We start from the raw sequence: 279,254 nt of genomic DNA, 5'->3' as shown, positions 1-279,254 counted from the left end.
AGGTGACTGAAAAAGTAAGAAACAGTTTGTATCCAGTTCCCATTTACAGATACAGCAGCCCCACTTTAAATGGTGCAAGATAACTGACATATCTACCTGTTATTTCAGTATAAGACACAGAGGGGGAAGTTTACAGAGGAGTTCTTCAAATCCCAGGCACCTGTGGCCCAAACTAAAACCTACCTGAATGCCCGTGAGGTGATGGAGTTCTTTATGTTAAAGCATGGGGAATACTTGATTGTGCCATCCACCTTCAATCCCAACGAGACAGCCTCCTTTATCCTGACCATCCACGCAAAATCAGAGACCAACTGCTAGTATGCACGCTCATTGTTTGTGCAAAGACAACATTGCTAAATTGGAACAATCTGCATGAGATATATGCAAAACAGACAAGAACAAATAAATTGTGATTTTTTTTTCCTCTGCAGTGATAATTCTGGTGATCACAAACATGAGCTTGATGAGAAGGTGGGTGTTCAACAATAAATCACGTCTGGTTGCGGTTGTGTTATATGCTAAATGATATGTAAATAGCTTTTTATTTAACACAGAATTTAATTTCTCTGTTTCAGGTCAAGGTAAAAAATCAACAGGATGATGAACAAAGGAGAGAGTTTTTCCATAAACACTCTGACAAGGTAACTTCCTTTTATTTTCTCACAAGCATACTTGACACTGTTGAGTTTACTATTTCTCTTATATAGACTGAGTTTTATCACACAGTGCAAACTTTTGTTTGTTTGATAAGATTTTTTTCATCCTTATCTAAAACTTATCTGTGAGAGGTTTGACTAACTATTATACTTCAGTGCACAAAATAAAACTGTTTGACTTCTGTATACAATGAACATAAAATGTGCTAACATGAAAGTTTAAATGCATTTCGTTACATTTGTTCTCAACTAAAAAAATCCGCAACAGAACATCAGTTGTGTATAAAAGTGAGAAATTTTAAAGTGAAAGCTTAATCATCCTGATTAATTTTTTGGCTACTTTAAAGATGCACTCGTGGTTTAGTTGTCTTCTCACTGTTGGTTATTTATCACAGTTATTTAGTAGCAATTTAAGCTAGGATCAAAATATGCATATCTTGTATGACACATCATTATTGGGTCAGTAGGGTGAAGAAAGCTTAACTTACTGAAGAACTAAGTTGATATTAATAAGACAGAAATAAAATATGAAAATGGAGAAAGACTGTTTAAATATTAGCTTTGTGTAGCTCTAAATTACACATTTTATCTCTAGATATACAGTCTAGAGCACTATAAAATAGTAAAAAAAAAAAAAAAAAAAAAAAAAAAAAAGAATATGCAATAACATCTTCTTTAAGACAAGTTCAGTGTCCATAGTAATAAAACCAAGGTACTTATAGACAAACTTTTTCTAATTTGGTGTCCTATCAAAAGTAGCAATATTTAACTGGCTAAGTAATGTTAGCCAGCTTTATTGGAAACATTTTTTAAAAAAATGGGTTTTAATCTGAGTTCAAATCTTTTTTGGAAGCACTTAGATGTTTCCAGACAAAACAAAAATCAATGTGTAACTCACTTAATTATGAGAACTGTGAATAACAGTGGCCCTAGAATTGCACCCACACGCTGAACTAATAGCCATGCATTACTTCAATGCTAATCATCAAAATATCTATCCACCTTTTCCATCTAACCTAATTTTTTCTGGGCAACTTGAAATAACTTGATTACAACTCATAATATTTAGCTTGATGGGTTAGAGTTTTGCTAAAGCTAGCAAAGATTTTATATTGTAAAAGAGAAATTACAGCAATACACAAATTAGTCAGAGTGTGTGTTTGCTAGTGTGTGGGGACAGTTTAATTTGGTACGTTAACAAGTGACCGAGGCTCATAAACAGAAGTATAAGAGAAATCCTGTTTTCATTTCCAGTATGAAGAAGTGGATGCTGAGCAGCTTCAGAGGCTTCTAAATGAAAACATCCTAAAAGGTTTGGACTTCAAGAGACTACAGCTTAAGAGCTCAAGACTTATATATTGCTGAAATATATATTTCTGTTTCATTTAGGAGACCTGAAATCTGGAGGCTTCAGTATTGACGCCTGTCGCAGCATGGTTGCATTAATGGATGTATCCTGTTGTGGTGCGTGTGACATTTGTCATAGTCACTCAGACAATGCAAATAATAGATTTACATGTTCTCCACATTTTCAAACATTTGTATGCATGATCACAGCAACATTTTGACTAAAGCTAAGTAATTTGAAAATAATATCAAAAAGTATCTTAAACAGAGTTAAAGAGTCAACAATCCAGGTGAGGAAGTCCCAACAAATTATGTTCATCTGGATGTAGCATTGAAGGATATCTCAGAGTTCTTGCCAAATAAAGGTCTTAATTTTATCTCATGTTTTTGGAAAAAGGCCAGTTAGAAAAGTCTTCACCTTGTCACTTTGAGGTTTTATGAGAGTTTCTTCATATGGTTAGCAGTCCTGTAGAGTTCACACTTTAGTGGGTCAGCACCAGTGTTGGGAAGGTTACTTTTAAAATGTATTCCACTACAGATTACAGAATACATGCCCCAAAATGTATTTTGTAACGTATTCCGTTACGTTACTCAATGAGAGTAACGTATTCTGAATACTTTGGATTACTTAATATATTATCATGCTTTTTACAACTACACGAATGTACTATTGCGGTGTGAATTATTACTTTTACTGAAGGTTATTCGCCATACCAACACCAACTAGATGTTTAAATCTTAATATAAAATGAGTAACAGTAGGGTGGACATTAGGTAAGGCTGCACTTTTTGCAGCGATCTCGTATAGAAAACTATTCCGCGCTTATATAAAACAGGTCCGCGGCTCCGAACCGTAAAGGCGTAAAACCATAAAGGGACCTCTGGCTAATTCCGTTACTCCCCAACACTGGTCAGCACAGCTTCTTGGCTTGTAGAGGAGCTACCCAGTTGGCCAGTACATGTTTTACTCGCACACGTAGTTTTGTTGCCTTAATGTTGGGTAAAACAGACATCAATTACAGGAAAACTCAACAGTGAGGAATTTCTTCGTCTGTGGAACAAAGTTGTTACATTCAAGGTAAAGACAATGAAAATTAGGTTAAATATTTGATGCTGAAAAAAGTTTAAATGTTTTGAACTACATGCACTGCTCTATATTTAATTATGTATGAATAATACTTCTGCTGCATTCCAATTGTGGCTTTTTTCTTTTTGTTTTCTAGGAAATTTTCTTCCGCACTGATGTTTCATGAACAGGAACGCTGTCACTGAGGGAACTACGAAATGCATTCTTAGTTTCAGGTAGGCCTGCTTGGAATTCATTCATTCATTAATGTTCCTGAAACTACACTCTCCTGCAATCCTCTCACTGGACTCCCAAATGGCTAAGGCACACCACAACAAAAATAGGACTGCTATTTCTTGTGATTGGGAAAAAACTTGGCAATTGATGCTTTGTGCTGGTCGTATGCAAGTAATTGCGATCACCAACTGATTGCCCAGAGCTTGCAACACCTTCAACCTCATGGCAAACATTTTCAATTGCAAAGAGATTGCTCATTTCACCTGATGGGAGGCAACCTGTCTCCAAGGGATTATGGTCTACCTCAGATTGACTGCATCATTGTCTGACAGATTGGTGAAGGTGTGCAAATAACAGCCATGTTATTTATAAATGCAGATAAACTGCCAACAAGTTGCAATCAATCTGAGTCAGCCTCTGCTAATGACAGCAACTTGCTTTACTTTGAAAATGGACACTCGACTCAGCCGATTGCCATCTGGTTGTATTCTGGTTATCTTCCTATTAGTGCTGCCAGCGTCAATCTCGTTAAAATGGGGCTACATGGCGTTGTTAGTGCGGTTAGCTCGTTAACATGTTGACACCATCCAGCCTCACGCACGGGGCGATCCGTGATAACTTGTTAACGGAGATTTGCCACGTAAATGCGTTAACATCATTTTAATGAGATTAACGCTGACAGCACTACTTCCTATATAAACATAGGGTTACCAAGCGCCTGTGTAATTTTTCAGTTAAAGCACTGTCCTAGAGGAACTACGTCTCTATTAATACAAAAGTTCTAAATTAATTTTGTTAGAATCTAAGAGTTTCTGACCAAAGTCTCAATGCAAGTCATTAATGTGAATTTGTGTGTTTAATGTGCTTGTCAGGAATAAGGGTGAGTGACGACATGCTGAATCTGATGGCTCTGCGCTACGGCGCCTCCTCTGGACACATGACGCTGGAGAGCTTCATCAGTCTCATCCTTCGCTTTGACTGCATGAACAGTAAGTGAAGACAAGTGGGACAAGCTATGATCTGTTTATTTCTGTTTGCGATTTATCTGAAGTAAGTCAATCAAAAAATACAACCTCACAACGGAAAACTTTAACCTTTTTGTTGTGGAAGACATTAATTTTATACGTATCTTTTAAGAGATTCAATTAATTTTTGCTCATCAACAGAAATCTTCAGACAGTTATCTGATGGAAAAGCCATGACTCTTCAAGAGTCTGAGGTAATAAAGCCAGCTTGTTCTCATTAGTACATTTTATAACAGATGTTGATTCATTTTGAAGTTCAGAGGAAAGAAAAATACATTATTTTTAAAACTGAAAATAAATTTATATACTATTCATAAATTATTTTACACTAAAGGAAACAGTTGCGTACTCCTTGTGCATACCTTGAGCTAGTTTGTGACCAAGTAGGGCATGTCCGGGATTTTAAAACACGTTGGTAATGTTAGACAGTTAATAACTGTTAATGTGTTAAGGACAAACTTAGATTGCCATTTGCTAAAAGTTCAACTGATTTCACTTATATCCCTCAAGTGCAGCTTTTTTTTGAGAGTTACAAATATAGCCATCAAAGAGGGATGAAAGATACTGAGCCTTTTATCTTGGCCAGCTTTTATAGTTCAGCATTCCAAGGAGAGCTATGTCAGTTGAAGACTCTCCCATGTCAGCCAATGATCAAGAAGAGTAGGCCAGGATGTCCTTGGAGATAGGTGGAGGGGCTGCACATACTGCACTAACAACCTGTCTCTCTTTATTTCCAGTGGATGTACATTTCGATGTACACTTAACGCAAAGGAATGGACGTTTGATGCACAGTTCATCTGCACGCACTGAAGAAGAGATCCATGTATATTTTTCCTGCTAAGCTCTAAGTTGTCGTTTAGATAATTGCCAAAATGCAAAATGCTTTCAAGATAACTTTTTTCAAAAAGTAGACATTTCTATTTTTAATTGTCACAGAAGACAGAAACTTATTGTAGAGGGAACAATCTGAGATATATAACGTGAATATGAATAATCAATGAAAATTAAATACTACAAGAATGTGCTTGCATGTAACAGGCTGCTCTGGATTTGTAACTGTTCTAACAGAAAAACAGGGAAAAGGCTATAAAGGATGTTTTTTCCTTGTGCACTTTGAGTTCATTAAACACACATCGATTATGTGAGGGTGCAATGTTTGATTTGGCCATGATGCTTTATTGATTAATTCATCACTCATTACTGACACAACAGTGCAAGAAAGCGCCAGTGTGGTTGGAATCAACATACTGTTGAAATGATTTTATATTGTCATTCAAATGCAGCTCTTTTTGATAAATGCATTATGCACATATGTATCTGGCTTTTTCTTATTTTCCCACTGTCCACTCCTCATTTCAGGTTCAGGTTACTTTTTACATATAAGGCTCAATCATTTGCAAAGCATTCAGGGGCATTATCAAAAAGACTCAAAATCACTGGAACATTTTCATGTAAATACATTTAAAAAAGAAAAAAGAAGAAGTTTAGCAAATGAACCATCAATTCCAATTCTGGCACCAGAATCTGGAAGGTATTCATTGATTCAACTGCAGTTCAGTGTTTGTAAACTGTAAGAGTATGTAGTAGAGGAAAAGCACCTAAGTATAGAGGCTAGCTCATCAAGCATCCTGGGAAGTGGCACACTTCCTTGTGTAAAAACTCCCCAGTGAGCATGAGCCACATTTACTGAAACTCTAATAATTTCCAGCATAAATTTACTTACACCAGTAGCCTTGCTAAATGTTTGTAAATATTCCACGACAGTACCAAGAGTTTCCCCTCTCAAGCATTTCAGAAGGTACAAAGGGAATGTTAATCCACAACACTGTAGTGAAATTAACAGGAAACACATATTCCCAGTATGTCAGCGTTTCTTCAATGGTTCCCTGTTAAATCTTGAGTTAAATTTTAAAAACTTTCACTTACATATAAAAGTCCTAAATAATCAAACCCTTACATACCTCAAATATCATGTTAACTTAATAAAGAACTTTCATCCTCCACTGCAGACTTACTTGCTGCTCATAGAGTTTCCAAGACTAGATTGAGAGGCAGAGCCCCGTCTCCTGTGGACCCAGCTCCCAGTTTGGGTTCAGCAGACAGAAACTCTGTCTGCTTTTGAGATTAGTCTTATGCTGTTATAGGCTCAGGATTCTGCTGAGCTTCCCATGATGCTCTTAACATTTATTCAACTCCCCAGACACTTACATACCACTGCTACATGTCATTAAAGTTTGTCTTTTCTCTCACATGGCATGCGAATGGTCTTTGTCTTCGTCCCTTATGCTTTCCTTTTTCTACACTCAGCAGTGGGCGATGACATTAAAAAGGAATGATTCCTTCCCACCTTTGCTACCTTTATCCATATTAGATCATCCTCTCAAATGGGCGGAGAGACCAGTCAATGGCCCACTGGTAACTGGCAGTTGCTAGGGAAAAGGGTGTATTCTGGCACCGGCTGGTGATAACATTGTTTGCAAAGAGATATATAACGTTGCACTGAAAACCTCCTTGTGATTGCTTTGATTGCTAGCAGGCTTCCACAAATACCAGTCATTTTCATGGAAGCAGCAGTGAAACTGTGAAAAAGGGGATTAGTGTTGGGGTTGTTATTCAAACAATAATGTATTACACATTAGTCATTATCCTAAGTCTTGCAGCTGGGCTGGTCTCGGCATTTACTTAGTTTTATCATCACTTTGGATCCTTGGGTTACTTTGCGTTAGCATGCTAGTGTCCTATAGAGTCCTTTTGTGCAATAAAAATAAAAGTAATTTCTATACCATTTTCCTCCTGTAACACTTGGTTGTCCATTGGTTGCAGCAGTAGGATACAATTTTTATTTTGAAAAGTTGTATCCTACTGCTTTCTCTGTGTCCACTTTGGATCGGAATTTCTTGGACGTTTCTTATTACAGCTCAGAGAGTAAGTAGCGAGTTTCTGCAGACAAGTTGGCATCTTTTGTGCAAACTACCGGTGGCAACCTGCTTGTGAATAAAAGCATCACAAGGCCAGCAGCAACAAGTAACCTCTAGCAGCCACCAGTTAATCTATGCTTTCACTTCAGTTAGTTACTAAATTTCAAGAACTTTGAAAGTTTCTTCATGTGCAACATAGAAAAAGAATCATCAAACAGAAAAATAAAGGTTCTCGTTACGGTCTCACAGAATAATAAAGCAAGACTTCTCTCAGTTCAGAGGATAAATTCATCAAGTTACTGGCCTGAGAAGAAGCCAATTAATGGTACACAACATTAAAGTTTCCGAGTTCAAGCAGCAGACACAACTGAGCATCACCAGCTCTGAGATACATACAATCAAAGAAACCATTACTGAGGGAGACCAAGAAGGAGGATCAAACTGCTTTGTTAAACACACACACACACACACACACACACACACACACACACAGAGAGAGAGAGAGAGAGAGAGAGAGATCCCAACAGTGTGTGAATGGATGTTTGCGTTACAGAATTTTCACTCACATGTGCTTTATAAATAGTGGAACAATTATTTGCTTCGCAGAAGGAACAAGACTTACAGCAAAACAAAGGCTCTGTGAGGGCTACTGGCCTGAAACACACCTTTTTTGGGTTGGGGTATAGCATGAAGGCAAATCCACTTCCTCCTGGGTTGTTGGAAAAACTCCAGGTGATGAGCTCATGAAGGTCCTGTAGAGAATAAACATGAATGAATGAGTTAAATGGTAGAGGTGGAGTACACCTTGGACAGGTCACCTGGCGAGAAACTTTTTATATATTTTTTAAAATGTCTAAAGCATTCAAAGTGATAGAGGGAAGTAACCATAAAAGTGTCTAGGTAAGAAAAAAAAAAGTTGTCAAAGAAGACTCAAAGAAGGCAAATCTACATATAAAATACGATTTTATTAAGAAAATGTAACTTTACAGGCAGCTATGCAGCTAAATATATCAAAACCCACAAAACAAATTATTTTTTTAAAGGTCCCAGCTGCTGGAAAAAAAGAGAATTGCTGAAGATCACAAAGAAAATGCTTTATTCAAAGAAGGAGAATGCAACCTCTCACTATTAGCTTAGGATTGAAACTGACCCAATGAAGTTTGCTGCTTCCTTTCCCCAATATAAAAGGAATTTTAAAAAGCAGCTGATATAGAAAAATACATATAAAAACAAATGTACAGTTAAATGTGACATTTTTTTCTTTGAATTTCCATTTTCCTAGTTTTTTAACATTTATTTACTTATCAGTTTAGTTTCCCATCCACTTCATTCATTTTTGATTCATACAGTAGTCCCATGTCATTCACTAACATCTGTTTTTTGTTTCTATTAAAACTAGAGATGGACCAATCTCATATTACGTATCGGTATCGGTCCTATACTTACCTAAATTACTGGATCGGATATAAGAGAGAAATCGGAGAGAAATAAAAAATGTAATCCGATCCATTAAATATCACGTAACTCAGCTCATAACCTTAGCACGTCGAGCAGTATGCGTCACGTGATAGAGCGGCTGTGGCGTGAGACCTCTCGGTGGTCTGGTTGAGTATTTGGAGCCTCGGTACCAAACCGGCATTTCATCTCCAAGAAAGTGATCCCAGAGAGAAGTAAAGCAAGTGTGTAAATTCATCTCTGAATGTTTGTACAGCATTCCCACGTTAAGCTTAACAACTGATATATGGAGCAACTGCCTCTTCTGCAGGGGCGGGTGTAGCAAAGTTTAGCCAGGGGGGTCGATAGGGCATTAACAGGAAAAGGGGGCACAAAAACATACTTTTCTTTCTTATTGTCGTTTAAAATGTCTAGCTTTTAATAAATAACTATCTGAATCTTACACCCAAAGTTTTAATCTGATGTAAAATGTATAGAAGTCCATTACTGTATATAGTAACTATTAAGTCTAATATACCCTAGTACATAGGGTATAGGTATATACCCTATACCCATAGTACTTTTTCCTTTGGGAAGGTACCATCTGTGCAGTCTGCAAATTTGTTGAAGAAAGATGTTAAGCATCATGAGATGGAGGGTGGGGGGTGGTTCCCTTTTTTTTTTCTTTTCTGGGAGTTGGCAACCCTATTAGTTAGGTTGCTTAATATTTCCGCTAAGTACTCTTTAAAATACCAGAATAAGGAGGATGGAGTAGGTTTAAGTTTATTAGATTGATCAGTTTTGCTGAACTATGAAGTATTTTGGGTGCAGTGTATTTTTTGCATACAGGTTTAACAGAATAGCTTTAGTGTTTTTTTTTTTTAAACTTCAGTATGAACTTATACAAAATGCAGCAAGATATTAAAAAACAGTTTTATTGAGTAAAAAATATACTATATCGGATTCATATCGGTATCGGCAGATATCCAAATTTATGATATTGGTATCGGACATAAAAAAGTGGTATCGTGCCATCTCTAATTAAAACACAGATTGACAAGTTTGCAGTACTATTCACAAAAAAAATGCAGTTATTCAGTCATTGACATAATATGCAAAGAGGCATAAGGTTTACAGCTTTAAATGATTGTGTTTGTTATAGTTTCACATTATTGTGTTTAGTTGTTTCAAAGTAATAAAGTGTTATAGCTAATTCACAGAAAACAAGTTTTTGAAATATCTTCTTGTGTTTTCCAGATGAAACGTGCATTTGTCTTTCAGCTGGCTTAAGTGTACATGGAAACGTACATCCACTGAAAATAAGACAGAGATTATTTATTAATAACATTTAAGTATCACCATTTAAACTAATGCGTTTTTTTTATTTATTATTATTATTTATTTTTATTTATTTTCAGCTATCTACACATCTATTGTTGTTATTTCTTCTCGGCTTCACTTACTCTTCATGCAGTCCAAGCGAATCATGAGATTGATGAAGCACTCCAGTGCCATGTGTCCAGAGGAGGCACCATAGCGCAGAGCCATCAGACTGAGCATGTCATCTGAAACCTTCATTCCTGAAGAACACACACAGTCAGACTTCAGGAGGAGTTTGCTGAGATATATGTACATACATACATATACACACTAGTGCAGACTTCAGGAGGAGTTTGCCTATCTATCTATCTATCTATCTATCTATCTATCTATCTATCTATCTAATTGCATTATTAAGCTGGTATGAAATCCCATGCCATTTGTGAGGATGACAGACAATAGTCACAATATTCAGCCATGTGCAAAGTCATAATAAAGTCATAATAAATTCACAAATAAAGGCTATCTCATCTCATCTCATCTCATAAGGATGACCCATCCTCCCACCTTCAGTCCATATAAACCATTTCAACTTTCTCAAGCATCCTTAAACATCCTTCTGCCAATAAAAAGGAAACACAACACCACTTATTGTTGTCACTGGATATCAAGATCCTGACATCAAGAGGATGTGGGCCAACAGCTGGACTCGGGATCATCTAATCTTGCCATCAGGCTTTAAATATGTTTGGAAAACAATCTCATCCAGCTCCAAAGGAGCTATTCAGGGCTTTGGTTGTTTCATGGGATGGGGAGTGTACAGGGAGGGAGGTTCTCTGGTTGAACCTGTCCTGCCTGGCTGATGCAAATAAAGCAGAAGTCACAGATAAAGGTATATTTTGCCTAACCAGATAATAAGGACAAGGGGAGCAGGTATTTGCAGATATTAGGAACCCTCAATTCCCCTCATCCAAATGCACCAGGAAGTGGGTGTGTGTGCTTGTAACTTTATGATGATAGTTGGAACATTTTTATCCAAACATTAACATGTTTACTGTGACATTTACAATATCATCTATATAATGAATATATATTAATTATACTATACTATAATTCTTGTATTTTTTCCAATGATAATTTATGCAGTTAAACTATAATCTAGAATTTTATTACATAATTTAATGTGATTCAGTGTTGCAGTATGAAGCACAGAATTGTTTTTTTTGTTCATACTATTTATATTTGAACATATTACATTTATATTAAATATACTGAATCCTTGTCTGATATACCTGAAGCTACAAATGCATTCCTCAGCTCACTCAGTGACAGCGTTCCTGTTTTTGAAACGTCGGTGAGGAAGAAAGTCTCCTGATAAGAGAAGAAAAAAAAGAAACTGTGATCAGGGAAAATCTTCACATCTATAGCAGATGTATTGATATATGTTTTAAGGCTGTTTTTTTCCTTTACCTTGTATTTAGTGACCTTGTTCCACAGACGGACAAATTCCTCACTGTTTACTTTGCCTGTGATTGATGTCTTTTAAAACCCACATTAAGGTAGCAAAGGGACAAATCTTAGTCTGGTCTTTCAGATGAGTAATGCTGGTTATATCAACAGAAGAGCACTCAGGTCTGCTTACACATAGACTATTCTTCTGTAATTATTACTTTTCAACAGCTCAGAAAGGCAAACTACAAAGTTTCTTAATCTTCTTTTTCCAGTATCACATGTATTATAACAGGATACATCCATTAGAGCCACCATGCTGCGACAGGCATCAAGGCTGAACCCTCCAGATTTCATGTCTCCTAAATAAAACAGAGTTGAATTAGCAAAGACAGTGTAGCACAGTTGTCATCCACAGCATTCAGGGTCATAGACTGCATGTCGAAGTAGCCATGGCGACTAAGAAACTGAGGGTCTTGCACACCCTGCTGTATTACTGATGTTTACACTAATGTGGACCACAGTTTATTTTGTATTAATAAGTTAGAGTCATATTCTCATAAACCAGAGTTTGCCAGAGTCCGATGAAGGCTTACAGGAAATAATACTGATTTATAAATTGGACGGGTCAGACCTGGAAACTACGCTATATGAACAAAAGTATTTACAGGGCTCCAAACCTCCTCTGGCATTAACATCAGCACAAAAACTGTGCACAAGGAGCTTCATGGAATGGGTTCCTATGGCCAAACAGCCATGTGTAGGTGGCCCAGTAAATTTAAATTGAGCTTGACAGAGTTTTTAAAGGCCAAACCTTTCAGGATGTTTTCATTTAGAAGCCTCTGGAGCTGCTCAGCATCCACTTCTTCATACTGAAACATTAATTGATTTGGTTTACTACCTGACACATTACACAGACGTTAGACACATAATGCTATATAAACTTGTAATATTGCAGTAATGTGGCTAATACTATTAGCAAAAAGATCTTTTTTATTTACCTTGTCAGAGTATTGACGGAAGAATGTTTTCTTCATCCTGATGGTTTTTTACTTTTGTGACCTGACGAGTCAACAGTTCACGTTAATAACACATGAACAGCAAAATAAAATGGACACAATTAAATGATTTGTCACACACCTTTTCAACTGGCTCATATTTTTGCTCATTTGCATTTGAATTCTCACTGTGGGGAGACAGACCAATATGCATTACTTTCATAGAAATCAACTGTAATGTATCAAATGCAAATTTTGTTTGAAAACTTTTTTTATGTCATATCATCAGACATCGAGGGTGAGCATACTAGCAACACGTCTCTTCTCTTGAGTGGATGGTGAGGATGAAGGAGGCTGTCTCGTTGGGTTTGAAGGCGGATGGCACAATCAGGTATTCACCAGGCTTCAGCATAAGGAACTCTATCACCTCACGGGCATTCATGTATTTATCACTCCGAGCAACAGGCAGATGGGTGTTGAAGAACATTGCTGGAAACTTCCCACTTTGCGTTTTGTACTGAAATTATTCAAAGTGATATTTCAGCTCCCCAATTTCATTTGAAGAAGTTTCTGAAGTGCGTACAGACATGTCAACTTGAAGGTTTTATGTATCAGCACATAAATTAGCTGTAAAATGAGATAAATACAATCACAAATGAACACTAACAGTTGGTGTACAACAAACTGAAACACTGTGGCGGGACCTCGAGAGAGTTGAGCATAAACAAATACAGACAAAACCTCAATGAATTGCAGCAACAATGTTCTTTCACGTTATTGCTGCTAAAGCTGGTTCTACAGCTTATTGAACCATGGGGTGTACTTAGTTTTTCCACACACTTCTTCTTTGGCTTGGCTTGGCCTTTGTTACATAAATAATTACAGAGTGTGTTATATCATGCATTGTTGTTGATTCAAACAATCTTACAACATAGCAGTGTTTCCTGATACATAAAACCTTAATAGTGAAAGACAGTATACTTTCTTTTTCACATCACCATACAGTGGCTTGCAAAAGTATTCGGCCCCCTTGAACTTTCCCACATTTTGTCACATTACAGCCACAAACATTAATCAATTTTATTGGAATTCCACGTGAAAGACCAATACAAAGTGGTGTACACATGAGAAGTGGAACGAAAATCATACATGATTCCAAACATTTTTTACAAATAAATAACTGCAAAGTGAGGTGTGCGTAATTATTCAGCCCCCTGAGTCAATACTTTGTAGAACCACCTTTTGTTGCAATTACAGCTGCCAGTCTTTTAGGGTATGTCTCTACCAGCTTTGCACATCTAGAGACTGAAATCTAAGGAGCTTGCAAAGAAAAGCGTCTGGACTTCTTTAAGTTGCTTAAAGACGTTTCACCTCTCATCCGAGAAGCTTCTTCAGTTCTAAGGTCAAATGGTGGACAGTCCCAGATTTAAACCCAGTGGGAGTATCCCCCAAAAGAGGGAGCCAAGGGAGCCTTGGCTCATGTGATTAGGTAGAGGATCATCAGGGGGACCTTTTGTCCCTCTTTTGGGGGGGATACTCCCACTGGGTTTAAATCTGGGACTCACCACCATTTGACCTTAGAACTGAAGAAGCTTCTCGGATGAGAGGTGAAACATCTTCAAGCAACTTAAAGAAGAACAGACGCTTTTCTTTCCAAGCTCCTTACATTACGATGATCTGGATGACTGAGAACCTTCACAGACATCTAGAGACTGAAATCCTTGCCCATTCTTCTTTGCAAAACAGCTCCAGCTCAGTCAGAGTAGATGGACAGCGTTTGTGAACAGCAGTTTTCAGATCTTGCCACAGATTCTCGATTGGATTTAGATCTGGACTTTGACTGGGCCATTCTAACACATGGATATGTTTTGTTTTAAACCATTCCATTGTTGCCCTGGCTTTATGTTTAGGGTCATTGTCCTGCTAGAAGGGGAACCTCCGCCCCAGTCTCAAGTCTTTTGCAGACTCCAAGAGGTTTTCTTCCAAGATTGCCCTGTATTTGGCTCCATCCACCTTCCCATCAACTCTGACCAGCTTCCCTGTCCCTGCTGAAGAGAAGCACCCCCAGAGCATGATGCTGCCACCACCATATTTGACAGTGGGGATGGTGTGTTCAGAGTGATGTGCAGTGTTAGTTTTCCGCCACACATAGCGTTTTGCATTTTGGCAAAAGTTCCATTTTGGTCTCATCTGATCAGAGCACCTTCTTCCACATGTTTGCTGTGTCCCCCACATGGCTTGTGGCAAACTGCAAACGGGACTTCTTATGGTTTTCTGTTAACAAAGGCTTTCTTCTTGCCACTCTTGCATAAAGGCCAACTTTGTGCAGTGCACAACTAATAGTTGTCCTATGGACAGATTCCCCCACCTGAGCTGTAGATCTCTGCAGCTCGTCCAGAGTCACCATGGGCCTCTTGGCTGCATTTCTGATCAGCACTCTTCTTGTTCGGCCTGTGAGTTTAGGTGGACGGCATTGTCTTGGTAGGTTTACAGTTGTGCCATACTCCTTCCATTTCTGAATGATCGCTTGAACAGTGCTCCGTGGGATGTTCAAGACTTGGGAAATCTTTTTGTAGCCTAAGCCTGCTTTAAATTTCTCAATAACTTTATCCCTGACCTGTCTGGTGTGTTCTTTGGACTTCACGGTGTTGTTGCTCCCAATATTCTCTTAAACAACCTCTGAGGCCGTCACAGAGCAGCTGTATTTGTACTGACATTAGATTACACACAGGTGCACTCTATTTAGTCATTAGCACTCATCAGGCACTGTCTATGGGCAACTGACTGCACTCAGACCAAAGGGGGTTGAATAATTACGCACACCCCACTTTGCAGTTATTTATTTGTAAAAAATGTTTGGAATCATGTATGATTTTTGTTCCACTTCTCACGTGTACACCACTTTGTATTGGTCTTTCACGTGGAATTCCAATAAAATTGATTCATGTTTGTGGCTGTAATGTGACAAAATGTGGGAAAGTTCAAGGGGGCCGAATACTTTTGCAAGCCACTGTATGTGTATTATAAACATGAAATAGAATAAATTAGCTTCTTACTTCTTTGGTCACCTTGAAGGACGTCAGAGGAATTTCGTTCATGTTGGGAATAAATAATAATTCAGTTAGTCGTTAGTTAGTTATTTCAACATGTGCACAGCCACTGTATGAATGTTTGGACAGCATATTAAAGCTTGGCTTGCTAACAAAATGTTTTCTAGCCCACAAATAACTTTTATGTTGTAGTAAATTTTTGATCTGTCATTTTCTGCATTTCAACACCACATTATTGTTGTTTCCACATTACGATACAAATTCTGACAATGGTTAAATACATTTTCATGCTCTGAAAATGTCAACTTCAACATGGTTTTTATTTTCACCATAGTTAGTTCATGTTCTCTTTTGCATGCATTTTCTTTCCATATGTATGATAGATAGAGATAGAGAAATACTTACTAAATATACAGAAAAGCCAATGTGGAGGTTCTGCACCAGGCGTCTGTTCCTCTTGTCAGGCTTTTGCATGAGAGACACTAGGATGTTTTTCTCCCCATTGGTCTCTGAGTTTTCACCTTCGACCTTAATTCGATACTGTGGATTTGTCCAGAAAGTGTCTGGAGGACATAGAGGGAAAAATATGTTTTATGTACATGAATTGAAGATTAAAACATTATGTTTTCGCTGTATGTGGCGCTGGCCCTTTCCCTCATTCCCCTTATTTGTCAGAGCTCAGTGACAATCAGTTTCTGCATGTTTCTTTAACATCTTATTTTGTTGCAAATGTGTTTTTCTGTATTATAGCAAAACATTAATATTGTTTTAATGTACAACAGAACATTTAAACACCTATATTCCAGTATATGCTATATAATTACCTCTGTTATTTATGCAACCTCCAGCAGTAGTTCCAGCAACCCACCGACCCTCGTACACAGAGGTCTTCCACTGAGCAGAGGATTTTCCATCTATGAAGTCTGGTTTCAGGCCACAGATGTCAAGATCTGTGTAGAACTTACAGAAATCTTCAAATGCCATCCTGTTAATAAAATCAGGTAGATTTTCATTCCTAATTTATTTAGATGTGATGTCAAAGTATAAAACTCTAAGCTTATGACATAGTACAGAGTAAATAAAGCAAAAAAAGAGAAAACTACAACTTCTGGTGGTATTAATATAATACCGCCAGAGGTTGTAGTTTTCTTTTAACGAAATTTGCTTACCAAAACTCTCCATCATCGGCAACCGAAAGGCACATTTGGCGGTCTTGAGAACTCACAATGTCCCACATGGGGGACCTTAAAGACAGTATTTTAGGTAAGAGATGACACATTATGTTGGTAATTTTTATCTAGAGTTGCATGTATTGAAGACAAATTATTCCGTAAGTAAATATAGGCCAGTGTTGGGTAAGTTACTTTAAATGAGTAACTTAGTTACATTACTAGTTACTTCTATCAAAAGTAACTCAGTTACTTCAAGTTGCTCGTTACTTTCAAAGTAACTAGTTACTAGGGAAAGTAACTTTGGTTTTACTCAGAATTCTCTTGTTGCTTCCATAACTGGATACCCAGCAAGATTGCCAGTCTTCTAGCTTGCTTACTTGCCACAAGTGCACTGTGCCACCTACCAATAGAAAGGAAAAAATAATGTGTATATTTCCACGAGAGAAATCCAACGCCTAGACCGTCGTTGAGCACCACCATGATTCTAGCCTAAGTCATAACGTCATGTACGATTCTTACATCCAACACAAAACCTGCAGTCGTGGTGCTTTGATTGTACTCAGAACTCGGAAATTCTGCCTTCCGAATAGGAAGATCTAGGTAACACCAGACTGCAGATGAGCTGCATACAGGGCTGGACTGGGACAAAAAAAATCAGCCCGGGCATTTTGACTAGAGACCGGTCCACCATTACAGGAAAAATCCTAAAGCCTTTGAATGAAAACAAACGCTGTTGTGACAGTGATGTACAGTGTTTTGATGGTATATATGTATCAATCTATCAATCGTTTGTTGTAAGATTAAGATAATTATTCATTAAAAGCTAGACATTTTAAATGAGAATAAGAAAGAAAAGTATTTCTTTGTGCCCCCCTCTCCCTGTTAATGCCCTACATGGCCCTCCTGGCAAAACTTTGCTAGACCCGCCCCCAGCAGTTGCCAGCCGTCAGCTACGTAAAAAAGGATCCTGGTGTTATTTGTCTGTCAGAAACAGTTCATAACTTCCCTTCAACTCATTCATGTCACCTAAAAGGTAAACCTGTTTCTCCATCACCTGTTCAGCTCTGATGATTCAGTAAGGACATCTCCTGGTTTCATCTTCATGTTTCCCTCTCACCACATATCCAAACCGATATCATGACCAGCAGCTTTTATGGCTGTGGCTCCAACAAACATCAGCTGATACTAGAAATTAATATTAAATAAATTCCAACAACAGCTGATCAAGCTTAAACGTGCTGCTGTTGTTTAGCGCGACATCCGCTGGTTTCCTCTTTCTGGCGCAAAGTGGGCGATAAACAAACGAGAGAGAAAAGCCGATCAGCTGATCATTGATCAGTTTCATGACTAAAGTAGCAACAGGAGAGGGTTTCTGTGTTTCTTTTCACCTCAATACGAAACGCTTGATATTTTCTCTGAATATGAGACGATTCCGTTTTTTACGGAATGGTTGGCAACTCTAATAATTAACCATATGAACAAAATAAAGTTCAATATCAGTAACATCATAGCACCCACCCAGCTGTATAGAAACTAGCTAGTACCCAGTACGAAAAAGTCAGCATAACGAAAATAAACTACCCCTAAACTTGGTTTATATCTGACCGAGATAGACTGCAGGTCATAACTTCTTACCTGAAGTTCAGTTCACCTGACACTCGGACCGGCGGCCGCCTCGGCTCTCTCTTCCTCCTGTGTCCCCTTTCCCTCATCCACCTGCTGGCCTCCTCCACTTGCTAATGTTACTGAATCTGTGGAAGCTCCACGATAGCCACCGCAATAAGTAACGAATAACGACCCTATCTAAATCCCAGTAACGATTGAATGCTGATTTTGGCATAATAACTAGTTACCGTGCTCGTTACCACAATAATAACGTAGTTACTGTAACGCGTTAGGTAAAAAGGTTGTACTTTCACCTGCATTTTAAACGAAATATTACACTGGTTTGTTTAAGCAGTAACTGGAAAAACCAGTTCAGACTAAATTTCTCTTAAAGACCAGAACTACTTGAGTAACTGAGTCACTTTTAGAGCAGCAATGGAATCAAGCAGTACACAATGCAGATGTCAACATTTTTACAACATGTAATTTTATCCATCATGTCTTCATGAAACAGTACCAAAGCTGATTACTGCTTACCAATCACTCCACTCTCCTTCCCACTCTTCTTTGCCCCAGGGGTTCCACAAACGGATCAGCTTCACAGCTTTTCCTTAGCTAATAAGCTGGCAGCAGGCAACAGAAAAATCAGTTGTTATGGTATTTAAATGTATGCTCAAAGGTTTTTAAATCTCCCCTTTAACATATTTGTCCAATATGTCAGGAACCTGTTTTTGCTGTAATTCTTCCTAAACTGCATACTGTGGGAAATGTTATTACTGTAGATTCACTTCCAATAATAACTGTGATTACTGTGCAAGTATAATTCTTTACCTCTTTATCCCCTGTCACAGTGTAGGCATGCCCTAGGACCATGATGGCTGACTTGGCGTCTATCCAGCGGGAGCAGGTGGCGGAGGTGCGCCGCCAGCAGGAAGAGCTGCAGGACCAGACCGAGCGCCACCTGGAAAGGATTGGGCATCTGGCGGCGGTGCTCTGTGCCTGGGCACCACCCCCACAGGTGTGTCCCAACGGTGGTGAAGCGGTGGAGGAGCCGCGTTAAGCACCTTAGCAGCCGGAGGTGGTAGACGAGGCGGGCAATAGTCCGCGCCGGCCGGAGGAGAGTGAGCAGCTGGGTGAAGGGCTGCTACTGCCAGGAGCGGTGGAGGAGCTGCTCCAGCCGAAGGCGGCTGACAAGGCACGCAAGGGTCTACACCTACTGGAGGTAGAGGAGCCACTGCGGGAAGGGCTGCTCCAGCCGGGAGTGGTGGAGGAGGCGCTCCAGCCGGAGGTGTACGAGGTGCGAGGGGGTCCATGCCTGCTGGGTGAGGAGCCGCTGCATGAGGGGCTGCTCCAGCCGGGAGCAGTGGAGCAGCTGCTCCAGCCGGAGATGATGGAGGAGCCACGCAGGGAGACAGAGGTCTCCGTGTCAGGGGGACCTGCACGACCTGGGGCCAAGAGCAAGACGCAAGCTGTCCTGGAACAATGGACGAGTGTCCAACCGCCTTTGAACAGGTGCTCACGGCTGTGCCTGCAGGGTCGTGCCGGTTCGCCAGGTGGCCAACTGCCGGACCAGTGTCGCCACTGGAGGCGTGGGTGGCCTCCGCAAGAGACACTGCCCTGTCATCAGGTTGGAGGCCGGTGGGCGGGAGTAGGTTCGGCCGGATGGCTCCCCGGCCTCAATCGGGCGATGGGTTGTATGTGGTATGTGGTGGTGGTATGTGGTGGGGTGTGGTCTGTGGTACCGTGCGGACACACCTGCAGGACATCCGCAATCACGTCCGCCGTGTTAAAACACAGGACTCAGGGGTTGGTGTGTGTTGTGGTGAAAAGTGCTGAATAAAGATGGCTCAAATTCAAGATGGTCCCGCTGTGCCTTATTCTCGCCACACTCGGCTACTGCTCTGACTCTGTTTATTTGTGCTTACCCCTTGAGGTGTACCACAGCTCATCAATGTGTTGGATTTGCCAGCTCTGCATATCAGCCCCCACACGTCTGAACTGGCGTCCGACAGCTGGACGCACATGTGGACGCCACCGGTGAAATCCATCATAGCCTCTGAAGGAGTTCCAGAAGTCATGTCGGTGTAGGAACCACAAACCCTGACAGAGGTAGATAATATTTTTCACAGATCCCCCACATGTAACTTGTTCACTGTATATCGGATAAATCACATGTTTCTTTGCATACTTGGCATAAGCTTTCTCCAGCAGAGCAGGCCAGAACTCATTTGGATCTTTGGAGTGAACAAAGATTAGTCTGCCATTGATCGTCGGCAACTTGTCATCAATGACGACGTCCACCCACCGCCCGAATCTCCAGAACTAAAGTAAAGATACAATTGTTTTGTGAGCTTGTTGTGTTTCATGAAATTTGATCATTAGAGACAAAATAATCCAAACTCTGTGAAATAAACAGCTTTTAAGTTTTAGTTTAGTGGGGAAAAAACAGTTACAGATAATAATTACTTCTCTTATTCTGATAGTTTAATGATGTTTACCCTGAAGTGAAAAATGCCACAGTAGTTCTCTTTGATTTTTTGGTCGAGGGGAACAACTTGATTAAAGATGTGATTCTGGAAAGTCAGTGCGCCGATTGATGCAAGAAACCAGCAGTTTCCTGTTTAACAACAACAAAAAAAGAACAATCAGGACTGTAGGCAGATACAAGAGTGTAAATATTAGGAGTGAAGAAATGACCCTACCAAGTACACCTTGACCAATGTCAAATCTGGAGACGCCGTCAACCACAAATTCAGCATCAGGAGCAATTTGCTGTAAAACAGGGAGTCAGTTTTCAAATTTAAGGATTGCTTCACTCATTTCCACTTTTACTTAATGTATCCGACCATTCCCAAATTTGAGAGGTTTGGGGCCAAGTTTGAAATATGAAACTCTTCTATGGCCTGTAATTCACAACTTCACAGGCTTAAATATCAGGATTAATTTAATTATTGTCACATCCACTAGAGGGCACTGTTACAGTGAAAATTTCACTTCTTGGTTCATAAGAAGAGCTACATTTTCACAATCTCAAATGCAGTGGGGCAGAGGTGTATTTTGTTTTCTAAAATTCTAAAATTAATTATTAGCTCATGTCTAGCAGTCTAGTTTTGCATGTCAAGCTTGTTTTGGCAACCACTTTTATTTTGAAATGTTAAGCATTATTGTTAGCCGTGTACTGGGACTGTGTGAATTGAAGAACAGCTCATTCAAACACTTTTGCAATCTGACTGCAGAAAAATGTCGTTAGCAGAAAATTTAAACTGAATCACTTGCAGTTAAAAAGGGGGAATCAGTCCCCGGCTGATTAAACATTTAGATGTGATAGAGCATCTAATGTGCAATTTAAATATCTTTAAATACTCACTGCAGGTCTTAACCACTTCACGTGGGCCAGGTCGGAGGGCGTCAGTATCCCCTGGCCAATAGACTTTGCATCAGGGGGGAACATGTCATCGAGGTACCTTACTCCTTTGATTAGACAGTAGTGCTTCAGGTTCTTGAAGTCTTGGTTACAGAACCTTTCAGGGTTGGAGATGCTCCCATATCCCTTCTGCTTGTGACGAGCCTCCATAATGTTCAGGCATGCACCAGAAAGAGGCATTGCTGCAGTGTTTGTGTCTGTTTTCAAGAAGTTGGCATGTAAATTTCATAGATTAGTATAATAAATGATATGCTACAAAGAAACAATGTCAGCTCAAATCCTAACAGTAAAATTAAATTCTTCTTAAAATGATCAGTACGCTCCTCAAACCTCTAGGGTGATTATCAGTCTACTCCACCTCCAGATTACAACCAGTAAATTACGTTAAATATTTTTTTGGTAACATAACTTTAGATATTAAAAATAAAGCTTGGTTGATGTAAGAATTGATGTAAAAAGTCAATGCCAGAAAAACATGATATACTCTGTCATTTCATATATTTAAATGTCATATAAGACAATTTTATTCTTCTTTGCTTGTGTTTAAATTCAGTACTTCAGAAAAGGTTATTTGTAGGCATGCTTCTTTATGTATGAAAATCTCTGTCTGCACAAAACAAGTACATACAAATTACAAATTTATTAGACCACCACCCAGTGTAACGTTTATGCCACAGCTGCTCTAAATTAACAGTATTAGTAAATACCAAAATCATGTTTTATGTTTCTGTAACCAACTGTATGTGTAGCCTCTTTAATCAAAATAGTATTTTTAAAGCTGTTATCCATTAATTTTCATATTTGGGTATACAACTGTAATTTTATTTTAATTTGCCTAATAAATAACAATATAATTCTAAGTAATTTCTAAAAACACATTTTCATTCTTGTTATGATAGATGGTCTAATAAATTTGTTAAGCACTGTATGCCCATTTGCTTTTTAGGAAGCTGCTCAGCTCATGCTTAATGTTTATATTGACTATAGCTGCTACTACTACTAATAATATTAATAGAATTAACTATAAACAATATACATACTGAGATTAAAGTGGTAGACATTGAGAGGAAATTACCTAAGATTTAACTCACAGTTTTATGAGCCGTTTTTGGCAAGGTAACAGTCTGCAACAGCACAAGTGCAGCACCTGTTCTAATAGGTATAGCTGACCCATAATGATAAATGTGGGTCACCTAACTAAATCTAGGTGAGAAAAAAATAGGTGAAATAATATATAAATATTAAAAACATTGCTTGGGTTTTTTTTCTTTTAAAAGAAAAAAAGAACTGTAATTTAAAATAAAATATCAATGAAATGCCCATATAGTAATAATATTTAATGAGACTATGAAACTAATAAAAACCAAACAAAACCTAACACTAAAAATAAATAGAAAAAGCAAAACTATAATAACTGATTTTAGTCATTAGTCCTAAAATTGTTAAACAAACATCTTACCTGAACGAGTCACGAAAGAGGAAGCGTGTTGTTTAGTAGATACGGAGCAGGTCTGCAGCTAAGAGTGGACAGGCTTCAGTCTTATATAATGCCCACAATCCCCTAAATCAGCCAGGACATGTTGTGGCACCTCCTTACCATCCTATGCAAATTTCACTCAAACAAACTCCACCACTTTTCTTGGAATTACTCTGGAACCTGCAGAGTAAGTTTAATCGGTGTTTACACAGAAGTCATGTTAATTCTTAATGTACAGGTGTGATGCCCTGTATACAGCTTCCTGGTTTTTATTTAAAATAACCCAAAGGTTCGCTTGACTTCAGTGCAAATATGTAACTCTGTTGTTGTATGTTGTCTGCTAAATAAACATTATATTTTAGATGTTTGAACAACCTTGAGTAAGTTTGTTTAAACTTACAGGGCTGCCATGGTAGTTGGCATCCACTTTATTTTTGGTTTCTTCGAGCATTTGTGCATGTTAGAACTTGTAACTAAACAAAGATTTTGTGGCTGACAGCTAAATCTTTTTGCCTCTAATGTGTGTGACTACTGTAGAACAAGAAGCCATTTATTTTGATGTTGATAAGTAAAAAATTCACTAACACAATAACTGACTTCACCATTTAACTGCACGCCAAGATATTTTTTGCTGATGTACATGTGCAGTAAAAGATCCTGATGTTACTTGCTTAACAAAGATTTACTATATGATATATTTAAATATTTACAGACGTGGACAAAAATGTTGCTACCCTTCGGTCAATGAAAGAAAAACTCACAATGGTCACAGAAATAACTTTAATCTGACAAAAGTAATAATAAATAAAAGTTCTATAAATCTTAACCAATGAAAGTCAGACATTGCTTTTCAACCAAGCTTCAACTGAATTATTTAAAAAATAAATGCATGAAACAGGCCTGGACAAAAATGATGGTACCCACAACTTAATATTTTGTTGCACAACCTTTTGAGGCAAACACTGCAATCAAACGATTCCTGTAACTGTCAATGAGACTTCTGCACCTCTCAGCAGGTATTTTGGTCCACTCCTCATGAGCAAACTGATCCAGTTGTTTCCGGTTTGAAGGGCGCCTTTTCCAGACTGCATGTTTCAGCTCCTTCCAAAGATGCTCAATAGGATTGAGGTCAGGGTTCATAGAAGGCCACTTTAAAATAGTCTTATGATTTCCTCTTAGCCATTCTTGGGTGTTTTTAGCTGTGTTTTGTGTCATTGTCCTGTTGTAAGACCCATGATCTGCGACTGAGACCAAGCTTTCTGATACTGCCCAGCACATTTCTCTCTAGAATCCCTTGATAGTCTTGAGATTTCATTGTACCATGCACAGATTCAAGACACCCTGTGCCAGATGCAGCAAAGCAGCACCTGTCACGGCCTGGGGGATCGGCAAGACGCTGATCGGCCTTTTTCTTTCTTTTCTCTCTCTTGCGCTCTCTCTCACCTCCTCTCTGTCGCTGGGGCGGAACTCATTGTGGGTTCACGCCCGAGGCCCTCGGCCCACGGAAAAGAACACACCTGATGCCCATCAAGGTGAACGGCATTTCAGCCAGGAGGTGACTGCTGGTCTTCGCTGGATCGTTGTCTACCACGCGTCAGTGAGAGTCAAGCTACAGCTCAAGATAAGTCAAGTGTCTTTTGTGAATATCGTACTCATTCCTGTTTCCTCATCTACAGACCCCCTGGATAACCTTTCCCATGTGAATCTGTGTGTCAAGTGTGAAGAAAGGAACTGCAGTCATGTATGTGGAGAGTTGGAGAGCGAGTGATTCCCCCCCTTGGATTTCCCTGGAGTCCCGTCCCTCACATTGTTGTATATAGCACTGCCCGGCACTCTCTGTATATACACCTGGTGAACTCTGTAAATAAATCCTTGTGTTCAGCTGATTCAGGAGTCCCGCGTTTGAGTCCCCTGCATCTTTGATCTGTCATCAATTTCCTCCTGCAGCCACATCCAGGGAGGTTGGCTTAAGATAAGATAAAGGATTTCAAAAGAGACAGACTCTGGATTAACATGTCCCTTTGGTCACATTATTTTCTTTCTTTTCTAGGGGTACCATCATTTTTGTCCAGGCCTGTTTCATGCATTTATTTTTAATTCAGTCAAAGCATGATTGAAAAGCAATGTCTGACTTTCATTGGTTAAGATTTATTATTGGTTTTGTAAGATTAAAGTTATTTCTGTGACCATTGTGAGTTTTTCTTTCATTGACCGAAGGGTACCAACAATTTTGTCCAAGTCTGTATATTATAGGAGAGGCTGACTTATGGAGCTTCTCTGAAATCTCACTTGAGACGAGCATGTGGGCATGTGCTTCTTTTTAAAACTTTCCCGTTCCATTTTGCAGAAGTTGAAGTTTTTCAACATTAAATTAAAGGCTGCTTTGAATAACAGGAGGAGGCCTGCATAGGCAGCCAGATAAAACTGTGCAACAAATATTGGAGATTCCTCAGGCTCCTCAGTTCCTCCTATTATAATACAACCACAGACAAAGAAAAGCATGAAACATATTACATACGTAAGCCAAAAGGGAGCAGCAGTGAAAAAAGCTTGACTCTAGTTTCCAGGTGTTATAGTGGCAAAACAAGCCAAAATCATCACCACTGTGACCAAACATCTACACTCTGGTCTCTTCTCAACAAAGGACATTGTTACTGAAGTCTTGTGGTTTGATCAGATGCGACTTTGCAAACAGAACCTGCACAGACATCTGAATCCAATCAGCGTCATGCCCGCCTTCTTGGAGCCAGTCAGCCTCCACTCTGCATGGTTTAAATGTCAGTGCTCTTCCATCAATCTCCCCTTCAGACATTCCCTTGTGGAACCCACCTCTTTCCCATCTCCACCTCACCAGAGTCACTCAGAGCCACATCCTAGCTTCATCTTCACTACCAATGGCATCTATAACTCTGGGGTGTCCTGGAGTACTTTCTTTTGACCATGGATGTAATGATGCATTTGTTATGATAAACTTGAATCTTAATAAAAAAAACATTTTTGTTGTAAAATATTTCTCTATATCTATTAACTAGAAACACGTGAGACCCTAAAAAAACAAAAAACACCCAAAACAAATAAAATAAACGTAAAATAAAAAGTGTTCTGCATCACTGAAAATAAAAACTGGTTTTATGTGACTGTGATTATTTCCCCCAAGGCCTTTTAAACATGACTTTCCTTGGAACTGAAAGTTAAATGAATTATGATCACATGCTTGTTTTCACATGCACTGCTGAACAAACCGGTTATAGAATTTGATGTACATAAAGTCTTTAGGGAGAAACCCAACATACAAGGGACTCTCAAAAGGGCAGAAGAAGAAGTTGTTGTTATTGCCCTGTCTCTGTAAGATACATCCTCTCTAACAAAGCCAGCGCTCCCGAATGTCATCAGCTCAAACAATCTAGTTTCCTTTTAAGGAAACAGTCTTCTTGCAAAAAGCCCACTGATGAGTTGTGGTAATAATTCTAATACAGTTCTTAGACTAACCAGTTTTCTACCTTTTTCTTCTTTGTTTTCCAATAATAAAGCTTATTTGTTCCTCTCTCAGCCCGACTCCTACTAAGCACTCTTTACAGGCCACAGCTCTGTTCTCCAACACTCCCCACTGCACGCACTGGCTCGCGGTCTGCCTGTGATTTTTTTTTCATTTGTTAAGAAAAAAACCAAACAAACAAACAAACAAATGTGATGAATAAACCGCACGACCTGTAACTACAAGATAACCAGAAGAGTACATGGTTAGGTTACTTTCACACCATAAAAACCTGTTTAGAGGCAAACCTCTCCCATGCATCCTTTTTACCAGCGTTACACATCAGTGGTGAAATCAGCAAAGATGCACTTGAATGTCTCATCTGTTCTGGATGTTGAAGGATTCCCCTCACTGGCCACAATTTCCCCATTATAGATTACTTATATAAAGTATTTCTAGGTGTATAGGTGAAGTTAACACTTGCATTATTGTAAGCCAGTGTCAAGGTTAAGGCCTAAATTGCCATTAGAATATTGCAATTAGGACGATAACTGCAATTATAAACTAAAGCTTTTTATCAGAGTGTGAGCCTGTCAGTGAGCAAAAACTCCTTATCCAGGCTGGCCACGTGAGAAGGGTTACTTTGTTTCCTTAAGGAGGCCAGAGGTTATAAACTCAGCAGTCAGGATATGGGAATTTCTATAGAAAGGGGCATCTGTACTTTCACACCTTTGCTAATGAGTTAATCTGAAATTTGTGGTAAACACAGATTCTATGTCATTCTTTTGCATGTTTTACCCTGTTCAGTCTAACCGCCTCTACCTGCAAATTTAGGATAGGTAAGCTGGCAAAGCAAAGCACATTTCCAGTTTATTTATTCAGAAGTCATTCTTGCGTGATAGCGCATACAGTGATCCTGTCACGTTCAGATCCTTTCAAGTGATGGTGAAAAATGAAACTAAATGACTGGTGTCATGTTAAGACCTGCCTATGGCTGCACAAGATGAAGATGAAGAAACTAAACTAAGATAACTAAAGGATGCAGTCAAATGCTGGTGTCTCCAAGGCCAAATTATCAAACAAAATCAACCCATTCCCAAGAAAATAGTTTATTAATTAAAAAGAAGGTAATGGTGAATTTACCATCTAGTGAGAAGAGAAAGGAGTAGAATAGGCAGCAACAAAAAGGACAGGAGCCCTCATAAAAACCCATAATGAAAGTGTTATTTTTACTCATGTAATTGTTGATTATTAGCATCGAAGTAACTGAATGTGATGCACTGTTATGTTTACTGAGAGAAACACATGTTCGGTAACTGCACTAACAGATAACGAGGACTTTAATCAAAATATAATTAGCCGCCCAAAAGGGAAAAGAGAGAAAACTGTAATGGAAAACCAGATTACACAAGGTTTTTGTGATAGTAGCTAGCTGGCAGTGCCAAAATGATTTATCATTTGTGTCGCTACTCCGTTCTACGGCTATATCCCAAAAAGTTGATTCTATCCATCTGGATGTGGGACAAACGTATGAGGTGCCGTAAGGGACATTATTACTGAAACGCTCTCACACACACTACTGAAATTTTAGCTCTCACACACACTACTGAAACGCTCTCACACACACACTACTGAAATTTTAGCTCTCACACACACTACTGAAACGCTCTCACACACACTACTGAAATTTTAGCTCTCACACACACTACTGAAACGCTCTCACACACACTACTGAAATTTTAGCTCTCACACACACTACTGAAACGCTCTCACACACACTACTGAAATTTTAGCTCTCACACACACTACTGAAACGCTCTCACACACACTACTGAAATTTTAGCTCTCACACACACACTACTGAAATTTTAGCTCTCACACACACACTACTGAAATTTTAGCTTTCACACACACACTACTGAAATTTTAGCTCTCACACACACACTACTGAAATTTTAGCTCTCACACACACTACTGAAACGCTCTCACACACACTACTGAAACGCTCTCACACACACTACTGAAACGCTCTCACACACACTACTGAAATTTTAGCTCTCACACACACTACTGAAATGCTCTCACACACACTACTGAAATTTTAGCTCTCACACACACTACTGAAACGCTCTCACACACACAACTGAAATTTTAGCTCTCACACACACACTACTGAAATTTTAGCTCTCACACACACACTACTGAAATTTTAGCTCTCACACACACTACTGAAATTTTAGCTCTCACACACAATACTGAAATTTTAGCTCTCACACACACTACTGAAATTTTAGCTCTCACACACACACTACTGAAATTTTAGCTCTCACACACACTACTGAAATTTTAGCTCTCACACACACTACTGAAACGCTCTCACACACACTACTGAAACGCTCTCACACACACTACTGAAATTTTAGCTCTCACACACACACAACTGAAATGCTCTCACACACTCCACTGAAACCAGAGGCATTTCCGCTGAACAGGAAGTTGTTTCCTGACAAGGAAACTGATGGAAAAAGTGGTATATTTCAAAACACTACAAGGATGTCTACTCAGCAACCTGCTAGTATAGCAGTCCCCAACCTTTTTTGCGCCACGTAAATGATATAAAAATAAAAAAACGATAAATACCATGAAAACCATAAATTTCAAACTCAAGCCTCAACTCTTGCGACCCGGTACCAAACGACTCACAGACCGGTACTGGTCCAGGACCTGGGGGTTGGGGACGGCTGATCCTTGTTTAATAAAATAGTATACACGATTAGACTTTATTTTGAAATGTGATTTTGCGGTAAATAAAATCCCCATAAAGATATCAAACTTTCCAAAACAGACTTTGCATTTTTGGGAAAATGAGATTTACCCACAACCTCTCCCCATAATTCAACCTTATGGAATAATAGGGTAATAACACTTAATCAAAAATCAATTTTCGAGAGTGACTGGTTTGAACAAAAAGATTATATTCATAACAGATTTGTTGGATGATAATGGTGTCATTCTAAGTTACACAGACTTTTCAGAAAAATATTGTCTAAACTGTTCTCAAAGAGAATATAACAAATTTTGTGAACTGGTCCCACTGCCTCTGCTTCATTTGATTAAAATTTTTATGATATACAATAATTTCTCATCAGTGCTCCCAAATTTATTGCTAGGGCAATGTCAGCTGTTTGATAAAAATGCAATAAGAAATTTGTTAGTAGTTTCTTCAAAGACAAAATATTTCATAGTTACAACAGAATGGTTACATTGCATGGTTATAATTTAGTTATTTCATATACACTGGATAAAGCATACTAAAAATTTATGAAATAGCCTATTCTACCTAAAGTTAAAGAAACACACTTTAAACAAAATTAATCCTGTGGCAGAATTTCTAAAAAAAAAAAAGAGATTTGGCTTTGAGGTGGATCAGTGTTCTTTTTGTACTGATGAAAATGAAACCCTAGAACATCTTTTTTTTTCTATGCCCTATCACACAATGTATTTGGTGCAACTTAAAAAATTGGATTTCCCTAAATATTAATGATGTGCCACTATTTGAATTACATCATAATTTTTTTATATGGATCATCTAGCATTGGGTGTCTCAGACATTATTAACATCATCATACCTTTGAGTAAATATCATATCCATTGTGCTAAATGGAGGAACGCTAAGCCTTCTCTCCCTGGTTTTATTGATGATTTTAAGATATTTTTTTCTTTGCTAAAAAAGACAAAAAGCACATATGCCAAAAAAATAACCAGGATAATGCCCGTCTCCTGCTATTCTAAATTTTGACTTATGCTGAGGCTAATATATTGTTAAGTAATGCAGCTGTCTCACTAAGGTCCAGAATCGATTCGTTCCACGATTCAATTCAATTCGATTTGATTCTGGGAAATTTTGACAGTCAGAAATATTATAATTCAGATCAGTACATTTACATATTTTTGTATCTAAAAAAAGGAAGCTGACACACGCAAGACTTTATCAAAGGTATAAGCGTCACAGCAGATGCTTTTGTGTAAAAGTAGCTGAAGATAAAACACAGAAAAACATGAAGGTGATTTTTCCTGGCCTGGGATTTTATAAAAATATTCTGCAGTACATCAAAAACGAAACAAAACCATTAATCAACATATGAACGTTACCTCTGAATTTCCAGCGGTTTTATTAGAGACACGGCTAAGCGTTTTGCATTTTGCACAATTTTAAAAAGTTTACATTTGTTCAGTATTGAACGGTAGAAATTAGGTTTTCTTTTCGGAAGTATGTAAAATGAAAAAAAAAAACAAAAAAAACATCAGCCGACAGCGCTGTAAACAACGGTAGACTTGTGCGTAACAAGCAAGCGAATAATGCAGAAAACAGATTTTTAGACGGGAAACTGTTCTTGAAGTACAGAGAAAGAGAGAGAGAGAGAGCTGTGCATGACATGTGATTTTATTGTGGTGGAAGCAAAACAGTAAACGTCAGAGGGAATTCATGACGATGTTTATGTGAAGCTCAGTTTGGATCTTCTTTTGCTGCTGGTTCGGTCAATATTGTTTGGAGAGAGATAAAACTAACAGCTTTAGAATCGGCGCAAAAACGGCGTGAAAACAAAGCCGGACCCTCGACAGATCAGAATAAGCGAGCTGTCGGCTTTCAGCCCCGACCGTTTCCGTGCCGTCGGGTGAGAAAGGCGACATTTCACTGATTCTGATCCGCGGGTCCGCGCTGTGTGTTTACGTCTTTGTGCAGAATCCGTGTACCTGCTCTCATTTACTGTCTTAGCTGTTTGGTGGTTGTTGAAATTTTGTGAGGTTTCACCTGAGATTCTGGCATTTCAGGCAAAATAAATTTATATTATAAAAATCGATTCAGGATTTTAATGAATCGATTTCACGTTATCCAAGCTAGAATCGATTTTAATCGATTATAAAAACCCACCCCTAACTAGCAGGTTGCTGAGTAGACATCTGTGTAGTGGTTTGTTTGAAATCTACCACTTTTTCCTTCAGTTTCCTTGTCAAGAATTAACTTCCTGTTCAACTGAAACGCCTTCCTGTTCAACTGAAACGCCTTCCTGTTTAACTGAAATGCCTTGGTTTTTCAGTAGTGTGTGTGAGAGCTAAAATTTCAGTAGTGTGTGAGAGCGTTTCAGTAGTGTGTGTGAGAGCGTTTCAGTTGTGTGTGTGAGAGCTAAAATTTCAGTAGTGTGTGTGAGAGCTAAAATTTCAGTAGTGTGTGTGAGAGCGTTTCAGTAATAATGTCCCTTACGGCACCTCATACAAACGTTTCATCCCTCATGACTTCTTCTGAAGTATCAAGACATCTGTGGGTGGAGCTAATTTTATAATAGTTTGTTATTGTAATAGGTTTGCGTAATGCCATGAGTTTGAGTTATGAATTTTGTTTTGTTCACACTAAACAACAAGCAAGCGAGATTAATAGAGATACTGCAACATGGCCAAACTTGTCTCCAAATTCGTAGTCATTTCGTTAAATTATGTTTTTGTTTATGTTTAATACGCAGCGGACCATGAAGACCACTCTACCCACATTTTAAAACTGAGAGCTTCTAAAACATGAAGTCAAAAGATATCTAAAAATGTCAGTTCAAAAATCTGTGCATGCTTTCAAGAGTCCTGTATGAGAACTCTAATGCCAGTCAAGGAAAAACTTATTTTTTAAGCTACAACATCAGTTTGACGTTAGAAAAGTAAACACCAAAGACTATGGGCTTTGAAACGTCTCGAACCCGAAAAACCGAAGCAGAATATTTCATTCAAACACACAATAGGTGTTCACAAACGTGAAAAAAATATTAAAATCTTCTGAGAATTATTTTCTTTTACTCATGCCTAACGTTGCGTTGGTCTTATATTCATCAGTCATCAGGCGATGGTCTGATTTTATAAGCTATTTCCAGTCAAACTGGTACCACTTCTCTTTAAAGTGTTCCCAGAAGCGATCACTAATCTCTTTACTGTTATTTGGACATGCCAAAAACAACAACAACAGCAAAAGGTTTTGTAGGCTGTTGACTTCGGAGGTCATTCTGTTGTTTTGTTGAGTCTCTCTCAGTTAACAGGTGTCACTGATGGCATCTTCACTGTAAATGAACAATATCTAATTAGACTCTAGCTAGAGACCTGGACATTTCTGATAGAAGCCAATAGAGGGCAGTAAAGGAAATGATGGTGACCACACAAGAGAAGGTAAAGACCTAAAATCATACATTAAACAACTCCTTGTTTATCAGAAACGATGTGATAATACACAAAAAGTCTTTGGTGGAGGAAAAATAATTTTACTCACATATTTTAACGTCACAATCAGCGATCTGATTGCTGACAATATTAACATGTACTCTATTCTCTTTGACTTCACTGAAGTGGTGCAGTGCTGCTATGCCCCAGTGTGATGGCTAACCCATATTGTGCAGAACTAGAAGGTCATTAATGCTTTAATCTCTTACAGACTATAAGGAGACTATGACGACTGCAATGCACATTATTCTGACATCAGCAGAGAAAGCATATGAAAACTGTGCTTCCTTCAACATCAGAATCTTAAATGTTGTGAATCGTGCCTACAGTTTGCCAACTCCTCTGTGATGAAACTTCCTTATGGCTGCTAATTTTTGACTGAACATCAAAAGGTGACGTGGTCTTTGCAGAGCCCTCAGCAGGTTAAGTCAATGATAAACAAAAGGTTTACATAAGTTATGTTTTCTATTATGTTTTCAAAATGTAATTGAACTTGAATTTCAGGTAAAAGTTGTTTGTTTTTTTGTTTTGTTTTGGTTTTTTTTAATTTCTCCCTGTAATTACAATACAGTAATTGTATAAGTGAGCATGGAGGCCGGTGGAGGGAATGATGTTCCAGTGGTAATTTCCTGCCTTTAAACAAACACACTGCCTAATATTCTAGATAACATAACATGGCAATAAAGGATATGAAATTAAAGGTATAACCTAACCAGCTCTTCCTTATTTGTAGCCGTCTCAGAATAAAGTTGGCACATGAATTACAGCTGTTCTGTTAACCTTAAATTAAATGTTCAATCACAAAGAGTTGAAAACATACTCACCTGTTTTGCTCGTGTCTCCTTTAGCGCTCCCAGTTCTGAAGAACTTCATGCGTTTGCTGTGTTTCTTTAGCAACCACAGCTGTCATCACATTTTCCCTAGAATAAGTGTAACTTACTTGCACAGATTCCTGAGCAGAGGTTCCAGCAGGTTATCAGCTCATAAAGCTGTCCTGCCCTGACAGGTGCAATGAACCTCTGACTGAAGGAGCTGTCAGTCAGCGTGAACATGCCTAAAATGCAAATCTGGAGATTGCATTTTTGAATGAAAAAAAAAAAAGAAGCTCACTGAATATTTGTGTTATTTGCAATATATGCAAGTTGGGGCAAGTTTCTACCATCTTTTATCACCTGGTACAGTTTATCCATCATAGGCTTTGATTGCTTTGATCGAGGATGGAAGTCTAGCCAATACCACAGATGACATGGAGAGTCATATTCTGGTTCTCAAATACTTTCTTACTTACCGTTAAGTCTTTGCTTAGCAGGAGATAATGGAGGATAATAGGACAAATGTGCTGTCAACCCAAGAAATAGTGTCACTATAGGTCATGGTTCCTGTAAAAGTAAATAACCCGAGTTACCAACCTCCCTTCACAAACAAAACTGTGCCATGCTGTCAGCACCTGCTGGGGTGATTTTATCCAAGTCATGATGAAGCCTGTTGTTTCCTCAGACTTTAAATAGCAGACTCCACGTATGGACTTATATTTTACTCAGTGTTCTCTGTTTAGCTGCTCTAACTGCTGACATGGCCACCAAGTTTTCCACCACTGGATATCTGAAGGTTTGTTAGCAACTGCTCTGTTATTAATCATATCCTTCACTCTGAACGCCTTCCGTGACATTAATATTGAGAACACTTAACACTTCAGAAATGTTTTCATACCGATGTGTGCGTCAGCCTCTCCAGAGAACTCTTTTGACTTCACTGAATTGATTTTGCCCTGACCTTATGTACATTGTGCCAGACTAAATGTTCTTGCACAATGTATCTTGGACTCCAGACAAGTTTGTTAGCAAAGTAAACAGGATACATCTGGCCCACAGTTTCTCGTCCCACAGGAATGCATGTTTTTACCTTTTCTTGATGAGCTGTTAAGTGTCTGAGACAGTGTAAATATCTTCGACTGAGAGAAAGCTGCCAGGATGTAGTGGAAAACTTAAAGCATTATCATTTAACGACACTACTTTCTGCTACTAATTAATAGCTGAAAATATAATCCTACTATTACCGGCTGGCCGGAAAACGTGTCAAAAAAATATGGGCAAAACAGAAGCTAGACTCCCTTTATCATGTAGTTGCGCTCGACTACATGTCCACTCTTGTCTGTCAATTTCTCTTTCTCTCTCTTTATAACAATATTTAGAATGAATACAGGCTTTGACTTGTCATATCCTTTAGACTTGCTCTCACCTGGATTTAGATCTGTACTGTAAACCAACAATGAAGCGCAGAACAAGAATAGAACGTAGATAGAAAGTAAAATAATAAACTTTACATCAGCTTCTTTGCCGGCAACTTGCGATATGCCTGCAGACTAATGGCTCCGAAAGTTAAAATTGGCCAATAATCTAGTAATTTAAGATACGCAAGCTAATGTTTCTGATGCTATTTAGAGAACAAATTCAAATAATGCAGGGGCGATGTTGTGACTTATCAGAACAGTTTCCACTTTTACAGTATTTCATATAAATGTTTTAAATCTGCATCACTAATTTATATCATGAAATGACCTCTGCATCTTCTTTCTGCCACAGCAACCAAAGTCTCATTTAATCTATTAATGACAAACCAGCCTCTGTGTGAGCGCTCTGGGCAGCTTTCATTTTCCAGTAGAGGAGTTGGCAAAATATGATTATAAAACAATGTCAGAAAATAATATTAAAACGCATTATCATTACCCTGATAAAGGGTCTAAACACACCCATGACCTAAAAAGAAGATGAAACCATAAAAACCCATGTACGTTTACAGTGTTTTAATTATGGCTGTGAAAATACCAAAATAAAATTGTATTAAGTGGACCACATATTAACACAGACACACCCTCAGGTCAACAATCCCAAATTATATTTTTCATATAGCTTCTCCGAATATTGAACAAATTTTTTCACGTTTTTATTTAAAATTGGAAAATATTTTATCCAAACAAATGGATATTTTATTTTTTAATTTCCAAATTTTTTAATTTCCAAAAATAATTTTTTTAATTTTTTAATTTCCAAATTTGAAAATAAACTAAGAGTACTTGCAAGAATATAACCAGAAACCTAAATTAAATATAAACAGCTGAATTACAAAAGCTCATGACTGGGTTGAATTCAAAGAAATCAGCTTCAGAAAATATTGCAAATAATAGCTTAAATATAGATGTTAAGGCAGTTTTCTATAAAGTGTGAGAATTACTAAGTCACATCACATCAGAAAAGATTTACGTTTGTTTTCTGATCGTTGTCATGTAACTAAAGCCACCAGTTTCGTAGATTCACCCAGTTTGGTTAAATGTAGTTATCTGAATTTCCTACACCAAAGTAGACAGGCGGTGATTAACCTGATAGTAATAATATTTTAAATAGACTTGGAAGAATTTATCAGCAGGGCTTTGTTTGAAGTAGACACTATTTAAGTGCCAGTGTGCACTCAGAGGGTGGAGATTGGTGTCTGTTTCCTGTGATTGAAGTCGAGGCACTTCCTGTATTTAAACAAATACAGGAAACGTCTGTATTCATATGAAGGCCCGCAAAGGTCTTCTGTACTTGCCCTCCAAAAAGTTATTGGGTTTAAATATGAAAAAGCAGTAATCAAGAGTTATGTAAATTGTAAATTTTGGGAGGTTTTAAACAATCCATTACAGTATGAATATTAAAACTCATATTTTGGTTATTATACACAAAAAATTAAATAGCAACATAAGAGCTGGGGGTAGGCAGCAAATCAAATCAATAGTGATACTTCTATACCTGCATAACAGGAGGAAGATTACACATTAATAAAATACTGATGGTTTACGATAACTGCAATATTAACATCTTTATAGTAAATAATGAGGTGAAGGTCAGCCGTGGCGACAGAGTGGCAAAGTTCACGGGTTCACTTCCTGTGGCGGCTATTTGTAATGGCACAGTCCCCTCCATGAATCTGACCGCTCCATGTTCATGTATTGAAAGGCACCACAATTCAGGGAGTCTGCTTAAAAAACTTGAACTCTGCTGGGGCCGGAGACATCTGGATAACCAGTCAAAACACTCCAGAGCCTTTCATTGTTTTCTTCCTCGAAACGGAACCAGTCAGCATGGGAGTAAGAAAGAGCTACTAACTGCTGCTAAACATGATTTCCGTCTTTAGTTTTGCAAACAGGATACTGGAGCCTGAATGTTGCTTTGAGAAACACTTGTTCTTTGGCTACGAATGGGCAACCACTTATTGGTCTCTTTTTACCCTAAAACTCCCAGAAACCCTTTGGAGAGCAAACATTTTGCTGATCTTCGTGGCAATTATGTTGTGGCTTCTTGTCCTGCAGCTCATTAACAGCTTCGAAGGTTTATCAGGGTTTGAACATGAAACGCTGTGCACCTCTAATGCCTGCTTCACTGCACACATGAAGAAGGAGAGGTTTGACAAGGCCAAAGAAGACTGCGACAAAAGAGGAGGATATTTGATGACGATAAGAGACCGAAAAGAAGAGGATGTGCTGCGCTCACTTCTCTCATTAATAAAAAGTCAACGACATGGGACGCTGCTTGAATTTTGGATTGGATTAAAACTCAAAGAAACCGACTGTGTATTTGCTGACCAGCCACTCCGAGGATTTAAATGGGTATCTGGAAATGAGGAATCCCACTACTCCAACTGGAAAGAAGAGCCTGCCTCCACATGCTTAGCAGAGAGATGTGTAAATATTGATTATAACTTTTCAAGTGAGAATCACCTGAAATGGACTGCTGTCCCTTGCAAAAAACGTAAAGCTTTTTATGCATGCAAGTTTTATTTTAAGGGGATGTGTGAACCTTTGGCTCTACTGGGGCCTGGGGAAATCACTTACACAGTACCTTTCTCACAAGACCCACTTAAAAGTCAACTGAAGTCATTTCCTCATGGAACTTTTGCTATAATTCGGTGTAGCGATCAGGAGGATCGCATGTCTTTGTGCAACGCTGTTAACCATACCTACCGGTGGACTAACCTGGGCCCCTTTTGCGAAACAGGAAAGCGAAGCTGTGATATCAGCAATGGTGGGTGTGAACATTCGTGCCGTCAGGATGCAGATGAAATTCGATGCTATTGCAGAGAAGGTTATGAATTGGAAAAAGATGGACTCCGCTGCAGGATCAAAGACTTGTGCAGTCCTGACACCTGTGAGCATCAGTGTGTAATGAGCGAGTCGGGATATTTCTGCAAATGTCCAGTTGGCTTCGAACTGCACGAAAACCAACGCAACTGCTCTGACATTGATGAGTGCCAATCACAGGCTTGTAAGAATGACCTGTGCATAAACACACATGGCAGTTATAAGTGTGCCTGCAAAGTCGGCTACAAAATGATGGATGGCAAATGCAGGGATGTCGATGAGTGTGCACAAAGGAAATGTGAGCACATCTGCTTGAATACCATTGGATCGTTCTCTTGTTTTTGCAAGGAAGGCTTTGCTTTCTCTGAAGATGGCCATTCATGTGAAGACATTAATGAATGTGTGACTGAAAGCTGTTCAGGGGCTAAGTTTAAATGTGTAAATACTGTAGGAAGCTTCATATGCACCCACCTGGAGAATGATGGAACCACTTATGCTCCAAATGTGACCTTTGCACCATTAACCTCATCAGATTACCCATCTTATGAGAAAACACAAGAAAACTTTACAGAGTCTTTAACCAGAACTACAACTGAGCACCCATATCCTCAAACCAATTCACCCATTCCAGACCCGGAGAAAGTTACAAACAAGGATCCACTGAGCAACACAACCGTGGCCACGAGTTTCGCCAAGACAATCAATTCCAGGGTGATAATCTGCGTCCTCGGTTCAGTCATTCCTCTTGTTGTGTTGATTGCAATTACTTTGTTTTTTGCAATTTTTCGATGCAGTCGCTCTAAAAAAGAAGTGAAGAAGAACACCACTGCAGATGGCTACTGCTGGGTGTCCTCTGGCTTGGATCCACGTTTAGAGAAACTATACGAGTCCATCTTGACTGATGACCCATGACCATTTAGTGACAGAAAAGACTGACTAGAGTTATGTTTATTTATGCAATTCTTGCAATCTCCTGTGATTACACTACATATCAAAAGGCAAATCAGAAAACTTCATTGTCCATCAAATAGTATTTGAATAAGAGTAGAGTCATAATGGGGGAAAAATAAAAAGTAAATGGGTGTTAAGTGGAAGTGCATAATATGCTGTAAAGGTTATGAAAGATGTGTAACGACTGTTTTTATTGCACGGTTAATAGTCTGAGGCAATGTAAATATCTTTACCTATGAGAAAGTTACCAGTATTTGCTGTAAAAAATGTCATTTAATGTTAAGATCAGACACTTTTCTTCATTTGTTTGTGACAATATTTTATGCTATTGTATATAATCCTGCTATTACCTCCTGTCCTGAGAATATGCTTGTGTAATATGAAAACAAAAGAGGATCTTTAGCTTTAATATCACAGAAAATGATCATTAGACCATTTACTGATCACTCTACAACCTGTGCCCCAAATAAAACAACAAAAAAGAAAAAAATACACAAGTATCGAAGTAAAAGTACTAAAGAGATATTATTTGTATAATATGATCATTATTACTGGTGCATTAAAATGTTGGTGGTACTTTGCTGTTTGAGCTGGCTGAAGTATAACATAATCTAAAAGTAAAAAGTGGACTAACACGTATATTCTCCAGAGAGTATACCTCACAAACATTCTTAAGAGCTTAAAGGTACTTTTTGAAAAAAAATTGTTTTAAAGAGCTTCAAAGGTCAAAGCTTTTGTACTGTGTTGCAGCGATATGAAGTTGAAATAGGCTCTGGCTGTAAACTCTCATTTGGACCACGTGATAATACAGCGAGTTATTTTGACCTGCCCAGAGTTCAGCACAACACATTTCAGCCTTTTTAAAGATATTAAACTCCATCCTGCTAAAACAGAGCAGATTCAGACTATGATAAAAAAAAACCCAAAAAGGTGCCTTTCAAAATGTTTAAAAATGCTGGTAATTTTCTTGTTTTTGTTGAACAAGAAGTACCTTTAAGTAAACCTGTTTAGTCTCTGACAATGACATGTTGTACTTGTACACACCAACAAATAAGTCTTTTTGATTGAAGTTCCACATCTACACGCCATCATGTAAAGATGAAACTGGTGTCAATTTATATACTGCAAGTATAAAATCTAAAATGAATTGTTTGCTTGTTTTTCTTTGTTTTTTAATAAATAAAAAAAATATATGGACTGTGCTATTTGTTGTTCTTATTTACATATATAGATAGCACTACCATTCATAAAGCCCATTCTATTACCAGAATCATTGTTTATGTTTCTGTAAAGGTTAATGTGTTAGATTTTTTTTTTTTTTATTTATTGTTATTACCCATGAATTTATTTTAAACACATTACTGTTTTTGATGAGGTTGCCAAATTAAACCTTATATTCCAGAAAAAAAATAATAAATTAGCAGTCGATTGTTCTGCTTGATTAATTCCTGACTTCTCAGAGAGGTCCAGTGCGCCGGCTCAAATTTTGGTATAAAATCGTGAATCTTGATTTTAGGCAACTACTTGAATTAGTTTGGCAGTTTATATAAGAGCCCTTTGCATATTTAGTATATCTAAACATTGTTCTTCATTTTGTTGCTGCTGGTCCTACTTCAACTAATTTTTTTTCTTTATCTCATTTCCTTCCTGAGATACCCTGTTTCCGCAATGGCACAAAGACTGGAAATTCCCCATCATTTAAGACAGGCAACCTTATGTACTCCACTATGAGACAGCATGGCCTGCTTACAGACAAGAGTGCCTGTGCTTAGGATGAGTATGACTATTCTGATGGTTTCACTGACTCTTGGAAAAGGATTGGATATAAAGCAGCCTGGCCACTGCAGAGCCGTTTGCAGTAATTATGGCAAACCTGACTGCATAACTCTAAACCAGGGTGAAGTGGATTTTAAAACAGCTGAAAAAGCCTGCCATGACAGGAAAGGAGAACTTCTGCAGTTGTGCTCTAAGAGTGATAAGAGGTTGTTTGACATTCTGAGCCAGGAATTGTTTGGGAACTACTGGATCGGGCTGCATTTACCAGCTGGTGCCTGCAGCAACCTCTCAGCTCCACTGAGAGGCTATAAGTGGATATCTGGCAGACCGGGCATCACCTTTCTTCCATCCTGGAATAACCACATTCAACTCTGCTCTCCACATTGCGTATCACTTTCAAGTGATGAAAAATGGACAGAGAGACCGTGCTCAGATAAAGCTGATGGGTTTCTGTGCAAAGTTGAGCTCCAAGATGCATGCCGTGGACAAGAAGTATTGCACCCAACCCTTTTTCAAAGCTATAAAGGCTGTTCATCTGGACCATGTGAGCAGAACTGTGAGGATTTTAAGGGGGGTTACACATGCTCTTGTTTCGAACAATATATACCAGACAACAAAGACCCCAGGCAGTGCAAACCACACTGTGCACAAAAGAGATGCCCTAGTATACAAGAGGCTGGCTATGACATATGTCCTGAAGGCTTTCTAAAGGTTGATGGTAACTTTTGTGAGGACCCTAATGAAGGTCCAGTCACAACTCCTCCCGTTGTAGCATTTGTCAAACCACCCATCAGCAACAATACACTGAAGGAGTCTTCTGTTCCTGGGGTGCGCTTTCTGTGGATTTGGATTGTGGTCATTGTTGTTGTCATTGCATCTATTTTTGTGATTAGGTTTTATGTAGTTAAGCTTTACAGGCAAAGAGAAAATTCTAATCGCAACAACGTTGTGACTTAATTATTGCCCCAAAATGACAGGGTCCTCTGGCTCTTTGTTCTTTATCGCAGACTTGGGTATTCTGTGTCGTCTTCTAGTTATTTAATGGTACACTCATGAACCTAAAGGTGTGGTCCACATCACTGGGAACAGAAAACTCTAAATGTTTAAGTGGCTTAACAAGTCAAAGTAGCTCTAACCTACACCTCCAATTACTGACTGGCCTCCAACTATTAGCTCCAGTCATATTTTCTGAGCCTATGGTCATTAATCATGGTTTATTTGTGTGTTTTTGTCAAAAAGGAGGGTAGATTAGATGAACAACTGGCCAGATGTATAGATGAATGTAAAGAATTCCAAATGTTTTACATCTCATTTTTCCTTTTGGAAAACAAGAAAAGTGAGAACTACATTTTTATACATGAAACATTTTAACATCTATCATTTTAGGAGGTTTACACCTTTATTTTATTACATAATTTCAGAGCTTATATGAACGAAACCCAATGTGCTGTTGTTATTACTACTACTACCACAACATCATCTTCATTTTAGGAATATACAACAAACCAATATATATATATATATATATATATATATATATATATATATAAATATATAATAAAATAAACAGAATCTAAATTACATGAAATGACAACCGTTAAGTCTGAAATGGAGTAGGAAGAAGGATGTACATACTTATTAATCCCTACCTTACGCTCACTCTATTGAATCACCATATTCAGTGTTACCCCAACTTCCCCCCCCCCCCCATCACTTACCCCACACAATAAGGAATGAGGGACAAGTATAAAGATAGCTACAGTGATAGCTATAATTCAGATACAATTTAGCATAGTTATATATACTATCAGTCATCAACTTTATCAGTTTTGTATTCTTCCAAAAGCAGTTTTTGAAACATCTTTATGAACTCATTAATGCTTGAACATATAATATAGAAGTATATAAAATGGTAAAGAGTATTCAAAAAGTAATCAAACTATTTTTACACTCTTAACATACTTATGTGTACTTCACGTACAGCATATGTATAAATATGTTAACGCTGACCTTTTTCTATAATCATTCATATTTGTACATTTAACTGGTTGCAAATGAGTTTTAAAGATATGACATGTGTATACTTTTATTTCAGGTCTTTTTTGAGGTAATTTTATGGTCAATTATGTTTCATGTTCAAGCGTGAATTCTTTCAGATTTGCTCTTATAGCACCATCTACTGTCCTCAAGAACAAAGTGCTGAGAAAGTATGGGAAGGCCGTCAGAACTGAGTCAAATTGTAATTTGGGAAATTACAGTTTGTTCCAACAGAAACCGAATTACTTAAGCTGTATCTTCTAATAATATAGCATTAGTAACAACTGTTTTAAAATATAAAATATCTCTAATATTAATTATTATTTAGTTTTTATGGCCTTAATACGCTGTACACCTACTTTTTTTACATTTATTTTTCTTAAGCAACATGTAATGAAATATGCTGTATAAATAAAGATACATGGACATTGTTGCAGGTATATTGATAAATAAATTATCGGACTTGTGTTTTTCTTTCAATTTTATTTAGCAAAAAATTATTTGTCCTTTTTATTCATCTGTTTGCGCTCACTGGCCACTTTAAGTACACTTGTTGAGCTACTCGTTACTAATAATGTCTGATCAGTCAATCAGAATTCAGCAACTCATTGCACCTAGGCATGTAGACATGGTCAAGACAACCTGCTGAAATTCAAACTGAGCATCAGTAAAAAAAAAAAAAAAGGAAGGTTGTTTACATGGCTCTGAATGTGACACAGTTGTTGGTGCCAGATGAGCTGGTGTGAGTATTTCAGAAACTGCTGATCTGCTGGGATTTTAGAACACAACCATATCCAGAGTTTACAGATGATATATATGTGAAAAAATGAAACTATCCAGCGAGCGGCAGTTTACTGGATAAAAATCCTTTGTTGATGTCAGAGCTCTAAGGGAAATTTCCAGGTCGCTTCAACAATCTGTCAGCCGGTCTCCGGACTCTCAGTTTCTGATGCAACATTTGTTTGCACATTTGCCTGAATACTGTTGACCATGTCCATCTCTTTATGAGCACAGTGTACCTCACTTCTGATGATTCCTTCCAGTAGGATAACACCACATACCAAAAACTTCAAATCATCTCACTAGTTTCTTGAACATGACTTGTGTTCGCTGTACTCAAACGGCACCAACATTCACCAGATCTCAGTGAAACAGAGCACCTTTGGGATGTGGTGGAATAAAAGATTCACGTGATGTGCAGCCGACAAATTGGCAGTGACTGTGTCAATCTTAAATTTGATTTGATTGATAGGAGGCGATTTCCAGCAAAGTTTGGCTCTGGAAGTGGTGTCAATCATGGTCCTACTGAAAACAACAAGTTGAAATGTAACTATTTTCTTCAGCCTTTTATCTGTTCCGCCATCTGACTAATCACTCACTTCCTGTTTCATTTTGTAACAACAGCATTGACGCAATACTTCAGAAGGGATACGATGATTAATTTAATGCGTATATTCAACAAACTGTATTAGAATCTCTCTCTCCCTCTCTCTCTGGTCATCTGTTAAGGTCTGGGGTGCAATTTCTGGACATGATTTAGGTCCATTTATTCTTTTAGAAGCAAAGATGATACAAAATGCTACAAGGTTGCTCGTAGGGATTTAATTTATGATCAACCATGACAATGCCCACATGCAAATGTCATGACGTGTCACTGAGGATAAAAATGATGTGGATCATGTCCTTTGTCCTTTGCAGTGAGTCACATTTTGTACTCCACGACCATCAAAACAACCACAGGAAGGAATGTCTTTTTGGCAGACAAGTGCAAAGGTGCACTAATGTGTGACTTCCTCTAGGCAGTGCTGTGTGTTCTTGCCAACCCCTGCTTAGGCTGAATTACATAACTGTGCCTGTGTTCGAAGTCAGATCTGGATTTTTGAAAGTATTAAGTGTGTATGTGTGCGTGAACAACCCATAAAGTAGTAGTGCAGTTCTGAAAAAACTGGAAGTTGCAAACCTAACCTAGCTCGCACTGGTTGTAGCTGACATGACCTCACCTCTACCAGCAAATATGGGTCCTAGAGAACCAAATCCGCCAATCACAACAGGAGGAGTTCACTTTGTTTGGGAGGGCACGAAAAGTGCCTAATAATCTGTCTGGGAGAGTCCTGAGATGATTTTATTCCATGTTTTTTTTTTTTAAATCACATTGTTCACCTACATTACACCCTGTGCACTTAACTACTGCAGCATTGTGCATTTCATTGTTAAAAAAAATGAAATTATTATGAGTTTTACTTTGCAAAAAACTCCTACTATTCATGCTTCGCAAGCAATGCGTCCAAACAGCATGATCAAACGATGGATGATGAAATGTTAAAGGGGGCGAGTCCTCTGTGCCGTACTTGGTGGAATTTATTCCCCGAGTAAAACCTTACAGGTAATGGGCTTCGTGAGCTCTACTTTATTTTAACGTTATACTTAAATACTTCTCCTCCAACGTCAAACATAACTTAATTTTAACTTGAATATGCACTTGTATTTAATTTAACTTTGATGGAATACAGTGTGACACTTATCCTGGAAGGTAAGTTCAAGGGGGAAAATTAGCCACCTTCAAAGCTTCACTCGAGTGATGTATTCCAATGCTAAACAGAAAAGGGGCGGGCTCCCTTCACGTTATCCAATCAGAAAGTAGGCGGCAGTCCTCGACGGCGTGTCATTGGCTTAAAGTTTCTCCCTTAGGTTATTCATATAAATAATAACATTTCGGCTAGCATGTGGCAAGCATACCTGTCAGAGAGGTAGTACGTTTCTTCACTCAGTTAAACTTGTCCAAACTTGTTTGTCCGCTCGACACTCAGGTAGAGTTAGCGGTCCGGGCAGGGAGAAGCAGCGGCAGTATGTCGGTCGACAGCGTGTTTAGGACCCGGTCCCTCGGTGTGGCAGCCGTAGGTCTTCCTGATCAATACGCCGATGGCAAAGCAGCGAAAGTGTGGCAGCTGTACATCGGAGACACGAAGAGCAGGACGCAGGAGTACAGGAGCTGGGTGGTGTCCCTGCTGAAGCAGCACGGGGTGCGGAGTGTGCTGGATGTAGCCTGCGGAACAGGGTAATGTCAGGTCAACTTAGCAGTTTCATAGTGACACGTCTGACAGGGGCTTCAGCTCTGCTTCATCAAAATCCACTTAAAAATCGTTCAACTTAGTATGGATCTATAAATATGATCAAATAAAAAAAAATGTAAGCAAAAACTTTATTAAGTTCTGAAATTTCCATAACAAAATCTTAAATACGGCTTTATTCAAGTATCTCGAGCACGCTTTTGTTAATGGTTAAACTTTGATTTAAATTGCATATGCCAAACAAAAACCTGAACTCAATGATACAGCAGGTGAACAGCTGCTGATGACGCCATAAAACGTGCTGATTCAGACTGCATTATTGCTTTTCAGATTTGTGAAAAGGTGTGACTCTTGTGTGATTTACAGTGATTGTGCAGCTTCAGAACAGAGTTGTGTAGGCGTAGCTGATAGTGATGATGGTGTTTGCTTCTTTTCTGTTCTTGATAGATCTGTAGGTAAAAATAATGTGATTTCAGCTCACATAGGCCTTTTTGTAGTGTACCCATCTTTATAGCCGTTCAAGTGAGTTTGACTTTTGTGGAATTTCAACTCACTGACCCTTTTTAACTCGGGACAAAATCCGGATTAAGCCACAGAATAATGAATGAAAGTGCAGAGTTGCACCTGATCCTGAGCCACGTCCTGCCTCCTGCACTGGTCTGATGTGGACACAGCAGGTTTACACATGCTGGTTAAATGTGATTCAATTAGAGAGGCGTAATATGTCTGAGACACAAGCTTGTAGAAGCAAGTGTTGTCCATTTAAATTTCCTGTTTCTAAAGCAAACTAAACACAAGCGAACCCTAAACTTGCATTTAGTAGGTCAGTGGGTGATGAACTAGTGCTGGGTAGTTGAAAGGAGTTTTTTCTGGTTTCCTGCAGTCTTTTTTATCTCCCTTGATACGTTGACTTTGCTCTCACACAGCAGCAAGGCCATTGCCTAAGCACAGACAAGCAGACCATATATGTCACCTCAGCTGTTGTTTTTCTCATGGAGAATTTTCACTGGAGATGCACTGTAACCATTTTATTATTTGATGTTTATTATAAATGTATCTTCTTTTTTCTTTGTTCATCACTTAGCACTCATTTCAGCTGCTAGTCAACATTACAGAGCTTATAATGTTCATGTAAGAACTGCAGTCATTTCCATAATAACTCAGCTCCATATCTCAGGCCGCATGGTTGTTTTCCTGCGGTTTGGAGCACCCCAGCACATTGATTCTGACCCGATACCCTAGTAGTGGTGCCCCTCCATAGTGCAGCAGCCTCGAAATAAACATATTCCTCGTGGATCACGGTTACAAATAGCTATTTTTGGCAGAGTGTGTTTGTGATGCTTTCTAATTCTGAGAAGAAGCTTCAGGCTGTGAATCACTTTCAGCTGAACCTGTGAGAGTTTTTTTTAATGTAGGATTCCATAGGTTCTAGCAGGGAATCTTATGTATAACTGCAGAATGGATAGGCATACAGACAAATTAAAGGGAAACCATGAATCCCTGACTCATACCTCAAGGATTATACTGGATCTGTTAAGCTGAGGCCTTCACAGTCACCAGACTGAACACAGTTGAACCAAATGAAGGACCATCAGGGTCCTTTGAGACTTGTTGCCAAAATGAAATCTAAAAGATAGGAATTTGCTTTTAGCCTAAGACTGTTTAATCCAAATCTGAAAACTGGCTGTTCTTTTTACGTAAGCTTTATTTGTTTTGCTGTTATATATTATCTTGCAGTTACCCAGTAGATGTTAATGATTTCTGCATTATTGTCCATTGAGTCCCTCCCCCCTGTTGCACTGAAACACGTCAGTATTGTTTATTATTAACTCATAAATTGCCGAGAAAACATTTTTGAAAGTCAGTCAGTAGCATCTATTCAGGCTGTGGTTTGGCCCACAATCACGTTTTCCTGTCAGGTTTTCAAAATAGGAGTAGCTTCTGGCTACTATACAAATCATCTCTCCTTACCTGTGACAAGGTTAATATTCCTGTCTGTAGTGAGACGATAAGCTTATCAACCTACTACTAAACCACATGTAGTGCAGTCACAGCAAACACACACTCAGACTTGATCAAACTGGTTTTTTAGGGGAAGATGACAGCAGGGATTACTTCAAAATCAAAACACACCTACTGCATGATCCTCACAGGTCGGTTGTTGTTTTTAATGTATTCATGGATTTTGTTTTCTAGGATTGACTCCATTATGTTGGTGGAGGAGGGGTTTAATTTAGTGAGTGTGGATGCCAGCGACAAAATGCTCAAGTATGCACTGAAGGCGAGATGGGACAGGAGAAAAGAACCAGCTTTTGACCAATGGGGTATGAAAATTAAAATATATTTATTGAATCAGTGAGTTCCACAGATTTAGATTCTATTTGTGCCATTAATCAAATCATATTTGCCAAGCATTTTGTGACAGTCTCTTTGTGAGCCTCTCATCCTCACAGTCCACCATCTTGGACTACAGCTGGAGACGGCAGTCCTTGTTCTTCTCTGTGACCTCAGCAGAGCAGCACAAGCTTCAGGTTCTGATCCCCAAGTGGAACATAAGAGCAGAACAAGGACTACAGAGTCAAGCTGTAGTACAAGTTGAACTGGAGCAGCTCCAGTCATGGGATGAGATCCTCTCCAGGGAAGCAGCTAAAGGATATTGAAGCCAATGAGCCAACTGGTAGTTAAAGCATAAGACAAGGGCCGGGGCGAGTTGCCAGGGAATTGTTAACTAGTAAATTGATCTCTCATATGAATCAATGGAAAATAACCCAAAATGAGTTGCCAAAAATATTTCAGTCAAAGAATTGAAAAAGTGACACAAATGAAGCATTCGTCAGAGAATGTGCATCCTAACATAAAGTTAACTTAATCAACAGAGCAACATCAGTACAAGTGATGGCAGGGTAAGCTTAAAGTTGAAAAGCTAAGCAATCAGTATGACATTTAGTCACGGACCTTCTTATAGTAATAAAACCGAGACTGTGTGGTGTTTGTTTTGCATTGGCCGTCATGCCTGGGTTGCTCCCAATAAAGCCCTGTGTGTGGGCAGCACTCAGAGTTGTTTCATTTGTCTTAAACTGTTGCAAAGTGCACACGTTTGTGGTGGATATCTACATTTCCTCTGGTGACCTCATGTTCTGCTCTTTTCCTTCTTGTCTTCAGTGATTGAAGAGGCCAACTGGCTGACTTTATCAGAAGACATTCAGAAACCAGGAGATGGTTTTGATGCAGTCATCTGCCTCGGCAACTCATTTGCCCACTTACCAGACTTTAAAGGTACACAAATAATAAAAGTGTTGTTAATTTTATAGGTGAGCTTAAGGGCTTTTCCTCTGGGCCTGTCAAAACACCTCATTATGCCTGGACTTGGCAAACGTAGGCATTCGAGTTTAAATTTATACCAGGTCATACTGACCTGGTATAAGGTCGGTATGACCTGTCTGGGTGCATGTCTGAACACACCCAGCGATGATGTTGCAGTGCCCTGGAGTGCTCTTTCACCTCACTGTAGCAGGGTGTGGAGGCATGGCAAGCCCATACTTACTCCTGCATCCATAACTCAAATCAAACATCTCCTTGAATCGATGCACACGCCTTTGCCTTCCACAGTTTGTTACCATGTGTTTAGCTGCCAATTTGATCCCTTATTCATGCACTCAGTCGTGTTGTTGTTGCTGTTAGGGGACCAGAGTGACCAAAAGTTGGCCCTTCACAACATCGCCAGTATGGTCAGACCAGGTGGGGTCCTCATCATTGACCACCGCAATTACGACTACATCCTGGAGACCGGGCGTGCTCCACAAGGCAAGAACATCTACTACAAGGTACCAATCATATACCAATATTGGATTTACTGCAGTGATTATTCTTTTTACAACATAATTGCATAACAGTGTAAATACAGAAGCATTAGCCTTATTTAGATAATGCTGAATTGTCAGAGATGCATACTGAGCAGTTCTAATTATGGATTCCTGTCTTAAATGCTTGTAACAGTATTTGTTTCAGTGCCTGATGTACGACTGGGTTTAGGACTTCTCCAGTTTGGGACATCCTGTTATAGAAACACTGATATTCACATTTTAAATTTAATTTTTGAATCAGTGCTGGTTCAAAAAAAAAAAAAAAAGCGGCATTTGTTTTCATTTTGTATAAACAGCATTCATGTGTAGCTTAGTTTTTAAGCTGAGCTTTTAAGAACTCATGGTGGAAACTACAGCCTTCAGGCTCACGACACCTGCTTTGTTTGGAAAGGTGAAATGCGTCAGGTAACAGTCGGTGTACATTTTAGTCTGTTTTTCTTAACTCTTTCCAAAGTACTGCAGGCTTATGGCAATTGAACAGTTTAAAATATTTCAATTTAATTTCAAAATATTATTTTAAATTGAATATTATTTTAATTTGCTTGTATATGCTCCTTTAGTTCGTGGAGAGAAAATCAGAATCAGCAAAAATCTGTTTCGACGGGTAAAATTTAGAAAGAAAAAAAAAAAAAAGGACTCAGCCAAGAAAATTGGACCCGGTGCCCCTCTGTTTTTAATCCTTTGGTAAATCACTTCCGGGATTTCGCTCTAGAGACTGCTATAGAGAAGCTTAGGATTGTTATTTTTTGGTACGAACCCAAAGCACACAGCAACATATGAATGATTAACCTTGTGTTGTGGCTGCGCTGATCACAGACGTTCTCTCTGCTGCTGTTTTTGTTTTAGTCATTTATTCTCTTTTCAAGGATGACGGTATGTTTGATTGTAAAACCTCTGAGAACAGATACACCGTTTAGTTTATTCAAGTTCAAAGAACTGGATCTATTTCTTACTCAGTGGTGTCTAGAGCCTGACCACTTTATCAGTTGGCCAATATTAGCCTTTTGGTGATCTATCAGCCGTTAAATCCATCCTGTCATCCATTTGCTGGAGCCTATACAGCCCGTAAAGAAATAATTGGAGAGACACCCTCCAGCCATCTTACGAGTGTTGATATTGCATAGTTTGTCCACCAGAGGACACTCTGCAACTTCCCTTTTGGCAACAGCAGCTTGGGCAGCACAGCTATCAGCTGATCTAAGAAGACTTGGGCAGAAGATAAACGAGTAAATAAATGACTACATATAATAAATATTAGAGAATCTGTTCATGCATCTGAATATCAGATTGTTAAATCTCCAAATATTGATTTAGCTCTTCCTACAGTGGCTGAGCTCTTGTGGTGTCTAACTGCTTGTTTATTCTTGGAAATTATGGAGCATTTGGACCTGGAAATGGCTGATTACATCCTTCAACAGTGTAAAAGATGGACGTAGCTCCTGGAGGTCATTTTTGCCATTGGTGTCCTTTTGCTTTGAAATGTGACGAGTGAGGAGCAGATCTGACTGTGAAAGCGCACAATCATTGACTAATAACTCGTTAATCACAAGGAATCATCTCTCATAATCCTCTTTTGTTTGTACATTTTTAAAATATGCAAAATTCCCTTAATTTTTAATACAACTCAGTGATTAAAATTGAATTGATAGAATCGATCAGAAAGTAATTTACAGAGGTCAGACCTGAAATTTGTTTTCAGACTTTTTACAGGACCGGGAGTCATTTTGCAGCCACAGTTAGCGCTCCCCATTGGTCCTACAAATGAGTGCAGGTTTAAGGCACTTCTGTGTTGGCTTCACTTTTCAGGGCCTGAAGCTACATCTGTCTTTTATACTTTGCTGAATGTGAATTAATCATACAACGTGCAGTTATCTATTGGCTTTTTCTCAAATACCATCCTTATTTTAATTGTCATACAGATCATAAGTTTTGGACTTATCTCTCTGCCCAAAAAGAGAATCTGAAGTTTGAAGCCATTCTTCAGCCCTCAGTATAGATGGCACAAAGAAGCCCATTTTTAATCTTAATTCTCTGCACAATCTGGTCTTTTATTGCTTTGCGAGTAGTAGTGGGACAGACAGTATTGTTTAAGAATGGTTTATTTACGCCATCCCTAGCAGCAGCTGGCTTTAAGACTTAAATCCCCACACGGAGCCTGACGGATATTGTGAGATTTTCACTAAAACTGGTGCAGGAGAAACAGAAGGAAATGTGTTTGGGTTTTCATATCATTTTGGCAAATGGGGCAAAAAACGGATGAAGTCAGGAATAATGAGTAAAAAGCCCTTTGGGAAGATGGGAAACAACATGACACGTAGCTCTAGTGTGCACATTAAGTGGACATTTCTGTATAGATTGCATGTATGATTTTTTTTTTTCTGTCTCCTCCCCTTTTTTTTAACCTTGTGTTCACATAATTCAGACAACCAGCCAGGCTTGCATTTGGAATGAGCTCAGATATGAGATGTGGAGAATACACAACAGCAGGTCGTGACTGTAGGGAGCCATATTTGATTCAAGATGTTTGCATTAAAAACAACGTCCATATTCTTTAATCCAGCCAAAGCAGGAAATATCCAGCTGGAAGGCCTCAATATAAATACTACGTCAACAATTGCAAGTTGGCAAAAATCAGTTTCTGATGCCTTCGTAATCCCTGAGTTTGATCTTGTGCTCCAACACTGAACCAACCAAATTATTTTTCCTTTCATCAGTCTCTTCTGTTCAGGCTGTGTTTGGACATCATAGAAGAAAATGAGGATAAATAGTGTGTGTGTGTGTGTTGCAGAGTGACCTAACTCAGGACATCACCACCTCAGTGTTGTGGGTCAACAGTAAGCCACATATGATCACTCTCGACTACACCATCCAAGTGCCACAGGCCACCCTCCAGAACCTGCCTGAAGTTAGGTGAGTCAGGCTCTGATGCTGCTGCAGAGCTGATAGGAGACTGAGCTCACACCTCATACATTATATCTTGATCCTTTTATTTCATTTCATTTCATTTATTCATTTATAAAGCACATTTAATAACAACAGGGCGTTGACCAAAGTGCTGTACAACACAACAATTAAACAGTGACATTAACAACAACAACTGATAAAAATTAAAACAGATTAGGATAAAAGAATTGGTAACTCTCCTACTGTTTCAAAAGCCAGAGTAAAAAAATATGTTTTAAGATGCGATTTAAAAAGAGTAACAGTTGGGGCCTTTCTAATTTGGAGAGGTAGATCGTTCCACATTTTCGGTGCCACAACTGCAAATGCCCGATCTCCTCTATGAACCATCCTAGACTTATGTAAAGTAAGGAGTAGGTGGGAGACCTATTCTAACTGGTAGATCTGGACAATCCATTATACATTTGTCATTATAGCATCTACAAATTTCATGTCTTGTATGCATTAAATGCAGCTTTTACTGTATCTCAAATCTTTAGGTTTACATTGCCTTGAATATTTTTGTTTTCCAGCCATAAACGGTAACATTAATTTATTAAGATGCTAAAAAACAAAACAAAACAAAAAAAAAAGTTGTCCTACATTCACTTTAGATGGTGTTATTATTGTTGTATGAGGGCTTATGTCAGAGGCAAGAAATAAGAAAATCAGTACATGACTTTTTGAAAGCAGTTTATTTACAGTCTTGAGACATCCATCACCAACTCATCAGGCAAACTAATCAAACGAACAGATACTAAAACTAAGGATATTTCCTCTATTTTTAAATTAAGTCATTTAGGCTTTAATTTTAATCAAAGATGTTATTTATGTTTTGGTCAACTAAAATGTTTTTTTTTTTTTCCCACATTTAGTCTTAGTTTAGGGTAACCTTGGTTACTGGTCATGCCGCCATATTAGACAGCACACCATGCCACTGTTGTCACCCCCTTTGTATATACAGTATATATATCACCATAGCAACAGAAGAGCACAATTTTTCTCACAGACCAATTGTTACGTCCCCTCCGAAGGGGTCTAGGCATGCGAGTGAGGGGACCAGTAACAAATGAGTCCGGAAACAGAATGAAAAGGAAAACAGAGTTGTTCTATAATAATATAGTTTTATTACAAATGACGTTAACTTAAAGAGCCGGCAACGCTGTTTTACCAATAATGTCAAAGAAACAAAGGGAACACTCGCAGCAACAAAAGAAAAGAGAACTACTAAACACAAAAAAGGGAGGCACTTCCTACTTCTCACACTTCCTACTTTACTCCTCACCACGGGGAAACACTCTCAGGGCCCACAAGCCCGTCTACTCTCTAGTCAAAAGGAGGTTGTCTGTCCAAAACCTAGCAGAAAAATGCGTAGAGCCACAGAGGGGAAAAACCACCCTTGCTCACAGCTCATCCCCAGCTTAAATAGCCTCAGAGGTGATTGCTGACTGGATTCAGGTGGCAAACAAGGCTAATCAAGAGCAGCTGTGTCCTGGGGAGAGAGGAGAGTGAGAGAGACAGAGGGGGTAGGAGTGGCAAGAGAGGAGGAGGTGGAGAGAGCGGGCAAACACCCCACCCACACACTCCCACAGCCTCACAGGATGTAACACCAATGAATAATCCTAACCCTCATTGGGCTTTATAAACATCATTCATGATGTGTAAATTCTTTTACAGCCGAGGTCGCTGGGCTCCATCCTCAGACACAATAACAGCTGTTAAACTGCGCTGCATTCCTGAAATCAAGGACAAATGGTCTGCAGTAGTGTTATTGTTAAAACTAAACTTTGATACTTTTAAGTATCACAGTTGAAACTGAGCTGAAATCTCATAAATACCACCAAACTTCAGTAACTCTGGTGTTTTGCTCTGTTTGTGTCCTCCAGTAAATTCCGTTTGTCCTACTACCCTCACCGCCTGGACAGCTTCAGAGGTCTGCTGAACGAGGCCTTCAACAGCAAACTGGAGCACGCCGTTTACGGAGATTTCAAGACTTACGTGCCGGGCCAGTCTCAGGCTCCATGTTACTTCATCCACGTCTGTAAGAAAAAGGCCTAAGAGGAATACCGGGAGCCACCTTGATACTGATGTGCACACAGTGCTTGCAGGAAGGAGGGAAAAACATCCCTGCTTAAGTCCCAGTATTTTAGCTTTCTTTCAAAAATATCACAACACACTTTGTCACATGGATACTGAAATCAGTGTTGACTATGAAAAAAAAAATAATGTTGCTTTAAAGCAGTTTTTGTTTTTTTCCCCTGTAGCTTTAAATTAAGAGTACATAAAAAAAAAAAAAAAACTTATCATCTTTTAGGCATTTGAGCTGCCAAGACTCATTGGTTCTGCTAGTCGACACTGTTCATTCGTTTGACTTAAAACACAGTTTGTTGTTGTTTGAAAAGCTACATTTACATGTGTCGGACCATTGTTTTGCCCATGTCTGGTAGTTTTCCTCCAGTGTGCATTCATGCGTTCATCTTTTTGGGCTGCTCTCTACATCCCGCCTCTTTGAACACATTTCAAAATGGTGCTGTACATTTGTGGTAATCTTTCTGCTTTTTGTTGCCAAAAACGTACAAAGATGTATTCTTAGATGAGTGTATTTTGTAAGTTTACCACTTTGGTCTTAAAAAACACAGATAAACACATCTGTGGCTTTGATTACGGTGGCCTGAGGTTTTTAAAGGTATTTTCAACCTGGAAACAAAATGCAGCCATTTTTGGCCTGTTGCCTTTGTTCAGGTTGAAGCGAGCCTTTGACAGGCACAGATTGAAGATCTGAATTCAGGTAAACCTAAGAGAACGACTAGTAATAACTGTGAATCACCTCGACTTATACAGGAAAACCTCACCTGCCTGTTAGATCAGATTTCCTCTTCTTTAAAGGGTCGTTACAGTAAAGCCTCTCCTACCTGAACAGACTTTGCTGTAGAAATTTAAGTTTTGTCATAGGCTTTTAGACAGAAAGCCTTTAAATTGTGTGGAAACTGCCACTAATGAACATGAAGCAGGCCAGTACTGAGCATCAGCGAACATGAAACGACAATAAAAACTGGAGCCCCGACTAATTGAACCACGTCATCAAACAGAAAGATGACATTAACGTAATAAGATTATTACTGAATGGCTAACCTGCTTATCAACCAAAGATATTTAAGAATATTAAACTGTGTTCTCTCATGTAGACTAAGAAAACTCTGCACAGTAGATAATGATGGAAAACATGATGGAAGATTAATTTACACTGCTGTATTATTCAGGTGTAAATATTTTTTTTCTGTATTTTTGCAAACTCAGTAGGGCCATTTTCACTTGAATGCGAAAGGAGTTCGACCACAGTGAAGTGAAATATTCTCACATCTCTGCCTGAGTGCTTTATGATATTGTGCTAGTGCTTCCTGTAGGACAAAATGTACGGTATGCAAAGTTCATGATTAGTTTAAAAGCAACATTAGATGTTAAGGTGTTAAACATTTTATAAAATTCATTTCCTGCATGATTATTGAAATCTTTTGCCATAAAATAAAAATATATGAAATGAGCACTGCTGTTTGTGTACACAATATTTTTAGGACAATGCTAAAAGTTTGATGTTTGCTAGGGTAACATGTAACACAAGTACGAAGTGAAGGCTGACGGGGATGTCATTAGCTTTGCAAATAATTAGCATGAACTGGTTCTTTGAACAGAATCTACCTTTGAGTGTGTGAGTTTGATGAAAATGTAGTTCATAGCTGCTAATTAATGGTCAGTAAGTGATGGCTAATATGAACGGTTACTGAAGTCCAGTAGGCTGAAACATTAGCATGACTGTTTTCAGAAAAAACAAATTTGTCAACTCTTAAGTTTTGTGTGAGCGCAGCTTTTTGTCTTCCCTTTAAAAAAAAAAAAAAAAAAAAAAAAATATCCTTGGGTATTCAAGACTGAAGATAAATTAAATGTAGGTGTAATCAGATAATTCCTGGAACATGAATATATCAATTCCTTCAATAGCTAGTAAGACATTTCACTAAAAACAAAATAAATAAATAACCAGCTCAAGTGAAACTTTCATCATCAGAGTCATCTGACAGGTCTTTTTGAGACCATAAATGTCTCCTTTCATGTGAAAAAAAATACAAGTATACACAATGATTCTGTGTGTTGTAGACACTTTCAGTAATAAGTTAAAATAATTGCCTTATGTATGAATTTCTCAGTCGGCCATTTAGTTGTGGAGGAATTTAAGCCCACTCTCGTTTACAGCTGCTTCAGCTCACTGAGGTTTGCAGGCATTTATTTACACACAGCTCTCTTAAGTTTAAACACAGCACTTGGGACAGGTTAAAGTCTGGACTTTGATGACTGGGCCATTGCAATACTTTGATTCTTTTTTTCTTCTTCTGTTGTACATTTGGCCAATTTAGCCAAACATTAGCTGTTTGGAGATGTCCCCACATTTGACACCGGGACTCTTTGGTATACAGAGGACTCAGTGACAGCCTAGTGCCCAAATCACCAACCCTTTTATTTATTTTATTTTATTTTTATTGCCAAACAGCAATAGCAATAGCACGCCTTGTCAAGAGAGTCGCTGTGACAAAGTGATACAGAGCATATGAATGTGTTGTGATTTATACACATTGTAGTCAGAAGTTCTCTAATCCACACAGGGTCAACGCTTCAATAGATAATCAATTCAAACATTTCCTTTGACTATGCTGAAGTGAGAGGAATACTGTCAAACAAGATGCTTTATTCCATCAAACATAAATACCAGAGAAGAGCAAAATACAGGCTTGGCACAAGAGGGCAGCATCTCATTATATGATTCCCACAGACCCACGTCTTTCCCTCATCCAGCTTTCACAGTGGCTATGTTCCTCATCTGGATCTCATTATCACTTCATCCTCTTCCTTATCAGACTTTTTGTCTGCTAGCTCTTATTATCTGTTATTTATTGCCAGTCATTCTCACACTGGTTTATAGGGCCATTTTCTTTCCTTTGTCAGTAGTCTTTGTTTCTCTTCTTTCTGCATGCTGAATTTTAGCTTCATACCACTTAGTTAAGACATAAATTTAATGACGCTGCTCTAGTCAGTTTATTTTATAGCGAGTATGAAACTGATTTAAAGGACTTTTTGAAATTTGCTTTAAATTAGCTTTATTTTTCTAGAAGCCACAAGATCCTGCAGCATCTTATTAAAATAGTAGAAAGTTAAAGCATACAGCTGTTTCTTTGTCTGGTGTTTTTGTCAAAGAATAACATTTCCTCTCTCTGTGTATCTGACCTCTGAACACAAACTTGCACACTATCCTCTAGCCTCTCTTCCCTGGAGTGTCTGTATCACATCTTATGCCTGCAAGGCAGGCTATCAGACAGCCGTGCAAAGAGCTGATACACAAACCAGATGTGAAAACCGCTTGCCAGATGTGGCTGCTCTGCTTTGCTTTGCTGTAGTTAAGGGAGTCAAAGTGGTCAACCATGAATGGGTTTACTGGGGAGGATTGCTTTCACAGCACAGTCATTGGCCAAATCAAACAAAAGCAGAGGGAGCTGAGAGAGACCCATTGGCTGGAAAGAAGGAGATGAGTAATTACGATGAATAATGATTATGCTCAAGAGCCTTTAAAGGAGAAAAAGAAAAAGGAGTCAAATTAACGATTTATGCTGTATGGTCTTGTTAAGAATTTATTGAGTTGAAGAGAAAATAATCTTTCTCTGGATTTTCTTGGAAACATTAATAGAAGACAGACTCGAGGTACTTTCATGCCGAATTCTAGCTTTTGACGAAGGACCTTTAGTCTTTAACATGCCCTTTTAGAAACCTGTTTTTTGTCTACTTTAATTTTATCCAGCTGTTTCTTTGTTCATTTCCAGAAAATTTTATGTTCAGTGACACAATGCAAGGTCAATACTTGTAGTCAGCTCCAGCTCTTGTATCTTAATTTAGTTTGGAATAATAAAGCAAGCTTCCCAAGCCAGTGTCCAATTAGTTTTGAGCTTCTGAAAGTGGGAAACTGTTAAACCTAAAGAAAATGTTAATCATAGTCCAAATATTTATGGACCTAATTTTGTTTTTTGGGATGGAGGGACGCACAGAACTGCTGTTACACTCCAGATTGTTACATCCATAACATCCTGGAGGATTTATTTTGAACCAATATGTAACCAATGTGTTCAATGTGTACTTTATTCTAGTGAGCACTGTAATACTTTCTCAGGTTTTTAACTTTCTGTGACAGCTTCCAGATCAAATGTGGCAGATTATGAAAACATACTGAACATAACCCAACACATTTGCCTTAATATTTCATACTGCAACTCTTCATTTACTCACATGTTTTTACAACACACTTACCTCTCCTGTTCAATGAATGTAATAATCTATAGTTATAATACAAGTATATTTAAAGCTGCAGTTATTGCCGTTTGTATGGAATCAGTTCCACAGAAAGCTTTTTAATGTCTTTTAGCTACTTAAACATACCATAAATATCTTTTAAAAGGGAAAAAAGTACTATATGTACCACAAATATCAGAACTTGGTGGGGGGGGGATAAATGCCAACACATTGTTTGGACATTGCCAATGTGCTAATGCTAATCGCTAATAACATCCCTTCAGCTTTGCTTAGTGGCCGGTAAAAATCCAATTAGTTCTTTGTTCTCTATTTCTTGTTATCGTTATTTAAATCTTTCTTTGATTTCTTTCATTTTGCTATTTGGGAGAGGGTTCTTCCCATCCCCAGTCTTTGTGCTAAGGTAAGCCAAGCTAACAAGCCTGAGCTAGCTTTACATTTGAAGCAAGTTTTCAGCGTTACCCAAGACAAATAAAGCATTTAATATATAGACCGAAGTATTTTTTATGAGTGTGCGGTACCTGTAAAAACCATTTAAAATCATGCTGTGTAGAATAAAACTAAAGCTCCAAATCTAACATGAAGTGCATAAATTTATACAGTGAACAAAGTAGTGTTAATTGAAAATAGCTTCTGTTTTTAATGAGAGCTTTGCACATTAATAGAGATATTTCAAATGGTTTTCAAATAACGACTGACCCTACGAACAAAATTCTCTTAGGACTGCATATTTATCCAACACCTATTTTAATGTAAATCTAAACTTTAACAACACAATAGAATAACATTTCCCCACCTTTGATAAAACGTCACTGCTATGTCAAAATACATAGAATTTTTGTAATTCTCTAACATTACTGCAATGTCCATGTTTGGTGTGTGTTTTATATGTTGTTCAAGGCCACCACTTCGTAACGGTGCCACTTGAGACCGAAGGGATTCCCCACAGGCTGCAGAGTTAAAAATACCCGATTTTACAGCCCTGAAGTGCATATTTAAACACTGTTACAGCAAATGGTTTTGACCTCTATGGATGGTTTTCTTCTCCTTATTGATTTGGGGGTTGGTGATGGGGTTTTTTTGTTTGTTTTTTTAATTTAAAATATTTTTTTTATAAATGATCTGCCTACATACTAGAATAAGGGGTGTGGTTGCTGTCCAACACAAGCAACCGGAGTCAATTATGCCTGCTAAGCTTTACTCAAAACCATTGGATGATGTCACTTTTGTAATATAAAAATGTTGCAAGATACCAAACTATGATCAAATGCAACACTTGCGTTATGCAATACCATAATAGCATTAATGATGTTGGCAATTTTTTGGCTTCTGACATGCCTGCTCATCTGGTTTGCACTTTCTCAGCTCATCTCAGAACGCTGGATGAGATGAGGTGAACATAAGAGCAAAGCAAAAGCAGCCGATACTGTTAACAAAGCAGATGAAGTGATAGGTGTGTACGAACATCAAACATTTGGGACTTTCTTAAAATAGAAAAGGACACTGTAAAAAAATAAAAAATAAATAAATTTTAAAAAAGAGATAGAAAGAAAGGAAAATAGAAAGCAGGTGAGAACCAAGGTTAAAATTCACTTTCACGCCTTTGCCAAAAACACCTTCCAGGAAAAACTTCAAGAGAAAACTGAGGACAACGAAAGCATGTAAAGAGGAAAAACTGCTGAAGTGAGGGAGGAAAAAACAGAACCCAGAGGTGCTGAAAGAAAAAAAAAAAAAAAGAAAGAAAAGGGAGGGAAAAGTCAGACAATATCTAACTGGCTTTAGTTGCTTCCAATGTAAGCTGCCAGATTATGATTTTCCAGATGTAAGAAACAGGGGGAAGGGAGGAAAAAGGAGAGGGGGGAATAAATTCCTAACTGAGCTTCCAAAGCTGGCCAGAGCACAAGTTAAGTGCCTTGAAATGGTAGAGTGAGGTGAGGACATCTGAGTGCTTTGATGGCCTCTATTAGCCTCAACAGGAGAAACAGCGCCGGTTAGAGTAAAATAAAATAAGATAAATCTATCGAGCTTAATGGCTTTCTATAAATTTGTTGAACTGCTTTCTTTCCCCTCACATCTTTACCAATTGTTTGCTTTCCAGGGTGCATGAGAAATCATGTTTTAGTATGCGTGTCATGTGATTCCTTCTTACTAGCTCTCAATTTTCAGTTTCTCAGTCCTCCTGTGTGTGTGTGTGTGTGTGTGTGTGTGTGTGTGTGTGTGTGCGTGTAAGCAGAGCAGCAATACTAAAAAGTCCCAGCTGTCCTTTCCCCAGCTGCTGCTGCTGGAATGTCCAATACGAAGTTAAAGAATATATAAACTGCGTTTTCTGTAAATTCACCTTTGACACTGAGGGTTATTTTTTATGCATGTATGTGTGCTTACTTTGATGTGTCATGTGTACATAATGTGTTTGAATCTGTGCCTCATGGGTTTCTTGAAATTGCTCATGGGGACGGGCCAAGTTAAGGGTCTGTAAGCATTTATGGAATCGTTATAATAAAAGAGTGGGTCACACCAAAAACTCTACAGCAGCTCTGGGATTTTCCAGCCCTCCACTCAGCCTGTGCCAAGTCACTGTTTGGACAGAGAAGGTTGGAGATATTGAATGCCTTGTCTAGTGTTACGCAGGGGAATAGTTTAATCCAGACTGGGCCCATTCTTTCCCACATGAATAGTGTGTGTGCGTGTGTGTGTGTGTAAGTAAGTGAGACAGAGAGAGAGAGGCTGGTAAGAGAATCAAGAAACAGACAACATCCTTCTGCCGAGCAGAGAGAGCCCGAGGAACAATAAACCCTGGCGAGTGAAGGAAACACACTGGCTGGGGGCCCACTGCTAGACAACGCTTGTGTTTTTTGGAAGGACCTAAACAAATAAAACAAACACACCCACCCACAGATGAACACATAGGAAAATCAATATGGTTTATTTATTAGAAAAGGATTGCATGTGGACCAAACCAATTCAAGATGTAATCAATCCTTGAGGGAATGTTTGAGTAAACACTGAGACGGATTTGTAGGTGCACTGTTTTTTTCTTGCTCTGAGTAAAATGTGTTCTCATATTTTTCTCCTTATGTAACAGGAACTTAAGTGAAACTAGAAAAATTTGCATTTCCTGCAAAAATGCAGTGTGGATGCTTTAAAGCTGAAGCTGTATGCAAAAACTAGCTAAAAAAGCTGAAAAGTTGCAGAAATTGTAAAAACTTTGCAGAAGCAAAGGAACTTTGCTAAAATGTAATAACTTAGCAGAACTGCAATATCTTAGAGGAAACATAATACTTGGCAGAAATGCAATAGCATAGCAGAACTTAGCAGAAATATTGTAACTTACCAGAAACATGATAACTTCTCAAAAATACAAGAATTTAGGAGAAATAGTATAAGATAACAGAAAGAATATATTTAGCCAAAAATACTTAAGCATTACAGAAACACTATGATTTAGAAAAATAGTACAACAGAGCAGAAATACTGTGATTTACCAGAGACACTGTGATGAACTATGAATATTGTCATTTTAAATTAATACTATGTTTTAGCACAAATACTATAATTTGACAGAAATACTATCATTTGGCAGAAATACTATGTTTCAGCACAAATACTCTGGTTTAGCACAAATATTATAACATAGCAGAAATACAATTATATAGCAGAAATGCTATATTTAGAAAGAAAAATATAATATAGTAGAAATACTATGATTTAGCAGAAATACTGTAATCAGCACATATACTGTAACATGACAGAAATTCCTCCACTTAGTAGTAATACTATAACATAAGACAAATGTTATGATTTGGCACAAAAACCAAAATTTGGCAAAATACTATGATTTAGCAGAAGTACTAAGATGTAGTAAAAGTACTTTGATTTAACAGAAATACAATTATGGAGGAGTAATACTTTAAAATGGGAGAAATATTGATACACACACACACACATACACAGAGCCTAAAGGGAACAGTATTTGTGCCATGGAGTGTTAACAAGAATCTGAGGTCCATATTAGAAAAGCTGGTAAAATCATAAAAGTTTGCAGAATACTGTAAAAGGCTTTCTCTCTCTCTCTCTCTCTCTCTCTCTATGTGTGTGTCTCGCGCGCACACACACACACACACACACGGGGAGAGAGAAGCAAGTTTCTAGGTCAGTCAAGCAGCCTGGGAGCTGCTAAATTTGAATCCACCAATCAGAGAGGCTGTGTACTTTTTCCCGCCAAAACAGGTGCACACACGCAGCACAGAGACAGGATTTTTGTAGTCTATTTCTCATAGTGAGGATTCCACTCAAACAAATGGCCATAATTACCTAACCGTAGGGGTTAGAGCGGTCGTTCTTAGATCGTTTTGTTCAGAAGAGATGGGGGAATCGTCAAATGTTGTCTATTTAAAATAAAAATGTAAATTTTTAGAGATATATGACATTGATGACTTGTTGGCTTAAAAGCCGTGAAGGCCTCAATATGCAAATTTGAATGCCTCAAACCTCAGATATGATTGGCTGGCTGGGAAGCCGTGCAGGCCCTGATTTGTAAATTTGAATGTCTCAGTCCTCACAGAGGATTGGCTGCCTGGGGACCTGGCAGAAATATATATAAATAGTATGATTAAGCATAAATACTATATTTATTAGAAATATTATGTATTAGCAGAAATGCTATAAAATGGCAGAAATACTATAATTTAGCAGAAATACTATATTAAGCACAAATCCTATAAAAAGCAGAAATACTATATTAAGCAATATAAATATCCTATAAATATCCTTTAAAAAGCAAAAATACTGTACTATGATTTGGTAGAAAAACTATAATTAATCTGAAATACTATATTTGGCAGAAATACTATATTTAGCACAAATCTTATAAAATAGCAGAAATAGTATGATTTAGCACAATAGTAATAACTTAAACAGAAAAATTGGAAAAGCAAAATGGACAGCTGAAAAAATGCTGAACATGCTGAGGGTCCCTCAAATATACTTGTTAAATGAAAAAAATCAGCAAAAAAAATATAACAGCCACACAATCACAAATATGTACACACACATGCACAGAGAGACACACACACAAGATCCAATTCAGTCAACCAGTCTAAATATATTGAATTTAAATCTTACAATGAGATCATCCCATTAAAAGGCTTTCTCTCTTTCTCTCTCTCTCTGTCACACACACACACACACACACACACACACACACACACACACACACAGGGAGAGAGAAGTAAGTTTCTAGCTCAGTCAAGCAGGCTGGGAGCTGCTGAATTTGAATCCACCAATCAGAGAGGCTGTGTACTTTTTCCCGCCAACACACTTGCACGCAGCACAGAGAGACACAGGATTTTTGCAGTCTATTTCTCATAGTGACAACTCCCCTCAAACAAATGACCATAATTTCCTAACCGTAGGGGGTAGAACGGTCATTCTTACACCGTTTTGTTCAGAAGAGATGGGGGAATCTTAAAGTGTTGACAATTTATCATTAAAATATGAATTATTAAAGATATTTTACTTCTAATGCACCATAACTGAGTAGAGCAAAGCAAAAACTGCCTTGACTTGCCCTCAAACAACGCTTTCTAACTCTAAATCTATTTGGAGTATCAATATCATTCTTTCACCGTAAGAGACAGCAGGCTTTGGTGAACAATCATGGAAATTTTCAGGTCTCTGTGGAAATCCATTAAAAAGATATGACGAGAGAAAAAAGTGGTTCATTTCCAGAGTTTGAAATCTGAAGAAATCTGAGCGAAGGACGAATTTCCTACCCTCAAACAAGTCTAACTCATTTCAGAACGGTAATAGGTGAGAAAATAATTCTTGAATTGTGAGCGTCAGGAGTGTCTGAAGATATACTGGGACAAGCCTTATGTCTTAACTTTGCTTCGTTAAGGAGATATGACGATTCGAATATGCCTCTCATTACAGAAATCAAGCGGCGATTTTGAACAAGCTCTCCATAGACTTTCTATGGAGAGTTTTGCGACTTTGTGTTGGTCTGAGGAGATTTGCCAAAATTCTATAAATCCCACAACAGTGATAGTGACATTTTCGGAAAGCCAGCAAAAATACCTACGTTTTGATGTATAATTTGTGGAAGTTGAGTGAAAATTGAGCAAGTAGCAAGAAGTTGTTCGGACATGAAGAGAAGACTGCAAAACCTTCAGTGGCACACTGGAAGCCAAGTGCATAGCAACCATAACAACGCATGTATTTTGTGAAAAATCACAATTTTGCAACTGAAAACTTTAAGAGGCATAAAAGTAAAACGGTAAAAGATTTGAAAAAGCTGATTTATACCTGAATAGCCCAATAATTTGAGAACATTTTAAAGTTTGAATGGTTGTTCTACGTGAAAATATGAGGAAGTAGTTAAGTTTCAAAAACAAGCAAATTTTAGCAGAATTGCAGAAGTTTCCCATTCATTTCAATGGGACAAATTAAGCTTAATATTTTAAAAAGTATAATAGTGACAAATACCAAAAGACATAGCACACATTAGCAGAAATAGCAGAATAGTTTAAAATTTGAACGGTGAAAATCCTGTGTCTCTCTGTGCTGCGTGCACCGTTTTGGCGGGAAAAAGTGCACAGCCTCTCTGATTGGTGGATTCAAATTCAGCAGCTCCCAGCCTGCTTGACTGAAAACTTTCTCTCTCTCTCTCTCTGTGTGTGTGACACACACAGAGAGAGAGAGAGAGAGAGAGAGAGACCGACCGACCGACCGACCCTCTTTAGGGCAGCATCTCATTGTTGGAAAAAAATATAATATATTCAGACTGGTTGACTGGCATAGACCCTCCGTGTGTCTCTCTCTCTCTGTGCATTTGTGTATACATATTTGATTTTGTGTGTATCTGTTGGCTGTTCCTTCTTGTTTTTTAAATTTATTTTTATTTCTTTAAATTTTTTTTCACAGGTGAACAACAATTAGTTTTGAGGGAACTTAACCATGTTCCGTTTTTTTTCAGCTTGTCATCTTACTTTTCCAGTATTTTCACTTAAGTTATTACTATTCTGCTCAATCATAGTATTTGTTCTAAATCATTGTTATTATGCTATATTGTAGTATTTCTGCTAAATCATAGTATTTCTACTATATTATATTTTTCTTTCTAAATATAGCATTTCTGCTATATAATTGTATTTCTGCTATGTTATAATATTTGTGCTAAACCAGAGTATTTGTGCTGAAACATAGTATTTCTGCCAAATGATAGTATTTCTGTCAAATTATAGTATTTGTGCTAAAACATAGTATTAATTTAAAATGACAATATTCATAGTTCATCACAGTGTCTCTGGTAAATCACAGTATTTCTGCTCTGTTGTACTATTTTTCTAAATCATAGTGTTTCTGTAATGCTTAAGTATTTTTGGCTAAATATATTCTTTCTGTTATCTTATACTATTTCTCCTAAATTCTTGTATTTTTGAGAAGTTATCATGTTTCTGGTAAGTTACAATATTTCTGCTAAGTTCTGCTATGCTATTGCATTTCTGCCAAGTATTATGTTTCCTCTAAGATATTGCAGTTCTGCTAAGTTATTACATTTTAGCAAAGTTCCTTTGCTTCTGCAAAGTTTTTACAATTTCTGCAACTTTTCAGCTTTTTTAGCTAGTTTTTGCATACAGCTTCAGCTTTAAAGCATCCACACTGCATTTTCGCAGGAAATGCAAATTTTTCTAGTTTGGAAATAATTTTAAAACCTTCAAACTAAGTATTAAACGAACATGAAGAAACAAAAGCTATGACATTAGGTCCAAGATGTCTGTGTGTGATGTAGTATAGATATCAACTTGGTGAAATAGAGTCTGGCTGTACTCTTGCATAAAACTACTTTTTAACAAAAAAATAGTTTGGAGATGCAGGTCACTGCACTGAGACATAACTCAAGGCAAAAGAAAGACGTAGCTTCCAGGTTGTTAAAATGAAAACCAACGAATTTTCAATAATTCAATTTCAATAATATATAGCGCCAAATCACAACAACAGTTGCCTCAAGGCTGCTTATATTGTAAGGTAAAGATCCTACAATAATGCAGAAAAAACAGAAAAACCCCAACAATCAAATGACCCCTATGAGCAAGAGCTTTGGCGACAGTAGGAAGGAAAAACTGCAGTTTAACGAATTGGTGTGCTATTTGGCTTCATGGATAGATAAAAGTGGGATCATCTGCATAGCAGTGAAAATATATACTATGTCTTCTAATGATACTGTCTAAGGGAAGCATGTATAACGTAAACGGAATGGGTCCAAGCATGGAACCATGTGGAACTCCATAATTAACCTTAGAGGTGAAGAAGCCTCTCCATTTACATGAACAAATTGGAGTTTATTAGATTGATATGATTCAAACCAATGCAGCACAGCACTTTAATACTTACAGTATGCTCTAAGTGCTGTAATAAAATATATTATGTTTTTATAATCACCTTAAACCTACATTGTTTTTGATGGCCACCAGGGGGCAGATACAGCAGCTGCAAAAAGAATTCCAGTCCTAATCATGTGACCACTAATCATGTGATGTTAACATGACTGCCATTTGCGATGTGTAATAGACCCGATGCACGAGAAAATGCTTACTTCCTGGTTTGAGACCGGATGTGGGGTTGTACATTTCCGGTAGCTTTACTTTGCAGTCAATCTCTACTGCGAAGATATACTCCAAAATCATGTCCAAAACTCAAAAACGGAAAGATCGCGTTAAGTTACAAAGAGCAGAAGGTGGGAACACTCACCACTGTTGTGTCATAAAAAAATCTAATGATCAATTTTGACGTTTTAAGAGTTTAGATCGATCAGTTGTTTACGTCACTCAATACAAGCAGAACTGCATTACTGCAGCAGAAGACACATCGTCCACATTCAGAAGCACATCTCTGTATAGTGACTGGTCTTATGATTTAAACAGGCAAATGTTCAGCATTCAAACTATAGGTGAACAATAGTCAAACCAGACACCAGACAAGCCACACAAAAAAATGAATGATTGCTGGTAAGGGTTTCTATACATTTGTATTTACGAAGGGTATGTTGTGACTGTGGTGAAGCTCAACTTTTACTCTGAAGGTTAGCCTTCTCTATTCCAATTTGCTTTGGAATTATTTAAGTTGAACAACCGCTCGGCATGTTAGTTCAGATGCATTTGCAGATAAACAAAGCAATGAGGTTTTTGGTGCAGCGCCTTCTTTGAAATTGATTTTCAAAAACTGCCATGAATCATGGTTAACTTGCCAGGGAAAAAACACACTTTTCTTTTGCAGCCACTGGTTGTATAATTTTAATATCGTTAGAGAATATTGGAGGAAACAAAACATCATCTAGAAATCCAATTCCATCAAATGAAGCATGTCAGCATCCACATATCAATTATAAATTTAAACCTTACTAAAATTTAGATGGATGAGTTATAAATAAAATCCCCCCATATAGACTCTTGAATACTGAGCAAAACTGTTTTGTAGCAGGCAGTAAACATGTTTGATGGAGCATGCCCCAAGTGGCTATTAGAGGAACTGCAGTTTTCAGAGCTTATGATTTCATTTTTTATTCACCATTCTATACTTTACTGATATGTGTTGATTAATATCCAGTACCCAGACTAAAAAAAAGTTCAAATATAACTGAATACTTTGTTGCTAAATAATAACCTATAAAAATGATGGCCAAACTTGAACGAAGCTCAGACGATGAGAAAAATCAGCTATTATTGCTTTACATCATTTCATAAGTCTACTTTCATTACAAAGAAACACTACTCTAATTATTGTACTGCAGTCAGTCTGCTTCTTGTAGTAAAATGGAGTCAAAAGGCAAAGATCTATGCCCTCCTCCCTCCTGCAGTAGTTAAATTTACAAAGCAATCAAATAAGCTTGAACTTTTTCTGGCCTTGAGCTACTTGGTCGAGCTCACACCTTTTCTGCTTAGACTGAGTTGGTGTTTTCTGTCAGTGAACGCATTTTCTGCCACGTGCTGTCAGTTCGTGGAGTAAAGAGCATGAAAGTGAGGAGTGATATCAAAGGCTGTCAGTTTGTCAGCATGCGCACACAGAAAAATGAGAAAAAGTGTTGTTGATGTAGAGAAAATTATTTGCCTTGTGAAGAAAAACTATTTTCATGACTGCACAGCAAGTCCAGAATGCTCTCCAGATTGGAGGTAAATGTTGTCAACAATGAGGAGAAGATTTTATGATCAGAACCTCAGAGGGTTCACCACAAAATACAAATCCCCGGTAAGCCAAGAAAACAGAGGCTGCAGGCTGCAGAGCAGAGGAAAAAAAAAAAATCCAAAAAGAAAACAGTGGAGTGACGATGGAAAGAATAAAGATGGAGAAAAGAGGCACAGCTTATGATGCAAAGACAAACATGGTGGCGCTTCTGTTATGGCTGAGATGCATGGGTGCCACTGGAACTTGAAAACTGGTATTTATTGGTAATTTCACTGCTGACAGCAGAAGCAGGATGACCGCAGATCTATACAAGTGCATTCTGCTCAGATTCAGCCAAATGCTTCAAAACAAAGACACAAAGAAAAAAAACTATAGGAAGACATGAACATGCAACCAAATCAAATATAGATTTTTTAAAATATATCTTTAGCTTTTTTTTTTGCATCCACCCAATTAAACATGAACCACAGGACTCTGGGTACCAGCTCAGGTCAAATGCAATAAGAATTTGGTAGAAGAAGCTGTAACCAGCATCTTCAAACACTTTCCTAACTTAATTTGTGTGCAGAGTCCCCTTTCTGTTTGTTCTCTTAATATATATATATAAAAAAGAAAACCACCACCACAAATGTGCATTTAAACCTGATCGTCCATCTATCCATTCTCTTCCATTTATCCAATTCAGAGTTGCCAGGGGGGCTATAGCCTATCGTAGCTGCTATAGGACGAGAGGCAGGGTGCGCCCTGAACAGGTCACCAGTCTGTCACAGTGCTTAAATCTGGTCATGTGTAATAATATTGTATATTTATCAAGGCTGGGAAATTTTAACAGCAGTGTTGTGTTGCTGTGGTTCAGTTAGATCCTCTTATATGAACCATGAGATACTGATTGTATAACCATAAAAAATGCATTTGCATGTCTTTGTTTGCCTTCTTTAAATTTTTCTTTAAACAGATTTGTTTGACAGCCATTTAAGGTTTTCCAGGACTAATCGTGTAAGACTATATTTGGTGTAACTCATCGTGTCCACACAAGAGACCACACACAGTCCACATTGAACTGATACATTTTCTTTTGCATTGGTGTTCTAATTAATTCCCAGCTATGTTGAGACAACAACGATACATGGTTAGAGTGAGCCCAAGATGATGATTTGGATTAAAATTTGTCTTTAACAAAAAAGGTGAGAGGATAATTTGTAAACTTCTTCATGAACATAAACATTGTATTTTCAGTACCATTTCATGTTTTTCCATGAAATCAGGCTTGACTTTATTCATAACAGCCTCTGGACTTTGACACTTTGTATATAGTTAGTCAAGGTATAATTGATGTTAACATGTTGGCTGGTTAGATTATATTTTTCTATGGAAGACATACTCTGTTTGGCTATTCGCTCATGTGTTTGTGTGTGCAGCAGTCAGATCTCCCGACTGTAGCTTGTGTGTCCACTTATAGCTCAGTAAACACTGCTGTGGCCTTACTGTGAAGCTGTATCACCATCATTAATACTTACACACATGCACGCAGCCCTTTTATGTTCACTGGTACTCCTGTAGAAACACATTAACATTAACACGTTACACACAGAGGTGCAGTCATAACAGCTATGACTCGCTGGGCCTCTTTTTAACACTCGTTGATTCGGTTTGTTTTTTTTCCCCCTTTGGTTAAACTCTAGTTTAACTTTCTGGTGTGTGAGGTCTCCGTCTCTTTCTGTCTGTATCTTGCCGCTTCCCATTCATACACTACACACTTAGTTTTCCTCCCGGTAGTCCTCCAGGTTCCTTTCAGAGAGTGTTGCCAGCTTGCCACAGGTTAGACAGAAATAACAGCCAGGCTGTCCAAGTTAAACAGCGACCTTGCCACACCATCTGAAAGCCCCTGTGCTTCCTCTGGGCCGCCCACTGCTCAAAGAATGCCTCTTTAATTCACTGAGAAATCGCAAAAAGTGCGTACACACACTGTCAAACGAACCAGAATGCACATGGAAATGAACATACAGATGTCACTTTAACATGGGGACAAAGCAGGCTAACACAGGCAAGCTCTCGCAGTGGTCATTTCAGTGACAGTCTCGAGTACACTACTTCTATTGTTTGGAGGCTTTGAGGGCCCCAAAGAGAGCGGCGAAGGGTTTGACTTAGACGGGGTCGGGGGGGGGGGGGCTATACATTTCTACACACCAGTGAAACTACAGCCATTCTCCTAACTAAAGCCACCTGGTGAGTTTTCCCAGTGGTGTACAGAACGAACACACACACACACACACACACACACACACACACACACACACACACACGTTACTCCTGGAGATGCTTGAAGTTTCCATGCGGTTTAAATGTTAAAGAAGAATTAAAGTAACATCTGCATATAAGCCTTTAAACAATATGGAGTGGGAGAAGTGAACCCTGAATGAAGTCAATTAATGCTCATGCACTTATCTCAGAGTTTTCTATTAAAATATAACAATTCATGTGTGCCTACAGGACTGTTAAACCTTTTAGTGGTCAAGGATTTGAATGAAATATTTAGAGAATTTAGGGAAAAACTGGGAAATACTGATGTTTGCCTGAGAAAAATGAAACTGACAATACCAAAGCCCAACAATGGATTTCAATATAACTACTGTAGCCTATAGGACTAAGGCCTCCATTATACTTTCCATGTCCACAAGTGCATGTTTTGATCTCTGGCTCGCCTAGTCTGCATGTTGAAATATTTGTGCGCAAGAGTTGCCCCCCCCCCCATTCATCAGAGTGTGTGTGGGTGAACGTTAGGTAAAAACTTTGGACATAAAGAATAAAGGGTTTGCATGAATCTATGTGAATGGGTGAATGAGACTTGTGGTAAGAAAATGCTTTTACTGCTCAAATTGAGAACAAAAGCTGTATATCAATGGCAGTCTATTTAACAGTTCCTGTCCAGAGGATAATGAAGGATCTAAGACTCAGCCATGCAAGATCAGTGAGACTGTCCACATAGTGATGGTTTGAGCTTACAAAGGGAATGCTAACATGTTTTCATGTTTTCCAGTTGGGGGCTTCTAAGCTGCATGTAGACTCTGTCAAAGTCTTCTTGTCTGTTTAGTTTTATTTAGTTTTGCAATAACTTTGTAATAAATTAACTCAGGAATTGTCACTGTGAGGGATTTAAATTTTGCATTTTTGACACATTGTCACAGCTACAGGAACACGGGTTTTATTAACATTTGGAAAACAGCCCCAGACAGGAACACTGACTGTGAGTCATTAATTGCTACATGAGTCTCAGTCACGGTGGCCTGTTAATAGCTAAGCCTTTACAACTTTCTTGGCCACACAAACACTGGAAACCATCACACATCCATAAGAATCATAGTTTAGCTGAAATAACCACCACAACACCAAGAATTTAAGCTTAAGTTAACCATTAACAGTTTGAGTCACTGCATAAAACTGTACATACCTATTTGTGAAGATAGTAGAGATACCACAATATATCATTCTTGCCACCCCTAAAAGGATGGTGATGCCATCCTTAGCTAAAATATTATATTGTTTAAAGCAAGTCAATTGCTTTATTATTAATAGCTTTATAAATGCTGTATTATTCTTTGCTGTATTATTAAAATGCCATAGCTATCTTATTATTGACTGTGATGTGACACTTACCTAGCTTGTTAGTGAGCAGAATAATTAAATAGCTTTAGCGTTATTTGTCTTTCACCCATTCGCAAAACATTGTTGTCTGTGCAGTGCTGAAGCTAAACTTGGTAAACGTGGTTACTTTGAAGCTAGGAAATGTTTCGAGTGGGACTCATGACAGTCTTTCTGCTAGCACCAGTTTTACGTTGCAGTTCAAACTATCTACTTTTTTCATAAATCTGGTCAGTTTTTGCCGACTCGTTGAGTTGGCAACGACTGAGGGAACATACTCTGAGTCCCGATGGCATTGCGGGACGAGTCCCTTGTATTGGAAATTCAAAGCATGACAGGAAATTTAACCAAACTCCATTTGCAGAGGATGTTGTTAACAAGCTCCCTACTCTGTATATCAGTTTAGCTGCTGCATTTCATAAAAACACTGTTAAATCAAATTGGTGCTTTTTTTAAAAAACCTTTTTTAAAATGCTGTTTGCTTTTCCTTTTTCTAAATGGATGCACAGGCACTGGTTTACGTATCGCTCGCTAAGAATGAAAGTGATAATTGTGCCTGTGTTAGTTTAAAAGATGGCTTGGGTATAACTGGAAATTAAATGCGAGGTAGGAATAGGTGTTGTAACTTGCTGTGAAAACCATTTCGCGCATCAGTATTGTGAGTGCCCACCCAAGGATCACTGCACGCTCACTGTAATGATATGTTATATAGTTCAGCAATGTACTTTTGACCCATCTCTATGCGCTCTCTCTCTTGTTTTTCTGCACTTTAATTGGTTACACTGGGAACCATAATTCTGAACTAAACCACAGAAACACAGGAGACAAAGAAACCAACTAATAAGAATTTAGTTCGAGTGCCAATTAGAGTCTGGAGTTTCGGGGTATTTGAGGTTAAGATGAGCTGTAGAAATGACTCAGAGGGCAGTCTGAGTCATGTTTTTGCCTTGATGAATGCTGGCACAGGGAAAGTTCTAAGTCTTTATTTACACGTGTATGGATACAGTGAGTGGTGACAGTGATGAACCTCTGTGAAATTTTCTGATCGCATGTGAAAAAGACTTTTTATGGATATATATCAACTGTAAATAAAACTGAGTGGTTCAAGATGTTCGAGCGGAGGCTTTCAGAGGTGTTTCATGTTTTGCGCATGAATTTCTGGCACCATACCTTGGATCCCTGTCTCACATACAGCACTCTTTAAACCTCAGTGAGAATGTTGTTGGGTTTTTTTTGTTTTTTTTTAACAAGACAGACACTTTAAGTCAAGTTCAACAAATAATCATTTGATGGCTTCAGTTTTCCATTTGATAGTTACTGAAACAGAAGGTTACCATGGAAATATTTGTCCTAGTGGCCACTCATGGTAGTGCAACGGCCAGTAAACTTCCCTGCAGCTGTAGGCATCTTCCACTGTGCTGTGGCCCTTGACAATCATGTGACAATGACTGGTGGTAAAGGGAAGTGTTTAATACCAATTTGAATTTGACCACTGACCAGTTTGTGCGCTCAAATGACCCGCTAACTCCTTTCAGCTCAGTTGCACCCCTCACATGCACTTTCAAAACACAGTGCCAGTAAAATCGTGCTTGGGGTCAAAGACAAGTCCAGAGACCAATAGAACGGCATTAATCAAGCACAGATGACCTGCCTTTTTCAGTGTGACAAATGCAGCCGAGAAGAGGAGCGAGAGAAAAAAGAAAAAAAGGTTGGCATTTGAAATTCAGATGTAAAGAGTGAAAATGGCTGGTACAAGCAAGATTAAAAGGTTACGTCAAAGCTAGCGGCCCCACTACATAATATTTCTGTCGCCCCATCCTCGCCCTTCATGATTCCATATATATTTTCCAGACAGTTCAAAGCAGCCGTGGTGCAGAACAGTAAAGGACATGACCTGAGGAAATAGGACGGTGGGCCGGGGTGGAGAGATGTGTAGCTTAACAGCTGATCTCAGGGGTTGTACAGTTAGCGTGGTGGAAAAAACGGGGAATGTGGCAGAACATATATAGAACAAGGTTAAAGGAGGACATGTTGTGGATGCTCTCGGGCCATCTTTCCCCTCCTCCAACATTTAACCTCATTCTTCCTCTCAGGTCCGTCAGACCTCATTGCTGCTACATGCTGAAACAAGAAGAGCGATTCAGGGCCTCAACAAGGAAACTTGAATTACTGCCAAAGGTATCAGTCTTCAGACAGGGTGTGGCCTTTCACACTGCCCTCCTCCCTTCATTTTGCTACTCCTCAAACTCGCAGCTGGATGCTGGAAGCTTATATTGCTTCACATTACGAGAGCAGCTGACTCTCAATCCCCTGCTGCACTGTCAGAGCAACACTTTTAACAGCGATTAAAGACCAACGAGAGAAGAAATTAAATGCCAGAGTCTGAATGCTGAAGCATCGCAAAGGTTACTAATGAACTGTCGTTAATGTAATTAATGTCACGTTTAATATGCGAGACCTTAAATGACAGTTGTGTTCTGTCACTGAAAGCAGCATATTCAGCAAACAAAAGACACACACTGGCATCATCCACTTTATCCATTCATTCCCTTTACGCAGCCAAGTGGAAACTCCTGTTAATTCCTTTATTTGGTGACATTAGCAACATTAACTTTTATTTAGAGTCGGATATTTGTGCTCCTTTTCGCTCTCTTATGTTGTGTGACAAGGGAAGATTGAGTGTGTGGAAATACTCTGCAGTGTTTAGTATACTGCTGTTGCTTATACAGTCAAGTTGAAGGAACCAGTTTGGACAGATCTGGAACCAGTCTGAATCAGACTTGTGAATCCATACCCACTCATGAATTAAACTGCCAACTGGCCCATGAAAAAGAGAAAACCTTACCTTAATTTGGATCTGGCTGATCTCCTGTTCAGGATCATCTTCTTAGGCACTTCCAGATGGATACAGCTGCTGTGTTTCATTCCTTCCCTCAACATCCTGATCTGATCAGTTGCACTGTGTACTTTCACCACAAATCTCCAACTTCACAAATGTTAAACTGACATCTATTTCCTGTTGAGGATAATTGTCGCGTCTCCAGTCATGTCTTTGCAGCTTTCAGCTGACAGGTTTACAGTTAAAGGTGTTTTTTGGCCGCACCAGCACGGTCTTTCCTCAACACCAGGATCGCTCACCAGTTTTGTGATTTCATCCACTTCATAAAAATACATTTCAAGCAGAAAGAGCTCCATTTGGCACACTGGCTTGGAGCAAGTGGAGGTGATCAGGGGAAGTGGAAACACATGGGGAAACAACTGATACAAATGAGCGTGAGGCCACAGTGGAAGCAACACTAAACACACTGAACATGGAGCACAAGGCCTTCAAAATAAAACAGTAAACATGGAGAGACATAACCTGGGACTCGCAAGCTTGCCGTGAGAGAGAGAGGGAGCGAGGGAACATGGGAACATGGATAAACATAATAGGCAGGAGATAAAGAATAAACATGAGGGGAACATGGGAACAGAAAAGGGACATATGCACATAAACACAGAGAGGGACTCGGGACAGAGACACAAGGAGAACCTGAGTGGACAAACAGGGGAGACCGAATGAAACACAAGGACAGAAACATGTCAACAAGAGGAGGAGATTGGAGACAAAGACGTTACTGAAACACACGAAGAGTGAGGGGGTCTTAAACAAGGGGGCAAAAACACAAGGGGAATCTAATAAATCTAATAAATGACAAAGTTGGTTTGTGGGCTGTTTGGGAATCTTTTAGTTTCCGTTTCGGCCACTGCAATGCTCCTTGTAGTTGGAAAGCAAGGTGTTTCTGTGTAATATTGAAAATGATGTTATCTTGGGTCAAATATAAAATTAGTTAAAGATCTTAGAGCGCAGAGTCCCTACTGGAAAACCGAATGGGCAGCTCTTATGTCCACAAGACAGCTACACATCACACAAAAAAGCCATATACTTTGGATACTTTATTGATCTCACAAGGGAAATATTTGTGTTACCGCAGCATGATAAAGAGTAATTAGGCCTTGCATCCAATTATATATAATGTTAAGCCTTAAGGGACACGTTAGATAAAAATACAGAAATTAGCAATAGAAATCAAAACAATATTTTTTTACCAGTCAGTAAAATGTTAATTTGTGCTCTATAGTTGGGGCTTTTAACATGGCACAATACGTGGATTGACTTGCCTCTGAAGCCAGCCCCAAGTGGTCATTAGAGGAACTGCAGTTTTTGAAAGTTCAACATTAGTCACTGAGGACCTTTTGAGGAGCTCAGCAAGCTTGTAATGTGAAAATGAAAATTTATTGTCTAGTGTTTTGTTTTTTCTTTTCTTTAAACCAGATCTAAACAAATAAGCATGTTCATTTACAAAGCAACAAAACAGTCTTTAATCTACTCAAACAGGCTAATTAGATCTCAAGTATCCTTATAAGCCAATCAGTGTCACTGCACAGCTTTTGTCACCAGTCTGTGTTATCATGCATCAGCTTTGTTTGCCCCATTCAGAACAATACTGAGAAAAACATGGTTAGCTGAGACCAGCCATCTCCAAAGTCAGGTTTCCTACCCAATAAAACCATTCTTTCATCTTCCGTCTTACAAACTTTGTCTTGGCACCGTGAAATATCCACTGGGGTGGTGAAGGGGACGTGCTTCACAGTCCAGGATTGAGGACAATCCTACACATTACAAGTGTTTATCAAACACCAACAGCTTCTTTGAGCCCTGAAATGCAGGCACATTATGCTGGAGGGAGAGACCCAGAAACATCAACAACAGCCAGAGAACTGTGGATGTTATGTAAGCTGAATCAAATTGATCCTACGGGGATCGACTTGTTGGGCTTGAGCTGCGGTGACATGGATGAAAATTCAGGCATAACAATCTGTAAGCACTTGCAGAGGGCAAATCACTGCTGTAGTCCTTGTTATTTTAAACTGTGTATTGTGGTTGTTGGTTTAAAGGGATCCCTGATATGTAAGAGTCTATCTATCTATCTATCTATCTATCTATCTATCTATCTATCTATCTATCTATCTATCTATCTATCTATCTATCTATCTATCTATCTATCTATCTATCGCTGTCCCTGCTAATTACAGAAGTTGGCTGGGGATTGAAATGCAGCAGACGGCAAAGCAAGAAGAAAAAAGAAACCAGAGGAGAAAAGAAAAACCTGACAATATGTTTGAAGCTCTGAGAGATGGAGGTGAGCCGGGTGGAGGAGGGGTGGGACCTCCGAGGCTTTGGAGCCAATTTGAGGACCTTGTGATGCAAAACCAGTCCTCGGCAACAGACAGTTCCCATGGCAACTGTGAGCTGCCAAAGTTCCTTGTTGACAAATGACGGCTCCCCTCTCCTCAGTACTCGCCTGGCGATATTCATGTGTCTGTGTTTAGGCGTGCGTGGATGAGTGTGGTATTTGGTAAGTCCCCGTCTTTGCCTTAGGCATGGGGGGGGGGGGGACACAGACAGAATTGTGTTAGTATGTAGACAAAAGTGTAAGTGTGGCAGTTGGATATTGTTTTTTTTTTTTTTTTTAATATGAGATTTGTCCAAATTCCTAATGTTGAGTTTTATAAGAAAATGTTGTGAGAACAAAGAGTTTGGAAAGAAAATAATTTAACAGCGTATCATGTATCATGTGAAATAATGACTTCCAGTCACATGTATGAGAAAATAAAGGAATAAGAGAAAATGGGAAAATGGGATTTGATAAAATTCTTGAAATAGCTAAAAGTAATGGATGAATCATGTAATTAGAATTAGTAAACTGTCAGTTAAAGATAAATGATTTTAATAGGTTAGCTAAAAATTGCTTCAATGGTTATCTAAAAACCATAAATGATTGAAAATTAAATACAGCTTATCTAAATTTAATAATTAAGTAATTTTACGTTACATACAGTCCTTTGAAAAAAAAACACATCTTCATTCAGTAGATCAGTAACAACTTTAGTAGCAACAACTTGAATTATTTGTTTTTTGTAGCTCATGCACGGCTCTCATAAATGGACAGATTCTTATATAAGGCTTTCCTACTCTCCCGGAGTACTCAAAGCGCTCTAAACAACATACGACATTCACCCAATCACACCAATTCATCCAAGCACTTTCTTCTATGCTTAGTGCTTCCTAACTACATTCAGACACATTCATACTCCGATGGATGCATCGGAGAGCAACTTAGGATTAGTATCTTGCCCATCTTGCCCATGCAGACTGGAGGAGGAGCAAGGAATCGAACCACTAACCTTCTGATCAGCAGGTGACCTGCTCTACCTCCTGAGGCCTACAGCATTTCAGTCAGACTGAGAGTCTGAACATGACTGAGGCCATTCTTTAAGACATTTCACTGAAATCTAACCAGGAAATGCTAAGACGCAAGTGAATTCTTTGGTATACAGAGGAGTTCGGTGACTGGAAGGTCTTCGGGTCCCATGGGTACAAAACATGCCCAAATCATCAGTTGTCCCCCATTGTGCTGACAGTTGGGTTGAGGTGTTTGAGCTGATAGGCTGTTTGGTTTTTGCCAAACGTTTTGCTTCACTTTGGGCTCATCTGTCCAAAGGACATTGTTCCAGGAGTTTTGTTGTTTGTTTAAATACAACTTTGCAAAGCTAAGCTGTGCAGTCATGTTCTTTTAGATAGATGAAAAACCATACTTGTTCAAGCTTTTTTTTAAGTGTACTCTCATGAACTTTAGCATTTAACATGTCTGTAGAGTCTGAGATGGAGCTCTTGGGTTTTTTGCAGTTTTGCAGGCTGACCTTGGGCAGTGTTTTTGTCCACTCCTGGGAAGATTAGCAGTTGTCAAGAATGTTTCCCACTTGTGAATAATCTTTCTCCTGCAAAATGATGGACTTTACATTCTCTTATAACCTTTCCCAGGTTAACACACCTGAATGCTTCAGGCTGGCAAACTGCCAAAACCTCTGTTTTCAGAGTTGCTCGCATTAATGGTCAATGAATCAAATGCATTTGATTTGCAGTTACTTGTCCTCTTAATTGCTCTGGAAGCAGTGAGAGTGCTCCAATATTTTCACACACTGTTTCTGTTTGGCATAGATTTAGGTAAATAAATGAAATAAGCACATGGTGTAATATAGTTTGTTCAACTGAAGTTGCATTTACCTAATTTTAAGACCTGATAATGACCAGGTTTCATTGTCTTCTGATATGTAAAACCTTACAAGTTAAAGAAGGTGTGCTTTCCTTTATACAACATAAAAACATTATTTTAGGGATGATTTCAGTTGTGTATGTTTCTTTTGCAATAATATTTATCTGTCCAATGACAGAAAGTGTAAAATGAGACGGTAACAGTGAGTGATCTGAAGTGGAAGCAGAGAGAGGGATGGGGCCAGGCTGAGCAGCAGGATCCAAACACCCCTGCAGCAGAAGTGTCATGAAAAGATGATCTCCCATCCTCACCTCGCAACAGAGCTGTCAAGATGTTCAGACCTGCGATTTAACCTCCCAGCTTCACACTGTTACATCCTACTGACACACACTCACATGGAAACTCTAAGCCACAATGGCTTTGCTGCTTTCAAGCAACCAGTAGCAATGTCATAGAAAAATCTGCACAGCATTAGCAATAATCCAGTAATTAGAGGCTACACACATGAAGCGCCATTACTCTATTTAACGAATGTTTCACTTACAGCTTAACAAGAGAAATGGAAAAGAGAAATATGCAAGTACTGGAGGCTTTTTTAAAATCACAAATGTGGTTGTGTATATTTTGAAAATGTCCCTGTCTTATCTGTGGGGTTTAAAGGAAGCAGAAGCTTTATGTGAATGTTGCATTGCAGGGACAATAGGTGTGCCAGGGAGTGCAGGGAGAAGTGTGGAGGTGACTGCTCCGAGCGTAATGTCAAAAAAATTAACATGAATTGAACAGCAAAGTGACACCTGAGAGACATTTGGCAAGAGCGGTGTGCTGCGGCACCGCACTCCACTGAACAGCAGACAGAACGGGAAGCAATTCAATAAGCGGGAACTCACACACACATCCCCCGCTGCATTGTCATATTTAAAAAAGCTGCGAGGATCAGCGTGATGTAAAAAGAATAAAAGAGGCGGCGATGTTTTTTCAACATTTCTTTTACTGAGCTTTACACTTGTCACAGAACATCACACAAAATTACCAGAGCAGGCTTGCTCTTTTGTTATTTTTAATAAGACAATGCAGTTACATGTTCTCGATTCACACAAAAACATTGCTCCGTCTTCCATTTTTAAGATTACCGCTGATAGTGAATGGGTTTCGGTGTTTTAAATTCCTTTTTTTCCGGTTGAATGTGGGTGACTCTACCTAACAATGTAAATGTATCTATCCAAATCCTTTGGGCCTTAATGGTCATTATCATGGGAAAAAGGAAATTACAACAACTGGATATTTTATGTCCATTTTTTTAACAGATTTGGCTTCAGTTTCTGATTCTCAGAATTCCCAAACGAGACACAGCAACAAACAAGACCCCCACGACTAGTCTCCTAAGTGTGAGAGCTGGTTTGGTGCAGTGCCTGTCCATAGTTTTGAATCAAGTGTATGTATTTCACATTGGCCTGACATATTTCTCCCCAATCAATGTGCTTTGAGTACATTGTGCTTGATTTCCGATGCACAAAGACGCAAGAAAACTTGAGAGCACATACACAGACGTGACTCTCGAGAGGATGGGCATACTTTCAGAGTTCAGTCATAATCACAGTTCATCATTTTGGAAAATACTTATTGTTTTATTTTCAAGAGATTAAATCAGAAGGTGTTAATAGTTAGCGTGTCATACAGCTGACCATAAACACCATAAATGGGAGGACTGGATCTGTGCAAAGGAAACAAATCCACCAACCAAAAATCTTTAAAAAAAACAAAACAAACAAAACCAACATTGCTCTATATATATTTACAGGATCTAATTATCATGCTGTCAACAAAATCTTTAAATTCAGAGTGTGTGATCCAGTTTTATGTTTTTTAGATTCATGTGATTTTTGGTAAACCAACAACAAACCTTCTCCGGTCGGATATGACGAGTATAAATGAGGTTTTAAACATTTAGCATTTAAAGGCTTAAACATCGCTCCTTCAAAGTTTGCAGAACGTTTGTGCTTTGTCAGAAGAGGAGGTGCTAGAAAACATGCATTCCAAAGTACAAAAAAAACAAAAACACTTTTCAGGTGTCTAAATTTAGTTGAACATTTTTTTAACATCCCTGCATTTAACTACATGCCCGTGTCCTGTTTTAGTCAAACGCAGTCGCTTGGAATGCAAGATAGCTACGTAAAAACAAGAACAAATACATAAACACGCCATATACATGAATCTATAAAAACACTAAGGCACTTTGAAAATGTGATTTAACAATGTTCATGATTGTGTTGTTTTAAAGTAATCTGAAGAATAAACGATATCGTGCTGCCGCCGCAGCACAGTCGCGCGCCATAGCCTGAGTCAGCGTCAAAATCAGCAGTCACGCATAATCATGTGTGACCCCCCCCCCCACCACCCCGATTTATTAATAAAAACAACAGCTCAGAATCAAGTTTGTTTTTTAAATGCTACATATTATGTTGCAAACACACACTCCCAGATCCACAACCCATTATTTCATAGGCTTGTTTAGGGTCCTGAAACGAGACCGTCGCACCAATAAAAAAGCCCCATTTGAGACCTTTTCCTTTGTGCTGTGGGGCATGAAAATGGTCTTGCAGACAGTGCAATAGCAAGCTTCACTTCACTTTGGGGACCTAAGACCCCGCCATATGTGACCTTGGTCTTTATAATTGTTTGAGAAATGTGTGCAGTGCCAACAGAGGCCAAGAAGAGGCTGTTTTTCTTCATCTCACTAATGCTAATGACAGCTGTGTCTGTGTACCCTGAAGTATAATAACCCATTAAAATAAAGCTGACTTGGCATTTCTATAGTGTAGGTAGCTTCCACCTTAATCTGTTATGAGACAGTTGTCGTCATCATTACATTTTTAGCAGGCTTAGAATGCTATTGAATTATTGTCTGTGAGCCCTCCGATGCCAAAAGCTAAGCTTGTGTGGCCCTCTTTCTGTTGCAGTACAGTCCCACTGGCACTGTCTCACGCCTTCTTCCTCCTCCTCCTCTTCCTCCTCTTCTTCCTCCTGCTCTCCCTCCTCTTCTTCCACCCTATCTGTCATGCAGCTGTCCTCTGTCCTCCCGTGTGCATCACCCAGCAGGGTCCTAGTCCTACTTTTCTGGCTTGATTTGTTGCTAACATCATCGACCGAAGGCCCCGCTTGTCTTCTTTCATCATCGTCTTCCTCGTCTTCCTCGTCTTCCTCCCGCTCTTCTTCCTCCTCCTCATTTTCCTCCTCTTCCTCAACATCGTCATCCTCATCATTACGATCATCCACGGCCACTGCCAGCCCTAACTTACTATGGCTGGCCAGCTGAAAAAACGAGGAGGAGTGCGGTGCAGATGAGCAGGAGAGCGCTGCGTCGTACATGGAGAATGGGAGGTGGAGGTAGTGTCCTGCGGCGGCCGCGGCAGCGTAGATGCAACAGCATGTCTGGGCACAGTCAGGGCGGAGATCCCCCTGTCCTCCACGGACCATTCGGAAACGTTTGCGTAAGGGCGGCCCGGCTTGGGGCGCTAAGCAGATGCGGGCGGGCACTGCTCTGTGGAGTGCCTGGTGAGCGGGGTTAGTGCTGGGAGGCAGGATGCAAGGGCCAGAGGCAAACGCTGGGTTGGGCGGAAAGCACCAGTCAGTGCTCTGGAGCAGGATCTCTGCTCGCAGACGCCGAAGGAGGTTGTTAACAAGAACGGAGCGGCGGAGGAATGCCTCGGGGTCGTCGATGAATCGCATCTTCTCCAGGGAGAGGCGCAGCACGTGGGCACGCTCCTCCAGAACCGGTGCAACCTGAAGGACAGTTTTCCATTAGATCTGCCTGTCAGTGACCTGCCTCAATTAGTAACAAAATACAGAGACGGAAATAGCTGGACTTAAAAATATTTGCATTAAACAGCATAGATACTATACAGTTTGTGTTTCGGAATAAACTAAACGCTTCACTTTTCAACAGTCTTTCCACTTATTCTGTCTCAGTGTGTTTGTATCAATACTTACAGTCTGGCAGTATGTCCTGAAGCTAAAGGGTGCCTCATCATCATCATCAACAAACTTCCTCTTGAAGTATGCGATCCTCGACATTGAAATATGATCAGGAACTCGTCTGCAGGATGACTCTGCGCAGAGAGGGAGAGAGAATATCACCATTAATCATTTGCACTGATGAACTATAAGTTTCCACCATTACTGCGTGACATTAGCTAACATTAATCACCGACTGAACATAGAATATTTAGACTCCAGCTCCTTAAAGGAACAGTTCCCAGTCCAGCCTGTCGTGCTGTTTATCCAGCTGGATTATTTCATGTGAGGTGCCCAGTTTTGTAGAAATCCACAGTAGAGATATCCACCTTCTGTTGAATATATTGGACGCAGCTGGCACGTGGTATCATGCCAAAAGTACATTTGAAAGAGTCAGCAGCGGTGCCTCTTTTTAGAACCTACAACACGGTTACTAAACAAATCCACAAACCTTTCAGTTGGCTTTAAAATACATAAAACTACTCACAACAAGGTTTGTGGAACTGATTTGTTATATATTTATTTGAGTAATCAGGTCTCGTGATTTCTGCAAAGAGACACTGCTGCTGTATTTTGGGTCGCTTTAAGCACTGCAAGCTTGAGTGTCATCTGCCTCGTATGCGAGCGAAAAGAGACATCTCTGTATCTCCAACACTACGTGACTCACACCTGAATAATCTAGATTTATAAACAGCACCACAGGCCAGAGGCAAAAACAGATCAATTTGATTTTGGGGTAAACTGTCCCTGCAGGCGCTTATGCAGAAGCCAAAAATAGTAAATATAAATTAAATATTTTTAAACTGAAATTTATGTGCACACTATGGGGATGTTTAAGACACTGAAATACATGTTAAGATTTCAGAAGTGCCAAGAAGAAGAAGAGAGACACAGAAACTTTGTGAGGCGACCCCGACTAAAGTTTTCCTGCAAGTCTTGGGGTGAAGTCAGGGGACAAAACCTCAGAGACCAGGGTCAGAGAAAGGTCGGAGTCAGAGTTAATACTTTAGCTGAAACATCTGTCTAATGCAAGACTAAAATACCAACATATCTTTTGAAGCTTTTGCAGGGTCTTTGTCTTATGAGTGGGCTCTAAATTAAAATGGAACTAAGAAGCACATGCCAGCCTGCTACCATGTTAATTAGCTGACCACTCAACACAACAGCATCTGCTACAACCTCCCATAAGAAGCGCTGCATGCTTACATTCTGGTTCCTGGAGAACAAGTCGCCTTGATGAGGCTTGGGCAGATGGCTCAGATTACAAGGTCGAGTATGGCCACACAACTGTTTTAACTCTGCTTGTTTTACTCAACAACTTCAATTGTGCAAGTTTGAATAAACAACTTAACTGTGCAAACATCAGTCTGTGTGTACCTGGAGTGAATTGTTCTTCGGAGCTGCATGGCGGTGTGGGGTTTGACAGGCAGGTCTTAGTGCAGCGCTCCGACTCCCATATGGGCTGGTAAGTGGAGAGCGGAGGGTCTCCCTCTGGGTCCAGGAAAGGATTCATGGACAAAACAAGGGTCATCTCTCTCTCCTAATCAGGTCTGGAATAAACAGAATAAAAGAACGACCGAGCTCAGCCACTTATAAAGATATCACATCAACTTACGCAGTATTTGGAAACAGAATGATAAACTGAGTTTGGTTTATCCACTATTAGCGGTTAATAATGAACCGGTTTCCATAAATCTCACAAGCGCTCTGCATATGTTCCCCTAATGACGCAGTAAATGTTAACAAGCTGTTTATCTGATGCTGCCAAATACATTGATTTTGCGTGGAGGAGTAACCAGCTTCTGTTCGAGCTGCATGACACATCTGAACGGCAATAATGGCGAGCGCTAAAAATTGGCAGATGGTTGGCAGCTCCGTTATATGCGCAGTTCTGTAAAGCGAGGGACAGATGGAGAAATGACACCCACTCACACCATGAATTCCCTATTGATTAGTTGGTAGGAGACTTGGCGAGATGTTTGACACCAATTTGTTCGGTGAAATGGATCCCACACATCAAATCACACTGGGAAGATTGTGTCAACAACATGATAATCTAGGAAGCGAAGGAGATGACGTGCGCGGTGCCAGCAGGACCGGAGCACAGGGCATACGATTTGACAACATGTTTCCAACAGGCACTGCGCTTATTTGATTCTTATTAATGCTGAATTAAGTGTGAACAGAACAAAATATTTCACTCTGTACCACCTTACGTTTGAAACTGAAGTGACGCCGCTAAGACACCAAGATATTACTTGGCAGCGAGCAGCAGTAGCCAACTGAGCTTTTTCAATCTGAAAACAGAGCCTACTGTGAAGATGCCGAGTGGCCCGACAGCCAAAATCTGTCTGTGATCCTGTGAATCTGCAGAGAGATGCCGAATCGCTCTTTTGATCACAGTGAATGGCTGTCATTTGGTTCACTGTTGATATTTTCCCCCCTTCATGCAGAATACAGAGCCAGCTGTTTGAGTTATCAGCTGCCGGACCTCCTTGTCACCACCTTTCCTCCTCAAAGCTTCTCCTGCCCCTCCTCCACCTGCCCGCTCAAACAGATATCATCGCCCACAATCCATCCTGACAGACCAAACTGAGGCAACACCATCTCAGCCTCACCCCTGTTGGGTAGCTGATTAAAATGTCCGCTTCAATAAGCTCCCAGTTTTGCTTGGCTGAACAGTTTTATTTCTCTGTGCAGCTTTTCTAGCGTTTGCCTTTAACTGACTAATCAGGCACACCTAAAGCCAACGAAACATCAGCTCAGACAGAGCTGCTCTCACCAATCCAATCTACTCGTCCCCGGGGAGTAATGGATTACACACAACGGCCGTGCATACAGCAGACATGCTTTAAAACTCAACATCGCCAGTCTTGTGCTATTTTTTTTCTACACCACTGCAGTTGTTGCAGCAATCTGGCAATGTAGTTAATTTTATGCTCCATTTTATCCTCACTCATGAACAAGACCCCCTGTGAGCTACGACCTCATGACGGCAGGATTTACACGTCGCCGCGATTGCACGAGCTGCAGCATCGGAAGAAATAGCCAGCGGGGTCAATGAAAGTGAAGTGAATATTTAGGAAATTAAGCTGATACAGACAAAAGAACAACAAGTGGTTAAGCTTGCAATGGAAAAATTTAAATGCAAACATTAAGAGAGAACAAAACAAACCAAAAAACTGTGTTTGGCAATCCACTGAATTACTGTCACTGCATGAAACTCAGCCTCTTTGCAAAGCTGTGACCTAGAGAGGAGTCATTTAAACGTCCACTGCCTCGCGATGGGTAAACGCGAAAACATCTAAAAGTTGGTTAGAGTACACACTCTTTGGAATCGACCAACATTGAGAAGACAGGAGTAACACCAAAGATCAATAGTTTCTCCTCATCATATCACATATTTTCAGACCTGCAGAATTAGACAATATCATTTATGTTTTCGTACTTTGGCTTTACATAAATCACTTCTTCAACAAAGCTGCGTCACTTTTTGCAGCTTTGCTTTCAAACTAATAAATAAAAGTCACACAGTGACACAACCAGTCTCTTTTGAGGTTAAAGTGTTGTTTTTGTCAGCTTAGTTTTAAAATGTACTAAATAGAGCACACACTTAGACCAATATTGATTTCTTTTAGGCATCTAAAATCCCCTTTGCTGCTGACCAGTTCACATGGCTTTAGCTTCTATGCCGGGCTGTGCTCCTGTCTGCTGGATCCGCCTGGTATGAACGGTCACAGTTTTTCAAGATTTCAATAGTCATGTTATGCAAAAGCAGAAGAGAACACTGGATATTGGTAAAGTGTATATAAAGTACATTAAAGTGTACAAATGGGAGAAACATGTAAAAATAAAGACGATTATAGTAGACAAAATATTTTGTGTGGAACAAATGACAATGAAAAAGTGACATGTGTAAAGGTATGTAAGGAAAACACATCCACCCATTTTTTAAATTGTTTATCCACTTAAGGTTGGAGGGAGCTGACACTGGGACACTGGGAAAGAGGCAGGATATATCCTAGACAGATAAGGTCAGGACAATAAGGTTGGGCGATACGTCCAACAACCAACATCAGTCCAGCAATCGCTGAACATTTGGGAACAAATTTGATTTGAAAAGAAAAAAAAGGTCTGGGAAGCTGAAGAAATGAGATGAAGGACCCCTGCAGCCTCTAAATGAACAAAGAAATTTACTGCAAGAGGTTAACATAGCATGTAAGCTCAGAAAGGAGACAAACTTGGAGAGTGCTGTCCTACTTCGTTAATCATTTCAACTTCTTGTTTGAAGCCAACTTAATGCAACTTACTTAATATTCATTTTGTAAATTATAGTTCTGTTAGTTCAAGTATGGATGCAGTCTCCCTCGGTTTCACCAGTCAGACCAAAGCTAAGATGCTTGAGGTTTTAAAAACAGGATTTTGGGTGACACCACAGTAGCTTTGTCCATCTTCATCATACACAAATAGGCTTAGAGGAGCGGCTGGTGAATTTTGACTATATATGGAGGAGAAAGTGATGATTTTAAACACTTGCCTTAAATTTGAGGTAACAGGCACACAGACTGTGGTACTGTGGTTGGGGAAATTGAGCAAGCAGATTTTAATGTCGGCACATGTGGAGGAATCAGACGGAGAACAGGCCAGAAAGAGCTTGAGGGTTTTCTTCTGACTCCCCGCTGGAGCCTGCAACTCAGCTATTCTGGTTTTGGTCATAATCCACCATGTTACATTATGAATTATGCACATTTTCTAACATGCTGTCAAATTAGTCAAATCATACTTCTGTGAACTACATTTCACTGCTGAGGGTTTCCACACCTGAGGACCACCAACTAAGGCCAATTATGTCACTGTTATTGAGCGCTAGTGCCATGCTTCATTAGCAGCTTTGGCCCCTCTCATCTCTCCACCCCAAGCTGCTTTTTTGCCCTCAGCTATTTTTCTCTCCATCACCTCCCCTTACCGCTGCTGTTGCAACGTTTACTCGGGCACAAAGAAACAAGCATGCCATTACTCCCTCTGCCCTCCGTAGGGACCTCCATCTCGACATCCCCTCTCCCTCCTTCGCTCGTCTCTTTCATCCCCCCACCCTCTCCGCCTGAATCCCTCTCTCAGTCTCTTGCTGACATCCTTTCAACAGCGGTCACAGTTGACAGCTCTCTGAACCAAGGGGGTGAAGAAAAACAATGAGAATGCCGACAGAGCAGCTTCCCTACATGTGCAGCAATACTTCTTGTTCTTCAAAGAAAAGGAGGGGGAGGAGGAGGAGGCAGTGAGAACAAGTGTGTGTCTCTGTAAAAGAAGAAGGAGGAAGAAACGGAGGGTTGAGGAATAAAAGCAGGGAACGAGGAGAGAATAATCTCCTAGGGTGGGAGATCATCCTGCTCTTCCTCCCGTTCTTTTTCTGAATGTGTGCATTTCAGGGGCAAAAAAACAGAAGAAGAAAAAACTGAGTGCGCACAAGTGTGTGCTAGCATTGTGTGAGTGATTCACCTCTGTTCAGTCACAGCTCCTCTGGCTCCATCCCTCTTATCTTTCTTCTCTCGCAGCTTCCCTAACTCTGTCTGACTCTCCATCTCGCCTTCTTTTTCATTACACTCTTTGATGATGAGAAGTTAATTGCGGTGCCAGGGCACGAGACAAACCGTGGGAGGGATACAGAGAGTGATAGAGAATAGGAAGGAAGACTGAGGGGGGGAAGAGACAGAGGGAGGGCGGGATAGATGGTATGAGTCAGGGAACGAAAGATAAGTGCCTTAGGAGCCTTGTCATGAGTGGAGACAGATCGCCTGCAGGGATGATTTCTGCTGCTGTGATTGACTCCCTCCCTCCAGCGTTGAGACAGGCAGGCGAACACACACTCAGACACACACAGCTTGATGTGTCCTGAAACATTTTGAAAGGGAAGCCAAGGAAGGACCACAAATGCTGACCACGGTGCTCAGACACACACATTTCTATGGAGGTATTCAGTTATCACAGTACTCTGCAAAGGTGTTGGACATGTCGCATGCTTAGATAGTCATTTATCATGCAACACCATTAGGGTGTCAAATTTATTCTGCACCACGGCTGCAAACGTACAGCTAACATCGTGATCTTCAGCCACAAGGAGAAGAGCTTAAGAGCGAAACTACACAACTTTATAATGTCAGGTTAAACTTCCCAAGTAAACCATCCTATGAGATATAAGTTCCAGCTGGGATCGGATCTGCTCACTGACCAATGTGCTCTTTTGGGAAACAACATCACAATTCATTTCTAGAAGATGCCCTGCAGCTCAGAATATGTATAACAAAGAGTCTAAACTCTTTGACTTTACCTGACAAGTTTTAATTACATTTTTTTTTATTGTTCTTTGGGCCTAAATAAGGTGACAAAATCCAACAATAGAGAGGATTACAGATGAATCCATGACACACATTAACAGAACTTATCTGGTGTTTTTTCCTCAGCTTTCCTTCTGCCTTCATCCTGTATTAGATTTTAAAAATTTCTCACATTTGTTTTGGATATGGATTACATTTGATCCTTCTCATGAGAAATACGCAGAAATGCGTCTGTGACCGGCAGTGGGGCGAAGCAAACCCCACTGCTTTTACATGAAAGGGCACAAGCTCCACATTAGTTAGTGTGTATCTTAATTATGGTTTTAGTGTCGTAGAGTTCATTAATCCTGACATTCCTTGATAACCCCCAAGGTAAAGCTAAGTAGGTCAAATTCATTTCATAGTGCAGCCCATCAATGGGAACATCACAGAGTCGGTCTGAGATCAGACAAAGAGACACGACAGCCTGAAACAACAGAACTGTGACAGGTTTATTGGAGAACTTGCACAGTTCTAGAAATAAAGCTTCTATATAATACATTTAATATTACATAAAAACTGTATTTAGCTAATTACTGATATGTCTCGCTTCTTGTGTTCATATGTACACTATACATATTGTTCCTGCTGTTACTACAAACTGCTGCTGTAATACATTAATAATCTGCATCTCATTATCTATGTAAATGGATCATGTTGGTTATTTTAGGTGTCCATTTATTGATACACGTTATTAGGTACACCTTGCTAGCACGAGGTTGGACTCTTGGTACTGGATATTCTTTTTCTTAATGGAAAAGATTGAGCAGGGTGCAGATTTTTCGGCTGAACACCTATGATGAGATCTGGTGTCATGTTTAAAAAAACGTTCAGTGGCTCCTTTAGTACCAAGGAGCACAAAGTGTGCCAGGAACATATGACTCACAGCAACGTGTTTTTCAAATATTTGAAAAATCCATGACTCCAGTTTAATGAACCTGTGAGAATTGGAAGCTGAGCTTCCTGTTCTTGGCTGACAGGATTGGCTTCTGGTGTGCTCTTCTGCTGATGTGCTCTGCACTCAGAGATGCTCTTCTGTGTTGCGTTATCTGAGTTGCTGTTGCCTTCCTATTAGCTGAAAGTGATCTGGCCATTTTCTTTAACCTCTGACATCTATGAGATGTTTTATCCCTGAACGTCGAACGTTCCCTGTAAACCCTAGAGATGGGAACAGCAGCCCATCTGCCACCAAGAGCTATGCCATGTTTAAAGTCTAATCACCTTTCTATCTCATTCTAATGCTCGGTGTGATTTTCAGCAGGTCGTCTTCATGCCTAAGTACACTGAGTCGCTGTCATGTGATTAGATATTTGTGTTAATAAGCAACTGAGCAAGTATACCTAAAAAAGTGTCCGGTGAGTATGTGACAAAAAAAGGCAGAAAACTGCAGCTGAAGTTGGTTTTTCTTGATGTGAATGTTGGAGTGACATCTCCTATTGTACTGTGACCCCCCTGACTGGAAACCACAGCTACAATCTTGTGAGTGGTGTCACACATACACCCCCAACTATGACGGTGTTAACAGCTGGATTTTACTGGACTTCGGTGTTCATCTTCTTCTTCATTTTTCTGCAGCTACATGCCTTAGAAGTGAACACTGTACCACTGCCAGCAGCTTTTGTTTTCACATTTTGTTTGCAACTGCGGCACAGCATCCACACACACACACGCACAGACACACACAGCAGGTTTTTATGCTGAACGTGGTACTCTGTAGTCACAGGCATTTATGACATTAAGGTGGATAAACCAGGACCTTCAGCTCACAGTGTTTTAATATATGAGAGCGTGTTGTCTGCATCTTGTCAGCTGCTGTTTTTTAGGAATATTTAAGAGAACAAAAATGAGCACCAGCCAAACATGGGGGATTTTATTTGTCCACTGATTCTGAGAAGCTTTGAAGCATGTCTCTAATAAACTCTGTGCTCTCTCTCAAAGTATTTTTCTCTGCAGCCTCAAAAATGCTAATCAATCCAGCATGTGTTTAACAGAGTGTGTGTGTGTGTGTGTTTACTCCCTGTTTCTTTGGCCAGGTTTTTACTTCAAGCCTTAGGGGAGCAGATAGCAGGGAAAAGATGTCTGTGGTTTTCGCATCAAAATAGATCCCGGACTGCCTGAGAGCATCGCACACAAACATGCGATGTGTCACGACGTAACAACCACGCAGAATCAAGCAGATAAATTGTGCAACAGGGAATTGTGCAGAGGACACGAGTGCGTCGGCAAGATTTTGTTCTGCCATATTCCATTGCAACAAATGCACAGCCAGAGCAACAAGAGCAGAAATTCAACAAATTCTGACAAGGAGCAACTATGTTTGCAGTCCTCAAATCTTAATAAAAAATAAAAAAAATAACCTGCTGCAGATGTTATATAGCTCTAGATAAGTAGGTAATATTATAAGTGTGAACACTGGGGTCATGATTATGTGCTTCTGGGTAAAAAAATGACCTTTGACACAGAGATATACGAGCAATAATGTAAAATGTGGAAACATCAATGTAACTGCAGTTTCTTCTCTTTTAATGAGTAAATTAATTCCTTTTTAATTTTAATTGTTGTCCAAAAGATGAAAAATCTGTAACACTAAATTGTTATTATTCAAGTTTAAAATACAAATTGGGATATGTCAAAGTTTCTATAATAAAGTCCAAAAATGAATGAGTTCTGTATTTCCCGAGGTGCTCGGTCACTGAAGGGCTCCTTTGATGGCACTGAATGACAGTAAGGTGAAGTGAATATAATGCATTATAAAGCAGTGGGTATCAAACTCTCTGGCCCCAAAGCACAACAAAGGGCAAATCAAAATTTCAACACACATCTGCCTAAAAAAACGTTTATGTCACCTGACGTCAGTTCTCGACTTTAATGTCAGATGAGGGCCCTTTTGAGCATGACACCGACATTTCTATTTGCTTTTAAAAACACTTTGTCTACTTCAGAAGAGCTGACGGTCTTATAAACTCTCTCTCATGTTTCATTTTCAGGTGCCTTTACAGCTGGTATGGCACCATGTTGGTTGGGACTAATATCGTACATTTAAATTGTATTAATTGCTTTTTGTACCTCTGCAGTAATAATAGCACACCCGGGCTTGCTGTGGGACACCGTCTGGAAGGTATAAAGCCCTGAGAAGCACACTGATATTGACCTTATGCATATGCATGAAGAAAAAAAAAGGCTTTTAAAAATTCACTGTCAACAGCGTCAGCTCCTGTCACTGTCAGCCTTTGTGTGTGTCAGTACTTGCTCCTGCACAGATACAGGCAGGTGCGTGCGTGTGCTGGCAGTTTGTGTGGTGGACCAAATCTAAGCGACACATCTCCACAGTGGGAAGATAAGTGGGTGTAGCCCTGAAAGAGCTGCCTGTGGTTGCGTTGACGGGAGTTTCAACAGCAGGCTTCCTCAGAGCTCTGTGATCTCACGGCAGACACTTTGGATCTCGCAGGAAGAGGAAAAAGTTGAGTGTCGGCACTGCCTTCGCTGCTCCCTTGCTTTTCTTTATAGTGTGATGCCTGCTGCCTCTGCTCACACACAGACACTGAATGCTGATGTGATGTGACGGGGACAGCGGCACTGAAACCTGTCACATGTGGAGTACCTGTTGTGTCTAGAGATACCTGGCCAGATGCATCAATACAACACGTGGTCTTTTCTATCCTCAGTCTCGCTTTCACTAGAGAGGCTTTCAAACACTGAAAGCTTCTAGAAATGTGCATCTGACTGCAAATGCAAATAAAGTACAATTACATGTGGCACAAAAGCAGACAGAAACCCTTTCGGCAACTCAAAACTTTAAACAGCATCATCTATAATATGGATACAGAAATGTGTACTAACGAGAGCTTACACAGTCAATAAATGTCATTCCAAAAGGATGCAGCTGCTTACACTGATTCTGCGCTTCATTAACTGCATTTCCACCCACCTGTTTGCGTAACACAGAATTAAAATAGCACCTTCAAAGTGCGAAGCTGAGAGTTGGTGAATCAGAAAATGTGACAAAGAGCAACGGAAACAAACTGTACATAAAGTGATACAGCGAGACAAGAAATTAGAGAATAAACTCAAATATATGTGAAGCAACGAGCTCCTCAGATTAATACACGAAACACACAAAAGAATGCAACAAATCCTGGCTTTCTATCGCTTTGGGGTTGACTTGTTTTGCCGTTGTAATGTTAAAAATGTTAATTTAGTAGCGTGCCTGCCTCAAAATTCAACTCACTAAATAATTGACCACTATAAGAACTTGGAGTTGTATTTGAGTCAGCGATCATTTTCCACTTATCCAACGCCAGGTCATTTTGGACGCAGGCTAGCAGGAGATTGGAGGCATCCTTCTCCCCAGCAAAACTTTCCACTTCCTCCCAGGTGATTCTGAAGCGTTCCGAGGCCAGATAAATAATAAAGTCTCCAGTCGGCTGTTCATGGAAAACCTTCAAAGGGAGTCACCCATGAGGCACCCTGACCCAATGCCCACATCACCTCAGCTGGCTCCCGTTGGCACGAAGAAGCGGCTGGAAAACTGTATACAATGAATTTCTCATTATGCAGGACAAGGGAACATAGTGCTGTGAACACCTCACATTGTATGGTCACTGTTAACCATTGAGGAACAAATAACAGTGTGGAAGTCTGAGCTAGCAGCTATAATGTGGTGACCGTCTGATTGTTTTAATTAGCTCCTTTGGTGTGGCTGTTTTATCCAGTTTAAAGCCAACATGGTTCCAGCTTCATCCCAGACTGGTGACCTATCCAGGGTGTATCCTGTTTATCATCCCCCACTTATCCAATTCAGCAACCCTGAACTGGATAAGAGGAAGAAAATGGATGAATAAAACCAGTATAATCCCATCTGTGAGGCCGTTCATAAAATCAGTCGGAAATATTGGACTAATTGTGGTTATTTGGAAATTCTGAAAAGTTTAAAGTAAAACTCATTAATCAATCAATTGAAACAGAATACAATCCCTGCTTTAGTATAATAAAATACCCACAATGTGTTTTTTTTATTATTATTATTAGCATTTTGTTTCTTTTTAACACTATCATTAGTATACCCGATGCATTAAAAAAATGAATGTTATTTAATAAAAATACGTGAAATATAAACAGAGATTTAGATGCTGACACACTTTGCATAAAAAATAAGTACTGCAGGTTAATACCAGCTGGCAGAGAGTGGCAGGATGACTAATAAACTCTATGAGAGAGGATGAACTGAGGGTGATCAGCATACTTTAACTGAGAACTGTAAGCTAACACACAGCCCACTTCTTTTCAATATGGAGAAGCTACGACCCATCAACGCGCCTGTTGAAGTGGGGGCGGATAGTGTGCGCGAGTGCTGGCATCAGAGGGTGAAGCAGCGAGAGGGAACAGATAGAGAGTAGATAATAGCTTTCATGACATCAAGATCTCCTTCAGAATAGCAACAACAAGGCGCTGTGAGCCATGAATCAAAACTGAGACACTCAAATGGAAAGCAATTAGCCCCCTGCTAGTGAAGTGGACCGCAGTCAAACAGAAGCAGTAGCCATGCTGACTAAATCAGAGAGAAACGCTGCAGAGGTGTGAACAAAAAGTCAATCAACAGGTTTTTTTCAGAGATTTAAAAAAAGCCCCGAGACACATGTCAACAGGGCTCGTATCGCTGGCCTTGTCGACTGACGTGGGCAGATACTGGATGCTTTTTCCTGTTTTTTGGTGTTATGTTCATTAGTAATGCAACGACGACTTTAAAATGGTCAGTTATGGTTACAAAGAGGACTCCTGTGGGCTAATAAATGCCAAAACCAAGCTGAACCCCTCCCCAAATAAACACTGATATATGACCAGAATTTCACCAGTGGTACACATCTGGCAATACAAAAAAAATCACAAATAAGTCCAGCTACTCTGAATGTCCCAATTAAAATTGAAATACAGCACGAGGCAAAATTCCCACCATCTGAGCTGGAGCTGTGCAGACTCTAAGGCAGTGGAGTTATGCTTTTATTTGGTCCAGATTTACGTTTTCTATCGAGCAGCTACAGAAAGCAAAAATGATTTCTGTCTGGTGTTTGTTTCAAGGTCAAAAACTGCAGCTCCCCAAGTAACTGCCTCCTCTGCTCTTACGTTAGTATTTTCTTTCTTTGCTTTTTTCTCCTTTTGCGTTGCATCTTTGATTGTGCTTGTGCCAGTGTGCAGCCTGTCAGGAGCTATCAGAAGGGCCGTCTTGGCCGCGGTGGCGTGACTAAGCTGGGTTCAGGGCCCTCGAGGTTTTCACCGGGCGCTCTTCTTGCTGAGCGGTGACACATGTGTTGTGACAGGGAAGCTGCATTATGGACTATCTGGGGACGGCTTGTTGTGGCTGTGAGGGTTCACGGGCCGGGGTTGTGTGTGAGTACGTCACTGCCGATGCTCCCAGAGGTGGACATGCCGCACATTAAAGACAAGCAAGGGCATCGTGTGTGTTTGTGTACAAAAAAGAAAAGAAGAAAAAGCCACCACATTGTCAGATGACAGTATAACAAATCCACGTTGCTTCTTCCTTCTGAACCTGTGCATGAAACCAAAGGTGATTTTTTTTTAAGCTAATAAAAAAATGGGAGTGAAATCCTCCAAGACTGCACATGTGTTAGCAGTTATGATAAGTGATTAACTACTTTTCCTTTCTGGAATGTGAGGCATTTTGAAGCAGTGTTTGTACATGTTGCATTAATTCTGTCAGGTCTAAATTCACCCCAGACACCCACACTAAAGCACTGAAAGAAACCTTTAAGAAAATTCCTCTTGAGCCGGAGGATCTCGGGCTGTAAATACTGCCCGTGAGCTCCTTGCTATAAGTGAGAGCCGTGTCACACCTTCCTCTATTTTTACACTTAATTGTGCAGAAACAAACTTGCGTTATCCTTTCCTCTGAAGTTGCTCTCCGTCCTTGTGTGTCATTCTGGAGCACAAAGGAGCATTCATGATGGGAAAGCTGTGCCTGAGGGGGGGAGGAAAAAAAAAAGTCTGGGGCTACACCCTGCGGTCCTGACACACACACAAAAACACTCACTAAAGCAGCTCAACTTGTCTTGGCTGAGACCTTTTACACAAAACAGAGCAGGGAAAGAGAGGGACAAAGGGGATGATGTGAAGCCAGCCAGCTATCATCACCACTGACGTCCCTTCAGCATTATTTTTCCAGACTTTCCTTTGCAGTGGAGTCTCTATAATCCACTACATCTATCCTTTTTCTGCTTTTCTGCCTAATTACATACCCGTGCAGGTTTGTGTATGAGCCGCACACTTGTTAATTTTATGCTTGGCACCAGTGTGCTGAATCTCCTTAAGCGTACACTACATGTCTGCTAAGAGCCATGTTTTGCAATGCTGCTCCAGATGTGAGTCTCTGCGCCCCACTGAGGGAGATGAATAGCTGGGGGGGCTGCAGGCTACCTACAGGTTCACATCCTTAATGAGCAGAAGAGTCTGCTGAGAGCGAGATATGATTGATAGCTCAGCAACAGAACTGAAAGGGGGAAATCACAGTGAGGCTTTTGATAAAGACGGTGGGGTGGAGGGGCTCTGGCAGGCGGCAAAGAGAAGGAATCTGGCATCGGACTTGCCCGAGCTGGATGCCAAGAAGCCGTCCACCGTGCTGCAGAAGCCCCGACGCTTCCTCTTGTTACAACCCCTCTCGTCTGTACTGTCTGACCTGGATGTTTCTCCCTGTTGCGTGCTTCACTATATTCCACATAGCACTTTTCACCCCCCTCCAAGGGAAACAAATAGCAAAGGTGGAATTCCTGGCAAGTGACTCCGGATGTTGTTGGCAGCGAGAGGAGGTGAAACGCATCCAACCCTATTACCAGCCGGCTGCACTCGAAGCCTTTATTTCACCAAAACAGCAGATACAGAAAGGCGGAGGGAGATGATGTTTATTTATTGCCTTCACTCCATTACGCATGCCAGGCTGGAATTTTTTAATCCCATCTGGGGCTAACAGGGTGTTAATAGTCCACCCTGGGAGCAGTGGATGCTTGTGACTCTAAGCCCGAGAAAGCACAGAAATGACATCAAGGAGACAACAGAAGATCAGGATTGAGCTAAATCGCCTAAAAGCCTGTCCTTTCAGAAGGCAGCAGTAATACAGGCAACCGCCACTTCAGGATTTGCAGCCAAGAGCAGTCGCCACAAAAATAATGAAGTGAGGCTGGATGGGTGCCAGGAGGGTGGCTGGTTATGTCAGCCTGCGTAATGTGTAGGACCTGGGTGTCTGTCATGTCACACCAGTGAGCTATTGAGCGCCCCGATTCTCATTAGTCCCGCAGGTAGCAAGATCTAAATCAGGTTTATCCAACAGTTTACTCAGGTCGGTAAAATCAGGAGGACGCACAAAAACAGTTTCAATAAACATTTTCCATTCACAACTTAACATGTAGCACATTAAAACAAAATCATAAGCTACTGTTTAACAAGCAGACTGAAAACAAGGACCGCGCAGTGATTCAAAAACGAACCGAGACCGTTTACTACTTTATTTTAATAGCCTACTTTTACTTTCCAGCACCGGGATCCTGAGCACGTTCACACGTTAGAGCGAGCAGATATGATCTTACCTGACTTGAATTGTTTGGACCTCGTCCTCGGCTCCACACTTGCTTTGTGGTAACGGCAGGAATCCAAGGTGCGTTAATGAAAAACGAAAAAAACAACAACAACAACCAACTACTAAATAAATACTACCGCGTCCTCCGGTGGCTCTGCCTCGGTCTAATTTTAGACTCCTGGCAGACACGCGAGGCGCACAGGCGGGTTTAAATACTACTTGTGTAATTACCAGTTAATTAGCGACTTGTCTACATACTAATCAGTGAGCGCGCGCCGTTTTTCATACTGCACCCGCGCGTTTTCCTAGACTGCAAAGGTTGACAGATGCTGCAGCTGTTTTATTTGATGTTTTCTTGTCTTCTCTTCGGCGGAGGGATAAAGGCGAGCCCCAGCTCTCTCTGTGGTAGTCCATTCACGGTGCTTCTCCGCGCAGAGGGTCCCGAGCTGCTCCTGTCGGTTGACAGTTAATATGAACGTGCGGCGGAGAGAAAACAACAGCAGCAGCGCCGCAGCTCCATCCCGACCAGTACTGCTGAGGAGTTCACGGCCTGCTCGGAACTTCCCCCACTCTCCCGTTCTGAGTGACTTACCGCGCCCGCGTTATTGTATGTCGATTAATTTTATATTGTTTTTGCAAAAAGCACCCACAGAAGAGTTTTTATTAACACGTGATAGGTTGTTATGTGGGGGATCCCTGGTTACAAATTAAAAGTCAGCCAATTCCAATGGCATGTCCACGTGGTCGAGACGACCTGCCGAAGTTCAAAGCCACCATCAGAATGAGGAAGAAAGGTAATTTAAGTGAGTTTGAACGTGGCGTGGTTGTTTGTGCCAGATGGGCTGGTCTGAGTGTTTCAGAAACTGCGTTACAGGAAAATGGCCAGATTGCTTTGAGCTGATAAGAAGGCAACAGCAACTCAGATAACCACAAGTTACAACAAAGTTATGCAGAAGAGCATCTCTGAACACATAACACGTCGTAAAACATTGAAGCGGCTGCACTAGAGCTGCAGAAGAGCACACTAGGTGTCACCTGCCAACATAGAACAGGAAGCTGATGCCAACTGTACACACTGCCCGGAGTGGTGATTTTTGCTGGAACATTTGAATGGCAGGGGCAACATGTGGTACAAACAACATGAAAGAATAAATCCATCATGCCTTGTATCAATGGCTTACAGTGCTGCTGCTACTGTAATCATGTTTTTTGGCACACTTAGTACCAACTGGGGATCTTTTAAACATCACAGTCTACCTGCATATTGTTGTTGACTGTGTGCGTCCCTTTACCACCACGGTCTACCATCTTCTAGTAGTGGATTCTTCCAGCAGGATGTGACGCCGTGTCACAAAGCTCCAATCATCTCAAAGTGGTAACAAATCAGCTGCAGCTTTGTGATGCTATCGTGGGAACATGGACCAAAGTCTGAGAGGAATGTTTCCAGAACCTTGTTGAATCCATGCTATGAAGAATTAAGACCGTTGTAAAGGCAGAACCAAAACTATAAAGTATCTGTTATTAAGTGGAAAATGAAACAGCTTGTACTTTTGTTTTTCATCAGGATTATGTGTAGCTACTGTTGCTGTTTATTCCCCGTCTCAGTCCTTTTACTCCATCAGTATATGGGATGACACGAAAATATAAATATGCAAATACTTTTGGTAATAAAAACACCAAAACATAGATTTCACGTGCTGCTTTCTGTGCCCAGAATGTTCATTGGATAATCTGACCAGTGTAAGACAGACACATGGGTAAAATTCTGTAACATGTTGTAATAAAGTATTCTGATTCTGAAATACTGTCCAAGGATGCCGGTGTCCCAAGTTCCTTTTCTTAGTTCCTTCAATAAACAAATACGTCATTGAAAAATATTGTGAATGGCTTTTGTTTTTCAGAGGATAAGGTAGAAGAAGATATTAGCTAATTATTGTTTCTAAACAATCATTACTTTCCTTATAAGTATATTGTATGTAGCATAAACATCCACCTTGGCCCCAATAATCCAGCATCCCTCAGGCTCAAATTTAAACCTGTTAATCAGTAGTTGAGAATAATTTGAATCCAAGTTGCAGACAATGGGTATTGCTTAATCTACTTAATATTTTCTTTATTAACCACTTTACATAATCCCCTGGTCTCTAAAAAGCGTGTACTTCGGCTTTTGCCTGGAGCCATCAAATGTTGGTATTCTGCAGACACTCTGTAGGGCTGTTGATGCTTGCTGGAGAAATGAAATCACCTCAGTGTTTGGATTATAGTTAATGAAGCCAAGTACTGCAGCAGTGTGCGTGCCTTTTTGTAAGTTTAGATGCTTTCGTTCATATCTGCCTGAAGAACTACTTTCTCTTCTACTTACTAAAATCTCCTTCAGCTTCAGTTAAGTTTAACTAATGTCAGTAAATTGATGCCTCTTTTGTTTGTTTTGCAGGACTACTTATTGCTCAGCCATCCTGGCAGTTGCTTATTGTTTTTATTGGCTACACCATTGACTTCATTTACTTTCTCAAACGTCCATGTGCCCTCTGGCTGTAATAATATAATTTCCGACAGCACCTGAAGGATTCTAACAGCTTTTTTTTTTTTCAGACAGGTTGTGTGTTGGAAGATCTGCTCTGCAGGGATGTGACCGACAAAGAGAGGGGAGGGAGCAAGTCCCTCTCATCTGTTATGCATTTCCCCTTTGATTCCACAGCAGCCACTGAATCTTATTTTCCAGTGTTTCTCCCTGAGAGCGCTTTGTTCTGCATTCAGCTGTGGAATGTGTCGGGGAACACAGTTAATTGTGAAAACCTTGTATCTCTGATCTTGTTTTCTCTCTCTTTACCTTCTTTTTATATGTAGCTCAAACTACTGCTGGGTGTCAGGATCACGCAAAGCAGAGGTGTCACTTCACCACAGCAAAGACCCGACAAGAGGGGGGAGGGCTGGCAGCTTTAAAGTTGTCTGTCTGTGCAATAAAAATGAAGCTGGAATTAATTACACTCTTGTACAACAAGTGCAAAGATATTTAGATGTAGAGTAACAGATATCCACCTAAAGATGTGTTTGGTTTTTTTAATGTTCCATTTCTGTGCCATTTTTAGGATTTCTGCAACAGAGAGGTATTTAGATGTACACTTGGGTGTAGCTATGATATCTTTGCCTGTGGGGTAGAAACGTTCATCAAAAGATGCCACTGTACAAGTGAGCCCCTCTCCGCATGAGCTGCAGGCAGTCTGATTTCGAGAAACAACACTGCCACGCTTATTTTGAATTCATGCAAATTTCGGTGGTTTACATTTAACGGAGGAGAGTTAAAAGTTTATAAAGTAAGTGAAGTTCAAACATTGACAAAAAAAAGAAACAGGATGCAATGGTTGCTCCACCTGTTGGTTATTTTGTGGAAATGCAATTTAAGGCAAATTTTAGGACATTGATTCAAATGCAACGCACAATTCAATTAAAAAAAAAAACTCTTACATGATGATGTTTCTTTGTTTTGTTTTTCTTTTTTAAACAATATCATCACATAGAAATTCTCTATCAGAAGTCAATTAATAAGACAGTTTACAAATCAAAGTCAGTCCAAAGTACAGGAGAAAGATACATTTACAGGTACGTTAAGACACTGTGACACAAGGTTGCTGAGTGAAAAACAGTAAGGCACCGATGCCGTCTGTGGCATAGGTAGTTTCTAAAAAATAAAATAAAATCACAAATTAAAGCCAGCCTTAAAAACCAGAAAATTCTTAAAAACTTGTAAATTAAATGAAAGCGTAAGAAACGATGCAGCAAAGCGCAAACGTACAAGTCTGAACACGTACTTAGTGGAACACAACCTGTGAAAGACTAACACATTCAGAGCTCGTCAAAGGGATGTTAAACAGGTTTCTGTTGTTTGGTACGGAAGCAAAAGAAGACCAGCAGAGTTTAAATATGTACACTGCACTGAATTTAAATGTACAGAGATCTGTTTTTAATTCCCTGATTGGAAATTTTATTTCTGTTTTTGTAAACAGACCACATTAAACAGAAAATTCATGTGTCAAAAGTTTGCTGTTGTACATCTAAACTTCTTCAAACGACCCTGAACGAACCTAAAACTTTAAATTCTGCATTTTAAATTGACTTTCAAGTATTTTCACTTGTTTCTAAAGCACTTCATGGTCTCACATGCTGGCAGCAGATGAAGTAGTTGGCCCTTGGGTGCTCGAGCAGCTCCTTGAGGACAAAAATGTTTGTTTCAGTTGATGAAATTAGCAGATTCTCTTTTTTAAAAAAATAAATAAATAAAAATGCACTGCTGTATTGCAGAGGGGTCAAATTATTGGCCTCCATCAAGCAAGGAAAACAACTTTGGAGAAGCTGAAAGTACTAAAGCCAGGTTAAGAAATGTACAACACATTATTGAAATCTGGAAAGATAGTGGTCAGGAAAAAAAAAACTTGACTGATCGTGATCACAATCACTTTAAAACTTGGTGAAATCAGAATCAACCACAGTCATTATAGATATGAAATTAAGAGAACTACACAGCTGTGTAGTCTTAAGAAAACCACTTATCTGTGTGGCTAATCAGAAAAATGGGCTGCACGTTGCTGGGATCATAAGGACTGGACTCTGGGGCAATGGTAAAAGGTCATGTGGTCCAGATTTACCTTGCTCCAGACTTATGGCTAACTAACGAGGGGTGGATGAAGTCATGCGCCCATCATGCCTCGTACCTGCAAGCCTTAGGTTCAGCAAATTGTACGTTTAAAAAAATGAGGTTAGCTGACTTCCTGAATATACTGATACATATATATGCTGATATACTGACAGCTTTAACATAGTGAATGACCAGGTTTTTCCATCAATGGATGTTTTTCTCCCCTGATGTCACGGGCATATTCAAAGACGACCATGGCAGGCTTCATTGGGCTCAGATGGCGAAAGAGGGGCTCAGGGAGAAAACTTGTGACTTGGTTTTCACATACATATCGACCACAACAGAGTCCAGATCTTAAGGCCGCTGAGATTATTTGGGATTTCTGCCTCTCCCATCGTCAAACAAGATAATAGTGAGAAATTAATGCAGTTCTAGATGGAAAAAAATGCTGGATAAATTTATCAAAATGATCCCACGTTGAATGCTGTCATCAGAGCTAAAGGCAGTCCAGATTGTATGATGTTTTTCCTTTTGTGATAGTATTGCTTTCTGGTTTTTGCAAACTCTAAAAATACTTTAACAACATTTCTGAAGTATTACAACGTGAAAGCATTTTCATTTTTTCAAATCTATAAACGTAACAGTATCTAGAAGTCAAATGTTTTGGCCTTCTTTTGCTTCCGTATTTGGAGGGAACATGAATCATGGATCAAGTGTTGCGGATAACATTTCCAGTTGGTTTTCAGGTACTAGTTCTCTCCAGCATAATTATATTTTCAGAGAAGAGGATTTTTTTTTCCCAGCAGTGTTAATATTTTTCATCTGTTACTTTACTGATAATAATATTGTAATATTATTAACTATGGTGCCTGTGATCCCACTTTAATATATCCCTGCACGTCTTCTGTTGAATTCCACACACCCCCTTTTTCTCCCCCCCCACAGGTAATCAAATATCACACTATACAAATTCACTCAAAGGCTCCAGGCTGATCCCATAAAATAAAAACCTTTTGGATTCCGATTACAGGTGCATCTCTACACTTCCAAATGAGCTTTGGTCTTTCACATTGTGTGTTTCACTGTTGTGCTGTAAAGGCTGTGCTTCTGTTTCAAGCTGTTAGAAAGCATCAAAGCTGAGAAGTCTTGACAGATTGCTTTGAGATGAACTCAGCCGGTCTCCATCACACCCCTCTCTGGTTTTAGATAAGGGAACATAAATAAGACCTGAGCTATAAGACGTGTGTTGCTTCCCCCACGTAAACAAACTGAATCATAAAGAGTAGCAATTCAGAACAGTATTGCTCACGGAGTCGGTTAATATTTGATTCACTAATAACTGGCTTGACACATTTTCTTCTCCCGGCTGCTGATACAAAAATAGATAAAACAGTTACTAATATAAAGCATATGTCAGACAATCAGGACTTGGCTTGTTTTCTTCTAATAACCAGTAATTAAAATCAGAAACGGTTACACCCAACAAGAAAATGCAACAACTCTACCTACATCACAGCCCCCCCCACGCCCCCTTTACTGTACCTTCTCCAGTCAACACGCACACACACACTTGGTAAACACTGCACAAAGCTACCTTTCACCACAACCACAGGCACAGTAAAGAGTATATATATATTTTTTTATCTGTATATGAAACGCAGAGATAAAGCGGCTGCAGCTAAAAAGCCCGTAGACAGTCTGCAGGGTTGTCGGTGCTCACTGCCGTAATGAAATTTCCTCAAAAGTTTGAATTCCCTCCAGCGAGGCTGAGTGGTGCTGCACTGTGTGTGCTTTCTATAAGTGTGGATGCAGGTCTGTGTGCTCTCAGGGTGTGTCTGTGTTTTGAACTCTTTAAGAAGTTGATGAACTGACTAAAAACCATAAGGCAAGGGCTTCTGTGTGGACACCCACAGCTCTCTTATAGCACCAGAGCAGGTTAGAAAAAGGTAACAAGTAGGTTTTAGTCTCACCTGTTAGCTGTGATTTAATGAGCCGTTTATATTCAAAAAGGTGTCGGAAATTTCTTTAAAGAATCGTGACATTGCATGTAACCTTCGAATGAAAAGTCATGTTCACAAAACCATCTAACTAACCTACATATAGCATATCCCAGTCAGTCAATGTGTCCTCCAACTGGTGTTTTCTATAAATATTCGACAATCTGAAACACTCATTTCTTCTCCACGATCACTATTGAATGTCATCTCGACACAAACCCTGGCAGTGATGTCAGGGCTTGTCTGACACCTTCTATTATTCTTCACATTTATTTATTCTACCTAAGCTTGAGTTTAAAAAAAGCTACGCTTGTAACTCAGTAGTGTCAGCAGAGAGGAATTCATTAAAGTGTAATAATTCTCACTCAATCTACAGCCATGAAAAAGAAAGTATCAATTCTAAGGTTTTACTTATCAGGACAAAATAAATGTGGTCGGTAACAGAGGGGCGTACTAAAAACTGTTCATCTGACGATGCACTTTTAAGACCAGCTAAGTCCTAGATTATTTTTAACATTTTTTCCTGATACATAAAAACCTTAGAATTGACTTTCTTTTTCTTATGACTGCCTTATAACCTCCCACCACCCTGAATGAAACTGCACTGGTTACAATGCAGCGTGATGAAATAAACTTTGGTAAAGGACATTTAAAATTTAAAAAGTCCCTATATTCACTTTATAATTGTCCCATTTATGGTTACCCTGGACGGAGCATGTGGCATGCATGTTTCTAAAATGATGTGATAGTGATTAAAGCTGCAGTCAGAAAAAAGGTGAACAAACAAAATAAGAAAATGAAAAGTACTCTTCCTCTAGTGCTCCCTTCTCTGTTCTAAACATCCACTAAAATATAATTTCTGATTTAAGACATGATCGTTACCAATCAGCTGGTCACATCTGATAAAAAATCCTGCCAGTGCAAAGTCTCCGGTCACAGTCCAGATCTTCTAAAGCCTGAAGACAGAGGGAAGGTGAACTGTAGGAGTTGAAATGTCATTTTTTGGTCCAAAGAGAAAGAGAGTCAGTGCAGTTAGCATGACCAGTAATGGTAGCTCTGTGTATCCACACCTCCGACTCACATATCAGACATCTGGAGAAATTCAACTAACCAGCTGAGTAAATTCTGCTCAGATCCTTTTAGCAGTTCTTTTAACTAATGCTTACAGTCATGCCACCCCAAATCCTGAAAAGGTCCATAGCTTTATGTCAGTACTATGTAAAAGATGGACACCATAAAGGCGTTCATTGGTTTGGACTCAGTATTTTTGCTATACTAGGTTTCTGGACCCAGAATTAATGATATGTAGACAAAAGGGTGGAGTGAGAGATTTCTTGGATGTTTGTACCACGCAGCAAGCTATTTTATGTGTTAGACAATTCTATTAGAGGTGCTCCAAACAGCATAAACACAGTGGAGAGATCCAGTTCAGTGACTCCAATTAGTAGAGAATGGGCTTAGCCGATGGACCATAAACAGACTATAAACATTTTAATGATTTTAATGCTTTACATTGGGCATTTTAAAGTGGGAGTCTATGGGGACTGACTCACGTTTGGAACCAACCTCAAATGGTTTTTGCGCTTACACACTGGTGTCTCTTTTCTTCTTTTAGCTTTGGAAGTTCCTGTTTGCTGTTAGACTGGCCTTTTGCTTCTTTGTTTACAGGTCCTTATCCATGGCTCCTTATCTCTTCTAATTGCTTTATCTTTTTTGATTTACCATTAATGCATTCTGACTGAGTTAAATGTTTTGCTGTTGCTGTTTGGACTGTCACTCTTTGTTATATACTAAACAAGCTAAGGCTTGCACTTTGAGGTACATGAACCTCATTCCCAATGTAAGAACTAGGATTTTATGGAAGTTCCATGGTGACTAGTTTTACCTCCCCCATGAGTCCCTTTTCACTATCTATGACTGAATGGGTTCTCAGTCGTCTAAGTTATGATAATCTAAAGTGTTTGAACTGAAGGCAGCTGCACTTGCTTTAGGTTCCTGAAGAGGTTTTACTTTTCATTCAGAAGATTGTTTTCAGTTCTAAAGACTGATTCGGAGCGCTGTCTAGTGCGCCACCTAAGATCATGAGTTATGCTTACGTGAGTAGAGGCGTGAATCCAAAATCTGAACATTTGTATTTTACAGTGTCTCTTCTTCTTTAGGTGCAAATAACCCTTTCAGGTGAGAGGTGACAATGTCTTCAAAAACCTAAAAGGAGTCCAGCTGCCTTTGACTGAAGCACGTCAGATTGCTTGTAGTATTTTAAAGAAGTACAGGAACTTTCAGGTGGGTCTTGCAGTTAAGAAGCTTTTTTCCTTTTTAATTCTTTTACAGTCCCTATTTTACACCATTGTAGAACTGCCATTTTAAAATCTGCCAAACTTCTTGTGCTTTTGAAGTCGATGGGGATGACACAATGTCCAGCCTCGTTTGACATTTCCAGGTAAGAAGTTGTCTCTAGCTAAATTTTGAGGTAAGGATCTGCTAAGAGGTGGTCTGGAAAATATTTGTTAAAAAAATATAATTACAAAAATTAAAACCTTCTTTAGAAACTCCTACTTGTATTTATGCGGCTGGAGGTGTGGGTACATATGGCTACCAAGTGTAATTTGCTCAATGATCTTTAGCCCCAGCTAAACCGGCTCAGCAGACAAAAAGATGCCATCTACAAAAACTTAAAGGTCATTACACGGCAGTATATGGAAAATAGCATGTCTCATCATAAAACTAATTCATGACTGTTTAGTCAAACAGAGCCATGAAATCGCTTATGCCATGCCGAGCTGAGAAACTGAGTGCAGATGCGTGTGGTTGTGTTCCCGTCTCGTCATCACCACTGACGCTGGTTCATTGGACGGCATCGCACTCCCGCTTCCCAGTTGAACATTTCCATTTCCTGCCCATCTGGGACAACGACGGCGGCGGCGCCGTGTAGCTATGCCCGCGTGCTATCTTGCTGTGCCATTAAGATTCCAGCAAGCTGTGCCAGCGGCAAACCTGCTGTCCTTTAGACTCTTTCATCTGAGTCCAGTGGGTGAGCTCCTCCTCTCCAGAGCTGTTGAGGCCCAGCGAAATCCAACCAATCATCTCCTTGCGCTTCATGCTGCGCTTGTTGTAGACAGATAGGATGAGCGTGACGTCCGATAGCTGGAAAAGAGCTACCTGGAAGACAAACGTCTCTTTGTAGGTTGGGTTGGGCTGACCTCGACAGATGGAGGTCTTACACTTGGACATCTCGTGGCCCATGGAGTTAAGTAAGGTCAGCTTAACATATGTATCTAGAGAGGAAGTAGGTGGAGGAGAGAGTTACAAGGGAAATGATACATCTTTATATATTTTGAGATTCTACAATAGCTTTGTAGTAGTAAAAAAAAGGAAAGAAAATAATTCAGGCACCAGACTTAAATAATAGACCCTTTGTGCAAAATCCTTATGTTTCTTCACCTTTCCTCTTAGTAATCAGCCATGACGACCTGCTGCAGCTGTTTCCTCTGCAGCAAAGAATGACACATTTTCCCCACAAAGCATTCACTTCTGTAATAATGTCACAGCGGATGATATATAAGAGCATGACCACATAGGATGCGTTTTTTTTCTCCTGATCAAACACAAAGCACAGCTGTGAGCGCAGGGAGCGTTACTTCAGTCTTGTTGCTATGCGACTACTGATGTCTAATCTGAAATGGGGGATAATGCTGAAGATGAAAACTGACTGGAGAAAGTTAGTCATACGTTTGCTTGTGTTTGAAAGGATTAGGAGCTCCTTCTGAAACGAACCATGTAGCCAAAATTAATTAATTCTGGTTACGTGGTTCATCACAAATTACCATGAAGAGCTGCTATTATTTGACATAATGACTTATGCTAAAACTTTAGAGCCCGAGGCAGTCCCAAGACATGCTTTGTCCAAAATGTGACTCACATATTGTGCAGGATATACGGGTCTGCTGACACTAAATGAGAATCTGGGTGAGAGGTGTCAGAAACATAAGGGAAATACAAGACATTCGAAAAAGTCTTGAATAAAATCTGTGGAGGAACTGCGTAACAGAAAAGAACCGGGAAAAATAAGAAGGTTAAGTTGTTGTACTGAGTGTTTTTCATGATTTATGAATTGAACGCCACTGCTCAGTTCATGGAAACTCCATTTGTTTCATGCATGTCTAAAAATGTGATTACTGCTTCCATTTAAAAACATTTCTTGCCAGCATTAAAGTGTTAATATGACCAATACCTGTATCAAGTTCAGAAGGAAATAAAGAAATATATAGATTTTTTTGGGTGCCATGCATTTGCCCTTATGACTTTGGCAATAGACACTTACTGTAACCCAGATTCTCACTGGATTTATTTTTCTTTCACTATGCAAAGAGTTTTCCCGTTAAGGCCTATTTCTCTCAAGCAGACTCTTTTCTGTGTATGGGCACACGCGTTTTTCTTTCATCATGCCAGAAACTTGTTCAGAAAAGCTTGAACTGAAGTTTTTGTTAATTATTTATGTGTAGAAAATCATTTTTAAAAATGTGTTTAGTATTGTTTTTCCATAAATTCCCAGTGTGTCCAGGGCAGACCCAGAATGGTGAAACACTTCACTGGGAGGTATTCTATTCAAATGCCAGAAGTACCCCAGCTGGGTCTCTCAGTCTGTAGGAGTTGTGGTTCCACTTTGAGCTCCTTCTGAATGGCTGAGCTACTCCCCTGGAGAGCCCAAACACTCATGGGAGGAACTTCATTTCACCGCTTTTTTCTGCAAACGTATTCTTTCGGGCACTGCCCACAGTGTTTGGCTGTGAAGGTAGGAGGGACTGGTACAACTCCAAACTCAAAAAAAGTTGTGTCACTGTGTAAAATGCAAATACATTCAGAATTTGCTTTTCTCATAATCCCATATTTCATCCATAATAAAACAGAGAAAAACAGGTCATATATTTAAATTAAAACATTTTACTTTTTGACTCATTTTGAATTGCTTTGACAGCAACACGTCTCGAAAACGTTTGGAAAAGTAAGTGATATTACAAAGAAACAGCTGGAAGATCATTTTGCAAATACGTTCATTCGCAACAGTCGGTAGCATAAAAAGAGCATCTTAGAGAAGCAGAGTTTCTCAAAAAAAAAAAAAAACTGTCTGCAAACTGTGGAAGAATTTCAGAATACGCAAAATTCAAAACTGTCAACATGTTATAATCTATAGTACCAAATATCTAATGAAAGAATCTGGAGAAACCTTTGTGTGCGAGGGACACGATCAAAAATCAGTATTGGATGCCCTTGAAAAAGGCATGATTGCTTAATGGAAATCAGTGCATGGGCTTAGGAACACTTCCACAAATCACTGTCTGTGAACACAGTTCACTGTGCCATCCACAAATGCAGGTTAAGGCTCTGGACGCTGCAGCCTTCAGACTACAGGGAAGAAGGAACATCCAGATTGTTATCAGTACTGTTCAAAAGCCTGCATGCTTGATGCCATGGGGTGTATTAGTCCCTACGGACTTGGCTGCCTACAAATCTGATGGCATCTTTTTAAAGAGAGTTCTGCATCCATAACAAACCACATGTTTACAGACTGGTGTTAAAATAACACAGTAGTAAACTTGATCTTGTCCCAACTTTTTTAGTGCATGTTGCTGCCATCAAGTATAAAATGTGCCAATATTTTCCTTAAAATAGTGAATTCTCCCTAAGTTTTGTTGTGAATAAAATAAGAGTTTATGAGACTTGCAAATTATTGCACTTTATTTTACACAGCTTCATTGAAATTTAGCTTGTAAATCGGCTGCTTCACCTTCACACTCGGCTCACTCTTCACCAGAGTGGCACATCGTCTGCATTGATGCATCAATCCTGCTAGCCTCCTGTTCCACTCCTCCTCAGTTCCTTATCAAGACCCAGAGGCAATTGAACGCGTCCACTTGAGGCGCAACTTGTTATCAAGACCCCGACGTACTTGAACTCCTCCAAGTGGGGCAGCAATTCATCTCCAACCTGGAGTGGGCAATCCACCCTTGTCTGGCTGAGAACTGTGGCCTTAAATTTGGAGGCGCCAGCTCTCATTACTCAAGGAAGCTTGCACAACCAAATGATCTGCAAAAAACCCTACTGCCCTCTGCCTCTTAGCTGCACTAGAAATTCTTTAAATAATCAATTTTTTAATAATCTGATGAATAAAAATGATAATTTCATTTGTTAGTATTTATTTTAATAGTTGCGTTGTGCAACTAATGCAAGCATGTTGCCAGGTTTTCATGCATACACAGCAAAATCTCCAGTGTTAAATTAACACTAGAGAGTGTCTAACACTGGAATATTTCTAACATTTTGAGTTATTTTCCAGTGTTAGAAAATCAGCACTGCTCAGTGTTAGCCATTGTTAATCTTCAAAACTGACTAGGTTACTTTTAAACATATTACACTGTCAAAAGTGTTAATTTAACACTCAACAGTGTTGTATTTAACACTCAGAGGTGTGGACCCATATAGACACTCTCTAGTGTTAATTTAACACTGGAGATTTTGCTGTGTATAGGGGCTTTTAATGTGAAACAGAACAGAAAAAGCACTTGCTACTAGTACGACTGCTGGTGCATAATTCTAATATGTTATTATATGAAGCTTTCAGATGAGATATGAAAAAACATATTTAGCTCAAGACCCTAGCAATCAAAGACAGAACATAATATATCGAGTCGGGATTAAAGTATCTAAGAATTCTGAGCTTAGAAGCACGACTTGTACTGCTGATACTCGCAGTTTGCGACATTTTCCACCTTTTATTACCCCGCTGATCACATTCCAAAAAACAAAATCCCGATAAAGCTCATTCATTTAGCCCAGAAGAGGAAAAAGCAAAAAGGAAAAACACTGCCATTATCAAGTGATTTCAGCATTCACGCTTTCCTTATTCACTCCTCATTTCAATGCAGAAATCATGGCACAAACTGAAGCCATAAATCCAGCGGAAAGTAAGCGAGGCAAGACTGGCAATCACAATGGATCTTTGAGAGTGTTTCGCCCCTCGTCTACAACCATACTCTGTAATAATGCTGTGTATTATGTTCCAGTCTAAGAGGGGTATAAGGAATGAATTGCTGAGGGTTTCATGCTGTCGAGTGCCAGCTGCCTTCCAACGCCTAGCTCACCGCCTTCAATCACACATTCAGTTGCTCTCTTTGACATAAAAGCAGAGTGAAAAAAATAGCCTTGATTTCTTTTTTGACTGCTGCTGAATGGGCTCTGTAGAGCTGTGGATGTCTTAAGTGGTCAGTAGCGGTGATGCATGGCTCTTTGGCATTGTTGCTGAATGAGAGGGGCTGCGGCTGATGATTAACTTGACTCGTCGGCTCGGTACTGTTTTGAAATGGCAGAAAAGAAGCTTTGAAATTGCTCCGCATCTTTCACCGTGCTCTTTCCACTTTGTAAGGACGCACAAAGTCAATCAAGGCCTTCGTGAGGATTTTGCACAAAGGTTTTTTTCAGTGTTGCCAGATGCGACTATTTTCCAAGTACAATTTGAAGACTATAAAGTATGTGGATATGCTATTCAGGAATGTACAAACAATATCAAAATCTGACAGCTAGTTATTAGTTAGAGACATTCACGAATACATGGAACATGGCAATTAATGGGAGGACAGTACAGTGTGGCTTTTAGATGAATATTTATGCAACTCTATTACAGAAGTCCTGTTTATGTTTCATATGCTGGAAGCAAAGCCGAAAAATGTAAAATGTGCAAAGCGTACTGTTCGAATTAGGCCAGCACTCAATGACAACATCTCCTTCTTGCTGGCTATCAGATATCAAGAAAACTAGACTGACATAGCATGAAAAAGGCTGAGTGAAAACACGAAGGACTTCCAGGCAACACAAGAAACGGGTAAAGGAGGCCGGGAGGGGGTATCTCAGATGCATGCGTGATGTGATACGCATTCAGAAATACAGCAAGAAGACTTACAGCACAACAGCCAAGCATCTTCATGGATGAGAGTTAAATGCAATAAGAGTCCTATGGTCCAAAGTTTACATGAATTTGAAGAAAGTCATATTTCAGGTTTTAAGGGAAAAGCTTATCTTATCAAAACTGCTTCCAAGAGAATTTAGTTAAAATTTTTGGGATGGGTGCAAAGAGCTTGGGCTCCCAATATCGCATAAACAGTTGCTGTTATATGTAATTTACATTTTTATAGCAACAATTGTTTCATACTGTAAAACCTTATAAATTACAGAGAGACAAAGTTAATCACAATTATCATGTGATCCAGTAAGAGTAAGCACTTGGCAACGGTGGGAGCGAAGAACTCCCTTTTAAGAGGAAAACATGAGGAAAACCAAGCTCAGGAAGCGGCAGCCATCTGATGCAACTGACTGGGGGATAAGGCGACATTGAGTCAATCCAACATACTACAGCATCAAATTATATATATATATATATATATATATATATATATATATACATTAATGATAGAAGCCAGTTAAATTAGTGTGTCTCCAATCAACAGTCATTCCATTTACTTACATCTATTTGCATCCATGAAGATGTATTTTTTTAAAAAAGGATGTGAAATTAACACTGATGGCACTTCACAGGGAAGAACAGAAACTCACCTCTGATAATATAAACCTGTCCACCTATCAAGTGTTTTAGACAACAGAACAGTCCATCTGACAACAAGGGTTGGACAGCAGTAAGAAAAACAGCGGACCAAGATGTCAAAAAGGTAGTAGGGTGAGAGAGTTTCAGGTGCAGACATAACAGAAGATGCAAGGAAAGAGAAACAGGGTCAGAAGGCCAACAACAACAACATTTGCACAAAGTTCAACAAGAGGCAGTTTTTGTTTTAACTTGCTGCTCAGATCCCTGGAAGCTGACTGAGGAGGCTGACCGGGAAATGAGGGAAACCAGAGATCAAACCAGAGGAAAACTGAAAAGCAGGTGGTGGCCGAGATAGAGTACACTATCTCTGATTCGGAGAAGTTATACGCTGTGCATAGTCCCTCTCTGACTGAACGTAAGGAAGCACATAGTATGTAAAACATATAGACTTTGACTACAGATGTTTACAGGAGATACTTCAGATTAAAACAAACTCCTATGCACAGGCTCAACTTGTCCTCTTCTGCTGTAGCATTTGAAACATTAAAAGTGTTATCCTGCTTTCTCTAACTGGACAACAAACGTTTTAGGGTACTTACTGGGTGGTTTGTTAGCAGCCAGGTTTTTGAAGTGGATGCCTTTGATGACTTCCACAGAGAGACGTCCTGTTGTGGCGTTGTAAACCAGGCCCACGAGGATCTCCGGTGTGGAAGCCTGACTGACTGACTGGAATGACGAGGCGCTTTCACTGCATGTCATATCTGAGAGGCTGACCTGGGATTCGCCACCCTGAAAGAGTTGGCAAACATTCAGAACGTTCTTAATATCAGTTTTTAATTGTTAAGGATTTTCCAAAACACAAATGAATTACAATTCAAACAGCAGTTCACTACACCCTCCCTTTACTGCGCTGTCCCAGCAGGATGTCCTTATGAGGAGAACTCCTTACTTGGTCATTGTACTGAATTCATCGATCACGTCAAGTAATCACTCTCAGACAGACCGGTGAGACATGCAAATAACTGCCATCTACTTTATAAACGCAGACAGATTGCTAGCATGTTTCAATCAATCTCAGTCTGTCTGTGCCAATAAGCGCAACTCATCTGTAATCCAACATAGTTGTATTCTGGTTATATTCCTGAATAAAGGCAAAGCTGCTGAATACCTTAATGCCTATTTGATTTTGCAAATCACCGTCATGCAGTTACAATGTATCCAGTTTTCCGGTTTCAAATCTACGAGGTTCTGGCTTTGACTTCTTTTAATACACTACATACATGATGTATTTACTATCACAGAGTGTTTGTTTAGGCAAAATAGTGTAGTATAGTACACAATAAATAATGCTAGCCACTATAACTTGGATATAAAATATGGTGGTAGCCAGAGTGGGATTAATGATCTGTTACTGAAATCACACTCAGTGGATAACGGCTTAACCAGGATAATCCTACTTTTGAACACTAATAATAGTAACATTTACAAAATAAACTTTGCATTTGATTCATTATTACCTCAAACTGTTGACTGAGCTCATAAAGTCATCAGAGAGTGAGGAAGCTGGACTAGGCCAGAAGCTGGCCATGGAGAAGAACCGTGAGGAAAATAAACCCGATTCAGGGAAGATTTTAATATGATATCTCCAAACAGATAGCTAACCCGCTAAAAAAAGGAGCCCGTATTAGGCTGGGCAAGCTAACATTTGAAGGTTACGTAATGCACATCTTTTCTTTATACTTAAGGACTTGTGTTTTTAGATAGGCTCAAAATACTCTTTACATTTTTAGTTATCTTATGTTCAGTGAATTAAGCACTGAATGTTGCTGTATTGGGTTAATTCAACACCTGGATATCTACATAAATAAAAATATTGTTACTAAAGGGAAAGAAAACTAATATCTGACAGATTCGAAGCAGGATAACTAGGTGCCTTTTAAGGCTGCCTTTCTTCTTTGTAGCCTTCGAAATAAAGTGAGCAAAAGGAAAAAAATAAGTAAACTGGCTGTGTCGCACTACCATCTACTCCTGAGAAGCATTAAAAGCCAACAAGCAAACAAAACAGGCAGTTCAGTAAGAATGATCTGCAAAATGTGATCTCACTCTGAAAATGTTATCCAGTTAGATGAAAGATCAATCAACAAAGAGAAGTAATTAGTGAGGTGATGAGTGGCAGCTTGAAAGCCAACACCTGCTTTGATCATCTTACCGGGAGTGCACAGCATGGGTCTAATGTGACCGGCACCGACATTTTGCCCTGAAGGTTGAGCTTGGTGAGGTAGAACACCTTTTCCCCGAGCACCTTCTCCTTCTTCATTCGTCGCATGCTGTAAAGGCGAAATCTGATAGCATAATTGCTGATCATCTCTGACTCCACATGGCTGAAGCGGAAGGTCTCCGTGAAGATGGGGCACGGGCCTCTCTGGATCCCCGTCTTCGCCCTCTGTTTCTTGGTGGGCAGAAGCACCAGATGAACCTGCCAGGAGATGTTACCGGTGCGCTTGTAGCTGGGAAGGTCGGTTACTGCCATGATGGTTACAGACAGCTGCTGCTCCTCTGAGTCGTAGTCAAACACGATGTCCAGGGTCCCGTATTTTGCAACAGGATCTGGTTCATAACCTTTCGGTAGCTGGGCTGCTGATCCACGGGCTGACATATCCTACGGAAACCAATGAAATGTTCAGTGTTCAAAATAACACCTCATCTAAAGTATCACTCTGATATTGCATGACTGGTATTTACCTCCGGGCTGAGGACAGCTGTGCTGTCACTGGGCATGTCCTCCTCATAGCCCTTGTTGAGGTAACTCTCAGTCTCAGGGCCGTCGCTGCCCTCACTGGGACACTTGCCAAAAGAGAGGTGGGGGCTACCGCTGGTGTGGGACAGATCACACTTGGCATCACCCAGATCTGACAGGGTGCAGGACATCCTTGGAGAGCCATTCTCATCCTGATAGGGCGGTGGCTGAAGCTCATCCAGTGGCGGTGTCCGTCTCATCCTCTGGATGCAGTTGACTGGTTGGGAGGATATAAATAGATAAAATAACAAAATACAGACACATCATAACACATCATTTAATAGGAACCATTAAAGAAAGTAATTTGGTTGCACACATTTACAGCTTCATCAGTGCTTCACTGTAGCAGCAGGTGGTGATATTCTGTATTCTCATCATCATTAACAAACATCATAGCATCAAAAGACCAAAAAGGTCTTAATGCCTTCAAACGTACCCAGCTTGTCAGTGGCTTTTAGCCTTATCCAATTAAAAGCACTACATCCATAAAACAGGGTAAACACATATCTATTCTTTTTTTCTTTTTTAAACAAAAACGTAACAGACGGGGGTTGAATGGTTTTCAAACTGGAGGAAAATCGTGCGTTTCTTAAAGACTATTTTCAGCCTCTGATTTGGCGAATGTGAGCATTACAGCAGAGTAAATAAATAAATGGAGCTCTGTGGCACCGAAAACAAAGAGACACTGTGCAAAGCTACAGAAACACAGGCAATTATTTTCAATTTTGAAGGTTTTGATCTTTCTATTTATTTATTTATTTGTAAACAATGAGAGAAATGTAAAACTTTAACAGAGTTTAAGTAACTTCAAGGACAATCCTAAAGTATTTACATTTTTACAACAGGTTGGGTATGTAGCCCATTTAGTACATATGGTAGTGGTACACCAACTACAGCATGCATTCAAAATCAACCCTACAGACTTAAAAAGACACAGATCTTGGCATTGGACCATGGATTATGTTTGCAAAGTTTCATCAGAAGAAACCACAAGACCTCTCGAGAAATGCCCTTCGGACAGATGAGACCAAAGTGGAGGTGATTGGCCACACTGTACATCACATTTGGAGAAAATTAAACACCAACTGTCAGCACGAAGGTGGAGGCGTGATGATTTGGGCTTGTCTTGCAGCCATGGGAGCTGCGCACTTTGCAGTCACTGAGTTGACCATGAAACAAAGTATTCTAGAGTCAGATGTGAGGCCGTCTGTCTGACAGCTAAAGCTTGGCCCAAACTGGGTCATTCGACAGCACGAGGACCCCAGGATCCCAGGCACAGCAGCAAATCACCTTGATATGTTTCTTTTTAAGAATGGCTGAAATAGAAAGAAATCAAGGTGTTGCAATGGCTCAGTCACAGTCCAGACCTCAGCTCAATTAAAATGCTGTGGAAGGAAAGAAAACGACAATGGACTGAAGAAGAGTGGGCTAAATTTTCTCCACAGTGTTGTGAGAGAAAACAACTACTTCAGTTAAAGGTGGGACCACAAACTACTGAGTCATGGGGTGTACTTAGTTTTATTTGCATAGCAATTAATGCTAATCAAATGTAATTTGTACATCTTATTAAAGATTAACAGATAATAAATTAATTGTAACAATACCAGGTGAGTCTTAATGTTTAATCTTCAATTCTAACTCTATCAGTATTATTTCGATCTGTAAATTTGTCATTATTATGATTTTGTTTGAAATTTTTCAGACTTCTTTTTCAGCCTCACAAACAGATGTGATGCAGCTGCCCTCGTGAGTATAATACGCTCTGCGAGAGGAATCTTTTGAATGCACAGTCTAAATAAAACATCAGATACACACCATTAAAAGGACTGAACTGAATACTTCTTAATCTGCCACACATTTTATGCCTCTCACCTTTCTAAATGATTCAGTTGCCTGGAAGGCAAAGAGTGAGGCTGTGCTGAACATTTCTGTGGCACTTACAAAGAACCCTGAATAGTGTTGTCAGCTGCATTCTCAAACCTGACTCCTTTGTCCAATTTGGATTCACAATAACTGAGCAGCCAATGCTAATACTCCCAGAGGGACGCTGGTGAGGAATGAATGCTTTAAACCCAGCCTACAAAAGATGAAGAAGAACCTAACTTGAAAAGAACGATCTCTTCTTTCCTCTAACTTTTGGAAAAAGCCAACACTGTCATGACGTAATCCACTCCAACACAATGTTCCAGCTTTCTCCCAAGTTCCTGAAACTTTCACTCTTAATAATGTCAGTGAGACACCAGCTCAAAGTGGCACATATCAGTGGCAGGATAGAGGCAAAGGAGTCTTAACTAAGTGTCATGGAGGGCTTGATAAAAGGAGCAAATCCATTTTGAGCAGCTTTTTCCCGCTGAGCCGGGGGCGGTTGATTTGATAGAAGCTGCCGTGCAAAAGCACTACTCTTTTCTCCAGCCCGCTAATTGGGACGGTTACCATTCCTCCCCTCGTCTCACCCACCCTTTCATCCCTTCTCTGCTGGCATTCGCCTTGTTTTGCCTTCTTGTACCTCTTCAAGTGGGAAAACAGTTTGTGAATCTCGCCTGTGAGAAGCAGGTAAAAATATCTTAGATGAAAAATGAGAGATGCTGCACTCGATTGTCCTTTTCCCAACTGTAAGCAGGAGGAAACACACCTGACCTCCTGCCACCTTTCTAAAAGTTTTAAAAGGAGTTAAGCAAAAATATCAGCGTTGGATTATGTAGAAGGCTAAGTGTAAAGAAAACAGAAGTGCCATCACCCCAATTTAAACAAAGCAGGTGAAAGAAGCAGATAGATTTGCTATATTACCAATAAATACATAAAACTGATATTTATTCTCCCTGTGAGAAACCAGTTGTGTCAGTGTTAAAGCCACTTTCTGCATGGTGTAAATGCAAACAAGCTACTACTTTATCATTAGTTTTTTCCCAGAAAAACACTGAGAAGAGCTGCACCACATTCCAGCACTGACCTCACCAACTTGAGACAATGCTTTCAGTTCCAGACGTGCCCCAGAAGTGACCGTCTGCTCCGTATCTCTTAAAATAGTGGATAATCTACTCATTCATTCATTTACTTATTTAACTGGAAGCTGTTTAAAGCTGCTCAGGGCAGATGAGGAGGCAGGAAGTCAGAGACATCAGGAACCGAATGGAAAATTCAGTCAATTTTCAAAATAAAAGACCCCATCCAGACTAAAGTCTCTGATTCTAAAACACTCGATGGAAGGACAAAACAAAACAGGGTCAGAGACAAGGACACCCACTATGAGTGCATGACTCGAGTTACATTAAAAAAAATTCCTCATATGGAAAAAATATAGTATTTTGTTTTGCATGTGTTGGCTGAGAATGAGTAGAGAGCACGTTTCTGTAATAAAATGGTTCTAATGACTTGCATCCTGTAACAATGGGTCAGGTTTGCGTTTTAACAGTTGCACACCCTACTGTAGACCTTTTTACCCCCAACTTTATAGATCCTTAAAAGCTTATAAAATATGCTTGAAGATGTGGCTCTGTGGAACAGTGGACTGAACCCAGCTGCAATGTATTCCAGTTCTTGTGTGAAAGCTATATTTGAAAAAAATAATTAATTTATTCATTAAAGAATCTCTGAAACACAGCCGGGATCTATTTTTCTGGCTTAGCATGGTGGTAGAAACTAAATCTTAATCCTGAAAACAATGTACAGGATTGGAACTACTTGCTGGAACTACATTTCACTCAAGAAATAATCCCTTAAAAATTGTGCAGAGTATAGACTATGACGACTGAATGCCCTCCTCCCAGTTTCAATCCCCATTTATTCTCTGTCTACAATATTCTTTGTAAAACATGTGCTCAGAGGTGTGGATACTAAAAATAGCTCCCTTTTGCTTCTGAGTTGCAGCGTATGAATAAAGCTACCGTGATCTCACTTACACCTCACCGATTTTCATGTGAGAAAAGTGCTAAATGTGCAGGTTTGAATGTGAGATGAACAAAATTTGGCTGAGAAACATTTGCTCACTTTTATTAGTTAATGCTTCAGAAAACGGTCTTTGCTCTTATTGAGCTGGTTGGTAACCATTCAGAAGTAAACAAGGCCCTTAAAATGTGGCCGACTTCCAACATGGCACCAGTCATCGCTGCACCCTCATTCACAATACAAGTGAATTTTGTTCTATGTGAAAAACTAATTTGCTTCTTTCCAAGCTTTATGTTGGATTAATGAAACCACTTTCATTCAAACTGAATCAAATCCTGAACTCTGGATTGATTAATTGAGCTTTCTGGTCAGAGGTAGGCCAATCAGCTCTGAGTAAAGCCACAATCAATGAAACCTCATCCCCAACCTCTTGTAGCAGATGGCTGCTGTTTCTGAGCCTGGTTCTGCCGAAGGTTTCTTTCCTGTAAAAGGTGAGTTTTTCTTTCCCACTGTCGCCAAGTCATAGGGGGTTGTTTGATTTTTGAGTTTTCTCTGTGTCATTACAGTGTTTTACCTTACAAAATAAAGTGTGATTTGGTGATATATAATTAAAATTGAACTGAAACCATAGCAACAGGTAAATTAACAGAAATGTGAGTGTCTACCATATTTCTCTTAAAAGAAAATAATAACAAAAGAAAAAAAGAAGAGTTTTTTTACATAACAGAACAGTTTGCATTTAATCTTTAAATCTAATTATTATTATTTTTATAGTAACTGTTTTTTTTTCACTAATTATTATAATTATTGCCAAGAGCAAAGTACAGGTGACAAGACAAAATAAAAATATGGATACAGTGACAACACAGTTTATTTATGGACCTATTTATAACCATATACAGCAAATGATTTGGAGGGCCCATTGACCATAAGCTGAAATCCTACTATCCACATGAGTGAGAAAACCATCAAAAAGCACTGGTACATGCTGTGCAACACGGTTCTCAAAGTGGCCATTAGAGCAGGGGCTTACTTCAGAGAAGGGAAACCTTAGATAATTTTTCTGCTTTCTGCTTACTTCCTATTTTTGGAGTCTGAGTGAAGCCACCGGGGCACCCAAACTCTGATTTTGCAGCTCTGGCACAATCCTCCTCATGTTTTATACATATGTCCTGAGGATGAAGCTCTTCATACTCAGACAAACACAACAGCGGTAGCTGTGGGTGTGGAGAGGAAGCTTTTATGGCTGTTTGCTTGAAAAAATAATGAAATGCGTGTCCTTTAGCGCTCGTGGAAAATCATGGAAACGACTCACCTATTTATCTAATGAAACTTTCCATATTGCAGAGAAAGCCTGAACCGATGTCAGCCATGGCATGAGGCCGCTGCTTTGTTATTGCTGATCCACGATGGCTTGGTGGGAGAGAAAACCACAGCCATCAAAGCCTTACCACAGGGAGGAAAATAATGATCCTCCAGTATTTTCAACCGAAGTGCAGCCACGGACGGACAGAGCTTTTACCTCCTCTTTGGTTATAGTCGAGCAATTATAAGTAAGCTGATTATGATCTGATGAACCAAAAACTTTACAGAAGGCACACAAACAACTGCTTTGCCTTGAATTTGTTTTCTTGGCAGCCAAGAAATACATCATCTGCCAGTTATCTGGATAATCCTTGAAACCTTTAAGGGTATTAGAATCATGAGGAAAAAAATCAAAACAAGACCTTGCGTAGCTAACATGTTGTCATAAATAAACCAAGTAAATTTCAAATTATTGCTGGCAGGCTCTTGTGACTCAAATCCCTGCTTCTCTCTCACACACAAAGAACACTCACTACGTGACGTTCCTGCAACAGGCAAGAAGTCAGTGATGGATTTGTGCAAGAAAACAAACATGACTTTAAACCAAAGTAAACAGCTCAGTCAATATATACTCACCAGCCACTTTATTAGGTACACATGTCGAACTGCTCGTTAATACAAATATCGGCCAATCACATGGCAGCTACTGTTTGCACTGAACATCTAGACATGGTCACAATGACATCATGAACTGAGCAAACTAAGCATCCGATTGGGGGGTGGGGGGTGAACGTGACATTGTTATTGGTGCCAGGTAGGCAGAAACAGCTGACTTACTGCTGATCCTACACAAGCACCTCTGACGTTCACAGACGATGTTCCTGAGAAGTGAAAAGCAGTGACCTCTCTGCATGAAAATGCCTGGTTGATGCCAGATATCAGAGAAGAACTGCTTTGGAGAAATGTCGCCTGGCCTAATGAGTGTCACATTCAGATGCTAGGGTCAGAATTTGGCATAAACATGAACACATGGCTCCATCATGCCTTGTATCAACATTTCAGGTTGCTGGAGGTATAATCAGAATCAAAACACTATCAATCCAGCAGGGGAAATTGTTTTTAATTATCGACACACAATTAAAAATTATAAATATGAAAGAAAATGTAAATGCTGCACCGGTCCATTGTGGTGAAGAGAGAGCTCAGCGTAAAAGCGAAGCTCTTAATTTACCGGTCAATCTACATCCCTACCCTCACCTATGGCCACGAGCTGTGGGTAGTGACCGAAAGAACGAGATCACAGATACAAGCGGCGGAAATGAGCTTCCTCCGATGGGTGGCTGGCCTCTCCCTTAGAGATAGGGTGAGAAGTTCAGCCATCCGGGAGGGGCTCAGAATAGAGCCGCTGCTGCTCCACATCGAAAGGAGCCAGTTGAGGTGGTTCGGGCATCTGACAAGGATGCCTTCTGGGCGATGGAGAAGATGGATGGATGGATGGATGGATGTAAACTTTCTCTGCTAAAAAATAAGTAAAACAAAGATGCTAAAAGCTCCACACCCACAGCATGACTGACCTTGTGGGTCAGTTTATTGAGTCTGCTGCTACCTGCTGCCTCAGCACACCACAGTACAGATGATGGCACAGGCCACCACAGGCTCATACAACACTGTGAGCATCATTGGGCAGATATTAAACGACCTCAGTCATCTCAGAAGTTGATAAGTTTTTGGAGAGCACTTCTGTGTTTTTAATGAAGTTTATTTTACTGTCATTGTGAACACCAAGACACTTGTAATCCTCCACTGTCTCCACCCAGACCCCATAAATGCAAACAGGAGTCAGCGGTGTTCTCATCCACATACAGTTTGCCCAAGTTAAGCTGCAGATGCTTTTGCCTGCATCACATAACAAAGTTACCCACCACAGCCTGATACAGCCCACTGTGGCTGAGTTATCAGAAAACTTTTGAAGGTGTCAGGCCTCAATGCAGGAGCTAAAGTCCATGGTGTAAAAGGGGAAGATGAGGGAGAGGGGACAGTGCCCCACAGGGATCCCGTGTTGCTTACTACACTTACTGTCCGACACACAGTGCTGCATGCGCACATACTGTGGTCTGCCAGTCACTTAGCAAACTATCCAGGTCACTAGGGAGGCATCCACCTGCATCACTGTCAATTTATCACCAGTAGAGCTGGCCTGAAAGCACTGGAGAAGTTCAAAAAACATGATTCCCACAGTGCACGCCAGCTTGTCCAGGTGGGCGTAGACATGGCTGAGCAGGTAGAGAATGGCTGGGAGGCAAACTGGTGAATGGTGGACATTGTCCTGACACTTTGGGCTCCTTAGAACCAACTGAGCATTCTTCAAGTCTACAGCCTCCCTGATTATTGTCACTCCTTTATGAGCACAGTGTAATCATTTTCTGATAACAGGTCAAGTCACAAAGCTGAAACCATCTCAAACTGGCTTCTTGAACATGACACTGTACTCCAATGGCCTCCGCAGTCACCAGACCTCAATCAAATAGAGCAGCACTTGGATGTGATGGAACAGGAGATCATGGATGTGAAGTCGACACATGTGCAGCAACTGTGTGATGCTATCGTGTCAATTTAACCTAAAATCTTAGAGGAATGTTTTCAGCACATCTTTGAATCTGAACAATGAAGAGTTAAGGCGCAGTATTAGCAAGGTGTATCTAATAATGTGGCCAGTGAGTACATGTAGTGCATGTAGTGCAGTATTTTCAAAGTAAGCAGATATATGCTGCTTTAAAGCATCACAGCTGCAAATGAAATACTGACATTTACATTTGAGGCACCAGAAACAAAATTCAGATTTCGATGATTACCTTTGGGACAATATTCTCTAGTTGGCTCCTTCGTGTCTCTAAATGAAGGCAGATTAAATATAAATTCATTCTAAAGTTTTGCTAGTAAGAGTTACCTGAAAATCCTGGAGTATAATATTACTGAATAGCACTCATTTCCCCATGTGGGATTATTTTCTATAGTGACCTAAAAATTCAAAGCATCATCTGAAGATAACAGAGACCATCTAGTGGATATCAGGAGACGCTCTGCTTTTCTTCAACAACAACCTTGTGCAGCCCGTTGCCTCTCTGCTAATGGAGTCAGAAGCACGCCATGTACTACTTCTCCCCCAGCTACGCATTCAAACGCGGCTTTAAATAGACTGTGCCAGACACCCGGCACTTGAACCCACTGTCTTATATAACACAAAAACTGGTTCAGGCGTGATTCACCAATCAAGGACCCTGGCAAAGACTAGATTGTTTTTGTCTTTGAAAAATACTGTCAGACACAAACATTCCTGTCTGGGTGTGACGAAAACAGGCAACAACAGCACTGCCGATATATTTCTGCAGGATGGAAAAACAGGTCAATCGGGGACTTTTAGATGAATTTGACATTCCTTGTAACAGTTTTCTTCTCTATGCAACAGATACATTTGCTTATTTGCTTTCCCTAAAGGGCTAGTTTCACATTTAGGGGCATAGTGTAGGATGGTTCTTACAGGGTTAGAAGGCAGGCTGGATATAGAGGTGAAAGAAGCACCTCAGGAAGCTACGAGCTTAAAAAACGTCCATTGTAAGTGTTGACGTGCACATTCTCTTAATTTTAGGCAGAGCCAGTCTTGTCATTTATGCCATGCAAAGCTATTTTTTAAGCATAAAGTTGGGTAAACATTTACTGAGGAGAAAGTCAAGAGTGGCTTTTTGTATAGCGTTAAATCAACACGATATGCTTCTTGGCCAATAACGTGTCAGATGAATAACAAACTAATCCAAGGAGGTCAGTGCCAGCGCTCTTCTGTGACTGAACCCACCTCGACAAGGGTGAAGAACAATCGCAGCGATGGCGAGTCGGGCAGAAGGGAAACATAGACGTGTGATAAAAAAAGAAGGAAGAGTGCGAGGCTGCGGCTGTGCACATTGTACAGACAGTTGACTGTTTCACAACCCTCCCACGGAGAGTGTGCTGAACGGCAGCCTCGCTTTGATCACCTCTCTAGATTAACTGACAGTGTGTATAAGTGTGTGTGTTACACATATGGTGTTCTTGTGTTTGTTGGTACAGAGCTGCAGAAGACTGTGAGCATCTAACAAAAACTCCCTGAGGTGATATGAAGGAAATATCTGAACTTCTCACTGTGTCAAATCTGTGGATACACGGAAAACATACAAGACGGTCAAATGTGGGAGGACCCACCATCATCAGCTGAGGCTTCACTGCTGTAGCCATCATAATCAGCAGTAAGCGGGCTGTACTTCTGCCGGCTCTCCCAGCTGAAACCTCCAGTGTGCTTGGCATTAGAGGACACCTTGGCTCCTCCTCTGAGGCCCTGGGAGCGGCTGACCGCTTCCTGATACTGACCCATCAGTTCATCCTCGCTGTCCGACGATGAAGCCTGCAAGTCAGCGTCGGAGTAGACCTTATCTGTTTGGGGATAGAGGACAATACAGTCAGTTCCATAATCATTTCCCTCCACACTGTCTTATATATCACAAAAACTGTTTCAGACATGATTCAACACACACAGTGTGTATTAAATAAAAAAAACAAAAAAACAATCATGGTGTGATTGAACTGAAGACTTTTAGCATTAATTTGAGGTATTTTTAGGAATTTGCTGGCTTTATGTTAGGAAGTTTTATACACAGTCACACATTTTTAGGGGCTTAAAAGTAACTTGACCACTGACTGACTGTTTTATGGCCATGTGAGGCCCGTTACCTCGTTATAGAAATAAAAATTATGTTGATAAAAGATCTGGAACTAGCTGTCTGCTGGAGCTCTCAATATGAGACCCAAAGAGATGTCGATACAAGTGAGGGAGGCCGTTAATCATTAAATTGAAAAAACAAAACAAAAACAAAGAACCTTTAGAAGTGACCAAATCAACAAACTAGTACATTTTTTAAAAATGAAAGGAAGAATTCACAGGAAGAGCTGAAAAAATCCACAGAAGATGACAAAAGTGGATGATGACAGGCTCAAAAGGTTGAAGGACGTCATGAAGGATTTGAATGTAGCTGAATGAAGGTCAATGAAGTTCATAATTTGCAAAATGAACATTGCACTGTATTTAATAAGGCTTTAAACAAGAGATTAAGTCTATAAGCTCATCAGGTCGAGTGTTTGGTACATTTATTAGACCGCCTGTCATAAAGGCAAGAAAACACAAGTTATTTAGAAAAAGCTGTTTAAAATAAAAATGATATTTATCAGGTAAAAAACAAAGTGAATTCTTGTTTTAACACCCAAATCTGAGCGGACACAACCACCAAAAGTAATTTTTCTGTTCAAGAAAGCAAATAAATGATGGAAAATCTGGCATCTTAATCGAAAACTAATAATGTGCATTACTTTGTTTTTCTGCTGTTTCTAAAAGAGTAAACATGAAAATGTTTGGATAACAACAATAATTATATTTTAGCATGAAAGAATATGATTAAAGTGCTTGCACACACTGGTGGAGTAACCATTACAAAAACATAAAATTGATTTTGAGAATTACCAATACTGTTAATTTAGAACATCTGAGGATTAAACCTCACACTGGGTGATGGTCTAACAGGTTTTGTAAGCACTACATGTTTGCTGATCTGATGGGATGTCCTTCCATAGACTTTACAATCAGACAGCATTTTGAAACCAGAGGAGATGCCCCCTGCTGGTTATTAGATGGAATTCAGGTTTAAGACAATTTTACTTTGGCTTCAATTTAAGAAGCATCTTTTTTATATATAAAAATAAACACTGTATGGGTGGACACAACAGATAAAATCAATGAGGGAAAAAAAATCATTGCACTGGTTCTGGCAGCTGTAGATTATTGGATCATTCTGAACAGAAAGCTCGCGATCGTTCAGAAAAGCCTTTGATAAGTCACTGCAGTGAAAACAGAAGAGCCCTGTGATTAAAAAGGAACATCTGCACCCTCATCCTGCGATATTACTCTCTCCTTTTGGTTTCTCCTCCACCAAATTACCTCCATCACACATCCAGCGTGATGTAGTGACTGAATTCAGAGAAATTTACAAGATGTTTAAAATTCTGCTTGTGTTTTCAGTCTGAGTGTCATTTACTCTGATGTCATATACTCTTATGGGTTTTCTTGTTGTTCTTGCCAACACTTTCTACTGGAATTATCACTCAATGCGACTTTTTCTTCATCACATATTAAATTTAAATCTCTTCTAAATTCGATAGCATTTATGGACTAAAGCATCCTTTAAACGAGTCATAAATCTGTCAAATGCATAAACTCATTTAGTTCAGTTAACTGATGGTTAGCCAAATCTGCTCACCTGCTTTGGTTGTATCAATCCAGCAACAATCATGCAACTTTCAATTAATGCCTTTTAAGTCACAACAACAACATGCTTTCATAAATGCTTTTAAAAAAGAGCTTCCAAATTTATTTATTAGCTGTGCCGTGACAGACTGGCAGCCTGGCCAAGGTACAGCGGATGAGATATTCTCCAGGTATTCTCCTACGCCCCATTCCTACGTGCCAAAATGAGATTTTTGTTGTTTTAAATGCTGAACAGGTGACACATTTTGAAACTACTACAAAGGTTGAAAAGAAACTGGATAGATTTGTAACAGGTGTGTTTTACAAAAGCTAATGGACGTGATCTGAACACAAAAGCACAAATTGCCAGAGCCAATTTGCCTTCCACTGCAGGAAGGCGAGGGCGTCTCAATAAAAGCTGCTGCGTTTTCACAATACTATTTAAGAGACCCTTAAACAGGCAAACGTGTGATTCCACACGGAGGACAGATTGAGATTGAGTGAACCAAGATTTTCAATAGTCTAAACTTTGAACGTGTGCAGCAACCTGAAGTCACAGTGGAGGCTGTTTAAACAGTAATGAAAATTATTTCCAATAATGAAGCTGCCATGGTGCTCTGTGCACAGTTGTTACACAGCTGACAACTATTCATGGAAAACATAAAAGACTTTTTTTTTTTATCTTTGCCATCCTTAAATATTCAAACTCTAAGTTAGGCCTCAAGGGCCGGTGTCCTGCAGGTTTCAGATGTGTCATTGATCCAACACAGCTCATTTAAATGGCCAAATTACCATCTCAACATGTCTTGAAGTTCTCCAAAGGTCTGATAATGAACTAATCATTTGATTCAGGTGTGATATCTAAAACCTGCAGGACACCGGCCCTTGAAGCCTGGAGTTGGACATCCCTGCTCTAAGTGGTCACTTAAAGACTATAGTTAGTTACACGTCCTCTCAATTAGAAGAAGGTATTTCTCAATGTGATGCAGATTCTTGGTGAGGGTATAATTAAAATTAGGGAAAGAAACACAATAAAGCAGAGAATAAAAATGTAGCTGATCAGAGCAGTAGGTGAAGTCAGGAAGCTAGTTTTTTGTCACTGTAGCTTTGTATTTTTTCCAGCAGGGGGCAGCACAGCTTTTAAAATAACCCAATCCGTGGTTGCTCTGCAAACCTTCCCACTAACTCAACATACATTCCCACTTACAACATGCAGTCTTCAATACATACATCTTTAACAAACAGAATCAGGAGACTGTAAACTGTTTTTTCAACAGACCGGTGACAATTCGAACTCTAATATTTGTCTCATGTGTCTGTCAAAACAGCCACTGTTCCAAATCTGTCCACACAGAAGGTCATTGAGATTAGTCACTTTGCTGCGTTACACTGCCTCCCTTTGTTTTCTGCAGATGGCTTTTCTGAGTCGAGCAAACTCCCTGTGTGGGCTCCCGGGGGGGCACCAACCTTTTAAACCTTTGAAGCCCCCGTGGGCAGATGACAAGTAAACAGTCCTACAGCTGTCAGTAACAGTAATCCCGGCATGGGCTGAGAAAGGCCAGTGTCAGTGGAAAATGCCTCCATGCAGAGGCCGGGCCTCGTGCTGGGATCAAAGGCACTAAAGAAGATCAGATGTGAAAGAAAGACAACCAAATGTGCTTTCATTTTAAATTTATGCATGCTCACCTTGCAGCTCAGTGGTTTTCCTGAATTCATCAAGGCACTGAAGGCTTCCTGGGTTCTCTAGTGCCAACTTATTGTTGAGGTACCAAAACAGGAAAGTCATGAGGATGATGAAGAGTCCGATGGCTGTCAGAAACCCCAGCACCTCTGGAGAGACTAGAAAACAAATACGCATTTTTAAATATCAAAACTAATGTAGTAGGTTGTCATGTTGTAAGAAATGGTAATAATGGTAATAATTTATTCACACCCGCTTTCACTTTTTCTGAGCTAAAAAAAATATTCAGAAGAAGTGACAGTTAAGTGAAACCTGGGTCCAGGCCAGAAAAACACAACTATCCTCTAATGCTAACAGGACATCACCTCTTTGCAAAACATCTGCAAAATCAGCATGTGAACACAAAGCCAGCAGCAAAGAATGTAGAGTGATGTTACAGATGAATGTATGAGCCAAATATTTAACAGGGAACAGAATAAGTGCCAAAAAAAGCAGTCCAACTTCAACTCTCAATTTCTATCTGTATCTATTTCTACAATAAAATCGACGTGACATCTGACTTTTTAATTTCTACACTGACAGAGTTTTTCATGTGTTTCAAAATAAGGAATCCTGTCAGTGTGTAGGACTAAGAGACTGAAGTTAGCCTAAGGTTAATCTTTATGCTTTTCACTCATAATTATAAAACATTTCAGGTCCTCTTGGTGAGTAGAGAAAAAAAAAACATATTAATAATTTTTAGATCAGTTATTAAGTAACGTGTGATATATATTACTTTTTTGAAAACGACCACAAATTACATTAACCAGTTGTTAAAAATAAAAACAAATTACTAATGTCCACATTCACAAACATCTTAGTTGTACAGTTAGAACACATCTTGGCTCTACCTGAAACCTTCGCTGGGTACAATGCAGAAAAAACATCTGTACTGTGTCAGTATTTAGCATCTGACAAAAAAACACTTCTACAAACAATGAAGATGAGAGACACAGAGGCAAAGAAACCAGAGTGGAGACACTCAGAGGGGTTGTGTCACTGTAGAAACGCAACCTGTTGGTTGCCATAGTGACAGGTTCAGGTGCAGCATCACACGGACCCCCAGACGCACGGGCGAGTCAGATCTCATTAAAGGCAGCACTGAGTGCCGCACATCAGGAGATCCAGTTAGGTCTGGACACAAACATCATTAGCGAGTCTTTGTTACGCCAGAATGAACCTGCCCAGGTGATACATGTATCCTGACTGCACTGGTGACAAACGAATACAAATGCATGACCTTCAGCTACATGTATGACCTTCTGGCATCAGGATGGAGGTGCAACGCCATCACAGACGGTTAAACGTCAGGATGCTTTTCTATTCTCTCCATCAGTGGCATCAAAGTGATCAAATAAGCCTATCATCTTTGTCCTAAACCACTTTTTTACTTATGAAGGCTGATTGTCAGATTTAGCTGCAATCAGCCTTCAGAGACCTGCTGTCACCACCTGCAGCCAGTTCAGAAGATTTTTTTAGCATTTCACTAAGGACAACTCATCTGTAATCAGAGGGTTCACTTCACTTGTTGGACTGTCTGCCTGAAGTGAGCGGTTATAACTGTTAAATATAAAAACACGGACAATACAAGGATGGAAACCTCCATGCAACAAAATAGGTGGTTGACCAGTGAATGTGTTGAATTTTTTTTGCATTCAACAACCAACTGCATGTAGTTGCAGCAACCAGCTGGTCATCCAGATGTTGAGCGTAAAACAGTCGTTCAATCACAAGGCAATTGCACAGACAAATGCATTTACATTGCCAACATGTTGCGAGCGCAACTCATGTGCCACAGGGCAATAGGGGACTCAGCTCAACTGATTGACAGCTGTCGTATTCTGGTTATTCTGGTAATTGTGTCACTTATTTTGGAGGGTTTACAGAATTCATGCTTCAAACCTACGAGGTGCTGGGTGAACTCTAAATTCACCTAGCTGACAACACAAGCTCTGAGAAACATAGCATGGTGTAGCACAGTGTAAAAAATGAAGTATTTGGTAAGTGTATATTTTTTAGATATGATTTAAAATGCCAACTTCTGTTTGGCAACTCTCTGGCAACAGACTGCAATCTTAGGTTCAGATCCACCCCTGACCATTTTCTCCTCCTCATTTTATTGCTCATCTTCTGTTTTGTCAACTAAAGGGGAAAAAAATGGAACTTTTAAAGGTTTTGATGATAAAGATGATAAAGAGCCCTTTTAAAGGTGTCTGGATCCAGATCAACTTCAAAGGTTAGTCAGTTCTAAGCAGGGCCGAGCCAGATTTCTACTGAAATGTTTATGAAACACAGTTTTGAATAATCCTGTTAACAAGCTAAACTAATCCCAAAATCTCGCTGAAGTCAAAATTTAAAATGAGGGACAACTTCTACTTTTTCGCCAGCATAACGAGAAACATTCACAATTGTCTCAGCTATGATGCCTGATAGATGAACCATCTTAGTGACTCAACAGACTGCAGCCGTGCTAACCAGAAGTGCTATTAGACAATAAACACTACAATGGAAGTAAAGTGCCTCTTAAAGCCAATAAACGTACTCATTAAAGCCATTTTTACAGAATGATTATGTCTCACACTACAGAGCTTTGCAAAGAGGCTGCTGGTTGTGGTGAACAGATCAATGGATGATAAAACCAGCAGATTCAGTGTGGTGTCTAATGGAATCAAATGTTTCCTCAGTGCTGCAGAATTGCTTTGCATTCAGAACATGTGGGGACGAAACAGGGGATTTTACCTCTGAAAGCTGCTCGCTCAAACACTTCATACACAGAGAAAGTTTGTGACAGAGAGAAAACTTTAGCAGCAGTCTGTATGCTTTCTGTCATCCACCTGAATACTGGTGAGCATACAGAGTGGTGCACAGTGGTGATGGTGAGAAGAATTTAGAACCCAGGATGCAGTGAATGAGAAATAAATGTTCAATGTTCTTTCCAAAACTTGAAAGGGTTTAACATGCTACACCTACACCTGGCTCCTGCATTTCACATAATGCAACCAATGGCATCGTTACTTATAGATGTATAAAAGATGGATCTAGCTGCTGTGGTACGATCCATCTGTTTTTGAATGTCATTAAGAAGCTTCAGGATGAGTATTTTCACTGGTTCCATTTTGGTGCTTTAAAACCAAAGGTGGCTGGTGGGTTGTAAATTTTACTGTGAACCCACAACCTATAACATATCCTAGATAATCCTAGTGATATGTGTAATGCACATACACATAAACACATAAAATGAACTTAACATGTTTGATATGATCAGAATGGAGTGACCGAGCCCATCAAATCATCAATAAAACATTTTCCACATTCTTCTATTGCATCAGAACCCGTGTTTGCAACCTCAGTCATCGCCCCCTGGTGGTCGTTATAAAGAATGCAGATTTAAGGCCATTTTGCATCAACTTGACTTCAGATCTAAAAGCTACATCTATCATCTACATCATCATTCAAATACAGATCAAGGAGGTCCATTTAGAGAACATTTCCTCAAACAAAAGTCCAAAATGTAAAAGCCAGCATGCATTAAAATTCAATGCAATAAACTTTGATACAACTATTAGGCTACTTCAGTGTCTTTTCTCCGTTTCCCTGACTTGTTTCTTTGGATGCCTCTATATGAGTTACAATGCATGCAACTAGCTTGTATTTCCTGTGTACAAACACTGTAAAAACAAAAGAAAATGCTGATTAAAATAACTAAACTGTAATTGCGGGAAAAGTTGTGCAGAGTAAAATAAAAAATGTAGCACTAGTTCTGGGTCTGTAAAGAACAGTCCACCTATTTCTTTCATTCTTTCAATGTATGTGGATACACATCTTTCACCAGTCATACATAATAATTTATTTGACCCAAAGAATCATGGGTGTACTGACATACGCCCATGAATGATGGGGTGGCAGAGGTACTCAGCAGCAGCCAATACATAAAAGAATAAACGTCTGAGAAGCACTTGCTTTACAATATTTCATGCACAGTCACAAAAGTGGAGAGATGGAACAGGTTCTCAAGTGCAATGGGAGACTTTAGATTACTGCTGAGCTCATTTACCATGATGAATGCAGCTCTACATGGAAAAGTCCATTTTGTTCAATTAAACCAAGCTGCTGCCTTTCTTACAAATGGGAGATAATGAGCCCATCTGGCAAGAAAGTACTTAGAAGACGTGTTTCTCCATTAGTGGCAATGATGACTGGCTCTCTGTTATTTTTAATTCCAATATAATGGCTGTAACAATTAACTGGTTTTAGCCATTAGTGGCACCAAGAGGAAAGAACTTGCACTGGTTTCAGTCTATTGTGTGTTTGTCAAGATTGAATAAAACCAGGTTCATTCCAGGTTTGAAGGAAAAACACGTCTGTTCTTTTAAAGGGGAACTATTATGCTTGTCCTTACTTTTGTAATATTTTACACTGTTACGAGTTTCTGCCAGGAAGTTGTTAACCCCAGTGGCTTTGACTAGCAAAATTAATCAATGTGATTTAACACTAACTGATAGGTGCATCTCCTCAGACGCAGCGACAGGCAGTGGGGTTTATTTCCCATTTTACGGCCTACACCAGTGACAGAACTCTGCATCAACTTAACATCTTAACAACTTAACCTACAGCCAAGAATGAGCTGGTTGATCGTATTTTGTCATCACTGGGAATCATCTTACCAGGTAAAACAAATCTTTTTACCAATTTAAAGCTCTTTTTAGTTTTCTCAAGCTGGTGTTTATTTCCATCTTAGACAGGTGGTGGTGTTCATATTAAAGAGGGCCAAAACGTCTAATAATGAGATCACCACATGTACTTACTACTTGCTTACTATCACTGTTTGTGAGCACGGAAGCCCCGCCCACCAGCTTTTCAAACCATTGGTATACAAAGCACAGCAATCAGAAAAAGGTGTGTTCAAAGGCAGACACAGACAACCTGTAGTTAAATTCAGTCTTTATTTATAAAGCACAGTCACCTCGAGGTATTTTATACTGTTAGGTAAAGACCCCACAATAATATAGAGACAACCCTAACAATCAGAAAACTGCCTCTAAGCAAGCACTTGGCAACAGTGGGAACTAAAAACTCCCTTTAACAGGAAGAAACCTCCAACAGAACCAGAAGAAGGCTCAGGGAGAGGCACCGTCTGCCGCGACTGACTCGGGTTGATGGAAGGGAGACTGAGGGCGACAGTTTTGAATGCAAAGAGCCTTCCAGCTCTATATAAGTCTTTAGGGAAACAGCTCCTAGACTTTAAACACTTTCCTGATGCGTTTATGGCCTCAGTGACTTTTTTGGGTTGGACTGAATAAAAACAATGAGACCATTTTGTAAATTTTGATCATTCTGTTTCAGAAAGGAGGATTATCTGCGATGTGCTCTCATGACTTGTGATTAATTTGTTATTGACAAGTTGTTAGCAGTCAGTTCCTCTCCTTGTTCCTGACATAAACTTTCAAAATATGTATGTGGCAACGAGTAAACTCTTATCTGAAGGCTTTCAAAAAGGACTTCACAATGCTGCATAAAGGCCCAGTACAAGTTAAACCCAGATGTTTATTGAACTCTGAATCATGCAAATCTACTCTTTTAGAGTTCAAAATTAAAAATACAGATCTGGAGCTTATTTTACGCATAACATCGTGGCAGTTAAGCTTAAGTAATTGTTGCTTTAACAACAAGACTGCTACACAAAACAACCAGACTCTTTCACATCTAAAGAAGCAGAAGACAGTTACATAACCTGCCGTGTGCTTATTTCCACCTGATATTCGTCTGTTAGCCTTAAAATATGTGTGCATGTCAGGAAAGGTGGCAGATTTTAATTTTGTTGTCCTTTTTGTCTGTAATGAGCCGATTATTGTTGGTAGCTTTCAGTGTCTGGTCACACGGCGCTAAGGGAGCAGGAGGCGTTCTCTCATGGGAATGCCTGTCTGCTCACACTGTACCAGCTTCTCACTGTTGACTGAATTATTCACAGCACAGATGGAGCAGGAGGGATTCTGCTCTGTATAATTCCCCAAATGCCTCAAACAGGGAAAAGAATATTAAATCGTGAAAATCTACAGTAAGTTTCACTCCTGACTTCAAACTACTATATATTTTTATTTTATCTACACATAAACTGCATCACACTTCTTTCATCTGCAAAAAAACAAAACAAAACAAAATATTTCATAAAAAAAAAGCTTTTTTAATTCCACAGCAAAACTGGTGCTGTGTGAAAGTGTGGGTGCTGTGTGGTATAAGCTGTCTAACATCATTTATCATTTTCCTGTTGGACTTACTTCACCAAATAAGCCAGATTCCATTAAAATACTGAGAATAGCCCCGTGTGTGGGACTGACTGATGACTCACCGGACGATTAAACAATAACCGACCGTGTTACACAAGAAGCACAGAGAACAATTATGTGGGAAAGCAACCCTGTAACAGCTATAAAATGTACCGAACACCTTTGAAAAGAGCCACTTTTTGAAAATTAATGTGTGAAGTGAATTAACAGGGAGTATTTCAACCAAGTACTTTAGAAAATACACATACAGGGAGTGCAGAATTATTAGGCAAGTTGTATTGTAGAGGAATAATTTTATTATTGAACAACAACCATGTTCTCAATGAACCCAAAAAACTCATTAATATCAAAGCTGAATGTTTTTGGAAGTAGTTTTCAGTTTGTTTTTAGTTTTAGCTATTTTAGGGGGATATCTGTGTGTGCAGGTGACTATTACTGTGCATAATTATTAGGCAACTTAACAAAAAACAAATATATTCCCATTTCAATTATTTATTTTTACCAGTGAAAGCAATATAACATCTCCACATTCACAAATATACATTTCTGACATTCAAAAACAAAACAAAAACAAATCAGCGACCAATATAGCCACCTTTCTTTGCAAGGACACTCAAAAGCCTGCCATCCATGGATTCTGTCAGTGTTTTGATCTGTTCACCATCAACATTGCGTGCAGCAGCAACCACAGCCTCCCAGACACTGTTCAGAGAGGTGTACTGTTTTCCCTCCTTGTAAATCTCACATTTGATGATGGACCACAGGTTCTCAATGGGGTCCAGATCAGGTGAACAAGGAGGCCATGTCATTAGTTTTTCTTCTTTTATACCCTTTCTTGCCAGCCACGCTGTGGAGTACTTGGACGCGTGTGATGGAGCATTGTCCTGCATGAAAATCATGTTTTTCTTGAAGGATGCAGACTTCTTCCTGTACCACTGCTTGAAGAAGGTGTCTTCCAGAAACTGGCAGTAGGACTGGGAGTTGAGCTTGACTCCATCCTCAACCCGAAAAGGCCCCACAAGCTCATCTTTGATGATACCAGCCCAAACCAGTACTCCACCTCCACCTTGCTGGCGTCTGAGTCGGACTGGAGCTCTCTGCCCTTTACCAATCCAGCCACGGGCCCATCCATCTGGCCCATCAAGACTCACTCTCATTTCATCAGTCCATAAAACCTTAGAAAAATCAGTCTTGAGATATTTCTTGGCCCAGTCTTGACGTTTCAGCTTGTGTGTCTTGTTCAGTGGTGGTCGTCTTTCAGCCTTTCTTACCTTGGCCATGTCTCTGAGTATTGCACACCTTGTGCTTTTGGGCACTCCAGTGATGTTGCAGCTCTGAAATATGGCCAAACTGGTGGCAAGTGGCATCTTGGCAGCTGCACGCTTGACTTTTCTCAGTTCATGGGCAGTTATTTTGCGCCTTGGTTTTTCCACACGCTTCTTGCGACCCTGTTGACTATTTTGAATGAAACGCTTGATTGTTCGATGATCACGCTTCAGAAGCTTTGCAATTTTGAGACTGCTGCATCCCTCTGCAAGATATCTCACTATTTTTGACTTTTCTGAGCCTGTCAAGTCCTTCTTTTGACCCATTTTGCCAAAGGAAAGGACGTTGCCTAATAATTATGCACACCTGATATAGGGTGTTGATGTCATTAGACCACACCCCTTCTCATTACAGAGATGCACATCACCTAATATGCTTAATTGGTAGTAGGCTTTCGAGCCTATACAGCTTGGAGTAAGACAACATGCATGAAGAGGATGATGTGGACAAAATACTCATTTGCCTAATAATTCTGCACTCCCTGTATTTGGCATTTCCTGCAGCATAACTCATACTTTCCTCCTCATGGCAACAGATCAATGAAAGGCATCAGTTCAGGATTAAACTCCTAATTAAATTTAGAGAAATATGAGTATCAGAAAAATACAAAAACTTGTATGTGCAGTTTTCACAAACTGAGAAAGACTTTATGGAATTAACAGGTGTCTCTGTTAATGGAAAATAAAGCCTCTTAATAGTGATTCCCCCCCCCCCCAGAAATGACACCACAGATTATAATGCTGCAAATATATAAATACTGCAACACTCACCCACAGCTATGCTCCCTTACATGTTTACAAATGAAGAGAAATCCTGTGATTCTATATTTGGATCGAATATCTTTCTGATAATAAATTCATTAGCTACATATATGTATATACAATCAGCCACTTCATCAGGTACACCTTGCTAGTACCCGTCAGACCTCTTCAGATGGTTTTAGTAGACCTCTCTGCACTGAATCATACTTGTTATTAATCTCTGGCTCTCTTCCACTGCATGTCTTTATCCTGTCTTCCTTCTCTCTCCCCAACCGGTCGCAGCAGATGGCCCCGCCCCTCCCTGAGCCTGGTTCTGCTGGAAGTTTCTTCCTGTTAAAAGTTTTTCCTTGAGGCGACTGTTGTTGTGATTTGGCGCTGTATAAATAAAATTGAATTGAATTTTACCCTCAGAGCTGTATTATTCCTTAATGGCATAGATTAGCAGCTATATATCATGACAGCATGCAGATTTATAGGCAACACATCCATTATGTGACCCCCCCCCCCCGATTCTACCACATCCCAAAGGTGCTTTATTGTATTGAGACCTGATGACTATGGAGGCCATTTGAGTGCAGTGCCTTCATTGCTATGTATAAGAAACCAAATTGAGGTGATTAGAACTTGGCTGGTGCATTAAATTGCCATCAGAAAATACATAATGTTTGTTCATAAAGAGATGGATATGGTTAGGAGAATTACTCAGAATTTCTAGGCACAGCCAAGTGGCAGAGGGCTTTCACTTCGGTGGCCTCAGAATCTCATCTCTGCTTTTCGCGGATGATGTGGTTCTGTTCGCTTCATCGGGTGAAGGCCTCCAGCTCGCACTGGAATAGTTCGCAGCCGAGTGTGAAGCAGCGGGAATGAGGATCAGCACCTCCAAATCTGAGGCCATGGTTCTCAGCCGGAAAAGGGTGGAGGGCCCACTCCAGGTCGGGGATGAGTTCCTGCCCCAAGTGGAGGAGTTCAAGTACCTCGGTTGCACCGGTCCGTTGTGGTGAAGAGGGAGCTGTGGGTAGTGACCGAAAGAACGAGATTGCGGATACAAGCGGCGGAAATGAGCTTCTTCCGAAGGGTGGCTGGCCTCTCCCTTAGAGATAGGGTGAGAAGTTCAGCCATCCGGGAGGGGCTCAGAATAGAGCCGCTGCTCCTCCACATCGAAAGGAGTCAGCTGAGGTGGTTCGGGCATCTGACAAGGATGCCCCCTGGGCGCCTCCTGGGTGAGGTGTTCTGGGCATGTCCCACTGGGAGGAGGCCCCAGGGCAGACCCAGGACACGCTGGAGAGATTATCTCTCTCGGCTGGCCTGGGAACGCCTTGGTGTTCCCCCGGATAAGCTGGAGGAGGTGGCTGGGGAGAGGGAGGTCTGGGCTTCTCTGCTTAGGCTGCTGTCCCCGTGTCCCGGCCCCAGATAAAGCAGAAGAAGATGGATGGATGGAATTACTCAGGTACACTGTGGCATTTAAATGATGCTCAGTTGGTACTAAGAGATGCCAGATTTCTGATCAAATCACTCATCTATTGTCCATTTTTGTTGAGCCTGAGTGAGATGTACTCTCAGTTCCTGTGTCTGTTCTCATATGACAGAAGTGGCATCCAGTGTGGTCTTCTGCAGCTGTAGCCAATCGGCTTTAAGGTACAACGTCTGAGTTGCAACAAGCGTTTGTTTGTGTTAGTCCTCCCTCTCCAACAGCTCAAAGCAGATTGGCCATTCTCCTCTGACAACAAGATGTGCTCCACTCCTTCTGTGTGACGAGTGGAGCAAAATGTTTTTCTTTTACTTTTCTTGATCCTGCTTTACTAAAATAACTAAATTAGGTTTTACTAGTAATGCACATATTTAACATTTTGTCGTGTGAAATGTTTAAGCCATGCCTCATGTTGCCTCAGGCAAAACTGAATGGCTCCCATTATCCTTCTCAGAGTGAGGAGTAAAGCTCAATTTAATTCTGGTATTGGATGGGTACTCCGTATCAGCAGTAATTCAGAGATTTAATTAGATTTAATTAAAAATTGATTCTCCAGTCACTGGTGAATGCAAAAGAAAAGGCACAATGAAAATTGCATTTCGCTTTAATCAGTGTAAGAAAAGCAATTGGCTTCAACTCCTCAAAAAACAGTTAAAAGATGACAACCACCTCCCTGGTTGGGGAGATCCAACAGTTTTCATGTTCGTCTAAAATAAAACTCCTGTAGCTGCCAACATTTCACACCAGTGGGAACCAAGAATTACAACCAGAAAAGCCTTTTAATAGTTTAACATTCAATGCAATGACAGCAAGAGCCAGAGGCGTCCTCAGCTTTCATTTTACAGTGTCAGGTGGATGAACTACATCTCACGTGATGCTCCAGGAGGAGGAAGAGGACATTGGTGGATAAAGTCTGATCTGTCCACATGCAAACTGCCATCAAGAACCAAACCTCCTCAAATCCACATAGACACCCACACACTCCACAGGCAGCTCATAAGCACTCTCAGCGCTCCCATGCAAACTCCCACACATACTCTGAAGCACATTACCCACAGAGTAGCCACACACATGCAAACACACAACACATACACCTGTGATAGTTTCAAACAAATGGATTAAACCCAATTATGTGATGCGTGCGCACACACACACACACACACACAGTTCTACAAGCAGACCACTCAGCTGCCTCCTCCATCATGATCAGGACCTTCTGCAATCACTTGTGCATATTTATTTTTTAGTTTGAAATACTTTCTTTATGAACATGAGTATGCCGTGGTAAAAGAGAAGTGCTCGGTACTTTCACTGAACATGCCAAGTTGCAACTCTTCTAGTTAACTTGATTTATTAGTGTGTAAAAATGCAAAAAACAAAATAAATAATAATAATAAATAAAAAATCTGGCAAGTCAGGAACGTCAATATATGAGCTGCATCGAAAACAAACCATGTCTGCTCACCGAGAAATGACTATGAGCAGGATTTGTTATTAATATAGGACAGTGAAAAATAATTACTAAGGTTAACCACGCATTGGAGGGTATAAGCATCCTGGATTCTTTTTTTAGGTAACCCAAAAAAGACAAAAACCACCTGCACACTTCTTGGCTCCAAGTAATCGATCTATAGGAGCTTCCTCAGGCAACACTGTGCACACCTCTCTCTTTTTTTTCCTGCAACATCCTCTCACTTCGGATATTCTTCACCAAATCAATTGATGTCTTTGTTATATAAGGATAAAAAACGAGAGAAATATATCCAGTGAAAGCTCTTAGTAGATAGCATACGTATCACCCTGCTAAATCCTTAGCCTCTTCCAAGACACAAGTGTGAGGATTTCTATTACTATAAAGGTCATATCCAACCTTTAAATGTCACTTCCCTTTGTTGGCAAAAGCCATGATGTTCACAGAACCACCAAGAAGATGCAAATGATATCAGGTGACATTTAAACGGGTGAAGTCTCATTTATCAGTTTGTTCAGAGTTTCATTTCAAACTCTGCTTTCATCATTTGTAATGTTTCTGGTTGCTTCCTTACTGATTGTGAAACCGTCTCCTGGACGTCAAGACTTGTGTGGAAAATGCGCTAAAAGACGCATGTAGAGGTTTCGCTTTAAAAGATGAATTCGTTAAACAACAAATTAAGTGCCTTAATTTATATTTTTGAAATATGATTTTCATTCAGTGATAATAACCTTTAATAAGAACATCAACAACCTTTCCAATGCAATTAAAGTGAAGCAGAACATTGAAGCATTATTAAAAAAGAAAAAAGAAACTCTTCATATGCAAATAAGATATTAATGCAGAAGTAGTAATTTGTTGTTTTAATAACTACAGCACAATACTGGCTCAAGAATTTTGATTATAGAATACAAACTACAGTGTTTTTATTTTCTAATAATGAAAATTATAGAAAAATATGAGTAAAACTGGGCAGCTACAAACTCATCTTATTCCTTATCTGTTATTATTTGTTTCTAAAAAAATACAGGGGAACCCTGACGTTCTCCTCCTAAATCTCTGAAAGCCTGAACCATCCAACACTAAATCTAAACTAATGTTCAAGAAGCTGTTTTTATGTCCCATCATACTCTGTCATAAACAAATACACACATACTTTCACTCAAACCTTCATGGCCTGCCTCCCATTTTTTATGTATGCATGATGTAGTCAGTGTAACGACATATATGAAGTACTTTTATATTATCGTCTGACACTGCTCTGACGTTTTGTAGCTCCCTTCGGTGAGTTACATTTAAACAAACCACTCACTGCAGATGAACTAAGAAAAGCTTGTGGTTACACCCACCAGATGCTGAACAATAAATCCCCGCACTTGAATACTGAGTTTTACAAGGACTTTTTGCCACTTCTAAGTTATCTACCAACATGGTAAATAAAATATTTCAGATTATTAAAATTGCTCGCCACATGAAGACTTCCCTGATTACATTAATAATCGCCCAATTTCATTAGTGAAATTCTTTAGACAAACAGAACAGAGAACAGAAAACCAATTTGTAATAACTTTATAATAACATTAACTTTGGTGTTTCCTTACATGCAATTATGTAATTACAGTAACTTGTTATCTGGTATCACTGAAATCCCATCTAATAGTTGTTGCTTAACAAAACATTCTTTTTTGGATTCTAATTAAGCATTATTTGCATTTATTATAAACATTTCATTCCCCATACAATAAAATGCTTTAGTGCACTGAGACGGCAATAAAATGGAAATAAGATGGAGCCAGTCTGCTATCAATTTGGAAATGAATCTAGTCAAGTTTGCAATTACATACAATCTGTTTGTGATAATACGGTGAATAACTGTGTTAGATCAATGAAAACAAAGTGTTAACTAGAGGTAAAGCTGAACTTCTGAGTGACCAGCTGACTGCTTAATATGAAATAGAAGTAAACCTATCGTGGTATCTTGGAGTACTGGAAGAGCAAATTGTTTTTTTCAATGCTTTAATTATTTAATTAAAAAAATCTGTCATGCATATTTAAAAAAAAAATTAATTAGTTAAATAAAAATGGAATTTAAATGCTTCTGTTATCAAAGCAACAAGCGGATGTTGTAATTTATAGGTAATTATTCCATAATTGGGTATCTTATTTTAGCTTTTAGCTTTGACCTTTGCAAACACATCAAATGTTTAAAATGCTGTAGCTCTGCAAGCATTATTTTTGTTCACTGCATTTGAAATAAAGCTGGCTGCAAATTGCTACCATCACAAATGAAAGCACGCAGCAAAAGTGACATCATGACTGCTGTATGGCTGCCATGACAACAGGTTATCTAGTTCAGTGTCAAAACGATGCTAGCATACTGTAACTCTTCTGTTCAGAAAAATGTATAAAAACCATAAATCATGACATTGGAGCATCTTAAGAATCTTGGTCATACATAAAGGAAACGCTAACTATGACAAACACAAACATACCTGTTAAAAAAAAGAATTATTTTATAGAAATAAAAAGGTGACTTCTTGTGTCACAAGCGTTTATACATCACAGATGCAACATCAGATAATTCTAACTGATCACCTTTTACAAGCTTTACAAACACCATGAACACAAGCAGTGAGCACACAGAACGAAACAGTACAGCAGACCAACAGTAAACACGACTCGAAACAGCCAGAAACAAACACACAGATGTTTTTTAGTGGTGATAAATGATCAGACAGGTGGAGGGGGAGGTGCAGTGCATGGGTCAAAGGTCAACCTCCCAGAGCTCTGATCTGCCCTACCTTTTCTGACGCAGATCAGCTCATGTACTCCACAGTTACGCTCGCCACCTGGAAAGACAATGCAGTTTCAATGAGCCACGCCGCGATGGAGGGAACACAAGACAAAAACATCACAGTCGCACATTTAAATATGTTCAAACGCATTCGGACACACTTCCACAGAAGGACAAGAATAACACGGATAGAAGACACGGACAGAGACTGGATGGTGACGGCTGGATGTGGACGATTAACACAGAAACATCCTTCTTGCATTTATTAAAGTTTTATTGGACAATTATGCACAATAACTGGTTATGTGCATGTGTTTATCTACACTAACTAGCCACATAAGGTCCCAAGGTTTCAGTGGATGACAGGTCTGTGGGTCCTCATTATTATTTATTGTTGTTTTTTCTGTGCAGGAAAGCGTTTTTTTCTGAATGCAGAGAAAATTATTTAACTTTTACAACTAAAATCCTCACTGCATGTGTTTATTTGTGAGGATTTTTATATCAGTTTATCTTGTTTCTGTCCTGCTACAAACATCTTCAGCTCAACTTCACTACCTTTTAAATTAGGCTACATTCAGTCAGACTGTCATTGAAAAGTACATTACTAAAAAAAATGAAAGTTTGCCATCTAATCCAAAGTGCAAACAGTATACACATGTATATACAAAATATACACACAACATATATACACATACACTTGTAGCAGGGTCATTTACACTGATACACGAGCAGCCTTTAGAGTAATTACAACATGTACATGGATTCGCAGTATTTACATTATTATAATTTTTGTACGCAATGTGCATGGTTTGTGTTTCTTATGTGCATACCACAAGTGTGTGGTGTGCATACATGTGTGGAGCTTACAGCATATTGTCCAGAGTTGAATCATCTACTTTACCTGCACAGTCTCACTCTGAACAAGCAAAGCACAGGAAATAACACAAGAACTGAAAAGAAATGAGTAAATATGTAACAACTGTTCAAAACTAGGAGAAGGGTTAGCACAAATCCTTAAAGTGGACAAACTATTCCAGCCCAGCTCTATCTTTAATTAACACGATATTTATCATTCATTTAATTTATATGGGTAGAAATTGTTTTTTTGCTTCCAGACTTAATGCTAAGCTAAGTGTGCTGATCGTACTTTTCACTGGGTTCCCTGGTTCATCATTATAACCTACCAGCTTTCAGTGTCTAAACCCGTATGTCATCCTTTCATTGTTTACCATCCTTCATGATAAATGTTCACTGTGTATCATCATTCAATAAAAAAATCTTCTGAAATGAAATGTGAATAATGAATTATAATAATTATCAAGCTTTCACTTGTGTACATTTTCAGCCTCTAACAATCAGTTATTTCCAACACGAGTTTTCCAAGATGTAACATGATTTTGATTTAGATTTTTTGGGTACGATTGCACCTTTAGTGAAGAGTTTAAGAGAAAAAAATACCAGTTTAAATACCTGTGCTGATGGGTCACAGTGGAAAGGACAGTGCTTAAAATTTTGAAAACACCAATTGGAGAATAAACTTGGTTTGATTTCATGACTGCATTAGCATTTTTCTTACATTTCAGCCGTAATATAAATTATTTATTCCTTTATTTATTTCAGTCGCTAAAAAATCAATCATCATTACGTCCTTACTTATACAAACTTTAACATACTAACTGAATATTAAAACAACATTAGAAATGTGCAGTGGTTTAAGATGTTCGCTTACAACAAAACTCTAAAGACTTTTCTTTTAGGGAGCATTAAACCTGTAAGGAATCACCTTCAAAGCCAAACCTGAGTATACATGCAGTCAGTCTGCAGCCCCTCTGACATTTAAAAAGCCCACAACATAAGATTGTAAGATATTTAACTGTGTATCTTTGTGCAAAACAAAGGCTCAACATTTTAAAACATCCTTAAATCCATCTGACTGCAGCTCGCTGGCTCACTAAACATGGATTGAAAATGGATCTGACTGCACAAAGCACCACTGATCCTTATCCATGAGAAAAAAAACTGGAAGCACAGGGTGTCTTTTAATCCCTCTGCATATCCTGGAATAAACCACATACTCGTGTATCACAGTTTGATTGTTGCATAAACAATACAGTATCTCATACTGTTATTCAATCATAATAAAAATGGGAACAACCAAACAAATAGTTAAGGGAGTTTGATCTGAAAGTCTGGCATCAGACAACAGTTCAGCCGCTGACGTTCTCTGTCGGTCTGAGTTTTATCAACACTCTGTCAGCCCAGCGGGCCGGACTCGATGGATGGCAGCTCCACGGTGAGCTCAGCAGTGGGCACCCACCTAAGCTTCAGTATATCATGAGGTAGACACCCAGTCACCGTTTTTCAAACTCTTTACAGAGAGTTCACAGCAGCTTTCTGCCGCAGACGGCCTTTCAGACGGTGACTGTAATTCAGAACTATTACTCACACTTGTGAGGGCCTCCCGGTCTCTGAGCTCAACGGCTGCCTCTGGGATCTGCCTACAGGTTGAGCAGCTCTGGCTGAATTCAGACAGTGTAGTGGTTTGTACAGGGCTGAACAAAGGCAACAAAAGGCTGAAAGCACTGAAACAAAAGGCTTCACAGCAGTGTAAAGCAAAGAATCTAGACCTTTACTTCAGAGCATTACTTGTACCAAGCTAACAGTTGGGAAACGGTGGAAAGTCCAGATCGGTTTGTCAGTGAAAAAAAAAAGAAAAAGATGTGAAACTATCAAAGCGTATCAAATTAAATCCAACAAATGAGAAAAAAGGCTACTTTAAAATGGGATGCCAAAATTATAAAATATAAAAGTGTACAAAAGTAAAAAAAAATTTTTTCTTTTGTACAAACCACAGAAAATATAGAAAATGGGTTTAACCTCCTGAGACCTGAACTCTTTCATGGCAGGCATTTTCAATTTCTCATCATTATTTGGACTGATTGGGACCTGATGAATGTAAAAACAAAGAATTACCTGATTTTTTTAAAAAAATTTTATGGTTTTTGTTTCTGAGAAAAATTAGATCCACATAAGACGCTATTCGTTGTAAATCTCAATAGAACAGTGGCAGTGTCCTCCTAAGTGGATATCAGGCCCTTGTAGAGCAAAATTTAGTATTTTGGTTTAGACAACCCAAAATGTGATGTCCACATATGTGGACGCCAGGTCCTCTCTAAACAGAGAGGCCAAGAGAGAGGCCAACAATGAATTACCTTAAACCTGCCTTCCCTTTGATGGCCAGCAGAGGGTCAGAGTCAAAGCTCGCCAGGTCAAAAACAAGTGTATTTATATTTTACTACCATAGCTGGACTGGCCGGTGGGCCGATGGTGATTTTTCGTTTTTATGCGCCAATGATTTGTTTCATTTTTTATAACAGTATAAACAATGAAAGGTGGTGGATTGGCCAGATGCTGGCAGATGTGTAAAAATAACTCAGTTGTTTGGTGGTGGCTATGGCGGAGCTGCCACAAGAGGCCAGGTGGATGAGGGAAAGGTGAGGCAGGAGGAGCAGAGACCCGAGGCAGCCACCGGCCCGAGTGTCAGGTGAACTGAACTTCATGTAAGAAGTTATGACCTGCAGTCTATCTGGGTCAGATATAAACCAAGTTTAGGTGGAGTTTATTTTTGTTGTGCTGACTTTTTACCGTCAGTTACAATAACTCTGCGTACTGGCTAGCATGACGGAGTTTCTATACAGCTGGGTGGGTGCTATGATGTTACTGAAAGTGAACTTTATTTTATTCATAAGGTTAGTTAGTAGAGTTGCCAACCGTGACCCGTTCCCTAAAAAACGGAATCGTCTCGTATTCAGAGAAAATATTACGCGTTTCGTATTGAGCTGAAAAGGGATAGTTTGTCCGGGACTTCAGCTACAATGAAAAAAGACACAAAGCTGGATTTATTCTGCGTCTTTACGAGCACAGCTGCCTCTTCTTCTCTCATTCAATCATGAAACTGATCAATGATCAGCTGATCGGCTTTTCTCTCTTGTTTGTTTATCGCCCACTTTGCGCCAGAAAGAAGAAACCAGCGGATGTCGCGCTAAACAAGAGCAGCACTTTTAAGCTTGATCAGCTGTTGTTAGAATTTATTTAATATTAATTTCTAGTATCAGCTGATGTTTGCTGGAGCCACAGCTGTAAAAGCTGCTGGTCATTATGTCGGTTATTATTATTATGTCCTTACTGAATCATCAGAGTTGAACAGGTGATGGAGAAACAGGTTTACCTTTTAGGTGACATGAATGAGTTGAAGGGAAGTTATGAACTGTGTCACCGCTTATTTTGATTGCCATTGTTTTGCACATAAATCTATTTTCAAATTAAATTTTTTTGGTCTCCATTTATTTATCCATGCTATTTGTATTTTATCTATTTGTTCATTGTACAGAGAAATGCTTTTTCTGTGCACACATGACAATAAACGCTTTGACTCTTGAATGGTAAGTGAATTCAGATAGCATCGAGATAACCTGGCTATGTTGAAATCGATTCACAGTAAAGACCTCAGGCTTCCTAACATGGCCACATCCAGCTCTCACACTGTTACAGCTAACACGCAGCATCATTAGCACCACCATCAGTTTTCAGTGAACATGAAAGCAACTCAGAGCTGCTCAAACAGCCTCAGGAAGTGCTATCAATCCATTAACCCGATGCCACAGAAAACCTGATAAAACCTGAAGACCTGAGCCGGTGTATGACAGATAGTTACTGCATGTAAACACAGCTTCTTAAGAAAGTTGCGCCTGAAATCTTTCCTGCCAAACAAGCAGCCGAGGACGGATCTGCTGTTCGATTTGGCAGCTGTGTGTGGGAGGATGCTCCTTTTTCATTCCTCCTTCACTCATCTCACACACAAACACACACACACACACAATAAACACACACAGACTTTCTCACAGATTTTCCCCGTTGCCAGTCTGCAGTGCTGGTTGCTCGTATCGCGCTACCAGCCAGATATTTAGCTGATAAAAACTTGAAACAGCCATTTCAGTTGGCATTGTTGCATTCCAATGCTCATGTCACAAAACTGACTAGTCTCTCCATGACAAAGCAAAACCTTTACAAACCAACTACAAAGCAGATTACAGGAATCCACTGTGCATCCACTGGTGTTTCAGTGTTTCTGTGATACATTCAAAGTGACTTAATAGCTTCGATAAAGCTCTGCATCAATGTGTGTGAATTTGGGTTGTAGTCCAACAGCACTTATTCAGTACGAGCAAAAAAACCAAAGCAGCATATTAACAGGCTACCAGTCCGTTTATTATCTCCCTTTTCCTGTCGCAACTCATGACAAGCACAGTCGACAATATAAACGATGGATGATGTAGCTACAGAGTTTTTGAGGAAAATTCCTCCCCAGTTCTTCACATACAATCAGACGTATGTGAAGAACTAAGATAAGAGACTCCAGATAAGCTTCAGTGTGTAAACTTTGCTTTTAATATTGCAATTCAGAAATGAGAGGAAAAAATCTGATTTATGCAGTAAGTTTACAGGTGTATGTCTGCTGATGATGCAAAAGGACAGACAGGCTTTTGTCATTACATGGAAGCTCGCACGATCACATGATTTCCAAACAAGTTGCCCGCTGTCATTAATGCACGAAAAAATGCATGAAGATTTGGGTTCTTGTTTATCCCCCTTGCTTTCACCAGGGAGCATGTCTTGCTACTGCAAACTAAATCAAGGTGAAGTCTGTGGCTTCCCAGTCTTTCCTCATTCAGACGTCTGGGGCCAGACTGGGAGCATTTATAGAGTTTGTCCCAGATTTTTTAAGGAATCTCCTCGACCTGCCTCCTGTAATCAGGCTGCCGAGGCGTACGTGTCTGGCCAGGAGAGATGGATGAACTCAGGCTGCGGCACAGAAAGTTCAGCTAAAACAAAAACGGACAGATAATTTTTCCTGTTTGAGGTCGGTGCAGAAAAGGAAGTGTTATGAAAAGAAAACTCAGGGAGACAAACTTGTTGTGTTTCTCTTGTTAACAATCAAAGTTATATTTGATATGCCTGATACAAAAATGTTTGAATTAAACAAATAGCAAGAACGTGTATTTTCTTTTTATTCACCAGAAATCCCCTGACTTTTTAATGTGCATGTGAAAAAATGCTGAATGACTAATTTAAATGATCTCTTTCGGTTCGTTTATTAATAAATTATATTAAACAAATAGCCAAAAATAGTACAACTGAGTGTACATAGGGAACTGAGCCACGTGCAGGAAAATCACTAAATGTCTTTCCTGAAGCTGCAGGAGGGAAAGTCGTGCCACATCAGGCTGTTCATGAAACATGTTTGTGCTGCGATGAGTTCAGAATAAGCTCCAGCTAAGCCAATTAGCTGCTGGTTGATACAGTATAATAAAGATTAGCCTACTTTACCAACAGCTCAGCTCTAAGATAGCAAAGCAGCACCAGTTTCCTTCATACCTACATCTCCACAGCATGGTCTGCTGAACTGGATTTCCTTCCCGGTGTGAAATCACAGCTTCGTAATACAGTAGCATCCAACATCCCTGCGGATGGAAACATTTCTTTAAACATACTAAAGTTGATTCTTTATTTTTAGACCTGATTTGCCTAATTTAGCGTTACTCATAAGATGTTAATAGCTTGAACATGAAATTAAGATGACAGACAATTAACTCCAAATCAACCCACAGCTGTTATATTTAAACCTCAATCTGTCTCTGGATGTTGCTGCTGGAACAAAGTCTGTCGATGTCACAATGAGCTATGAATTAACATTTGCTCTACTTGCTTATAATCGGTTTTATTTTTTTGCCAGCCTCCCTCGTTGGTCCTATGCCAAGTGGACAGCCAATCAGTCGCTAAACTGCACAAAATCCTCCCAGTAACAAATCCCTCAGTCTGCCTCAAATGGATAACAAGCGCTGAAATGACAGGAAAATCAAATATACAGCAAAAGCATTGTTGATTCATCTTTGTATCTTTGTTGTGCCAGTGGGTAAAACACATGGACCACGTGAGCGCGTCCAAGGGAAACATACACTCTGGAAAAAACCTGCTTGCTCATTAAAAGCTTCCCATCCTGTGAGAGATGAACAGTTAAAGACAAGAGTCTGAAACCACGCAGAAGAGTGAGGTCTGTGTCCACATTTCATCTTCATCTTACAATATAAACAAGTCAAAGTTTTTCTGTGGAAGCCTTCAGTGCCTTTCCTTTTAGTCCAGGATTAATCATGTCTTGGAAGCTGATAATGACACCTGGCAGTGTTCTTAATCAAACCAGTGAGTTTAATTTAGTTAATCTGTTAAACAGATTTAACAGAAAGTCCTTTCAGGTTCCTCTCAGCCTGTCTCAGTCCAGATAGACTATTTCTGTTAGCTCATTAACAATTTTAACTTTTGTTTACGTACCATAAATGACAAAACCAGTCACCATCAAAGTTCAAATATATAATGCTGAATACTCCAACAGTGAAGATGACAATTTAACATTAATACAACGTCTTTGCTCGGTCAATTGAGCTGGCAGTTTAGGTGATGTTTTCTTTTTCCCACCTCTGAAAATAGGTAGATAAACATATTCTCTGGCCACTTCAGTCAGTACACCATTCAAATGCTTCGACGCAAATATCCGATCAGCCAATCACATGGCAGCTAATCAGATAATTTAGGCATGTAGATTTGGTCAAGATGATCTGCTGAAGTTCAAAGCAGGAGGGAAAAAAAAAAGTACTTTAGTCAGCAGTCCCCAAACTTTTTTGCACCACGGACCGGTTTTTGTCCAACAATATTTTCACGGACCGGCCTTTAAAGTGTTGCAGATAAATACAACAAAATAAAACCATTACTGATACCAAAAAAAAGAACATTTATTCATGATGCACAGGAAAAGACCCAGGGAACCTGAGTTAATGATAAAAACGATTTAAAAAACAAACAAACAATAAAAACCTTGAAAACCATAAATTTCAACCCGAGCCTCAACTCTCGCAACGACTCACAGACCGGGACCAGTCCGGGACTGTTCCTTTAAGTAACTTTGAATGTGGTGCCAGGTGGACTGGTCTGAGTTTTCACATAATGGATGAGCACCTGACAAATGTGCAGTATCTGTGTGATGCTATTATGTCAATATGGACCAAAAAAACTTCATTTTGGACTCTACCAGCTGATGGGGGAGATATTTTTAGCAGGTAATGCTGAGTTGTGTTAACCAGAGAGTTGTTCAAATGTTTCGTGGAGACAACAGAAATCCTCATGCCGTTAGATTTAAACACTACGTCTTAAAGTTGACCTGAAAACAAACCAATTAGCAAAAACAGCTAAAGCAAATCAACAGGTGAAAATTGTCCACGGGTTTCTCACTGCAACACCTCACGTGGTCAGTTCATCCAGTTTTTTATAAAAATATGGGATGAACTTTAATTGGAGCATCATATAATGAATTAACAATAATAACTGCTTTCCAAGGAACATGTGCTCTTTTCCAGCTACACTGTCTCACAGCTTGTTTCATCTCAAATGGTCGGCAGATACTGGCAATCATCACCTCACATCCTGTTTCTCGCTCTGCAATAACAAACAGTGACATGTCATGAAGATGGAGAGGAAAATGGAGATGGAGTCTCCAGTCCAGAGGAAGCACGGGCCTAATGTTTTCAGATGTTTTGTCTATCAGATCTAAAATGACATATGGGACAGCCGTATATTTCTAACTGGCAAAACCGGTGGAAAAAAGGTGCCAGAAGCAAAGTGACCTGGCAGGGATTTCACTTCGATTTGGAAGTCTAGATGTCAGCACATAGAGCTCCACTTAACACATAATATTTCCACAGCTCAACACATCCTGGCCTGCCTACTCTGCACTTGGCTCTAGCTCAGGATTCGACAAGTCTTCATGCACGCCGCGCAGACAGACCAGCATGCACGCGAGCTGCCCGCTTTCGATCTGCCAGCCAGAGAGCCGGACTTAACCAGGATATGTGAAATCTATTTGGGGTGGCAGTCGATCTGAGTACAGCTTGTTGCAGGAGCTGATGCATGCAGTGGAGCCCGTCGACATAACATTTGGTTTCTGTAAAATTGGTCACTTTTAAACAAATTAAAGACTACTGTCAGAGATTTTTAAAATTTCACAAGCTCCTTTAAACTGCTCAGTGATCTTTTCACAAACAGCGTGCCGGGCATGTCCAAAAGTGATGCTTTAGGAGCTATAACATTTGGGAAGCAGCAGGCTTTGATAATGGTGATTTAAGACGATTCAGCGGCGCATTAGTAAAATAAACAGAGCTGATGACAAAGCTGAATGTCACTGAATACATTATTAAAGTCTCCCAGTACTCTCTAAAGTAGCCTTTAGGCATCAAGGTAGGTGAAATTGGAGAGCAGCACTTCACTCAAGCCTTCAGGCTAAAAATGAAAAAATTAACAATGCTTATAATGTTCCTGCCAGTTTCTTCTTTAAATTCATCTCCCATTCAAGTGCGCAAAAGCTTCTGCAAACTGACTCCCTCCGGCTTCTTAAATGTGAGAATTTGCTGCTTTTCCCACAGATTCCTATTGTGTTTATAGATGAAGAGATGGGTGTATGAGAAGCTGAATACATACAGGCTTTCTAAAATGAAAGATTTAAAAATAACTGATTCTTGTCTGCAACCTACAACATGTGCATCTTTGCTTTGCTCTGGTAAAACTGATGGAGCAGCATAAGAACCAGTTCTCAACCTGCAGCAGGTCGTGGTTAGACTGACCCTCCTCCTTAATGCAGATCATGAGAGGAGAAACAGTAAGGCCAGTCAGCTGCAGGCCAAGAAAGAGGATTACCCAGTGATTAATCATTAAAATAAAAAGCTAACGTGAGCTGCAAAATATTCCCGGATAGGTGTTAATACACACAGACAGACTGCCCAAGTAAAGTTGCTGATATCCCTTCGTTTATTTTCTTTTTAGACATTTAACTGAAAATAAATTTAAATTTGTTTTTGTTTTTTTCACCACTTTTTCTAATATTTAATTCAAGAATAAATGTTATGTTCTTAAACAGTGAAACCATCCATATGTTGCACCTTTGCATGTCTTTGCGGTTTAAAGTGATTTACACACTACATTATTAAAAGTGTTGACAGCACAGAAGGAGTTTCACTGGCCAGTGATCTTGATATTAAGAGTTGTGCGTCATTCCTCGACCAGCAGTTTAAACACTGCTCTACTATCTTGCACCAGAAATGACAGTTGGTTGAAGAAATCTTTCCTATATTATTGAAGCACAGCAGCCTTGCTTGCCTTTTAGTTCTAAGATGTTACACCATCTCCTGCCATTTGCTGGAGCTGCTGTCCCAACAGGTGGCTGACACGTCCTCTCCGAGGAGGGTTGAAAAGTAGATGACAGCTGTGCAAATCGGTACACTTTGATGCAGAAAATGAGCGACTGTTTGTTGGTGATATAAAGTAAAACTTGCATAATGCGAGCGGAGAGACAAGTAACCTAAGTCTGCGCGGGTGTCTGAACACCAGTCTGCAAACGTAGCTGACATTGTGCACGTGTAACTTGATAAAAAGCACGAATGGCGCAAGTTTTAGAGATTACTGAAAACGTTCATCTAAAATACACATGCAATATTAGCATGGCCGGTGTTTAATCTGGTCCATTAGCTTGTGCCCAGTTTTAAGTGGTTTCTTACTGAGAGACTAATTCTCCTTTAAAAAGCTCGTAAATTATTCATCAGAAATATCCCTTTAAATTAGATGATGTGCTGTGATCTAAACAATGCCTTCCCCACAGCTCAATTCGTTGCCTTGAAATTAATCGACTTGTGTTTTCCAACACCTCGTGACGTTCACCCAACCTAACATCACAAGTACAGACAGAAACACAGCCTCCCACTGGTGCCGAGAGACCGATCCCTGGATGCTGCAGGTGTCAGTCAGCCCCACAGCTGCTCCATAAATCTCGGCGGGGCCGACTAGCTCCAGCAAACCACTACTCTTCAGGAAACGGCACTTTGCTGACTAATGCTAGTGAGGAAGTTGAGGTTACGGGTGTGGTTGAATAAAGCTCTATGTCAGATGACATGAAGGAGGAGGCATGATGGTGGCAGAACAGAGGCGGTGACCTACGCCTTAGTGGAAAGCTTTCTAATATATTTAGTGACCACTAATTGTTTTATGACATGTTTCATCCACGTGACTGTTTTGTTTAAAGTCCTGAACCTGTTGTTAAAATTTTAGACATAAAAAAGCAAACTGATGGACAAAGCTGCAGCAGCAAATTTAGCTCTTCCATCACACATGAATGACTCTCACGCTTAAAGTGTTTCTTTACTTTATGTGCTGATCAGAGCCCGAAGGCCCAAAGAGAATGGATGGTCTATTTGCCTAGATTACAGCTGGAGTTCACGTCACTGTGCTGTTTTCTAGAGGTGATCTCTGCTGTCCTGTATTCCTCACGACCTATTATTTTATCACCTCCCTCCAAAGACTAGCGAGAACTTTAAAACTTTACAGTTTCAGATGCTATGATAATAAGATTTAGATGACACCAGTGCCATTATCAGTGATGTTTTTATGTTGCCTCAGTTTTCTGTATTGAAAAACATAGGTCCACATATGTTTATTTCATCTTCTGTGTACTGTGCAAAGAATCAAGAATCGATAAGCTTGGATACTGCCCGGGTAGGTGGGCAACATTTCTGAATTTTCATCTCCAACTCTGATATTCTACATACTAAACAAAAGGGAAACACAGCATGGAGAGCATACTGTATCAAACATATTAAATTAACTAAACTGAAATCAATCCTCCAGCATATATTCACACAGTCACACAATGAAATGTTGAACACATCAATTTAAAAGGACTAACACTGACTTATTGTCTCTGCATTTCATAGACTGTGTGGGTTTTTCAGCACCGCTGCACCTGTGAACAGGCCTGTGAAAAGTTGGTTCCAAAATGTTGTGATGCTGTGTAAAATATCAATAAAAACCAAATGCAATGATTTGACAATCTCATGAACCCAGATTTTATTCACAGCAGAACTTAAAAGTCATTTCAAATGATTAGACTGGAAAAAAAGATCATTTTGAATTTGATGGCAGCAACATGTCTCAATAAAGTTGGGCCCGGCCATGTTTACCATTCAAGACAGTCTGGGAACTGAGGAGACCTCCTGCTGGACTTTTGGGAGAAGAATGGTGTCCCATTCTTGCCTGATACAAAATTCAAATTCAAATTTTTCTTACAATGATAGATTTTCACAGTCATTTGATTTGATTTCTATGTTTTACTCTGGATAAAATCTGTGTTTGTCAGATTTACAAATAACTGCATTTTTAGCGTTGTATAAATCTGACACATAAACTTTGCCGCAGGCTGAGAGCAGTTGCCCACCTCTCTTTTTAGCAGCGATGCCTGCAGGGACAAGTCTAAAACTGGGAAAGGAATTTAATTTAATGAATTTTCATTACTGAAATATTTGTGCTGATTAAACCAGCAGTGTGTAAAGCAATTAAATGAGCTTTTTTGTACTTACTAGAGGCTAGCAAAACTCTGATCTACTGGCCTGGGAGTCAGTGCGGAAAAATGTTGTAACAAAATGTTAGCGTTATGTTCGAGATTGAAAAAAATTATAGAGAATTGTTTCAAATAATGCAATTAAAAAATGTTAGCAACTTCCTGTAAAGACTCCACAATGGAGTACACTGGCTTGTATGCTCATCCGCACACACTCATATAATATTTCATCCTATGCATTCAGCACCTTCACAAAACAGGAAGAAACCAGATTATTTGGGATTAAATGCCATGCTCGTGGGCACGTCAGCATGCAGACTGAAAGAGTGGGGCAGGACCAATAACTTTACAATCACTGGATACCTGGCTCTTCCTCCTTACTACTGAACATCACATTTTGGGTTATTTAGACCAAAATACTAAATTTTGCTCTACAAGGGCCTGATATCCACTTACGAGGACATTATACTGCTACTGTTCTATCAAAATTTTAAACAAATATCTTCATATGTGGCTCTCATTTTTCTTAAAAACAAAAATAAGGAAAAAAAATTATCAAAATATTTGTTTTTACATTCATCGGGCCCCAATATGCCCATATATCAAAGAGAAATTAAAAATGCATGCCGTGGAAGAGTTCGGCTCGTAGGATGTTCATTATATTGCACCTTTAGTGCAGACTCTAGCTTTTCACTCGTACTGGTCCATAACTTGATAGGATAAAGAAAAGGTTCTGTCTTATCGACACAAAAAAGGGAACTCTATATTAATAAAAATCTACCATTAAGCTATGGTATGTCTGCCTTCCTGTGACATTTAATGTATCGCAGCAATGTGAGCATGGGATCCAAAGTGATCAAACAAACTAAGCACCAAAGCTGCTTACAACCTGCAAAGTTACATAATCGGAGGTGAGCAGTAAAAGCACAGGTGGACACTGGAATAGAAATCACGCATTCATTATCCGCATTAACAGTGCGTTAATGTGGTTTGTGTGAGCTCTGCTCCGAGTTGTAAAGCACAGACGTGCAGCAGCGAGACTGCAAACCAAATGACAGCTCGAGTTCCGTGAAATTGACACACACACACACACACACACGCTCGGTCTGAATGAATGTCATGCAGTTTAAAGAGCGGAGTGGAGCTTTCCTTTCAGCACCCCCTTTACAAACAGAGCAAGCGCCGCTTCCAGCTTCCTCCTGCCTCTCTTCTATCACACTGCAAAGGAAAATTACCGCCTTAAAGAAAATTAGAAAAACAACTTTCACTGCTTCCAGCCGAACCAAGCACTCATCTCCTGAGCTCACGAACACTTTTAAGCAGAGGCAAATCACCGCTGACACGTATCATTTCCAGCTGAAGTTAATTAAAAGGAGAGGAGAGCCGTTATTGGCCTACTTACCATCAATCGCCATGATGTTCTGTTTTGGCTTCAACCAAAGTGGGCGGTAAAGAAGGGGGAGCGGCCCACTGCAAGGGTGAGGGAAGGGGGGAACTCACGGTGTGGTACAGTCCGTGAGATGCTCGGGGAGGAAGCTGAATGTCTGCTGCACAAATACCACACACAGCTGAGAGGATACAGGCTGAATCATATGATCAGGAATTCTATTACTTATCAGATTTTTGCTAGTCCGCTTAACATGAATAATTAGATTATATATATTAATATTATTCAGATCCTGACACATCTGAATCTAAAATCTGTTGTGTTAATATAAATTATTCTGGTTCACAACACATTATAGGGGCTAAAATGGTAGAATGGGATCATTTAATTGCTCTGCTTGTTTATCATACCCATATTAATTCCTTTGCTTCTATGCAGATATACTAAAATGTTCATCATCAGTCATTTTTATGTGAAAGGAGCTAATTCCTTTCACATAAAAATGACTGACTGCCTTTATCGTCACTTTGGGCATCAAGTATCTGCCTCAAGGTTTCTGCAGGAAGAAATCTCGCTCGTCTGCGTCTGTTAGCCACGGTTCACTGCGCAGCTATTACAATAAAATCACAGACTGACAAATATATGGTAGAAAACATTTTTGCGAATGAAAATATCAAAGCAGCACACAGGTCGCGCAAGAGTGCCAACAGGGACTTTGGCTCAGGCGCAATTCAATTCAGTTTATTTATACAGCACAAAATCACAATAACAGTCATCTCAAGGTGTTTTATTTTGTAAGGTAAAGACACTAAAAAGTATAGAGAAAACCCACCATGACCCTCTATGAAGAAGCACTTGGCGAGAGTGGGCAGAAAAAACTCCCTTTTAACAGGAAGAAACCTCCAGCAGAACCAGGCTCAGGGAGGGTAAGTTTGCGAGGGGAGGAAGACAGGACTGCAGAAACACTGTGGAAAAGTACCAGAGATCAATAATAAACGATGATGAAATGCAAAGTGGTGTATATAACAAAAACAGCCCCAAGTTAAATCCAGAATATAACGTAATCTCCTTCTTCCTTAACTGTCAGCCTCTGTCATATCTTAGGGACCTACAGTATCTACAGTAACACATCATCTCAACAGAACACAGATCACAGGATTATTTGAAACTAAATGAGAACCAGAGCCTTCAGCTATCAGCTCCCTTTCCTTTAACCAGCTATGTTAAACTGTTCCATCCATCAGTCCATCTTTTTTCTGCTTATCTGGGACAGGGTTACAGGATAGCCTTTCTTCCAGCTTGTCCAGGAGAAACCAAGTCGTTCCCAGGCCAGCTGAGAGTCACTTGGCTACACTGAGAAATTTTGTCCATAAAAACTAAGAACAGAATAATCGTCACTGATTCTTTTAGTTTTGAACAAACAGTCATGAAGAATTTCAGAATTTCTTCTTTCATGTTTTATGTTCTGTTGTCCTTCTCTCTCTCTATGCTTCTCTTTTGTCTTTTTATCCCCTCAACTGATTCCAATCTGAGTGTGGTTCTGTTAAAATGGAGTTCTGTCTTCCCACTGTTGCCATAGTGCTGTTCACATGGGATCGTTTGATCACTGAGGCTTTCTCCCTTTGATTTGAAGGGTCTATTTTAAAGATAAAGTAGATATAAAAACTGAAATATACAGCTCTAGTGATAACTCCAGTGATATCAGTCTCTCACTCACTCTCATGTTTTCATGTAACAGACACACCAGCTTGTTTAAGCTTCTTAAAAAAATACCTAAAATGGAAAGACCTTTTTCCATAGCGTCCAGCTTGAACAATAACTTTCTTTGATTGCAGCTGAAGGTCCAGTTCCAGTCCAGCTCCTACACCCTCCCACTCCATGTGGAGTCACACATGCAGCCACTGGAGAGTCTTAAAAGGTGTTGTGGTAGAAATACAGAGGCACGCTTTGGGATGTCCTCGCCTTTCTATGATGCAAACAGAAACTTTCTCTGCAGCTTGAGCAGTTTAGATTATCAGATAGTGCACTGAGATCATCAGTTATTGAAAATTTATCTATTGCAATTAATTTTCATTCATACCCTGCTTTGTCTTAATTTTATCTTTAGTAATAGAAATTAGAGTAAAACTAACTCTTTTTTATAAATATTGAAAGTTGGTTCATTTTGTTCATTGCTGAGACATGAAAGCAATGTCAGTGTTGAGAGCTTATTCTAGTAAGCCGTGATGCAGACTGGTTGTTGGAGGGCTTTTACAACCCACTTCCATTTAAAACTAGTTGGCTTGGAACAGCATTTAATGTGATGGACCCTGCATGGCGATGGAAATGCAGTGAAAGTAGGGATCAATAGAAAATTACATAAGGTCAATAAAAATGAGAAGCAGAACTCCAAAATAGAAAAGAATGCAGTGCAGCCGATCCCAGTGACACAGACAGGCTGCTTAATGGGACAGATATTTTAGATGTAGCTCTGCAGTGCGTTCTACATGTTTTGGCCCATTTGTTCCATTTTATGCAACACTTCCAATCCTGCTAAAGAGATTATCCACTTTAACTTTTGCCTTTAAGGCTTTCAGTATCTATAAAGTAAAAAAGAAGCTGGCAGTACAGCAGTGCTCAGAATGAGGACAGATATAAACTTCACTTTGATCATTTTAATGTATTTCATCATCTTAGTTTAACGGACACCCCCCCTTTTATTTAAGGCAATGCATACAATAAATGAGCCATTATTAGTACAATGCTTGGGTAACAGTATCGTCAGTGCATTCAGTGCAATGAAAAACCTAATTGGTAGCGCTGAAAGACAGGAGGGCGGTTCACTCTGAAATTCTGCACTGGCACATGGTTATAAACAGAATTGCAGTCCTGTTTAGTCGAGAATTTAACTTCATATCCTTCTTCCTGAATTATCAGGCCCTGTCATACATTTAAGACAATTCGGTACTTTTGACCCTAAAATATGTGAAAGATTCAGGAAATCCAGAGAAAACTATGCAGAGACAAAGCTGAAAAGCAGCTTTGAATGTCTGTTTAAAGCTCCGCAGTCCAAAGACAAAAGATGGATATTCAAAAGCCTGCCCTTTGGTCCAATCAAATAATAATTCAACTGGACCTTAATGATAATTAGTCATATTTTATTGTCACTGCACATCAAAAAGTCAGCATGTGTATAAGGTAATTACATATGGCACAGAATATGCTGCGATACTGCAGACAGTGCTATTGCTTATTTCTCCATTCTGCACACATTCCTCTGTATCGAGGGACTGTACTATACTATACTATACTCATCTGCCTGGAGTCCTGAACTGTCACCCAATGAAAACATGTCGGCATGAAAAGCACAGGAGACCCTGATCTGTTGAGAGCTGAAATCCTGACTCAAACAAGCTTGAACAGTAATTTTGCTTTCAAAAGCTGCAGCATGTGCTTTTAGCTCCCAAACTGTAGAAGTGTGTAATTAAGGGCCTCTTCATTAACTCAGTAAAACATGTCACAGATTTTCATTTTAGTCATTTATAAATGTAATTGGTAACGTATAATTGGAAGCACAGATTAAAGATTATGTTCATTTAGCATTTCTCTGCTGAGATCTGATTTCTTGCCACTAGATGTTCAGCTGATGCTGATGGAGGCCTGTGGAAGGAAGGAAGCACAGATTAGTTTAGATGGTAGAAGTATTTTGGATAGTTCAGCCCCTGAAGTGATTAACCTGAAGACTGATTATTTGTGGATCAGGCTCCACCTGCTGAATGGTGTGGCTCACAGGTCAGTTAGTGGAAATCAATAAAAAAAAGGTGTCAACTGTAGATGATTGTAATCTACCTCTAAGCTGGTTTGACAGCTGCTAATTATCGCATGCCATTTACTTAAATTTTATGTAAAGTGTAAAGAATGGATATTAGTATTCTGCATTTTAAATATTTAGGTGTTGTTTTTTCTGATACATCTGCAGGTAAATTGATTTTTCAGTACAGCAGTGCTTCACATGACTCAGTGCTGCTTCACCCACCACCTCAGATGTTAATCACCAATTGCTGACGGTTGAAAAATAAAGCAGGAGGGCTCTGGTTCCTAAGAACAGACGGACACTGACATGAAGTGTTTGTCTTAGCTCTTCAGATACAAAGAACGAGCTTCTTTCAACACACAGCCCACTGACATCCCTCACCTGAGTGGCAGGTATCAGTATCATCACTGATGGTACAGCAGTCGCAGAGCAATAAGTTATTTCCAGTGTTTTTATGCAAGCTGATCATTTCTGTTAGCGTACTTAAAAAGCACTTTTGAGTTTCCAGGAGATATCAGAACACCCGAACTGTTCTGGATTTACCAACAATTACACAGTGTAGTGTAGTGTGAAATCATTGCCTCCCTGCGGTGTGAATCTTGAAGGTCAGGTATTAAATACAGCACTGAGATGAAATATTCATACAGCATGTATTATTGAAATGAAAACCACTGCTGCCTGGGGTGTGGTGGGTATACTGTAATTTTCTATTGTACTACAATCCTACAAGCCACAAATACCCTGCTTTAAACTTCTATGTATAAACAACAACCTCTGGAGCTGAAAATTGAAATCCAGAAGTCGCAAAAACTGCAGTTCCTCTAATGACCACTTGAGGCGGGCTCCAAACCCAAGGCACCCCCCTTGGGGCTTTTTAGAGCATCATTAATGGTGTTACCTAAACTAATTTAAGCTTGTTGTGACCTACAGCTGGTCCAAAGACTTTACACTCACTGACTACTTTATTAGATATATCTGTTGAACTGCTCATTTGCACAAACATCTAATAATCCAATCAAATGGCAGCAACTCAGTGCGTTTATGCATGTAGACATGATCAAAACAAGCTGCTAAAGCACTACTAGGCATTACAATGGGGAAGAAATGTGATGTAAGTGACTTTGAATGTTTCATGGAGGTTGGTGACATTTTTCAGAACCTGTTGACCTGCTGGGATTTTCCCCAAAAATAATCTCTGGAGTTTACAGAAAATGGTTTGGAAAGGAGAAAATACCCAGCAAGCAGCAGTTCTCTGGAAGGAAATGACATGTTGAAGTTGGAGGTCCAGAGAAGGGTCAGGCTACCTCAAGCTGATAGGAAGGCAACAGTAAGTGAAATAAACACTTGCTATAAACAAGGTATGCAGAAGAGCTTCTCTGAATACAGAAGGAAAATACCACACTGGGTGTCCTACCTGTTAGCTAAGAAAAGGAAAATGAGGGTCCAGTACGCGAGCTCATCAAAAACTGGGCAATAGGAGAATTAGAAAAACCTGATGAGTCTTCTGTTATGACTTTCAGATGTTAAGGTCAGAGTTTGTTGTAACATGAAAGAATTGATTGATCCTGCCTTATATCAACAGTTCAAGCTGTTGGGGTTGTGTGGGAGATATTTTCTTCTCTGAGTACCAGTCGATAATTACTTAAAGCCTACCCGAGCATTGTTACTCACCATGTCCATCCCTTTATGACCACAGTGTACTCATCACCTTCTTAACACACCATGGCACTTGAAACTCAGATCATCTCAGACTGATGTTAACTCTACTGAAACGGCCTTCACAGACACCAGATCCAATTTGCATTGTGAACGTGCAGCTGAGAAATCTGGGGCAACTGTGTGATGCTGTCATGTCAATATGTACCAAAATCCCAGAGGAGGGTTGAATCTATGCCATGAAGACTTAAGGCGGCTCTGAAGGCAGAAGACATCCAATCTTTTACAAACAACATGTACCTAATAAAGTGGCCACAGTATCTGATCTAACCTGAGCTCACTGTGCGGCTTCAGTCGCCCCGTTTACTGATGAAGCTCAACCAACCTTCATTCATTTTTATCAAAATTAAACTGTAGTTAAGATCATCCTGTATAAAAGTATAGGATGATAGGACAACTATAAAAAGTATCTGAGTTTTCCTGAAGCCCATGAAACCGAGCAGCTGTTGAATAACAAGTATTTTAATAGGAACCTGTTGCCATGATGAAATCCTCAACTCATCAAGCTTCATATTAAGATTCAGTATATGCTCCTATGCCGTCATCAGGTTGCCTTGGATACACGCAGCAGCTGCTTAGCTCTACCTTGTGATTCCCTGTCAAAAAACATAAGCAAACATTCCTAAATCGAGGCATCAATAACACGCCGTCTCTGCATCCTCATTCTGCTCCTCTTACTAATTTTAGAAACACAGTTTTTCAGTAAAAAAGGAGCGGTGCCTCACGCCATGTGGCATGAGTTAAAAGCAGCGTGTTCGCAGGACACCACGCTCTTTGACATGAACATCAATTACAGTGAGCCTGTGCATGTAGGGTACATTCAACAATGGGAAAACAAAAGGGGTGAAAAATGTTGATCACTGGCCGGCTCAGCCCAGCAGGACTGACCACTCACTGTGACCTTTACACTGCCACATGCAGTACGTGACAAACAGGCTGCAAGACCTTTGTAAAGTAAGAGAGCCCATACATGAATCGTTAATTAGTAGACAACATGTCAAGCTTCCTTTCTTTGTGTATTCAGCTGCAATTAGAAATATATTTTGTCTCTTTTATTTTTATTATTTCATTTATCTGAATGCTACAAAACAGCTTCATCCCGGTGAGAAATTGTTAAATAATTTCTTTTAGAGTCAGTGGAAGTGAAGTCACCTCTAACCGCATCCTTTGCTGATGCGGTGAGTATATACTGTAAGAATACTTCTACACTCACTTTGTTCACATGTGGGAAACTGTGTTAATAAGGTGGGATAAAACCTAACATCAAACAATTTTTTTCCAAGAGCTCGACAGGGGAAAAATGGAGGGGATTCATGGACAGGATAAATGGGACATTAATCGCATAAATAAATATGTGCAAATTACATGTACATATGTAGAGATGTGCATAACACATAAACACAGACATGCACCGCTCTCGCCACCTCCTCTGCTCATACTTGTTTACTTGTTCTATTTATAGCCGCAGCTCTGTTCAAATGCCCTCTGCTGGGCTCATCAAAGCTTTCTGTTGTCATAGAAATGGGCTGCTGCGACCATTAGCTCCTCTGTCAGCCCGCTTCCCAGATCACATCCACCAGAGGTGGGAGCGCAGCTGCAGGTCAGGTAGATGGATGATGCAGACCAAGAATCTTTAATCATGTGGGAACAGAGCGGAGAGCAGGTGAGCAGGTGAGACGACACGTACCGGTTTCTCCCGGTCGTCTGAATGGACTGTGAGGCTGTTGTGTCACAGTGAGCAGCATTTACAACACAATCATGTCCGCACCATGTGTGACCTTGAAGTGCGAAGTGTCGACTGCGCTCCTGGGATTTACCTAGTCTAACCAGACTGCTCAGGGTTACTGCTGGAATAAACTGGTTTCTGCTTTCAACCAGAGACTGCAGCTGAATGAGAAGCATATACATTAATGTTGTCTGAGCTAATCCTGAGATAACCTGCTTTTAAATTTGCTCCTTTGTTACTGAATTAGATCCAATAGGGACGACGTGATGGCAGATTTCAACCTCTTTAAAATTTTCAGCAACAGATGTCCTTAAAAACCAAGCAGAGTGCTGTTCAGAGGAGCATAACAGGAAGACGATTTTCACTATTTCATATTCAATAATAAAAACACTGTGCTGATTAGTTTTTTGATGTGTTGCACAATTTTGAGTAATGCACCAAATGAAAAGGGCAATGAGCACTTTTGGTCCTGCACCCACCCTGCTTTGAGGGTCATTATCCATGCGTGAGAGCTGCGATCTGGGACCGAGCTCCAGCTATAGCTTGTTTTGAGCAGCCATCTAACCCACAGGATGATATGACCTTTGAATGTTCAATGTTTGAATGGTTACCCAAAATGCAGTTTTTGCCAGTCAATTTTCAGAAAACAGATCCCCCCCCGGCACCACCACCCTCCAGAGCACCAACGTTTGTTTGTGTTCTTTTACACTGTGGACGTTGTGGTGTTTTGCTATTAGAACTGTTATTCAGTCATGCTTTAAAAAATGAAGTACATGCTTACTTCTTCTAAGGGAATTAATAAGATAAGCAGAAGGCAGGTGCTGGTCACCAAATTCACTTGATTAACTGATTGTCATCAAGCATGATCATCTCTGTAAAAGGAGCAGTTTTGCTGGCCTGTAGCATACAGACCTTTCATTAATACAATGCCACAGCCTTTTTATTTTCCAGGCTTTTCTTCTGTCTATGCAGCTATTCAAATTGCATAAGTCTTTATTAATATTGCTGGTTATTCTGCAAAGGAAACCATCTAATATTTTCATTATAAAACTATAACAAATGCCTCAAAGGCTGTTTGAAATGCAGATTGAACCAGAACACACACTGCAACATGCACCTTTATTATAAATATCATTTTATCATCACAAAAAACTCCCATTTTCACCTCCACAAGATTACACGTGGAGCTGTTCTTATTTTAAAATTCAATCTTTTGTCGCTCGGGCTGCTTCTGAACAGACAATGCAGAGAAATACACTGGATTATGCAAGTGTTCGCATCAAGTCCATTATCTGCCAGTGCTCTTTGTGAAGAACCTGATATCTTATGCATCTGTCTGAGAGCTGAGAAGACAAACACTATCTACAAGTTGTTAAAATGAACTCTGCACAGAGCAGTGAGGAGCTGTTTCCATAGTAATAGCCGCCTACACACAACACAGTGACCTGACTGCTAATTTTAATGTGACATGAAACAATCCAGAAGCAAAAGTCTGTTGTTTTGACTTAAAGCAAATCAAAGCAACACCCTAGGAAATAATGGAGGGGGGGGGGGGTTTGCATGGGTTTAACCACCCTGCAACCCCACCTTAACTTCAAAAATGTAAATAAAAAATATAGTAAATTCCGCCCTTTAAAATATCTAATATCTTCTTTTACTGCGTGTCTACTTCAGTATTGTGACAGGCTGGACCTGATCCCAGCTGTCAGGGTTAGAGGTAAGAGTTAAACCAATCCAATCGCAAAAACAATCTGACCAGCAGATTTTTCATGTGCAGTAACATGTGCATGAAAAATCAGCCGAGTATCCCAAAATGCACGGGGGAGTTCTGGAAATGCACATCAGAGGAAGGCAATGAAGCTGAGCAGCAAGCTGGTTTGGTGGTTAGCACCACCACCTCACAGCAAGTGAGGGTTTGAATGCACCAACTGACTGTGGCCTTACAGTGCGAGTTGTGAGGCCTGCGAAAGACGGGTGACCTCTCTGAGGTGTCCCCTACCCTCACCCTATCACAAGCTCCACCTCAACCACTACCTTGACCTGGATAAGCAGAAGAATATGGATGGATGGGTATTTATTAGTGGTGGGCAGATCGATCCAAATATCGATTGTATCGATACCAAGTCAACATCGCTATTGGATCGATACCAAAATATGCAGCATTGCACACGACTAGTATTTATTCATAATATGAAAAATTTCCAAGCCTCTCTTTGCAATTTATTGCTATTTTGGCACTTCTGTTTAACATAGCACTTTACTAAACTGTGACACCTCAGTGCAGTGTAGTGTCCTTATCAGCTGATTCTGGGGGGACAAGGCAGTGATGGATATTTCAATGAATGACCCACGAATTCAGTTATGCATGGCAAACACTTTATTTTTATCTCGTCGCTTTGCACTGGGTTTTATACAGTTTTTTTCATTGCATGTAGTCAAAACTGCCCATATTTGATACTCTCTCCTTTCATGCCAAACACCACAGGGATCAGAGCAGAGATACTATCAGTGAGCAAGTGCCGTTTCTTGCTATGAGAGTCACCAACCAATACTCATTTTATTGTCAACACACATGTGGGTAAACACAGTGTCACACTTCACTGAGACTTACTGCGGGCTTTCTGACAAACAAAATGGAAAAAAAGATGCTAATACTTGTCTGAAGTGTTTCTAACTGTGAGGCACTTTTGATTAGAGAGCTGTGACACCACCATGTGACAAAACTGTGTAACTGCATGCTAAGCAATAATTACTCAAAATGACATTTAAATTAAAACACTTAATAACTTATAGAGATTTAGCTCAGTTACTTAACATATAATCACACTAAAATATTATAAACTTTCTTTTAAATTATATAAAAAGAGACTTTTGCTTTTAAATTTACAGTAAAACTGCACATTTCTTTATTTTTCCTTCCACTCACTGAAGTTTTTTCCTCGTTATACACACCCTGCCCACACACACCTGCACGCATACAAAAGTTTAACTCTGCAGTTTGTGCTTCAGGTTGGTCAGTTGCTCCATGTTGATGGTGGAGCCACCGCACACAATCATCAGCAGAGGGCCCATGAGAGCTGGCAGACGACCTAAAATGAGGAGAAGCAGTAACTGATGTAGTCATTTCTCTGAACTGAGAAGGTCTCAACCGTCTCAGCCTGATGGACTGAAGTACTCATCAGCTGCTTCAGTATGAAGAAAACAGAAGGAAGGTGAGGACTTACCTTCATTTTGTAATCTGACTATGATACCGCTGTAGACAGCTGCCAGCGCTGCTCCACACGCCATCTCCACCAGCACGCGTTCCTCATCTGCAACCGGCATGCCATCACACTAACTCTGGTGCAATTTCCACTTAGTTGTGCATAATTTTTCAAACATTTTCCACTATTCAGCAAAGCCACAAAGCAGCAGGCTTAAAAGTTACTGATGAAAAAGTTTTGTCATGGTGTGAACATTGTTGCCATAGTTACTGAAGGTAGAGGTATTCAGACCCTTCACCTGAATTCTTTGCATGCATGAATCATCCAAAAACCAACTTAAAGTGGACCCGCTTTGTACAATTCACATTTCCTCTGTAGAAGCCAGTGAAGATGGCTCCGGCATCTGGTTAGGATGCCTCCCTAGTTCCTCTCTTTGCAGGTTTCCAGTCACACCCAACTGGGAGGAGATCCTGGAGTAGACCCAGAAACAGCTAGAGAGACGATACATCTCATCTGGTCTGGGAATACCTCAGGATCTCCAGGAAGAACAGAAAGTGTTGCTACCCTTTAAAGCCTAAACTGTCCTCTGAGTGGCTGGCTGGGTAGGGCTCCTGACTTCATACAGATATGAAGTTCAAATAAACCAACAGCAAAATGTTTCTAAAGTCTCAATGGAGAAGTGTTTGTTCTCTTATAGAATGATAAATTAGCATGTTTAGGGGCTTTTGTGACACTCCATCTTTTTATGAGGGAAATTTAGGCAGCATTTTACTGCAAACCACAGAGGACAGGCTGCACTGGAGGTTGCCAGATTAATATGAGAAGATTAATGTGTGAGGGAAGAATTACAAGTATTGCTGCACAGATCTGTGTTCTTTAGTTACATATTTAAGTTTATAGTGCAAAGCAGCCCTAGTCTAATATTTCACAAAGTGTTGTGCTATATAAGATTAGTATATGTTTTGTTGTATTAGATAAATTAACTAGAGCTGATGTTGTTCAGTATAAGTTAATAATAAGTCACAAAAAGTATAGTGCTTGAATAAATGTGCTAATAAATTATTGCCTTCCCCTGGCTGTAGCTCTATCATTAATCATTAGACTTTCTCTGCCCACAAGAGGGCAGAAAATGGCTTCCACAGGCCTGTATGGTTTGCAGTTAATTTCATTCATTCTGGGGCATAAAGACATGCTTGTCCAGCAGCTCGAAGTGAAGAAAAACATTGTACAGGGAAGCAAAACGAAAGCATTTATGTACAGGAAGTCTTTTACAGAGTAAAACTTTATTCTAATTTTCTGCAAAAACCCTTCTTTATACTCCTTATTATCAAAGTAACCGTGGAAACTGGAGGTATTAGGACGCACAGGATAGAAACAAAAGTCTACCATGCTGATTTGGACACTGACTTAATAGCAATTGGTGAGAATAAATGTGATGCAATATGAAAAAAACAAAACAATTAAAGATTCATTAATTGACACTCATCACCAAGCTTAAAGGCAAATTCAGAGGAAAAAACACTCACCCAGGAATGTTTGGATAGCGTGCAGAGCCTGCTGGTCGGTCACCAGCTCAGAGATGATTGTCAGCTCGCTGCTCTGGCTGTAGTCGAAGGCTTGTTTACAGGCCGTCTTCGCTCCAAGACATTTAGCCTCGCTGTGGAGAGGCAGTAGGTTTGATGGATGAGGGTACGTTCGAAACACTTCATTGCAAAAAACTTTTAAATTCCTTTAAGATCAAACCTGGTGATGTCATCTAAAGTGACCAACTTCCCCGCTTTAATTGCAGCATTGAAACAGTGTGCCCCCACTGTTTCCATCGCGACGATGGGCACGTCTGTCCACCCCACATCCTTTAGGCCCTGGATGACCCCACACAGGAGGCCCCCTCCGCCCACAGACACCACCACAGCTCCGGGCTTCACGCTGGGACCCAGAGAGGCAGTGACCTCTGCAATCATACTGGCGTGGCCTTCCCTGTATGGGTGAGTGTGTGGACACAGGTACAGTTTGAAAGTGAGTCGTTTTAAAGTGCTCTGTGCTTTAATTAGGAGGTTTTCTACCATAGCAAGGGGTGATCGAATGGAGCAACATAAGTAAGCCCTTCAGTTTCTGCCAGTTTGAGAGCCTCCGTGTTGGCATCATCCCAAACCTGCAAAGATAAGAGTCTTAGTCTTCTTTAAAAAAAAAAAAAAAAATCTAAATTCTGGATTTTAAACCATCATATCAGTGAGCTTCACCTTGCCTACAATTCTGACAGTAGCACCCTGATCATGGAGTCTCTGGACCACCAATGGAGGAGTGGAGGAGGGAACTATGATGGTGGCTGGCACGCCCATTTTTTGGGCTGCATATGCTGCAGCCATACCTGCATTACCACCTGAAAAAACACCACCTTCAATACTAAAGAAACACACTAATGACACTGCATTGTAATGAGAATATGATGTTTAACAGGACAGAGTCACCTGAAGAGCAGATTACTCCTTTGGAGTGTCTGGCGAGCTGCAACGACACATTAAACAGTCACTGTGTGACACTGTGGATCTGAAGGAAGGGAGCACGTGTGAGGGGGGCTGTAAAGATTCCCACCTGCTGGCAAAGGTGCCCAATGCCGCGGATCTTGAAGGAACCGGAGGGCTGTGCATTCTCCATTTTTAGATAGACAGTGGTTCCCACCCTCTTGGACATGTTGATGCTCTCCAGCAGCGGTGTCTTCAGGTGGAAAACCTCTGCCATGGTGCACCTAGATGCCAATGAAAGAGAAGCAGTAAAAACTCCACAGAGTGCAAGTGGGTGGTACAGTGGAAAAGTTGTTCATCTTTTATACACATTTTCGTCTTCTGTTAGGTTTATTGGTAGTCAGAGCACAACTATCACCAGCTCTCAGATTGCAGTGCTGAAGAAAGAGAAGAAACAAAGAAGCTGCCTCTGCACAATTTGTGTTAATTTAAGGCACTGAACACTTGAGTCCTTTTTCATTGGCAGACTGTCTTTCACATGTAATTTCACTTTAATCTTCTGATCTGATTTAAAATCAACTGTGCATCATATTTTATTAGTAACCATGAGAATATCACCCCCCCCCCCCCCTTCTCTCTGTACTGTATTCACCTACTGTGAATATTGTAACTTTGATTTTTCTAATCTCATCTCTTCTGTTTCTTACTGCACAAATCATTTCTCCCACTTTCCACCAAAATCTGTAAAACCACCATCCTTCACTTCCTTCCTTCCTTCCTTCCATTGTTGTTGCCACCTTCAGCTTCTGCTTCTTTCCTGATAAACCCGAGGGTTAAATTATTTTCCTTGGCTTCCTTCGAAACCTAATCTCACATTTTCCACTGATACCAAACGTGCCAGAGCACATAAAAACACCCCAATGTGTGAATTCTTTAGTATTTCTCTTGAAATGCCCGGTCTATTGCCTGTGTAAATACACTGTAAATAGGTTCGTTTTTAATATTAACTACTATCACCGTTTGAATTATGTACCAAGCATGGGCAGTGTTGCTTTCAGTAATAAAATAAAATGTCCAAAGTGGAAAATCAGGTATTTATGTTCTTCACTTTAATCTTCAGCAGCTCTCTTTAGGGGTCGCCACAGCGGATCACCTGCCTCCATCTCACCGTATTCCCAGAACCCATCTATTTCATAACTAATAAATAAATAAAATAATACAATTTAAACACCGGTAAGGGTCAAAACCAAACAGAAGTATTTAAAAAAAGAAAAACAGATAATAGCTTTTTGTTGCTAAGAGAATAGGTTTGACATACAGTTCATTTTGGGAAAGAAAAAAATGTGTAATTGTTGATATAAATATTTGGGAGAAATACACTCAAAGTCTGAATCTTCTAGCAAAACCTGTCTGCCAGCGGAACTTTATTAACACAACAAAGCAATAATTAACATAAAGCGTCCGAAATGCTACGTTGTAATTTGGGATATCAAATACAAACCATTATATAAACCTCTGACTTACGTTCGGTTAAAATGTCTTCGTGAATGAGCCCCGCAACAAAAATTAATCAACTGTTTACTTTTGGAAAATGTATTACAGTTTCACCAGACGCTACGCTACATACGAATGTAGCACATTGTACCGGAAAAGTATCCAATAGTAACAAGACAACTTCCGGTCACTGCTTCAAAATAAGTGTTTGATTAAAACCAATGACTGTAGAAACTTAAAGTGAATTTACTGCTGGAAACAAGATTATATTACGTTTGCCTAAAATAAATTTAAACTAAGTGTAAAAAAAAAAAAAAAAGCATTTTAGTCAAATAAAATTACAAGATAACAAAACTAAATAATATAATTGTCTAAAAAGTGTCTTAACAATTCGTCAGTTTCGCCAACTATGTCAGCACACCAACTCTGAGCCAGCTTTGGTAGGCATGTAAACTGGGTTTTTACATGAGTATGAGTATGTGTGTTAGTAGTGTTTTGTAATTTTGTACAGTTCTGAACTCATCAAACAACATCCATTTCACAGCGAATACAATCTAATAAAACGAACTGAAGTGAACAGTTTAACAATAAGAACTAAACTGGGAAACTGCCCAGCTAACTCAACTGATTTTGAAATTTCCCAACAGATCGGTTTGCCAAGTGTTTTTATTTTGAAATTACAAAATAAAAGGCTGACAGTTTTCTGTAGTTCAGTTCCTGCATTAGAGTTAAATTACATAACAAACGCCACAGTGATTGAATTTAGGATTTTAATCTGGAAAAAACTTAGGAGTGAAGAGCTTTCTGTCGGTGCTGGCTCTCCTGAATGACCTTTGAACTTTAATTCCCATCTAAAGTCCACGGTTTATTACTTGAGGCTTGTAATTATGTAAGCTCACGTGTGTCTGCCTGTAACTGTTCCAGCTGTGCATTGTTTGAAAAAAAAAAAAAACGAGCTGAGTCATTGTTGTTTTTCTCTGTAGGGATTATAATTTCTTTATTAATATTGTACAGTAGCTGTATAGTAACAGTTTGCATATACACAAAGTGATGGTAAGCACTTCTCAGAACAATATCTCACTCTCACACCAAACATCACTCATCTTATTGCTTCATATTTTACACAGCTCGTGATGAAGAAAACGGCGCTTTATTTTGTGGCAAACCTTTCCTGTACACTAGGTGGCAGCAGTGAGCAGCACCAGCACTGACACATGAAAAGAAACAGGAGCAGTGTGTGCTAGTAATGAGAAAAATAATAATAGAAAGCAATGTTTTGTTTTAAATAAAGCAATATAAATCAGGGCCAGAAGCAGAAGCAGTGGAGGCAGTTCTTCCTCCACTCACGGCTAATTTAGCCCCATTTTAACACTGACACAGGTTATCTTTCCCAGTCCAGAATAAGGCTGGGTTTTCCTTGAAGCCACCTTTCTGGGCAGCCACAGGAGCTTTAATGTAACATATTTAACAGCAGATTGACAGAGTAGCTTTTAGTTAATGGGTTAATCGTCAGTTTTCACATGAGGGTCGGTATCTTTAGTCTGAAGAAAAATATGCAACAACTAGCAGCATTTTTTTTATCTCCTCTAAATAAAAGTATCACCCATCCTTCACTTTCACACCCTTTTCTCCTCTTTCTTGTTTTCCTTCATCTTTTCCCCCTTTCTCCTCCTTTACCCTCAACAACCATTTTGGCAGTTGAACACATGTACATGTGAGAGCGTGCATTCATCCCATAATAGTTGACAAATGCTTGAATGTCAGATTATGAACTCAGAAACAGCTCATTATTCTGACTTGACTTCAAACCTTTTTGCTTCACCGTGCGTGGGTGGATGCAGATCCCAGCTTCCACGTGTCACAGTCTTGTGGTTGCACTTCCAACTCTTTTCCTCTGATTCATTTTCTGCCGAAACCTGACTCCCGTTAACGTTGTTTACCCTCCCCTCACTTTCCTCTTTCCAGCTCCACTTTCACATTTCACATCTCACACGTACTTTCCGCCTGTAAATTTACTGCATTTACAAATCTTCACGCCGTGCAGCGTGAAGGTGTTTCCACTGTAGCTGAGAAAGAGCGCATTCCTTTGCTATGTCGCTGATGAGGCTGGCATTATAAACATCCATCTGGGTGTTTTGTTTTTCTTTAAATTAACACAGTACAAAAATAAAGCGACATTTAAAGGATATTTGGAGAATATCAGACAGAGCTTTATGACTCCAAGCTCATTGTTTCATATTTTAAGCTGTGTGGAGCTTTAAAAAAGCTTAAATTGCTTTTTTAATACTCTTTTTTTTCATTCAGCATTTCTCATGCAGCTGAACACTTTGAGTTATGAATTTACGTCAGCTCTGCAACATCTCGGTGAAAATGCACACTGCATCTATCACGATTTGGCTCTGTTGCATCCACACAAATAGAAGAAAGTGGCTCCATCTTTGTCCTCCCCTCATTCTGCTCCTTCTTCTCCTTCTTTCCTGCATGCATGCCCCCTCTGCGAGCATGAGGCTCCTGATCTGGGCTTTATGCCAGTGAGCGTTGTCTGGGTTTGATCCTTGGATACAGCTGCAGAGAAAACAAGACAGACACAGAGAGCTAGAAAGAGCAAGCGAGGATGTAGGTGAGGTCACAACATCATGTCAATATGTTCTCAAGGTGCCTGATCATCTGAAGGCCAGCAGACTGAGGGGCATCGTGTGGGAAGAAGGTCTTCCTGCATTTGCATGTTTTCTGTGTGGTATAAACTGAACAGAACATAGGACAGACAGGTACTTGACATACTCTTGCTGCTCTTTTACATCATCTATGTGACGCCAAGAGTTGGATGGGGCAAATTTTTCTGCAGTTAAATAGCTCAAAATCAGAAATCTCATCTTTTCTAAGTGTCCTTGACGTCTTATATGCTAACATGAAACCAGCTGCTTGAAACTTCAGAGCAGAATTTCAGTCAGCCCTAACCTTTGAATAAAACTGGACTATTCTTTGAAATAAAATCCTTGTCAAACTTAAACCGTTGTTCTAAAAATCTGATTTGGAACAAGTCGTCCACACTTTTGTTTTCTCTTGACCAATTTGCTGCAACTCTGCTCTTTGTGGTACACATGAAAAGTTTCTCTCTTGCCTCCCACAGAGCAGCATCTTGATTTCCTACTTTCACATAACCCCTAATCTGGCTTCTCTCCACTGGCTTTCTGTATGTCTTAGAGTTGATTTTATGATTTGCTGCTACATGGCACAACTGTTGGCACCGTATGAATATGTTTACAGGCTTAGATCCTCAGCTGGGTCCTCCTGGCACTGTGAAAGTAAGGTGATCGTGTTTATATCATCAGGGTCACTCTAGTCTGCCTGAGGAGATAAAACTCACAGTATCATCGACTCCTTTGAAGTCTTCCTCTCTCTTTTTGTCCTTGAGTTGTACCTGTTCTTATACTAATGTCTAACTTTCTCACTGTAATATTTTCACCAGAGTCGCTGTTTTGGTTTCGGTTCTCTCACCCCCAGCAGATTTCTGGGCACGTATCCCTCGCGGTCATTCAGGCGCGCCCACCACCACTCTGTCTCAGTGTCGTCATGGCGACGCACCACAGTGATAGCATCACCTTCGCTGAAGGAGAGCTCATCAGACTGCTGGGCTGTGTAGTCCCACAGGGCATAGACTAAACCTTTGTTCATCACACCCAACTTTTCCTGCACACCTGTGAGAGACACAACGATGACTTTAGACGTTTACCTGTGCGATGATGGTAATTGCGCACGCAGGTGAGTGCGTCTGTATCTTCCTACCGTAAAGGAACTGGGAACACTGGGTGTAGCCCTCTTCCATTTCTTCACATTTGTCCGCGGCTGTTTCCACGTCGCTGATCGTTGTGGCAAAAATGGCCGCCCCTGACTCCACCAACATCTTGCAGAGGTGGACACTGTTACATGAAGCTGCACAGTGCAGCGGGGTCCTGTGAAGACAACAACATTAAATGGGACCTTGCAAGGAAGAAAAAAAGTAAATTTGATGATATATTATGTTACTGTATTTGCAATAAAGATCTTGTGTAGATCTAAAGCAGAGTCAGCTGAGCTTTTAGTCGCCTTAACTCACTTGATCAAATTTTGTATGACTGGCAGAGTTTGTGACTTAACAGCAAAAAACCCAAAACTGTTAGCATAGCAGATATCCAAAACTACCAAACTGCTGTCCCTTTGCTGTTAGCTTCCTTAACAAATAGATTCACCCATAGGTGGGTCTGATCCAGCTTTATAAGCCAGTATTGGGCTCATGAATTCCCCTTATTAGGGCTATCCCCTCTTTTTGATATCATATTGAGCTAAAAGTAGAAAAAACTGCATATACCAAGCATTTAGAGCAGTATCTGAAATCTGAAACTTTGCCTATGTTTAATATGAGCATCGCAATTCGGTCAGTATATGCAGTCCTATGAAAAATGAAGTACACCATTACCGTTTGTTTCCATAGGAATTAGAAGGGTAAGCGTTAGCACCTTTATAAAAACAGAACCAGACACCAGCATATCAGCACAAACTCCTCGTACCAGCTCTCAAGCACAGTGGTGGAGGGATGATGATTTGGGCACCTCGTAGGATTGAGTTACCAAGGGCTTCTCTGTATACCAAAGTATTCTAGAGTCAAATGTGACAGCTGAAGCTTCACTGAAACTAGGTCATGCAGGAGCACGATGATCCTAAGCACAGCAGGAAATCTACAACAGCTGCAATGGCCCATTCAAGGTCCAGGCCTCCAAAAGAAAGATTGGGTCAAAATTCCTCCACACTGATGTGAGAGAGTAATGAAATCCTACAGAAAACAATTTCTCCAAGTTACTTAATTTAGCTGCTAAAGGTGGTTCTGCAAGCTACTGAATCGTGGGATAGATTTTTTCACAGCACTGCGTACATTCCATGTGAGAGGAAATAAAGAAAAGGATTAGGTCCTCCTTCAACATGAACATTTCTCTTTTTACCAAAGTTCATTCACTTCCAATCAAAGAAAGAAAAAAAAGATGTTCCTGTAATGCACTTTAAAACAACTACAGTTTAAATTAAACTAACCACGAAAGAATCAAATGCATCAGTAATTAAATCAAGTAACTTGTGGATACAGACCCTAATTGCATATTGTAATCTCCTCCTTCAATACTGCTAAGGCAGCTGAGTCAAAATGAAATTGGAGTCAATTATCTCTGTCACTGCTGCCTCTGAGCCGAGCTCCAGCATCGCCACCACAAAGCACGCTCATTACTCAAACTCCCTCAAGTCCTTCATGCAGCCGCTGCTCTGTTATTGGTCTCTGTATTACTGCAGGACGCACAGACCGAATGAAGGCACTGACCATCCGTCACTGTCGGCTGCGTTCACGTTAACTCCAAAGTCCAGCAGGAACTTCACAATATGGTGATGACCAGCGCAGACGGCGTTATGAAGAGGTGTTATGCCTTCGTCGTTGGGCATGCTGGGGTTTTCCACCTGAAATAAAAAGAGATGCGTATAAAGAAATATTAGAATTGGAGAACGCCGGAATAAGTTATTAGCTGCTCACCTCCACAACGGTGATATCAGCCTGGAGAAGCTGAGAATGACCTCAGTGCAAAAGTCAGGAAACAACATGTTTTGAGCAGGTTGAAAACTGTTGAGTCTCAGAGTGTAATAATATCAAACTGAGCTTTTTGTGGATCTGAGAACATTAACTTCAGTTTGAAGCCTAAGAAGTCAGTAAGGACTCTCTTCTCCCGTGAGTGATGGCAGGGTTTCCATCGAAAGATGTGAGGCTCTGTTTTCTCTGCTGCTACAGAGTGCATCCCCGACTAAAACTTGTACAGTTCCCTGCTGAGACCTCCTCTCTACTGGCACAGATTAAAGGGAAGTATTGTCAGGAAGGTACTGAAAATGCTTTAAAACTGCCTGGTAAATGGCAAATTTGTTGAGGCAGTCTGCATGTGGGTGTAATTACTGGCATGTAAAAATATTACACTGTTGCATAACCCAATGTTTTTTTTAATGCAACACAAAAAAAGTAACCTTTACAAGTGTAACCACATTGTGTGATGATTTTCAGCTCTGCTTAAAAGTTATCTCAAAATCTGAAGGCTCTGCAGAAGTTTCCCTTGTCTTCTAAAAAGGCCAACTTTCCATAGTTGACCAGCTGCTACCTTGCACTTCAGAGACTATTTGTTCAACAGGACTAAAGAAAATATCATCAGGACAGTTTCTGAGTTCAAATGCACTCGTTATTTTTTTAAGTTTACTGTTGTATGACACAAGATTTTTGTGGTTTAGGTCATTCTCCAGATGCAGATCATATCTCTCTTGATGATAACCCCTACTGTCTCTTTACTGTAACGGCATATCTCAAGCCTCGTCACTCATTCTGACACATTTCAGTGTCTTCGCTACAATAAGTTTCTTCTTCTTCTGGGCTCAGTGGGATGCTGGATATCGGCTTCTGGCCCAAATCCTAAATGATAGCGATCCATTCCTGTCTCATCAGTGCTCCAACCTGATCACAGTCGGTGTGCTTCTGCTTTTTAATCACTGACCACATGAAAAATGTCCTCAAAGACCTGTCTTGATGCCTGCTCAATCATCCAGGTAAGAGCATCATCCAAACCGACGACCAAACTGAGGTCACTTTGATGAGTGATGAAACTAAAACAGTGCTTTCAAATGTCTGTGAGTCAGTTTTCTTGTTTTAGCTTCAGCGTTTAGGAATCATTTGGAACTATGGCTGATGTAGTTATAGAAATAAACTATATTCAACTTAATTTTACCTTTGCAAAGCAACACAGTAATCTTTGCAAGTATGAAAAGTGAGACTGTGTTATAAGAGCACTATAATTGCACATCATGTTCTGATTTACCTCATATATGATTCTCTGCACCAGGTCAAACTCTCCCTCCAATGACGCATCCAGGAGAAGAGCCAGAGGGTTAAACTTGACTCTCAGGCCGTGACCCGTTCGCTCTGATGACGGCTTCTTCAGGTTGGTTCGCTTTACCTGCAGCAAACAGCATAAGAGAAACAGTAAAGAAAATGAACCTGGTGTATTGTTGTGTGACAGATGCCCAGGTTTAATGTGTATGCTTTGTGTTGTTTTATACATACCTTAGGCAGAGTGGGCAGGGCAGGAGGAGATGGTGAAGGAGAGATGTGGCCAACTGAGTTTTGAGCAGGACTAGAGCCTCTCTGGTTGTTATTATTTTGGTCCTCTGGTCTCTCAGGTACAGGAATCGGGCTTGATTGGGTCGATGGTGAGACGCCGTTGCCAGTCTCTGCCGCTGCTGTTGTCTCTTTGGATAATTCTGTTGTAACTGCAGGAGGAGACGAACGGCGGGAATCCGAATTCAGGTTTTGGGCTTCACTCTCCGTGGCTGCTGCAGCGACCTGTTTATCTCCACGCTCTACGTTTCCATTAGCTGAATGAATGTTGTCCATGTCTCCCAAAAGGCAGTCCGGTTGGTAGAAAGTGTTGCCTAGAATTAAAGAAGGAACTTAAATCTATACAGGGAGTGCAGAATTATTAGGCAAATGAGTATTTTGTCCACTTCATCCTCTTCATGCATGTTGTCTTACTCCAAGCTGTATAGGCTCGAAAGCCTACTACCAATTAAGCATATTAGGTGATGTGCATCTCTGTAATCAGAAGGGGTGTGGTCTAATGACATCAACACCCTATATCAGGTGTGCATAATTATTAGGCAACGTCCTTTCCTTTGGCAAAATGGGTCAAAAGAAGGACTTGACAGGCTCAGAAAAGTCAAAAATAGTGCGATATCTTGCAGAGGGATGCAGCAGTCTCAAAATTGCAAAGCTTCTGAAGCGTGATCATCGAACAATTAAGCGTTTCATTCAAAATAGTCAACAGGGTCGCAAGAAGCGTGTGGAAAAACCAAGGCGCAAAATAACTGCCCATGAACTGAGAAAAGTCAAGCGTGCAGCTGCCAAGATGCCACCAGTTTGGCCATATTTCAGAGCTGCAACATCACTGGAGTGCCCAAAAGCACAAGGTGTGCAATACTCAGAGACATGGCCAAGGTAAGAAAGGCTGAAAGACGACCACCACTGAACAAGACACACAAGCTGAAACGTCAAGACTGGGCCAAGAAATATCTCAAGACTGGTTTTTCTAAGGTTTTATGGACTGATGAAATGAGAGTGAGTCTTGATGGGCCAGATGGATGGGCCCGTGGCTGGATTGGTAAAGGGCAGAGAGCTCCAGTCCGACTCAGACGCCAGCAAGGTGGAGGTGGAGTACTGGTTTGGGCTGGTATCATCAAAGATGAGCTTGTGGGGCCTTTTTGGGTTGAGGATGGAGTCAAGCTCAACTCCCAGTCCTACTGCCAGTTTCTGGAAGACACCTTCTTCAAGCAGTGGTACAGGAAGAAGTCTGCATCCTTCAAGAAAAACATGATTTTCATGCAGGACAATGCTCCATCACACGCGTCCAAGTACTCCACAGCGTGGCTGGCAAGAAAGGGTATAAAAGAAGAAAAACTAATGACATGGCCTCCTTGTTCACCTGATCTGAACCCCATTGAGAACCTGTGGTCCATCATCAAATGTGAGATTTACAAGGAGGGAAAACAGTACACCTCTCTGAACAGTGTCTGGGAGGCTGTGGTTGCTGCTGCACGCAATGTTGATGGTGAACAGATCAAAACACTGACAGAATCCATGGATGGCAGGCTTTTGAGTGTCCTTGCAAAGAAAGGTGGCTATATTGGTCGCTGATTTGTTTTTGTTTTGTTTTTGAATGTCAGAAATGTATATTTGTGAATGTGGAGATGTTATATTGGTTTCACTGGTAAAAATAAATAATTGAAATGGGTATATATTTGTTTTTTGTTAAGTTGCCTAATAATTATGCACAGTAATAGTCACCTGCACACACAGATATCCCCCTAAAATAGCTAAAACTAAAAACAAACTAAAAACTACTTCCAAAAACATTCAGCTTTGATATTAATGAGTTTTTTGGGTTCATTGAGAACATGGTTGTTGTTCAATGATAAAATTATTCCTCAAAAATACAACTTGCCTAATAATTCTGCACTCCCTGTATATATTTAGGCACACAGATGTCACCTGACCATCATATGTCGGTGTCTTACCTGAGCTTCCCTCCATGCCTCCTGCTAATGTGTTGAACCTGCAAAAAAACCGGCAGAAACAAATTACATTTTTCCATTTTGATTCTGTTTCTGTCTTAAATTCCTGAAAGTTTTTTGTTTGTCCTGGTGCAGTTAAACATGTGGTAGCACCAACCTCTGGTAGAGCAGTTTTTGGATGTTTGGCCCCTGAGGGCCTTCAGGTTCAGTGATCGAGCTCCGTTTCTTGAGGGGCCGCGGCGCGTTGCTGAAGCGGCGGCGGAGAACCTCCAGGTCTGCATCACTCTGGTATCGGAGCTGAGAGTGGGCTGTGGGGGACAAAGCTTTAAAGCTACTTTCTTCTTTTGTCGTTTGTTCTTGGAAAAATGTATTTTTTTCTGCTCCTGTTTCTGAGATTGTATCTTTTTTCTTTTGCTGAAATTATTCCCAAAAGCTTTTCAGGATAGCGTGATCTGTGACTGATAAGCACACTACCATAACTTAATGAGAACTTTCTTTAAGACTTACAGTATAAAAAGATCTAAATGTGATATTCTGGGATTTAAAAATCTAGACCTGTTTTTAGTATTTCCTTTTAATGATTTCCAAGGTGTGGGCTACGATTCAAGCGCGCCAAGAGAGATCGATTAAATGTAAATTTAAATGTCTTTTTTTAACATGTTCTCACATCTTATTTTTGTTATCAAGGGAAAAAGTTAAGTACAAAAAGATCTAAATGTATCATTGGAAAAAGAAAGAATTAAATATATTTTATTTGGCTCACGTGATTAAAGGTTTGGATGTGTTTCAGGAGATTTGGAAGCAGGCTGCAGTTTGAGAATGGCTGATTTAGCTCTTTCTAAGGAAGGTCCTCTGACTCAATTCTAGGGCTGCTCCCAGGAAATCAATGCTTGACTGAACAACTGACATAAAATTTGTGGTTAAATGATGAAGGAGGCTGGAATCTGCTTTAGTAAGAATAAAAAGCTAATAAGAAGAGTATCACTCAAAGAGACCAGTGAAGACACGGGAAATTTATGAAACTATGTGAGTAATATTTCTGCAGCCAGTGTGACTAAGTGACTGGGTTACTGTAATAAACTATAAAGTGTGTAGACATACATTTAACACCCAAACAGAAAATAAACAAATGCATTTTTTATAGTTCAAAGAGCGTTAGTTTATACATCTTTTGCATATCTAGATTGCTTGAAATGAGCTTTTTCAATCCTTAGTGTCGTATTTAACACGATGTGACATCTTTTTCAGTGTGCAGACAAATATACTTTTTTTCAGCACAAGCAGGTTCATATCTACAAAGTTTGGCCTAAAATGTGACAGTGCATTAAGTGCTGCTCCATCATCTGCCTCCATCCTATCCCTGGCTATCATCTGTCACACCAACCCTCTGCATGTCCTCTTTCATTACATCTGTGAATCTTTTCTCTGGTGTTTCTCGTTTCCTCCTGTCGAGGTCCAGCGTTCAGCATCTTTATCACTCTTCTTATTTTAACACGAAATGTGTTTTCTGGTATTAAACACAGGAGATAGAAACATTTTAACAAAGAAAGGTAACATTTATTGGTGATTGGTTGCACCTACCAACTGGGGTGAGCTTAGTGGGACTGAGGGGACGAGGGATGTTGTCCACACTGGGTGGAGGTTGAATTTGGCCCTCGCCACTCTCTCCTCCTTCTACTTTTCCTCCATCTTTATCTGTAGCTTCCTCCCCTGATATTTTTACTCCTCCTCCTCCCCCCTGGAGGAAAAAGACAGGGGATGGAGAAGTGGAGGAGGAGGGGAGGATGGGTTTACCGTAGACTGTGGAGAGACAGGAAAAAGGATGGGTTATGGTTTGTTTTCACCTGCAGAAGCTGTCAAACTGTCTAAACAGGTAATTGCTGTTTAATCACCTGCTTTGACAGTAGCCCTGTTGCTCAGAGATCCGTAGTTTTTGGCCTGAGGCTGCTGTAGGTACATGCTGTAGATGGAGCTGCTGTTCATAGTAGCAGGGCCCTTCCTGGGGGACTGTGGCCTGGAGGGATGGTCCGGGACGTAGGGACGTACGGCCACCGCCGGAGGGGGATCTGTCCGCTCTGTTTGTGGAGACAGTGGGGAGGGCTGGGAGGTGGTGGCAGAACCTAAGTGCAGAAACAGAAAAACAAAGTTATACAATCAACAGGACTGAAAGAAGAAGAAGATAAGCTTTTATTTTAATAAATAAAACTTTTTATTACCTTGGCTTGAGTTAGGAGGGACAGAAATACGGTGCTGTATTTGCTGTGAAGAGGGGGATGATGAATGGGGGGATGAGGCGGCACCGGATCGAGGCCAACCCAGTGTACCAGGGGCAGAACGAGGCAGGGAGCTCGTGGCGCAGTGATGTGCAGCTGCCTGGTGGGTGGCACTGGGGTACGTACCATAACCAGAGGGAAGCTGGTGGGAGGGAGACACAGATATGAAGTATAACTGCATAACCTATTTTTTTTCTTCTCACACAAAGACATTCATGACTGCTTTCCATGGAGATTTTCCTCCTTGGACATTTTGAGTTGAAAAGTGCACACCATCACTTCACTGCTAAGCAGAAGCCTCAAGCGAGCCTTGATACCTCTATAACATCGCTTACAGTGCAATAAATTATTTATTATGATCACAGAATTCATGAGAATAGCTAATATAACTGAGAATTACACCAGTACCTGTTCTGGACTGTTGGTCCTCCAGTCTGTTACGCTCTTAGTGATGGTGGGCCACGGTGCTTCATTGGCTGAAGGGAGAAAGCGGCAGAGAGTCAGGGAGCCGAGGAAGGGATCAAAACAGGAAAGGAAATTAAAGTGAGAAAGAAGCAAATAAATCCAAATGGAAAAGACAGATGAAAAAAGATACTATGAATGGTTAAGTAACTAAAAAAATGATCGGTTAAAGGGAGTGTATATAATGTGTATTTGTTGCATATACATGTATATTTTAATGCTGCTAAAATAGCATACACAGAGCATGTCTGTAGTTTACTCGGCAACATAAATCCAAGCGGACAATGCACTGATTCCCAACCAGGCGTACTCCAGGCGCTTACACCTTTCACTTTTTAAGAGTTACAATTTACAATTAAATTAAAAACAAAAGTGGGTTCTTAGCAAGAAAAAGTGAGAAAATTAAGAATGAATGGTTGAAAAGGACATCTAAAATAACAATACTAAGTAAAGGTAACTCATCAATACTTAAAATTTGTAGCCAATATAATGTAAGTTGTAATAATGCACAGTGACTGACAATAGCAGTCACAGAAAATGACTCGTGGCTGCAGTTAAACTATTTTTACTAGAAGAATAAAACCTCTAAAAAACAGGAAGCCGCTACAATGAAGGTTTAAAACAGAACAAAACTCTACAATGTGAAGTTTAACTCAGCCTCTGTCTCTGCAGAGGTGTTGTTACATAATAAACTGGCTCAGTTCAGTGCAGAGTCACAGTAGTAAATCTTCAGCCACTGTTGTCTGTGACAGCTAAGGTCAACAGCCTAGCTCAATGCTTTGGAATTTCATGGCAACTTGGCCACACCCTTGAAGACATTTAACAGGAAAGAGCTTTGTGAAGAAGTCAGGTGATCTTCCAAGCTATTGCAGAAGTGGAGAAGAAATGACTGATGGAGATCCACCATCAAAGCCGTGGTGCTAAAATGGCTAAATAAGTGCTGCTAAATAAAATTCCACATAATGTTAAACTCCAGCAGCCATTTCCAAACTGTTACCTAACCATTTCGCCCAGTCACGACACAGTCCTGGCTCATACCAGACTAATACTGATTAACTCTTCAACCCAGGAGCCACGTAGTCTGTACAGTAAGTTGTGCTGCGAAACCTGTTGGCTGCTTTAACCTGCTGACCTCAGGAAGAAAACAGTCACGACAGGAAACAAGCAGTCAGTTCTGTGAGAGGTGGAAACTTGGCCGCCTGCCCCTGAGAGCCCAGATTAGAAGCAGTCACTCAGTGTTATAGAGGAAAGACAGTTTACAGCACAGTCACGGTACGTCCTGGTGCAAACGACAAACGGGTCATGCAGTAAAGCGTTTCAGCCTCATCACCACTCAAGTCTCTTTAGTTCACCATTTTTAAGCGTTTGAGTTTGATATTCTGTCTGTAAAATATGCTGTTGCAATAATCAGCAGCCACAGCATTTAATGCAAACAAATGATTAAATGCTCTGCTGAGAAATCTCTCCTCCTGGCTTTGACGTAGATAACAGCCCAGCTCTGAGACTGTATCTGAACAGCATCATGGTGGCTTTGTGGTTCCAGGCAGACCATTCTGTTTCTGAGTTCTCCCCTGTGAGCTCCAGTTTCTCTCTCCATTTAAAAACATCTAATTCGATGCTGCGAGGACGCTTTCACAAGAGAGATTTCACTTCCTGTTTAAATAAAGGTTTGACTGAAAAACTGCACGCTCATACAGTAATGAAATCAACAGGCACACATGCTAAAGCATAACCTGATTTATAGTCTATTTTTCTTTAAATGCAAACATGTTTTACAAGATAAAATCATTTCGTATTAAAAACAGATGAAACTGAAAAAGTAAGAGAGAATTCAAGACAATGTTTTTCAAACGTGAAGCATAATTTTGATCTTCTTTTGCTGCTGGTTCAGTGAATTTTGGTCAGAGAGAGACCAAACCTGCAGTTTCGGAATCTGTGAGATGTCAGCTTTCAGCCCCAACAGCGTGTCCGTGGACGTGCCGTCAGGTGAACGATCCACACTTTGTGTTTTCATCTTTTCGCGGAATCCGTTTACCTGCTCTTTAATAGTTCTGCTGGTTGTAGTTTTGTGAGCTTTAACATGAGATGCTGGCATTTCTCGCAAAATACATTTATATTCAAAAATCAATTCAGGATTTAATGAATCAATATTGCATTTTTCCAAACTAAAATCGATTTGAATTGGAGAAAATCGATTTTTTAAACACATCACAATTATTGAGGTCATAAATAAGAGAGGATCACGATCATTTTCTCACAGACTTTTATATAATCTGACTTCTATTTACAACTGGAGGAGTCGCACACTGATGGCCATGAATAAAAATGCAGTTTTAAAACTTTTCAGAGCCAGACTCAACAGCCACCTTTCATATACACACTACAAAAACTGCTTACAAATGGCCTCACGTAATGAGAAGGAACTGAAGGAGTTCACCAGAAACAGATCAGACATCTTTCACCCAACCATCAGGATGCACAACAGAAAGCTTTAGATCCAAATATAAAATTATTATAAAAAGTAGTGTAATAAATATCCATCGTTTCAGCACTTTCTAGCAAATATGAGCCAGTTTTGTTTAAGATATTTTAAACAAATAAATGATTCCTTGCTTTGCTTTTTTTTCTGGGCTTAATCTCCCCGATGACATCACCCTCTCACCTAAAACCTCTTGTTATCCGACTCCCTCACACACTCATCACACGTACTATAGATAGCTACAATTCAGGCTTTCTCTCATTCATGTGCAATGGCCCCCTGCCCAGTAGACTGTTGATTTGATTTACAACTACGAATTTTCCACATTACATAAGCAGCGACATTAATAGAACTGTGGCATTTGCTTTGGGATTCAAGAACACAATGGGTGTTAAAACAAAGCTGGTTGAAGACTCTTTATTTTACTTCAGTGTAGGTGAAAAAAATAGATATCAGCAGTTTAAATTGTGTTTTTCCACACTGTGTAGGAAGAGATGTCGGAATAAATAAACTTGAGTCTAAAGCCAGACTTTGGTTTATTTTTGTGAAGCTGTGCTTCTTAACCCTGAGCAGCTGTTGGCTATCAGATGGCATGTCTGCACCCTTGTACACTCGACCTTTACAATTTAGGGTCCTTTGAGCAGCTGATTCAATTATGTTTTGTCTCTTTACCATCTGGACTGCATAGCGGTTTAAACACGAGCGTGCTCGGTTTGAATGCATCCACTCTGGGAGTCAGATTAAGAAAATGTGTGCTGTGAATGCCCTTTTCTATTTTGGGTCTTTGCAGCTGGCTCCAAAAGTGAGTCAGTCCCTATAAACTCCCATGTTAAAATGTTCAAGTTTACAGCAGATATGAACACATTTAGAACCACATACACAGAAATTTTAAGCTCTCTGTATTAAATTTCCCCTTCATGACAATAACGGAGGTCAACTTTTAGTAAACTCAGTTCCTTAAACTGAAACGCTCAACTACATCTGTGGCATTTTGGAACATACTGGAATCTTTTTAAAATCCATTACCTGAAAATGACAGTGATCGCTATGCAGTCTGCTGGACTAACCTCCTAATTAACTTGCACTAATTAGCAGGAATACAGTCTATGATAACTGCTCATGAACATGTTTTTTTGACACACACACACACACACACACACACACACACACACACACACACACACACACACACACACACACACACACACTTATTCTTGGACAGAAAAATAACTTCTTGCTCTGAATGAGCACCATCACTGGATCTTTCTAAAATATATATATATATATATTATAAAATATAAAATAGTGTCATACCTAGATTTATTTCCCACATATTCAAGCTTTAATTTGAAACCTCTGACCTGATTTGAACCGATTTAACGAATGTTATGTGCCTTGTGTATGAGGAGCTGTACACAAAATCTCAGTCCCCTACCTGCAAAACTGTGTTTTCTACAAGGCTCCAAATCTGCTGTCACACGTCTGACATTAACTTTCTATGTTAAGTCAAGCTGCGTGTCTCCAGTTACTCTCAAGAGCTGCACCCTGACCTCCTTAGAGGCCATATTTACAGAGCCATACTACCAAATATTCACCCTAAAAAAACTCACACAAATAGTTTCTAGATAACAGAATGTTTAAACGTCTGCTCAAAAAATCTATTAAGTGAATCTTTCGAGTGGTCATCCCCTTCTTTTTCACATAAACATGTGGTGCTATGTTGAAATAATATTATAACCTATAAACTTCTAATTTTCACTACTATCCCATACCCTGTTTTGATACTTTACATTTGGATTTGTGTAAGGTGACGTTTGGCAACTGAGCAACTTGGTTTTTGTGTAAAAATGAGGAGTTAAGGCTGAAGGTGGTGCTAGTATCGTGCTATCACCAATAAACCCAGCAGTGAGTAAGTTTGTTTAGTGGTTTCTCCTGGACTCACTGTTACTGTCGCCCCCCTGAGGGGACAGAGGCCCCTCCCACCGCTCAGTGGGCTCTGACAGGACGATGTCTAAATCTGACTCTTTCCATTGGCTGGGAGGCTTCCTGATGGCACTCCTCTCTTCCTCTGTAAGGCCACACCCACCACCACAGACAACACCAACCACGAGACAGCAACACCCACCAAACAACAGCACAGACGTAAACATCACCACCATGACATCGGAATGACGAAAACAACAGCGAGACCCACACCAGCACCACAACACATTACAAAACAGCAATCACAGAACCACCACATTAAATCATTGAACATTGGAGAGAACACCGACAGAGAAGGGGAAGAGGGAAAAAACAGGACAGGAGAAAGAAATGGAAGAAGAGCACGTTAGAGGTCAGACAGCGATAAAGACAAACCAAGTCTGGTAAAGCACAGAGACTTAAAATGGGGAAAAAAAACAAAACAAAATAAACATCCACCAACCTGAGAGGGAGCGAATGTGGCTGAGAGGGGTGGGTTTGGGCGGTGGGTCAGCTGGGAGCGGGTACCCTGGCTCTTGTCTCCCCTCGGATGGAACCTGGATGTAGGGGCAGACAGCTGCCACTCGACCCGAAACTCCAGCACCGGGGTGGGAAGAGCTTTGAGGGGAGGACAGAGTGCCTCCATTCATACGACTTAACTGAAGTGGACACACACAGACACCTAGAATGAGACTCATATAACATGATAAAGAAAACAGACCAGACTTTTTTTTTTTGCACACTGCACCTCTGCTCTCTTCTTATGCAGGCGTTCTCTCAGGTCACCGATGCGTTGATCCATCACGGTCACCTGGGCGTTCCTCTTGTTCAGCAGCTCCTTATTCTGGGATAACTTGCTGCTCTGCTCCAGATTGTGCCGGTTACGAGCCTGAAAAGCCCCCAAAACGTTTTACTCACATTTATGATTTTTGACACCGAAAGCAGGCAGGAGAAGGTCCCACTAAACATCTTTTTTTCTGCAACATTTTTATTATGTTTTTGATTGGTTTTAAAATAGCTGTGATCAGACAGCCACATGATATCCACTGTAGGTGCCAAACTAGTATAAACTCATGGCATTTACAGTGTTTATGGCATTGCTTGTTTGCATGAGCTTCAAAAACATATTGTTCCCACATGCTTAGATGGTGTGGTGGTGCAGCGGAGGTGTTGGTAGATAATGAGGAAGAACAGGTGTCCTTTGTTTTTCCAACCAGATTGAGACATAAACATTTACTACACATCTTTTCAATTAGCCGTAAAGACTGCTTGGCAAAGGCCAAGTGTTTGCTCAGGGTATAGTTTACCTGCAGCTCCTGGTAAAGTTTCCTCAGCTCCAGAGCTGCAGGGCCTGAAAGAGGCGATCCTTTATGACCAGTGCCTGCACCCTGGGGTCCCGTGGGTGCCCCCTGACCTGGTGCACCAGAGTGTAGCTGCAGGCGTCCTCTCCTCAAATCCTCCAGCTGCTGAGTCAACTGTTAAACCAAAATTAAATACATATATGTGCACATATATCTTATCAAATCAAATCTGCTTCAAAGTTTACAGAAACCAAATAAATTTTCGTACCTGGTCGACTCTGATCACCGCAGTCTGCAGCTCCGCCTGCTTCTCCTGAAACAGGCTGCTCACATGGTCAATCTCTGCAGCTGCACACAGAGAGCAGGAAGTCAGATTGAAATTACATCGCTGTAGTTATTAATATTTTAGTGCTCAGATTCTACAGAAATACATATAAACACCGAGCACACTGTAAGTGACTGAGTAAATGGTCAAAAAAATCCCTCACGCTGCAGCATCAAGGCTTTATGAGGTTAAATTCATGGTCTTTTAATATGCAGTCGTTTACTTCAGGGCCTGTAATCCACAGTCACCAACTCTACAGTGTTACAGAGTGTTTAGGCTTACAGAGGTTTCCGTTGATCAGTTTGCTGTAGTCGACTTGGCCTCTCATGGCTCGGATCTTCTTCAGCTTCGCTTCCTGAGTCTCAACTCGCTCTTTGAGCCGCTGCAGCTTCTCTGCTTCAGACTGAAAAAGAGAAGTCAGTGTTTAAAGTGGTTAAAAACTCCCCATACACTCAGGTGGTGGCAGTTCCAGTCATTTAGGTATACTGAAAGGATACCCGCTCTGTAATTTAACTAAACTTTGACCCAAGATGCAGAAAAATACACGTTTTAGTTGATTATTTACTGTCTCAGTTTCAGGAATAAATGCCTACAACGTGTTTAATTTGAAGATGCTCAAATGAATTCTGAAGGTTATCCAATGAAAGCGCAGGTATTTGCTTTACTTGGAAAAGACTTGCAGACAGCAGTAATCAAAAGACAGAGCTTCAGCACCTGTTAACATTTAGCCCTCCGACAGACAAACAGGGAACTTAACCTTCAGCGAACTGGCCTCTAGGTCAGACTGCAGTCACATTATTAGATATAAACCACATAAAGGAAGCAGTATGCAGATTATTGTATTTTAAACTGTATTAGTTTGATGAATATATTGCTACCGTGATCACTCACACAATTGTGAGTATAGCATGGAGTTTAACTTTAAATAGGGTGTCCTTGTGCTGTATAGACTCAAAGAAGACTAACAGAGGTGTGGATCGCACCTGTGACTGTCCCTGGTTGGATCTGCCTCCTTGCTGAAGATACCTCAGTCTCTGTTCCTGCAGGAAACAAAAGTACAGTGAAAGTAGAGTCATTTCCAGACTTTCATTTATTTCATTTGAAAAGTGGCATGGCATTTTCAGTTTTAAAGAAACGAAATCATGTTTTGCAAACCCAGCCAGAAAAAAAACTAAAAAGTACTATTTTTATATTATAAAAATAAGATTATCTGGTATACCAACTAAACTCAGCGAGGTTGAGCCCTTTTTCACTTCGAGAACCTGAAAGCCTGTTTTCTAAATCAGCTCACTGACTGAGGAGGATCCTACACAAACAGAGGAGCAACAGTGGGATTTGTTCCAGCGCTACGTTTCAAGTGGTTTTAAAAGAGCCTCTGACACAAATATTTTGGGTCTTTAATGAATTCAGGCTGGTGCTGTCGACTGATTGGCCAGTTTGCTGTCTGGCTCATTATTTGTCAAGCTGTCATTCAAAAATTTCATGAGTTCTCAGTGAAAAACAAATCACATTCAGTTTATGCACCGATAATAGAATTATTTCACGGTGCTCATGAATTTGATTTCCTCTGTGACCTTTCCAGGGAGTGCCCAACGTTTCGCCCTGTGACAGATGAAATAGGCCCCAGCCCCCCACTGCACCCCTGAATTGGTTGAGTGGTTAAGAAGATTAATGGAAAGATGGATAATATTTCCTGGTTTTTGGTGCTTTGAGAACACATGCATTTTCACATTGTTCCCTCTCATTTTGCACACCTGCATGTTAATCTTATTTTTCATAAATAAAATCTTATTTCAAATGCTGCTGGAATAGATGAGTGTGCCGCTTCATACCATGCATCCTGTTGTACACACATAATACCAGATTATATATATCAGCAGCACTAGCACCAGCAGCTTATTGCAGTGTTTAAGTGTTTATCTTTACTCTACATAAAACATGCATTTTCTGGACCATCACATCTGCAGCTTCGCACAGCCGTCATCTATCTCAACCTCAACTTTTACTTGAGCCTTAAGATCTTAATAAAGCTGAAACTGTAAGTCGAACTTGGAGACACCAGTTACCCCACTCATCTAATATTTTACCAAAGAACAGAATGTCAGATTCCTCATTAATGAGGAATGAATTAAAGGCTGGCATCACGTTACCAGGAGCAACAGTGAATTGGAGTACTTAATGACTTAAGTACAGTTTCCACAAACTGCAAAGAAATCTAGTGGGATAAACTGGGCCCTTTGGTGTGCAAGTACTGGTCCGTGGTCCACATGTTGGATGCCCATAGTTAGACCTAACAGACAGCTGGTCTTATGCATTCATAAAATATGAATTATTTATTTAAACGAGAAGTGTTTTCAGTGCTGAATAGTGAGGGCAGGAACACTTAATCATCTGGCCGTGCACATCCTTAGTCAACAGCATAATACTATAATAACTGCCATGCATGCAGTTTATTTTCACCCGATCATCACATCCAACTCTGAAGACCATCAGCTGCTATTGATTTTCATTTAAGCTTGTGTGTATCTATGTATCTGACACACACAATAAACTACAGTGAGGAGACAGACAAAGGCTGTGATGTGTGATGCTGACTGAAGCAGTTTACACCACTCACTCTGTATTTTGCAGGTACATAGTACGGCTGACCTGTGTGTGTGTGTGTGCATGTGTGTGCATGCGTTTGTGTGTGTGTCTCTCTTTCACATACACACACAAAGGGTAGGAGAAAAGGGCATGTTGGCAGGAAGCCGCCCTGCTAACACATTACACAACAGGAGGGTGTTTAATTACAGACGTAGTGCAGGAATAAAAGTTTTTATGTTTTCGACTTTTTATTTTCCAGGAAGTCATCAATCTACGTTTCGTTATATTAATGTTGAGAAGACAGAAAATGTTTCTACATCAGCGCCTGGGAATTTCTTCATCCAGCAAGGAAATGCTTGTGCAAGCTGGAAGGAAACACTTAATAGCTGTCAAATTACAGAAGCAGTTAAACTGCTGCTTTAAAAAAAAAAAGCTGGATATCAGCATTAAACTGACAGGCAAAAGAAATCACTTCCACAGCAGTCTTGAAAAACTCAAAATGGCCAAATAAAAGTTTGTGGTTGATGCATTTTATCGAAAACTTTACCAAATGAATGCAATTTGGCTCACTTTCCTGACTCCTTCCTGGAGTACAATACTGGGCAAACTTCCCAGCAGCTGTAGGTCCCTGCTGAACTCATTTCCTGCTAACTCAGAAGGCCACTTCCTGAATCTGGGGATGGGGCCGAATGACCATGATCTGTGTCTCCAGATATTTTCTCACATGTGCTGCAGCCCTGAAGCTTTCTAAACATCAGCCAAAAGAGTCAAAAGTGAGAAAAAGTCGAGTTCAAACCACATCAAAAAAGAAGCATCTTTACCCCTTTCTTTGGTAAAGACCTCTGTTCTGAATCCAGGCAGCATTTGTTTATCCCCAAGGGGCAATTAACATACAACAGAGCAGCATAACGTTGACGAGAAGGACAATAAGAACAAGCAATAAGAGTGAGACAATAAATACACAGAATATACAGTTTTAAAATTACACAGTTTTTAAATTAAAGCGACTGAAAGGTGAGTAAATAACTGTAAGTGACTAAAAGTGAATAAAGTGTCGGTAGTATGAAAAGAGTGTAGAGTAGTTTATGTTTCTGGTGTGGGAAATGGTCTTATCTGCTGGTGTTAAAAAGCAGAGTGGCTTTGGGGACAAAGGTGGTCCAGTCCTGCAGGAAATGCAGCGGAGGCGTCGCCCAGAGGGGGGTAGAGAAGAACATGAAAGCATGGGTCTATGCTGCCTTGTATCAATGCTTCATGCTTGTGGTGGTGGTTTAATGGTGCAGGAGATATTTTCCTGGCACACATTTGGCCACAGCCTACTTGAGCGTTGTTGCTGACCATGTCCATGCCTCTATGACCACAGTGTACTTATCTCACACTCTAATTAATCTCATATTAGTTTCTTTTACATGACAATGAGTTCACTTTTAGTCCACTACAGCATGCTTGGGATGTAGTGGAATGGGGATTTGCATCATGATTGTTCAGCCGATAAATCTGCAGCAGCTGTGTGAGGCTATCACATCAATATGGACCAAAATCTCAGCACTAGGTCCACCAAACAACATTTCTACAAGTCTAACTTCTTTTTTATGGTCAGCCTAGCTAAAAATTCTCCATTACAAGAAAAGTATCATGTAGTTTAATCACAATATTGTCAACTTTACAGCTCAGTCTGCTGCAACAAAGCCGGCTGCAAGGAAAAACAAAACTTGCTTTTACAGTTCCAACACTCTGAAATGGGCTGGAACAAACTGAGCCTGTGGTGCTGTAGTTGCGTTCCTATTTTTAAGTTCAGCTCCTATGTGAAGGCTTTCCAAATGTTCAAACGACCCAAATTATGTTCTTCTAAAACAGAAACTCTTTCATGACAAAACAGACGCACTATGTAAAGACCCACACTGTCCAGTCTCTCAGATCTGCTCAAACCGTCTCCCTTCAACATCAACAACGTGTGCACATCTACAACTGACTGGGTATATATGTACTTGAAAAAAACAACAACAAAAAAAACGTAATCTTGGCGTAGCAATATTTTCACCCATGTCACCTTGGGATTAAAGGGTTAACGTGCAAACTCCCCAGCACAAACTTACTGTGACCTTCAACTGTGCGAGTTTTCATCGATTTGTGCTGATGTGAGAAGAGCGCTGGTAATAGTCTGGAGAGCAGCTGTCATGTGCGCTTCCTCCTGCACGCTCCACCCTGCACGCTCCACCCAGGCAGCTCCCTCAGGTAAACCTCACTGAGTATTTCTGAACCAGACTATCTCCTGTGTGGTGCATGTAAGAAACTGCAGCCTTGGAAAAAGTCTTAACTCAATTCTCCCCAGCCTACGTCTGAAAACGACATCTCTCCTCCAGAGCCAATCTTTCACGTCGTTCCTCAAACCCTGAACTCAATCACACACACACACAAAAAAAGATGCATGTGATGTGATGCGCACACACATTCATCTGAGGCTCCAGGGGCCTCAAAGCCGACCTTTTCAGACAGACTCTAATGTAGCTAACCTTACATTAACTGACAGGCAATCCATCCAGCAGCTGTGTGTGCGTGTACAGTATGAGTGAGTGTTTTACCTTGGCGAGCAACATCTGTTGCTGAGCCTCTATTTGTTGTTGTTGTCTTGTGGCCATTTCTTGGAGCTCAGAGAGGGTCAGCTCCACACGGGGAACCTACACCGGCACACAGGGGTTATACATTAATACATTATGTACATAGAGACAGACAGTGTTTTCCCACAGTTTCCATCCATTACACGTCTCACTGTTGCTGTCGAGATGAAAACCCAAACAGTGACAGGAGATAAAGCACAGCTGCACACATATATCACCTCACATTTTAGGTCACTGAGCAGCTTCACTGAATGTTATTAGGCAGGCAGCTGGTAGCTCTGGAAGAGCGACAGAATTATAGTTTAGGGTTAAGAAGGAAAAAAAAAAATCGCCAGAATCTTCCCCTTTCCCTCACAGCATTTCCTTACAGATATCAACATCTCTGGGAGAGTGCTTTGTTCAGGGATATCTTTCTAGAGACTGATGTGTGTTTGCGTGTACGTGTGAGGGTGGGAAACGGGGAGGAATGCCTTTAGCAGACAACAGCGGAAGGTTTCAACCCAGCTACATCCTACTATTGTGCACATTTACTTATGAATGCACACAGACACACACTGCACCTGGGGTGTTATATTCATTTCCAGTTCACAGTGAAGTCAGACAAGCTGGATATGACTACATCTGTCCTTTAATAGCCAGGTTATCAGAACACGGCTTAGGGTTTACAAGGGTTTACGATTACAATACTTTTCAACAGTACAGTATTATAATATTTAATAATTATTGTTTGACAGTTTGACTCCTACAACACCAGAAAGGTCTGGCCTCTGGAGATATTCTACTATCAGCGTGTGAATGACTGATTATGACATAATACACTTCATCAACTTAAGCCATCCTAGGACAGAGAAAATGGAGTTTCAACCTGGGATTAAAAATGCAATCATACTATTAAACCTCAGACAGGCTTACAGCTTCATTTAGTTTAACAACCAGTTTAACAACAGTACTTCAGTGGCCTGAATTTGGGGACTGCTCCGATTATCGGACACAGAAACTGGAGACAGAAGAGTCTGTTGTTACTGGCATTTAATGGGACTTGGCGTAAGGGTTGAGTAGTTCAAGTAAAAATGATTTTTTTCCCAGTGATAAGACAGAAATAGTTTCCAAACGTTAAATTAGGGTCGAAGAGGACGGAGGCCACTGCAAATTTTGTTAAATGTGTGAAAAAATATTGATGTCTAAGTGGAGACTTAGATGTGCCATGACTAAGGGAGGCGCTGATGAATAACTCCATTAGCCTGAACTGCGCCCTTGGGTTATGACACAAGTTGTGAAATCAGTGAAACAAATTAAAATCATCATCAATTTAACTACTGGAAGCTCTAACTCTGGCAGCACTAGTGCTATGCTAAATATCAGTATTGGTGATTAATAGCCCTGACAGCCATACAGCGCTATAGACCGTGGACTGACTTACATACATCTACGTAAAACATAATGCACACATAGTGTATTCCACTGCAATACATCATGTGTTAGACAGTGACATTATGCACAATACACAAGGTTTTCCAGGCAGCGTCGCCACATATCATTAGCTAATTGCTGACTTTTGGGACCCTGTGGTTCCTCACTTTGATGTGCAACAATAATTGCATTGTTTTCTCATATCTCAAGAGTAAAATCAGAGCCAATCAGCATAAGACACTTTAAGATTTTTTATATTTTTTAAGCCCTTTCAGTCTGATATCCCTTTAAAATGTATATAATGCATAGATGGAACTACAGGGTAGGGCTTCAGACAAGCAGCGAAAAGGAGTTTTTATGCTTACATGCAGTAACCATACGTGGTTGATGAAGGATGCAGTCAGACTAGGCACACTTGTCTTGTGCCATGCCTGAGCCTGATAGCCTCCCCTCCACACAGACTAAACTAAAACTGCGCAACAGCATGCTTCAGTCTTTTCTGTCCACTGCTGAAACCACTGCTCCTTTCTCTCTCTCCTCTCAGTTCCTCGTTCTTTTAGTGCACGCTCTGCGTTTTTATCATGAAGAAAAGTGCTTTTGCAGAGCATCCTGAGGTTCATGAGTTTATGTATTTATGCTTTAATTGGTGTCGTTTCACAACGGCCTTTCTCGTTGCCTTATTGATTTATGAATTTGTTAACATGGCGATTTTCAGTTAAACTTCAGAAATGCTGTTGTTGGTGCCAAAATGTTGAAGTTCTACATAGTTACAACATGCACAACATGTCCTCTCTGACCCACCTGTTAAAGTCAGACAGGGCAGAACGGATGGATGGTCTGACTTTGGGGGTCAAACATGCTCAGGCACAGCACTGATCACCTAAAGTGAGTATACACTTCATTTTTACTCTGATATAAAGCCATCCAGAGACCATATATAGATTTCAGGCACCTAGTGACATAATGTGGCAGGACCTGAGATAAATTCTCTCAACTTCCACAGAGTTCAGGATGCCACTGATTGATATATGACCTCATGGTAAATACATTAGTGGCTTACCAAGGCAACCAGAGCCTAAAATGCCCACTAGTGACCAGCAGTCAGTTTCAAAGTCATGCATGATGATGGACTCGTTTCCAGTTGCAGTTTAATGCCCGTACAGTCACCTGGATGCGTTGCCAGCATTCTTCCTCATGCTCCATGCATAACAATCCTACTACTGCCAGCACTGAAGACCTTTTAGAGCTGTTCATTTGAATATGTTTTAGTAAAATTTTTCCTGCCGTGTATGATTTTTGTTCCATTTTTCACGTTATTCATTCAATTATATTGTCATCTTTTTTCTGCCTCTGCTCTCCATCACAGCAGAGCCTGCTCCTATTTTACCTTTAAGCAAGAAAAGTAATTGTTTTCTTTCTATTGCTTTTGTATCATGAGTGTTTGCACAGGAGTACACGTGTGTGTTATTTGAAGATGTACTAAACTAGAACCCTGCAATGCATCAGCACTTTTCACATTTTGGAGCCATCACAAATACATTTTGGAAGCATCTAGAAAAAGCTCTGAAGATTCGACTGCAGCTGGTTTCAGAAAAGCAAACATGATACGTATTGCTCTGTAAACACCCTGAGCAGTTTTGCTGACTTCCTCAGTTTAAAAACCTCCGTCTGCAGGACTGAGGCTGAGGATCGCTTGTCAGTCAAAGCAGTGTGTGAGACAGTTTTCCTGGGATTTCCTGCCACTGAAGTCCTCTAAATGCTCCAGCTTCTAGCTTTCCACTGATTCAAATGGGAACATGCACTCCAGCTACAGGAAAGTTAAAAATTCACCTGACACTTAACCACAGTGTCATGCCGCTCATGCTGTTAAGACACTCTAACACATCCTGCAGACTGTGTTGCTGCGAGCCCCCCGCTGACGTTAACATGCAGTTCCTACCAGCATCCCGCTGTGCTGTATTTACCTGCAGGCTGTCCCATGTGATCCTGCAGGAGCGGACTTTAATTTTGCTGCATTGTCCTTCAACAGTAAATTCCTGCACCAAATCTACCTCATTCCACTCCATCCTCACAAGCGTCTCAGAGACACGCCGGACCTTAATGGTTTCTGATGGAAAAGAGGCTCGCACGAGAACCGCTTAAAGAGGAGGAAATGAGAGCGATCCTTATCACAACTTTCCCTCTCGTCTGCCTGGTGATGTGCTGAGATTTACGACACTCGCTCTTCCTCTCCCTCACTCGCTCGGCCCACACACCCTCCCTTCTCCTCCTTTCTCTCTCTCTCTCTCTCTCTCTCATAAAAACTCTCGATTATTAGTGCGTTCTCATGTGACGTTTTTACAGAGAGCAAATCCCACCGATGTGACACCGCTTTCAACTGCCACAGTAAACATGAAAAAACACAAATAGGTGCGAAACGAGAGAAGGAACTCATCGCCTCCCTCGTTTTCTGTTTTCTTTCAGTATCAGCCTCTTTTTCTGTTATTGCTCTCAGTTTCCAGTCTCTTCGACCTCAACCTTTTCTTCATCTATTCGTCTCCACTCCTCCTTCACTTTTCTCTCTGCTTATTAAGCCCCATCTTTCTCCATATCTGTATTCTTTCATCTCTCTTTCTCTCAGTCCTTGTCATTTCTCTGCAGCTGGCTTTTTGCTGCAGCGACATCGTCTCTCACTCTCTTTCCCTCTCTCTCCTCTCACACCTCCCTTTTTCTTTCTCCTACTTTCTCTCAGAAGGAAAATCACTGCACCACAGCCTGATGGGGCACTAGCTGCTCTCATCAACCTCTGCCTCCTGCTCCAGATGTGTGGTGTAAAAAAGGTGAAGATGATCAATGGCTGTGGTAGTATGCATGGTGCACACACTATACAGTTAACAGCTGACTGCTGCTGCGTCATATTTTCATTCACACACACACACACACACACACACACACACACACACACACACACACACACACACACACACACACACACACACACAGTGTGACATGTGACTCAGATGCTGCATCACACATTTTCATCTTTCACACAGACAAACACACATTAGTTATTCCTCCTGTTCTGGGTGCAGCCCTCCATGGGCGTGACTGTGCTGTGTGTATAGTATATTGAGTATATTGAGCTATGTCAACTATTTATAACCAGCAACACTGATTTTAACATGTTGTACTTTAGGATGTGAGTGTTATTTCTTTATAACGGATGGAAACTTTGTATCATTTTCACTGCAACAGTTGCTTAGTGCTTTATACAGATGCAGTAAGCTTGAACATTTAAGTTTTATTCTTCTTTCAGGCTCATGAAACAACATCAAAGACATCAAAACTCTCACAACCTCCGGCTTTTAATGGAAATCACAGCCAACAGATATGTTGCCAGAGCAACACTAAAATCATTTTAGATATGACAATTTTGCACATATCCAAGAAGACATAGCAAAAATGTTACTTTTAACAGTTTAATAGCTGAAGCTCAGATCTCCCAATAATTTAATTCTTACAATGTTTTTCCAAACTTGACTAAAACGTGACCTCTTTTCTATGAGTGACTCCTTGTATTACGGGAAGGTTGGCAAAATTACTTGGGTTTTTAAGGAAATGGAAATCTTGACGCTAGTATCTGCAGGCTGCGATGGAAACACCAAGAACATTAACTATTGCACCGGTGCCATCAATGAGTTCAGTCTGCAGCCACTTTAAGAAGAGGATCACAGGGCATTCTTCTAAGTTGGGTAAGTTTAAGGGAGATACCAGAGCTTTTAACTTAGTTATTTCTGTAACTAAACATCAATTACATTTAAAGTGTTTTCTTGTTGCGGCCTGCATTGTTGTATTGTTGTTCTAAATGTTTTATAGCATGTACACGAAAGGCGAATAGTCCGTTTCAGGTTTGCATCACTCATTTAACAATGCATAACACAAAGATTTCAATAAAGAGCTTCAATATTTTTGTGGATACAGTGTTATAGATGCAACATGAGGATGTTCAAAGATCCATATTTGGACTTTGCTTTTAGATGGAGGTGTTCTGGTGCTTTGTTTGGCTCCAGGATCCACATTTTGGCTGTCAAAACCCTTTTCCACCAACACTTTGCTGTGCCAGTGCAGAGCCAGTTCTGTCTTGGTGTCTTTTCAGAAACAGCCCACATTTACAGAATAATGAGAACAAAATATTTACTAATAGAAGTTTGGATCCACTTATCTGTCCTGATTTTCATTTCATTGAAGTTACCCAACTTTTTGTTTTTGGTGAGAACATGTGGAACCGGTTCTAGACTGGAAAAGAGCAATTTGTGCCGTGGACTCCTGATAGACAGAGGAGCTGCTTTCTCACTCATGGTCCAGGTGGAAAACAGTGATCTGAAGGTGACTGAGGTTTCTGACGTGCTTTTTATGCTGTGCCACGTTTCCTTCTTGAAAAAATGATTAAACATCTACATGCCTGGATGGCAGAGTGTGTGATCTGGGTTTTGATCTCAACCATGTGGGTGCTCACCTGCTTTGCTCAGTTGTCAGTTTTGTTGGCTCTAACTGGTGGGGAAGTCCTAGTTTAGGGCAAACAAAATTGGGCTACTTTGATGACAGCAGGGGGTGGCTTTGAGGCTTGGATAGTAATATTTGGTGTCAGACAACCCTGGCAACCTGAGCAGTGTGTGTTTTTCAGCTGTAAACTACTTTCTCATGGTGCAATCGTGCCTATAATCTGAAGCACATGGAGATATTTGACCTTCTTAGTGTGTGCACACTGCCTATCTCAACAGTGCTCAAAGTTATGCATACAAACACACACATTGTTCTGATCATAGGTCCCTCCAGTAATAAAACCCATCCCCTGCCCATCTGCTGTGCACCTCCAGTAAAAATATTTCTCTAAATCTACAATAACAGCCTTCAGACATTCCTGAAACCCCAGGCCGCACCAAAGGGGAAAGCTCTGTTATCAGAAGAGCTTCAGTAACCAACATCCACACAGCAGGGTGGCCTGGTGGCTGCAAACATCCTATAACTGAAAGAGCTCATCTTTGAACTTGTCCATTATGTGACCCGACTGTGTCCTTGGGCAAAGCAGTTAACAGCATTTAATTTAAGAGTATAGGAAGCTTCGACACAGCAGCACCTGGACTTGCGTCACAGGAGGCAATTCAAGTCCGCAGACGCCCCTGACCCTGGACTTTGAAAGCCTTCATATTAATTTAAATCAACACATCCCCTGATGTGTGTTTGGTCAAGAGCGCTCAGACACACCTGACTGCTTAATATATCCCATAGCAGCGCTCCCACATGCAGCTGGATGGGGTTGAGTTACACAGAGCAGGATCAGCAAACTGAATTCTGTGCCTTAACTCAAAGTGTGTGACGGCCCTCGTGGTTACTCTGAGGTCAGGGGCGAGGTTTGTAAGACGGTGTGCTGCAAAGGGAAAGGCCTGCAAGACACCAGCATTAAGTAGTAACAGCTACTCATTTATTGAGCAACTAGCACTGTGTCAGTCAGATGAGAAACTATATGCTAACATGTTTTTCCTAAACAGAATAAAGTGAAACAACACAGCGACTATCTCTAATTTAGAGTATGTGTCAGTCCTTCAAAGAGCGGCACAGTTTGAGGACACAGGCGGCTCCCTGATGCAGTTAATGTCAGCATGAAAATTTAATTTCATCTGTAATTTATTATGCATCAGTACTATTGGCTAACAGCAGGACAGTATATGCTAACAAAATACACCACTCAGAGCCATGCCAAATGTGTCAGAGGGAATCCTCTTCATTAGTTTTTTCCCTGAGATGCGAGCATAAAAATATGACACATTTCCCAACCAGCCCCATCTGGACTGGTCATTAGACAGCCATGCCCTCCTTTCCCTAATATTGTTAGAAACTAGCTGGGTCCTGACCAGGTTGGTGTATGCTAATAGCTAATTATATGCTACCAACAAACAGAGTTAGTACTTCAAAAACTTTCAGTTTACAATTAAATGTCTATCAATGTTTTTTGACTTGTGGCTCCGTGTTGCAGTAGTTAAGGCTTCAGGCCACCAAAGATTACTGGGGAAAACTGTAAAATTCGGTAACCAGGGAGTGGCTACAGGAGGTTGCTGGCCAGGTGAAATCGATCCATAATCCACATTGATCCACACAATGACCTGTCTGCAAACGCTCGCCATTTACTCTCCGAGCTCCAGAGAAAGGTGTGGCTTTCTGCTACAATCAACACAATTCAAAAGGTACATCACACCTTTCACAGTTTCACTACTGCTTGACGAGTCGCGTTTTTGTGTTTCAAACTGTGGGCAACCAGGTCAATCTGCTAGTGGCCAAAACAACTGCAAAGAGGTTTTCATCGCTGTACTCCAAACCTTTTTGCAACCAATTTCACTTAGCAAAGTCCAGCGCCAAAATCCAGTTGGGGAATACATATTTATTCCTCATGACTGGTGATTGTCAAGGCGTCACTGGCTGGTCTCTAGACTCCTGTGATTGGGGCCTAATATATATGCCTTACACACAAAAGATTACCAGTTTGAGACCAGAAGGAGACACAAACCCAGCCTCACAAGCCAGTCATCTTCTACTGCGGGTCCCAAATTCAGATAAATGAAAATGCTGTGTCAGAATGGCATCCAACATCTAAAAAATATAACAATAAATCTGTGCCAAATCAAACATGTGGATCCATCTGTTGTAGTAAAGTCTTCAGAAATACTTAAAAAAAATCTGAGCAGTTTGAGGCATAAATGAAACTCTACATGATTTTCTCTGTAGCTGTGCACACACGTAATGATGGATAGACTGAAAACCTAGTGGCGTAGATGAAAATATCACAACTAAAATCATCATCCAGGAACCACAAATACAGGTAAAAAATGTCACTACAATCTGTAAAATATAACCATCAAATATAAATTAGTTTTTACTCAACTGACTTTACTAGGCTGCTCTTGGAGCTCATGTATTTGTCCTTTTTTGTCGGAGAATGACAAAGTCTGGTCTACTTTTTAAAGAAAACAGGGAATACTCACTTATCCTGGATTGTAGTCAAAAATTAAAGAGATGAATCACTATTCATTAGTGAATAACAATTCTAAAAACTACTACACGCCGATCTCTTTCACACATCGCTATCATCTTTGCATCATCCTGTGGTAAGAAACAGCATCTGGTGTGCGTTTGTGTGCGTAAGTGAGTGAGTGCTTTTGGATATGATTACACAGCGCCAACAGCTACACCCGGACTCGGAGACACGCTTCCAAATCCCAAAGTAAGGCTGACACACACACACAGACAAAATAACACAGTCAAGCAAGAAGAAGCCACACCCTGTTTTCACGAGATGTAAACCACACTGATTCACTGACACACAGAGAGACACACGGCCAAACGCTCCACCCTGACACATAGACAAACTGCTCGTAAAGCATCCAGCCAATGTGTGTGAGTGCAACCAGAGTCAGAGAATATCTCTCAGAAGTTTAAGGAGGAGAAAACAAGCTTATACACAATTATTCACTCGCTCAAAGTCACCTTTAGATTGGCTTCTGTTTGGTGGAGTTATTCTACTGTTTCACCTAAAGTGAAAAGGTCAAAAAAAGTGGAAATCGCATCAACGTAGCTTCAAACACACACACACACACACACACACACACACCCATATAAAAAGAAATGGACCAAAACTCACCCCCTCTGTCTTGTTGTGCCTCAGATCTTTTTGCTTTAAAGCAAATGTTCAAGGATGAAGATGAAGAAACACGGAGACCTTAAGAGTGTGAAGGAGTGTGTGAGGTGAAAGGAAGACGAGAAGAGGGAGGAGGAGCTGTTTGGCTCACTAGCAATCCTCTTAGCCTGGTTATGTCATGGGACCAAGCTAATCCTACCTTCACTGACTGACCCACACACACACACACAGAGGCTGACCATCCAGCAGACTGACCAACACCAATACGCACAAAAACAGTCTATGACTGGCTAGCCGAGGCCTAACCCAGATATACAAAGCAAATGTGCAGTTTGTGCTGAAACACAATGGTTTGCATGGTTCAAAATAGCTGTTAGTGACAAATTAAAAGCACCAAACATGAGGTCAGTTGCTCTTTTTACTGCATGACCTCAAGATAACAGGATAAGGCACGCTGGCAAAGCAAAACATGGTTAGCTGAAGGACTGACTCAGGCTGGTGACAAAAGACTAATTACCCTTTTTTTCTCTTTGTGAATTTATAAACAGCAATTACAGTGTGCATGTATAGTGCATGTGCTGTGTTTGTGTGCTCGCATGGTTGTTCCTGGTAGAACAGTTCAATCATCACTGTCACTAATCCCCCGGCTAATCCGCTGCACTACACACACAGACAAATACATACACGCAAACGTGCACATGCATTGTGCTGTACGTGTGGGAATACTGGCTCACAAAGACACACTCATACAATTACTTCGCTGCGACTACGGGGTTTATTTTGTATTCCTCAAATTAAATGCTATTAAGGAAAGTTTAAAGAGCCAGATGTCTTTTATCCTTCGTTGACTGGGATTATTTCTTGCATTTATTTTGAAAGTCAAACCCAAATGTTCCTAAATTATAGGAACATTTCTGCAAACAGAGGGTATGACTAACCAAATCCACCTGTAAAGCTTACCAATAAACACTTAGTGTATCTCTATTGTTCCATGCATGAAACACCAATATGTGTGGTACAAACAAGCTTGGTTAACCCTTTTAGATTGCCAGATATCACTTTAGTTTATGGGTCACATTCAGTCCAATCTGATCTCAAGTGGGCCGGACCTGTAAAACTGCTGCATGATAACCAACGTGTCTTTTAATGCTTTCATCATTTCATCATCATTTTACAAAAACAGCCCGAGTTATCTTTTAAGTGCAGTTTCAGCAGCATGTATTATTACATTTGCAAATCACAGCAAATCTACAAAAGCAAAAACATGTTGACTTTGAATTTTGAGTTCTAACCATTTTCAAGATCTAGAATTGACTTTCCAGATATTTCTATGTATGCAAAAGACTGCTGACATGACATCACCAGGAGCAGCAGTGCAGCTTATTAAAAAAAACTGCATTTTCCATTCTTGCAAAGACACCCAGGTGACCTTTTGACCCCTGGGCTGCATGTTTGTCACCTCTGTGCTAGTATACTTTACCTTTACAGGCTACGATTTCCCTCCTTTTCCAGTCTTTGCTCTTGCCACAGTTTCTAGCAGTAAGCAGAATCCAAATGCAGGACTCACAGACAAAACAAAGTAAATGAAAACTAACCTTCAATTAAGTCAACAAAAATAACGCTCCAAACTCTTGGAAAGAGCACACACAGGGCACTAACACACACAAAAACAACAGGAAACTAAGGCTATATACAAACACAGAGACATGCAATCAATGGAAGAGGAAACAGGTGGGAAATGGGGCACAGCTAAAACTAATCACATACAAAAGAAGTAAAACTAAATACAAAACACGAGAGACTAATCATGACGATGAAGAAGATGCGGGAGGATTAATAACACGAAGAACGCAAAATCCAAGCAAAACACAAAACCTTAAACAGAAGCTAAACCAGGAGAAATAACCTGAACCTCACAATGACAAAACCCACAGGCCATGACGGCGCTATGCCAAACTGGCTGCAGGTTCACATTAAACCACAGACAGCCCAAAGCTGTGGCCTGTGGCCTGTGTTATCTGGAATCAAGGAAGTCATAACTGACATGGATGGTCTCAAAGCTGTGGGTGTTTGTTTGTGTGCTGCAGCTCTTCACCGAGTCCTCATCTTCAAATTTTACAACAGAGGTGTTTTGATGAAATTTTACAAACCTGAACCTAACGTGGAGCTTCAGAGGAACAGAAACAATCCCAGTTTAATAAATCAGAATATTCTTTTGGTGCATGCACATCAGTATGAATCCTGCAGTTTTAGAAATAAAACCTCTGATATGTCATGCTTAAATAACTGCATGATATATTTTTTGTAGTTACATATACAAAGCAGCACTGTGTGTATAAACATGCTGTAACTGTACAGAATCAAAATCTCAGGAGACAATGAAAGACTGGATGTTGAGGTTGAGCCAATTGGAGATGCAGAACGTGGCCTGTCGTGTTCCTCATGTGTGTGTGTGTGTGTGTGTGTGTGCGTGCGTGTGCGTGCGTGTGCGTGCGTGCGTGTGTGCGTGCGTGTACCAACCTTGTCATTAGCACTTTCTGCTGTTGCTGCTGTGGTCCAGCTCTGTTCCAAAGGCTGCTGACTTCCTGCATATAAATGAACAATGAAAAGAAATGTGTGCAGAGATATTGAAACAGCATATTAAAATTGGACCTGGGTGTGCTGAGCCCTGTGACCTGGCAGACATGTGACTGACACACACAGAAACAGAGCCTCGGCCTTAATTAACCACCGAAGCGCGTGTTCGCCTTATCGCAAGGATAAGCGAACAGGATGTGAAAATCTGCTTTCTTTTCCCGTACACCGCATACTAATCATTATTATTATTTTAACACTTTATTTTATTATAGAGAATATTTACAGCAAATACTGACGACATAATAGGTGTTCACAAAAAGAACAATAACAATATAGAACAATAAAGAACAATAACAATAAAGAACAATAACAATATAGTAAAAAAAAGAGAGAAAATCCTTATTGTGCACTCAAAAAGAAAAAAGGGATCCACTTATCAGTCCTTATATGTCATAATTAATTATTATGACATATTAATATCTTCAGTTGAATGTAAGCTCTCCTTTAAGGATGTCAGCACATAGATCACGGGGCAGCCCCAATAAAAATTGCCCAGGATCTTTACAAACTTTACTTTTTACAACTCCACTTATTTTTTAACTACATATTTCCAAACCTTGGAAATATAAGGGCATTCCCAAAAACAGTGAATACACATTCCTAGGGGGTGACCTGTTGGAATGTATTTTATTTACCACAGGACACCATATTTTCCATGTATTCGCTTATATTGAATTACTTTATTTACTTAGAAATAAGGAATGGGATCATTTACACTAAACCTCCCAAATCTCCTCACCATAGGCTTTCTGTAAATCATCCTGAGAACATTCCCAGCATTGTGATTATATTATTTCTGCAGGATGTTGTAAAAACCCAAAATAAAACCTTTATTTAAAGTAAACTTCACAATAATTTTTCTGTGGAGCCTGGAAGTGAGCAGGAATCCTGCGACGTCACATAGTGACAAATTTGAAAACATGCATAAAAATCTATCTGGGGAAGGCCAAAGGTATTTTGAAACTGGGCAAAGGTCATAAGTTTGTTATTGTCATCAAACAGGTCTGCTGTTAGTTTGACACCTTTTCTGCGCCAGGATCCAAATACAAGCAAATTCACGGCAGGGAGAAAATCTCTCTTGCTGAGAGGAGGTGTAATGTGGGTACCTAAATCCTTCCTACCAATTTATATCTGTTTATATCTCGCCAGCTTATCATTGTGTTTGAAAGAATTGGATTGTCTTTCATTTTCAAGATGGGTTTATTTTCTACATGTAAGCTCTCCTACTAATTCAAAGGCATTACATCCCCATTTCTCAAAAGGAGTTTAAGATAACAGTGAAGCCACTCATGGATGAGCCTGCCATGACATGCCCAATTATAATGTCTAATGTTAGGGAAGGATAAACCTCTGCAGAGAGCTGCACAGTCTTCTCCCTTGCCAAATAAATTTAGAAAAGTCTTTTTCAGTCTCTTTTGCTATCTTAGAAATATATAGTGGTAACAACTGAACAGAATAAAGTAATCTTGGCAGGATATTCATCTTTATAAGAGTTATTCTACCCATCCATGAAGCTGTCAGATTCATTCATCTTGTAAGGTCCTTCCTTTTTTTTCTTGTTGCACTCTGGTCAAATTGTGCCTCAAGAAGGTGTCAATTCAGAGTCAGTCCAGAAGAAAGGGGAAACAGATGGATGTGAAGTTTTACTATAAAACCAACTGGCATTGCTCTTGATTTTATCAAAGTTAATTTTATAGCCTGAGATCCAAAAAAAGATAAACCCCCTGACGAGTGAGGCTCTTATCGCCCAACTAGCTTAAGCAATGTTGACGGCAAAATTTTCCCCAAAATCCTGGTTAAAAGATTCAAGAACTATCTCCCTCTCTTAGTTAAATCAGACCAGACTGGTTTAGTTAAAAACAGAGCACCTCTTACAAACATGAGAAAATTACTTACAATTATCCAGTTTTCTATAGTGAATAAGATACAGGAGCTTATTATTTCCTTGGGTGCAGAGAAGGCTTTTGATCTGGTAGAGTTGCCTTATTCATTTGAGGTCTTAGAAGAGTTTGGACTTGGAGAGGGCTTTATAAATTTTGTCAATTTTGGCCATAAGAAACCATAATAGTACAACAGCACTTCAAACAGATTCTGTGCCCTACAAGATATTTTTTTGTATGCTGATGATGTGCTCCTCTTCATCTCAAAATTGGAAAAATCTATACTCATGTTAATGTTGATCATTCAACATTTTTGGATCTCTTACTTCATACTATTTCATTAATTCCCTAATACCTTAAAATAACTTAATTACATGTAATTATGTAGCTCTGTATTTATCTGTTTTTAATCTATTAATTGCAGGATTCATCTTAGATCTACTAAGATGAGACAGGTTCAATCTGGGCTAATCCCAGGCAGCTCCAACTTTCACCTCCAGCCAATAAAGCAGCCACAGCAGATCAATAACTAAAAATACTGTGTACTCTACACTTTGGTTTTCACCGTGGGACATCGATCCATCAGTCCATCCATATTCTGACTCTTATCGCGGGGAAGCGGTCTGAGAAGAAATGCTCAGACCTTCCTTTTGATGTAATCACTCCAGAAGTGTCAGGATTTCCTACCCAGCAGACATGCTGAAACACCTCACCTCAGAGGGATCCAGGAGGTATCCTAGTCTGATGATGAGCTATGGCTCCCTTTGAGGTGAGGAGGGTTGCTTCTCTGGGTTGGGAATGAATGACTGCACCAAGTGGTGGAGTTTAATACAAATATCTAAAAATAATTTGGTTTTCTGAATGCTAAACTGAACTAACGAACTGCTTAATGAAATTCTAGTCATGTTTCTGTGCTACTCACAGCCTGTGCATGCATCTTGCAAACGTTAGCCTATATCCTTCTTTCAAACATATTTGTTTGGACCATGGATGTAACCAAGCACACATTGGTTACATCCATCACTCATATACAGTCTGTGCTGTGGGCCATATTGCTTCTATTAAGTTACCTCTGTTCCATTCAAATAAGACCAGTTTGCTCTCCATGGAAGGACCCATAATCTTTAGGTAATGTGGATTAATTACAGAAGTCTTGATGATGCAAAGTGATATCCTTGCACAGGAAGTGCAAACTCACCACAGGCACCTTCAATAAGGCACTGAGGGCAGATGAAGCTAAATTAGCCTAGGAGCAGGTAATGCATTAGGGTAATGTGATGCTCCAGTCCCTGGAGAGCTATTGGCTCATTTAAGAAGCTGTTTTATTGTATTAGGTGCAGAGCCAAACACAAGCTGGCAGCAGAAGTGTGGGGACAGTTTGGCTGCCGCAGGGGGCTGCACCAACAAATCCATCCCTTACAAGCACAGATGATGTTACTCTTTCTGTAGCTACGTGCGCTCACAGCTCAAAACCACATCTGTACTAAAGAAGCAGGCGGACCACAGGGAGAGAGAAGCGCTCCACAGCAGCAGACCAAATGAGCTGCTGTTCTTTTTATGTTACCATAGATCTCCTGGCATATGAACTGTGACTGGATAAAATCTGAGATCCAGACACCATAATGAAAAAATCTCAACAGACACGAGAAAGCTTTAATGGGCTGAGCCAAGATGAAAAAAAAACTTGGTGGTGATTAATTCATTTTTCTGAAAAGACTTCACAGCTCGCTAACAGACGATAATAATGAGATTCTAATGAATGATAATTGAGCTTTTTAATGACTGAGGGGCAAGACGGGAACCAGCAGGTGGTGAGGTTGTCCCGTCCCTGTGGGGAGCACCAGACGCAGGCACAAAAACACACCAGCGCTACAGTGACGCCAGTACACACCTTCTGATTAATGCTTTGGCCGGTAACTCTCAACAAACGTTACACAATCGTTCATTCGTTGACGAAGAAGTTTACGAGGGAAAGTCGGGTCATTTCGCCTGCCTGGTTTCACAAACTTCTTCTTTATGGCTGCCAGCACATCAAAGAGTTGTTTTGGCAGAATATCGCCTGGCGTTTCAGCAGCATCCGTCACACCCCTGCCATTATGTAACTCTAATCATCTTATCTGGCTAATTACTGACCAAGACCCTGAACTCACCTCTAAACCTCATGCACACGACTTATACCGTGTTTTTCCCACGTTCTCTTCAATAATACCCCCAAATCCTTTTTTTTTTTGGTTTAACACCAACAGCTGGATATAAACGTAGTTTTTACTGAGAGGTTTAATGAATTCAGTGTGTATGTGTATTTGTTTTGCTGTACCTTGTGTCCAGGAAGGGCAGTGTCTGAGGTAGAAGCTGACCTCGGGCCTCCTGGCTCCCCACTGCTGAAGGAGATCCAACAATAACAACTCCTGAGGGAGAACTCGCTCTGAGAACAGACGAAGGGTGAGAAAACATTTGACAAAGATCCCACTAATTACATAACGTCACACTATTGTGTTATAGAGCTAGAAAGAGATCATTCAGAATTCTTACTTTGTTAAACAGCACATTTACAATTTTATCAGGTCGACATGTATAATTTCACTGACTAGTTTCAAAAAATTACCTGTGCACGTCGTGTACGGGCAAAATTGTCTATAAACGTATCCTCCACACATAGATACTGTAAAATATGTCTTTTTTAAAAACTGTGCAAAAGCTCCTTATAAGAGAATGAATAATCTTTGCTTTGGAATAAATAATAAGAATTCAAAATTGCAGCTGTATTGTTGTTGGCTGTACATCAAGCCACACATGTAGGATTGAAAGGTTTGCAACATATATGCAGCATATGCAAGACAGCAACCTATCACCATTGTCTGCACAGTGACAATGAAACGCACAAAACCCCAAACCTCTTTCTGAGTGGAGCGGGGCTTTAAGGATTTATTTTTACCCTTTTTTGCAAATGTTAGTGTGGAAAAATGAAGCCAGAAAAAAACCCAGAGAATCAATATTTTCACAGTGAAGTAAGCCAGCTGTGCCCTTGAGGCACAGCCTGTTGTCACGCACCAACACTCGGCACACAATTTATGCCGCCATCTATTATGTGCTGCTTTACACAGACACTCACGAAGACATGGTGTAGTATTAGAGCCGTTTATATCCTGTCTGGCCGCTCAGTCACATCACAAAGCCGCACAAACGCACCGCCGTTACTGCGTGGGCTTCACCGCGTCGACAGCTATGACTGAATGAATGTGGGCCACGCTTTAATGGACGCCCTCAGTGTGTGAATGAGATGGGCTGGTCTATTCATATAGTAAACTTGGAGCACACAGCACTCTTGATTTCACAAGCTGAAGCCGCAACATACTGTAGGTTTGACTCGGTTTATAATTAGCTGCACAGCAAGTGACCCAGATCTGAGTTACACCGTGTCGATTATCCTGTCTCTTAATGCAAGATTATAATCATGCAAGTGCTCCGATGCTCCAAAGACAGACTGCCAGTAGTAATTATATGAGCTGGACTCTTTATGATTAATGAGTGTATGGATAAAGAGATACACTGTGAGAATAGTCCAGTTCTGTTCAGCTAATTTTCTAGATGTAATATCCTGTCTTGTCTTGGCTGATTTCTAACTTTGGTCAAGATTTCTTACTGATTATGATTATAAGCTTGGGCGCCTCCAGGGTGAGGTGTTCAAGGGCATGTCCCACTGGGAGGAGGCCCGGGGCAGACCCAGGACATGCTGGAGAGATTATATCTCTTGGGTGGCCTGGGAATGCTTTGGTGTTCACTCGGACAAGCTGGAGGTGGCCGGGGAGAGGGAGGTCTGGGCTTCTCTGCTTAGGCTACTGCCCCTGCAACCCGGCCCCGGATAAGCGGAAGATGGATGGATGGATTATGATTATAAGTTAACAGAAGATATGAATAGCGGGTTGTTTTAGGGATATATTAGGGATATCCCCTCTCTTTGACATCACTGAGGCGAGAGCAGAAAACCTGACTTAAACAGAGCAGAACTGAGCTTACAGCTTACTGGGGTTATTTGTACTTACACTGACCTCCTTATTTGAAAGTTTGGTTTTAATATGAGCATCCACCACCGGACCAGAGATGTGACAGAAGATAGTCTGAATTTAAGCACCTAAAAGGGCGACTGACACTGACCAAATGATGCCACTTTTCAGCTCCGTGTGTGAATCTGCAGCTGCTGAATAATGCATTCGGCGTCTCCACTTTAAAGCTTTCATGAAGTTAATGTCTTGCATTTGCAGCATGTGCTGCTTTCCTTAAGTGATACTAATCAATAAGCATTATCAACCAATGAATGGACTCACCATGCCCGTTCCATACTTCAGCTAGGTGACACTCCCCCTCACCGGCCTCTTTGCAGTACTCCACCACATCGATAACTCTGGTCGCTGGAGTGACAGGGACCTCAGTTAGCATCTGCTGGGTGTCATTGAGGTAAACTGTCAGGATCACCTGCAATCAAAGAAAAATCAGGTTAATATCACTTAGATATTATTTTATATGGACCCCCAAACTCAGTAAGATTGTTTCCTATGACTCACTGGCTGGAATCACCAATCTCCAAATGCTGATTAAATAACTAATTTATCAGCCATATTTAAACTCTTATTTTGAAGGAGTTATTGTGGCTGGTAGTGATGATTACATTCAAAGGTAAAAATCCCAGTATGAAGTCAAGACCACCTCTGCAGCTGGATTTCATTATGTGCAGACAACAGGTGAGTCAGCTGTGATATTCAAGTGAAAAATAAGTTTAATACAAAAGTAATGTATTAAAAAAACAACACATGTTAATGTTGGGCGATATGAAGGTGACCAAGGAGCAGGGGCAGATTTTGTCCAACAAAAGCATGATATAGTCCTTCATCCATGTCATCACAACACTGATCTCAGCTTAATAACAAAATAAATACTGTGAGGTCTCACTTTGAATCCTGAGTTACTGTTTTTCTTTGTTGTCTTTTTCTTGTTTTATTTTGGCATTTCTTTTCTTTCATTTTTAATGTGAGTTTAATGTGTGTCTTCCCCTCTTTCAGTGGCAGATTCTCTTTGTACTCCATGTGAAGTTTTTTTTAGTGTTATAATTCTGTTTTCTGGTTTTTGCCTCTGAATACTCTTTGTTGGGTTTGCTTGTCTGATTTTTATGGACGTCCTCTTTACTTTTTGGCCCAGTAAAGACTGACTCTTTAAATTGTTTTCGAATCTTGTCCTACTTTATTAGTTGTGACACATAACTGGTTGTACACAGAGTAACACACACGGCCAATTCTCTCTATGACAATGGCAAACCCAGCCTAATCCATCCATCCATCAATCCTGTTTATCCGGGTCTGTGTCGCTGGGGCAGCAGTCAAAGAAGAGGTATCTCCTCCATCTTTGCCCGTGCGTCTCCACCAATTGGGACCTGCCTTAAACACCTCGCTTAGGAGACATCGGGTCAGAGGAATGACCTCAAAGGGCTCTTTTTAATGTGGAATAGCAGCTCTACTCTGAGCCCCTCCAGAATGATTGAGCACCTCACCCTATCTCTAAGGGAGAACCCAGACTTTCCCTGGAAAAAGCTCATTTCTGCTGCTTGTATCCATGATCTCATTCTTCTGGTCACTACCTAAAACTTGTGGATAGGTGAGGGCAAGATCATCTTTACTACTGCTGCACCAATCTGCCACTTCCTCCCCAGGTCACCAATCAACAAGACTCCAGATCACTTGAACTCCAACCAGGGTGGGCACTCCACTTTGTTCCAGCTGAGAACTGTGGGCTCACTCTCATTTTAGTGTCCGTTTATTTCTGTTAACATAAACGGAAAAAGCACTTTATGATTTTAAAGGTGATCTGCGGAGTACTGATCCCCTCTCAATAATTTTGTTATCAAATCCTGTAAATTCTGCAGCCAAAAGATTAAAATGTCAATCAGAAAAGGACATCCTGTGTTATCGTCAGTGATGTCACTGGTGATGTCACGCCAGATAGTCAGCCGGCAGTCGAAAGATAAATTTAGGGTAATCTGGGATAGGAGTGCATCGACACACCACAGCGCTCACAGATACATATACACTTTTTAATCTCAGTGTTGCTTTTTCTTTTTCTCTCACGCACAAACACACACAGTCTTCCTGTGCAGATACTACAGTATGCACACACTCAAAGTATACTCTGAACACTAATCCTCACTATTCTATATACCTGTCCCAGATCATGTCAAGTAATCTCTGGCTGCATGCAGACGGACAGAGCAGGGACACGGGCTCTAAAGCTTGGATTAGACACACACACATACACACACGAGTAAACTCCTAAACCCTGCAAACACACCAGGGGTTTTACTCGTCCACAAATCGTTCAAAGTAGGCTAATCGTGGCCTCAGAAGCGCTGTTATGTTTTTCACGTGGTCAGAAACATCATTTGTTACATTCACGGGGTGCCGGCTGCAATAAAAGAACATCAAATCATCCAGTGTGCTTTTCTCCTTTAAGTGATTTAATAAAAAAAGACTACACAAAGCAGACAAAGACGAATGCAGTGCAAACACGCTGTCGGTGAATTTCACTAATAATAAATGCTGTATTTGAAACACAGTCTGCAAAGGTTTAGATATCTGACAAAGATGCAAATGCAGATTACTGTGACACCAGAGACAAAAGTGCCCAAAAATAATACTTCACTTCATTTTGATTTTATCAGAAAAACTCATTTTAGTGGCCCTGAGCAGTCTAAGGAGACAAAACACAGGCAACTTTCAGCTTTTCTTGTTTTCACCTCATTTCTTTTCTAAATGCAGCACATTTTCTTGTATTTTGACCTTCGAGTGACTGAGTGTGATCACTTATTTATTTACATGTTGCCCTGTAATGTTTTTAATTGTGAAACTGGAAAATTCGTGGTGTGAGATAATCTGTTTCTCCTAAAACTTTGGCCTGTGAGGGATCATTTATTTCCCAGCATGGCCTTTGGTTTTAATGTCATTTATTGGTAATTAATCAGGCGTCTCATATTAACAGTTATATCTTTCAGATCTTTTAGCAATCTAAATATTTTAAGTGTGTCTCGAGAAATTGTTTACATTATTACACATCTACAGTCTTGATGTACAAAGGAAAGTCAAATGAGGGACCGTGCCGAGTGATACAACACAAACATTATAAAAAATGAGGCAGGCCTTTATTGTGGCTGATCAAAAGTCTCAAATGAAATACAAAAGTCCAACCAGAACCAGAATCAAAAGAACACTGAATATGCAGAAAAACCAAACAGGAACAAAGCAGCAAACACAGACAGGAACATAACAGATGCTTTGATAAAAGACAAAGAGAAGATGAATTGATTGATGAGCCTTTCTGGAACTAAAACCTCACTGTTGCTCATCTGAACTCAGACTTTCTTGAGAAGGGATGCAAAGAAACCAAAATACAAAGACAAAAGACAGAGTGAGGAACAGAGAGGAAAACAATGAGGGAACCAAGTCTACAGCAAAGAATAAAAATCAAAGCCATAATGTAAAAACAGTAAAATACTGTAGCTTCACTGTAGGTGAGCTTCCTCCAGCTCATCTATGGTGCTAGCATCCTGCAATACACGATTCACTCAAGCATAATTTAAAGGTTTAAATGAAACTGTATTTTCTGTTAAACAATCAGACCAGGCTGGTCTAAGTAAGTAAGTTGTATGAGTTGTATTTTGTATCAAAATTATTTCAAACCATAACAATTAAAGGAGAACTCAAATTCCTCCTTTAAATAAATAAATCAGTTTATTTGCTGAAGCAGTTCAATTGCATGAAGGTAAAGCTGAGCTCTCAGATCCCCCACAGGCTGCCACGTTAACCAGCTGCGTTAAACCTAAAGGCTTGGACACGATGTCTGAGAAGAAAACAAACACTGTTTTGCACTTCGCTGATGTCGTCCTGCATTAAACTTTCCAAAAGCTTCTTCTGGGTTATTATGAACACTGCATAAAAACACGAGCTGACGCGTACAATAGAAAGCTTTTTACCTCCAAATTCTGTCCCAGCTCTGTCTAACATACTGTCCTCACATAACTCCTGCATCCCCGTCCAAACTACCGTCTTGTTTTACAGTTTACCTGGAACTGAAAACCTTATTATGGTGTCAAACTGAAGCATGAAAAGAAAAAAAGATTTTGTGAGCCACTTTGTTAAGAAATATCTAAGTTTCGTGATATCATTTCACCTCGCATGTAAGAGGTTTCTTCATTTCTAAAAAATGGTGGAAAGTCCCAGGTACCATATATTATACCTACAGCTATGTTATAATAATAGCGCTGTATTGGATTGTAGATTCACCATTTCGTAGCATGGCTACAAGCACAATTTGGGCACCTGTTGCTGACCATGTCCATCCCTGTATGACCACAGAGCTTCAGCAGGATGATGCACCATCTATCTGTCTGTCTGTCTGTCTGTCTGTCAATCTTGTTAACATGGAGTTAAATCTTTGTGGAATTTTTCTGGTCCCTTGTTGAATCTATGCCACAGAGAATTAGGAAAGCCTGGAAGAAAAAAAAAGGAGCCGGTCCAACTCAGTACAAGCAAGGTGTACCCAAAGAAGTTACAGGTAAATGTGTATCAGTGACACAAAGCAAAAGATCACAAACCGGAAATTCCAATTTTCTATTTTGCAGCAGCACATTTATGTCCAAACTTTAACTCTATACTTTGTGCACATGCAGACCTCTAAAGTTAACAGACCTTTAGTGACTTTCCTAATGTCAGCAAGCATTTAAAGCAGAGTCAGCCTGAAACCAAAACAACTGACAGTCAACCTTTGAATAATAATAAAGTTCACGGGGACCAGAACTTACTAGGAAAACCACAATGTAAAGATCAGGAATAAAAGCTTTAGTAACAGAACTCAATGTTAGCATAATAACATAAACCCAAACTAAAAAAATGTTCATCAAGAATCTGAAACTCGAAAGCACCGTGACATAGACGGCATGTTATGATCAGTAAAATCACTTGTACTAGTGCTCACTGATAATGTGAACATAATGACCTCACAGTAATGACAGTTCCTTCCTGGCTATCAGTGACTGAGACACACAGAGGCAGATTGAGCTGTAGTTCCTGAAATGCCTGTGGGGCTGAATGGAGTGACTCGGGCTATTTTCAGCATTAGAGAAGGAAAAAACAGAAAGTCAGATAGAGGAAGAGTGAGCCAGGGTGACAAACAGCCCGTGTTAGTGTCTGCAGGAAACAATCAATGCTCGTTTTATTAGTCATTTTAAAACAACACGTTAGCCTCTATCAGGGCCCAGAACTCAAGTACAGAAAACTCCGTCCAGACCTCTCCTAGCAAAAACTAAATAAAACTCACACAACTAACTTCATCATGTTAGACTGAGAAGAACATATATGAAAAAGCAAAGTAGAGCTCTTCTCTCTCACTCACCCACTGTTTGCTTTTCCTGGTTTGGAGCTGCTGCTTCTTCTTCTTCTGTTTCCTGCAATTACTCAGTTTGAAGTTTTCAGACAGAAACACCAGCCGCTCCAAAACCAGGCCCAAAAAACGCCTCATTGGAAAATCACTGAGCAGAAGCACACACACCAGCGTGTGTACACGTGTGTGTGTGCGTGCATGTGTGTGTTTGAGAGTGAGATATATAATTGATGGTGTCAGACAGAGAAGGTAGTGTGTCTGTAGGTGAGAGTGTTTGAAATGTACGTGGAGCAGGGAATACAAATGTCAGAGAGGGTGTCAGTGAGGGAGGAGGGAAGGGAGTCGGCTTTCAGTAAATATAAGGAGAGGGGGTGAGGAGGATGAGCTACAAGAAAGGAAAGGCCAGACTCTGTTCGTGTGTGTTGGTGGGAGTAGACCGAGCTGATATTGTTATATGTTCATCATACATCTGGCATGACGGGGGCGGTTCTATTTTTTTTGTCGGTGACTGAGTCAAAGGTTTGACTGTAAAACTCGGACGCTTGTCTCCAATCAGTTTTAGGTAAAAGTTTAGTTCTTCATGATAAAACTAAACCAACTTTCAGCTGCTGTGAAAGGCTGCAGTTGGTTTAAATACAACTAAACCTGACGGAAACAAAACAGAGCTTTATTTTAAAGAACATCTGTTAACCACAGTCATATAAAGATGATGTTAAAACAAAAAAAATAAAAAACAAATCAAGTAGCTAGATGCAGAGGACAGGAAGCACAGGAACATAGATGATGGAGCCAAGAAGGACAGACAACAAGGACCATCCCTGATTCTTGTCCCTCTCATCGTGGATGCAGGTGGAGGAGGGGAGCAAAGTACAAGCAGGGAGGACTCGAGACATCGAGATGATGGTATTTGGTACAGCTGCATCACAGATAGTTTTGTTTTAGATTAATTAAAACTACAGCTGAATTTTATAACCTCAGGTGTTGCACTATGAATGACATGTTTTCTATTTAGGACAATGTGATCAAACCTTTTGTTTTTTAAATCATGCACACAGAAGCAGAGCAAATCAGAAGATGAGGAAAGGATGAGGTCACTATGTGACTTTGTTCCACGTTATAAATTGCTCATTTATGAGCTTTTAATTTGACTTAATTGCTATAATTGCAGTAATTCTTATGTCTAATGAGTAAATTATTGTGTATGAGGGAAGCATAAAGTCTATCACTCACTGTACTTTTCAGCTAACTGGTTATAAAAGAACAAAAATCTCAACTCTGTGAGTTAACCCTCTCTCCTAACACTCTGCTATTAGCCCTTCCAAGCAAATAGCTAATAGCTCTTCCAAGTTTTGTCAATTGTGACTCACATGTCAAAAAAAACTATCACGTGGCAACAGCCCAGTGCATTTAGGGATGTAGACATGGTCAAGACGACCTGCTGATGGTCAAACAGAGCATCAGAATGGGGAAGAAAGGTGATTTAAGTGACTTTAAGTGTGTCACGTTTAGGGGTGACAGACAGGCTGAGCTGAGGATTTCAGAAACTGCTGATCTGCCTAGATTTTCCTGCACAACCCTCTCTAGGGTGAGAATGGTCTGAAAAAGAGAAACTATCAGTGAGCGGCAGTTCTCTGGTTGAAAATGCCTTGTTAATGCCAGAGTCGGGAGAAAAAGACCAGAATACTTCAGGCTGAGAAGAAGAGAACAGTAACTCAAATAACTTAGTATAGCCAAGGTATGCATGAGAGTATATTTGAATGCAGAAGCAGAAGAGCACACAGGGTGCAGTTCCTCTCAGCCAAGAACTGGAAACTGGGGCTACAAATTTTACCATAGAAGACTGCCTGGTCGTTTCAGTCTTGATTTCTGCTCCAACATTTGGATAATTTTCAAAATTTGTCATAAATGACTTGAAAGCATGGCTCTATACTGCTTTGTATCAGCTGTTCAGATTGGTGGTGTGGTAATGGTATGATATTTTTGACAGACTTTGGTCCCCTTGGTACCAACTGAGCGTCATTTAAACTCCACTGCTTACCCTCACCTATGGCCACGAGCTGTGGGTAGTGACCGAAAGAACGAGATCGCGGATACAAGTGGCAGAAATGAGCTTCCTCCGAAGGGTGGCTGGCCTCTCCCTTAGAGATAGGGTGAGAAGTTCGGCCATCCGGGAGGGGCTCAGAGTAGAGCCGCTGCTGCTCCACATCGAAAGGAGCCAGCTGAGGTGGTTCGGGCATCTGACAAGGATGCCCCCTGGGCGCCTCCTGGGTGAGGTGTTCCAGGCATGTCCCACTGGGAGGAGGCCCGGGGCAGACCCAGGACACGCTGGAGAGATTATATCTCTTGGCTGGCCTGGGAACGCCTTGGTGTTCCCCCGGATAAGCTGGAGGAGGTGGCTGGGGAGAGGGAGGTCTGGGCCTCTTTGCTTAGGCTGCTGCCCCCGCGACCCGGCCCCGGATAAGCGGAAGAAAATGGATGGATGGATGGATGCTTACCGGAGTACTGTTGCTGGCCATGTTAATCCCTTTATGGCCACAGTTATCCTGGTGCTAGGTTATCTAGGAAAACACGCCATTTCACAAAGCTCAATTTATCTTGAACACGTGTAAATCATAGATCATGGATGTGTGGCTAATTCATCTGCAGCAGCTGTGTGATCCTATCACCTTGTTGAATCTATGCCATGAAGAATTAAGGCGGCTCTAAGGGAAAAAGGAGGTAAACGTTGGTTATAGCAAGGTGTAACTAATAAAGCGGGCAGTCAGTTTAATGTTTGTTGAACAATTACTGCAAAGTGAAATTTTTAAAAAACCTCAACTTAAGAGAAACACCTAAATATAATAATGAAACCACACCACCTCCTAATAAACTACAAATCTGCAGAAATATGAGCATATCTGTATTATTTGAGCTGTGGTGTGGATTGAAGCTGTCCAGCAGCAGCAGTGGTAAAGCTGGAGGGCAGAGATTAGAGAGGCTGCACTGATATGCTGCAGCATGACTGCACTGACACACATACACATACACACACACACAGATAGGACACAGAAGGTACACTGGCAGAAGAGCTTCGCCCCTCACTCTCTCTTCCTGTCACACAAGGTCACATGTTGGGTGCATGTGCTCAAACACACACAGATACCCTCTGTCTCTGCGGCAGCTATTGGCAGAAAATCAGTACACAGTTCAGTACTGACTAAATCTACTGTTCCTCCTGTTCTTGCACACACGTAATCAGAAATCTTCAACACAGATTATTTATCATGTGACTCTGACTGATATTTATGCCCCACAATCCTTTGCAGCTGCTGCCTGGAGACACTTGAGCCAGACAGTGATGAGTGAGAAGGACTTTTCTTGATTAAAGAGTTATATTCAGAGATACTTGAATTAAAGTGAAGAGCATCATTAAGAGGTTTCATCAGTCACACGTGTCATTAATAGATAAGTGAAAAGATTAACTTTTAATCACATAGCAGGCAGTGTTTTCTTATAAATGATAGCAGTCTGCAACTGCCACGTGTATTATCAGGGCCTTCAGACCAACGAACATCTACTATGAGTTTGTAGGAACTGGATTTAATACACAAAATGTTTGTCCAAGTTCCTAAAGAGGACAGTGATGTACAACCACCTACAACATACAATACAGGCACAGAACAGAGACAACCAGGCTCTCTCACACACACTTTTCCAACCATTCGTCCATTACAGCTCTACAGGAAGTACGCTGACTGCAGTGTGCATGTTTGCACATCACACTAAGGCATATGAGAAACCACTGAGGCATGTTTATCAGCTGTCATCAGCTGTCCACTAGAAGGACAAGTGCTTACAATTAGTTCCTAAACAGCTCCAATCCTTCAGTGAGCTAATACCATGTAAACTAACTTGTGTCTATTTGCAAGTACTGCATGACTGCAGTGAGTGTGTAAATATCAGAATATTTTAGTATGTTTGTTTAAATAATTTTATGAACGTACGTACATCCAGCCACAGGTTCTCCTTCATTTCAGCCTCTAGATGATGTAATGTACCAATGTGTTTCTTTAAAACAAACAAGAAAGTTATAAACCTCATTATTTCTTTGTTTAAAATAATGAGGGAAAAGTAAAACTCATCATACTAGGATAATAATAACCCAAAAAAAGGAATTCCATCCTCCGTTACCTTTCAGTTAACCAAAGTCAGGTTGGGGTTGCAGCAATGCTTTTCAGTTCCTCCTCGGGGAATCCCAAGGCTTTCTCAGGACAGATGAGATATATAATCTTTTCAGCAGGTTCTGGGTCTACCCAGGGGTGTCCTCCCAGACGTGTATGCACAGATAGTACGCACCCAGGAGGCATGTACATGCTACCTCAGCTCCTTTCAATATGGAGCAGTGGCTCTAATCCCACCAGATGTTCTTGACCCTATGTCTAAAGCTAATCTCACAGGAAACTGCTAAGAGTGGACTGCTAAGAAGAAATCGTCACCTTCCAGCTCAGCTCTCTCTTCACCACAGCAGGCCAGTTAAATGCCTGCATTTCCACACTAATGCATCGGTCCACCTCATGCTCCCCCTCCCCATTAATCATGAATAGGATTCCGAGTTACTTGAAATCCAGCCTCTCTTCCTTATAAAATCTCTAAAGGATCAAACTCACTTTGGGAATATTTAATCAAACTTGGAATCCACCACTTGAGACAATAAAACAGACCTCACACTGCAGCTGATTTAGCTTTGGGGCCATCAGTCTATGACCAAGCGACTGGTGGTGAGGAAGCATGACTTCTTTGCATGCCAACAACCAAGTAATCCTCCTCATCATCTTATTCAAAGAAGCTGAAAGTTCATATTTCATTTGAATCCAGGCCTCGATGATTCAGAATGCCTACGACATATAAAGTTTCTACAAAGACAGCCTTGTATTTACAGACTGTGAGTCTGTCTTTCACCGCATTAGTTGTATAACCAAGCATAATGGCCGTGTCAGGAAGTGTGTCGTTTTCCTGTGAATTATGTAACCAATATGATTGGATGATGTTTGGGCTGCTGTTGCATTGCTGTTTTGAATGATGATAGACTGTCTTGGGGATGTGGGAGTGTAGTGTTCCTATACCTGCTCTACCAGTCATTCATGGAGAGAAGTTCTCCGGGGAGTGAAATGCTTTGCAGTCGGTTCCTTTTTTCAAAGTGTTGCAGCATTTTCCACTTTTTTTTTTTTTGCATGTCCTGCAACTGCTTCTGCTCTTACATCGTTGCCTCCACCTTAGATCTTTCTGGTCTAGGAGCTTAAATTAAATCAGGAAGAAGATCTGAGAGCAGCTGGTTGCAGCAGCCCACACAACTTAAATTAAATTTCTGTGATATTTCAAACGACGGTGCGTTCACTTGTTAATCATGAATCATGAAAGGATAAATCAGCCAACGTGGGTGGGGAGAAAATTTGGAAAGTGTTGCACACTGAATAGAAAATAGCTCGGCCCCTCCAGAGAGGCAGCTTCAAGGAACACCTGCTGTTAAACTGGAGAGATTTAAAGCTTAAACTAGGAGATATGGAGCAGCGCTCACTGAGGGCAGACTGATGACATATTTTAAGCTAACTCAAAAATACAATTAAGCAAACCGTTAAAAATGCTCCAAAAGGTACCCACAGCACAAAACAGACATAGAGATCTAGTTCAGTGACTTCCATTAGCAACGTGAAATCTAACAGACAGCAATTAGCTACAGCTGCCTGTGTCAGGACACCACGCCCTTAAATCCAATATCCAGGTGAATGAAACCATGTAAACAGATGATGTAAAGATGGAAGTAGCTTCCACGTCTGTATTCTCTTTAAAGGCCAGCAGGGGGCGACTCTTCTGCTTAAAAAAGTGATTTCTGTTTGGATACATAGTGACTTTGATAACAAAGTCACAATTTGAAAAGCTGAGAACACTGCACACTCAAATCTCTCAACTCTTAGAACCACAACGTCAATAAACAGTGAAGTGATGGTGTGATGTCCGTCTATCATACAGTTTATGGTTGTAAAGTCCTTCAGCCACCTGTAGACTTGTTAGACAGATAGGAAACTACCTGCAGAGGCTAAAACCTCTGCAGATAAAACACTTTTGTTGTAAAGTTGGAGATTTTAACCACAGACCAGATAAAAGAAGCTCCATGGAGCATCGTGGTGGGTTTCCTTTGTTCTTTTTTAGCCAGAAGTTACCTGATATGGACGAATGGCTGGAGTGTTAATTTATCGACTAACGCGAGCATTCATAAACTGTCTGGGTAACTTAGGTAGAGGACTAATACAATGCTAGGATTTCACTCACTAAAACTGAAGCACGCTTCGGTAAGCCATGAAATTGGTCAGATAATTCAATTCAAAAATGGTTTTAAAGACACTAACACCATAAATATAGTGAGAAAGTCCAGTTTTAGGATTCAAAGTAGTGAAGATGAAGCCAAGAAATTGCTAATCGGCTCCAGCTGCCTGTCAATCAATGTGGCCATGCCTCTAAGGCAATTATCCAGGTGAAGGAGTGATATTAAGAAGGTGCCTTTATGGATAGGATTAACCTGTCTGTAAAGGCCAAAACCGTCTGTGGTACCACCTGTAAATGTGCTTGATATGGGTTAAATATGTAAATTTGGGTGGGGGACTCACTCTGGAGCCAGCCTCAAGTGGCCACTACAGGAACTGCATGTTTTGGCATTTCAACTCAAACTGTTCTTTGGCTCTGGAGGTTGCTGCTTGCTTTCATTGCATCCAAAAATGTTTCAACTGGTTATTAAAGGTGTGTTGCGCTTAAATGAATAAAACTTCTAAATAAAAAAAGCAAGGACCAAAAACAACAAATAACAAAACAACAAATAAAAAACAAAAAACAATCCCAGAGTCACACCAGCCTCCCTACTGCCAGATCTTGGCCTCTGTGTGTGTGTGTGTGTGTGGGGGGGGGGGGGGGGGGGGGGGGGGGGGGGAGTAGACCGCAGTGACAGCTGAAGGTGACTTGTGTTTCAGCCACCCTACTCTCACTATCCACACCCCCTCACCCACAGAACAGTCAGTACTGTTCTCTATAGGAACCGTGTGCATTGAGTAAGACATGAGCTACCAGCTCAATGAGAAACAAAACAATTCTCACACTTGGGGGGCAATACACTGTATCTGCTGCTGTATTAATAAATCATTTATTTTCATGGACTTTCTTTAGTCTTTCTTTTTCTACAAAGTCTATGCATAACAACTTTTCACAAAATACCACAGTTATTTGACTAAAATAAATAAATACTCCAAAGCAAAAAGCCACTTGATCCATTTACAAATATTTTCACCAAGCTTAAAATTTTGTTTTTTCCAATCCAGACGTGATGTATTACAGACATTAGCGACGGACAATGCTAAATTTGCTACTGGTAAAAATACACGAATAAGAAATTAAGGGCATAAAATGTAAGAATATAGAACATAAAATCAGCCTTTATGCAGATGATGTGTTACTTTTTCTCCAAAACTCACAAACCAATATCTCTGGGGTAATTCCATTGATAAATTCCTTCTCAAGTGTCTCAGATTATTCAATTAACTGGTCGAAATCAACAGTTCTTCCGATTAATTGCTCCTTCCATAATTCTTCTCCTTCCCCACTGCAATGTGGAAATATAAAATATTTAGGTATTAATGTCTCTCCTAAACTTTCAGAATTAACTAAATTAAACCACATCCCACTTTTAAAGACAGTAGAAGGCGACCTGGCTAGATGGAAATCTTTACCCATATCACTCATGGGAAGGGTCGCCGCTATAAAAATGATGATCTTGCCAAAAATAAACTATTTATTTTCAATGATCCCAAATAAGCCATCACAAGATTGGTTCAGATCTCTAGACTCGTACATTTCTAAATTCCTTTGGAAAGATAAACCCCCACGTATCAGCTTAAAAACACTACAAAGGACCAAGGATAAAGGAGGATTAGATCTGCCTAACTTTAATCACTATTTTTTAGCCAACAGGCTTCAGTTCATCTCTAGATGGTTTAAACACACCTTCTTAGATGAACCTTGGATAGATGTAGAACAGGCACTATGTAATAACCTAGAAATTTCAGACCTACCATTTATCAGCTCAAACATCAAACGACATGAATGCTTTAAAAGCATCAATATTAGCTCTTCTCTGACAGCATGGTGGGAGTTTCTAAAAATGACAGAGTCTTCATTAATCCCATGCAAACGTACACCTATCTGGAACAACCCGGACATATTACAAAACAATAATATGATAAACTTTTCAGATTGGAGTTGCAAAGGAATTAAATACTTGGAACATATATTGGAAGGAACAGACTTTATTTCGTTTGACAGACTAGTTATACAATATGGGATCAACAAGAAACGATTTTTGGAATATCAACAAATTAAATCCATAGTAAAAAAGAAATTTAATCCCAGTGAAGCTGAATTACAAACACCACCAAGTGTGGTACAATTTCTTAGTCTAAAACCCCCCAAATTATTGTCTAAAATATACAGAACACTTTCTAAAATAGATGAATCAATATCCCTTCCTATTGCAAAATGGGAAGCAGATTTATCAATCAACTTAGACCCAAACCTTTGGTCTCAGATATGCTTAAAAACCTTTCAATGGATCAGAAATCCCAGTTTGCAATTAATACAATACAAAATATTACACAGAGTGCACTATACTGGTCATAGGATGTTCAAGATGGGCTATACGCCTTCCAACAACTGCTCACACTGCACAGCAAATACACCGGACAATTACATCCACGCTCTTTGGTTCTGTCCACCAGTTCAGAAATTTTGGCGTGAGATATGTGAAGACTTATCAAAGTGTCTGAAATGTAACATTCCAGCCTCCCCTTTAGTATGCTTGCTGGGCAACTTGGATGAGGTCACTGCAGAAATAAACACAGCCCACGTTGTTTTTACGGCCCTATGCATTGCCAAGAAAATGGTCCTCATTAACTGGAAAAATAAAAATAATCTTAATTCTAACCAATATAAAAACCATCTAATAGATCACATTAGTCTTGATACAACCTCTGCCATCACATTTGATCAATCCCTTTGGGCTCCTTTGATCGGCTTCATCACCTAGTGGGGGTGGGGGGTCATGGTTTGGTCCTGCCTTCGCTATTGTGGTTTATGTGGGGGTAGGGATGGCCTTAGGGCGTCTGGGGAGTCCCTAGGGACGTTTCCCTGGAGGGCCTAACCTGGGGGCTGTGGCCATGACCTGGTTAGAAGCTCTGGGGCTCTTGGATGGTGTTTGCCAGCGGAGATGGGGGAGGGTCTGTGCTGGCGGACGTTGGTTACTGGCCTGGTAGCCTGGCTGCCCCTGGGAGGGTCCGGGACGGGCGTGGAGGCTTGGGGGTCTGGGGGTGCTCCGCCCCCCGGTCTGGGGTGCTGGCCGGGCCTTGGGGGCTTGGGTCCTGGCTGTTGTGTCGCCGGAGCAGTGGGCGGGTGGGTGCGGGGGGGCTCAGCCCCAGTGCAGGGGACCTCTGGTGCATCGGCCCAACTAGGGGGCTCTCTAACTGGTGGGGAGGTTGTTACATCTTTGCAGGTGGTCTCCTCACTACAGGAGCTCACTCTGCAGGTGGGGGGAGAGATATAGGAGAGGGGGAGAATGAACTCAACCTGGGTGTCTATTGTCTTGTGTAGTTTGGGAGATGATTGGATGATGGGGTGGGTGCAGTTTTCTCTGGGGTGGAGTCGGGTGGGCTGCCCCAGACTCTGTGGGGCTGGGCAGTGCTGCTGCTGCGGGCCCCGGTCCGGATGGGCCTGGGCCTCCTTGCCCTGGTGGGTTCCAGAGCGTGGGGGTGCCTACTGGGGTCAGCGGGGGAGCTGGCCCCAGGGAGGGGCCACTTGCCCCTCCCTTTCTTCCCTCCCCATCCTCAGCTGCCTCCCTATTCCCGCACTACCACACCCACCCACACACGCAGGGCTTGGGGTGCAGGTATGTCACCAGGGTGCAGGGGAGGCACTCCCCCTCTGTCCCCTTCTGGCCGCCTGTGCCTCAATTTTATTCTGCAACCTAGACATCCACATTACTCACACTCTCACATAACACATACATATAGGGCCTTGGGGGTGGGCACGTTTTACAGCATCCAGAGGATGGTCGTTGTACTCCAACCCACCTCTGGCGCTGGTGCCCTACCCTCAATTTTAAATGCATTTAGACACTGAGGGTTTTCGGGAGGAGCCGTGCTGCTCTCTGAGAGGAAGCTAGTACCATGCTCTCCTGAGTTTTAAATGCACTTTAGAACAGCACACAACAACATTACATATGAGCGGGCGTAGGGAGGTTTGAGGTCTTCACTCACCCCGGTTCTGTTAGCCGTCAGGGCTGGGGGGCTGGGAGGAGGTGCTGGCTGTCAGACTGGGGTCTGGGATGCGGGGCCTCCCTGCTACTGCAGATAAGGAGGTGGTCCGCTTGCCTCCACCCCAGAGAGAAGGGTTACATCTCCTGGGTCTAGGTGCGGCTTGCCCCTCTGAGGGCGGGGGTACCTGGACCTGGGATATAGAGTATGTTTGGGGAGTGCGACTGTCTGTGCAGTGTCTATTTGTGTCTGTCTACACGTTGGGTGAGTGCCGAGTATTTGGTTGTGCATATGGGGGTGGGAATGCACGTCTGTGTCCGCGTGTGCCTGTTTGTCTGTGTCTATATGTCAGGTTGGGTCTTAGACTCAACCTCTCTGGGTACATCTCAGGCCCTCTAAAGTACGGAGGCCTATCTCCCCTCACCACACTCCCTGCCGGTGGCTGATGCCCTTAGACGTTGGTGTGTTGGTGGTCCTTGTCATCTGGGGCTGGGCGCTCATGCATGTACCGGCTCACTCCTGGTGGCCGATTGGCGGGGCCGGGCGCCTGTGGCCCGGCTGGGCTCCTTCCGGGGGGTGGGATGCCCTCAGGCCTCTGGCCTCTGGGCCTGAAGCTCGGTCCTCTCTGGCACAGCTGGCTGCCGGCGGAGCCCGCGGGCACGCCACTGCAACCCCCTCTGGCCTCTGCTCCGTAGCTGCGGGGTGACCTCTCGTTTGGGGCTCTATTCAGCTCTTCCCAGGAGGGTGGCACGGTTCCCCCCCCCTTTGGTGGTCCTCCTCAGGTCCTTGTACTCTGGGGCCTCTGGATATCTGGGGCCTGGATCTCCTCCATACCTGCTTCATACCCTGGTGGACGGGGCTATGGCTCCCCACACTCCCTAGCAGATCGTTACATGGAGAAATCTTTGGAATACAAGCATGCTGATCCACACCGGTATGCACACTGGTGTACACACGGGTGTTCACAGACGCGGACTACACCTTTCTTGGCTGCTGCCTCAAAGCACATTGTGTGCTGTCTATCTTGCGTGCTGCACAATATCATTTATTATTTAGTATCTACTGTTATCTACTGCTAGCTAGTTTATTGTGATGGTGCTGTTTTTATTATGTTGCTCTTTGTTGTTTGCTTTCTCTTCTGTTTTTTTTCTCCATACAGGTGATCCAGGCGTTTTGTTTGTTTGTTTGTTTGTTTTTTCCTTTCTTCCCCCCCTTCTCACCGTCTCTTCTCCCCTTTGGTTTTCTTTCTCTCCCTCTCTTTCTTTCATTCTTTCTCCCTGTCCTATCCCCCAGTCACGTCTGTCCCGTTTGTAGCAACCGAAAATAAAATAACTACATAATTATAATAAAGGTCAATCAAATGGACCAATATGGCAAGGCCATGATGATCCACTTGGTAAAATAAATCCGCTTGGCATCTTTCTTGGCCTTAAGACAACAATTCTGATGGCTAAAGATCCAAACGGGACACAAAAAAAAGAAAAAAAGAAAAAAAAAAAAAGAAAAAAAAAAAGAAAGGGAATTCTTTCTCATCACCCTTGCCAAATGCTTGCTCATGGGGATCATCGGATAATTCGGGGTTCTCTTTCTTGTTGTTAAGGTTCCACATCACATGATGAAGCACCTTCAGCTCATTATTTCTTTAAACTGATATAAATAAAATGTAATTAAAGATTAAAAAAAAAAAAAAAAAATACACGAATAAAGATAAAATAATATTTAGAGCCTAGAGCATTTCAGGTGTGTCTCTGACGCTTAACTTAGATCCAGCAGCACTTTGAGTTAAATTCTAACATAAACGTCCTAAACCAATAGAAATGACTCTGCTCCGTGACGTTTACATGTAACTTCTGTCACCAACATGGCACGCCTACAACATGGCACGCCCCCTCTGTATTTACCATTACATTTTAAGTGAAGACATGTTTTTAAAGGGAAGCTATTGAGCTTTTTCTTATACTCTGTCCTTTCAATTTCATATTATAAGGTAAACAAAAGCGCCAATGGTTACTATGTCATTATACGAGTCTGAATCATGCAAAGCTACTCTAGTAGCAGCATTTGAGCAAAAATATGGAGCTGTAAATGAGTCTTTTAAGGTAAGAGTATAGGTTTTCTGTGCTAAAGCTTTGAACAAAAAGTCTGAGGAAGATGCAAAATTTTTCATGAAGTTCAACATAAAATAAAGTAAAATGAGAGATTGTACGGCGTTTGTAATATTTCTGTAGCTTCTCTATTCATGGAAAAAGAAGATACTGACGGCAGTGCTGCCGGCTCTGTACCTAGGAAAATATGTGCCGGCTGCTCAACATTTCAGAAGAAGTTGCCAGATGATATCATGCTCTGTTTTGAATTTGTTGTGTCAGTCTTGCGAGCTGCCCCTGTTTGGAGACACGAGGGCAAAAGAGCTTTAATTGTCAAAACAATACAGTGAACAGTGGCTGGTTTCCAGAACAAGCTAGGAGATGGTGTACTTTGGATCAAAGGTTAGAGAAAGCGCCTGAACCGAGGTGGAGGACTGGAAATTCAGGGTGAGGTCAAAAGTCAAGGTAGCAGGCTTCTATGCCTCTCTTTCTCTGCCTCGCTCTATAGAGTAAACACTTCTGTATATCTTCAGAGTATTGTCTGGAGCTGACAGCAGCCACAAAGAGGTGTAGTGTTTTCTGCCATGTGTCATGTGGTAGAGAGAGAGATAAAGAGAAACGGGAATAGAGGGAGGAAGGACGGAAGGGAAACAGGAATACTAATGTCCACCGATTTCAGGGTTGGTAATTTGAGACTTTTTCTCTAAAAGATGCAGATCAACACAAGCACGAACGCAAACATATATATACATTAACTCTACTGTGTGAATGGAAACATAACATTGGTCGGGACCTTCAGCAAAGTAGATGAAGCAGATGATGCTTTTTATAGACAGTGAATGGAGGTGGCTACTGTCACATCACCCATTAAGTTTGTGAAGTCTCATTTTCAAGCCTCAACATGGCTGTTTTCGCCATCACTATCTTGGTGTTTTGAAAGCTGATACCAAGAGCAAAGGGTGGATCTCATTGGCTAACGGCTTGCGCCACTGTCGTGATGTTTGAAGTGCAAATATAAATGCAAATGCAAGAAGTGCAATGCTATCAGTGGACCAGAAAAGAGCAGGATGATGAGAAGACTCTAATATTACGCCCCTCGTTAGCACACGCCCTCTGTAGAGCACGTACCAGTTCCAAAATGCACTTTTTTCCACTTCTTTTCAGGGATTATATGTTCTAGAACAAAATGTGAAAATGTGTCAAGCTGGTGCTAAACACAGACCCCGCTTCAGGCACCTAACCAAAAACCAGCACAAATGGACCTGGCAGTACAAAAACACTTCAGGCACTCTGTGCTCGACTGCAGATATTTCCTGTGTGTACATACAGAGAACCTCCAGTGTCTGCTGCATAACCCACATTATGATAAGGCTGTTCAAAAAGGGTTAATGAGATGTAGTTAATGCTATATAAATGGTTAAAAGACTTTTGCTTAGACACCAATACGAAGACACTGATAGGAGTTAATTTGGGACAACTGTGGAAAATCTCAGCACAAAACCACTGAACCACAGTTTATTTTGTCATCATGTCCATTTTTCCTCCAAGTCACAGAAACTTGATTCTGTTCATCTGGATGGAAAGTTTTTAGTGTCAAAAACGTCTTCAATGACTTCTTCAACATCATCTGATGTTGCAACAGTACAGTTGCACCACGATCTCAGTTTCATATTTGTTAATCCTGTCGTGACCATTAATAAATGGCCGTGAGTTCCATTCACAGAGAGTTGGGAAATGGCTGCAATCACAGCATTGTAAGATGGTGAAAGATGTACCCTTAGACCCCCTCAGAGATGGGAAGAAAATCTAAAATTACATGAAGTATTGCACTGAGTCACTTTGCAGTCATCTGGCTCAAACAGACTAAATGAAGTCTGGTGTAAAAATGTTTCCCACAATTCCAAACGAATGTGTAGATATTAGGAAAAAAACATGGTGAAAAATATCAGGATACAGTCACACAATCAGCTGTCTTGTTGGTTCTGGCTGATGATTGGCTGTTGTGTGACATGCACTCACTAAAGTTGAAGGAATGTGAGAAGTGCTGAGCAGTTTAGTTATTTCTTTGTTTCCTTGTCTCTGAATGAAAATTCACCGCTAACATTCCTGGAGATGACATGGGAACTTCTCAAAGCGTTTCCTAAACTGTGCGTTGGTTTCCAAGTTGGTGCCGCTCTTGAAAATTGAACGGTTAAGTGGAAAACAAGGTTAAAAATTGGACTGTCACAGCACTTTACACGCTGAGCTTCTCGTGTATTAGAAAACTACAGTTTTATTGAGTCCAACTATAGAGCCATTTTGTTGCATTGAAATAAAACTTTTTACATAGCTTTATATATTTTTTATTTATTTTTATTTTTTTAGCCTTTAACCCACTGAATCTGATTTCTTTTTTTCTATTAGGTATCAATACCTTAATGACCTATTACTGCCTTATTTCAACTATTTTGTTAGAGGTAGTATTTAATATTTTGGCAGCTGTGTTACAGGAAATTCTAAACTTTTAGAATAAATAAATTCAATCCCAGGCTATCTTATCTTATCCTTATCCTGTCTATCAGTAGTTGCACTTGCACAAGCAAGTGAAAGCTCAGCATGCATTTATATTGAGGTTTGGCACATTCAAATTAATGCACACAGTACGTTTAAAAAAATGTTTAATTAATAAATGAACTGAAACAAACTATACCCTCATCCAGACATAGATTGCAGGAGTGCAATGAGCTTATTTCTAAGGGTCTGACGTGTGTTTGAAGCTGTAGGCTCCAGACTGCTGCCTCAGCTCGACTCTTCAGTTCAGAAGTTGCATATACATAAACTCCTGGAACCTTTCATGAATGAAAACTCACCGGTAACATTCCTGCTGCTCGCTGCGATGCTGCACCCGTCCCGCTGGAAAAACAACTTTCTCCTCCTTATTTTCCTCTTCTCTCCCCTCTGCGCGCTTTTTTTTTTTTTGCCTTTTACCTTTGCTTCGGGACAGTTTTCCATAAATCCGAACTCTATTCCTTTTTTCGTCTCTCCCTGCCAGACATCCAGATGCTTGGGAAACCTAAAACTCCAGCTCCTCTCTACTCCTCAGTCCCTCCCTCTTCCTTCCTTCCTCCCTCTCTCTCTCTCTCTCCAGGGGGAAATGCAGCTGGATGTTTTTATAAACTGGAATCACCCTTAAAATCTCACTAATTGCATCCTTTGATCAGCTGTGGGCGGTCGTCCGGTTTGGTTTGCGGGGTGAACTGGGTCACCGTCCTGAACATCCCTCCCATCTGACCCCGCTCTCCTCCTCCTCTTCCTCCTCTTCTAGTAGTCCTGTAGTAAAAATCGGTGGCTGAACAATCGTTAAAGTAATGCTTCATATCATTTTGCGTTAATTCATCTGATTTTTGAGTGCGAGCGCCCTCTGTCGGCCTCATGAGCAACAAAACAGTTTCACACTACAAACAGAGTGCCTTCTGCCTTGTTCCTGCAAACTCGCCTAACTACGCAGAATATGTGGAGGTATATTCACGGTAACTCGGACTTTTCAGTGCCTGTATTTCCACTGAACGTACAGTGCTGAATGAAGCACTGTGGTACTTAAAAGTACTCACATTAAACCGTAAAATATTGTTATAGCTGGTTTAGCTGAGCTTTAAAAGAACTGAAGTAAAAATACTTCTCAAAGCCAGTGTCATCATTATAAGAAACGCTTGTTTGGGAAGGTATTGTAAAGCATTTTCTAACTTTAATTTTAGTGATCACCAGAACATCAAAATTGCATGTAAAGAACCACCAGTCAAATTAAATTTTTTGTTTTAAGCTTTGGTATTCTAGGTTTCTGCCATAAAATAAGCCTTTAAAAGGTTTATCTCTTTCTTACAATGTCTCTGCTTTATTAGTCAAAACAAAATTATTCACTTCTTCATGTTTACGCTATAAAATGTGTGATGGGCTCAACACTTCAAAGTTGAGTCTGAGATGGAACTATACAAGTAAATTTGCAGATATATGTACTATGTCATATAGTGTAAAGTTTTCTAGCTGAGAGCAGAAATATGGCAGAAATCTGGATTTAAAATGAACCAATCAGGATTCAGTTGACATGCAGACCCAGAAACCATGCCTGTCTGACAGAAAGTGATGTAGGCTTCAGATCTTTTGGCCTTTTATTTAATTTTTTCTCTCTGATTTCATCTTAATCTGATTTTCAACCATTAAAAGAACTTCTGGCTCCATTTCTTTTTCTGCTGTTGCGGCTGATGAATCACTTGTGTTTTCTTTCATCTTCACAGTAGGTGTGCATCAAGATATGCCTGCCACCTGAAGAGTGTTCTAGCTTGGTTGCTCTGAAAAGGGTTATTTATTGATTTTTCAGTCATGGAAAGGATCCTGCGATCATCCTCTAGAGCCATCTTCTGTGCACATGTAGCCACTTTTAGTCAAACCGCTGACTTGGTGGCTCTTGTTGCTGCAGCCCAACGATGGCTGGTTTCACATTTCTCCTTTGATCACACTTTGGTGTCGGTTCAACATCAAAATACCAGATGCCCCGCTTGGAATAGAAGCCAGACTGTTTAATTAATTAACGTAAGAAATAACATGTCCATTATACACCTTGGGAGTCAGTTTTCCTGGTCCTTTGAAAGAGAGTACATGGATACAGAATAAAGAGTCTCAATTGCTAAGTCTGAAAGCTGAGATTCTTTAAGCTCATTCTGCAGACCTAACCAAAAAAAAAAACATTTAGGTAAACAGTTTTACAGCATCAATTAAAATATTGAATAAACTTTACAGTTTTGCAAAATTATAATTTTTTATAACAGCAGAATTGTTGGGCAAGATGTTTTTTTTTTCAATCCAAGATCCGTCTTAAATTTCCCATCCCCTTTTAAAATAAACGGGAAGAAGGAAAAACGACGATATAGGACGCCGTGGACTCACACACAGAGTTTGTATAGCTTACACTGAGCTTAGAGATGCTCAGCTGCCATAAATTCAGCAGATTATCACAGAGCTGTCCTCTGCTGCCAAGGACGATTTTTCTGCCCGTGTGTGTATTTATGTCCTCAATGAGCCATGATGCTCATTTTAAAGTCATAAACGACTAAATTACTGCCCTAAGTTTATTGAAATGCTTCCTCTGACACGCTGTAGGCCTTTATCAACTAAAACCTGTTATTACTGTGATGTGGTCAATCACTTGTAAACAGAAGTTACCTTCATGTTCAAAGCTTTAAATGCATTTGAAGATTTACAAAGTGCAGCTTGTGGTTTTTCTTTTAAATCTCAGTGAAAATGACTTAATTATTTTTCTTTATTTGTGTTTTTTAAATCCTGTCTGGCAGCTTTTGCAATCAGAATTATGATCTGTGCCAAACATATTTTGCTTTTCCAAGATTAACTCTATAAATTCTCTATAGGCTCCTCTTGTACCACATTATATGTGGTACACATTATGACAATGTCTAAGCTAGGACAGGCAGAGTGTGTGCGTGTGTGTGAGAGACAGAAAGAGACAGAGTGTGAGTGTGTCTTTGTTATGAAAAATACTTGGGAATGAAGGTGGGAAGCTGTAATAGCGTCCCCCAGGAGTCAGAGGCAGGAAGAGATGGGTCCAGGAGAACCGGGCCATCCGCAGCCCCCAAGAGTACTAAAGACGTAAGGGCACACATCTCTATGTGCTCATCCCATCAGGAGGAGGGAGGTCCCAGATGGGGCGCCCACACCAAGGAGTGGTAGTCCCAGAGGAGACAGGCAGTCAACCCTGGTAAAGGCCGCCCACCCCGGTGCGAGCAGAGGGTCCCAGCGCTCCAGGCACGCGAGAACCACCACGGCTCCAGTGTTCAAATGGTAGGATCCATGCTTTCATGTTGTTTAAGACAAACAACATGAAAGCATGGATCCCTCCCACGTCCCACTTTATGAGCACACTTTGAGAGCGTTCATACCAACTGAGAGTACAGAGCCACTAGAGTACAGTTCTTAGACTGTACTCTAATGGCTCCCACTGTCACCAGATCTCAGTCCCACAGAGCATATTTGGAGCATGAAGAATTGAGGGAGTCCTGAAGGTCAAAGTCCAGCCCAACTGGTTACTAGTAAACTGTACCTAATAAATCGGCCCTCACGGTTGGTGGATTATTATCAATCAGCTGCAGCTCGTCAGTTCAAGGTCAGTTCCTGTGCATGTTTTTCTTTTTGTAGGTCAGTCAATAAAACCAATCAACCTTCAGCCATCCACAGGGTCCACGTGATGCTGCGATTCCACTCAGACAAGCACCACTACAGCCGGAGGCCGGCTCGCTTTGTGCAATGGCGAGTTCACAGAAATCAGGCGTGGGTAACAGTCCAACCGCTGAGCTGATGCAGAAGATGGCCAGAGCTTTGTCAGGATAAATTATTAATACGTCTGAAAATTTTAAACCCGTATAATGCAGGGATTTTCTGCATATCATTTTGATTAAGGGTTTATTTAATTAAACTTAAATATATTTGTGCCGAAAACAAACAAACAAAAAATATGTGTGGCTGAAATGATCAGGACCACAGCATCCCCCCGGATAATTTGGTCTGATTACAGTTTCCTTTATGTGGCTATCACTCTAAATATTTGTCAAATTTATCAATTGATACCAAAGACAATTTAAAAAATGTATTTTCTTAAGTCACAATAACACTGGGACTGCCAAAATTGCCTCATTTTGCATCAAAACATACAAAAACCAACAGTTAAGATTACTAAACACTTTAATTTTCCAAGACTAAGATTTTTTCCCCCCATCCATCAGACAAACATCTCACAAAGAAACAATAAATAACAGATACAAACAGATACAGGGTACAGGAAGGAACAAATAAAATCAAATCTATAAGAAAGTAATGGCACAAAGACCAGATACATCTTACAAACACTGACCGAAGAGCTAAGTGGAGCCAGAGATTGATGAGAACTATGGCCAGTAATGTTGCAGTGGCAGCAATTGTGGCTCCACAGTGTCGTTACATGGTTGTTGCAACAGGAACACAAAGTATTTGAGAGATTATCCTATTGATCAGAGAGATGAGAAGAACTTTGGCTCTAAAATCATCTGAATGATTGTGTTGCTAACTTATTCCCTAACGTCTAATAGTGAACATTAATGCGTCTGAATGGACCCGAGAGTGGATCACAGATTTTCATCGAGCAGATTATCCACGCTTTAGTGTTAGCGGACAGATTAATACCCCATACTGTTTACTGGCCCACAAACGTGTATGATGCAGTGGAAGAAATGTGAATATCTGGACGATTTTAATTATGTTCTTAATGCTTGTCAGTTACTAGGATAATCTACCAAAGCCTTTACATGTTCCTTTGTTAATACATTCAACAACTGTTCATCCACATGTTAGTCCACTTCCATGGAGGTCAGCGCCAAATATTTATAGCCAACACAAGTTTGTTCTACAGAAGCTTATGACTGATTTGGGACATAAAAGGAAAGTAGATAATCTAACATTTGCATCACACTGAGAACACATGTCATCATATGTTTTCATCTTAAATATTGTGTGTTTTCAAACTGAATTCTTCTGGCATTCTGGTTGCAGGACATTGATTTGATCAGTGAGCACAGACTCATAAATAAATCACTCTCAGTCACTGTGTGGATTGATGTGCAATAAACCAACAAGCCTCTATTTATTCAGCATTTAGCTTAGAGCAAATATCAAGCTGCAGACTATAGAACACTGTCAAACACACTGCCAGCTGCATTATTCATCACATCTTATTGGGGTTTTTTATTTTTACATTACAGACAAACAAGCTTTTAAATCTCTGTTTAAGTATTTGTGGGTTTTTGCTACATGTTCAGGGGAGGTTTGAAACCAAAGAAACGGAAATAAAAACTTTAAAACCTCCACTTTCTTTTTGCAAAGAGTCCTACTGTACACAGCAGCTTTGCCCGTTGGCATCTTTGGAGCGCAGACACAGTTTAGGCTTGTAGTTCTCCAGGTAATGCAGCTGCTTGGCATTTAAAGCTCCACGGCGCTTCCTGGCAAAATGGAGGAGACATTAGGCTCAGTTTCCGAAATACAATGCAAGAAAAGGAGGAGCAGCAGAATCAAAGCTTACTGTCTTATTAGGTGCACCGCATCCTCGTATTCCATCCCACATTCAATTAGAGCCAGAGCCACCAACACGGGCGCTCTGAGGACAAACAAGAGGAAGCCTTAGTTAAACTTTAACCCCTGTATGTGACTGGTGGTAGAATATAACAGGTGACTCAGTTGTATTTGTTGAGGGTGATATTTTCCTAGTTTAATCGTTTGCCTCCAAGAGAATTCAACTCAGTAACTTTTAAGAGTGAAGTGTGAGCACAGTGGCTGCTGTCTGTTAAATAAGGCTTAGAAGTAGGAAAGATCAAGCAGACACACACTAACCAAACAAAACCTGAAGAGTAAACGCAGCTGAAAACACGCACAACACATTGTGCTGTGTATATAATTATTGTGTACTAAACATCAGAATAAATCTCGTGTCAGCTTCATACTGACCGTCCCAATCCAGCTACACAGTGCACAGCCACACAGGAGCCAGGCTCCTCTCGAAACTTTGTCTGCAGAAGGCTCAGCCAATCATCCACCACTTGGTCTGGGGGGGCGGATCCATCATCAAATGGCCAATCCTGAAAAAGAGTAAAGCATTAACTTGAGCTCAGTTTTACTGCAGACCAGTCAGCGTTCATAGGTTTTTAAAATACCTCTCAATTATTTTAGTGCCCATGCTTAATGCACGAGACGTTTCTATAATTATAGTTCTATAGTGTATGTGAGGATAATGTGCTGTGTGAATACAGTGAATTCAGTACTTTGCTGAAAACCAAGCTGCTTTAGCGACTAAAATGACCAAGTGGGTTTTTTTTGTATTGGATTAATTTACACACAAATGATTTTTCTCTTTAAAAAATAATTTGTGTGTAAATATTCTATTTAAATTGTTTATCATTATTTATTACAGATATTCCAAAATGTTATGCTATTAGTTATGTTTTTTAAAAACATTCTGAAACTGTGTTCAGCACAAGACTTTAAGCATTTGGCTAACTGAACTGCAAACATTGTACAAATATACCTGAAATCATCAGGTATGTCTTATAACATATTGATTTCCTTGTGCTTTAAAGACCCAACTAGGAATGAGCTTTGCAAACCAGCTAAAGCTGTAAACGCTGTGATGTAAGATTAAAGTAAACTAACATAAACAGGGTCTGAAAAGTGAAGCCAAGGTAGACGAGCCTAACACTTGTATTCTTTGTTGTATGGCCAGAAGGGGGCAGTACATGTTGGAGAATTAAAAAAAAAAAAAAAAAAAAAAAGACTTCAGACTGTGATCTCACTGACACCTCAATAAAAACCTTCCTGATGAGTTTATGCCCTCGGTCACACATTTTACATCATACTGAACAGAACATTATACCAATTTAGGAAACTCTAATATTTTTTTAAAGCTGTTGAGCATGGCTACATCCATCTTTGCACAATCTGCAGTTTGTACGTCTGCTCTGGCTGCTTAGGTGTCAAAGAACAGGTTCTTTAGGATATCTTTCAATACTGGTCTAGCCACATTTCTCCAGAAAACATCAGGATGTAGTGATGAGAAGTGGGACATTATAATAAAATCAAAGTCTATAATATTAAAAAAATATATATAAACCCACACCTTTCCATAACTCTCTTCACACCAGTACATGTAAAAAACCATGAAAAGCTGTAGAAAAATAGACTGAAAAACTCATAATCTGCTGGGATAGACTCCAACTCAACCGTGACCTGAACCAGATAAGAGGGAGAACAGATTCATGGATGCACGGAAAATATCACAGCAGGACAGTGAAATGCATAACTCAGTCACCTGAAGTTTAATTTTCTTCTTTCAGCTCATTAATCCTTTAACTACCCTGCAGATCATGTTCTTGCTCCTCCCTTTGTGGGTGACGTTCACTGTTCAGCCCACTCTATTGTTTGATTTAGGTTCTGTGTGTTTTTAGACTTTGGTACTGGAAGCTGGCATAATCCTTTAATGACAGCAGCTGCATTAAACTCAACGTGTGACTCTCTCTTCACAAATTGCCCTTGTCATTATTTACAGCCGCCTAAGTACTGTTTGCTACGCATCACCTACCAGAACCTGGATGCCTTCTTGTTCCACCGGTGTCTTGTCATACGTGGCAGCGCACACTCGCACTAAGGTGTTTACTCCGAATGCTTTCAGATCCTACACATCAAATCACACATTTTAACACAACACCCTGCTTCTGTGTCTTCCAAAGGAGAAAACGTGCAGAGATCTTAAACACGTGTTACCTCTATAAACCTTCCGAGTTGTGCATTGGTGGGATTGTGCGTGATGAGGAATCTCAGACAGTCATAGGAGATCTCCACTGGAGCTGGCCGGTTCATTTTTATACCCAGAGAAGCTTATTAATAAAGAATAAAAGTCTGGAAAGTACTGTGCTTCAAAGAGTGGAGTAACAGAGTCTGAGGAAAAACCCTTCTGACTGTTAAAAAACAAAATGCAAACAAACAAACAAAATCTTCCCACTTAAAGAAAAACAATTGTGTTTTTTAGTGAATGTTACTAAATCAATCTCACGAAAATACAAAATTTTGGTCAAGAAATAGAAAAGTAAATTGCCTTGGCAATAAAGTAAAAGTAAAATTGGCTTGGCAAGAGTTAAACTCTGGCGGATTGAATCAAGACTGAAAAAGATCAGATCTCTCCTCCTTTTCTTTCAACTCTATTAGCCCATTCAGAGAAGACTTGTACAAATCACAGCAGAAGAAGAAGAAGAGGAGAGGAAAAGCTGGAAAGAAGAAGAGCAGAGAGGAAACTCCCAGGCTGAAACCAATGCTTGCCCCTCTCTCCGAGACAGCTCACAGACTGCAGGTTGGCTCTTCTTCATAAGGGTTGAACGGGATGGCAGTAGGGACCTATGAGGACAGGAAGGGTCGGCCATTTTAGGTCACTTTAAAACAAACTGTGATGAAATGGTTTTTAAAGTCTCTATAAATTCAAGTTTTTATGTGTCTACTAGTGAATTTTCTGTGATTTCAGGACTTTTGAGAGATGGTAAATGGTAAATGGCCTGTATTTGTATAGCGCTTTACTAGTCCCTAAGGACCCCAAAGCGCTTTACACAACCAGTCATCCACCCATTCACACACACATTCACACACTGGTGATGGCAAGCTACATTGTAGCCACAGCCACCCTGGGGCGCACTGACAGAGGCGAGGCTGCCGGACACTGGCGCCACCGGGCCCTCTGACTACCACCAACGGGTGAAGTGTCTCGCCCAAGGGCACAACGACCGAGACTGTCCAAGCCAGGGCTCGAACCAGCAACCTTCCGATTACAAGGCGAACTCCCAACTCTTGAGCCACGATCGCCCCATTTTGAAACAAACAGAGATGTTAATCTCTGCAGTGCAATCCCAGACATGTTACTGCAAATACTGAACTGCCAGCTGATGGAACGCGTCCGTATCGCTCACTGAAGGAATTTGCGACTGTTATCTGAATCAGTCTGAAACAACACACTGATTGGATTCCTACATCAGCTGATGGGACTGTGGCTGTGGTAAATGGATGTGGATAGTTAGCTTGACTGTCCTGTTCACATTTTACTGGACAAGCAGCTGAACACTTAAAGAGTCGTTTCAGCTCCACTGCCACACAGACGGATACAGAAAATCTTTACCACCTCATCATTTATAGTTAAGCTCCTTATTGTAACATAAACAGGTTATTCATTGTATCCTGTTAAACTGAGCCCCTTTTTGAGTGACATTTTTTTACCTTTCTGAACTGTTTTACTGTGTGATAATTATGTATTTTATTGACATTGAGCCAAGTTATTTTTCATGCTCTGGCTGCATAACAGCTTTTTAAAAAAAATTGGGACATCAAGTTCAGGAAGGGATTGCGTATGAATTCATGCTGTGCATGCAGCCGATTCCCTTTCACCTTCAGGAGAAACTTACTGGTTTGAAAAAAATAGCATTCCTTAAATCATGGTTAGTAGTCATTTGTATAAAGAATTTGCATGACGATCTTCACCACAGTGGACTCTAAGACTGAAGTGAAGACTTTAAGCTTTAATATGGTACGATTAACAAAAGTACAAAAATGGAGCCATGGGTGCCAGGCTGTAGAAGTAAAGCTTTTGATGCTGTAGAGATAACACATCAAGGACTAGACTTTATCCTCAAAGTTTCAAATGAAGGCACCGCCTGCCTTTATCACTCACCTGTGTGCGTGAATGGCAGTGAGTGTGCCTAGCTGACGTCTCCTTTTCACTTGTCCACAATAAGCAGCAGGTGCTGGGCTTGGCAAAACTCCCCTCCAAGCCTCGCCAACGCCATACATGTGCAGCCTGAGAGCGAGACATGAAGAAGAGATGAAGTCATGAGACCAGAGTGCACAACATTTTCACCCTTTGTCCTCCTGTAATCATTTAATGGTTTATAAAAGTGAACACAAAAAGCACGTGGCTCATAAAAGAATAAAGTGATACATAGACTCATCCCTACTAAAACCCAGCAAAGATACGAGACAGAGGAGCAACTGAAAAAGAACAAAGAGAGAACACACAACCATGCAAACACTCGAGTGAAATCTGCGATCTCGGTCTTGAGTGTTTTTACAGTTTGGCATTTCCTTAGTGCATCAAGATATTCGTGCTGTGTTTTACAAGCAGATGGATAAACCCCAAGTCCACTGAGTTCACGTAGCATCTCCTATTCAGCTTGGTTATGTTTTGAACTTTTTGCAAAATCTATTCCAGTATATCTGAGTATTTAACTACCAAATATAGTAAAATATATAAATTCATTTGTGTGAAAACCTTAGAGAATTTAGTTGTGCTCCTGTAGAGAAAAGTCTAGAACTAAGGCACTTTTGGGAGTTTTCCTTCAACCTCATAAAAGTACAGAAAAGAAATGTAGCTTTCTTTTCTATTTAGAAGGCTGGAAAAGAAAATACAGGATATTTATCCTTTATATGATCAAGCAGACTGATAGGTGAACTGCCACTGTGAATACTGAAGGATTATAGTCAGAGATATAGTCTTAACATAGTCATAACAAGCTTAATGACATGAATAAAGCTTATTGACTACCTAATAAAGCTAATAAAGCTACCTGTGCATGATAGCTGATATCTGGATAATAGTTTGGGATGACAAATAATCTGGGGTAGAGTTCTTGGTTTGTGTAACTTTGCAAACCAAAACCACATCTCCTTGAGAGCTGTCCTAAATTGCATTGCACACTTGACATATGAAATACTCAGTGGTGTAGCTGTCTTGGTCTGACCTTCGTACCTGACCCAAAATCTCATGGTACATCTGTGTTACTCTTACAGAGAACAAATGATTCAGCCTGTAAAGCTGCAAACCTAAAACACAGACGTGTATCTAATATTAGCCTAACCAAGTTATTTATTCTGTTTACCTCTGTCAGAGATCATTCTGACAATCACGTCAGAGATACCAGCACATGAACAGAGACAAACAGGTTACCAGCTGGATGCGCTAATCTCCCGTCCTTACCTTCTCCAAGCTGCCCACATAATGTTTCTAGACGGCCCTAAACTTATCCCAGATGTAATTTATCTGGAAATATGGTCACCCGAGTCCAACACGAACTGCAGCGTGGTGATATACTCACCGTGATGAGAGCTGAGGAGATGGTTCATTGAGCGGACACAGGAAAATGTGACGGCTCCGGGATGTAGACACACCATTGATGATGATGCTGCTGCTGTTTTTCTGGGTCCTGGCTGACTAACGGCCCGTTAGCTTAGTGCTAACCTGCAGCGAATAAGAAGAAAACACGTCGATATTTATCGATGACTTCAGCTGCTGCGTTTTAGCTTATATGTTGATATTCCAATAACCAAACGCAATATGACTTTAAAAAAACGAAAAATAAACCAGGAAGCATGACACTTAACTAGGCTAATCACTTAAATACCTGTACGAGAGCATCCATGTTTAAAATTAATCTACTCGGCTGTTACAGTTAAATTACCGAGAAGCCAGCTGGCTTTGTTGTTTTTTTAAGGCACATATAGAGCGATTATGACACACGCAGATTAAGAGAAAATGTCAGCATATTATTTACAAACTGTCTTACTGGACTAAACAACAGCACCTTCTGTCATTAAATGCTCCGCAAGACAGGTCAGTTAGAAACCAGGTCAACAAGCAGAATAAAAAGCAGGCTAACACTTCCAGGCTAAAACGCTCACCGGCTTTCAATAACAGCGAGTACAGTGACCTTGCTAACACACGAAACATTAGCCGGACAATAGCGACGGCTATAGCGTAGATTTGAAACGCACCGCGTGAACAAAAGCACTTACAAAACAAAGCAGTTTCACAAAATATCCAGAAGCTTCTAATAATGGACGAGCGTCTGCGAGGGAGACATGTTGAAAAAAAACGTCAAGTTAGCAACGTAGGACATGATGACTACCGGTCACCATCTTTCCAAAATAAAACTGCTGAAGACCCATGTTCCGGTTTAAGTTGGCCTGTTTAAAAAAATGAAAAGAAAGACCATTATTCGCAAGCTCAATGACACTATGTTGTTTTATATGAGTTTTGCTTAATTTAATGATAATCACTCACTCAAAACTGAACAGCACCTGCTGTGTTTGAAGAAATGTTCTCATTTCCAATTTGATCACCTTGTGAATTAGGAAAAAATGTGATGTATCTGATGTATCTTGAAATTTAGAAATAGTCAGTAAGTCAAAAAATTTGAAAGAACTCAAAATTTCAACTTCCCTCTCTCTGCAATTTTTTTATTAATTTATTTAATTGTTAGAAACAAGTTTCCATTTTCTCGTCCTCCTTTACCTTGATGTTATGATTTGGATATTTATCCATAAGAAACACAAACTCAATTACATTACAGACCATTATAATGGCTAACTGGTTTGATTTTATTTGACGACTTGCTCTTTTTGCATATTTAATTTAAGTTTCCTCCTGTGCGGAGCAACACAGTACAAATATATAGGAGTTAGCTCATGGCTCAGATGAACAAATTGTAGCTTTAATATCCCACATAACCAAATGTAGATTGTTTAATATTTATTTCTTCAGTATGTTTTCTTATGCTTATCATCCACAAAGGGATGATCATGTATTACAGAGTAAATCTACCCACTGATACAAAAAAGTAACCTGAACCTGAACAGCTGAGGTATGTCAACTTTTAAAAGCCAAAGGATAAGTGAATGTTTGTTGTTTTGGTGTATTTTGTCACATAGGCCATCAACAGTCACCTCAAGTCGCTTTATATTGTAGGGGAAAGACTAGGGATGTAGCTAGCAATTATTTTAGTAAACGATGAATCTATAGATTATTCCATCAATTCACTGAGTAATCCAATAAGAAATATTTTTGTCTTATTAATGAGCAATCATAAACATTCAAAGGAGAAAAAACACAGGTCTTTCAAAATGAACTGCTCGTTGTTTTCCATTTTAGAAATTGCAATGTTTTCACGTTTAACTACATATAACATCTGTCAAAAAAACACAAAAAACAACTAAACCCCTTTGATTGTATGTACATGTCATAATAAATTAGATATTTTTTTTAAAAAGAAAACATTTTCTTAAATTCTAAAATGTATAAATAATCTCAAGTACAGTCAAAAGTCACAAATAAAATAAGATATATATGCAAACTAAACTAAGGCATAGAAATGCACCTTTACTCTGTCTTCTTGGAAGGCTTTCTGGCTTTAATAGGAAGCAAATGCTGCTGAATACAGATGCTATGTTAGTGTAGATATTAATAATAATTCAGTGTCCAACCTAACAACCATCAGGTCAGTGGACCAGAGTTTAATAGCCCATTTATATTTTTATTGGCTTGTGGGAAAAAACTTATTTCTATATTTTTAAATATTAATGGATTTTAATTAACACAATATTTGATATTATTTCACTTACAGTGTTAAAAATCTTACAAAAGCCTTGAAATTAATAATAATACATCCCATGCCCCCCTTTATACTCACCCCTGTTTGCTGCAGGTATCGCTTCCATATAAAACAGGACGGCTACTGTCAGCATTCAGCACGCTGTATGAATAACATTTCATCTGCATATTTTAATACAACTTCTGGACTCTTACTGCAGATTTTGACTGTGTAAAACAAACGGAGCAGCGGTGGATGGAGCAGCTACAGAGTTTGCTTTTGGTCGTGTCAGTTTGTTGATCAGGTGCTTTGACAAAGGACTCCACTAGCTTTTTCCCAGTAAAGGTTTTAATGGTGATCACAGGAACAGCTGCTGTTTTTTTCACTCTACCTGAGCTCACTGTCTCAGTAACAGCTCCGCCTCTTTGCTCTTCGCGGTGTGTAAACAGACTCCAGCTCCACGTTAAACTGTGCCAGCGTCATCATTTCTACTGCTGTGTTGTTATCAGTGTGTGTGGGCTCAATATGGTCAGACTTATTATTCACTGATAATAAATACGTGTCTATTGCAGGTCTGTTTTTAGTGGGTGTGCTTGGGAATGTGGGGGAAGACGCTACAATAATACAGAGACCATTATAGAGACCATTATAATGGCTAACTGGCTTGATTTTATTTGACGACTTGCTCTTTTTGCATATTTAATTTAAGTTGAAGGGATGATCATGTATTACAGACTAAATCTACCCACTGATACAAAAAAGTAACCTGAACCTGAACAGCTGAGGTATGTCAACTTTTAAAAGCCAAAGGATAAGTGAATGTTTGTTGTTTTGGTGTTTTGTTTTTTTGGTGTATTTTGTCACATAGGCCATCAACAGTCACCTCTTTATATTGTAGGGGAAAGACTAGGGATGTAGCTAGCAATTATTTTAGTAAACGACGAATCTATAGATTATTCTATAATCTATAGAATTTCAACAATCAGATGACCACTCTGAGCAAGTACTTCACCATCGTCATCATCATCATCATATGTCCCTTTCTAGAGATTTTTAACTCCTTAGGGTATGTCTATGGTCTCCAATAGATGCTGAAAAGTTGTCATAAGTCACCATTCTCCATATCTGCGGGGCATCTAGCCCCAACAGTCAGGTGACTTAACAGTGGGATTATAAAACTGAAACAGATGATTTTTTTGTAAATCCTTTGGACTATGGTTGGATAACAGACTCACATTTGCCAAGAAAACTGAAGGTAAAAAGTGGATTTTTGTTCAGAAGCAAATCCTGCTTTTCTTCTGTTAGTGATACTGTATGCATGCATGCTTCTCCCTCCATCCATCCATACTTTTCTGTTCACATTCCACTGTGTTTCATCACAACTGACACCTTTCTACCTCAACATTGTGTCTTATACAAAACAATACATAACAAATTTTAACTTAGTTCAGGTAAATTGGTACTTTATATTGTAAGGCTAAAAACCAGATCATAGAGCAATCAAACGTCCCCATTTGGCGATGCTGGGAAGGAAGACCTTTCTAAGAAGAAATGACCTTCAGTAGAACCATGCTCAGGGAGGCGCAGCCATCTGCGTCAACTGACTGGGTGGTCAGGAGAAAGAAAGAAGGAAAAAGTTAATGGCACTCAACCGACAGAGTGATGGCATGCAGTAGTAGCATATAAGTACATCAGGAAAAGAGAGGAAGAGAAAGGCTCAGTGCATCATTGGAAGCCGATCCCGCAGCCCCAGGGTTGGTTCAGACTCACCTGATCAGCCCTAATTATAAGCTTTATCAAAAAGGAAAGTCTGAAGGCTCTGCCTTTTAGAAAGTAAGCCAGTAGTCTCAGAACAAAATGCTCTATTAAGATAATTTTGTACTATGTGATCTTTGACAAATGATAGGGCTTAAGTGTTTAAGACTGTGTATGTATGGACTTAAATTCACTTCTGGATTTAACTGGAATACAGTTAATTATAATACATGAGTGTTACCATGATCTTACTGTGAATTCTTCCTACATGATCCAGAGTTGAGCAGCTAAACTTGCCAAACAGGTAAATTTGGCAGGTCTCAGGTCTCTGGGGGTTCTTATCTGTATTATGAAATCATTGTTGCATAACAATCACTGACAATAGGCTAAAATTACCCAGCCTTAGCATGTCTGCACCTGTAACACCTTACAAAAGCGTCCATCCATCCAGCTGACATGGGGCAAAAGGCAGGGTACACCGTGGACAGATCACCAATCTGACACTGGGCTAACACATAGAAACAAACAAGCATTCACATCTATGGCCAGTTCAGAATAGCCCAATAACTTAACCCCAAGCAGGCCTTTGGACTATGGGAGGAAGCTGGACTGCAAGTTGAAAAACCCCAGACTGTATTCAAACCTGGGACCTCCTTGCTGTGAAGCATTGGTGCCACCTCACCCCCCCTTTGCATCGAAACATCACATTATTTTAATTTCACAACAACAACATCAAATTGATATGATTTTATGCCACCTATGCTATCATGAAGCCTTCCACCTATCAACTGGCCTGCAGAAAACCAGTATTCAGACAAAACCATAAATAAACATGTGATCATGCACACAGGTTTTTTTTTTTTTTACTTTTAAAATAACTTTTTAGAGAAAAACATATATTTTAACTTCCTCTGTTTCCAAATCTAAACGTCCTGCTATTTGTTTTGTATGCAGGCTATTTCATTTAAAATCAGTCAAATTGGAAAAAGGTTTTGACTCGAGCCCCTCAGAATCGATTTCACTCTGGTAATCTCAGCATAAGTAATACAATATACTATTTTTCCAAAATACAGTACCTACACAGGGTTGCACTAAAATTTGGCACCTTTTTCAAGAAGCGTACCTTTTCCAGCATTTTCCAGCCCTCACAATGTCTTAAATAAAGAGGATATCCACATGGAAATTTCAGGGCTGAAAAACACATTTTTGTTCTGTTCTGAGAAAATTTATTTTACCCTTAGTCCAAATCTTTGTTTGGTTTGTTCAACATGGAGAAAACCTGCAGTGAATATGGGTTCCCGGCACTGTTGCTTGTAATCTGATAACAGAGGCAGGCAGAAAATGCAAACTGTTTTTATGTTTTTGTCTTCTATTAAGCACACTGAGTTTGCATGTAATGCAATGTGCTATAGGAATGAAATTGCAAATGCCAGTGTCACACCAGAAATTTAAGGAGCTTGGAAAGAAAAGTGTCTGGACTTCTTTAAGTTTCTTGAAGACATGTCACCTCTCATCTGAGAAGCTTCGTCAAGCCTAAGAGTAATTGGTGGAGAGTCTCATATTTAAGCCCTATAGGAGTGTCTTTCCACCAATTCAAGAAACTTAAAGAAGTCCAGACACTTTTCTTTCCAAGCTAAGATTAAAATGACCTGGATGACTGAGAACCTTCACAGACAGACCGAACAGAAAGTTAACACTTATTATGGAAAATCACACCGGAGGATGAGACGGGCAAAAAGCAGGCTTTTCCTGTACTGTAAACTGTTTTGATTAGCCACCTATCGCACATGGTTACACAAACTTGAAAGGTTTATCAAAGATCCAGGCTGTCAGCGCTCATTTCTGTTAATCTACTGTGTGTCACAATCATTAAACAGGTTGAGATAAACTGCTGCAATCTGCTCCCAACCCTGTTTGATATACTATGATTCTGCTAAGCTGTTTGCCATCTGAGGATATTTGCATTAGTTTCCACAAGCTGTCCGCATTCAGGGTGTGGCATTTTCTCTCTTAGTTACTCTCTTCAACCCCCAAACACACACACACACACACACACACACACACACACACACACACACACACACACACACACACACACACACACATAGCTGGATGTTCTGTCTTCCTTCTCAATGAAGAATTTGTGTCTGTTGCTTTACTTATTTATAACGTGTTAGGTTACATGTTTTCTAGGGAGTGGAGTCTACACAGCCTATGTTCATGTGTGCGTCTGTCATGACGTCGCAGCTGCTGAATCTGGTTTGGCAGGCGTTCTGAGGAAAGAATGAGTAGACACAGGCAGCAGGGGAAAGAAAGGGAGCTGAAAAGCTGAAAGTAGCTTTTCCCTTCAGTGCTTAGTCTTCGCCTGCTGGTGTCGGCACACGGGGTGTTTAAGTGGCGTTTCACTTTCAAGTAAGTTCCTTTCTCTGTTTGGTTTTCAATAATTTTACTGTATCCTAAAGTCAGGAGTGAGCGATAAACATGGAAACTGTATGCAGGAGTCTGTCATTTCCCCCCCAGGCCAAGCTAAAGTATGTTTTTCTTCTTTTTAAAAGTAATGCAAAAGGTGAACACGAGTTGTTTATATGCTAGAAAAATAGGGAAACTCATTTAAAATAATAACCAGCTATGGAACAAACATTTCCTTTTGTTATGACTAAGTGTTAGAATATGAGGGGAAAAAATGGTGGTCAACTCTAGGTTCATCAAAAAGACCGAGGCGTGGTGGAGCGGGGTTCACATAACAGTAAAAACTTTCCATGTAGCCACCGATGATACATAAAGCTTCTATTAAAGTGCCTCCTTTATGTCTTTTAGGTTTTCTCTTTCCTTTAGTCTCTTACATGACTGTAACCAAATATATGTCTATGGTACAAAACACTGCTGCTGAGGATCCTGGGATGGCTCGTTTGTATTTCTTTTGGTTCTTTCCTGCATCACTAACAAACTGTCAGAATGCCCGCCACCAATGATCAGCTGCTTCTCAGTCCACTACTGTTAAACTAGACTGTACAAGCTATGAGCAAAGCACGTCCACAGTGGCATTAGTAGAAACCACTACTGATTCCTTTTATTAAACAATAATTGTCCCACAAAAATTGGGAAATCCCTTTAAGTTTAGTCTTAGCACAGAGCGCAGCTAACATTACAGGCTGTTTGCTTCTGTCCTCTTCTGTGCTCATATAAACTTAAATACAGCTGAAATCCCATCAAAGCTGTTCTCATTTATGTTTTTCTGCTTCTGCTGTCCAACAGCACAACAGGTCCCAAAAAGTACTTTCAAACCTTTCTTCACTTCCGCACAGCTAAAATACTGATAACAGGGATTTTGTATAACAAAAATGGTTATACAATTTTTAAATACATTTTTTTTTTTTTTTTACAATTGTTAAATAAATTGTGTCATTTTAGCTACAATTAAATGTGAAATGATCGTTTTGGAGAAAAAAGAAGCAACAGAATTTTATAAAAAGTTTAAAAAGTTTTCACTCTGGGAATGAAATTTGGCTACTCTACATGTCGTAAACCTACTGGACCCTCAAAAAGTCAGAGCAATGGTTTAGCGCAGCGGTCCCCAACCTTTTTTGTGCCACGGACCGATTTATGCCCGACAATATTTTCACGGACCGGCCTTTAAGGTGTCGCGGATAAATACAACAAAATAAAACTAGTACCGGTACCGAAAAAAAGAAGATTTATTCATAACACACGTGAAAAGACCCAGGAAAACCGAGGTAACGATCAAAACGATAACAAAATAACGCTGAAAACCGATAAAACCCCTGAAAACCATACATTTCACACCTGAGCCTCTACTCTCACGGCCCGGTACCAAACGACTCACGGACCGGTACCGGTCCGAGGCCCGGGGGTTGGGGACCGCTGGTTTAGCTAATAATGTAATAATGGCTGTGTGTTGGTCTTACGTAGAGCCTATGGACAGCTTTGCGGATTGTCACCTACATGTTATAACTGATTAATGCCACCAGGGGGCAGCATCACAAACAGCTGCATGTCGGCTGCTCTCTTATGCTGTGGTCATCGTTCAGCTAACTGTGCAGACGACAGAAATAATAACATACAAGTAGCTCAAGTGAAAAATTTCCACTGAAGAACTGTCTGTGCTTTTCGTGCTGTTTTTTCCCACCATTTCCTGTTTCTGCCCACTTTGCTGCTCTGAACATCTGCATTCCCTGCATTCCCACACATGCCACTCCCATCCACCAGGAGTAAACCGTTGGTGTCAAAGTGGCTGAACTGGAAGTTTTAGTGAAGGTGTCTTAGTGGCATTTTACCTGTCAAAGGTTTGATTGTAAGCAGTGTTGAGCATCCAAAATAATGGCCATACCTGAGTTCATGGTCTCAGTTGGGTCACCGTTTTGCTCGTCTGTGCTTGTCAGAGGTCGACCATAATATACACTCCCAATGACAATACGATCTACACATGCATTGTATTATCGGCCTTTTTGTTGCTTAGTTTGAATCTTAAAATACTTTTTGCCCCAAAGATTTAACAGTTTCTTTATTTTTAAAACAATATTTAATTTGTCTTAAAAAAAAAAGGAAATTCATCCTGGAATACTGCCTTCAATTCAAAAATACTGACCCCAACATAAACATAAAATGAGCCTATAAATGAACCTTATAGAGACTATTTAACATTGACAGTTATTTAAAAGGGAAAGAAGCATTAAATAATAATTCCCTGAATCTTTGTATTTGTACATAATTGGCAATTTTCCAGTGTCCTTTATTTTCCAGTTTTTCCAGTTTTTTTTCGTTCTGAGGGTCAAAGCAGCTATCTAAGCCACATGCTGATTGAAGGCACAGTCTCTGAACAATAAGCCCCCCTGCTGAAACCTACAGTATGTTATTTAGCCTCTGCAGCAGGAGTTAATCGGGAGTTTAAAGTGTTAATAGAGAAAACTCCTCCAAACTGAGCCAATGCTCTTTCGTAAATTCCAAATATTTAACTCTTCTCTAAACACTGACTGACCTTCTACTGCGCCAGAAACCACAGAGGCCTGTGCGTGTTACAGAAACCATATGGATTGTATTTCCTTCTTTCTTCCACTGTTGTAGAGGGGAGTCTACAACAGTCTAAACGACTGCAGTACTTTGAAAGTTCATCCTTTTCTCTTTGAAAGAATACACCCACACCTTCCATTTAAGCTTCTTCTCCTATATTTCTGCATTTAACATTTGCCTGAAGCACATAAAAATATAAGCAGAAATGTAGCAAAAAGCATCAAAAGCATGTTTTTGTCTTTGCAAGCTTTGGAAACTCTGAGAGTTCAGAAAACTTCACTTTGATTGCACACACTGCACAGTGTTGAGAAACCATAACCTCGTAGATAAGCTGGGGTGCATGTCATTAGGGTGTTCACTGATAAATGTCATTCAGCAGCAGCAAACATGCAGACAGTCGATACTGACAGATAACCTGTGAGCACATAGGATCCAAGAGCACGGTGTTAATAAAAGACTCTCTAGGTGTTAAAATCACACAGACATACAGTCATGTTGTGCTCAGATTATATGTGTACATATTTAAGAAACACCTTCAATTATTTACAGCTTCATATTTCTATTCTTGGACCGTAGTAGAGTAACTTTGGAGGATTCATTGCTCAAAATAAGTCTTATTCTGCTTATCCCAAGCCTTAAGGCAGCCTCTGAATTTATCCTCTATCTGAAACAAGCCATTTCATCTGCCTTTAAGGTTTTAATGCCAGAGCAGTGTGTCTGTGATTATCGTATTGGGTATATCCACTGCCACTGACATCATACAGAGTCAAACTGAGAAGAGCGTGAGTCTTTTTCTAATATGAGAAGCTCAAATGTCTATAATAAAAAAGCATTAGCACAATAACTCTAATACAATTCAAGATTTTCACAAGCTTCCCTGCACATTTGTGTGTGATGCTTTGTTTTGTCCTTAAGAAAGATGTAATAATCCATTTTGCAAGAAAGAAATGTGTTGGTTGCATTTCAGGAGGTAGAGCAGGTCAAAGATTTACTGGATGGTTAGTGGTTTGATCCCTCGCTCCTCCAGTCTGCATGCAAAATGTCCTTGGGCAAGATACAAACCCCAAGTCGCTCTCCGATGCATCAATCGGAATTTGAATGTGTGTGAATGTTAGCTAGAAAGCAAAAAAAAAAAAAAATGCTTTTGTGAATGAGGCATGTTATATAAATCACTTTGAGTGCTCCATTTACATTTTGTAAGGTAAACAAGTGGTTAGATGCTCTAACCAGCCCAAAAACATTGCTGAAGGACATGTGACCATATTGCTTTAACACTTGGTTCATTAGCAAGCTGCTTCTGTCAACTGCATGCATTCAGAATCACATACTTGTTCTAATACTAGAACCAATAAAACTGGAGCACAGACTTGTCAGCTTCAAAAGGCACCAATATGACAAACGCCATTATGAGATAAAGAGCGTTAGCCACTTGTGCAGGCACCCATCTGTCAACCAAGGGAACCACGCCCACAATAATACATAACTTTAAGCCTTGTATACACTGTAAATGGGTGCGTTAAACAAAAGTTAATCTCCTGTAGATTTGTTATGAAAAGGAAAAAATGAACTGGCCTTAAGTGTGCTTGTTTCTGCTCTAAATTTGGGTTTTTAAACTAAGTCCACAGGGCCTGACTTGTTTCTGGGGCTGGTTTTTGGCACGTTTGTCCAGATTTAATGCTTCAATCTCAGAGGATGTCAGCTGTCACAGCTAATTTAAACTAACATAAAATTGTGGTGGTCACATTTTTCTACATGTAGACAAATGCAAACAAACGGTAGATTTGTTTTATTCATCAGCTGTTCATTTTATGGCCCTTATTTTATCTTATTTTAACTGTTTACATTTTGTTACAGTTACTGAAGCATGCAGTTTCATTAGTGAGGATCCAGATAAGATGAATAAGCCTAAATAATGATTTATTGGGCATTGAAGGGAATCAGCAGTTGTACTGTTGTGCAAACCTACAGTGTTTCTAAATGTGTACTCTCTCCTGTTTGGCTGATACGAATGAATTCATGCAAGCCCAGACACGTATTTATGTAACCCACATTGGAGCTGATCCTTAACGATAGCAAGTCCAAATTTGAGAATAAGAATGGAATGCAAAGCTAAATCTAAGGGAAGGTAACTTTTATTTTTGTTTTTCTTCACAGAGCATTTATCTCCAAGGCCAGTCCAGCAGCGACAGGGATGAACTGGTCTGGATTGGAGAATCTGCTGAGCGGAGTCAATAAGTACTCCACGGCGTTTGGGCGGATTTGGCTGTCCATGGTGTTCGTGTTCCGGGTGTTGGTGTTCGTGGTGGCAGCTCAGAGGGTGTGGGGTGACGAAAACAAAGACTTTGTGTGTAACACCCGACAGGTAAGGCTGTCACTAACCCCACCTTCCAATGTTTTTCAGTGACAGGGAGAAATAAGAGTTGTTGAGAATGTTACAGCACTGGTTCATAAGCCCTTCAGGGAAATCTGGTCCACTGATTTTCCACATTTACACTCAATATAGAGACGTTTTTAAAACTGGAAAGTTAACCTGCCTGAGTCACTTCAGAGGTGGTGATGGTGGTTGTGGTCTTGGTTTGAAAGAATATGCTTTACAGTCCAAAGCATAGATAAATGAAAAGAAAATGGGCTGAAAATTAACGTCAGCTGTCCTCAAAAGTTGAATTTGTGTTGGTTAATGATGCAGAAACTATCACCAACCAGCGGTCCTCCCTAATAAATAAGATGCTGATTAAAGAAAAAGATTCAGGTACCAAATTACTTACTTACACATACAGTGCCTTTGGATGGTCGAATTGGGTCATTTTGGATTATAATCAGAATCAGAATACTTTATTGATCCCTGGGGGAAATTATTTTTTGTGACAGTGCTCCATTATAAACCAACATAAACCAACATTAACAAGACAGACAATACGCTAACTAAGAATAGTACAATATATACATATATATATATATATATACATAAGTCACTCATTAATAAATAGCTGGAAAAGAAACATGTGTAAATAAAGTGTAATAAAGCCTCAGTGAAGAAATTTAACTGAAAACAAAGATGTTAGCCCAGAACAGCTTCACTCCTCCTCAGGTTTGATTCACCAAGTCTTCCACATACAAGGTTGTTTTCCACCCACATAAACATCGTGCCTGACAGTTACTTACCTGTCAAAGCATCCTGATGTTCAGCCAAAGTGCTTCTGAAACCGATGTAGCCAACACATCTCAAAGTGGCAGAACATGTCTGTGAGTCATGGCCCCACCTGACCATCATATGAGACGTTAAGGTCACACAAATCGAGCTGTGACTGCATCGCTCAGCTCGCTCTTAGCTGTTTCGTCTTCGGGACGAACTTGTTTTTTTCTGTCCTTTCATCTCCTGACGACTCACAAACATACGCTGACATGCCCTTGCATATCGGGAGCACATCCAGGGTTAATTACCCCGTCACCTGAATGGACTGAAGAAACGTTCCTCATTTTCAGACGGCCTCTCTGCTCTTCATCCAAGTTTAATGAAATGTAAAATATATTAAGCATCATCATAAATCTAATGAAGCCTCTATTTCACCTCTACACTGACCTTGTATTTGACCTTCTCGGTAGCAGGAAATCTGTAATCCTGCATATTTTTTAAAGGATACAAAATTTTATTTAATTATATTATCCCATAAGTTGAACTTTTAATTCTTTCATAATGCTGTTAAAGTACTATGACTCAGTGAATGCATCTAACTTTTTCTAAGAAAGGTAACTGCAAAAGACGAAATTCCCTCTTAGACACAATACGTTGGCAGGCTGGGATCTACATAAATTCAGTGCAGCTTTCTGATATAATGTTTCAGTCTTCTCTATACAGAACTTTTTATTCTAAATTTGAAATTGTTATATAATGAAGAACGCTGAAACTTTGTCATATGAACTAAAAGATGAAAAATTGCCCAGCAGTGACTTCGGTCTGTCAGTGCAGCTTTACCTCTGCGGTCTCGTGTTGTGAGCGCTCTGTTTTGCATGTAGTCTTTATGTCATTTGACTGTGTTGCTCTGTGTGTGATGTGCAGCACGACACAGTCGAACACTGCGATGAAAGTCAGAACAACAGACAGATATCACATCGAGACAACACGGTTGAACCGAACATCAGGAAGACACTAACGAAGTGATTGTAAAAAAGTTCAGTCGACATGAACGGCGGTCGTGAACAAAACAAATGTAACTTCATAAATATGACTGACATCATTTTCATACTGTTAATCCATCTCTTGTGTTCCAAGAATCACCGGACGCCACTAATGCAGTGATTTGATCCTTCCCTCTCAGAGTACAGGTGCGCCGAAAAATGCCACCAATAGGACGGGTTTATGAACCTTCACCTTGTGGTCTGTTTATCCTTACTGTTCACACTAATGCACGAGCATCACAGCTACTGAACGTGACCACAAAACGATTATTGATGACTTTTCCACACATCATAAAGGCAAACCTTCCTTTGCTCACTGTTCCTATTAAAACAGGAGCCAGTTTTGCAGCTTTTGTGCGCTGCGATTTATTTGTCTTCTATTTAATCAGTGGGATCTTCTCCTCTCACGATCGATACGGGACCTACCCAGCATTTCCAATGCATGCCTTAAACCTCGACTGAATGTTAATTCAGTTGTGCACTTCAGTGAAAGCCTCTACAGCCACTCGTTTATTTGAGCTTTTCCTTTATTTGTCATGTATTTACCAAATTAGATTGTAAGACTGAATTAGTGCTGGTGTTACATTAAAAGCCTTGTATTAAAAGCATATTGTGTACAGCATATTATAATTATAGGATATCTTCTCAAATAAATAAAAGCAAGCAAAAAGTAAAGAAAAGCAAAATACTTCATGTCTCACTAACCTGGTTCTTTTTGTATCTTTTGTCTTAAACTTTGTTTTTGTTTTATATTTATGCCCTAAAAGCAGAAACTGGTTTCAAAGCATCGTCAGTTTTTAGCATCATATAGAGGCATTAAAACCTTCTGCATCAGCTTCTCATTCTGACACCACAACAGTCCCTCTGTTTGTATTTATCATCATATGACATCTGCATTAGCTGTACTCTAAAATAAAAATACAGCCACTTTCCTTTCTCCAAGTTTCTTTTTAATGCAAAAATCCTTTGCTCTTGCTGATCTTCTCCATCTGAGACGTGAGACGAGCAACTTAAGCGAGTTACGACCCCGACTTTGTTTTGCAGCCCGGCTGTACCAATGTCTGCTACGACCACATCTTCCCCATCTCCCACATCCGCCTGTGGGCACTGCAGCTCATCTTTGTCACCTGCCCGTCTCTGATGGTGATGGCTCACGTGAAACTCCGTGAAGGAAAGGACAGGAAATACGTCGAGCTGCACCAGGGCTCGCATCTCTACGCCAACCCTGGCAAGAAGAGAGGAGGCCTATGGTGGACGTATCTGCTGAGTTTGATCTTCAAAGCTGGATTTGACTCAGCTTTTCTCTATATCCTGTTTCGGTTATATCATGGATATGACCTGCCCAGGTAATGCTGGTAACTTACTGTTATTAAAATGAACCAGTGTTGTTCTGAACTCGTTAAAACCTGCTGTACTCTTTTCTGTCAGGTTGTCAAAGTGTCAGCTGTCCCCGTGCCCCAACACCGTTGACTGCTTTATCAGCCGTCCGACGGAAAAAAAGATCTTCATGCTGTTCATGGTCATCTCCAGTGCGGTTTGTATCCTCATGTGTATCCTCGAAATGATTTACCTCATCGGCAAGCGCATCATGAAAATATTAAAGATCCGACATGAGAACGAGAGGCTTGTCTTTGCTGACCAGCACGAGCTCACTACCATTGCTCCGCCCCGCTCTCAGTGCAGAAGCAGGAGAGATCCGACAGTGACCGACAGCGAGCTGGAGTTAAGCAAGAGGAAGGATGCTAAAACTACAGTACTCTAGCATTCTGCAAGCTGCAATCATGGCTCGCCAACAGGAACAGAAAGTACCCAATAAGACTACTGAAACTGATCAAAAAGGGTTGTTCCTGTGGATTATGATCCTCTCATCCAGCTGCATATGAAACGTTCATGATGTCAGCTGGGTTAAAGAAATGGCACCTAGAGCTGGCACCTACCGGAAAACACTGCTGAAGAAGAGGACTGTCAGCGGTCCGACATCGCATTTTTTCACTGTTTATGTCACAAAGATGCAAGGACAAACATTCAGGTTATTCTGTATCGACAAGATAAATTAAATGGAATTTAATTTTCGGTTATTGATTTAAGAATCTGCAGCAAATGACTATTTAATTAATTGTCTCACACCATTGTAAATATTGCAGATTACAACACTTGCTATCTAAAACTGCACTGTTGAAACTGCACTGTGTAGTTTAACATCTTTACACTGACAGAAAGGGGTGTTTGGCTGGTTTGGACACTTAAGATGTGTCACAGGATGTGAAATGAGTTTGAGATTCCTGCTTTACACTAAGATACACCCCGGCTTGTTCTGATCTGAGGTCTACGGTGCATTTAATGCACAGTTTTTGCAGTAAAACTGCAACTCTGACAAAGATCTAACAATTTTGTATACAATTCTAAAGATTAAAATAATATTCAATGAAATGTGTGTTAATTATAGACACATCTATTTTTTATCGTTTTGTTAGCGCCATCATCTGGTGGTTGAATCTTGTGCTTTAATAAGGCCACCGTAATGTCACGGGGCAGCCATGGAGGCAGGAGGTCTGTCCCCAGTTAAAAACATCAGGTGTGGTTTTTATTTCTGACTTTTCTGATACTTAAATAGAAAAATATGCCAAATGTAAACAAAGCTGTTGATTTACTGATCGATCTACACTCCCACCATCATCTATGGTCTCATCTATGCCCCAAAAATTAGATTGTGGAAAAGGTGTCTGGTCTCTCCATTAGACTAAAGTGCCAAGTAGGTGCCTTCTAAGTGAGGAGCATGAGATAAGACCTTGGGCCACACTGGTGAGATTAGAACAAGGGCAGGGACAGGATGGGCTCCTCTGGTTAGCTTGGAGCAGCAGATGGATGGATGGATGGATGGATGGATTTTTTTCCTGTGCTTGCTCTTGATTATCAAATCTGGTGGTACCTAAATGGCAACAGATGGGTGTAAAAACTGTGCCCTTTGACCTTCAGGCAAAAATGCCGGACTGCGATATCCAAATTGTGGTCAGTGGTCCCCCTGCTGGACTCTACAGGTACAGCAGTTGAGTCCAAGAGTTAAGTTAAAGCCACAGAATTTGAAATATGATCCTTAAGTCATTTTTTTTATCCCACTTTTGGAAAGAAGTCAGTCGGAGTAGCTGTCAGGTGGTGGAAGCAAAGTTTTACAGTAAAGAAGAAAATATCTGACTCTCACTAACCGTTATCAGAGCTGAAGTTTGGGAATGGTTAGAAAGCAAACACAAGTGATCTGCTGTTTTAGACACATTTTTGCTGTGTGGCCTGTTAAGATGAGCTTTAGTCATGAGGTTTTAAAATGTACCTTTAATACGGTTATTAGATTTTTACTATTTAAAGTGGAGAGTGTGAACCTTAAGCTACAGTCTTTGTGTGATTTTTACGAGACATGTCTACTTTAATCTCTAGTTTAATCTTCGCACTCACTTCTGCTCTGACTATGAGTCAGCTGGAATGACATGCTGTGGTCCAAGATTATTTTTTATATAAATAACAGGCTGCTGTTGACATTACAGTGATATATTTATCTGCTTGTAATAAAAAAGAAAACTGATTATAAACTGTTTGTGTAGACTGTCTTTTTCTTTGCAGGAATGAAGCTGTATATGTGCAGTATTATCCTACAATGATGCTGCATTGTTGCTTAAACAGCAAATAAAGGTTTAATTTTTCATTAAAAACACAGAGTACTTCACAAATACACCATAGTTGAGGCAGAGATTTTAATTTGACTGACTGAAACCGGAGCAAAAAAAGTCAAAATGTGGAACAATAATAGTTTAAACATGTTACCACTACCAGCATTCTCAAAATTGAACAAATGTGACATGTATTTGCATATTTGCACACTTTATGACCATTTAAGTTAAAGTTAATATCAATAATGCTTCAAATTTGTTTGAACTACATACAGTTTTATTTGTATGTCAGGCAATGCTTCAATATAATTGCCCGAATAAGTGACCAGCGGTATTTCATGATGATTGTGAGACTTTTAATTCTATTTCATGAAACACATGAAGTTAAAAACTACAGCATGAAAAAATAAATTTTAACATCTTTTAAACTGTTTACTTTCAGTATTTAATATCATTACATCCACATGAAAATAGACACATTACATGTTTTGTAACTAAAAACCTGTCAGGATTTATAAATTAATTAAATTTATTATGTTTTTACTCATCTTTAATGTTGCCAGACCCAATACAAGGAAAGCAATGTATTAAAAAAAAAAAGAGACATGACTTCACTATAGTTTTAGCACATTGCTAAGACATCCAGATGGCCAAATTAGACCCTTTGGTGGGCCAGTTCTGACCCTCAACCCTGATGTTTGACACCCCTGTTGCACAAGGAATTTAAAAGACAAGAGTAATGCGGTTTTCATCCAATTTTTCAAAGCAGTTTAACAAAAAAGCCAAAAAGGGCGACTGATCTTTTAAAAAATTAAAATGTCTCTTTACTTTAAGACGGAACGTGTTGTTAAAAAAGGATGCGAGTTAAACTGTCACACGGAATAATACCCATTTCAGGTTTTACCTACAAAACATTCACTGCGACGAGGATGGGATTCGAACCCACGCGTGCAGAGCACAATGGATTAGCAGTCCATCGCCTTAACCACTCGGCCACCTCGTCTGTGACCCCGCACGAATATTACTGAGTCTACACATCAACGGGACCAGTGTGCAAACATGATATATAGATAAATGGTGGGCAGCTAAAGCGTTTGACGCCATGTTCGCTTTTGTTTATGCGCCACTCTAACAGTAAATACGGCTTTCACTGTCTGCAAGTCTGCAAAAAAACAAAAAAGTAAACGTAACGAAGTGGGCTGAGTTAAACTTATCTCAACTTAGCAACTACCAATAGGAGCGAAGGATAATCTTGATTGACATATGAGTGGGTGGCAGCCACTGTGTGGACTCGTCGATGTTCGACGAGCTGATCGGTTTAAATCTGTGTGTGTGTGTGTGTGTGTGTGGTTAAAGGCTTACCAAAGCTGTGAGGAAAAGGAGGCTGCAACTGCGACTTATCATTAAACACCAACAACGTGTAAACGAAACGTTCATGATTAACCGAAAGGCAACAGGCGGCACAGGCACTTGCAGTACAGCCGTCTGTCCAGCAGAGGGAGATAAAGACCACCAATTACAACTAGAGGGTCGCCAAATAAATGGCATCTAGTGCCTGCGTATCCCATATGTTGCGTCCTTAATTAGTTATGTAAGGATATATATATGCTTTGCTTTGCTGCACGTGACTCAGCATGCTTTATGACCACAAACTCATGACACGATGAGATGAGGTCATGCAGCTCTTGCATTAAGGTTAAGTTTGCATGACACTGATGCTTTAAATCTTTCCTTTTGTTAATAATTTAATTTCTCAGGGTGTCTACTGCTGTCATGACCTATACATACACACCTGATATTTATTCATGTGGTGTCAATATGCCATCATGTGTTTGAATCCAGTTTATAGTATCCCATCTATATGTGGTACTGCAATCAGTCCAGATTGCAGGTTTAAGCAGCCAGATTTTCCGGTCTTGGCGAATCACAAGGCAGAAGACAGACAGAGGGGATCAAACATTTATTTACCCTTATTAAAAGTTACAGTAAAACCATTAACATCTTCAAACGATAGCAAAATAAAGAGAACCAAAAATATTGGCCAAAACATATTTACAGAGACAGTTTGCAGATAAAAAGCTCACATTTTTTTGTACACAATCCCAACCCCTGCGCCATAAATTCTGAAATGTGAACACTGCAACACTCAAGAAGCTCGAATGTGGTTTTAGCCAGAAAAAGAACCAAAATGCACGAACAAAGACATCTTTTTCCACCTCCTCTCCTTGATGTTCTCCTCCCTATACATGACAAAATACTTGAAATTTTGGGGTAAAACACAGGAATGTAGAATTCTAAAAATTAATAAGATGATCTGAAAGGTTTATGTGTCCATATATCAGTCATTTCGAGTGAAGGAGATGGTCTGCCCCGCTCTGCTGACGGTGACAATTTTTAGATCCCAAAAAAAGATGAGAAAGAAAAATAAGATGTTATAGGGCTGCCACGCTGTTTAAAAGGATGCTTCTCCATGAATTGGGAAAATAAGTCAGTATTCCTGATTCGCTCCACATCCAATCAATTACCTTCGCCGCACGCCAGTCCCTGTGTGTACCATGAGGGGGCGACGCCAGCCAACGCTTTCATCATGAGAGGGCCCGGTGAGTTTCCGTCTGTCGAAGAACTAATAAAAGGCAGTGAACTGGTGGTTGAATCAGCAAACGTGATATATCCTTTGTCTTCTTTTGTAGTTTTGTTTATAACTTTAAGAGCGTGGCACGAGTCTCTCATATATATTTTTATATACTTTAATCTTGGAAAATCAGTTCAGGTGCCGTGCTGGAGTGCAGTCACTCTGCCTTGGCCTCGCCCTCGGAGGCTGCGGGTGTCGTGTCCTCGGCAGGGGCCTCCTCGGCGGGTGCGGCCTCTGTTGGTGGGGCCTCCTCGGCGGCCTTGGCCTCTTCCTCGGGTGCAGGAGCGGCCTCTGCGGCCTCGCCCTCTTTGGCCTCGGTGGCCGGCGTCTCCTCTTTGGTTTCCTTGGCTGCATGGCCGTTCTCCTCGGGCTTGTCCTCGGTCGTAGGGGAGGTGGCCTCCTCCTTGCCCTCCTCGCTGCCCTTCTTGTTCTTCTTCAGCGAGATGCCCTTGAACTTGAAGGAGTTCTTCAGGGAGAACTTCTTCTTCTTCTTGCCCTCCTTGGCAGCCTCGCCCTCCGCTTTGGCTGCCTCGCCCTCGGCCGCAGGAGCGGGCTCGATAGCGTCTCCGGCGCTGGTCTCGCCCTCCTTGGCTGGCTCAACGGTTCCATTTCCATCAGCGGCTGCTGCTTCCCCGTCGGGTTTGGCTGAAACATCGCCGTTGGTTTTGACATGGCCGTTCTCCTGCAGAGAGAGAGAGAGAGAGTCATGGATTAAAACACTAGTGGTGGGTCAACGCAAACACACTGCCTGTGGAAACGAAGAATTATTTATGCATAATGAGATGAGCGCACTGTAAACACATTAACATTAGCCCATTTATGTCTACAGTTAATCCATGTTATTCTTCAGGAGAGCAGCTCTGACTGTGGTGGGAAGGGGGGAAGAATTTAACAGCTGTCTGTATTACTCTGAGCTGGCACACGGGGGCAGTAGTGCTACATCAAAAACATCAACACTACCAGCAAGTTGGGGAACAAAGGAATCCCCGTGAAACCTGCTCTGCGCTCTCATCCTACATCTACCAGCTCCACGCAAGAGCGCAGACAGCTCACATCAGCTTCAGCTCAGACAAAGCCACAATCAGTCCACGCACTCACCAACAGCAGCAACAGGGACGTTTTTACATGTCTCGAAGTGGGTCACATGAGTTCATCTGGGCATCACTGTAATAACGCGTATCCTGACCGGATCAGTCACACACCAGTAATCGAAACGCACAATTTACTTCTAACATATTTAAACTGTTCAAAGTTTACGCGGAAACCCACTTCACAGTGTGTATGTGTGTGTGTGAGAGAGAGAGACTGTGTGTGGGTAACAGCCGGGGGGGAAATGGGGTCAGAACTGGCGCCTGCACGCGCTTTGTTTGCAACTCCGCAAAATGCGCCTCCAGCAGAGCGCATTTGCATCCTTTGCACCGCTCGCCTCGCATCTTTTGTTCGACGCTCAGAGCGACTATCCGCCCAACTCATGACAGAAAACACGCTCAAAACTCACACGGGGACCCAAATCCGACGCTCTCGGGTGAAATGTGCGTGTAAATCTTCCCAGTGGGACAGCAGACGGAATTAACAAAGGCAGGCGGGCAACTGCGCGCTGCTCGACGGCTGCCCAGCCGGAGGTCTCCCGCTGCCCTCATTTTAGGCAAAATTCAGTTTTAAGTGTTTTCCCCCCACAGCTATGAACGAACCCTGACACGAAGGAGCGACCGCCAGCCCCCACCGCGGCACCCATGCCGCCAGTGGGCGTCGGGTGCCATGTGGCTCCCCGCTGATGCTCGGGCGCACCGGGCCCGCTTTACTCACCTGGCCGTTGGCTTTAGCAGCAGCAGGGTCGGCGGCGGCTTTGCCCTCAACAGCTACTCCACCCTTGGACAACTGGGCTCCCATTTTTGTCTTTCCTTTAGTTTTTATGAACAAAAAATAAAATCGAAAAAGAAAACACTCGAGTTTTTGAGATTTAAAAATCCAGCCCTGGGATAGGTGAGAGCTTTCCGCCTAAAAAACAGGTGAAAATCCGACAGGATCTCCTTCTCCCTTACAAAGGTTTGTCAACGAGAAGACCCCCCCTTAAGCGTGTGCGAACCCCACGGAGGCTGAGCTCAAATTAAAGGATGTCAGGGAGACGGCTGTGAGTATTTCAACCGCGCCTCAAAATCGACCGGAGACCCCTCCCCTGGGCGTGGCGACAGGGCTTTGTCCAATCTGCAGCGGGAGGATGGGCCTCCTTGTCCGGGCTGTCACTGCCACAGTTTGCCACTCAGCTGGAGCATCAGCAAGACTTTATTTTCCAGCTGCTTCAGATGTCTGGAAGATTGTGAACACATTTTAAACTTTGTTCTCTTGTGAATTGTTTATAATTTGGCACAAATTGAAAAATTCATTCATCTGTTCTGAAAAATAAGACAAGTTTTAGAGGTTTGACCCGAACAGGTGAGCAGAAAAGTTAAGTGAAGGTAAGAACAAGCAGTGGAAATATACTTCTAATAAAAGTCCTGAGTACATGCACAGCATCACTGCTGTACATAAAGGAGTTTAAAGAAGTGCATCAAAGCATTTTAAAGAAGACGTTTTATCTTTTATTTGAAATTAAAATCTAAATGTGAATGTGTCTCTTGTTTTGATTAAAAAGTCTAATATATGACACCCATTGGATAGACATTATTTATTCTCCTCAAATAAATAATGTCTAAGACGTGATCAGTAAATCATAACCATTCAATAAACTGTGAGAAAAAAATAGAGGTAGCATAAAAGTCAACACTAAAAGCATTTTTTATCAGTGTTTGTGTGCCTGAAGATGAAAAATGAACATAAAATATGTCTTAAGACAAAACACATGAAAAACAGATTCAGCTTTAACAGTTAGATGAAAGAAGAAACGAGTAAACATATAAGCACGAACATGTAAACACACTGTATTTCAGTCATTTTATTCCATCACAAGCAAGTAAAACTGTTCCTTTTCATCTGTAGCGGTGATGAGTAGTTACAGTTGTAGCTAAAATGCAGATGTTTAACCAAAGTCATGGCTAACAGTGGATGTTGTCAGTTAAGGATAGAAATATGGAGTTGAAGCAGTTGTGTTCACTAGCATACTGAATATCTGGTAAACATAGAAGTAGCCGAATGGTTGAAGTAGTAAGCCATCAGTTATGGATAAACATTTTGAATTCCTCTAAAAAAGTTCGATTATTCCAAGCCTAGGACTTCCAGCTCTCTGAGGTGTCCCACGTTAATCTGCTGTTCAGCCTCCCGTCAACATCCTTTATCTCAAAGAGGCCCTCCGCAGAACTCGATGATCGCAGAGCAACAGCACATCAATGAGAAGCGAGGAATTTTAATGGCCTCCTCTGGAATTTGAGTGACAGGGCCCGGCTTTCCAAGAGAAAACCTGTTACATAACACGCAGCGCACTCAGAAGAGACTTTGAGATGGCACTGGGGCCGCTTTGTCACCAACACAGACAGCGAGACAGTGAATCAGACTGTCGGCTATTAATGAGGTCTCGTTGGCTAGAACCGTGCATCCCACGGTCGCCACAGTAACACTGCGTTTTCTTTTCACCGAGAGGTCAGGGGTCATGTGTTTTAAGAGTTATGAAAGCCAGTGGAAAGCTTCTATATCCTGCATACATGCTTTTGTATACCAGCTTCTTCCTTTTAAACCTAATTGTCAAATTTCCTTTCCCATCATTTATCCCTCATGTGACCCCATGTTAACAAAAACACGGCGCCGAGCCCCCTTCTCCTGCTTCATTAAGTGCAATTTATGATTTCCTCCTTCTTTTAGAGCATCCCTACGTGGGTCCGTCTCGTTCCCCCTGTTCACCCACTGGAACAACCCCCCTCCACACAAACACACACATGTCACAGCTGTGGTATGCAAGGCATGCATACACCACCCAGAGAATGATCCCCAGCCATTTGCGGGCCAAGCTTCCCAGAGTGGAACACACTCCAAGAGGTTCAACATCTACACCTCCGCACCCCTCCTAACCGACCTCCATACATTCTCCCAAACTGAGTCAAGAAAGAGAAACACATGATGTTTTTAAACCCCCCCCCCCGGTCTCACCTTTCAGTCGATTCATGGCTCAATTATGGTTGTGTGGTTCCTTTCAGTGCTCTGATATGGAACACTAGGATAGGTGTACCCGTGAGGTGGTGCTGTGGGAATTATGTTCAGTCTGGCATCTAGCATTTGGAACCAAAGGGAGTAAAAATTATATTAACAATAAGAAATTTCTTAGGTAAGAATATTAAAAATCAGAAAGACACTGGGAAGAGGCCCGGAGTCCTCGGCACAGGAACGATATCCAAACAAGTCCCTGTCAGGCAGCTTAGCAGGGTGAGGTCAGCCCAGATTTATTTCAAAAGCAGTGAAGGTCAAAAAGTCACTGGCTGGAGAAAAAAAGTGTTTTACTGGGTGACAAACTTAAAGGTCAACTTTAATTTGAAAAAACTCAAACAAACCTCAAATTTCCATATTCTTCTGGCCTGATTTTTGCATGTGGGTTTTCTGAGTACGCAGGAATGCTTCAAACTTTGGGGATACTTTGATCTGTAAACTTTCAAAGATGGTGGGGCGGGGGTATAAAGTAGGCAGGTTAATTGCCCCTTTGGGCCTCCTGCTCTCACACCCCCTCGCAGTCTTGCCTACATCAGATTTATAACAGTGTCTTATCAGCAGTGGAAGCAACAACTATTGTTACAGCTACTCCCATTATTGTAATGATTATTTTAATTAACGTATATTTAACCTTCTTTTCTCTTATAGAGGGCGCATGCCCCTTAATGAGTATTTTATTTCCAAGTATGAGACGTTACTCTTACTTAGTATGTAGTACACAATGTAATCTCGTTCACTATTTATAGAATCAATATCCAATATCTGAATGTTTTTTCTGCATTTCTGTAGCTAATAAGATTGTTTTATTTTCCTTTAACAGTTTGCAATTACACAAAGCCGTACTTAATAGAGGTTGAATGCTTTCAGTGTTGTTTGTTAAACAGAAATATAATCACAAACCAACTTCTGTTTCAATCCAATGCTTTTGAGGTGGTTTTCTGATCCCTTGAAGCGTTTCCCAGCAGACTTTGCATATCACTCTGGCCCTCCTCTTTTTGGTATCACATGACAAACCACTATGACCTGGGTATTAGAAGAAAGCGTATACAAAAGTTTAATATTACGTTAATACAGGGATCTTTCTACGTGTATGTAGATGTACACTGGACATGCATGTGCAGGTGAAAAACAGGAAGCAGACTGTTGATCAGCAGTTTTAAAAGTGACATAAGATTATAAGACGCTCTGTACTGACTGGGAGGCTTTTCAAAGACTGCAAAGTGACATCTTAGAGCTGTACTGGGAGTGTAATTGATTACCAGAGAAAGCCTTGGCAATGAGAAAGAAGAACCCACACAAAACGGCTGAAATTACTAAAGGTTCTTGAGAGTAGGTGTAATATTTTGGTTCCTAGTCAGGAACCAAACATGAGCATTATTGCTTTGAAAAGACTCAGTGTTAGCAGGTCTTATAACACCAGGGTTCAGCTTTAAAAGAAATAGTTTTCTCCCTCTAAAATCCTCTGCATGCTTTCTTTTACACCTACTTGGCCTCATTGCCCCCTTAGCACTTAAGGCTTTGGTTAGCCTACATCGATACCTTTGTCCAAAGGTAAAGGTCCCTGCACCCACTCACAAAAGAAAGAAACAATAGCTGCGGTTGCATGATGAGAGTTTAAGGATGTGGGTCCTTATGAAACCACTTGTGCAGAGGTAAAACAAGACATAAGTTATTAGGCAAATTTAAAAGTGACGTTGGAGTGTTTTCAGGGTGAAGAGAGCTGCGCTGGCTGTTTCTCCACTTTTTAAAGTGCTCGTCGCTCTATATTGGTTCACAGGTTTGAATGTGGAATCAATCGTCTCATCTCATTCTCAGCAAACGGAAAAGAGATACAACTCCCACAGGTAATGAGGTGCAATGGCCTTCCCCAACCACCCATTTAAAAATGAAAAATGGTGCCGTTAAGAGTGCAATGAGCACAAAAAAAGCCAAGGCACTGACATGGAGGCCTTACTATTTATTTACTATGCAGAGCACACACGCACACTTGTAGGATGCACACTGTGATGATAACAAGTCCTGATTTCCTTGAGAAAACGAGAATGTGGCTGAAGAAGTACCCCTGGTCTCGACCTGTCTGCTTATTTCTGTCACGTTTAACGTGCTCCCCCCCCCCAATGAGCTGGTCAATGCCCCTGTTTGTGCTGCTGGCCATTTTTCATCCCCTGACATGGGATGAGTTCTCACCAAAAAGCCCCATTGTCTCTCTCTGCGAGCCAACTGCGCATTACAATTAGAAAGAGAGAGGGATAAAAAAATAAAAGAGAGAGGAGGGCTGGAGCGAGGGAGCAGCATCAGAAACACGTCTCTGGAGTTCCTTTTGCTTCTGGGAGGAGAAAAAGTTATCTTTATGACAGTCACCTTGAACAGATTACTTGAGCAGATCAGCATGATGAATATGTAATTTCCCAAGGTTCCTCAGCTTGTCAGCAATCTATGCATACAAAATCACAAAAACAAGAGTGCAGGCTGTTTCCTGTGTGCTTTCCTTTGGTTATACTTCACGTTTGTGTCACAGCTGAGAGCTCGAGTACCTAAATAACTAATTCAATCGTACAGCACCTTTCAGGGTAGAAAATAATATTATTTAAAGCATTGAAAATGCTAATGCAACACTGAATTTTGCTCAAAAGTGGTGTCCAAGCGGCTTTGTTTATACGTCGAGTTGTAAATGCGATTTTATGTCTCTCCTAAACACAGCATTTGCATTGCCAAGCACCTAATTACAAGGACAATCAGGTGCACAGCCATGTTCACTGCCATGAATACGAGCGTGTCGACTTAAAAGAAAGCCCATTGTAATGCTAATTATTTCGATCAACTAGCTTATTGACTGCAAAAAGGCCCTCACCAGCAGGCAACCACAAAGCTGCACATGGCAGCCATCTTGGCCAGGGGCTTGTGCAGGGTCTGGCAGTGGCTCTCAGAGGAGACGGAGGAGGAGGAAGGGATGCAGGAGGGATGTCCAGTGCTGAGCCAGGCTTGCATGTTTGACTCGCCTCATTGATAAAACAGTCGTTCACATCGCAGGGGGAGCCTGGAAAACAACACAAGCTCTAAAAATGGAGGGAAAGAAACAGTGGATGTGTTTACTGTAGATTTCCCTTCACACACACACACACACACACACACACACACACACACACACACACACACACACACACACCTCCCTGCCTAAGGTGGCAGACATGACGCGACAAACTCCCCCCCCCTTCCCAATCCACCCTACATTTCTGCATACGTGCAGACAGGGGGCCAGAGTCAGTTACCATGGCAACTGCTGCTTCTATCAACATTTCTGGCCGATGTTACAGAGGTACGCAGTTCAGTGGAAATGCAGGAGAAGGGAAGGCCTTGGCGTTCTGTTTGTTTGTTTGCCTTATCATTTTGCCAAGGTTTGCTTATCTGAGATGACTCCCACAATTTAAGCAGGCAAGACTCTCAGCCTCTCTGTGACTACAGGGAAATTAAGCGTGGTTCCCTTTTAACCTCTACCCTCCCCACCTCCCCATCAGGCTTTATTTTGGTTTGTTGACTCCTGTTCATTGTATCCCCGTGTTTGTCTCTGATCTCGAGGCTTGAACAGTTCTTGGCAAATTCCACCAACGGTGCCTTGTTTCTGTCTGTTGTCATAACATGCAGGGCAGGTACGACGGGAGCGAGAGATAAAACAGATGGTAGGACAAGTAAGAGGAAAGGGCGAGAGGTTAAGGAGAGCAGAAAGGCTTGATGAGTGAGGCAGAGGGAGAAATGACTGTGTGTGTGTGTATCAGACAGGGGCGTACAGTAGTAGTAGGGCAGCTTACCCCCACTGGCAATGAAGCTGCTGCATTACTAGGTCAGTGTGCCATCATCTCATTCATCATTATCACAACCTGCTCTTCCTCCTCCGCTCTGCCTCTTCATCCCTCCCACATTATGGTTCGATTGTTCTCCTCGTCCAAGCTTCAGAGACAAAAGGAAAATCAGCCTAAACAGCCAAGGTTGATAATTTCAGAGTCTGTAATTATTTTTTTTATTAATAGGTAATTTACAAAAGCAGGATGTACAATTGATACACCATAAAGAATACGTTTTGGTTTATAAGATTGCAGATATTCACATTTATGCTGAAGCTGGCTAACTTCAAAGAGATGTCCACATAGGAAGCATGTGCATTGCTTCGTCACCGACAGTTGGTTGCTAGCGAATAATCCAGGCTCCGGTTGCCTAGTTTACCCTCTGGTGTTTTTGCCTCCCTGTCATATGTCAGTCAGTATGAGCTCTTATTGGTAGTTGCTTAAACTGCTCAGGAGGCGCAGAGTTAACTGTTTATTCATTAAGATGCCGAATGTCATTGACATTTGATGGTCTCTAAATATTACACCAACACCTGGATGGTTTACCGTTAAATCTTTGCAGTCAGCTTAACCGGATCCATCCATCCAGGTGGGCTGGGACCTATCCCAGCTGTCATAGGGCGAGCAGCAGGGTTCACTCTGGACAGGTCTGCAATCTCTTGGAGGGCTAAAATTTGACAGTTTGTATGCTACTGTGTTGTGATAAGAAATAAATCTTAGCAGGGCTATCACTGCAAACTTGAACATTTGAGCATGCTAGCGTTATATTTTAGAGTATATTGGTAAATGCTGTGTTTGTATAACTCCTGATTCTGAACTGATTAGACAAAAGCACCTCTACTCAGTGATCATTTTATATGTATAAGATACATACTATACATGTATCTTTAAGCTGTTTAAAACTTTCAAAAGATTTCTTTAAGTTTGGGATCTGAAGTAACCCAAACAATGCAGAGACATAATAGTTTCTTCCATCTTCATTGTTTTATTCTTTCCATATGATGGTGTTTGTCCTTACCATGGATGTTAGCTGAGAGCAGTTTAACCCTCATCCTGCATTACTGTCCCTGTGTTAATATGTTTATATTAGCCTAACCATAGACCTGTAGCTTATCACTGTGTAGCAGATAATACATCAGCTAACCCTGTGTCAGCTACATGAAGTCCCCATAAGGAGCTTGGACAGATGGTCGTGAGAACCTTTCCAGACTTTTTGAGACAGCCTTTGGGTCTTAGTTGATGTTTTTCTTTTGGCTTTTTTCCCCGTGATCTTTTGTGATGTGGGTTGCACTCGGAGTGACTGATCACTTTAATTTATGCCATAATCCAGTGCATCACGTCACACACTCCAAACAACTCCTTTTGGATAAATTATCCATGCCAGCGGCCCTATTTGATGCTGTGGATATGTGCATAATCAGCACTTCTGTGACTGATTATGGCTTGTTTGTCACATAATCTAATCATTGTTTTAGTGCCCAAGTTGGACCCAGTACCATACTCATGTCTCCTTTGGCTTTCTTGCAATTATTTTAATGCAATCTGAGCTTTTGTTATGACTTCAGCAACATTTATATTTACCCTGTATCAGCGACTTACATACTTAAACTTAAAAGTGGGCTTTCTTGGAAAGTTGAAACCCCTTTTCAAGCAGTAATCAGCATGAAAATAGGAAATAAAGTTCAGACATGAAAACCATTTCAGCTGAGCTGACAACCATTTAATGTGTCAGCCTCAAGTGTGAATAAACACCCTGCTCTATAAATGTCACAGTGCAGATCTTATTAGAAGGTCTCACCTACTAACAACAATTTATCACTTTAAACACTAAACAATTTAGAATGAATGAAGTTCTAGTGACAGGCATGCAAAATTATTATGTATTAAAGCTTTGACAGCATTACATGTGATCTTTCGCAGTATAGGCATTACATATAACTTCCTGTGATGTCTAGGCTTGTGCGTTAGATGTTAAAAAATTGGGCTATTGTGTTTTTTTATTCCCGTAATGGCCCTAGTGTGTCTCAAAAAAGCTGTCAGTGTAAAACAGGCAGAAGGCAGCTCGATGAAGCTTTTGAAAAGTCAAATCCACACCTCCTCCTGTCAAAACTGCAAAATGTCAGCTGACCTATGACACTCAGAAATCCCATGAGCACAAGCATAGACATGCTGACACATTGCTGAAAGTGGATAAATAAAACATGATAAGCTATATTACATGACAGCTTTCGTGCATATCATAAAAAAGGGCTGCTTTTGATACAAAATCAAACAGACATCTTCCCTGCTGCTCAGGAATAGCTGACAGCATAAGTGCAATTTGTTTGCTGTACACAAAGAAATATATATGACAACAACCACTTGCGTGCAGCCACATGCAAATGAATCTACCCCCAACTGCTAGACACCCAACACACACACACAGATACACTCATTAGCTCAGTTTTGGGTTAACCGCTATGTGGGGCTTTTTTTCGACCAATCTGTGAGATCATCACTCTCTCTGAGCCCACCATCAGTTTTTTTTCTCTTCGCCGGCTGCTCAAACCACCCCCACCTCCTCCTTTCCTCTCTACCATCTTCATTGTAATGCAGATTTAAGAATCGGGTGGGGGATGGTGAGAGAGGAGGTTTGTGGAGAAGCTGTGGTTAGTGTTAAGTATGACCGGCGGGCTGCACAGCGGGCTGCCCGGCGTGGGCTGGGGGGAGGGGAGCCCAAGAGAAGAGAGAGAAAAGAGATGAAGAAAGAACTTCGAGGGTTTCCCCCTCAGCCTCTATGCATGACTCAGACATTAGATATCATCATTTTGAAATAAAAGATGGCAGACACGCCCCTCCTCGCATCTCCATGCAACACTAATCTCATCCAGAGAAGAATAGGATGTTCAGCGGCGTTTAGTTCTGTCTAGACATAATGAGCTTAATGTAACTGAGGTCATGTTGTTGTTCTCTCTGTCATAGACTAATACCATGTCAAACTAACTGGAAAATTAATAGTGATCGTTATTTGCAAATGGCTCTTTATTAATCCGTGTGGAAGCCGTAAAACATCAAGCTCATCAATGTCCCCACAAAAACTGGAGTACAGAGTCTGCTATGTCTTTCTGCAGGTTTGCCAAGTGTGTGTGTGTCTGTGTGTGTGTGTGTGTATATGTATGTGTAGCTGTTGTTACTGCAGGTTCAACTATGGCCACGCTCATCCCAGCTGCTGCAGTGCAATCCTGTCTCAGAGCACAGGGGCAAAAAGTCAAATCGTGCCCTGCCCACTTCTAACAATATACCCCACCCTTCTTACCACACACACACACACACACACACACACACACACACACACACACACACACACACACACACACACACACACACACAGCAGGAATGGTAGAGATGGCAGAGTGCAGAAAAAGGCCTGCAGCAAAATAAATAAATGTCTAGAGTCGACCCTGGGCCATTGTGCTTTAATGAGCCGCGTGTGGTCGGATTCATTGACTTTGCACCTCTTAAAATAAAAGGAGCTCACTTCTGTTGTTGACTCCTCATTTGCCGTTTGATCACAATCAACTACGCTCTTAACCCATAAGAGGAGGTTTGCCAATTGCGGATTATTACCACTGTTAACTTTTATAAGCCAACATTTGTAAAAACAGGATTAATTATGTAAAAATGTGCCTGTCCCGTCTGCCCACCCATCGCAGACATCTAAGTGTGGGTTCAGTTACGGTGACTTGGTGGTATGCTTTCCTCCTCTTTTGCTTGCTTGTTCCACTTTGGCACGGTTCATTATTTGGTTGTCATTTTGCTCCACTTTTCCATTTTATCCATCTGCCATTGCAGCTGGATTGTCATGGAGCATCATTGCGGCGTATTTGTGAGTGACCTATTTATAACCCGCCCCCTTTGTCTCTTGCCCCCAATTCCCTGTCTTGTCCCCGTCCAGTTTATCAAAACACGGTTACATAAAAGCACATCCCTGTGAACCGCGAAAATCCTTGTGAGTTATTAAATAATTCAGGAGAAGAAGTGAATTGTTGAGTCTGGGTTATTCACATTTCGGTCTTAGTTTATTCTGAGCATATGACTTTTTCCTGGTACGTACACGTGTGTTTGAATTATTCCACTCAAACAGAAACTAGAGTGATGATGCCTTTTATCTTCTATTGTTATGTGCTTCTGAAATCAAACATAGGAAGCTTCTGCCAGCTAAGATCTGAACATACACCTCCTACAGTTTGATGTTGTTCTAATGGCTGCTTCAGTGTGCCAGCTTCTAAAACAGACTGAATGAACTGAAAAGGTGCACCAAGGCTCAGCGTAAGCCAGAGAATAATGTCTAATGGAGTCCAAGAATAGAAATATGGAGCTGAAGATGATTACATTAAAACCAGTTTAGGTTTGAGTGATTGCTCTTAAGACCTCAGATGTGAGTTGTGTAAATGAGGTTAGAAGTCTCCAGCTTGAAGGATGTAACAGTGTACGGCTCCCTCTCCTAATTAGATTAACGACTCCGAGGCTACAAAGACAACGGCTGCCACTTGTCAAAATCTCACCCTGCCTTTTTGCTTTGACCTCAAGCCAGCCTTCACAGCTCTATCATCAGACTGGAAACCCAGTTGCATTAGCTCCTGCTATACCAGCGGACCTCTCCCCCCTCGGCTCGTGAATTAATCTAGAGCCACCTGGCTGTGCGTGCTGATCTCATCTGCACTGGCCTGCTGAGGCAGGTAGCATCGATCTGTGCTAGCTTGACCAAACTGCCCAGTTGAGTCTGCATTAACTGTCTGACAGCCTGGTTAGCCCGTAACTCTTTGCTCGTCCTGTGACAGCGATTGCACGTGATTGATCGGGGATTGATTGGTTGAAAGAGGGGACAGGGAGGAAAGTGTAGTGAGGTAAGAGAGTAGGTGCAGTGGGTCATTATTTAAGTTTGGGTATCATTGGAAAATGAGCGAAAGGCTGAGTAAGATTTACTGTTACTGCCCGTATTATTCTCTCATACATTCGCTCACTGTCAGAGGCTGAGATACCATCCTGTCAGAAAGAGACATAAAAAACAAAATGGTGTAAGTATATCTCCTTATGACAAGCACAATATGAAAGACACCTGCTTCAACAACAGCAGAGGGAAGAAAAGAGCATTTGACTCCCCCAAAGGGAGATCCTGTCTTTGTGTGATGTCCCTCTGGGGCTTGCTAACTAGGTTATTACTGGTCAGTGATGAGCTGGGAGTGGAGATCAATGGTTAAGCATTTAGAAGACCCTGAGCGTCTGTCCACAATAAAGCTCTTAGCATCAGGAGAGACAGGGGTGACAGCAGGTGTGGTATTTGGGCCAAGGGCACCAACTGCACCATTTGATCAGGCGCTGTGTAACCCAACATATAAGCAAATCGGGCATCACTCGGGACTGTCAGAGATATAATCTGCTTGAACACAATAAAAATGATTGACACCTTTATATATGTATACCTACAGAGAGTGAGATAAAGATAGAAAAAAGATAGAAAAAAGCTCATAATTTGATGAGATTGTCAAAGATTGTCAGCTTTGATGTCACGGTTGGATTTTGGCCTCTAGATGCCTGCAGCGATAAGCACATGTCACAAGGAGATGATCAAACAGCAGGGGCGGATTTGATCGCCAGGCATTGTGCGCCGATTTTTTGCGTAGAGCACCCTCAGGGCCAGTTGAACCGCTAAGGCTATTTGATGATGGATGTCACTCTGGCTAATGGTGGAGCGGGTCCTCTTTCATACGCTTAAGAATTTGCCCCGAAGGGACTCATTCCTGAAACATTCCATGGAGTCAGATTATCTCCCTGAATTTAAAAGTAACCAAAATCATAATACTTTTGTGATGCAGTTGTGTGAGAGTGGGCAGAGAAAGGAAATCAAGCTGACTGACACCAGTTGCCGAGTTATGTTTAGCAGACAGTTAGAAGCGTCTTCAGTGCAGCGGAGCCTGGGTTTATGCTCTCTGGGATTCTTTTAGGGAGATTTATGGGGGTGTCATGGGAAAGTTGCCTGGGTGGAGGCGAGTCGCTCCTCCTAATGGGCTGTGTGACCCTGGTCTTGTCAAGGTCAGCGTGATCCGGAGTAATTAACGACTGGCAGCAAAGCGCTTTGACTGGCTTTATCTCGGTCCCAGTGCTATCATTAAACGCCTCAAATCTTCAGAGGGTCCTGCTCGGATCCAACTCAATACAAAGACTCACTACGCACCTGTGTGTACCCCCCTCACACATCACTGCACTAACACAGACACACTCAAGGTTGGCCAAGGACACTTTCTTCAGCTTGATCGACGAGCGTGTCATTTGCACGGGTGTTTCTGAATTTGCTGTGTCAGAGTGTAACAAGAGGGTGTTTCAGGGCCGTAATGGCTCGCCTATGGGGAGAAATAAAACTTAACGAGCTGAATATCTCAGCATTTAGAGCTGGACACAAACAAGAGCTCTCGATGATGGGTGTCTTTCTAACGTCCCAACCTATAGACTCATCTTCTTCCCTGTCTGACCAGAGACTGAATCACCTTATAAGGGCTGAGAGAGTTTGGAGTCTCGAGCAGTTTGGCAGCAAGCTAGTGACTGCTAGGCCTGATGTATGGCCTTGTTATTCCAAATAGAGAAGAGGGAAACGGCTGATTATTGATATCTGCTAAGTGTCCAGGATGAGTAATGTGGCTGTCCAATTGAGCAGCTGTTCACCAAGCTTTTGGCAGGTGGGAGAAATCAATAGCAAGATGCACCTTTCAGATGAGGATAACGAATGAGAGCAGAGTGCCGTAATGGAAAGATAACTGTCTTTGCTTTGGCCCGAGCCTCTCGTGCAGTTACGCAGACAGTCATGTGGCAGTGCTGATGAAAGCCAGTGTTGGAGTTGTGGGATTTTAAACAGACTACATGTTTGATCAGTGGTGTTTGTAATGGTGTTGAGGTTTGGAAACAGACGCAGCGGTTTTACATACTGCCTTAAACCCAGAGTGTTGAACTTGGTTTGACTAAGGGCCACACTGGGAAATGAGAATCACATCAA

General features: G+C 40.5%; 11 protein-coding genes and 1 non-coding gene across 20 annotated transcripts; 4 read left to right on the top strand and 8 right to left on the bottom strand.

The window, feature by feature from the left end:
* Positions 1-1,533: 1,533 nt before the first annotated feature.
* On the bottom strand, positions 1,534-24,017 carry LOC146365526 (calpain-1 catalytic subunit). Its single transcript, XM_084915550.1, is given in 23 exon segments — positions 1,534-9,996; positions 10,147-10,263; positions 11,296-11,374; positions 11,474-11,542; positions 11,753-11,814; positions 12,267-12,324; positions 12,454-12,487; positions 12,489-12,514; positions 12,593-12,638; positions 12,759-12,967; positions 13,136-13,154; positions 15,856-16,063; positions 16,325-16,485; positions 16,670-16,744; positions 18,815-18,900; positions 19,109-19,155; positions 19,860-19,875; positions 20,203-20,377; positions 20,466-20,599; positions 20,776-20,894; positions 20,980-21,049; positions 21,645-21,898; positions 23,161-24,017. Coding segments are annotated over 22 exon segments (2,151 nt in total). The 5' UTR covers positions 21,882-21,898; positions 23,161-24,017; the 3' UTR covers positions 1,534-9,892.
* A 13,014-nt stretch (positions 24,018-37,031) lies between these two features.
* Positions 37,032-40,187, top strand: cd93 (CD93 molecule). The gene has a single exon (XM_084915353.1). The coding sequence runs from the start codon at positions 37,062-37,064 to the stop codon at positions 38,931-38,933; it is 1,872 nt and encodes a 623-aa protein (XP_084771479.1). The 5' UTR covers positions 37,032-37,061; the 3' UTR covers positions 38,934-40,187.
* A 272-nt stretch (positions 40,188-40,459) lies between these two features.
* LOC146365524 (endosialin-like) lies at positions 40,460-42,248 on the top strand. The gene has a single exon (XM_084915355.1). It carries the CDS (start codon positions 40,710-40,712, stop codon positions 41,703-41,705), a length of 996 nt encoding a protein of 331 aa, XP_084771481.1. The 5' UTR covers positions 40,460-40,709; the 3' UTR covers positions 41,706-42,248.
* Positions 42,249-45,495: 3,247 nt separating this feature from the next.
* On the top strand, positions 45,496-56,535 carry gnmt (glycine N-methyltransferase). Its single transcript, XM_084915236.1, has 6 exons — positions 45,496-45,840; positions 48,050-48,177; positions 49,016-49,129; positions 49,535-49,677; positions 52,505-52,626; positions 54,543-56,535. The coding sequence occupies exons 1-6, from the start codon at positions 45,632-45,634 to the stop codon at positions 54,712-54,714; spliced, it is 888 nt and encodes a 295-aa protein (XP_084771362.1). The 5' UTR covers positions 45,496-45,631; the 3' UTR covers positions 54,715-56,535.
* A 24,346-nt stretch (positions 56,536-80,881) lies between these two features.
* Positions 80,882-100,582, bottom strand: sertad4 (SERTA domain containing 4). The gene is made up of 4 exons (XM_084915622.1): positions 98,887-100,582; positions 85,302-85,474; positions 83,901-84,019; positions 80,882-83,693 (listed from the first exon to the last, which is right to left on the bottom strand). Exons 2-4 carry the CDS (start codon positions 85,453-85,455, stop codon positions 82,809-82,811), a joined length of 1,158 nt encoding a protein of 385 aa, XP_084771748.1. The 5' UTR covers positions 85,456-85,474; positions 98,887-100,582; the 3' UTR covers positions 80,882-82,808.
* Positions 100,583-102,233: 1,651 nt separating this feature from the next.
* On the bottom strand, positions 102,234-158,251 carry syt14a (synaptotagmin XIVa). Of its 4 annotated transcripts, none has more exons than XM_084915618.1 (9): positions 158,122-158,250; positions 144,240-144,287; positions 130,095-130,247; positions 126,320-126,547; positions 116,842-117,113; positions 116,309-116,758; positions 114,699-114,888; positions 114,111-114,167; positions 102,234-108,781 (listed from the first exon to the last, which is right to left on the bottom strand). In XM_084915618.1, exons 1-9 carry the CDS (start codon positions 158,132-158,134, stop codon positions 108,468-108,470), a joined length of 1,725 nt encoding a protein of 574 aa, XP_084771744.1. In that variant the 5' UTR covers positions 158,135-158,250; the 3' UTR covers positions 102,234-108,467. The 4 variants fall into 4 exon arrangements, with proteins under 4 accessions (XP_084771744.1, XP_084771747.1, XP_084771743.1 ...); XM_084915621.1 differs by lacking the exon at positions 158,122-158,250 and adding an exon at positions 150,668-154,221; XM_084915617.1 differs by lacking the exon at positions 158,122-158,250 and adding an exon at positions 150,672-154,221.
* A 9,444-nt stretch (positions 158,252-167,695) lies between these two features.
* Positions 167,696-172,798, bottom strand: sdsl (serine dehydratase-like). The gene is made up of 9 exons (XM_084913994.1): positions 172,531-172,798; positions 171,137-171,290; positions 171,013-171,049; positions 170,785-170,924; positions 170,608-170,696; positions 170,288-170,521; positions 170,071-170,201; positions 168,566-168,652; positions 167,696-168,430 (listed from the first exon to the last, which is right to left on the bottom strand). The coding sequence occupies exons 2-9, from the start codon at positions 171,281-171,283 to the stop codon at positions 168,327-168,329; spliced, it is 969 nt and encodes a 322-aa protein (XP_084770120.1). The 5' UTR covers positions 171,284-171,290; positions 172,531-172,798; the 3' UTR covers positions 167,696-168,326.
* A 669-nt stretch (positions 172,799-173,467) lies between these two features.
* LOC146365519 (apoptosis-stimulating of p53 protein 1-like) lies at positions 173,468-234,349 on the bottom strand. Of its 5 annotated transcripts, none has more exons than XM_084913989.1 (24): positions 233,895-234,349; positions 213,542-213,689; positions 211,534-211,641; positions 207,220-207,284; positions 195,585-195,680; positions 191,403-191,459; positions 190,702-190,822; positions 190,363-190,442; positions 190,101-190,268; positions 189,542-189,682; positions 189,257-189,452; positions 188,774-188,899; positions 184,299-184,366; positions 183,834-184,032; positions 183,510-183,737; positions 183,199-183,417; positions 181,775-181,925; positions 181,621-181,658; positions 179,615-179,982; positions 179,370-179,507; positions 177,845-177,978; positions 176,287-176,453; positions 175,999-176,198; positions 173,468-175,065 (listed from the first exon to the last, which is right to left on the bottom strand). In XM_084913989.1, the coding sequence occupies exons 1-24, from the start codon at positions 233,901-233,903 to the stop codon at positions 175,024-175,026; spliced, it is 3,267 nt and encodes a 1,088-aa protein (XP_084770115.1). In that variant the 5' UTR covers positions 233,904-234,349; the 3' UTR covers positions 173,468-175,023. The 5 variants fall into 5 exon arrangements, with proteins under 5 accessions (XP_084770115.1, XP_084770119.1, XP_084770116.1 ...); XM_084913993.1 differs by lacking the exon at positions 233,895-234,349 and adding an exon at positions 218,649-218,867; XM_084913990.1 differs by lacking the exon at positions 188,774-188,899.
* Positions 234,350-237,753: 3,404 nt separating this feature from the next.
* LOC146365518 (protein tyrosine phosphatase type IVA 2-like) lies at positions 237,754-245,551 on the bottom strand. Of its 2 annotated transcripts, none has more exons than XM_084915147.1 (8): positions 245,434-245,551; positions 244,737-244,879; positions 243,317-243,442; positions 241,372-241,998; positions 241,190-241,282; positions 239,563-239,693; positions 239,141-239,215; positions 237,754-239,060 (listed from the first exon to the last, which is right to left on the bottom strand). In XM_084915147.1, the coding sequence occupies exons 4-8, from the start codon at positions 241,465-241,467 to the stop codon at positions 238,949-238,951; spliced, it is 507 nt and encodes a 168-aa protein (XP_084771273.1). In that variant the 5' UTR covers positions 241,468-241,998; positions 243,317-243,442; positions 244,737-244,879; positions 245,434-245,551; the 3' UTR covers positions 237,754-238,948. The 2 variants fall into 2 exon arrangements, with proteins under 2 accessions (XP_084771273.1, XP_084771274.1); XM_084915148.1 differs by lacking the exon at positions 245,434-245,551 and adding an exon at positions 245,223-245,311.
* A 5,361-nt stretch (positions 245,552-250,912) lies between these two features.
* On the top strand, positions 250,913-262,363 carry LOC146365517 (gap junction beta-4 protein-like). The gene is made up of 4 exons (XM_084914914.1): positions 250,913-251,174; positions 255,945-256,152; positions 259,011-259,312; positions 259,395-262,363. Exons 2-4 carry the CDS (start codon positions 255,982-255,984, stop codon positions 259,726-259,728), a joined length of 807 nt encoding a protein of 268 aa, XP_084771040.1. The 5' UTR covers positions 250,913-251,174; positions 255,945-255,981; the 3' UTR covers positions 259,729-262,363.
* Positions 262,364-262,546: 183 nt separating this feature from the next.
* On the bottom strand, positions 262,547-262,628 carry trnas-gcu (transfer RNA serine (anticodon GCU)). Its single transcript has one exon. It is a non-coding gene; the product is annotated as a tRNA-Ser (tRNA).
* Positions 262,629-263,570: 942 nt separating this feature from the next.
* On the bottom strand, positions 263,571-266,383 carry marcksl1a (MARCKS-like 1a). Its single transcript, XM_084914915.1, has 2 exons — positions 266,064-266,383; positions 263,571-264,939 (listed from the first exon to the last, which is right to left on the bottom strand). The coding sequence occupies exons 1-2, from the start codon at positions 266,145-266,147 to the stop codon at positions 264,415-264,417; spliced, it is 609 nt and encodes a 202-aa protein (XP_084771041.1). The 5' UTR covers positions 266,148-266,383; the 3' UTR covers positions 263,571-264,414.
* Positions 266,384-279,254: the final 12,871 nt, after the last annotated feature.

This window comes from Perissodus microlepis, chromosome 19 (assembly GCF_051167445.1).
Source record: "Perissodus microlepis isolate ML-2025 ecotype Zambia chromosome 19, ASM5116744v1, whole genome shotgun sequence".
NCBI classification, from domain to species: domain Eukaryota; kingdom Metazoa; phylum Chordata; class Actinopteri; order Cichliformes; family Cichlidae; genus Perissodus; species Perissodus microlepis.
The sequence above is the reverse complement of the archived record's forward strand: the minus strand, read 5'-3'. Positions and strand labels throughout refer to the sequence as shown.

What these genes read in the sequence shown, in the direction of transcription:
- cd93 (XM_084915353.1), top strand. Translation starts at nt 37,062, where the DNA reads ATGATTTCCGTCTTTAGTTTTGCAAACAGGATACTGGAGCCTGAATGT.
- LOC146365524 (XM_084915355.1), top strand. Translation starts at nt 40,710, where the DNA reads ATGGCCTGCTTACAGACAAGAGTGCCTGTGCTTAGGATGAGTATGACT.
- gnmt (XM_084915236.1), top strand. Translation starts at nt 45,632, where the DNA reads ATGTCGGTCGACAGCGTGTTTAGGACCCGGTCCCTCGGTGTGGCAGCC. An exon ending in CCACTTACCAGACTTTAAAG is followed by an intron (nt 49,130 to 49,534) that starts GTACACAAATAA and finishes TGTTGCTGTTAG; the next exon opens with GGGACCAGAGTGACCAAAAG. An exon ending in CAGAACCTGCCTGAAGTTAG is followed by an intron (nt 52,627 to 54,542) that starts GTGAGTCAGGCT and finishes TGTGTCCTCCAG; the next exon opens with TAAATTCCGTTTGTCCTACT.
- sertad4 (XM_084915622.1), bottom strand. Translation starts at nt 85,455, where the DNA reads ATGACCCTTGTTTTGTCCATGAATCCTTTCCTGGACCCAGAGGGAGAC. An exon ending in CGAAGAACAATTCACTCCAG is followed by an intron (nt 84,020 to 85,301) that starts GTACACACAGAC and finishes CTCTCTGCGCAG; the next exon opens with AGTCATCCTGCAGACGAGTT. An exon ending in TCAGGACATACTGCCAGACT is followed by an intron (nt 83,694 to 83,900) that starts GTAAGTATTGAT and finishes ACTGTCCTTCAG; the next exon opens with GTTGCACCGGTTCTGGAGGA.
- syt14a (XM_084915617.1), bottom strand. Translation starts at nt 150,744, where the DNA reads ATGCTACTGTATTACGAAGCTGTGATTTCACACCGGGAAGGAAATCCA. An exon ending in TGAAGCCTCAGCTGATGATG is followed by an intron (nt 117,114 to 126,319) that starts GTGGGTCCTCCC and finishes CCTCCCAACCAG; the next exon opens with TCAACTGCATCCAGAGGATG. An exon ending in ACAGGTTTATATTATCAGAG is followed by an intron (nt 108,782 to 114,110) that starts GTGAGTTTCTGT and finishes CTTCCTCTCTAG; the next exon opens with ATACATATGTTAAGCTGACC.
- sdsl (XM_084913994.1), bottom strand. Translation starts at nt 171,283, where the DNA reads ATGGCAGAGGTTTTCCACCTGAAGACACCGCTGCTGGAGAGCATCAAC. An exon ending in TTGGGCACCTTTGCCAGCAG is followed by an intron (nt 171,050 to 171,136) that starts GTGGGAATCTTT and finishes GTGTCGTTGCAG; the next exon opens with CTCGCCAGACACTCCAAAGG. An exon ending in ACTTTAGATGACATCACCAG is followed by an intron (nt 170,202 to 170,287) that starts GTTTGATCTTAA and finishes GCCTCTCCACAG; the next exon opens with CGAGGCTAAATGTCTTGGAG.
- LOC146365519 (XM_084913993.1), bottom strand. Translation starts at nt 218,774, where the DNA reads ATGAGGCGTTTTTTGGGCCTGGTTTTGGAGCGGCTGGTGTTTCTGTCT. An exon ending in ACTGATCAACGGAAACCTCT is followed by an intron (nt 190,443 to 190,701) that starts GTAAGCCTAAAC and finishes CTCTGTGTGCAG; the next exon opens with CTGCAGAGATTGACCATGTG. An exon ending in CGGTGATCAGAGTCGACCAG is followed by an intron (nt 190,269 to 190,362) that starts GTACGAAAATTT and finishes TTGGTTTAACAG; the next exon opens with TTGACTCAGCAGCTGGAGGA.
- LOC146365518 (XM_084915147.1), bottom strand. Translation starts at nt 241,467, where the DNA reads ATGAACCGGCCAGCTCCAGTGGAGATCTCCTATGACTGTCTGAGATTC. An exon ending in AAGAAGGCATCCAGGTTCTG is followed by an intron (nt 239,694 to 241,189) that starts GTAGGTGATGCG and finishes ACTCTTTTTCAG; the next exon opens with GATTGGCCATTTGATGATGG. An exon ending in TGTGTAGCTGGATTGGGACG is followed by an intron (nt 239,216 to 239,562) that starts GTCAGTATGAAG and finishes GTTTGTCCTCAG; the next exon opens with AGCGCCCGTGTTGGTGGCTC.
- LOC146365517 (XM_084914914.1), top strand. Translation starts at nt 255,982, where the DNA reads ATGAACTGGTCTGGATTGGAGAATCTGCTGAGCGGAGTCAATAAGTAC. An exon ending in TTGTGTGTAACACCCGACAG is followed by an intron (nt 256,153 to 259,010) that starts GTAAGGCTGTCA and finishes TTTGTTTTGCAG; the next exon opens with CCCGGCTGTACCAATGTCTG. An exon ending in CATGGATATGACCTGCCCAG is followed by an intron (nt 259,313 to 259,394) that starts GTAATGCTGGTA and finishes CTTTTCTGTCAG; the next exon opens with GTTGTCAAAGTGTCAGCTGT.
- marcksl1a (XM_084914915.1), bottom strand. Translation starts at nt 266,147, where the DNA reads ATGGGAGCCCAGTTGTCCAAGGGTGGAGTAGCTGTTGAGGGCAAAGCC. An exon ending in CTGCTAAAGCCAACGGCCAG is followed by an intron (nt 264,940 to 266,063) that starts GTGAGTAAAGCG and finishes CTCTCTCTGCAG; the next exon opens with GAGAACGGCCATGTCAAAAC.